Source organism: Bufo gargarizans, chromosome 5, assembly GCF_014858855.1.
Source record: "Bufo gargarizans isolate SCDJY-AF-19 chromosome 5, ASM1485885v1, whole genome shotgun sequence".
NCBI lineage: Eukaryota > Metazoa > Chordata > Amphibia > Anura > Bufonidae > Bufo > Bufo gargarizans.
Window position 1 is genome coordinate 176,681,084 of NC_058084.1, and position 288,358 is coordinate 176,969,441.

Below are 288,358 nucleotides of genomic sequence, written 5' to 3' on the forward strand. Positions count from 1 at the left end.
AAAAACGAGGTCCGTAGGTCCGTGATCCGTGACCGTTTTTTTGTCCGTGGGTCTTCCTTGATTTTTGGAGGATCCACGGACATGAAAACGGATCCATCCTGAATTACAATGCAAGTCAATGGGGACGGATCCGTTTGACGTTGACACAATATGGTGCAATTGCAAACGGATCCGTCCACATTGACTTTCAATGTAAAGTCAGGAGTCCCTTTACTTTCACACTTGCGTTCAGAGCGGATCGTCTGAGACGGATCCACTCATATAATGCAGACGGTGGCTCCGTTCAGAACGGATCCGTCTGCATTATATTGTTAAAACATTTATAAGTGTGAAAGTAGCCTCAGACGGATCCGTCCAGACTTTACATTGAAAGTCAATGGGGGATGGATCCGTTTGAAAATTGAGCCACAGTGTGTCATCTTCAAACACATCCGTCCCCATTGACTTACATTGTAAGTCTGGACGGATCCGCTTGCCTCCGCACGGCCAGGCGGACACCCGAACGCTGCAAGCAGCGTTCAGGTGTCCGCCTGCTGAGCGGAGCGGAGGACAAACGGTGCCAGACTGATGCATTCTGAGCGGATCCGCGTCCACTCAGAATGCATTAGGGCTGGACGGATGCGTTCGGGGCCGCTTGTAAGCCCCTTCAAACGGAGCTCACAAGCGGACACCCGAACATTTTAACTTGAAGCGTCCCCATCACCATGGAAACGCCTCTATGTTAGAATATACTGTCGGATATGAGCTACATCGTGAAACTCAGATCCGACAGTATATTCTAACGCAGAGGCGTTCCCATGGTGATGGGGACGCTTCAGGTTAGAATATACTAAAAAACTGTGTACATGACTGCCCCCTGCTGCCTGGCAGGTGCTGCCAGGCAGCAGGGGGCAGACCCCCCCCTGTTTTTAACTCATTGGTGGCCCCCCCTCCCTCCCCTGTAGTTAACTCGTTGGTGGCCAGTGTGCGCCCCCTCCCCCTCCCTCTATTGTAATAATAGCATTGGTGGCAGTGTGCACCTCCCACCCCCCCCCGCCCTCCCTCCCTCCCTCTATTGTAATAATAGCATTGGTGGCAGTGTGCGCCCCCCCTCTATTGCATTAACATTGGTGGCAGTGTGCGCCCCCCCCCTGCCCCTCCCCTTCCTCCCTCTATTGTTTTAATACATTGGTGGCAGTGTGAGGCCTCCCCTCTCCCCCCCCCCATCCCGATCATTGGTGGCAGCGGAGTAGAAGCATCATACTTACCTGGCTGCTGGCTGCTGCGATCTCTGTGTCCGGCCAGGAGCTCCTCCTACTGGTAAGTGGCAGGTCTGTGCGGTGCATTGCTGTCACTTACCAGTAGGAGGAGCTCCCGACCGGACGCAGACATCGCAGCAGCCAGCAGGTAAGTATGATGCTTCTACTATTGCTAAGGCTAAGTAACCATGGCAACCAGGACTGCAGTAGCGTCCTCGTTGCCATGGTTACCGCTCGGAGCCCCAGCGATTAAACTGGGACTCCGATCGGAACTCCGCTGCCACCAATGATCTGGACGGGGGGGGGGAGGGGAGGCCGCACACTGCCACCAATGTATTAAAAGAATAGAGGCAGGAAGGGGGGGGGCGGGGGGGCGCACACTGCCACCAATGTATTAAAACAATAGAGGGAGGAAGGGGGGGGGCGGGCGGGGGCGCACACTGCTACCAATGTTAGTGTAATAGAGGGAGGGGGGGCCGCACACTGTGCCACCAATGCTATTATTACAATAGAGGGAGGGAGGGGGGGGGCGGGCCCCGGATCAGCACCTGAGGGGTTAATTGTACGGATCACAGCCCCCTGTAAGAGATCGGGTGCTGCCAGGCAGCAGGGGGCTGTCATGTACACAGTTCGTTGTATATTCTAACTAGAAGCGTCCCCATCACCATGGGAACGCCTCTGTGTTAGAATATACTGTCGGATATGAGTTTTCACAAAGTGAAAACTCAGCTATGAAAAAGCTTTTATGCAGACGGATCTTCGGATCCGTCTGTATGAAAGTAACCTACGGCCACGGATCACGGACACGGATGCCAATCTTGTGTGCATCCGTGTTCTTTCACGGACCCATTGACTTGAATGGGTCCGTGAACCGTTGTCCGCCAAAAAAATAGGACAGGTCATAGTTTTTTGATGGACAGGATACACGGATCACTTATTGAAAGTAAATGGGTCCACGAAAAAAACGGAAAACGGCACAACGGCCACGGATGCACACAACGGTCGTGTGCATGAGGCCTAAGGCTCCTTTCACACTGGCGTTTTTGCTTTCCGTTTGTGAGATCAGTTCATGGCTCTAACAAAGGGGTCCAAAGGGATCAGTTTTGCCGTAATGCATCCTGAATGGAAAAGGATACGCTCAGAATGCATTAGTTTGCCTCAGTTTGCCTCCGTAATGTCTCCATTCCGCTTTGGAGGCGGACACCAAAATGCTGCTTGCAGCGTTTTTGCGTCTGTCTGACGAAACTGAGCCAAACGGATCCGTTCTGACACACAATGTAAGTCAATGGGGATGGATCCATTTTCTATTGCACAATCTGGCACAATAGAAAACAGCTCCGTCCTCCTTTGACTTTCAATAGAATTCAAGATGGATCAGTACTGGCTATTTTAAAGATAATACAAACGGATCAGTTCTGAACTGATGCAGACAGCTGTATTATCTGAACAGATCCGTCTGTGCAGATCCATGACGGATCCGCACCAAACACGAGTGTGAAAGTAGCCTAATAGATTAAAGTACACCTTGTGACACAGTGAAGGGTATGGTCTGGGAGGGCAGGTATTTTCCTCCCTGTGTGTGCTGCTGGGCTGATTTGCAGCCAGGTGGGGTCAAACACTGGACTGGATATTAAGTGCCGGTCCAGGTTTTGACAACACCTAGCTGTCCTTAAGAGACAGCTGGGCTCAGAAGCAAGGTGTCTCTGTTTTGGCATCTGAGGCATGGTGCTGTGCTAGAGGGCTGAGAGACGCATGCTGCGAAAACAGGTATCCCTAAAGCCTGTTGTGGATTGCTGGAGATTGCACCGTCAACAAGGTGATTTCTTGGTTCTGTGGACTTTCCTTTGTGTGAATTAACACCAAGACTGAAAAATGTTGCTTTGTTTTTGCCTTGTGTGTGAATAAACACTGCAGTTTTGCTTTACAAACATTTTTTTTTGCCTTTGTTCTCCATCCGCTTATGCTGCCTACCAGAGCAAATCCCCACAATTGGTGGAGGATGCGTGCAATAAGGGACTGCGGAACAGGGTAACTGGTGCCCATGAGACAGGGCTAACCCCAGCAGAGTGTCCTTGCTCCGGAGGGACGCCATAACCCTGGGAACCCGAGGCCGAAGGGCCAGCAGTAGGTGTGATCGCCACTTTGGTTGAAGAGAGGTAGACAACCACACTAAGTGCAATGGTGGGAGTCTGAGCTGGCAGACCTCAATGTCTCCGGGTATAATTTTGGTACTGCACAACACCAGGACTTAACCTTATCCCAAGCCTGCGAAAATGTACTAATAGATGGTGAACCACAACAAGCTGGGGCAGAGTCAGTGCTCCCCTGTTTTGTGGTTCATCAGGATATGTTGTATTGGGCAAACCAGCTGTGGGATGAACCCATTGAACAGTTGGTGGTGCACCAGGCTTATCGCAAACTCGTGTTAGAGTTAGCCCACAACCATGTTCTTGAGGATCATCTGGGAATGCAGAAAACACAGGACCGGATACTACAAGGGTTTTACTGGCCCAGTGTTTAGTGAGGTTGATGAATTCTGTAATTCTTGCCCGACCTGCCAGGCAGATAGCTCCCAGCAGCTTTTCTGCAGTCCCTTGGTACCTCTCCCGATCATAGTGGTACGGTTTGAGTGAATCGCTATGGACCTCGTAGGCCCAGTGCCGAAGTCCGCTAGAGGACACCAACACAACTTGGTTGTCCTAGACTACGCCACTCGGTACCCGGAGGCGGTGCCACTGGGACATACATCAGCTAAACTTATAGCTAAGGAGTAGGGTTGAGCGAACCCGAACTGTAAAGTTCGGTTCACATCGAACTTTAGGATTTTTTTACCCCGAACCCGAACAATTAAGTAAAAGTTCGGGTTTAAGTCGGGTGTTCAGTGATTTAATAGTGCTTTTTGAAATGCTGCAGGGCAGCCCATCAACAAGTCTTTAACTCGTGTGCCCTTAGAAGCCATCACAGCCATGCCTACTTATGGCATGGCTGTGATTGACCAGTGCAGCATGTGACCCAGCCTATATAAACTGGAGTCACGTGTGGGTGCAATGCAACATTATTTTCCCTGCCCTGAGCCCAGTGACACAGAAAAATAAGTTTTATCCGTCTGTTAGTTAGGTGGGCGTCGGCAGCCAGTTTGTGCAAGTTCAGTGCACCAGCACTGCATATGTGCCAGGGACAATAACTTAATCCTGTTCTTTTAGTTCAGTGGGCAACATATACTAATTTTTTAAGTGCACCTGCACTGCATATGTGTCAGGGGAAGGGAAAACAATATAGGTCATCAGCCTGTGAGTTCAGGGACTCAGGGGGTGACATATTCACATTTTTTTCTGTAAAGTACCCCTGTGCTGCATATGTGAGTGTAATCAATTCAGTAAATCCATTCTGGGGGGACAAATATTATTATTATTTTTTGCTAAAAAGTACATTTTCACCCTGCAATGCATTTGTGATAGTGAAAGAAATTTGTGATCAGTTAAATCCATCTGATTAATTGTGGGTGACAAAATCATATATTTTTTTCCATAAAGTACCTTTGTGGCCTGCACGTGCAAATCTGATAGTGAAATAGAATCAGTAAATCCATCTGTTTCACTGCGGGTGGAAAAAAAATATCCTTTTTTTTTTTTTTTTTTGCTAAAAAGTACCTTTGCGGCCTGAACTGCAAATCTAATAGTGAAATAAATCAGTAAATCCATACTGCTAATATATTGTGGTTTGAAAAAAATGGTACATTTGCAGCCTGTGCTGCATTTTTGACAGTCCAATAAAACAGTTAAATACTGCTGTTAAATTGTCGTTTGAAAAAAAAAAACACCCATTTTGAGCTAGATACTACATTTGCAGCCTTTGCTTCATTTCTGACAGTCCAATACAGCCATTAAATACTGCTATTATATAGTGGTTTGAAAAAAAACACCCATTTTGTGCTAGACACTACATTTATGGCCTTTACTGCATTTCTGACAGTCCAATACAAACGTTAAATACTGCTGTTATAATGAGGTTTAAAAAAACCCACTTTTTGTGCTAGATACTACATTTGCGGCCTTTGCTACATTTTTTACAGTCCAACACAGCAATTAAATACTGCTGTTATATTATGGTTTGAAAAAAACACCAATTTTATGCTAAATACTACTTTTGCGGCCTTTGCTGCATTTCTGACAGTTCAATACAGCCATTAAATACTGCTCCTATATTGTGGTTCTAAAAAAACAACCTTTCTGTGCTAGATACCAAATTTTAGGCCTTTTCTGCATTTCTGACAGTCCAATACAACTGCTAAATACTGCTGTTATATTGTGGTTTGAAAGAAAACACCCTTTTTGTGCGATATAGTACATTTGCGGCCTGCGCTGCATTTCTGACAGTCCAGTAAAACAGTTAAATACTGCTGTTACAATGTTTGAAAAAACTCATTTTTTGTGCTAGATAGTACATTTGCGGCCTTTGCTGTATTTTTGACAGTCCAATACAGCCGTTAAATACTGCTGTTATATTGTGGTTTGAAAAAAACACCCTTTTTGTGCTAGCTACTACATTTGCGGCCTTTGTCTTGATGAAGGGCTGGATTCTGTAGCCCAAAACATGTTACTGTACACCTTTTTCCTGTGATTTGGGTGGATTTTATACGATGAGCCAATAAAGAACTATTTTTACTCAACAAGAAGCTGGATTTATTGTTTCTATTGCCGTTATATTGTGGTTTTAAAAAAAAAAAAAACTTTTTGTGCTAGATACTACATTTATGGCCTTAGCTGTATTTCTGACAGTCCAATACAACCGTTAAATACTGCTGTTATATTTTTGTTTGAAAAAAAACACAAATTTTGTGCTAGATAGTACATTTGCAGCCTTTGCTGCATTTCTGACAGTCTAATACAACTGTTAAATACTTCTGTCATATTGTGGTTATAAAAAAAAACACCCATTTTGTGCTAGATACTACATTTTGCTGCATTTCTGAAAGTCTAATAAAACCAGTCAATACTGCTATTACATTGTTGGTTGACAAATTCAAATTTTTTGTGACCGTGAAGTAATTGTATAAAATTTGCCTGTCACACTGTTGTCTGACTATTGGCGGTTACGTTGTCGCCTGATAAAAACCCTCTGTTAGTTTGGTGGGTGAACGCAAAGAATGAGGAGAGCATCAAATAAGGGACGTGGCCCTGGTCGTGTTGGTGGAGCCTCTGTTGCAGGGATAGGACGTGGTGGATCTGTGCCAGCTACACACACAAGTAAAACACCTTTCTCAGGGATGAGTAGGCGACAGAACCTTCAGCGTTTTTTGGTAGGGGCGAATGTGGCTCTTCGAATAGTGAGGCCAGAACAAGTACAGGCGATAGTAGATTGGGTGGCTGACAGTGCCTCCAGTTCCTTCACATTGTCTCCCACCCAGTCTCCTGCTAAAAGATCAGAGTTGGCACCTGCAGCCGATGTCCATCAGTCTTTCACCTCACCCCCTTGCAAATCAGCCAAGCAGTCTGAGCCCCAAGTCATTCAGCAGTCTCTTATGCTTTTTGATGACTCTGCTAGCAGGGTTTCCCAGGGCCATCCACATAGCCCTGCCCCAGAAGTGGAAGAGATTGAGTGCACCAATGCCCAACTACGTATGTTTCAGGATGAGTACATGGGAGGACCACCGCAGCACTGTCTCGGATGATGACTAAGCACAGGTGCCAACTGCTGTGGCTTTCTGCAGTGTGCAGACCGACAAGAAGGGTAGGGGTGACGACTGGGTGGAAGATAATGCGGAGGACGATGAGGCCCTCGACTCCACATGGAATAAATGTCATGTGAGTGACCTGTGTAGTTCGGAGGAAGAGGCGGTGGTTGCACAGAGACACCAGCACATAAAAAGAGGGAGCAGGGTGCAAAAGCGGAGCGGCCATCCCCTAGACAATACACTTACTACTGCCCACCGCACAATGGGGCCGAGCACACCAAAGACAGCTCCAAGGAGTTTGCTGGCGTGGCAGTTCTTCAGACAATGCGCTGACGACAAGACACAAGTGCTTTGTATGCAATCAGAGCCTGAAGCGAGGCAAAAACTTTCTAAACCTGAGCACAACCTGCATGACCAGGCATCTAAGTGCAAAGCACGAGCTGCAGTGGAGTAGACGCCTCAAAAACAAAGAAAGGTCTCTGGCTCCTTCTGCTTCCTCTTCTGCTGCAGTCTCGGCCTCTTCATCTCCCTCTGGAGTGACAGTGGCACCTGCCACCCTGCAAACAGAGGATGTGCCAGCAGTGCCACCACCTAGTTCACCAAGCATCTCCACAATGTCCCATGGAAGCGTTCAGCTGTCTATCTCCCAAACACTGGAGCGAAAGAGGAAGTACCCCCTACCCACCAGCGATCCCTGGCCCAGAATGCCAGCATTTCCAAATTCCTGGCTTTTGAAATGCTGTCATTCCGTCTGGTGGAAACGGAGAGTTTTAAAAACCTTATGGTGGTGGCTGTCCCACAGTACGTCGGTCGTAGACTCCACTACTTTTCCAGACAAGCCATCCCTTCCCTGCACAACCAAGTGGGGGACAAAATTAGGTGTGCACTGCACAACGCCATTTGTGGAAAGGTCCACCTAACTACGGACACATGGACCAGTAAGTACTGGTCAGGGACGTTATATCTCCATAACAGCACACTGGGTAAACGCAGTGGAGGCTGGGCTGAGTCGGATAGCAGTTTTGCGCATGTTCTTCCACCACTGAGGATTGCAGGGCGTTTCTCTTTGCCTCCTGTTGCTTCCTCCTCCTACTCCGCTTCCTCATCCTCTCCCGCCTCCTCATCTGGTCAGTGTAACACTTTCACATTGTGCAGGAGCTGTAGACATGCATGGAACAACAGACTGATGAGTGGTTGGTGCCAGTGAGCCTCAAGCCCGGCCTGGTGGTGTGCGATAATGGGCGAAATCTCGTAGCAGCTCTGGGCCTAGCCGGTTTGACGCACATCCCTTGTCTGGAGCATGTGCTGAATTTGGTGGTGCAGAAATTACTGAAAAATTACCCCAATATGTCAGTTGCTGCAGAAAGTGTGGGCCGTCAATGCGCACTTTCAGCGTTCTCACTCTGCTGCTGCTCGCCTGTCAGCGCTGCAGTGTAACTTCGGCGTTCCCGCTCACCGTCTCATATTTGACGTTCCGGCAAAGTGAAACTCCAACTTGCACATACTGGCCAAACTGTGTGAGCAGCTGCAGAAGGTGATAGTGGAGTTTCAGCTGCAGCCTGCACATGTGAATCGCTCTGCGGAACAGCACCACTTCACCACCAATGAGTGGGCCTCCATGCGATACCTGTGTGCCTTGTTGCGCTGTTTCGAGTACTTCACCAAGATGGCCAGCAACAATGACACCATTCTCAGCATTACTATCCTACTTTTATGTTTCTTTGAAAAAAAAAACACTTCGGGCGATGATGGAAGAGGATGTGACATGGGAGGAGGAGGAAGAGGGATCATTTACAAGGGTTTCAGGCCAGTTCATTCACAAGTGGCTCTGAGGGTGGGTTCCTGCACCAACATATGCCAGGTACACAATTGTCCAGCCAGGGCACAGTTCTGGAGGATGAGGAGGTGGAGGATGAGGAGGAGGAGAAAAACGTATTCACAGTAGGGTGGAACCAAAACCAGCTTATGGGTATCACTGGTGCGTGGCTGGGGGGATACAGAGGACACAGGTGATACACCTCCCACAGAGGACAGCTTGCCATTGCCTCTGAGCAGCCTGGCACATATGAGTAGTGTCTCCGCAACGACCGCCGAGTTGGCCACATTCTAACTTGTGCTGATTATTGGGTAGCCACGCTACTGTATACCCGTTAAAAGGACAACGCACTGTCCTTAATTCCATCCCTGGAGCATGACCGTAAGATGCGCGAGTACAAACGCACGCTGGTAGACACACTGCTGATGGCACTCCCACCTGACAGCGGGGGACAAAGTGGAAGCACAAGGCGAAGGCAGAGGAGGAGTAAGAGGTCGCCAACGCAGCTGGTTCACCGCCAGCACCTCAGAAGGCAGGGTTAGGATGGCCGAAATGTGGAAAAGCTTTGTCAGCACGCCACAACAACCAGCAGCACAGCTGATATGGAACGTCTTAGCAGGAGGCAGCATTTCACCAACATGGTGAAGCAGTATGTGTGCAAATGCCTACACATACAGACTAATGGGCCTGCCCCATTCAACTTCTGGGTCTCAAAATTGGGCACATGGCCTGAGCTTGCCCTTTGCGCCTTGGAGGTGCTGGCCTGCCCTGCAGCCAGTGCATTGTCTGAACGTGTGTTTAGCACGGCAGAAGGCGTTATCACAGACAAGCGCAGCCACCTGTCCACAGCCAATGTGGACAATCTTAGGTTCATTAAAATGAACCAGGCAGTGATCCCACAGGACTTGTCCGTACCTTGTGCAGAATAGACATGTATACCGGCATCACCCAGCCATTGTTGTACTCCAGCGCACATTCTCTTTGTTTTATTTGTTTTATATTGTCCAATGTTTTGGGGTTTACCCAAATGTAAACAAACAAAATGTAAAAAAAATAAAACAAAAAAACTGTGTTGGCTGCCTCCTCCACCGTCGCTTTCACCTACTCAGCCACATCCACCGCCTCCTCAACCTCCTACTCCATATGTACCTCCTTCTCCTAGATCAAGATTATTATTTTTTTTATTTTAACGTATTTTGTTATTTGAAGTCATTTCCCTATCCACATTTGTTTGCAGAGCGCTTGCCATGCTCTTAACCACATTTTGCAGCCCTCTAGCCCTTTCCGTTACTTTTTTAGAGCCATTTTAGTGCTCCAAAGATCGGGTCCCCATTTACTTCAATGGGGTCCGGGGTCATGTTCAGGTCCCAAATTCAAACTTTTTTGTGAAGTTCGTCCGAACCCGAACATCCAGGTGTCCGCTCAACTCTACTAAGGAGCTAATGGAGACGTTCTCCCAAGTCAGGCTACCTAAAGAGGTTCTGACTGACCAGGGGACACCTTTTATGTCCAAGGTCATGAGGGAACTCTGTAAGTTGCTGCATATCAAACGGTTACGGACAGCCGTGTACAATCTGCAAACGGACGGTCTGGTAGAGAGGTTTAACAAAACATTAAAAACCATGTTAAAAAGGGTGGTGTCTAAAGATGGGAAGGATTGGGACCTTCTTCTGCCCTATCTCATGTTTGCTGTGTGCAAGAGGTACCCCAGGTCTCTACTGGGTTATCACCCTTCAAACTGCTATATGCCAAACATTCTGTTACCTCTTGTTAGGGAGCATATGGAGGCAGCTCAGCAAGCACAAAGTCAGATCTATAATCGGCAGGCACGGGTCCGGATCTTTAACCCGGGTGATTTGGTTTTGGTTCTGGTACCGACCATGGACAGTAAGTTTCTGGCTAGGTGGCAGGGGCCCTACGAGGTACTCAAGAAAGTTGAGAGGTAAATTACAAGGTACACCAGCCAGGGCGTCGAAAGCAGGAGCAAGTTTACCATGGTAATTTACTAAAACCTTGGAAAGATAGGGAGAATTGTACTGAAGACAGCCCGCTGCTGGGTTTTCTAGAAGAGGTTCCGGCCCCTCTGTCTGTTGTAAGGGAAGCTGTTGCCACAATAAAAATTGCTGACAGCCTCTCCTCTAAACAGGCTCAGGAGGCCAGGGAGTTTGTTAGTCAAAAGTCCTTTTAAAGCCATACCGGGTACCCGAGGTTCGGCGATAAGCCATCTCAGAGGAAGTGCAGCTAATGCTGCGGCTAGACGTCATTGAGGAGTCTAAAAGTGAGTGGGACAGTCCTATAGTCTTAATACCCAAACCGGACTGGACGTTACGGTTTTGTAACGATTTTCATAAGCTGAAAGAAATATCTAAATTTGATAAATATCCCATGCCCCGGGTGCATGAGCTAATCTAGAAGTTAGGACAAGCACAGTATTTTTCTGTTTTGGACCTTACAAAAGGGTACTGGCAGGTGCCATTAACAGAGGCTGCCAAAGAGAGAACTTCCTTCATCACGCCTGAGGGCCTGTATTGGTATAAAGTGTTACCCTTTGGTCTGCATGGCGCCCGCCACTTTTCAACGCCTAATGGACATTGTGATTCGTCCACATCGGTGGTACGCCTCAACTTACCTGGATGATATTGTCATACACAGTACCGCCTGGGAAAGTCACCTGCCCAAAGTACAGGCCATAGTGGACTCCCTTCGGAAGGCTGGACTAATAGCTAACCCAAGGACATGTGCAATAGGGTTAGAGGAGACTAAATACCTAGGGTATGTCATTGGGCCCGGAGTCATTAAACCCCAAGTAAACAAAATAGAGGTGATCAGGGTTGAACAAAGGGGGTGACACAGTGAAGGGTATGGTCTGGGAGGACAGGTATTTTCCTCCCTGTATGTGCTGCTGGACTGATTTACCGCCAGGTGGGGTCAAACACCGGACTGGATTTTAAGTGCCGGTCCGGGTTTTGACAACACCTAGCTGTCCTTAGGAGACAGCTGTGCTCAGCAGCAAGATATCTCTGTTTTGGCATCTGAGGCCGGGCTGCTCGGCACACAGGCTCAGGGAGGTAAATGTAAGTTAGTTGTTTTCCACCCCAGCGCCGCCCCCCCCCCCCCTTCTCTGCGACCTCAAGCAGCCGCTTGGCCTGCCTTATGATAGATTGCACCGTCAACAAGGTGATTTTAATTTTTTTTGTTCTGTGGACTTTGTGTGAACTAACACCAAGACTGAAAAATGTTGCTTTGTTTTTGCCTTGTGTGAATAAACACTGAAGTTTTGCTTTACAAACATTTTTTTTTTGCCTCTGTTCTGCGTCCGCTTACCCTTCCTACCAGAGAGTATCCCCACAACCTCCAATTACATGAAGAAAATAAATAATATAGTGCAGAAGTGTGCACAAATATATTTTTTCTAAACAACTTACATTCCAGATTCTATTGCTAAATAGAAGCAAAGACTGGCCACAATACATTAGGAGATGCCTTTTGGTCCTGCGCTATCTCCTAAGTTCCCAATATGAGAGCCAACACTGTAGAATCGTATAAAAATTTACAGTGCTGGATACTGGATTCTAAATATGCTTTCTTCTGTGGTGACTGTTATGAAAAAGTATTCACAACATTCTGCATGTACTATATACAATACAATTTAGACTTTCCTGCATACTGTACTTCTGCTTATTATAATTAGTGATGAGCGGAAGGGGTCATATTCGAATTCGCGATATTTCGCGAATATTTTTTAGAATATTCGTTGAATATTCGAAAATTCACGATTTTTTTTTACTCGAAAAAATCGGCAAGGTAATGATTGTGTAATATGCGAATTTTCGAATTTGATTTTTTTTTATTGCGAAATTTTTCACCTTACAACTATTAGACAAAGAAGATTATAGCACTATATTAGCTAAATTGCTCTATATTCGATTTTTTTCGAATATTCACTATATTGCTATAACAGTTTTTTCGAATATTAGTAATATTCTAAAACAAGAATATATAGCAATATAGCGAATATTTGAAAAAAAAAACGAATATAGAGCAATTTAGCTAATATAGTGCTATAATCTTCTTTCTCTAATAGTTGAATTTTTTTTCTCATCTGAAGTTCAGATTGGAAAAAAAATTACAACTATAAAAAAAATTGTAGCACTATATTAGCTAAATTGCTCTATATCCGTTTTTTTTCAAATATTCGCTATATTGCTATAACTTTGTTTTTTCGAATATTCGTAATATTCTAAAACAAGAATATATAGCAATATAGCGAATATTCGAAAAAACTAATATAGAGCAAAATTCGCAAACACAACTATATTGCCCACAAGCTAGAAGCAGGAAGGGATCATGTGTACTGATAAAAAAAAAAATATTCGAATTTATGAATATATATAACTATATTCGCGAATTTTCGAAGTACCTATTTTCGCGATAAAAATTTGAATATTCGTGATCAACACTAATTATAATCTTTAGTATACACCAGGGCTCAATCTAGCCTTTTTGTTTTCTGAGGTAAAAAATTGAAATGTCCCTTAATTCATGCCAAATTCTCAGTCCATCCACACCCTCCCAGTCCTATTGTTTAAGACATATGTGGATGAACATTATGTAATGCCCCCCATATATATAACGCTTTTCCTCCTGTAGCCCCCCTGTAGTAAAATGCTGCCCCTGTTTACCTGTATGTAATGCTCTTCTCCCTTCAGTCCCCTGTAATATAGTGCAATAGTGCCCCCTTATATATAATGCTCTCCCTGTAGTAATATATATATATACAGTACAGACCAAAAGTTTGGACACACCTTCTCATTCAAAGAGTTTTCTTTATTTTCAAGACTATGAAAATTGTAGATTCACACTGAAGGCATCAAAACTGTGAATTAACACATGTGGAATTATATGCATAACAAAAAAGTGTGAAACAACAGAAAATATGTCATATTCTAGGTTCTTCAAAGTAGCCACCTTTTGCTTTGATTAATGCTTTGCACACTCTTGGCATTCTCTTGAGCTTCACGAGGTAGTCACCTGAAATGGTTTTCACTTCACAGGTGTGCCCTGTCAGGTTTAATAAGTGGGATTTCTTGCCTTATAAATGGGGTTGGGACCATCAATTGCGTTGTGGAGGAGTCAGGTGGATACACAGCTGATAGTCCTACAAAATAGACTGTTAGAATTTATATTATGGAAAGAAAAAAGCAGCTAAGTAAAGAAAAATGAGTGGCCATCATTACTTTAAGAAATAAAGGTCAGTCAGTTCAAAAAATTTGAAAAACTTTGAAAGTGTCCCCAAGTGCAGTCACAAAAACCATCAAGCACTACAAAGAAACTGGCTCACATGCGGACCGCCCAGGAAAGGAAGACCAAGAGTCACCTCTGCTGCGGAGGATAAGTTCATCAGAGTCACCAGCCTCAGAAATCGCAGGTTAACAGCAGCTCAGATTAGAGACCAGGTCAATGCCACACAGAGTTCTAGCAGCAGACACATCTCTAGAACAACTGTTAAGAGGAGACTGTGTGAACCATTCCTTCATGGTAGAATATCTGCTAGGAAACCACTGCTAAGGACAGGCAACAAGCAGAAGAGACTTGTTTGGGCTAAAGAACACAAGGAATGGACATTAGACCAGTGGAAATCTGTGCTGTGGTCTGATGAGTCCAAATTTGAAATCTTTGGTTCCAACCACCGTGTCTTTGTGCGACGCAGAAAAGGTGAACGGATGGACTCTACATGCCTGGTTCCCACCGTGAAGCATGGAGGATGAGGTGTGATGGTGTGGGGGTGCTTTGCTGGTGACACTGTTGGGGATTTATTCAAAATTGAAGGCATACTGAACCAGCATGGCTACCACAGCATCTTGCAGCGGCATGCTATTCCATCCGGTTTGCGTTTAGTTGGACCATCATTTATTTTTCAACAGGACAATGACCCCAAACACACCTCCAGGCTGTGTAAGGGCTATTTGACCATGAAGGAGAGTGATGGGGTGCTGCGCCAGAAAACCTGGCCTCCACAGTCACCGGACCTGAACCCAATCAAGATGGTTTGGGGTGAGCTGGACCGCAGAGTGAAGGAAAAAGGGTCAACAAGTCTTAAGCATCTCTGGGAACTCCTTCAAGACTGTTGGAGGACCATTTCAGGTGACTACCTCTTGAAGCTCATTAAGAGAATGCAAAGAGTGTGCAAAGCAGTAATCAAAGCAAAAAGGTGGCTACTTAGAAGAACCTAGAATATGACATATTTTCAGTTGTTTCACACTTTTTTGTTATGTATATAATAGTTCCCACATGTGGGAAGTTTTGATGCCTTTAGTGTGAAACTACAATTTTCATAGTCATGGATATAAATAAAACTCTTTGAATAAGAAGGTGTGTCCAAACTTTTGGTCTGTACTGTGTATAAATATATATATATATATCCAGAGTATATATAATGTTCCCCTTAGTGCTACCCAGTAGGGCTTCCAGTAGTGCCAACATATGTATATATTAAAAAACAAACAAAATACTCACCTCTGTCCCATTCTCCGTTGCTGACTGCGATGCAGACCTCAGGTTTCTTCCTACCAGTGGCCTAAGTTGCTGCATCCAGGTCCGTCTTTAATATTGATTGGATTGGGCAAAAATATACTTGGGCCCCCTGGATCCCGCCTTCCCACACCTTAACAGGCAATCACGCCCTCCACCACAACACACACACAAAAAATCCACACATCTGGTAGAGTACAGTGAATGACTTTAAATACTTCCAGTTCTGAAGACTCCAGCGGCTCAGGATCAGTGTTCTGGGCAGCTGGGCTCAGGCTGGAAGTGGGCACCACTCTGCAGGAAGGAGACCAGGGCTCGGCTCACCCTCATGTTACAGTGCACCCCAGCACCCCACAGTATGCAGTATAGAACCCTATAGTATACAGCACCACACAGTATGTAGTATAGCACCCCACACTATACAGTACCCCACAGTATATAGTAGAGCAGTATAGCAGCCCTCAGTATACAGCACCCCACAGATTACAACACCTCACTGTATACAGCACCCCAAACTATACACGATACAGCCCCCCACACTATATAGTACAGCAGTATAGTACTCCACACTATACCGCACCCACAGTATACAGACCCTCACAGTATACAGTACAGCAGTATAGCACCCCACACTATACAGCCCCCCCACACTATACAGGCCCCCCACAATATACAGCCCCCCACAGTATACAGGCCCCCAGAGTATACAGCCACCCCACACAGTATACACCCCCCACACAGTATACAGCCCCCCACAATATACAGGTCCCCACACAGTATACAGCCCCACCACACAGTATACAGCCCCCCACCACACAGTATACAGCCCACCACACAGTATACAGTCCCACACAATATACAGCCCCCCACAGTATACAGGCCCCCACACAATATACAGCACACCACTATACATTAGTTTACAGTATATTGACATAACAGCCCCTGTCACCTTTTTCTGATGTAATCTTCACACAAAAAAGCTCCACAGTTAACTTCTGCAACACTCCTGATAGGACCTGTGATGACCTCATAGCCATGTGACCAGTAATTGCTAGGTTACTGGTCACATGGTGATGATGTCATTAAGGTCCTAGATCACAACGTTAAAGTACACAGACAGCTTGACACCGGGGCAGTAGCTAGCAGGGCTCGAGAGGCAGCTGCCTTGGGCCCCTTGGTAAAGACGGCCCTGGCTGCATCCCAGGACAAGCAGTCACCATCATATCACCACGACCTCCTTAGCTAGGTGTGGGCGGCTTGCTAATGTGGTACCGAATGCCTGTGTCAGGATACAGGCGTATGTGACCACATTATTGCACCACCCGAGACCCAGTGCAGAAGGTCACGCGATGATGCCATTGCGACTGCCCGCACCATTCTAATGCCTCAGGATTATAAGCTTAAAGTCTCTGATGCTGAATGGTGGGGACATATGCCCCATCATAAACTGCTGCCCTACTCAGAGGCAGGTTAGCTGTTGCCTGAGGCCAGATGCTCATCTCGCCTCATGGAAGAGGCAACCCTGGTATACACTTAAATTGGATATTCTGTGCTGAACAATAATGGATAGAAACAATGTACTGTATATATTGTAATCATGACACCCATGTCGAAAAATAAACTGCATTTTGTTCGTGAATGTTGATCGGCTGCAATAAATTGCAGCTTCTTTAATCATTTCTAATCATTTTCTTCTCTTGCCCTACTCTGAATCCGTCTGGTCACTGTAGTGTACTGTAGATGTTACATCTCTCCCAGTCTAAAGTTCCATTATCATGAATTAAAACAGGTTCCTACAGCATATCTAACCATATTTATATTGGTTAAACTGGGGTGTTTATTCTTTACAGGATATTTAGCCATATTCACAATGGTTAGATTTCAGTTTGGTATCTTTCCCATTTCACTAATCACGGTTTTCTTTGTGGGGTAATGGTGTGTTGTACAGAACTACAGTCATGTGAAAAAATTAGGACACCCTTTGAAAGCATGTGGTTTTTTGTAACATTTTTAATAAAAGGTTATTTCATCTCCGTTTCAACAATACAGAGAGATTAAAGTAATCCGACTAAACAAAGAAAACTGAAGAAAAGTCTTTTCAAGATCTTCTGTAAATGTCATTCTACAAAAATGCCTATTCTAACTGAGGAAAAAGATAGGACACCCTTGCCCCTAATAGCGAGTGTTACCTCCTTTGGCTGAAATAACTGCAGTGAGACGGTTCTTGTAGCCATCTACCAGTCTTCGACATCGGTCTGAGGAAATTTTACCCCACTCCTCAATGCAGAACTTTTTCAGCTGTGAGATGTTTGAGGGGTTTCTTGCACGTACAGCCCTTTTCAAGTCACCCCACAGCATCTCAATGGGATTCAAATCTGGACTTTGACTTGGCCATTCCAGGACTCTCCATTTCTTCTTTTTCAGCCAATCTTTGGTTGATTTACTAGTATGTTTTGGGTCATTGTCATGTTGCATGGTCCAGTTCCGCTTCAGCTTTAATTTTCTAACTGATGGTCTCACATGTTCTTCAAGCACCTTCTGATACACAGTAGAATTCATCGTGGATTCTATGATGGTGAGCTGACCAGGTCCTGCTGCAGCAAAGCAGCCCCAAACCATGACACTTCCACCTCCATGCTTCACAGTTGGTATGAGGTTCTTTTCTTGGAATGCTGTGTTTGGTTTACGCCAAACATGTCCTCTGCTGTTGTGTCCAAATAATTCAATTTTGGACTCATCTGTCCAAAGAACATTATTCCAGAAGTCCTGGTCTTTGTCAACTTTATCTCTGGCAAATGTCAGTCTGGCCTCGATGTTTCTCTTGGAAAGCAAAGATTTCCTCCTTGCACACCTCCCATGCAAGTTAAACTTGTACAGTCTCTTTCTGATTGTAGAGGCATGTACTTCTACATCAACAGTAGCCAGAGCCTGCTGTAGTTCTCGAGATGACACTTTAGGGTTTTTGGAGACCTCTTTTAGCATCTTGCGGTCTGCTCTTGGGGTGAACTTGCTGGGGCGACCAGTCCTGGGCATGTTGGCAGTTGTTTTGAAAGCCCTCCACTTGTAGACTATCTTCCGGACAGTGGAATGGCTGATTTCAAAATCTTTTGAGATCTTTTTAAATCCCTTCCCAGACTCATAGGCTGCTACAATCTTTTTTCTGAAGTCCTCTGACAGCTCTTTTGCTCTCACCATGGTGCTCACTCTCACTTCAACAGTCAGGAGCACACCAAACTAAATGTCTGAGGTTTAAATAGGGCAAGCCTCATTCAACATGCAGAGTAACGATCTACTAATTATGTGCACCTGGTGTGATATACCTGTGTGAGATCTGAGCCAATTTAAGAGGGAATACATGTGAGGGTGTCCTATCTTTTTCCTCAGTTAGAATAGGCATTTTTGTAGAATGACATTTACAGAAGATCTTGAAAAGACTTTTCTTCAGTTTTCTTTGTTTAGTTGGATTACTTTAATCTCTCTGTATTGTTGAAACGGAGATGAAATAACCTTTTATTAAAAATGTTACAAAAAACCACATGCTTTCTAAGGGTGTCCTAATTTTTTCACATGACTGTATATACATATCTGCAGTGTGGACCTATTGTCCATAGTGATGTCATCCTTGTCGCAAGTGATGTGAAGTCTGCAGCAGTTACTGTATGTGGCACTCATTTCAATGCAAAAAAAAAACAGGGAGTCACAATGGTACAGGAATGACATCAAATTCTAAAGGTAATTTATTGAAAAAAAAATTAAACAGTTTAACCTGATTTCAAAAGGTTGTATAACCCATTTAAGGGTGAATCCTCCCAAACAGAATAATTGAGTCATCGTTTATCAGTGATGTGATGTTCATTGCTTTGTGTTGATGCTCCCATTCATTTCTATAGGCTTAATCTAGAATTTTCATTTTGCATCTGTTTCAATCTGTTCTGTCGGATTCTGCTTTGCCCTAAAGAAAAACATATCATATGTTATTAATCCACAGCTAAGACTAAAGGATTTTTATCAAACCTATAGACCGTCCATTAATTCTCAGGTCTCTTTTAAGCTTTTATCAGTATTACAGAAACAAGAAAAACTCAGCTAAGTTCTTATGAAGCTCTGATTGATAAAATATGTGGAATCCTGGGAGTGAAATCTAATCCTTTTAATGTCTTTAATCATTGCATTTAACTGTCCAAGTAATCTTAGTTTTTGAATGTTGTGATCGATTTGGTGTATACTGTAGAACGTGTACTCTTATCATATCGTGTTGGAATTCCTCGGCTATCTAACTTTCATGTGTAATATAGGCTGCTGTTAACCAGAGGGATGAATAAAAATATCATAAAGTCACCAGTGGCCTATAAACCTGCATGTGTTGCCTTTTAAAAATCAATCTCCACCATTTATTTGTCATGAGGAAAAACGTGAAATCAAATGTATTGCACCTGGTTTCAATGTTACAATATCTTTATCTCCCGTTAAAGGTTCCTTCTCATTCTTGACAGACATAATTCACAAACATGGACTTTAAATGGGTTGGAGTATTCCTTAGCAACCAGCAAATAAACGATATACAGTAAGATGAACACGCTCACAGAATAGTAGAAGCCAAGGGAAATTGATAAGGTAACTAAATATTAACTCTTTGTTGGCTGGCTCTTCTCATCCTTTGTGTTCTCTGTTCTCCTGAAAATAGTGGTTATTTTAAAGGCTGCATTTTATTAATGCTTGACCTTTTTTTTTTCTGCTGCTGTGAGATTTACAGGATATCGGTTGTCTTAAGAAACATTATTGTATCCCACAAGGTAACCATAATATTTTGTGTTTGCAAAATCCCCCACAAACACAAGAAACACATAGGCAATTGTTTGGGCTGCATAATATGGGCACTGGATAAAAACTATTGAGCTACAGAGGATTAAGGGATAAATGTAAAATTGTAACAATTCATAAGTATGACCACAAAAAGAGAAATAAACGTATTCATTTAGGTTATTGGATACAGATGCCAATATAATAATAATTATTATTTCACTCCTACACATTTGAACTTTCTGTGTTTTTTTGCAGGAAAATAAGCAGAAAATGTACTAAGGTCAATCAAACCCCCTTGACCTGTTTATATATTGTTTAATTGAAGTTAGATGATATACAGATAGATAGATAAAAAAAATAAAAAAAAATAATCCACAGCACTCCCAGAAATGTGATTCAAAAGTAGTGTTCTTTAATGATCAAAGCGATGTTTCAGTCCTCTTAGGCCTCATGCACACGACCGTTTTTTTTTTAAGGTCCGCAAAAACGGGGTCCGTAGGTCCATGACCGTTTTTTCGTCCGTGGGTCTTCCTTGTTTTTAGAAGGATCCACGGACATGAAAAATGAAAAAAAAATCTAAGTCAAGTTTGCCATTGAAATGATAGGAAAAAACGGACACGGATCACGGACACGGATGACAATTGACTTGAATGGGTCCGTGAACCGTTGGCCGTGAAAAAAATAGGACAGGTCATATTTTTTTCACGGCCAGGAAACACGGATCACGGATGCGGCTGCCAAACGGTGCATTTTACGATTTTTCCACGGACCCATTGAAAGTCAATGGGTCCGCAAAAAAAAAAGGAAAACGGCACAACGGCCACGGATGCACACAACGGTCGTGTGCATGAGGCCTTACTGGGACTTTTCTCAAGCAGTGATACAATACAATGGTGCTCAGTGCATATATAAAGACCCAATAGGGTAATTGATTATAATATACAATTAACAGAGATGAAAAAAGAAAGCATGATTTTTTTCATCATATCAATTCATTAAATCGCCTTTCAACATAATTGTTATATAGTTAATGAATCATATTTATTGACATAATTGCTAATCATAAGTGAATAAGAATCAGCTGTGTATATCTAAGTGCTGATTAAAAACATCTAGATGCGATTGACAATGCAAACAATAACCAGCATGGTCCCCAGCATATTCTCAACGTTGTACGTATCCTATTGTGCATGTGCAAGAATGATATGTACTTTCTACATTGAATGTGAGCCACAAGATGCGTCATCACAGTGGAACGCACATATGACTCACCAATTGCGTTCACATGATCGTAACTCCCAATGGGAGTCACATGAACGCACCTCACCGGGAATGAACCGCATCTGTCACTGCTGACCCATGGTCACATGATACATCCAAAGCATATGCACTATTAGCCACTGCAATAAAAAAAATCAGTAATCAATATTATAATTAGAGATGAGAAACAATTTAAAAAATTTGATTTGGCAGAATTTTTGGAAAAAAAAGCGGTTTGATCCAAATTTATTTGGGGTGAATCGCGTTAAACTGCTATTTCCTGGCTGCTGAGATCCTTTATAGTGGTGTAGAACACTATGCCTTGCAGTAACATGCATAGGGAGTCTGCTGTGATAGTGAAATAATACTGTGAGTCAGTATGACCTGCAGATGACAGGCGTCGCTCTTAGAATCACTGCACACTTCACTTCGGCTACTTTCACACTGGCGTTTTGGTTTCAGTTTGTGAGATCCGTTTAAGGGCTCTCACAAGCGGTCCAAAACAGATCAGTTTTGCCCTAATGTAACATAGTAACATAGTACATAAGGCCGAAAAAAGACATTTGTCCATCCAGTTCGGCCTGTTATCCTGCAAGTTGATCCAGAGGAAAAAAAAAAAAACTGAGGTACAAGTCAATTTTCCCCTCTTAAGGAGGAAATAATTCCTTCCTGACTCCAATCAGGCAATCAGACTAACTCCCTGGATGAACGACCCCTCTCTAGTAGCTATAGCCTGTAATATTACACTCCAGAAATACGTCCAGGCCCCTCTTGAATTCCTTTATTGTACTCACTATCACCACCTCCTCAGGCAGAGAGTTCCATAGTCTCACTGCTCTTACCGTAAAGAATCCTTTTCTATGTTTGTGTACAAACCGTCTTTCCTCCAGACGCAGAGGATGTCCCCTCGTCACAGTCACAGTCCTGGGAATGAATAGATGATGGGAGAGACCTCTGTACTGACCCCTGATAAGGATCTGTTAAGAATGCATCAGTTTTCCTCTGTTCCACCTCCATTCTTCTCTGGAGGCGGACACCAAAAGGCTGCTTGCACACAATGTAAGTCAATGGGGACGGATCAGTTTTCACTGACACAATATGGCAGTTCAATTGTTTTCAAACTATGGTGTTCAAGATGGATCTGTTTTGGCAATGTTAAAGATAATACAAACGCATCTATTCTGAACGGATGCATGCGGTTGTATTATCAGTGCGGATCTGTCTGTGCAGATCCATGACGGATCCGCACCAAACGCGAGTGTGAAAGTAGCATTATTTGGGCAGTCACGGGACCAAAACTGACCAAATAACTCAAGTATGAACTTGAAGAAGTGCACTCCTTTTACATCGTCGTAAGCTGATTCCACATAGACGTCTACAAAACCTGTTCTATTAAACGTTTATACAAGTAGAGCCCCCCGACAGAGTAGATAGGGTGTCAGCAGTAAGTTTGTGTTGACGTCACTGATTATTTTGCCCTTCCCCCAAAAAATGGATCATGTCTTTTGAGCATCTGCCTCCACTCAGTCAGCATTTGGTCAGTAATCCATCAGTATTGCTAATGCCAAAAAAATACAAGAGTGGATCCAAAACGGAGATGACACATGAATGGAATATTTGCATGTCTTTTGTGTCTTGTACCCACTCCTGCTTTTGGCTACCAAATGACAAGCCAATTCTGATGGGACCATACAGGCCTTACAGCTGCTGCACAGACAGGATCCGTTGTGTGTCTAATTTTTCCTTCCTTCTGACAGATCAAAAAAAGGGTCAAATAAATAATGATGTCAGCCAGGAGGAAAGGCAAAATAGTGGCCCAGTCATGAAGTGGGGAGGGTAAGAACAGCATGAGAAGACCACAGAGTGACGATATGACATAGTGTTGAGGTGGAAGCAGCATGAGGAGACCAAAGAGTGGCCCAATGACAGAGCTTGGAGGTGGCATCATCAGGAGACCACAGAGTGGCAAGGTGGCATAGTGTGGAAGCGACAGCGGAATCAGGAGACCACAGAGTGGCAAGTTGTCATAGTGTGGAGGTGACAGCAGCATCAGAAGACGATAGAGTGGCAAGTCGACATAGTGAGGAGGTGGCAGCAGCACAGAGTGACCCAGTGACAGAGTGGGGAGGTGGGTGGCAATACCAGTACCAGCTGAAGATGGTGGGTGAAAGAAGGAGCACTTGGCATCAGATGTGTGGCATCAGGCAGATGGCAGCATCAGAATAGTAGCTGAGGCAGATAGCCATAAGAAACCGTTCTTTTTTGTCAAAGTGTTGGCTGCCCAGTAGTCCAATGGATCTTTAATGTGAGGTGGCAGGGTAATGTCCAAGTATGCCACCACCTGCTCGTTCAGGTCCTGCTCCAGGTATAGCTGCTGCTACTGGTGAGTAGTTTCTTCACTAGGGAGGTGAAGAAAGCTGTTCATCAGCGACTCTAGACTCAAGTTGCTGCTAATGGAGCTCAAACTATTCTTACCCCCCCCCCCACTCTGCCACAGCAGACATGGCAGAGTATTGTGAGCACAAAGGGCTCTCTGGTCAGATCTGTGAGAGGATGGATGATGGTGCAAATAGGCAGCTCCCAACTCACTGCATAGGATGTGTCTATAGTAGTTCAGTTTGTCCTCCCTCTCAGCAGGTGTAAAAAAGGCCCACATTTTGGACCGGTAGCGAGGGTCCAACAAGGTGGAGAGCCAGAAGTCATCCCTCTGCCGAATGTTGACAATTCGGCTGTCACTACGCAAGCAAGTGAGCATGCATCGGGCCATTTGTGCAAGTGACTCAGAGGGACTCCCTGCCTCCATCTTCCTCATTGCCCAGTAGCTCCTCTGGCTGCTCATGCTCTCCTGTCACCTGAGTGTAAAAACCACCCATTTTGCTATACATTGCTTGTGCTCCAATGTCCTCATCCTCCTAGTCCAGTTCAGTACCCTCAGGGCTCATGTGGCCGTGAGATCTAGGCACCAAGTTTCCAGTCCCCTGACCAGCCAGATTTACCAGCACCTGTTCCAGGACATAAAGCAGTGGAATGACGTTGTTCATCCCGTAGTCCTGGCGACTGAAAATAACGTGGCTTCCTCAAAGGGCATGAGCCAACTTCAGGTGTCACGCATGAGCTGCCACTGACTGACATCGAAGTTACACAGAGGAGTACTCCTGTCCACTAGGATCATCAAGAAATTGTTTACGGCCTCGCCTTTCTCTGTTCGTATAGTCGGTCCAACATATGAAGGGTGGAATGCCAAAGGGTGGAAGAGTCGCATATCAGCCTATGTTGAGGGATGCTGTTCTGCCGCTGCAGATCAATTAGGGTGTGTTTTGCGGTGTACGAGTGGCTGAAGTGCATGCAAAGTTTCCTGGTAGAGTTGAGCGAACATCTGGATGTTCGGGTTCGAGAAGTTCGGCAGAAACTTCCCGGAAATGTTCGGGTTCGGGATCCGAACCCGATCCGAACTTCGTCCCGAACCCGAACCCCATTGAAGTCAATGGGGACCCGAACTTTTCGGCACTAAAAAGGCTGTAAAACAGCCCAGGAAAGGGCTAGAGGGCTGCAAAAGGCAGCAAAATGTAGGTAAATCCCCTGCAAACAAATGTGGATAGGAAAATGAATTAAAATAAAAATAAAATAAATAAAAATTAACCAATATCAATTGGAGAGAGGTCCCATAGCAGAGAATCTGGCTTCACGTCAGCCACCACTGCAACAGTCCATTGGCATATATTAAGGCCCAACACCCAGGCAGAGGAGAGAGTTCCCGTAACAGAGAATCTGTCTTCATGTCAGCAGAGAATAAGTCTGCATGTCATAGCAGAGAATCAGGCTTCACGTCAGCCACCAGTGCAACAGTCCATTGTCATATATTTAGGCCCAGCACCCAGGCAGAGGAGAGAGGTCCCGTAACAGAGAATCTGGCTTCATGTCAGCAGAGAATCAGTCTGCATGTTATAGCAGAGAATCAGGCTTCACGTCACCCAACATTGGAACAGTCCATTGGCATATATTTAGGCCCCGGCACCCAGACAGAGGAGAGGTTCATTCAACTTTGGGTAGCCTAGCAATATAATGGTAAAATGAAAATAAAAATAGGATTGAATGAGGAAGTGCCCTGGAGTACAATAATATATGTTTAAGGGGAGGTAGTTAATGTCTAATCTGCACAAGGGATGGACAGGTCCTGTGGGATCCATGCCTGGTTCATTTTTATGAACGTCAGCTTGTCCACTTTGGCTGTAGACAGGCTGCTGCGTTTGTCTGTAATGACGCCCCCTGCCGTGCTGAATACACGTTCAGACAAAACGCTGGCCGCCGGGCAGGCCAGCACCTCCAAGGCATAAAAGGCTAGCTCTGGCCACGTGGACAATTTAGAGACCCAGAAGTTGAATGGGGCCGAACCATCAGTCAGTACGTGGAGGGGTGTGCACACGTACTGTTCCACCATGTTAGTGAAATGTTGCCTCCTGCTAACACGTTGCGTATCAGGTGGTGGTGCAGTTAGCTGTGGCGTGTTGACAAAACTTTTCCACATCTCTGCCATGCTAACCCTGCCCTCAGAGGAGCTGGCCGTGACACAGCTGCCTTGGCGACCTCTTGCTCCTCCTATGCCTTGGCCTTGGGCTTCCACTTGTTCCCCTGTGACGTTTGGGAATGCTCTCAGCAGCGCGTCTACCAACGTGCGCTTGTACTCGCGCATCTTCCTATCATGCTCCAGTGCAGGAAGTAAGGTGGGCACATTGTCTTTGTACCGTGGATCCAGCAGGGTGGCAACCCAGTAGTCCGCACACGTTAAAATGTGGGAAACTCTGCTGTCGTTGTGCAGGCACTGCAGCATGTAGTCGCTCATGTGTGCCAGGCTGCCCTGGGGTAAGGACAAGCTGTCCTCTGTGGGAGGCGTATCGTCATCGTCCTGCCTTTCCCCCCAGCCACGCACCAGTGATGGGCCCGAGCTGCGTTGGCTGCCACCCCGCTGTGACCATGCTTCATCCTCATCCACCTCCTCCTCATCCTCATCCTCCTCGTCCTCCAGTAGTGGGCCCTGGCTGGCCACATTTGTACCTGGCCTCTGCTGTTGCAAAAAACCTCCCTCTGAGTCAAAAAACCTCCCTCAGGAGGCAAAGAATGTTGCCCTGCGATCCTTGGCGGTGGAAGGACGTGCGCCAAACAGCTCTCCGCCTGGGGCCCAGCCGCCACTACATTTACCCAGTGTGCAGTTAGGGAGATATAGCGTCCCTGGCCGTGCTTACTGGTCCACGTATCTGTGGTTAGGTGGACCTTGCCACAGATGGCATTGCGCAGTGCACACTTGGAGAAGTAGTGCCGGCTGGGAACAACATACTGTGGGACAGCAAGCGACATGAGCTGTTTGAAGCTGTCTGTGTCCACCAGCCTAAATGACAGCATTTCATAGGCCAGTAGTTTAGAAATGCTGGCATTCAGGGCCACGGATCGAGGGTGGCTAGGTGGGAATTTACGCTTTCTCTCAAATGTTTGTGAGATGGAGAGCTGAACGCTGGCGTGTGACATGGTTGAGATGCTTGGTGACGGAGGTGGTGGTGTTGGTGGTACATCCTCTGTTTGCTGGGCGGCAGGTGCCAACGTTCCTCCAGAGGCGGAGGAAGAGGCCGAGGCGGCAGCAGCAGAAGAGGTAGCAGGGGGAGCCTGAGTGACTTCCTTGGTTTTAAGGTGTTTACTCCACTGCAGTTCATGCTTTGCATGCAGGTGCCTGGTCATGCAAGTTGTGCTAAGGTTCAGAACGTTAATGCCTCGCTTCAGGCTCTGATGGCACAGCGTGCAAACTACTCGGGTCTTGTCGTCATCACATTGTTTGAAGAAGTGCCATGCCAGGGAACTCCTTGAAGCTGCCTTTGGGGTGCTCGGTCCCAGATGGCGGCGGTCAGTAGCAGGCGGAGTCTCTTGGCGGCGGGTGTTCTGCTTTTGCCCACTGCTCCCTCTTTTGCTACGCTGTTGGCTCGGTCTCACCACTGCCTCTTCCTCCGAACTGTTAAAGTCAGTGGCACGACCTTCATTCCATGTGGGGTCTAGGACCTCATCGTCACCTGCATCGTCTTCCACCCAGTCTTGATCCCTGACCTCCTGTTCAGTCTGCACACTGCAGAAAGACGCAGCAGTTGGCATCTGTGTTTCGTCATCATCAGAGACGTGCTGAGGTGGTATTCCCATGTCCTCATCATCAGGAAACATAAGTGGTTGTGCGTCAGTGCATTCTATGTCTTCCACCGCTGGGGAAGGGCTAGGTGGATGCCCTTGGGAAACCCTGCCAGCGGAGTCTTCAAACAGCATAAGAGACTGCTGCATAACTTGAGGCTCAGAAAGTTTCCCTGGTATGCATGGGGGTGATGTGACAGACTGATGGGCTTGGTTTTCAGGCGCCATCTGTGCGCTTTCTGCAGAAGACTGGGTGGGAGATAATGTGAACGTGCTGGATCCACTGTCGGCCACCCAATTGACTAATGCCTGTACCTGCTCAGGCCTTACCATCCTTAGAACGGCATTGGGCCCCACCATATATCGCTGTAAATTCTGACGGCTGCTGGGACCTGAGGTAGTTGGTACACTAGGACGTGTGGATGTGGCAGAACGGCCACGTCCTCTCCCAGCACCAGAGGGTCCACTAACACCACCACGACCATGTCCACGTCCACGTCCCTTACTAGATGTTTTCCTCATTATCATTCACCACAACAACAAAAATATTATTTGGCCCAATGTATTGAATTCAAATTCAGGCCTTTTTTTACAGACACATAACACTATCTGGCTATCTATTTAGGTACCGTATCACACTAATACAGGCACAGCAGTAACCACAGATTTAGCTGAATATAAATTTGAGGCCTAGTATTTAGGCGCTGGGTGACAGGTATAGGTTTACTGACAGAATTAGACTTGGAAATGCACAGTAGCGTGTGTGTGAAGTTATTCAGAATGACCCTATGTGCACCTTGAATCTTATATACCCTTTTAGGGATAGATTTAAAATAACTCTGATATAGCAGAAACCACTAAATTAGGAAATTGCTAAATTGGGAATTGTATTTCAACCCAGAACAAAAACTGTGCTTTGACGGACACTAAATAACTTGACCAGCCACACCAGTAACGACAGATTTAGCTGGATATAAACTTGAGGCCTAGTATTTAGGCGCTGGGTGACAGGTATACGTTTTCTGACAGAATTAGACTGGGAAATGGCCAAAAAATAACCACACTATTGATGGTTAAATGCACTTGGTGTGACAGCTTGACCAACCACACTACTGAGGGTTAAATGCACTTGGTGACAGGCGCAGCTTGCCCCGATGTAGTATATGGCCAATAAATAACCAGACTATTGCTGGTTAAATGCACTTGGTGTGACAGCTTCACCCTGATGTAGGATTTAGCCAAAAAACAACCACACCATTGAGGGTTAAATGCACTTGGTGGCAGCTTGTGCTGGCACACCACAAGACACAAAACGGCGCCGATCACCCCAGAAAAAAGTGACTGAAAAATGCTCTGGGCAGCCTAAAAACAGTGAGCAATTCAATAGCAGCAGTTCAATCATCCACAGCTGCAGATCGATCTCTGAATGAAGTCCTTTGGAGGAGTTAATCACTGCCTAATCTCGCCCTAACGTCGCGGCTGCAACCTCTCCCTATGCTGATCAGAGCAGAGTGACGTGCGGCGCTACGTGACTCCAGCTTAAATAGAGGCTGGGTCACATGGTGCTCTGGCCAATCACAGCCATGCCAATAGTAGGCATGGCTATGACGGCCTCTTGGGGCAAGTAGTATGACGCTTGTTGATTGGCTGCTTTGCAGCCTTTCAAAAAGCGCCAAGAAAGCGACGAACACCGAACCCGAACCCGGACTTTTACAAAAATGTACGGGTCCGTGTCACGGAGACCCCAAAATTCGGTACGAACCCGAACTATACAGTTCGGGTTCGCTCATCCCTATTTCCTGGCCATTTTTAGGATGTCTTGCAGATGTTAGAAGACTTCAGGAACTGCTTGACAACCAGATTGAACACATGTGTCATGCAGAGCGCATGACTCAACCCTCCTTGATGCAGCGCTGACACCATGTTCTTCCCATTGTCGGTCACCATGGTTCCTATTTTGAGTTGTCGTGGAAAAAGCCAGGATTAGATTTCTTGATGAAGGACACAGAGCACTTCCTCTCCTGTGTGACTGCGTTTACCCAGGCAAATGAGGCGCAGAACAGTGTGACACCACCGTGCCCAGCACATGTGGCATGCTGGAGGGGCACTGTGAATTGTCCCTGCAGTGAAGGCTGAGGACACGGTGGAGAATGAGGAGGCAGAGGCGGACATTGTCGCTGGACCAACGGCGTTAGAACACGGAGGCGGAGAGTCATCACCTGGCCAAATTGCTGGTGTGGCTGTGCAGGAACCACATTCACGCAGTGGGCCGTAAAGGACATATATTGTCCCTGACCGTAGTTACAGCTCCTCACGTCGGCGCTGCCGTCCACTTTGGCATACACCGACAGGCTCAAGAACTGGCCCACCTTCTGTTCTACATGTGTGTGCAGTGCTGGTACTGCCTGTTTGGCAAAAAAATTATGACTTGGGACTTTCCACCTCAGCTGGGCACAAGCCATCAGTTTTCAGAAAGGTGCAGAGTCCACCACTTGGAAAGATAGGGACTGCAGCACCAGCAACTTGGACAGTAGCACATTCAGCTTCTGCGGCATTGGATGAGTACACGCATACTATTGTCTCTTGCCAATCGCTTTGGTGATCGATTGCTGACTGAAATGACTGATGAGGAGGAGCAGGAGCATCAGGATTAGCTGATGATTGGAAGGACAGACAGCTCCCTTCGGCTGAGGTGATGGAGCCTTGACTGCCTGAAACCGGGTGTGTGCCATTGGGTGATGTAGTGGTTGCTGTGGCAGGCTCGACCAGCACAACGAAAACACGGTTCTCCCAGGCCACTTTATGGTGACGATGCATATATTGACTCAGGGCCATGGTGCCAACATTGGCACCATGGCCACGCTTCACCTTCTGCCCACAGATTCTACATACAGTTGCAAGAAAAAGTATGTGAACCCTTAGAATGATATGGATTTCTGCACAAATTGGTCATAAAATGTGATCTGATCTTTATCTAAGTCACAACAATAGACAATCACAGTCTGCTTAAACTAATAACACACAAATAATTAAATGTTACCATATTTTTATTGAACACACCATGTAAACATTCACAGTGCAGGTGCAAAAAGTATGTGAACCCCTAGATTAATGACATTTCCGAGAGCTAATTGGAGTGAGGTGTCAGCCAACTGGAGTCTAATCAATGAGATGAGATTGGAGGTGTTGGATACAGCTGCAATGCCCTATAAAAAACACACACCAGTTCTGGGTTTGCTGTTCACAAGAAGCATTGCCTGATGTGAATGATGCCTCACACGAAAGAGCTCTCAGATCCCTACAATTAAGGATTGTTGACTTGCATAAAGCTGGAAAGGGTTATAACAGTATCTCCAAAAGCCTTGCTGTTCAACAGTCCACAGTAAGACAAATTGTCTATAAATGGAGAAAGTTCAGCACTGCTGCTACTCTCCCTAGAAGTGGCCGTCCTGTAAAGATGACTGCAAGAGCACAGCACAGACTGCTCAATGAGGTGAAGACCTATCCTAGAGTGTCAGCTAAAGACTTACAAAAGTCGCTGGCATATGCTAACATCCCTGTTAGCGAATCTATGATACGTAAAACACTAAACAAGAATGGATTTCATGGGAGTATACCACAGAGGAAGCCACTGCTGTCCAAAAAAAAACATTGCTGCACGTTTACAGCTTGCACAAGAGCACATGGATGTTCCACTGCGGTACTGGCAAAATATTCTGACCCCTGACCGTTGTGCACGTCTGATCTGTAACTACAGGAAACGTTTGGTTGAAGTTTTTTCTGCCAAAGGAGGTTTAACCAGTTATTAAATCCAAGGGTTCACATACTTTTTCCACCTGCACTGTGAATGTTTGCATGGTGTGTTCAATAAAAACATGGTAACATTTAATTATTTGTGTGTTATTAGTTTAAGCAGACTGTGATTGTCTATTGTTGTGACTTAGATGAAGATCAGATCACATTTTATGACCAATTTGTGCAGAAATCCATATTATTCCAAAGGGTTCACATACTTTTTCTTGCAACTGTATGGCCATGTTCACCTCCTCCAGTGGCTTAGGAGAAATCAGCCACACTGCCGAGTACTACTCACTACGCACAGACTGACTGCTAGTGCTGCTGTTTCTGTGAACCCGTGCACGACTACTTTCCTGGCAGATAGGCTCCTGCAAAGAGGGTGGTCCACCCCAGGCATGTGTGGCTAACGACCTCCCACTGCTGACTACCGGCCACTCTAGCAACTTGTTGGCTCTGCCGCTGCCTCACGGGCAAGCTGTTACCCTCTTCTCCCGATGATGATGAAGCCTCTAATTCACCCGGCTAAGTGCGATCAGCTGCATCATCATCGAGTACTGTCTGCACGTCACTGATGTCCTACTCAACAGACTCTGGGTCAGGAGCCTCACCGCTCGCAACACCAGCTCCCACGCCACTCTCCTCATCACTACTTGCCCGCCTAGTGGAGCAAGAAGCGGATGTCTCTTCCACATCTTGGCTGGCCAGTAGCTGCTGACTTTCCTCTAGTAGCTTGTCCTCACTGCATAGCGTGGCTGAGCCCACAGCATATAATACTTTTCTGGCTGAGTGAACAGAAAAGGACAGAGGCAGGTTTAGGACAGATGAGGGCACAAGGCCTGCTCCCGGGCCATGCCAACTAAGGGCTGTGTCTACCGAACCCACCGACTCTTGGCTGGGGGTGTCTGTTGTCACTTGGAATGAAGTGGATGACTGAGTCAACCATTGAAGAGCCGCTGGGTTGCTGGTCAAGACACGACCGCTAGATGACAACGGGAGCTCAGGCCTCTCGCTGTGACTCCTGCTACCACGCCCCCTTACTCTGCTGCGACCTGTGCCTGCACCAGAAGCATTTAGGCCTCTGCCACTCCCCTGTGCAGGGTCTGGCACTTCTCTGTCTGACATATTGTTAGATCAAATAAATAAACAAAAAATAAATAAAACACCCCAAAAAAGTCAGCTATTTTCTCTATTCACCACACGACTAATAAGCTCCTTTTTCCTTCCACTTATTCATGCCAAAAAGGGCTGTAATTTTCTCACTTCACCACACAACAGCGAATACTTTTTTTGTGCCGCTAATACATATAACTGCACCGCTAAACGGCAAATAGGCCCTTTTTTTTTTCACTTATGCACTCCACAAAAGGCTTTAGAACTTATAACTGCACAGCTGAACGGCAAATATATATATTTTTCCACTTATACACTTCATAAAAGAGCTTTAGAGCATATAACTGCACCGCTGAACGGCAAATATATATATATTTTTTCCACTTATACACTCCTCAAAAGGGCTTTAAAACATATAACTGCACCGCTGAATAGCAAATAGGCCCTTATTTTCTTCCACTTATATACACGACACAGAAGACTTTAGAACATATAACTGCACAGCTGAACGGCAAATATGTTTTTCTTTTTTCCACTTATACACTACACAAAAGGCTTTAGAACATATAACTGCACCACTGAACGCAAAATATATTTTTCTTTTTTCCATTTATACACTCCACAAAAGTGCTTTAGAACATATAACTACACTGCTGAAGGCAAATAGGCCCTTATTTTTTTCCACTTATACACGACACAAAAGGGTTTAGAACATATAACTACACAGCTGAATGGCAAATAATATATATTTTTTTGCCACTAATACACACCAAAAAGGGCTTTAGAACATATAACTGCACCGCTGAACGCAAAATCTTTTTTTTGCCACTAATACATGCCAAAATGGGTTGTAATTTTCTCACTTCACCACAAAACGGCTAATAAGTCCTTTTTTTCCCACTTATACAAGCAGAAAAATTCTTTAGAACATATAACTGCACCGCAAAAGGGCAAATAAGACGTAGAAATATTTCCTTGTAATAAACACAGGGTAATGGCTGTATCAAACAGCATTTGCACCCCAATAACAAGAATGGTTTGCTGGAATTATAGAGCTGTGGATCCCCAGTCAGAGCAGCAAGGAGTAATAGGATTGTTCCTATTTCCCAGGACTTAAACTCCCCTATTGAACCCTGTTCTGCTTCAATACTGTGTAATGATTCCTCCCTATCCTTTCCCTGAACTACTATACAGCAAAATAAATGTTTTAAAGTCTTTCCTAGCACTGTCCCTAGCACCTGCTGGCATCTCTCCCTGCACTAAGTACACTGGAAAATGGCTGAATCCAAGATGGCTGAGGCTATTTATAGAGCTGTGACATCATAGGGCTGGCTGGCTGCTGATTGGCTGCATGCATGGCATTGTGGATGATGCCTCGTTCCCAGAGTTCCTTGCTACATATCCTAACACGTGCAGGAGCCATTTTAGGAAAAAATGCTATTCGTTACCACGAAGCGTCAACTTTGATTCGCTCATCTCTACTACTAATAGGTTAGACATTAATTCATAGGTAGCACAAGAGAAAGAGTTTCATTCTTTCTGAAGGAGACTTCATTTTTATACCTTTTTTTCTTGGGAAACATTGCTTAGATTCCCTATGCCATCTTGGCAAAGAAGCTGTGTTTTCCTTCTTTGGAGAATGTCTACAGAGAGTTTAATTTTAGAAACATATCATATTATAATACATATAGTCACTAGCAATAATCTATGCTGACATGGTGACACATTGCAGTCGTTTGCTAATGAGCAACTGACTTAGGGCTCGTTCACACGAACTTTTTTTGCGTTCCGTATACGGAACCATTCATTTCAGTGGGTCCGCAAAAAAAAAAACGGAATGTACTCTGTGAGCATTCCGTTTCCATATGTCCGCAATTCCGTTCCGCTAGATTTTGAGTCTTGTCCTATTCTTGTCCGCAAATCACGGTCTGTGGCTCCATTCAAGTCAATGGGTCCGCAAAAAAAACAGAACACATACGGAAATGCTTCCGTATCCGTTGCGTTTTTTGCGGCACCATCTATTGAAAATGTTATGCCCAGCCCAATTTTTTCTATGTAATTACTGTATATGACATACGGAAAAACAGAACGGACAAACGGAACAGAAACGCAACAGAAACAAAAAAACTGAACAACGGATCTGTGAAAAACGGTCCGCAAAACACTGAAAAAGCCATATGGTCGTGTGAACAAGCCCTTATGCTTGGAATTCCATACAACAAATCATAGTAAAAGCGGAGCTAGACAATTGCTTAAATAGCAAGGTTTCCCCTTTTAAAATCACTTACAGTTTACACTAAAAGGGTTAAAGTCAACCAAACCTACTCAACAAGGGACATTTTAACATTTCTGCACTTGGCCTATTAATAAGGAGCTCACATCTGCCATGGAAATGCTTAGTTTCCTGCCGTAGCCATCATTTCTGAGAACATGGTGAATTCCACCTGACCTGATGGATGAGAAGGCATGCCAAGTCATGTGTTTCTGGTTTACATACAAGTGGAATTTCTGAAAATATATATACGTGTTCTGTACCTGATATTTAGTTTGATTGTTTTATAATTATATAAGTACGGTAAGATCAACTGGCCTGAGTGGTACTTGCAACCTTAAAGCGATTATCCAGATGTAGAAAAAGGGTATGTGTGGGAAATAACGCAATGTCTCTCCATCGCCTGTGCCTGCTATTGCAGTTCATTACCAATAATTGAGAGAGACCAATTTTTTTCTAATCCTGGACAACATAAAGTCTCGTGCTCATGCGATACGCAAATCTCAGATCCGCAAAATATGGATGCTGTCCATGTTGCATTCGCTTTTTTAGAGGACCCATTGACTTCAATGGGTTTGCAGTCCAGATTTTACAGACAAGTACAGGAGATGTTCTATCTTTTTGAAGAATTGACATACAGATGCAGAAAACACTCAGATCATCTGTGTGCTTTCTGCAACCATATGTCTGCTCAGCAAAAAGAATATGTCCACAAAATGCGGACTACTGACCCATTGAAAACAATGGGCCCACAAATAAAACGTGGGGGTTGTACACAGACCGTATCCATATTTTGCAGATCTGTGATTTGTAGACCACAAAACGGATAAGGTTGTGTGCATAGGGCCTAAAAGTGCTAAAATTATGCAACGTTTCAGCCTCTAAAGTGGACATATAAAATGGACACATTGGATGCATGGATTTTAGTACATGCAGTAAGTCCATAGGTGCAAAATAATGGAAAGCTTTTATTTGAAGCAAATTTCTTGTGAATATGGCATACATGATTATTATATGTGTGTAAATTTGTATTAGGGTGTCATATCAGTGTTCTCTCCTGTAAAGATTGCTTTTTGCTTGTAGGCAGGGGCGTAACTACCATAGCGGCAGACAATGCGACTGCTACGGGGTCCAGGGCAAGAGGGGGCCCAGTTGGGATCATCCCCGCTATTACTGGAGGTGAAAACTTGGTCAGGGCTCTACCCTCTAAAGCAGTGTTTCCCAACCAGTGTGCCTCCAGCTGTTACAAAACTACAACTCCCAGCATGGCCGCACAGCCAATTTTTGCAACAGCTGGAGGCACACTGGTTGGGAAACACTGCTTTAGAGGGTAGAGCCCTGACCAAGTTTTCACCTCCAGTAATAGCTCTAAAGGAACAACTTTTAGCAAACGAGACAGTGGAAAAATGTCCCAAGGGTCATTGAAAAGGGTTTAGGCAGAAACCCCTCTGTCCTGTGTGGGGGGCCTGGTTTGGCCTTTACTTTTCCATGTACGCCACTGCTTATAGGCATACATTTTGCTTGTGACTGAAAACTAACAATGCAAATCCAAGAATACTAATTTATTTATTTATTTTTGATTTGCAGAGCACCAACAATAATAACCATTACATGAAAAGAATTTGCTTAACTATGAATTCTATATTTCATTCCTATATTGTTCCAGTTTAATGACATTGTGACGCATCAGGGTGCGACCACGCAGTCAGGATTCCTGATGCACTTTTGAAAGCCAAAATTAGTAGTGGATCATGAATGGTGAGAAAGTATAAAGGACAGATACAACTTCTCCTCTTTTTTGAATTCACATCTTGTTTTTGCTTCCAAAATGAAACCTGACCGCATCGCCAAACACACCCTTAGGCATCTTGCACACGAGTCCACAAAAAACGGATCCGCAAACAATACGGAACAGAAACGGAATGAAAATACCATTGTGTGCAAGAGGCATTAGATGTACTATGAAATGAGGCAGTTTCTACATCTATATGCATATTACGGCTTTCTGACTCTCCCTGAGGATCGGGTATGTTGTATTTCAGCTGCCTTATTCTTATGTTCTCAGGGAGATAACCAGGGGCCAAAGGAGTCTGGCAGCTGCTTCCTCCCCCTCTTTCTTCTGAAAACACATGCTTTCTCGCCCTAGCTGAGCAAACATGTTTCAGTGTTTTTCACTGAAATTATATTTATTTATTTTTATTTTGGGGGGGGGGGAGGGATTCAAAAAAATAAACGAAAACTGTACAACACGTCTTTATCATTCTAGCATAATATATAGAATACTAGCGAGATCTGTCAGGTCATCTTACATATTTAATTTATTTATTTTTGTTTTAGTTTCAAAAACCATATCAGTGATTGAGAACAAAATATTAGAGCTAAATCCATTTATCTACACACACACACACAGTTCAGTTTTTTTTTATATGGAACTTAATCAAACCAGCATATAGATGATTAAAACACCAATACACACTAGGGTAACAATTTTACCTTTAATTATTAACGTGAATTTGAGCGTCAGGCCTCAATTGTTGGTTTCCATTTATTCTATATCTACACGGTTAGAATTACATTTTTTGGGGGGTTGTTCAATTTAAATCAACCAGCATATATACGTTATTACACAGGGTAAAACACAGAAACACAGGGTAGTGCAGCAATCTACAGTGTTTACATGAATTTGAGTGTGAGACTTGGCCGTCAATCATCTGTTAACATTAATTGTTTATTTCTCCACATGGTTTAAAACATTATTTTTTTTTGGGACTTGTTTAAATTTATTAAACCAGCATATAGGTGATCAGTAATACACCAAACTACTTTCCTGTAAGTGATAATGACAAATTGAATGCCAAGCCTCAATTATCCATTTCTGTGAATTCCATTTCCACACAGTTGGAATTTAATTAGTTTTTTGTGAAGTTCAGTTTCAATTTATTAAACCAGCATATAGATAATGAATACACCAGTACACAGCCTAGGGTAACCATTTACTTGTAAGTGTTAACGTGATATTCAGAGTCAGGCCTCAATATTCCATTTACTTAATTTCCATTTCCACATGGTTGAAATTAAATTTTTATTTTGAGATTCTTAAAATTAATTAAACAGGCATATACCGTATAAGTGATTACTGCAGCAATACACAGGGTAGGGCAGCAATCTACCTATGAGTGTTAATGTAAAATTGAGCATCAAGCCTTAATGGTCTATTTCCATGAATTCCATTTACACACAGTTGGAATTTAATTTTGTTTTTGGGGGGTTCAGTTTCAATTTAACCACTTTCCGTCCGCCCATAGGATATAAACGTCCTATGGGTGGACCTCTATTTCTGAAAGCACGTTTTAAAACGTCCTTTCAGAAATAGAAGCTGCACGCTAATCGTGCAGCTGCTGATCGGGTTGCCCGCTGTCAGTGACAGCAGGGCAACCCAGAGAGAAGGCAGGGACAGTTCCCAGGTGTCCCTGCCTTCCGGATCGCTGCAGACACAGCGCTCACCGAGCGCTGTGTCTGCAGAGCAGGAAGCGCTATGCGCTTCCTGTTCCGGCCCGGCGGTCATGTGACCGCCGGGACCGGAGCTGCAGGAGCTGTGTGAGGTCTTACAGAGACCTCGATCAGCCCTGCACTGAGGCTGTACAGCGCTGTATTGCGCTGTACAGCCTCTCTGGGGGGTGCATTTCTTCTGTAACTGGGGCTACTATGTCAGCCCCAGTTACAGGAGAAATCAACAGTAAAAAAGCAAAGAAAAAGTGAAGCAAATGTCCCCCAGAGGTCTTGTATGACCTTATGGGGGACGAAAAGTGTAAAAAAAAAATAAATAAAAAATAAAGGGTTGAAAAAATTAAATAAAAAAAGTTTCACATGTAAAAAAAAAAGGTCTCCAAGTAAGGAATAAATAAAAATAATTTAAAAATAGAAAAAATAAAATAAAATAGACATATTTGGTATTGCCGCGTCCGTAAAAACCAGCTCTATAAAAATATCACATGAGCTAACCCCTCAGATGAACACCGTAAAAAAATAAAAATAAAAACTGTGTCAAAACAAGCAATTTTTGTCACCTTGCATCACAAAAGGTGCAACACCAAGTAATCAAAAATGCGTATGTCCGACAAAATGGTACCAATAAAACCATCACCTCATCCCGCAAAAAATAAGCCCCTACATAAGAAAATCTCTCACAAAATAAAAAAATTATAGCTCTTAGAACATGGAGACACTAAAACATCATTTTTTTGGTTTCAAAAATGCTATTATTGTGTTAAAGTGAAACAAATAAAAAAAAAGTATACATATTAGGTATTGCCGCGTCCGTAAAAACCAGCTCTATAAAAATATCACATGAGCTAACCCCTCAGATGAACACCTTAAAAAAAAAAAAACTGTCAAAACAAGCAATTTTTGTCACCTTGCATCACAAAAGGTGCAACACCAAGTGATCAAAAACACGTATGTCCCACAAAATGGTACCAATAAAACCGTCACCTCATCCCGCAAAAAATGAGCCCCTACATAAGAAAATCTCTCAAAAAAAAACAAACTATAGCTCTCAGAACATGGACACATTAAAACATAATTTTTTTGTTTCAAAAATGCTATTATTGTGTAAAACTTTAATAAATGAGAAAAAGTATACATATTAGGTATCGCCACGTCCGTAACAATCTGCTCTATAAAAATGTCACTTGACTGAACCCCTCAGGTGAACGCTGTAAAATTAAATAAATAGAAACTGTGCTAAAACAACCAATTGTTTGGTCACCTTGCCCCATAAAGTGTTATAATGAATGATCAAAAAATCATATGTACCCAAAAATAGTACTAATAAAACTGCCACCTTATCCCCTAGTTTCCAAAATGGGGTCACTTCTTGGGAGTTTCTACTGTAAGGGTGCATCAGGGGGCTTCAAATGGAACATGGCATCTAAAAACCATGTGGAGTTCCTTTTCTTCTGCGCCCTGCCGTGTGCCCATACAGCAGTTTATGACCACATGTGGGGTGTTTCTGTAAACCGCAGAATCTGGGTAATAAATATTGAGTTGTGTTTGGCTGTTAACCATCGATGTGTTAAAGAAAAAAATTGGATTAAAATGGAAAATCTGCCAAAAAAGTGAAACTTAAAAATTTGATCTCCATTTTCCTTTAATTCTTGTGGAACGCATAAAGGGTTAACAAAGTTTGTAAAATCGGTTTTGAATACCTTCAGGGGTGTAGTTTCTACAATGGGGTCATTTATGGGGGTATCCACTATGTAGGCCCCACAAAGTGACTTCAGACCTGAACTGGTCCTTATAAAGTGGGTTTTGGCAATTTTCTTAAAAATTTGAAGAATTTCTTCTAAACTTCTAAGCCTTCTAACGTCCTAAAAAAATAAAATGACATTTCCAAAATGATGCCAACATAAAGTAGACATATGGGGAATGTTAAGTAATAAATATTTTATGAGGTATCACTTTCTGTTTTAAAAGCAGAGAAATTGAAATTTAGAAAATTGCGAATTTTTCAAATTTTTGGGTAAATTTGGGATTTTTTCATAAATAAAGGTGAAATATTTTGACTCAAATTTATGACTATCATGAAGTACAATGTGTCACGAGAAAACAATCTCTGAATGACTTGGATAAATAAAGGCGTTCCAAAGTTATTACCACATAAAGTGAGACATGTCAGTTTTGCAAAATTAGGCCTGGTCAGGAAGGGGGCAAATGGCCCAGATGGGAAGTGGTTAATAAACCAGCATATATATGATCATTACACCAGTACACAGACTAGGTTAACAATTTACCTGTGAGTGTTAGTTAACATGATGATTAAAGTGTTTCTGTTACCTGAAAAATGGGTATTAAGCTGTCTGACATTAACGATGTGCTAATGTCAGCTGAACATAACTATATTAGTGCCATCTCACTGCCTACCGCCATTATTGAGAAAAACAAACTTTTATAATATGCTTATTAGCAGCGTCCCCTCCTGCTCCTAGAGGCTAATTAGCATATGATAAAAGTTCATTTCAATACCGTGGCAGGCAGTGAGATGGCACTACTATAGTTATGTTCAGATGACATTAGCACATTGCTAATGTCAGCCAGATTAACCCTTTCATGACCAAGGGTCATTGATGCCCAAGTGTCCAGGTCAAAATTTACAAATCTGACATGCGTCACTTTGTGGTAATAGCTTTGGAACACTTTTACATATCCACGCCATTTTGAGATTGTTTTCTCGTGACACATTGTACTTCATGATAGTCATATATTTGAGTCAATATATTTCACTTTTATTTATGAAAAAATCCAAAATTTACCAAAAATTTTGAAAAATTCACAATTTTCCAAATTTCAATTTCTCTGCTTCTAAAACAGAAAGTCATACCTAATACAATGTTTATTACTTAACATTCCCCATATGTCTACTTTATGTTGGCATCATTTTGGAAATGTCATTTTATTTTTTTAGGATGTTAGAAGGCTTAGAAGTTTAGAAGCAATTCTTAAAATTTTTAAGAAAATTTCCAAAACCCACTTTTTAAGGACCAGTTCAGGTCTGAAGTCACTTTGTGGGGCTTACAAAGTGGATACCCCCATAAATGACCCTATTGTAGAAACTACACCCCTCAAGTTACTCAAAACTGATTTTACAAACTTTGTTAACCTTTTAGGCGTTCCACAAGAATTAAAGGAAAATGGAGATAACATTTAAAAATTTAACTTTTTTGGCAGATTTTCCATTTTATATTTTTTTTTCTTTAACACATTGAGGGTTAACAGCCAAACAAAACTCAATATTTATTACCCTGATTCCGCGGTTTACATAAACACCCCACATGTAGTCGTAAACTGCTGTACGGGCACACGGCAGGGTACAGAAGGAAAGGAATGCCATACGGTTTTTGGAAGGCAGATTGTGCTGGATTGGATTTCTGAACGCCATGTGTTTTTTATTTTTCTGCCGATCGTCTTGTGCAGTGGATCGTTTTTTGCAGAAAGTGTTGAGGTTTTTATTGGTACCATTTTCTAGGGTACATAGGATTTTTTGTATCATGTGATGTATTTATAGAGACGGACGTTACGGACGCGGTGACACCTAATATGTGTATTTTATTTAATTTTTTTTATAGGAAAAGGCAATTTATTTTTTTAATTTACATTTTGATTCATTTTTTATTTTTAATTTATTTTATTTTCGCTTTCTTTTTTTATCAAGTCCATCTTGGATCATGACGATCCAGTGGGGCTGATGGCTGTACTATACTTTGCAATGCTCTTGCATTGCAAAGAATAATACTATTAGATGCTCTGTAATGCCCTGTAGGTGGCAACAGCGGACGCTTTTGCAAAGCGTCGGGTTAACATGCAGCCCCGATGGTTGAGAGAGAGAGAGGGAGCTCCCTCCCTCTATTAACCCCATGGATGCCGCAACCGCGGCATCTATGGGGTTACAGAAGAGTGTCAGCATAGAGCTGACACTCTCTGCTAATGGCGGCGGCTCGGTAATGGAGCCGCTGCCATCACACACAGCAGGGGGATCGGGGGCAGCGCTGGAAAGGGGGGGAATCGGGGGGGGGGGGTACGGCCACCAATATTGAGGGAGGCTGGGGCTGGAGGGTGAGAATGAATGCATGGGGCGGGGAGGGGGCGGACCACATCAGGGCAGCTGCCTCTAGGAGATGAGCTGCAGATGGACACAAGGGGGGGCTTGGAGGGGCACAGATGGGGCACAGCCACAGATCGGGGGCACAGATCGGGGGGGGGGTATTACCTTGACACTACCTGATTTCAGGCTCTGATCTGCAGAGCGCAGATCAGAGCATGAAACCGGCATTTTTTTCACTGCCGCGATCCGATTGGTTAGTCTGCACAGACTAACCAATCGGATCGATTGTCGGCAAGGGGCCACTCTGATTGGTCCCTTGCCAGCATTACTGCACTGTATGCTATCCGTGACAGCAGCAGGGCTCGGGCAGAAGCTTTAATCCAAGCGCTTTGCAGCGCTTGGAATAAAGAGCTGGTTTGACGTTTATAGACGTGATAGCTGCACAGGGCATGTGCAGCCATCACGTGTATATATACAGATTGCGGTCGGGAAGGGGTTAATACCCATTTTTTAGGTGACAGAAACCCTTTAAAGGTGTTGTACCATTTCAGACATTGGGGACATATCACTGGGATATGCCCCCAATGTCTGATAGGTGCAAATCCCACCTCTGGGACCCACACCTATACATAAAATAGAGACAGAAAAGTCCAGAAGGATGCACCACGCATGTGCGGCCGCCCTCCATTCAATGCTGTAAGAGTGCAGAAAATAGCTGAGCTATTATCGGAAGTCCCACTGAAATGTATGTGAGGCACAACGTGACTACCACTCCGTTCGTTTCTATGAGCTTGACAGAAATAGCAGAGCCATCGTTCGGCTATTTTCAGCTCTCCCATAAGTATGAATGGAGGGTGACCGTGCATGTACGGTGCACCCTCCGGGACTTTGCCAACTCCATTATAAGTATAGGTGCGGGTCCCAGAGGTGGGACCTATCCTAGCAATATGCCTCCAAAAGCTGAGATGGTACAACCCCTAAAGGGTCAGGTTTAAATCCTCTGTTTCTGTATATTCAGTTTCCATATGGTTGGAATAATATATTTTGGGACTTGTTCAATTTATTTTAACCAGCATATAGACGATCAGTACAAAAATACACAGGCTAGGGCAGCAGGTTACCTGTAAATGTTAATGTGAAATTAAGCATGAGGCCTGGCTCTTAATCATCTGTTAACGTTCGTTTATTTCCACACATGGCTGAAATTTTTATTTTTGGGCCTTGTTCAATTTACCGATATTTAACTAAATACTACGTCACAGTAGTAAGTGAATTCCCGCAAATTGACATTGTAGCACGTAATCATAATCAGGAGGGCACCAGAGCTGTGCGCAACCGGTCAATGCAGAGGCCAAGCTGTGACAGACAGCTGGGACAGTGCTGTATCCACTGGCATTGCTGTAAACGCAGATTTATGCCGCAATCAGCGCTGATCGCTGCATATTAGAGGATCGCAGAGGGAGGGGGCTTCCAGGCTGGTTCTCAGACACACTGTCAGTGTGAAACTGACATTGAGACAGGAATCAGACCCTGAAATTTTGAAGTCCCTGTACTGGGACAAAAAAAAAAAGTTAAAAAAATGTGTTTTATAAAAATAAAAAAAGTTTACAGTAAAAAAAGTGCCCCTTTCCCTTCTTCAGTCGATCAAAAAATAAAAATATATTAAGTAAACATAGACATATCACCTCATTCGTTGCGACCGGCTCTATAAAAATATCACATGATCTACCCCCTCAGGTGAACACTGTAAAAAACAAAACAGGCCACCAAAAAAGGAATTTTTTTATCGCCTTGCCAAAAAAAGTGTAATATTGAACTATCAAAAACTCATATCTACCCAAAAATTTTATCAATAGGATTCAAAAATGATCAGCAGATATTTTTTTTTTAAATATGACTTTTAGAAAATGGTGTCACAAAAACATGATTTTATGATTTCAAACATGGTTTATTATACAAAACTGAATAAAAAAACATATTTGGTAATGTCCGTAATGACCTGCTCTATAAAAATAACATGATCCATCCTGTCAGATGAACACTGTAAAAAAAAAAAAAAAAAAAACAACGGCCAGAACAGCAATTTTTGGGGGATATATTTCCTCACAAAAAGTGTAAAATCAAGCGATCAAAAATCATATGTACCCCACAATAGTACCAAAAAAACTGTCACCTTATCCCATAGTTTCCAAAATTAGGTCATTTTTAGGTAGTTTCTTTTTTTTTTTTTTTTTAATTAACAATTTTTATTGTTTTTATATTTTCATAGCCAAGTATTGTAACAGAGAGCATTGACTAGTATACAATACAAAAAGTTGTACACATGTGGTATTGACATTTGAAAGGCAAAACATAAATTATGCATTTGCACAAATGGAGAAAGGCCTGGGAGGCCGCATAAAAGCAGGTAACAAACAAAGGTAAACAAAACATTAAGTTGATCAAACTTTGTGACAGGGTGGTGAGGTAATAGTATTGACAGCAACATTGACAGTGCTATTGACAGTAATATTGACAGTGGTATTGACAGTAGTATTGACACGGTGTAGGCACGAGAGCTATTAGTATGGAGATACGGCATTGAGACAGTGCACTAATACATTGAACTGAGCCATTGGGCCAGGGACTAGGGGGCAGAGGAGGGGGATTAAGGGAAGTTCCTGTAGGCTTTCCAGGGGGACCAGATCTGGAGGAAGGTGTGTCTGGTACGAGATTCCCAATGGGAGATCTCCTCCATTCTGTAAATCTGGTCGACTCTATTAGACCAATGTTCTACACTAGGAACATCAGAAGACAGCCAAAAAGTTGGTAAAATTAATCTGGCCGCAGCCATCAAAAGCGAAAAGAGGGTGTGCTTACGTGAGTTGACCCCCCCCCAATCCCAAAGACAATAGAGCCATGTCCGGTGAGCAAGGGAAGGAAGTCTGACAAATCCGATTACACAATCCGATCAAGGTAAGCCACCACGGGTTGATCAGCTCGCAAGACCACCAAATGTGTAGGAATGAACCCTTAGTTTTGCAGCATCGCCAGCACCTATCTGAGGCAGTAGGGCTATATAAGCAAGTCTTATCTGGAGTCTTATACCACCTCATAAGGACCTTATAACTGTTTTCCTGTATACGCACACACCTGGAGATCTTATGCGGGGCAATTAAAGCTTTGGTTATCTCAAGGGGTGTCAGGATTCTTTGGAGGTCTTTTTCCCACAGACCAATTATCGCAGGTTTGGGAACAGAGGGGGGGTGACAACAGGTTCTTATAAATTGTGGAAATGATTTTAGGAGGGTATTTCTTATTACTGACCAATTCTTCGAACCAACAGGTAGTGTCGGGAGAGGAGGTCTTTTTTGCGAGGAGGAGAGATTCGGTTTTAATGAAGCTCATAAGGACAGGGTTGTGGATCTGTGTGCCTAAGACATTACCAATTTCTAAGTCTGAGAGTAAACACCCATTTGGATCCAGGAGCCGAGATATAGGAATATCGAGGGAACGTAAAGCCTAAGGGCTGCTATCCCTCAAGTCCTTAGGAGCTAAATTCACAAGATCTCCTATCCGGAGGAGGGGAGAGGGCAAATTTAAAACCTTCGACGAAGACGAGAAACTTCTCCAAACCTTTAATGTGCTTCGGATAAGAGGATTTGAAATAGAACCAAGAGAGGGGGTTAGTTTGTCGGCTAGTATAAGAGCCCTAATAGGGGAGGGTAGGAAGGCATTTTCTATTGTGAGCCAGGATTTATGAGAGGGAAATCTAATCCAGTCGACAACCCTAGAAAGCTGTATAGCTTTCATGTATGTCTCTGGGTCGGGAAGACCAATGCCGCCCCTAGCTTTGGGCTTGGTTAATGTAAGGAATGAAATGCGTGGGTGTTTACCACTCCAAATAAATTTTCTTATAAGCTTATTTAGAGAAGCAAAGAAAGACTTGGGGATTTCTATGGGGAGTACTTGCATTAAGTAGGTGAGCCTGGGGATGATTAAGGACATTAAAATATTTTTCCTTCCAAACCAAGAAAGGTATGGAAAATCTAGTGAGTCTATTTGGGTTTGTATAGAAGCTAGAAGAGGTTTAAAGTTCAAGCTGAATAGGTCAGACAGGTGAGGGGAGATCCTGACTCCCAGGTACGTTAATAGCTGGGTTTGCCAATTAAATGGGGAGTTTATCCGGAGGGATGCAAGAGTTAGGGGAGATAAACCCGTGTGGAGAATTTGGGACTTCGAAGGGTTGACCTTAAAGTTGGATAGTGAGCCGAATAGGGAGAGTTTTGACAAAATTCTGGGCATGGAAATATGGGGGTTGGTAGTTAGAATCAGTAGGTCATCTGCAAAGGCTGCTAATTTAAACTCATGACGCCCGACCAACAGACCCTTGATTTCCTTGTCTTGCCGGAGAACTTGTAGGAGGGATTCCATTACTAGGACGAATATAAGAGGGGATAGAGGGCAGCCTTGCCTCGTGCCATTTCTTATTGGGAACTGAGAAGACATAAGCCCATTGACTGACACGGATGCCGAAGAATGCACATACATGGAAAACACCGCATTTATATATTGTATAGGCAGATGGAATTTTGAGAGGATCATCCTGATGTATGTCCAGTCTATTCTATCAAATGCCTTTTCGGCATCCGTGCCAATCATGACCAGAGGGATGGCTTTATGGGAGGCATAAAACAGGGCATTGAGGATTTTTGTGGTATTATCCTTCCCTTCACGGCCTTTGACAAATCCCACTTGATCAGGATGGATCAGTTGGGGAAGTAAATTTTGCAGTCTTGTGGCAAGCATTTTTGCAATGAGTTTGAGGTCTACATTGAGTAAGGATATGGGACGGTAGTTGGAACATGATGTGAGGTCTTTGCCCTCTTTAGGGATGATTGTGATTGTGGCTTTCGTCATGTCTGAAGAGAGAGGATGACCCATTAGTGTACGATTGCAAATGGGAGGCATAAAAGGGAGTAACAATTCCCCAAAGGCCGAGTAGTATGATATAGGGAGACCATCGGGACCGGGGCTTTTCCCTTTAGGGGTAGATTTGATGGCCAATGTTAATTCAAGAGGGGTAAATGGCTTGGAAAGGGATTCTTGCTGTGTAATGTTTAGTGACGGGAGAGTGAGGGTGTCCAGAAAGGACTTGATATTGGCTTCTCTATCTAAAGAGGGGTTCGGAAGAGCAGAAGGAGGGAGGTTTTATAATGACTCGTAGAACAGTTTAAACTGATCCGCAATTTCTTCAGCTTTGAAAAGCTGAGTACCTTGGGGAGATTTAATGCTTTGCACATAACGGGAGTCTCTTCTCTGTTTTATTCTACGCATCATGAATTTCGACGCTTTATTTCCATGAGCAAAAGTTTTTTGCTGGGCCGACAAGTAAAACTTGGCAGAGCGCTCGTTCAGCAAATTCTTTAGTTGCGTCCTAAGAGAAGAGAGTTCCGCTAATTGGTGGTCAAGCAAGGACCTCTTATGAGCTTTTTCCAATATATGGATTTTGGCCAGTAATGCATTAAGCTGCTTCTCGGACTCCCTCTTTAGAAAAGAACAAAGGCTGATCAACCTGCCTCTAATATAGGGCTTGTGGGCATCCCAGAGGATCTGGGGGGATATATCAGGGGTATTGTTCAATCTGAAATATTCCTCAAGGAAGGATGATATTTGTGTCTTATGTTTGGAGTTACCCAACAGTGACTCATTCAATCTCCAGTTTGTGTGCCTACTACTCTTAACTTCAGGGTGTATAAAACAATAGACAGGAGAGTGATCGGACAGTGTAATATCACCGATTCGGGCCGAGGAGCAGAGCTGGAGTTTCTCTTTCGGGGCTAAAATATAATCAATCCTACTGTACGAGGAGTTGGCTGAGGAGTAAAAAGAGAAATCCACTGAGTCAGGGTTAAGACATCGCCACACGTCAACCATACCCATGTTGAATAATTTAGTATGCAGTAGTCTGAGGGCTTTTGTAGAAGTTGATGACTTCTTTGAGGAAGTATCAATAAGGGGGTTAAAGGCCAGATTAAAATCTCCTGCAATGACCATGAATCCTTCCCTTTGTGAATCTGCAAGGGACAGGATACTAGAGAGCCAACTCACCTGGTCTGAATTGGGGGCATATATATTAACAAACGTGTATAGGGCCTGCCCTATTTTGCCCTTGAGGATAAGGTATCGACCATATGGGTCCTGCATATGGGACATATACTGGAAAGGGAGCCCTCTACGGAAACCAATACTGACTCCTCTTGAGGCGGCACCCCCAGCTCCACAATGGTACCAGCTAGGAAATTTGGAGAAAGAGAGGTCAGGGTATTTATCGTGCTTAAAGTGAGTTTCCTGAAGGAAGACCACGGAACATTTCTCTTTATGCAACATGGAGAAGATTTGGCTTCTCTTAGCGGGAGACCTTAAGCCTTTAACATTGTAGGATACCAATTTAAGTTCGGACATTTTTGAATATGGAGAAAAGAGTGGAGCACAACTCAAATGACATACCAGCCAGGGGGGTACCAGCCGCCCATAGGAGGAGAAGGGGGGTGCCACCACAAGAGAAGCGCACTCGGTACCACCATCTCAAGTCGTTCCAAGGACCTGTCTTCTCAACCAACACCATGTCAAGATCGCTCATGGAAAGAGCAATCAAAGAAAACCTTGAGCACCTGTCATAACAACATAGATCAAACATAAAGAACAAAACAAGAAAAAGCAATCTTAAATGGTTAGTTAGATAGTTGGAAAGGGGGAACACGACAACCATAGTTCCCTGTATGGGTGATGTGACGTAGGGGGGGAGGGAAATATGGAAGAATATCATAGGGAGGTAGTTCCCTCTAAGGAATTAGTAGAACCGGAGAGTTAACTTAGAGTGTCTTAAGAATTGTGTCAAGCCAGAAGACAGTCAGTAATATAAAGTTATCAACTTCGTGGACATATGCAGGGGGGGAGAATAGATAAGAAAGATGAAGTGGAAGGGAGGGAAGGGACATGGTATATATGTTATCTTATATGGCACAAACTATTAATCAGAGATAAGGCTATAATAGCCTTCAGACAGATGGGACGTAAGTCCCCACTGTATCTTCCTTGTACCCTGAGTGGGGAAAAGGTATCAACAAGGGCAGTAAAATAACAAACTCCTAGTACACCACTCAGGGGTTAGAGCAAAATACGTTGGGGAGCAAAATTAAAGTTACACAAATACCATAATATCAAGGACTGAGGCCTAAAAGATCTCATTTAAAGGGAAAGAAGAGGTAAAGGGAAGTAGAGGAAGAAGAAGAGGGATCAGAAGGGCATCAATTATCTGTTAACGACAGGCGTTTAGGAGTAGTAGCGACATTTCCCTGTCTAGATCTCTGGGATTTAGGGGTGCGGAGAGGCTCCCACTGAGTCACCGCAGGAAGGTTTGGCAAGGTTGACAGGTTTTGGGCCATGTCCCAATTTTCTATAGGCAACGGCGGTATCTGGAGAAGGTCGTAGGCTCTACTCAGGTCGCTATAGGAGGCGATGTGGACACGACGCCCATCATGAAGAAAGGAGAGTCCAAATGGAAATGTCCATCTGTATAAGATCCTACGATGATGCAGCAGGTCAGTAAGTGGTTTCAACAGCTTTCGTTTCTTCAGGGTGGTCTGAGCCAGGTCTTGATAAATAGAAATGGGATTGCCCTCCCAGTCCACAGAGTCAGAGTTCCTAGATCCAGCCAGGATTGCTTCTTTCACCGGAAAATGCAAAAACTTGCAGATCACATCTCTTGGGGGTTCCCCGGCTTGTGGTTTGGGGCGCAGCGCTCTATGAGCTCTTTCAATTAGGACCTTGTGCGCAGAGTCAGGGCCCAGGAGTTTAAAACAGATCTGGACAACCGTTTCAGGAACTTCCAATGCAGAAACAGATTCCGGGATGCCTCTAAAGCAGAGATTGTTTCTCCTGCCCCTGTTCTCTTGATCTTCAATTGCAGTGTACAGGGCATTGATGTGGTTCTGGGCAAGAGACAAACTAGAGACCATTTCACTCTGGTGTTGCAAAACTGTGGCCTGGGTGTCTTCCAATACTTCCACTCTGCGGCCTATATGATGCATATCTTCTTTAATGGAAGAGAGGTCCTGACTGAGGGGTCCCAAAGCGTCGGCTAGGGCTTCTTTAAGAAAAGCTCTGGAGATGGGTAGGCGGTCTGTGTCACCAAAGTCATCTTCCGTATTATCGGAGCTTGTAGTTGCTGCTTGCTTGTAGCCGGAGCGAGGCGTTCCAGGAGTTGTTTTGGATTCTTTGCTCACTGCTACAGCCGCCGCCTTCTTAATAAATTTCTCCATTTCGCCAGATTGGCTCAGCGATCTGTTGGAACTAGCTTGGTCAGTGGGTTTTTGACCTCCGATCTTGACCATCTTCAGGTCCGGTTTGCTAATAATAAGGAGCTGCGAGGGAACTACTAGCGCTTCACATATTCATTTAGCACCAGTGCAGGTTCCACAGGAGAGATGAATCTAAGCGAGAGGGGCTCCTGGAAGTAGCTTTTTTTTTTTTGTTTTTTTGTTTTTTTGTTTTTTTTCCTATTATTTCTTCACTTCCCCCTTCAGGCAGTCTCACATCAATTAACTGCAGTACCACTTTAATATCTATGCCAATAATAAAGAGAGTTCCTTGCAGTGCTGCAAAAGACAGCGGCCGTAAGTGAGGTTTCGATTGAAAGCCCTGGCAGAGCCTGAATAGGAGTAGTGCAGGCAGTTGAAGTACATGATCGTCGGAGCGATATGTCTTGTGATGCGGCTGCCAGGTCCTGTCTGCACGGCGTCAATAGTGAATATGGAGCAGGTAAGAGAACCCCAGCAATCTTCTATTTAGTAGTCGCTAGTACAGGGGGTGCATAGGGCACTTACCGCTCCTGTGGCCGAACGGTCCGGGTAGAGCTAGAGGAGTCTGCTAGCTATGGGACTATCACAGACCAGACACGATGTGCGGCCGGAACTACTTTCGCCGGTCTCAGGCTGAGTCAGGTCCGCTTCTTCCAGCGATGCTCACTGACTACTGCGTAGCTAGTAAGTATTCCCTGTGGTAAGCTGAGTGCCTGTGAGCCGGGGGGCTATGTTGAATCCGGCGATGGGTGGCACGAAAGCTGCGGGGCACAGCGATTTAGGCCCGGAGGGGAGTGCAAATAAAGTCCGGTGCTCACCAGGGCTGACTAGGCCGCAACTCCTCGCCGCTTCGCATCCACGAGATATTTATACCGCTTTGTTCCAGGCGATGTCCGGAGCTGGAAAAAGGTGCTTTAGGCAAAGTTGAGCCCAGATTAGCCACGAAAAACGGTTTAAAACCAACACTTTCTGCAGAGCTCTCACTAGCTGCTACTGATTAGCTCTGCAGCTAGCTCCGCCCCCCATTTTTAGGTAGTTTCTACTGAAGGCGTGCATCAAGGGATCTTTAAATGCGACATAGGCATCTTAAAATTATCCTAGTGAAATCTCCCCTACAAAATCCATATGTTGCTCCTTCCCTTCTGCACCCTGCCATGTGCCCATATAGCAGTTTATGGTCACATATGGGGGTGCTGCTGTAAACTGCAGAATCACTCTAATATATTGAATTGTGTTTGGTTGTTAACTGTTGCTGCCTTTACAGGAAAAAATAAATTTAAATGGAAAATCTGCATAAAGTTTTACATTTCTACCTCATTTTCCTTAAATACTTGTGGAACACATAAAGGGTTAACAAAGTTTGTAAAATCATATTTCAATAAATTGACGGGTGTGGTTTATAAAATGGTATTATTTATCAGTGGTTTCTATTATGTAAGCCCCACAAAGTGAGTTAATAACTGAATTGGTCCTATAAAAGGTGGTTTGAACATTTTCTTAAAAATTTTAAAAATTGCTTCTAAAATTGTATTCCATCTAACATCTAAGAAAATTTAAATACAATTACATTTACAAAATTATGCCAAGGGGTTAAATCAGCATATAGGTAATCAACACCAATACACAGGTCTGTACACAAAGATATCTGTGAGGGATAACTAATTTAGGCCTAAATGAGATTACCAGATTATTTCAGTTTTCACTAATGCATTTCCAATAAATTTTCTTGATTATATTCAAACAACCAATTTGTATACGTGATTACTACACCAATGAACAGGATAGTAGGGCAGCAGCTATCGATTATTTTAGTAATCAAGTATTTTTCCGATTAATTCAACGATTAATAGAGTACTCTAATAAGAAAAAAATAATTAAAAGAACGTTTTTTTTATAAAAACTTAGCCCCCCTGCCATTAGTCTCCTCCCCAGTTCCTACTCCAATGACATCAGTTCCTCCTCCAATGCAATTAGTTCCTCCAGCAGTGCCACCAGCTCCCCCTTCAATGCCACCAGCTGCTCCCCCCATGCAATCAGCTCCCCCCAGTGCCACCAGCTGTCCCCACTGCCATCAGTTCCCCCACTCCCCCTCCTAGCCATCAGTGCCCAGCCACAGTGCCAGTGACCAAAAATACTTATCTTTCATGTAGGGGTGCTGCTGACACTCCAGAGATATTCCATCCTTTTTCACGCGCTGCACTGGGACCTGACGTCACATAGCATCAGGTCATATTTAGTGATGAGCGGCAGGGGCAATATTCGAATTTGCAATATTTCGCGAGTATTTGGGTGAATATTCGCCATATATTTGCGAATTCATGTTCTCCAGGCATTATCTTCTTGATTGCGAAAATTCGCATAAAATTCGCATGAACTGGTATTTTCCCAAAAATCGAATATTCGCAATTACGAATATATTTTGCGATATTCAAAATATTCGCGAATTCTCAAAGTGCCGATATTCGCGATTAAAATTATCAATTCGAATATTCGTGAGCAACACTAGTCATATTGCGCGATTGCGTGCAATATGTCCCAATGATGTGTGTATGTCATGATACAGTGCAGTGCTGTGTGAGCAGGTGGGTGACCACGGAGCGTGAGTAATAGCGAGCTCTTCACTCACACTCTGTGGTCACATGGCACAAACCAACCATTGATGCAAAACATTTGCATAAAGTTTTTTTTGTGTTGATTTAATCGATTGATTTAAGTAATCATTTCAGCCCTACAGGGTAGTGCACATCATTATCTGAAAGGTTCAAAAATGTCTGGGCTAAGGAAGGGTTGCAAACTAAAGAGTAGGAGTAGTAGAAATAGGTCGCAGTTGTCCCTGATGGCTTCGGAAAGACGCAACATTATAATTGAAGAGAAAGAGGTTGAGATTGTGGATTGGACGGCTTACCCCTCCTTTCAGCCACAGTAGGATTACGTGGAGGTGACATGCCATTGGGCCAGGTGTCACAGCGTTCCTCCTGCTCTTCCTCCTTGCAGCTCCAAAGAAGGCTTTCAGTGGAGTTCTCCCAGTCTTCACTGCTCATTCCTAGAGGGGCATCTTCCTTTTTCTTAAGTAGTAACAATAAAACCCTACAGCAGATAGTCAAGAGAATCTCGCTGTTGATGACTTGTGTGAGAATTGTCAACGTTTAGGCCCAAATATGCCAAAGCTAAGCCGAGCTTGGTTGTATGTAACTCTGCTGAACGAGTATCTCTGGCATTTTTTCTCCACGCTGCTGGAAGACAAAAGCATTACCTTGTGCAAGCTGTGCAAAAGCAAAATAAGACCTCAGCAGGCAAACACAAACGTAGGCACCCAGCTCTATTGAAATACATGAAGTGGCATCAACCCAACCAATGGGCAAACAGAGGTGGCAGCCAGCCACCACAGCAAGAGTTCCCACAATCTCCCAGTCCCCCTTGCAGCAGCCAGACCACATCCACAGGCAGTACAGTGTCTTTCACATTGCCATCATCCCTTTCCGCTTCTCCTGCTCAGACTCCTACTCCTCCACTCTATTGTCAGCCATTTATAACAGAATTCATGGCCAGGAAACAACTCTACATGCTTAGCAATTTGATGGTGCACACACCGACGAGCAGTTGCTCAAGTACATCTAGCAGCAAACATCCCTCTGACTATTACTCTACCAACTCCAACTGGGCAATGTAGTCAGCAGCAATGGTCACCCTGAACCTGGGCAAAAATAATACATGCTCTCTGAATGGAACTTGTCATCAATCTAGTGGTGCAGTGCCTTCTACACTGGCTTGCTCAAGGTGCTGGAAAAGTCCAGGAGTCTGTCAAAGCACTTCAACCACCCATGTCGTGAGGAATGCTCAAGCGGCTGTGCGAGGAGCGGAAAGCTGTGAACGATTTTGTTATGCACCAGACAGACTCAGCAGCAGGGAGCAAGTGTTGTTTTGAGGTCAGGCAGTGGCAGCTCATCTGAGATGCCTGTTGGACGCTGAAGCCCTTCGAAGAGGCCATAAAGTTTGACAGCAGGGACAACTGCAGCATGAACAATGTCATCCCTCTCATATTTATCTTAGAACAGAAGTTGACGCTCATGAAGCCGGGGACCACAGCATAAAAAGGGCATCTTGCTGTCCACCCTATAGCTGTTGGGGGTCACACAAAGGGAATATGCCTTGGAGGAGGATAATGAAGATGAGGATGAGGAGCTGCCACTGCAAGAGGAGGAGGTGGAGGATCAAGAAGACAATGAAGAGGATGGCATTGGCCAAGACCCCCAATCGTCTCAGTAGGGGCCAGAGACAGAAAGAATTTACTCCTCGGGCATGCTGGCTAAAATGGTGATCTATATGCTTGTTTGCTTATGCAGTGACAGGTGTATCGTTGACATCAAACAGTCTGATGATTACTAGATAGCCATGCTTTTGGACCCTCTCTACCAAGGCAAAATGAAGGAATGTTTCCCTCTTTCAGAAAGGGTGGACAAATGACGTTATGTGGATCTGCCGAGGTTAAGAGGTGCCGGCCTATAGATTGTTTTCTACCTTTCCATGCCATCTCCACCACACCCCCTTTTTTAGACCTGGTGTGAGCAGGGTAAAGCCGCAGCAGCAGTAGCAGCCATTTCAGTCTCCTCAACACAATGGAGCAATTTTTCCATGTGCCTTGCCTGGCTGAGGCCAGTCAGCAAGCCGAAAGCTGCTGCCTCAATGCCGAGATTCAGGCCTACCTAAACTCTGACCAGTCTTTGACCCCATGGATTTCTGGGCAGGCAGACTGGAACAGTGGCCCGAATTAGCATAGCAAGCTCTGTATCTTCTTTCTTGCCCATCCTGCAGTGTCATCTTGGAGAGGTCTTTCAGCACCCAGGGGAGTGGTGACACCCAAACTGACCAAGTTAACTCATCTCTAATAAGCATTCATATTTTTGATGTCCAAGACCAGCTCTACCAGAACCTTGACCGATGGGAACAGCAGCATCTGCTGCAAAAGGATGCAAGGATAATGACAAATACTGTTAGTGCAACTTTTGCAGTAGCAGGCAGATCCAGTAGATTAAAAGAAGCTTTCCACTGTCAATTAGATTCCATGTAAGAGATTTAAGTAAAGAATTCCATATGACTTTCATATGACTTAGCTCACAATTACAGTTATATTGTTAGAAACACATAATGGAATTATCTATACTACCTATTGGAGAGCAAATGGTCCAGGTTTTGTGCTTGTACTGCTAAAAGTATTTTTTTGGGGGGGGACTGTGATGTATGTACTGTCCAGCATGTGACCACAATTGAAAGGGGTTCATCTACTCACTCAGTCTTTCACTAACCTTCCACTAGAAATTGAGCACAGCTCACACCTCAACACAGTCCACACACCACCTGCAGCGATGGCAGATGAGATGAAAATCCATTAATACAAGTACACACAAACACTGTGATGATGGAGGTCCATACCCATTGGCACCTTCACTCCCTCTGCAGGCATGATGGCCGGAATACTATCGGCAGTCTGTGTTCCAGTAGCATGTTTCTCCTCCCAGAAGGCAAGAAAAACTAAGTAGTTCTACCTGCTCCTCACTGTAGACCTATTCCGGCCTCTCTGCCTCCTGCCTACTATTCTCTGCTCCCATAGGGAGAGTGTGCTCTTCTCAGCAGTTGTAGAGCCAGCATACACAGCTTAATTGGTTACAAGGCAATGGCTGCCTTTCCTAGGTAATGTAAGATACTAGCCTGTTCTTTGAAAACCTATATAAAACAGGTGTCACATTTTGCACTTTACATTGGTCAAATGACACATCACATCAGCTGGCCTCATGAACCAGTACATACAAACACAGGTATATTGCCTTTTCTCTAGAAATGAACCACTATGTGACCAGTGGCATATAGTCATGACACCTTTTAATTACAGGAACTTTTATTAAACCTCTCAAACATACCAATTTAACCTAAAAAACCGCAATTAGACTTACCGGTAATTCCATTTCCTTGAATCCACCATGACGGCCCACATTGAGATTGACCCTTGACCTCTGTAGGGGCAGGAACACATAGAGAGTTTAAGAACCCCCCACCCCTCCACCTCCTCAGTGCTTTACAATTACCCGAAAAGGTGGAACAAAACTAAAAGGATTAATTCATACCCTTAAACTCCTATTTATCCTAAAGTACGTATATATGAAAAAATATATTTGTAAGTATATATCCCTTATTTTTTTAAAAAAAATTATTTATTTTTTTTGGGAAGGGGAATAGTATGGGCCGTCATGGTGGAATCAAGGAAATGGAATTACCGGTAAGTCTAATTGCGTTTTTTCCATTTCATCCACCATGACGACCCACATTGAGATATAACAGATAACTAAGAGGGTGGGGATAACGCCTGTAAAACCTTCCAGCCGAAAAGAGCTTTCACACTAGCGTTCGATCGGATCCGTTCTGAACGGATCCGATCATATTAATGCAGACGGAGGCTCCGTTCAGAACGGATCCGTCTGCATTAAAATGGCAAAAAAAAGCTAAGTGTGAAAATAGCCTCGGACGGATCCGTCCAGACTTTCAATGTAAAGTCAATGGGGGACGGATCCGCTTAAGATTGAGCCATATTGTGGCATCTTCAAACGGATCCGTTCCCATTGACTTACATTGTAAGTCTGGACGGATCCGCACGCCTCCGCACGGCCAGGCGGACACCCGAACGCTGCAAGCAGCGTTCAGCTGTCCGCCTGTCCGTGCGGAGGCGAGCGGAGCGGAGGCTGAACGCCGCCAGACTGATGCAGTCTGAGCGGATCCGCATCCATTCAGACTGCATCAGGGCTGGACGGAGGCGTTCGGGTCCGCTCGTGAGCCCCTTCAAACGGAGCTCACGAGCGGACCAACGAACGCTAGTGTGAAAGCAGCCTAAGACGGTAATGTTTTACAAAGGTATTGGCGCTTGACCAGGTTGCAGCCCTGCAAATCTGGTCCAGCGAGACTCCTCCTTTCTCAGCCCAAGAGGAGGCAATGGCCCTAGTAGAGTGGGCCTTAACATTATCAGGACTGGGTTTATTTTGGATCCTGTAACAACATTCAATGGTGGATCTGATCCATCTGGCTATGGAAGACCTAGCTAGTTTCTTTCCCTTACTTTTCCCTGAAAACTGAACAAGGAGATTGCTATCAACCCTAAAATCTTTGGTAGAATCCAGGTACTGGATCACTGTATCCCTGACATCTAAGAGATGTAAATTAACGCTAAACCCTGAAGATTCAGATCTGGGGATGGAAGGTAGGAAGATCTCCTGTTCTCGATGAAAGGGGGAGACTACTTTTGGGAGAAAACCTGGATCGAGAGTTAAACTGATGTGATCTTTGGTGATCTTGAGGTAGGGTTCCCTACAAGAAAGGGCCTGGATTGCTCCAATACGTCTGGCTGAGGTGATAGCAATCAAAAAGGCAGTTTTTAGGGAAAGGTGTTTTAAAGAGATTTCTGATAACGGTACAAAGGGAGGTTTTGTTAGGCCCTCTAGGACGATGTTAAGGTCCCAAGTAGGAGCTCTGGATTTCAGAGAGGGTCTCAATCTTGAAACCGCTCTAAAGAACCTCCTGATCCCTCTGTGACTAGCTAGGCTGCAGTCATAAAAAGAGCTGAGAGCAGAAACCTGGACTTTCAGGGTACTAGGTCTTAGGCCCAATTCCAAGCCGCACTGCAGAAAGTCCAAGATCCTATTGATGGGAGGGGAGGAGGTGTCTGGGCGCTCCACTCCTAACCAGGAACAGTATCTCTTCCAGATCTTTAGGTAGATGGCAGACGTCCCCTTTTTCCTACTGGCCCTTAGGGTAAGTATCACCTTTTCTGAAAGACCCCTGTTTCTTAATGTCTCGCTCTCAGGATCCAGACTGACAGTTTGAATATCCCAGTGTCTGGATGAAGTAGAGGGCCCTGGACTAGAATGTCCCTCTGGAAAGGGATCTCCCATGGATCCTCCAGCGATAGCTGTTTTAGAGTGGAGAACCAACTCCTCTTTGGCCATAAAGGGGCTATTAGGATCAGAGTAGTTGGTTCCCCTAGGAGCTTCTGGATGACCCGGGGTAGAAGAGGTATTGGGGGGGAAGGCATAGGCCAGATTCCAATTCCAGTGTATAGATAGGGCATCGATTGCCCAGGGTCTGTCCTCTAGGTTTAGGGAGCAGAAGCATTCCACCTGCGCATTTTTTCTGGAGGCGAACAAGTCTACCTCCGGACGGCCCCATCTTTCCGAGATCTTCCGGAAGATATCCCTGTTCAGAGACCATTCTCCTGGATCTATTGTCCTCCTGCTCAGGAAGTCTGCTATCGTATTTTCGCAGCCCCTTAGGTGGATGGCGGAGAGAGATAAGACGTTCTTTTCTGCCCAGGAGAAGATTCTTCTTGCTAACGCACCCAGAGGCCGTGACCTTGTCCCTCCTTGATGTCGCAGATAAGCCACCGTTGTGGTGTTGTCGGACATTACTCTTAGGTGTCGCCCTTTTAAAAGACTCTCTCCAGGCCCGCATACAGCTCTCTGTAGTTTGAGGATCTGACTCTTATCTCAGCTGGCCAGGAGCCTTGCAGAAGATGATCTCCTATCTTTGCACCCCAGCCTCCGAGGCTTGCGTCCGTGATTACCTGAACGGCCGGATGGTTCTGCCACTGTGTAGGCCTCCAAGCAGTCTTCCTCTTTCTTTCCACCAGTCTAGGTCTGTCTTTACGGCCTGCGGAATCCGGAAAATCTTGTCCAGACTTACCTGCTTCCCGTCCCAGATACCTAGGATCCAACTCTGGATCACCCTTGTGTGGCTCTGGCACCAAGCAACCGAGGGGATGCAGGCGGTTAGGCTTACCAGGAGACTCATGGCCTTCCGGATGGAGCAACTGCAAGTCCTCTGGAACGCTCGGATCTTTTCCGTCAGAGTAGTGGCCTTGTCCTGAGGGAGGAAAGTTCTCAACAGGGATGAGTCCAGTTCCACACCCAGGAACCTTATTCTCCTGGATGGGATTAGGGTGGATCTCTTTAGATTTATGATCCAGCCGAGATTTTTTTAAGAATTCCGAGAATCTTTGAGTTGCCCGGAGGTTTTTGGACTCTGTCTTGCCCAGAATCAGGACGTCGTCAAGAAGATATGGGATGATTGTAACTCCCTCTTGACGAAGATAGGCCACCATCTCTACTACGACCTTTGTGAAGACCCTGGGGGCCGAGGAGATACCGAAGGGAAGGGCCACGTATTTAAAGTGATGGATTGATCCGTCTGGACCCTTTAGAGCAAATCTTAAATACTTCTGAGAGAGATGATGAATGGGGACATGGTGGTAGGCGTCCTTTAGATCGATTGATGACATGAACGCCCCCTTCTGGATCAGGGGAATTGTGGATGGGATTGTCTCCATCCTGAACCTCCTGTATAGAATGGACTTGTTTAGGGGTTTTAGGTTTATAATAGTGCGAAAGGATTGGTCTGTTTTTTTTTTTTTTTTTACTAAGAAAAGGCTGGAATAAAACCCTCTCCTTTCCTCTGGGATAGGGACCTTCTGAATCACCCCTAGGTCCAAGAGGTCTTGGACGCCCTGCCAAATTTTTGGAAGTTCTGACCTGCGCTGGGGTGAGATGCAGAATCTTCTTGGGGGGACTGATGTGAATTCTATCTTGTAGCCCTGAGAGATTACATTTAGAACCCAGGGATTTGAAGTTACCTGTTTCCAGGAAGATAGAAAACCCATCAGTCGCCCCCCTACTCTGGCGTCACTGCTGTTTATTTAGTCTATTTTGGGGATTGAGGATGAAGCCTCTTCCTCTCCCTCCTTTGGGATAGCTCCATCGGCCGGTTTTCCCTTTCCCCCTGTAGGATCTCTGCTGAGGCTGGAATTGACGAAAGGACTTATTTTTAGAATCCTTCTCCTCTGGGAACCCCTTTTACTTGTCTGCTGCCCCCTCTAGGATTTTATCCAGAGTGGGACCGAAGACAAATTCCCCGGAAAAGGGGATGGAGCAAAGTTTGGCCTTGGAAGCCTTGTCCCCGGACCAGGCCTTCATCCATAACGCCCGCCGGGCTGCATTAGAAAGAGCCGCATCCTTGGCTGAGAAACAGATCGACTCTGCAGAAGCATCGGCCAAAAATGCTGTGGGGGAGCGGAGAAGAGGCAGCGAATCTCTGTTCTCTTCTCTAGGGGTTTTATTTTTCAGGTGTTCGTCCAACTCCCCTAGCCATATATACATTGCTCTGGCAACGGAGGTAGCAGCGATATTAGTTTTGACCCCAAACATGGCTGATTCCCAGGATCTTTTTAGGAGCCCATCCGCCTTTCTATCCATAGGATCGCTCAACTGTGAGGAGTCTTCAAAGGGTAGGGCGGTCTTCTTTACTACCTTAGCCACCTGTAGATCCACTTTAGGGGTCTGATTGTAAAGTTTGCATTCAGTCGGATCAAAGCAGAGCCTGTTTCTGAACTCTTTAGGAACGCCTAATCTTTTCTCCGGGTCTGACCATTCTTCCATTATCATCTCTTTTATATTTTCATTAATGGGAAAAACTATAGAGGATTTGGATCTAAGACCCCCAAACATTTCGTCCTGTACCGTACGGGGTTTAGGGGTATCCTCGATACCCATTGTGGATCTGACTGCTCTCAGCAGCTCCTCCATATCGTCAGCGGAGAAGAAATATTTTTTATCCTCGTCCGGAATTTCCCCGTCAGACAAGGGTTCCTCATTAGGAAATTGTCTGGATGAGGTGGAAGCCACTTCAACATCTTCACCCTCATAAGAGGAGATAGCGGACAATTTGCGTTTCTTGGAGGGGATGGGAGTACTAGCGGGGGCCGACAGGGTGGCTAAAGAGGACTTAATTTCGTCCGCAATAAAAGATTTCATTTCAGACAGTATATCTGGTTGTTCTTCCTTCCAAATTTCCGATGTGCAAGATTTGCACAACCTTTTTTTGTAGTTCTCAGGGAGACGCTTAGAGCAAGCGCAGCATTTTAAGAGTTTGTATTTTGGTTTTGACTCCTTGCTGCCCTGGAGTGAGGAAGCAACCAGATATGCCACAATTAGTATTTCAATGACAGGAGACTGAAATATATACCCCCCAGAAGGGGACTCACGGTACTGGCAGCATTGGGATCAGGGCCTTCCTGGCGGGGAACAGGTGTCTCAGACATCGCAGTGCAGCAGGCAAGGGCTGAAGGGAACCGCGGTCTTCTTCCTTTTTCAAATCTCCCGGCGTCTGACGTCATCTAGCTGCGCCCCTAGTGACGGCAAGAGCCGGCGCCGCACGAGCCTATGAGAGGATACGTGCGACGTCCGGCCTGCCTCCTGAGCGCTCCATGCGCCGCACCTGCTCCCCCAGCCGGTCACAAGCGCACAGTATGCCCGGAGGAAGAACGCCGCATACCGCGCGCCCGTGAAGCCGGCACCCCCGACTGCTTCCCTAAGGAGGGAAGGAAGTGCAAGAGGTATGGGGGAGGACCACAGGCCTTGGCATAGGCCAAGACGAGGGTCCTCGATGCTCCAAGCTGGCCAGCCTTAGCCCATGCCGCGGGAGGCCAGCTGGAGAACCTGCAAAGGAAAATAACGATGCAATCCTCCTTGAGGAGGATCCTCTCCACGTGTTGGCCCCTGTAGGGGCAGGAAAGCACTGAGGAGGTGGAGGTGGAGGTGGAGGGGTGGGGGGGTTCTTAAACTCTGTGTTCCTGCCCCTACAGAGGTCAAGGGTCAATCTCAATGTGGGCCGTCATGGTGAATGAAATGGAAAAGTTGTTTTCCATTCAGTTTTCCAGGAAAGCTGTAGGTATATACAGTATGTGAAATGTATCTATAAAGCTTCATTCACAGGGTCCAAAAGTATGTCTTTTTGACCTATGTCAGGCTGGTATATGTCATGATACCCTTTTTTTATAAGACTGAAAATTGCTAAACATCCCTAATATAAAACTAAACTGCATGGCATGCATTTTATAATAAGAGTTAATTGATGATTTATAGCACTGTTTGCCTATACATGTAGCCTTCCATTGGAAGTATGTTGGGCAACACTCCTGACGTATATATGTACAACATGTGGAAGGCTCCGACATTATGTGAATAAAGCCTAAGAAATTACTGAATATAACTTTTGCCAAGTTGGCAATGGCCCTTATGTGTAAACTAGAGAGAGTAAAATTCGGCAATAACTAATCTCTTTAAATCTCTGAGACCAATCTCTTTATTTTCCCAGATGTTTCAGATATTCCATGCCACTACTGTCATTACAACTATTTTACATGAACAACATAGTGATTTTTGTGTTGCTAAAACAGAAGCAATGGCAATTAGTGAGAATATAAAGCTATTCCATTTTCGGAAATTTCAATGGTAGACTATGTGAGGCCCACCTTAAAGCCAGATGCTTTATATTACCCCATATAGTTCTGTTTCATTAGATTTGGCTTTTAGGGTTTTACAGTAAGATGAGCAAACTTTATTATATATGAAATATGTATCTGTTAAAATAGTATTTTAATAGGAATAACTTTAATCCCAATGTTATTATTAACCCAAATATATCTGGTGGTGGATTTACCAAAGTTATGAAGAGGCGCAGGCCTCTACATAACTTTGGCGCATCTTCCGTCAGTCTAAATGTAAGCCAGCTTCCTTGCTGGCTTACATTTAGACCATTTTCTACACCTAAAACAGGGGAAGAAAATTATGAATGAGATGGGCCTGCAGGCCTGTCCCTGCCCACTGGCATGCGCAGGGAAAAGTCACAGACTGCTGAGCAACTAACCCTTGCTTCATGTTCTGTACCAGAAATACACCTAATATAGGCGTATTTCTGGATAATAAATGACCCTCATAGAGGTTTAGAATGAAGCCTCCCCTTTTGAGTTAAAGAGGTAATTGGGTAATCCCCTTGATGGCATATCGCTTGGATATGCCATCAACATTAGACAGGTGCAAATCTCACCTCTGGGACCCGCTTCTATTATTAGAAAAGTGTCCCCAAAGTGAAAGAGAGCACACTGTGCAAGTGTGGCTTGAGCAGGTGCTATGTACTATAGAATGTGATATGCAAGATTTGAACTTCTCCTGGACATTGTACAGTAGGTGAGCCTAACATACACTATATGGACAAAAGTATTAGAACACACCTACAAATTAAACCTACAGGAGCTTTTACTATATCCCATTCTAAATCTACTGTATAGGCAATACAATGGAGTTGGACTCCCCTTTTCCGTTTCCACCCCAGATGTTGGATTGTGTCTGTGGGAATTTTTACCCATTCATCCAGAACCAGCAACATTTGTGAGGTCAGGCACTGATGTTTGACGAGAGGGCCTGGTTTGCAATCTCTCTTCTAGTTCATCCCAAAGATGCCTTTATAGACCTTCTTTGTGCCCAGAGACACATTCATGCTGGAACAGAAAAGGGCCTTCGTCAAACTGTTCCCACAATTTGTCCAAATTGTCTTGGTATAGTTTGCTCAAGCAGTAATATTTGACTTTGATAGAAATAAAAGGCCTAGGACAACCCCTGAAACACAACCACATAGCATTATCACTCCTCCACCAAACTTTACAGTTGGCACAATGCAGTCAGGCAGGTACTGTTCTACTGACATTCACCAAACCAGGGCTCGCAATCAGAAATAGAGAATCATGAGTCCAGTGGCAGTGTGCTGTACACAACCCCACCCAACTCTTGATAAGGCTTGCATGCGGCTGCTCAGCCATGGAAACCTATACCACAAAACTCCAGTTTTTGTGCTGATGTTAATGCCAGAAGATATTAGGAACTCTGCAGCTACTGAGTCAGCAGAGCATTGGTGACTTTTAAGCACTATAGCCCTGAGCACTCTGTGACCTCACTCTGTAACTTTATGTGGTCGGCCACTTTGTGGCCGAGTTTCTGTGATTCCTAAACACTTCCAATTTGTAATAATACCACTCACAGTTGATCATGGAATCAGTGGTGTAACTAGAAATGACTGGGCCCTACAGAAATGTTTTGAATAGGTCCGCCCCAACCCACCAATCAACTTCTTCACAACCTCCCGTGCAACCCTCACTCCTTTGGCTAGTGAAAATCGCTCTCTTAGACCTGGCCTGGCAGCCGATCCATCCATTTCCTACAGTGTCTCTGTATAGGGGGCCCTGACAATAAAATCTTTTAGTCCTCCTCCTGGGTGGGCCCTTTCTGAGTTCAGGCTCTAAAGCAGCCACTTCCCCTGCTTCCCCTATAATTGATGCCCTTGCATGGAATATCAGGGAGGAAATACATGTATTAATTAAATAAGCCATGCCTCTAACTCTGCCCAATGCCTATCTATACATGTGAAATCTAGCCCTCTTAGTGCCCCCTAAGGTTATGTGCCCTGAGTGCCTCCACACAGTAGTTATGCACCCTTAGTGCCTCCACACAGTTGTTATGCCCCTTTAGTGCCCCTATATACAGCGGAATAACCCCTTAGTGTGGCCTCATTAAAATACTGTTCTGCTGCTTGCTAAGTGCTCACATTAAAATTGTGTAGCCCCTTAGTTGGTACATCCCTTACAGTAGAGAAACCCCTGTGCTATTAATAAAATAAAAAAGGTAATAATTCGCCTAGCCTTGTTCCCCCGGTGAATGGAGCACATCTTGCTCTCCCCAGCATAAGGTGTAATTAAGTGATATCATCACACTTGCTGAGAACAACAGTGCACATGCCAGGGCATAATGATCATTCCACAGCCTGTGCACTCTTACTCAGTTCAGCAGTCATGATGATATCACTTCATTGCACCTGCTCTCAAGACAGCAAAACAGTCGCCATAATCTGGAACTGTCCTACCAGATACAGGATGGTTGGAAGGTATGCATGGTATCACTTGAAAATACATTTTTAATTGCTACTTGAAAACATTTCTGACAGTTGATTATAGTTCTCCTAATAAATGCATTAATAAATTGAGTGTAAAGAATAATACACATATAAATATTTTTTTTAAATAATAATTATTCTGTATAAAGGGGACAAGGGAAAAATAGCTATTAATTCCTTATTTCTACTTATTTTCAGTTTGTGTGCTAATATTTTTATAAAGACCAAGGCTAAATATATATAAGCTGAGCACATACCCCTAAACTACATGCCCTAACCATTGGTTGGGATAGGGCTATGACGTCCCTACCTAGCAATACAGAGAACCCGCCCCTAAAAGGGAAAGGTTCCGGATGGGGTCGTCCCTAGTCAGGGCCTAGTCCCTAAACATATCCCTCAATCTCATGTTCCAACGTGACATGTTTCATCCCTCCCGGGACTCATCAGGATATGGGTATACAAATGGAGGGAAACAGTTTGAAGATCAGAGGTGTCTTGGTGAAAAGATCATTCCTCAACTGACAGGCATAAAAGACGACTGTGGTCAATGCCTGTGTGGGATTGGGGAAGTATCGCCCAGCCCGCGTCTCACCGCCGTCTATCTGAGGGGCTCCTAACTGTTAAGACATTTTCCATTTTTATGGCTTGAGTCTGTCTGTAGTTTTATACGTCCATTTGTGTCATATTTTTGATACTTTTTCCCACCGTTTATTTGAGCACTTTGTGGGTTTAATCTTTTAATTATTACTCGTAAAAGCTATGTTTTAAATGTACTCAGCTTATATATATTTAGCCTAGGTCTTTATTCTAAGGAGTTTTTGTGACGATTGAGGGCTATACTTTCCATTTATACGCAATTATCATGTATAAAGTAAGAGTATTTACTAATATTTTTGATAGAGATAAGCAAAGATTTTAGAATTTGATGTGGCCGATTAGCTGAAGTTCGCCAAGAAATTTGATTTGTTGCAAATTAATTTGTCACGAATCGTTATAAATTAATGTATACCCAGGCCACTCTGCCTAATCATATCCTTCCCACTTGGTTGCCCAATCTCAGTATGAAGGCTTAGAAGGTAACCCTTTCCTGACCATCAACAGCAAAGATACAGCGGCAGCCGGGCATTTACAAATGGCGCTGCTGGCGGGTGCAGTCGGCACCATGGCTGTGGGGTGTTTTCTGTTTTAAAGAGCAGACACCCGGCCGGCACTAATGTTCGCGATTGATGGTAATGCTAGTCCCGCCCCAGCGGGGATCGTGGGAGCCATAACATGTATGCAGCAGCCCCTGTCCTCCTAGGTGATGGTACCAGAGATGATACAGAGCATTGAGGCGGGAAAGGCTTCATTAAAGCATTAAAATTGAGGGATCCACAACAGGGATGACCATTGTACCATGTGGATCCCTCCATAAGGTCAGATATCCCTGCCTACTATGAACCTAGTGGTATTTTGCTTTTAAAATTGTTTGGGAGCTGGATTATTGCAGCAACACTGTCCCTAGCACATGGGCGCTTGCCACGTTTCTTGCTATGCTCAGCTCACAGGACAATGACGGAGACCGCACAGGGTGAGGCTTTTGTAGGGGTATGATATCACAGGGGATGGCTACCAGCGGATTATGGCTCATATCATGTTCAGAGGTTTCTTACTTTCACTTTGTAACATGTGAAGCTGCCATTTTAGGAAAACTGATTTGTTACCACGAAGCTTGAGGAAATTTGGATTCATGTTGAATCAAATTTTTACTGAACTTTGGACTGAATTCTGCTTCGGATGCTTCAATTCGCTCAAGACTAATTAAAGCTATTAACTAGTCAAGTGGTGAATTTAGTTAATTTGGGCTAATTAAATGAGAACATTAACTTGTCCTCCACAGATTCATTTGTTTTGATTTGTTTGCTCTTATTTATTGTATATGACAAACAGCTATTTTAGAGATTCAATATACAGGTTGGGTCATCTACCTACATATAAGTATCTTTGGAGAATGTGTGGGTAGATTGTAATTTGAATTTATCTCATTTCAAGTGGGAAGGTAACTGGAACAGTGACAAAATGTAGTAGAAATAAAAGTGTTTCACATACGGCACATTAAATATATCTTACAGCTTTACTTGTTATGATAAATAGAAGTGGGCTCAGCTCGTGCGTGGCTAAATGCCATCTCCAGAGCTGTGTGCATATCAGCAAAGGGCTGACAAACAGCCATAGGACTGTGCTGGCTGAACGTGTTATAACAAGGATGACTATAGGGGAGCCGTGTAACCAGAGTGCTTGTTTGCATACACTACTGCATTGTAATCTGGAATTGTTTGTGAAAAGCATGGCTTTAATGTATATTTCCAAAAATTTCTTGTGACATATAGACTCGCTTGTAAAAATTTGTGTCCTCAACGGAAATGGTAATTCAGTCATGTATATACTTGTGCTATTTGCATGCAGGAATTTGCAACATTTTTTTTATATTATACCAAGAGCTCATAAAAAATCTTTTTGAATATGTGAAAACATATCTGACATTATGTGGTCTTATGTGAATCATAACCTCATACGGCATTGTTACTAACTGTATATGTAAAATTGTTGAGACATCTTCTCAGAAAACAAATGAACATCTGACTTTTTAACCCATTATTATTTCATTCATATCTTATTACCTTTTATGTGTTATGGAATTAATGGGAACATGAAGATGGTGTTTGCTAGGTTAAATATATAACTCCATCTTAGTTAAAGGTTGCTGACAACTCATAGTCCTAATGTGTGCCCCATAAAAATAAAAAATAAATAAAAAAACTATCCATGGTCCAACCATGCCCTTGCCACTATCCTGTTCTTTGGTGCTTGGCAGCAACTTCCTGTTTCTGCATTCCTGCAGGGACTGGAATCAGCCAGGAATGGGGAACAGGTACCTTAGTCTGGTTGTTTTTTTTTTTTTTTTTTTATAGTGTGCACGTGGTGCGGACCATAGAGGTTGTTGGCTCCTAGGCTAGACGATCCATTTAAGGAGTACCTTCTCCTTGTGCAGGGCTATAACTATGAGAATACAATACAAAAAACTTGCCAATGAACAAAGAACAGAAGACGAGAGCAGTGAATTTTAGTACATACTGTACTTGTGCACAGATGGATACCCAGGTGACCAGAAGATTCAGATTTCTAACCCCAATATAAATGACTATGGATGAATCTTCCGGTCTGCAGTTACCAAGAGGAGTCTGGAGCAGAAACCTCTGCTCCAACCAATAAAATATTGTTCTAAGACACATATCTCCACTATCTCCACAGGGTAAGCTTGGGCCCACCCTCAGCGCATTTAACTGCTAATCTGCATGTATACTTTTTTTCTCCATAAAAAAGCAACATATAACTAAAAGAAAGGCATCATTACATCTAGCTGAGCTAGCCTTTGTGGCTGATTTAACAGTGAATTTCCTGGCGACTCCCTTTAAGCTTTCAAAATTCTGTTATAATTATTATTTTTTTATCTTGCTTTAGTGTAATTTTCAATCTATGTGATTATAGACTATCCACACCTACAGTATGGTCACATGTATCTGTGCTTGTTCCATCTAGTTAGGATGTAAATGGTGAGGATGGTGACATGCATATAGAAGCAGTGGAAGATAACTATAGTTACATATTTAATGGTTTAAGTTTAGAGGGATGAATTTGTGCTACCACCTTTTTCTTGGATGACAAAGTAGTCTCCTCAGACACTGTAGAAAAATCTATCAATGGAATATACACTACTCACAAAAAGTTATTTATGTTTAGCATTCGGTAGAAATGTAAAAAGTTCACACTACAGTAATAATATATCATGAAAGTAAAGCATGTAAGTAGAAGCATGCAATGGTGATTTCCTCATCTCAAACTATTTTATGAAAAAATAGCCATCAACAGTGATGGGTATAACCCCACAAAAAAATGTAAATGTCTAAAAAACTTGTCATGTGGCCTTGAGCATTAATTATAGCTTAACAACGACGTGTCGTGTTGTTCACAAGTCGACTTATTGTCTGCTGAGGCATGGCATCCCAATCTTCTTAAAGGGCAGCCCTAAGGTCATTCAGGCTCTGTGGTACAGAGTTACGAGCCGCTACACGGTGACTCAGCTGATTCAATAGGTTTTTATTGGGATTCAAGTCTAAAGAAAGTGCAGGCCACTCTATTTGAGGTACCTTAGGAACCATCCCTAATGATGCAACCGTGGCAAATTGTCACCCATGAAGATGAAATGGGGTCTGTGTTGTTCATGCAGAGACACATTGATTGGAGTAATGAGGTTATTCAAGTAGTATGGGCTTGTCACTGTATTATTCACAAAGTGTAGGGCATTTCTGTATTGACTAGACACACCTGCCCACTCTGTAACACCACCACCACCATAGGCAAACAGTGGCTGATTCATAGCGCTCTCCTGGAAGTCTACAACATCACTGGCAGCCATCATTTCGCCTCAGTGGGAATCAACTTTCATCAGTGAACTGGTCCCTCGTCCAGAGTAGATGCTCCCTGGCACATGCAAGTGTCACAATAGGTAGGTAAGCGGGGACATAACCAAACACGGGAAAACAAACAGAACAAACTAGTCCCAAAAGCTAGGGAGAAAAGGGTCACCTCCTAGCGATCCCTAAATGCTTTCCCTAAACTGCTGTGCCCATGTGCATATCCTTAGGGTGGATTTGCACATGACCTCGTGCCTAAACCTAAACACCCTGGGCAAACCCTAAGCAGCAGGGAAAAGGAAAGAGGCAACCTGCGTCTTCAATCCAGCAGGAAGCAAGCATCTCCCTAGATGCCTAGATAAAACACACAAAGTGAAATAAAGGAGAGGACTTATCTTGAGCAGAGCTGGAGCAGATGATCCACCACACATCAAGAGCTCCTAGGAAAGAACTATAACCTTCACAGGCCACTGGGGGAAGGAGGGATAAATAGCCTCACTAAGAATGAAACCCAGTACGCCTGAGGGAAGGTGGATCCAGCTCAAACCCAAATCAAAACAAACAGAGAAGTCAGACATATGCAGCCAGTCTGACAGGCCTTCGCACATTCACAGGGCAAGGTGTGATAGTACCTCCAGACACCCCGGACCAACTTTATCTGGGTGTGTCCTGTGAAAGGCCCTCACCAGGTGGCTAGCACTGACATCAGCAGCCGAAACCCACATTCTTTCCTCGGGACCGTATCCCTTCCAGTGCACCAGGAACTGGAGCGAACCCCAAGAAGTCGAGAAAAGTGGCATTGGAGATGGTTCCACATATTTCTTGAATAAAGACCTGTGAAACACATTATGGATCTTCCTGGTCTGCGGAAGATCCAGACGAGACGCCAATGGATTGACAATCTCAGAGATGTTGTAAGGCCAATAAATCTTGGACCCAATTTCCAAGATGGTACCTTCAGCCTAATGTTTCTAGTGGACAACCACACCGAATCACCCACACACAGGTCCGGACCAGTCATACGTCTCCTGTTAGCCATCCGTTTATATCTTTCACCCATCTTTTCCAAATTAACTTGGATCTTCCGCCAGATAGATGACAAGGTGGAAGAGAATCTCTCTTCTTCAGGCATCCCAGAAGATCCAGTCCCAGAAAAAGTACCAAACTGTGGGTGAAAACCATATGCGCCAAAAAATGGCGACTTATCAATGACTACTTATCAGTCATCCTGGTTCTCGGCAACAAAACACCTCAAATAGGTCTCCAGGTTTTGGTTAGTGCACTTTGTCTGACCATTCGACTGGGGATAAAAAAAAACAAAGTAAGACAGTTGAATTCCCAGACGAGAGTAGAACGCCCTCCAAAACCTGGAAACAAATTGTGTCCCCCTATCAGACACCACATCAAAGGGAATGCCATGTAGTTTCACAATGTTATCAATAAAAACCTGAGCAAGAGTTTTGGCATTGGGCAAGCTAGGCAACGGTACAAAGTGGCCCATCTTACTGAAGCGGCCCACCAAAATCACAGTTTTCCCAGAGGAATTCAGTAAATTGGTAATAAAGTCCATGGACAAATGCTTCCAAGGACGAGACGGGATGGAAGAAGGGATCCTGAAGGCCGAGTGTGAGCCACCTTCTTGCGTGCACAGGTCTCACAAGATGTCACATAACCCTCCACACCCTTGCGTAACCCTGGCCACCAGAATCTCCAGGAAATAAGATCTATGGTGGATTTGCTTCCAGGATGTCCGGCAAGAACCGTATCATGATGTTCCTTGAACACATTGTATTGCAGTTCAGCAGGAACAAACAACTTGTCTGGAGGACAAGAATCAGGAGCCTCCTCCTGAGCCCCCAACACCTCCATCTCCAACTCTGGGTACGGAGTGGAAACCACCACCCCATCAGCCAAAATTGGAGCGGGATCCTACGAATCACTCCCCCCCAGGAAAACTACGTGACAACGCATCTGCCTTGACGTTTTTAACCCCAGGGCGAAAGGTGACCACAAAATTGAACCAAGTAAAAAACTGTGACCATCTAGCCTGTCTAGGATTCAGGCGCTTAGCAGACTACTGCAGGTAAACTAGATTCTTGTGGTCAGTATATACCGTAATAGGATGAGTAGCCCCCTCCAACCAATGACACCATTCTTCAAAGGCCAATTTAATGGCCAGCAACTCTCTATTTCCTACATGATAATTTCTTTCAGCGTCCGAGAGTTTCTTGGAGAAAAAATCACATGGACACCATTTGCTAGGGGATGGACCCTGCGACAGAATTGCTCCGACCCCCACTTCTGATGCATCAACCTCCACGATGAACAGTTGAGACACATCAGATTGCATCAGAATTGGAGCAATCGCAAAACATTTCTTAATAGCAGAAAAGGCCTGTAATGCCTCATCTGACCAGACAGAAAAGTTGGCGCCTTTTTTAATCATATCTGTCAAAGGTTTTACAATGGTGGAATAATTCAAAATTAATTTTCTGTAGTAATTGGTAAAACCCAAAAACCGCATCAGAGATTTCTGATTCTCAGGCCGATCCCATTCCAGTACCGACCGAACCTTTTCGGAGTCCATACGAAAAACCAGAGTCAGAAAGCAGGTATCCTAAAAATGGTAGCTCCTGGACAGCAAATGCACCAATTTCCAATTTTGCATACAATTTATTCTCCCGAAGGATCGACAACACCTGTCTCATGTGATCCTGATGGGTCTCTAAATCGGGTTAGTAAATTAGTATATATAAGGTAAATAACAATGAACCTTCCCACTAAATGATGGAAAATATAATTGACAAATCGCTGAATGACCGCTGGCGCATTAATTAAACCAAAGGGCATGACAAGATTCTCAAAATGACCTTCGGGTGTAATGAAGGCCGTTTTCTACTCATCTCCTTCCTTAATTCTGATCAGATTATAAGCTCCTCTTAAATCCAACTTGGAGAACACCTTGGCTCCGACAATTTGATCAAATAGATCAGAAATCAAAGGAAGGGGATACGGATAATGGACCGTAATGAGATTCAATTCCTGGAAATCTATACACTGTCTAAGAAATCCATCTTTCTTCTTTACAAAAAAGAAGCCGGCGGCCACAGGGGACTTAGATGCCCTAATATGTACCTTTGCCAAACTCTCTGCAATATACTTCTGCATAGCTTCCCTTTTGGGTTGGGAAAGGTTGTATAGTCGAGATTTTGGCAGTTTAGCTCCAGGGATGAGGTTGACTGGACAATCATATTCTCGATGGGGAGACAGCTCCTGAGCTTCACCCTCCAAGAATACGTCCGCAAAATTAGGGAGAAACTGAGGTGGGACCGTAGTTGACACCCCTGAGATAGAAGCACAAAGACAGTTGTCTGAACAAAATTCACTCCAACTACTGATTTGTCTTGTTTGCCAGTCAATAGTAGGGTTATGCTTTATCAACCACGGTAAACCCAGAACCATCAGAGCAGGCAAGCCCTTCATAACAAATCAAGAAATGGACTCAACATGTGATTCAACCACCCTTAACTGAATGTCATGAACTATATGAATAAGACTCTTTTGTGAGAGAGGGGAGGAATCAATAACAAACATGGTATTTCATTATCTAAAAAACGCGTGTTCTAAAACCAGGATTTTGGAGGAACTGAAAATTAATAAGGTTTACCCTCTCACCACTGCCAAAGACATGACTGTCTCCAATGAATCGGGATACTCATGAAAAGCAAGGGCATCTTTCAACCTCTCAGATAGCCCCTGACAAAACTGACTCCGGAGTGCAGGATCATTCCACACCGAGTCAGTTGCCCATCTTCTAAATTCTGCACAATATGACTCTGCAGTACGATCTACCTGTAACAAACTGCACAGCTTAGATTCAGCCATAGAGTCCTGGTCTGAGTCATCATAAATCAAGCCCAAGGCTCTAAAAAATTAATACACCGACCGGAGGGATGGTGAACCGGTCGGCAGAGAAAGCCCAGGACTAGTGATGAGCGAACTCGAACTGTATAATTCGGGTTCGTACCGAATTTTGGGGTGTCCGTGACACGGACCCGAACCCGGACATTTTCGTAAAAGTTCGGGTTCGGTGTTCTTCGCTTTCTTGGCGCTTTTGTGACGCTTTCTTGGCGCTTTTTGAAAGGCTGCAAAGCAGCCAATCAACAAGCGTCATACTACTTGCCCCAAGAGGCCGTCACAGCCATGCCTACTATTGGCATGGCTGTGATTGGCCAGAGCACCATGTGACCCAGCCTCTATTTAAGCTGGAGTCACATAGCGCCGCCCGTCACTCTGCTCTGATTAGCGTAGGGAGAGGTTGCGGCTGCGACAGTAGGGCGAGATTAGGCAGATTAACTCCTCCAAAGGACTTGATTAATCGATCGATCTGCAGCTGTGCATCATTGAGCTGCTGAAATTCAAATGCTCACTGTTTTTAGGCTGCCCAGACCGTTTGTCAGTCACTTTTTTCTGGGGTGATCGGCGGCCATTTTGTGTCTTGTGGTGCGCCAGCACAAGCTGCGACCAAGTGCATTTAACCCTCAATGGTGTGGTTGTTTTTTGGCTAAAGCCTACATCAGGGTGAAGCTGTCACACCAAGAGCATTTAACCAGCAATAGTCTGTTTATTTTTTGGCCATATACTACATCAGGGGCAAGCTGCGCCTGTCACCAAGTGCATTTAACCGTCAATGGTGTGGTTGTTTTTTGGCTAAAGCCTACATCAGGGTGAAGCTGTCACACCAAGTGCATTTAACCAGCAATAGTCTGTTCATTTTTTGGCCATATACTACATCAGGGGCAAGCTGCGCCCGTCACCAAGTGCATTTAACCAGCAATAGTCTGTTTATTTTTTGGCCATATACTACATCAGGGGCAAGCTGCGCCCGTCACCAAGTGCATTTAACCCTCAGTAGTGTGGTTGGTCAAGCTGTCACACCAAGTGCATTTAACCAGCAATAGTCTGTTCATTTTTTGGCCATATACTACATCAGGGGCAAGCTGCGCCTGTCACCAAGTGCATTTAACCCTCAGTAGTGTGGTTGGTCAAGCTGTCACACCAAGTGCATTTAACCAGCAATAGTGTGGTTATTTTTTGGCCATATCCCAGTCTAATTCTGTCAGTAAATCCATACCGGTCACCCAGAGCCTAAATACTAGGCCTCAAATTTATATCCCGCTGAATCTGTCGTTACCGCTGTACTGTTCTGGCTGGGCAAGTTATTTAGTGTCCGTCAAAGCACATTTTTTTGTTCTGGGTTGAAATACAATTCCCAATTTAGCAATTTCATAATTTAGTGGTTTCTGCTATATCAGAGCTATTTGAAATCTATCCCTAAAAGGGTATATAATATTCAAGGTGCACATAGGGTCATTCAGAATAACTTCACACACAAGCTACTGTGCATTTCCAAGTTTAATTCTGTCAGTAAATCCATACCGGTCACCCAGCACCTAAATACTAGGCCTCAAATTTATATTCAGCTGAATTTGAATACAATACATTGGGCCAAATAATATTTTTGTTGTTGTGGTGAACGATAACAATGAGGAAAACATCTATTAAGGGACGCGGACGTGGACATGGTCGTGGTGGTGTTAGTGGACCCTCTGGTGCTGGGAGAGGACGTGGCCGTTCTGCCACATCCACACGTCCTAGTGTACCAACTACCTCAGGTCCCAGAAGCCGCCAGAATTTACAGCGATATATGGTGGGGCCCAATGCCTTTCTAAGGATGGTAAGGCCAGAGCAGGTACAGGCATTAGTCAATTGGGTGGCCGACAGTGGATCCAGCACGTTCACATTATCTTCCACCCAGTCTTCTGCAGAAAGCGCACAGATGGCGCCTGAAAACCAACCCCATCAGTCTGTCACATCACCCCCATGCATATCAGGGAAACTGTCTGAGCGTCAAGTTATGCAGCAGTCTCTTATGCTGTTTGAAGACTCTGCTGGCAGTGTTTCCCAAGGGCATCCACCTAGCCCTTCCCCAGCGGTGGAAGACATAGACTGCACTGACGCACAACCACTTATGTTTCCTGATGATGAGGACATGGGAATACCACCTCAGCATGTCTCTGATGATGACGAAACACAGGTGCCAACTGCTGCGTCTTTCTGCAGTGTGCAGACTGAACAGGAGGTCAGGGATCAAGACTGGGTGGAAGACGATGCAGGGGACGATGAGGTCCTAGACCCCACATGGAATGAAGGTCGTGCCACTGACTTTCACAGTTCGGAGGAAGAGGCAGTGGTGAGACCGAGCCAACAGCGTAGCAAAAGAGGGAGCAGTGGGCAAAAGCAGAACACCCGCCGCCAAGAGACTCCGCCTGCTACTGACCGCCGCCATCTGGGACCGAGCACCCCAAAGGCAGCTTCAAGGAGTTCCCTGGCATGGCACTTCTTCAAACAATGTGCTGACGACAAGACCCAAGTGGTTTGCACGCTGTGCCATCAGAGCCTGAAGCGAGGCATTAACGTTCTGAACCTGAGCACAACCTGCATGACCAGGCACCTGCATGCAAAGCATGAACTGCAGTGGAGTAAACACCCTAAAACCAAGGAAGTCACTCAGGCTCCCCCTGCTACCTCTTCTGCTGCTGCCGCCTCGGCCTGTTCTGCTATTGCCGCCTCGGCCTCTTCCTCCGCCTCTGGAGGAACGTTGGCACCTGCTGCCCAGCAAACAGGGGATGTACCACCAACACCACCACCACCTCCGTCACCAAGCGTCTCAACCATGTCACACGGCAGCGTTCAGCTCTCCATCTTACAAACATTTGAGAGAAAGCGTAAATTCCCACCTAGCCACCCTCGATCCCTGGCCCTGAATGCCAGCATTTCTAAACTACTGGCCTATGAAATGCTGTCATTTAGGCTGGTGGACACAGACAGCTTCAAACAGCTCATGTCGCTTGCTGTCCCACAGTATGTTGTTCCCAGCTGCCACTACTTCTCCAAGAGAGCCGTGCCTTCCCTGCACAACCAAGTATCCGATAAAATCAAGTGTGCACTGCGCAACGCCATCTGTAGCAAGGTCCACCTAACCACAGATACGTGGACCAGTAAGCACGGCCAGGGACGCTATATCTCCCTAACTGCACACTGGGTAAATGTAGTGGCAGCTGGGCCCCAGGCGGAGAGCTGTTTGGCGCACGTCCTTCCGCCGCCAAGGATTACAGGGCAACATTCTTTGCCTCCTGTTGCCACCTCGTCCTTCTCGGCTTCCTCCTCCTCTTCTTCCACCTGCTCATCCAGTCAGCCACACACCTTCACCACCAACTTCAGCACAGCCCGGGGTAAACGTCAGCAGGCCATTCTGAAACTCATATGTTTGGGGGACAGGCCCCACACCGCACAGGAGTTGTGGCGGGGTATAGAACAACAGACCGACGAGTGGTTGCTGCCGGTGAGCCTCAAGCCCGGCCTGGTGGTGTGCGATAATGGGCGAAATCTCGTTGCAGCTCTGGGACTAGCCAGTTTGACGCACATCCCTTGCCTGGCGCATGTGCTGAATTTGGTGGTGCAGAAGTTCATTCACAACTACCCCGACATGTCAGAGCTGCTGCATAAAGTGCGGGCCGTCTGTTCGCGCTTCCGGCGTTCACATCCTGCCGCTGCTCGCCTGTCTGCGCTACAGCGTAACTTCGGCCTTCCCGCTCACCGCCTCATATGCGACGTGCCCACCAGGTGGAACTCCACCTTGCACATGCTGGACAGACTGTGCGAGCAGCAGAAGGCCATGGTGGAGTTTCAGCTGCAGCACGCACGGGTCAGTCGCACTGCGGAACAGCACCACTTCACCACCAATGACTGGGCCTCCATGCGAGACCTGTGTGCCCTGTTGCGCTGTTTCGAGTACTCCACCAACATGGCCAGTGGCGATGACGCCGTTATCAGCGTTACAATACCACTTCTATGTCTCCTTGAGAAAACACTTAGGGCGATGATGGAAGAGGAGGAGGCCCAGGAGGAGGAGGAGGAGGAGGAGGAAGAGGGGTAATTTTTAGCACTTTCAGGCCAGTCTCTTCGAAGTGACTCAGAGGGAGGTTTTTTGCAACAGCAGAGGCCAGGTACAAATGTGGCCAGCCAGGGCCCACTAATGGAGGACGAGGAGGACGAGGATGAGGAGGAGGTGGAGGAGGATGAGGATGAAGCATGGTCACAGCGGGGTGGCACCAAACGCAGCTCGGGCCCATCACTGGTGCGTGGCTGGGGGGAAAGGCAGGACGATGACGATACGCCTCCCACAGAGGAAAGCTTGTCCTTACCCCTGGGCAGCCTGGCACACATGAGCGACTACATGCTGCAGTGCCTGCGCAACGACAGCAGAGTTGCCCACATTTTAACGTGTGCGGACTACTGGGTTGCCACCCTGCTGGATCCACGCTACAAAGACAATGTGCCCACCTTACTTCCTGCACTGGAGCGTGATAGGAAGATGCGCGAGTACAAGCGCACGTTGGTAGACGCGCTACTGAGAGCATTCCCAAATGTCACAGGGGAACAAGTGAAAGCCCAAGGCCAAGGCAGAGGAGGAGCAAGAGGTCGCCAAGGCAGCTGTGTCACGGCCAGCTCCTCTGAGGGCAGGGTTAGCATGGCAGAGATGTGGAAAACTTTTGTCAACACGCCACAGCTAACTGCACCACCACCTGATATGCAACGTGTTAGCAGGAGGCAACATTTCACTAACATGGTGGAACAGTACTTGTGCACACCCCTCCACGTACTGACTGATGGTTCGGCCCCATTCAACTTCTGGGTCTCTAAATTGTCCACGTGGCCAGAGTTAGCCTTTTATGCCTTGGAGGTGCTGGCCTGCCCGGCGGCCAGCGTTTTGTCTGAACGTGTATTCAGCACGGCAGGGGGTGTCATTACAGACAAACGCAACCGCCTGTCTACAGCCAATGTGGACAAGCTGACGTTCATAAAAATGAACCAGGCATGGATCCCACAGGACCTGTCCGTCCCTTGTCCAGATTAGACATTAGCTACCTCCCCTTAACCATATATTATTGGACTCCAGGGCACTTCCTCATTCAATCCTATTTTTATTTTCATTTTACCATTATATTGCGAGGCTACCCAAAGTTGAATGAACCTCTCCTCTGTCTGGGTGCCGGGGCCTAAATATATGCCAATGGACTGTTCCAATGTTGGGTGACGTGAAGCCTGATTCTCTGCTATGATATGAAGACTGATTCTCTGCTGACATGAAGCCAGATTGTCTGTTACGGGACCTCTCTCCTCTGCCTGGGTGCTGGGCCTAAATATATGCCAATGGACTGTTGCACTGGTGGCTGACGTGAAGCCTGATTCTCTGCTATGACATGAAGACTGATTCTCTGCTGACATGAAGCCAGATTGTCTGTTACGGGACCTCTCTCCTCTGCCTGGGTGCTTGGCCTAAATTTATGACAATGGACTGTTGCAGTGGTGGCTGACGTGAAGCCTGATTCTGTGCTATGACATACAGACTGATTCTCTGCTGACATGAAGACAGATTCTCTGTTACGGGACCTCTCTCCTCTGCCTGGGTGCCGGGGCCTAAATATCTGAGAATGGACTGTTCCAGTGGTGGGTGACGTGAAGCCAGATTCTCTGCTATGGGACCTCTCTCCAATTGATTTTGGTTAATTTTTATTTATTTAATTTTAATTTTTATTCATTTCCCTATCCACATTTGTTTGCAGGGGATTTACCTACATGTTGCTGCCTTTTGTAGCCCTCTAGCCCTTTCCTGGGCTGTTTTACAGCCTTTTTAGTACCGAAAAGTTCGGGTCCCCATTGACTTCAATGGGGTTCGGGTTCGGGACGAAGTTCATATCGGGTTCGGATCCCGAACCCGAACATTTCCGGGAAGTTCGGCCGAACTTCTCGAACCCGAACATTCAGGTGTTCGCTCAACTCTACCCAGGACTGCGCATTCCCTTTGAGCAGAGATATAATGATCCCCACTCTTTGATTCTAATCACCAGATGACATCGGCCACAGACGAAAATACATCCTGCAGGACTCCCTGAACCGAATAAAGTCATCACCACCCCCTGAGAACATATTAGTGAGAGCGACTTTAGGCTCTAAGCAGACCTGATTTCCTCCAACGCCGCCAGACGCCAGAGCATTCTGACACCATGCAACAGAACTGCGGAGATCAGCAACCTCCAGCGATAATCCCTGCATGCGATCAACCAAGGCATCCATAGCCTCCATTTCTCAAACAGCAGGGCTATGACAGTTTTTTGGGCGGGTTATAATGTCACGATAGGTAGGTAAGCAGGGAAATAACCAAACACGGGAAAACAAACAGAACAAATGACTTGGCCCAAAAGCTAGGGGAGAAAAGGGTCACCTCCTAGCAATCCCTAATAGCTTTCCCTAAACTGCTGGGTGGATATGCACATGCCCTCGTGCCTAAACCTAAACACCCTGGGCAAACCCTAAGCAGCAGGGAAAAGGAAAGAGGCAACCTGCGTCTTCAAACTAGGAGGAAGCAAGCGTCTCCCTAGATGCCTAGATAAAACACACAAAGTGAAATAAAAGAGAGGACTTATCTTGAGCAGAGCTGGAGCAGATGATCCACCACACATCAAGAGCTCCCAGGAAAGAACTATAACCCGCACAGGCAACTGGGGGAAGGAGGGATAATTAGCCTCACTAACAATGAAACCCAGTACACCTGAGGGAAGGTGGATCCAGCTCTAACCCAAATCAAAACAAACAGAAGTCAGACGTGCTGCCAGTCTGACAGACCTCTGCACATTCACAGGGCAAGGCGTAACAGCAAGATGACGCCTGTAGTCAGGTACCCTTGCAGGTCATCTATCATGCAGACCATGCTGATATAAACAGTTTCAACTGGTCTGACGTTACACTTGGATGCCTCTCACCTCCCTTAAACGTGCCTGGAGTTATGTCGCATTCATCTTCCGGTTCAGTGTGGGATGTGGCCAAAGGCATACATTTTTATGCCTTTCTGTGACTGTTTCAGTCTCTCTGTATTTCTGTTGCAACATGCTGATGACTCTCTGTGACACCCTATGCTCAGTGGCCACTTCCGTCTGAGAACATCCTGCTTGAAGCCTCTCAATGGTGAGGTACTGTTGATCAATTGTAAGCTGTCGTCTTGGTCTCATGATGTCAAAATGTGAACGGCATGATGTGGATGACTGAACAGCATGATTGAACCAGGAAATGTATTGGTCGATTTATGGCTCAACAATTTAAGGAGGGTCACATTAAGTTCACATATAAAGGTTAGAGTATATTTTAGGTTTATCCTGAAATTTCACCGACAAGCCAAATATCCCTAACTTTTTGTGAGAAGTGTATAATAAGCAACTCTACTGCTGCCTTTCATCTGAGATATCAATGGTTTTCATGACTGATCTAAATGTGTTGTCTACTATAGGAGACAAGTACAGTCTAAAATCTTGTTCTTCTCCCGCCCACACAATGGCATCTATAAAAACACTAAACTTCTTTCTAAATGACTCGTGTTCAGTTTAGACTTTGACGTTAGGTTTTCTTATGTGAAACAGTAGTCATTGTTTTTAGTATTAGTCTGTGTTTTTGTAAAACCAGATGTTAACAGACATTTCATTGTGGCAAAAACAAAAGCATTTGATAATTTGATGAGTTTTAAATTGCAAGGCACACCTATTACAGAAAACGAACAGTACAAAGACTGCTGCAACATGACCAAGAAAGCTTTATACCCAATTACTGTCTCTGAAATTGTAATGTAAACATAAATAAAGAGACATCTGGTAAATGTGTGGCTTTTTTTTTTCTAAAAAAATAAATAAAATACAAATAAAATAAAAAATCGGTATACCTTCTCTATAGGGGAAAAAGGCCAGGAGGAAAACACTAGTATTAAGACACACTTCGCAAAAAACGACACAGAAAAACATGACAAAAAATACATATGCCCCAAAAATGCACGTGGTTAGGCCTTTTGCACATGACAGTGTGACTTTTTCAGTATTTAGCGGTCTGCAAAAAATACGGATGACGTCCGTGTGCATTCCGTTTTTGCCGGAACGGAACAGCTGGCCCCTGATAGAACAGTACTATCCTTGTCCGTTATGATTACAATAATAGGACATACTGAAATACGGAAATGGAAGGCATACGGAGTACCTTAGTTTTTTTTACGGATCCATTGAAATGAATGGTTCCATACGGAAACTGATTTTTTATTTTTTTTCGTGAGCCCTTTTTCTGCAATTTTTTTTTTTACTGATAACAAAATCTTCAAACAGAATTTGTTTGTAAAGTGCTTGAGAGTTGTTGTATTTTTTTTTTTGGGCCAATTTTTTCTGGTGTTTTTTTTTACAAACAGTAGTTTGTGTTTGCTATCATTTTTAATGGAGTTTTTCCCCTAAAGAGATGTCAAAATGCCTGAAAAAAATCCAAGAGCTGCAGCATGCTATGTTTCTGAAAAGAAGCAAGAAAGACAAAAAATGTCACCTAATTAACAAAATGCTAGTAGCAAAAGAAAAAAAAAGCTTGTGTGTCATGCATTTCATATTTCACATAGACTTTCAGCTAACATCTGAAGCTAGTATTTTTACCCAAAAAAATGCAGGTCCAGAACACGCCACTAAAAAGTGCAGACAGGGTTGGACTGGGTTTCTTTGGATCCACCAGAGGAAATTATTCTCGGGGACCAACCCTCATATGATCAATAATGTCTCTTAAGTTTTGATTCAAAGAAATAGACCCTAGAACAGTGATGGCTAACCTTGGCACTCCAGCTGTGGTGAAACTACGACTCCTAGCATAGGAGTTCTGAGAGCAGCCAAGCAAGGGGGGCATCTTGGGAGTTGTAGTTTTACCACAGCTGGAGTGCCAAGGTTAGCCATCACTGCCCTAGAAGAATGTTATTGGTGCCAAAGGCAGCTCCAAATGATTTTTTTTCTCCTGGAATTTTATAGTCCACTATGTTATCAGAGGATCCTCTGATACTCTGGCGGGCCAGTCCGATGCTGGGTGCAGAAAAACACCAGTAAAAATCCATGTGTAAAAGTACCCTCAAATACCTATACTATTTGTTAATTGTGAGGATACTACAAGGTGCTGTACAGCAGAATGAAGTAAAGCCACCATATAAAGTACCCTATAAACCTGTAGAATAGGCGTCAACAGAGTACATTAAAACTTTACAAAAATCAGTGTCAGTTTGTAATTTCATTATATGTGACAGAGGATATATCACACTTGCCAACACCAGAGTTTAACTATATCGGTAGATTTAAGGGTTTAATGCTAAGTGATATTTTTATCACATTGTTGAAATATATGTTGGGTATAGTCTAGCCTCAGGCGGAACAATTTACAGCTGCATATGTCAGCACTTCATTGGCCTCTCAACTCTCTGAAGTTCTCCTCAAGCAGGGGCAAGTCTGCCTTTGTTGTTAGCATTATGAATACAATCGCCACCTGGCTGGTGTGAAGCATAATAAAATAACCACCTGACAGTGTTCTTGTGTTATGTTATGTGGTCTTAAGCCGCATCTTTAAATAAACCAATTAACAAATGCAACACAGGTCACCCAGAGAGTGCACCTAAAAAGTGAAGAATAAGAACAACAAAAATAACAACTCTGAGCGCAGAGTTCAAAGATATGTGCTTTTATTGGTTATCAATTGACCTTTTGAAGGATTCTGACTCAACATGACTTCAATTGTCACTTTTTAAGTTCATGAATTTCAAAGCACTTTATTAAGATCAAGGGAGCCATTGTAAAACCTCAGTACTGTTTATGGGGGTTTTTGTACCTTGACAAACACGTAAATATATAAGAACACAGGTGGCAATTGGGTCTCAGTTAAAAAAAGAAACATAGTCCAATGACTATGAATCTATCCATAGGGACTACTTTAAAGTCTAATTTACTGTATAATATCCTAGTAACGATCCAAAAGTTTTTCTGTTAAGAATAATTATTTCTGCAATATTATCTGTTTTATATATAATCGTAGTCATTGGTTAGATGGGGTTTTCCAGTTTGCATCAACCTTTTAAAATAGTAATTTATGAAGATAGCTTTGACTTTGTAATGTATTGATTTTACCTTTATTGCTTCTATATTCCGATTTGGCCTGTGATCACATGACCATGTTAATGCAGCTTTTTCTTATTTCCTGTGATGTTATGTCCATGGCAAGCAGCAACATGGTTAGTGATAGGGGAGTGTCAATGCAACTAGTTGGGTTAGAAAGATATAGTTGAGCATTGTTAGACGTGGTGCTAGGAGGGTGAAGTGCATCATGGGTTTGGTTGGATACAGCAATAGGATGTGCTACATAGTAAAGTGATCTGTTTACACAGTAAAAATGTGTCAAGTGGTTCCAAATTGGTGAAAAACGCCTGGGGAAGATGCACATGAAGCAAGAAATTATACATTGATTCTGTCCTAAAGCACTGCTAAAAATGCACATAGTATGCAATTTGCATACGATACAAGTGAATTTAGCACATCTAACTAACAGCTCTCAGCTACTAAAATGCTGTCCCATAAACAACTTTTATCGCTTGTACACAGGTGACCACTGTGGGTCCAAATGCTGGGACCCCAAGTGATCACGACAATAGTGATCCTTGAGCCCCTATGTGAATAGAGTGGTGGTCCATTCAATTCAATTGCACATGGTGACGTCTTCAAGCGTGATGCAGGACCTTTTGGCGGGTTTTCTTCAATCAAGACAGAGCAGTTGGCTTATCCGCGATCAAGTAGATAAGGTGAGTATAAGAGTTTTATTTTCAGCCACCATTTTAGGTAAAAATCTATTTATTACCACAAAGCAAAAGGAAATTCAGCTTCATGGCGAATCAAATTTTTCCTCAACTTCGAATCCAATTCAACTTTGTATGCTTCAATTTGCTCAACACTAATTACCAACCATAACCTCCCCTGCTGGAATAAATGTTATGAACATGAAAATACAATACATTACATATAGAAAATTAAACATTTGAGGATAGCTCCCGGTCTCGGATACTGCAAGTGTCATTGTGTTACTTAGGCAGGCACAGGCAGACTGGAAGTGCTGCAGCTAATGCTATACAATTCAATTTCTTATTGATGTGAATCACCCTAACATTTATTACATCATTCACGAATCTCCATTCCATACTGTCCTGCTACTATTGCCACAGCTACAACACTGCACATTTCCTGTATTGTGCATCATGTTCCATACTTTACTGCTGCTGCTACTACTACTACCCCTGCACATGCCTTGTCTATCATGCTGCTGCTTGGAACTCTTGCCCTACCTTTCACAATATCAGAAACCTTAATTTTTCAGACAGCTTTTGCAAAAAGCCATAGCTTATTCACTTTCCAGAATTATAAAAAAAAAATATATATATATACAAACACACACAGTACAGACCAAAAGTTTGGACACACCTTCTCATTCCAAGAGTTTTCTTTATTTTCATGACTATGAAAATTGTAGATTCACACTGAAGGCATCAAAACTATGAATTAACACATGTGGAATTATATACATAACAAAAACGTGTGAAACAACTGCAAATATTCTAGGTTCTTCAAAGTAGCCACCTTTTGCTTTGATTACTGCTTGGCACACTCTTGGCATTCTCTTGTTGAGCTTCAAGAGGTAGTCACCTGAAATGGTTTTCACTTCACAGGTGTGCCCTGTCAGGTTTAATAAGTAGGATTTCTTGCTTATAAATGGGGTTGGGACCATCAGTTGCCTTGTGGAGAAGTCAGGTGGATACACAGCTGATAGTCCTACTGAATAGACTGTTAGAATTTGTATTATGGCAAGAAAAAAGCAGCTAAGTAAAGAAAAACGAGTGGCCATCATTACTTTAAGAAATAAAGGTCAGTCAGTCCGAAAAATTGGGAAACTTTGAAAGTGTCCCCAAGTGCAGTCACAAAAACCATCAAGCGCTACAAAGAAACTGGCTCACATGTGGACCTCTTCAGGAAAGGAAGACCAAGAGTCACCTCTGCTGAGGAGGATAAGTTCAACCGAGTCACCAGCCTCAGAAATCGCAGGTTAACAGCAGCTCAGATTAGAGACCAGGTCAATGCCACACAAAGTTCTAGCAGCAGACACATCTCTAGAACAACTGTTAAGAGGAGACTGTGTGAATCAGGCCTTCATGGTAGAATATCTGCTAGGAAACCACTGCTAAGGACAGGCAACAAGCAGAAGAGACTTGTTTGGGCTATAGAACACAAGGAATGGACATTAGACCAGTGGAAATCTGTGCTTTGGTCTGATGAGTCCAAATTTGAGATCTTTGGTTCCAACCACCGTGTCTTTGTGCGGCACAGAAAAGGTGAACGGATGGACTCTACATGCCTGGTTCCCACCGTGAAGCATGGAAGAGGAGGTGTGATGGTGTGGGGGTGCTTTGCTGGTGACACTGTTGGGGATTTATTCAAAATTGAAGGCATACTGAACCAGCATGGCTACCACAGCATCTTGCAGCGGCATGCTATTCCATCCGGTTTGTGTTTAGTTGGACCATTTATTTTTCAACAGGACAATGACCCCAAACACACCTCCAGGCTGTGTAAGGGCTATTTGACCATGAAGGAGAGTGATGGGGTGCTGGGCCAGATGACCTGGCCTTCACAGTCACCGGACCTGAACCCAATCGAGTTTGGGGTTGAGCTGGACGGCAGAGTGAAGGCAAAAGGGCCAACAAGTGCTAAGCATCTGTGGGAACTCCTTCAAGACTGTTGGAAGACCATTTCAGGTGACTACCTCTTGAAGCTCATCAAGAGAATGCCAAGAGTGTACAAAGCAGTAATCAAAGCAAAAGGTGGCTACTTTGAAGAACCTAGAATATGACATATTTTCAGTTGTTTCACACTTTTTTGTTATGTATATAATTCCACATGTGTTAATTCATAGTTTTGATGCCTTCAGTGTGAATCTACAATTTTCATAGTCATGAAAATAAAGAAAACTCTTTGAACGAGAAGGTGTGTCCAAACTTTTGGTCTGTACTGTGTGTGTGTGTGTGTGTGTGTGTGTATATATATATATATATTATTTATATATACACACCAAACCTGTTGCTACTCTGTGAAAATAAGTAACTTTTGGACCACTCATTAAAAACAAGCCATTGCTTCTTTTGATAACACCCTATGTCTATAAACACCAGCAGACTTCTGCCCTGAAAGATTATCATTTTTGGACTGCTTGTGGAAAACAAGCCATTGCTTCTCATAATACTACCGAGTGTATATATATCCCAGCAGGCATCTGCCCCAAAAAAGGCATACTACTGCTGGATATAGTTCTTGGAGACCTCAGGAGTGTGATACATATGTTTTTAAGGAAAGTGGAGCACTTTAGATTCTGACTGAATTTTTTCGAAACAAATCAAATCTAACGGGCAAATCGATCAAATCAGATTGTGAAGAACTAGAATGAATTTCAGGAGATTAGCTCATCTCCACACACCACAGCTCCAATGTTATTTATAGGAAAATCCCTTTAAAATGACCTGCATGATCTTTAGGCTGGAGACCTTTTTTTCATTAAAAACCTGAATTGCATGCTTTCTGTTTTAATAGAGTGATCCAGTTCTATAAATCACAGCTTAAAGTATCAATTTATGTGTATAAACTGGCCACAGAGTAAATTATAATGTTTTTATTCTTTTAGAGACTGTTAATGTAAAGGTATGTAATGCCTGATTTAACATGTAAGATAAATCTGCGTTGTGGGAGATTAATTTATTGATGTAAGTGCATAATGTGAATTTAATGTACACCGCAGGTACTAATAAAAGTATCGTGAATGTCTCATTATAGCCTCCAGTAATACCTACAGATTATGTGAAATTGTGAGAAGCAAAATAATAACTTAAAGCTCTCACTTCAGAGAATAACCAATTACAGAGTTTCTACTAGCACTTATGTACGTGGTAAGATTTCTGAAATCTAGTTTATCTTAATCTGTAAACTGATTGTATACCAAAAAAGAAATACAGAATACAGAAATAGCTCTTGTCCTGCATCTTAAAGCTAATAGCATTCCAACTAGTTGCTACACAGCCCGTGATGATTTATGTAATCCAGAAGAAACTTTTTTGGGTAATGGAAGTTGTCAACATGAGTTGTGCAATGCCAATCTACTTATATTTAACACAAAATACAATGTGTGTTGCTGCTACAATGGTTTTATCTATCAGTCTAATGCTCCAAAGCATTCCCTGCTACTATTAGTGTAACATGAACCCTGTGGACAGTCAATACAATGTAACAATAGCGTAAAAAGAAAATTAAATCTCACAGAGTGTAATAAGATTATATAATTCATACTAGTTTGTGGTCTGGCAGCCTTTGATATAATCACTGCTTTATTATATTTTGACATTTTAAGGCCATAAGAGGTAGTTTAGAGGTAACTATTGATACATTGGCCAACATTTCTTTCTTATAGCAATCTTTGTACTTTGTAAGGACAGAAACGCAAAATTAACATCTATGCACTCCCAGCCAACAACCAAACATGGCAATAAGTAAATATATGTCTATGCAGTAATATGTTATTGTTCCTTGGCCAGTTTATGTCCTTGATCTTGATAGAAAAAAAAAAGTTTCTATATTCATAAAAGGAACTGTATTGTGTCAGAGAACCAGGCCCAAGGCTGAGGCAGAAGTATTAGGGCATTTTCATGTGAAGGAGTTGGTGGACTTCTGATTATGGAATCCTCATGATCTTGAGAATAAAGGAACTGCAGTGTTGGGTGCAAACCTCTTCAAAGTTTTTCCTGACCTGAGATGCTGCTGTCTACTGGCTGCTTACATAAAATATAGGGCTGCTCTGTTCATCCAAAAAGGTGAGGGGCTACATGGGACTGATAAGTCCCAATATAAGTAGAGATAACCACTGCATACTCAAATGTACAGTGCCCTGCAGCACAAGTATGCTGTTCCTCAAAGCTCCTACATCTGATATCGCTTTTCTCCTGCTCAGCTGGTCTGTGGGGTAACTTCAGCTTACTCATACCATATTTATATCATCCCTATATGTGTATAACTTACTTTGGCACTCATACTTGTATAGATTTGTGTTAATGCCCTTTCCCCTTATCTTCCATGTACTAGATTTTTAAGTGTTCTTGCATGGCAAGACCACTTACTGTTATCTCACATATATATTCTTATTATTATAGCCAAATTTACCATCCTAACTCCTCCCACAGTGGTGTGCTATTATTTTGTGGAACGTTTTGCTGAATGGTTCACAAAATATCTGCATTTTTGTGGCAAAATTGGTCCCAGAGGAATGACTGGAGGAATGTTCAAAACTAGAGTGGGAGCTGATAAAAGCTAGAGTGTGAGCTGAAAAATCATTTTCAAGCCAACCTACACAAATCTTATATCAAAAGATTCAGCTATCCCTGCTGCCATAATCCTGATAGTTTTCACAATATGACCATTTATTTGCAACTCACGCTGCCCATTGACATTCATTGAAACTTCACTCTAGCCACCTCAAACTTGAAAGGCAATTTATAAACTGCAACTGTGCCTTCATTTTTAATATTTCAGAGACATACTATGCAGGTATGGGTCTTGTGATTCTTACAATATAAAGTTCTTCGCTGTAGGATTTTTAAACTACAACCGTTTGAAGATGGTTAACTTTGTTAACCGTTTATGCGTTCCACAAGAATTAAAGGAAAATGGAGATCAAATTTTAAAATTTCACTTTTTGGGCAGATTTTCCATTTTAATCTAATTTTTTCTTTAACACATCGATTGTTAACAGCCAAACAAAACTCAATATTTATTACCCAGATTCTGCGGTTTACAGAAACACCCCACATGTGGTCATAAACTGCTGTATTAGCACACGGCAAGGCGCAGAAGAAGAGGAGTGCCACATGGATTTTAGATGCCATGTCCCATTTGAAGCCCCCCTGATGCACCCTTACAGTAGAAACTCCCAAGAAATGACCCCATTTTGGAAACTAGGGGATAAAGTGCCAGTTTTATTAGTACTGTTTTTGGGTACATATGATTTTTTGATCATTCATTATAACACTTTATGGGGCAAGGTGTTTTAGCACAGTTTTTATTTATTTTTACAGCGTTCACCTGAGGGGTTCGGTCAAGTGACATTTTTATAGAGCAGATCGTTACGGATGTGGCAATACCTAATATGTATACTTTTTGTTATTTATTTACGTTTTACACAATAATAGCATTTTTTAAACAAAAAAATATGTTTTAATGTGTCCATGTTCTGAGAGCTATAGTTTTTTTATTTTTTGAACGATTTTCTTATGTAGGGGCTCATTTTTTGCTGGATAAGGTGACGGTTTTATTGGTACCATTTTGTGGGACATACGCCTTTTTGATCACTTGGTGTTGCACTTTTTGTGATGTAAGGTGACAAAAATTGCTTTTTTTGACACTTTTTATTTTTTATGGTGTTTATCGGACTGGGTCGATCATGTGATATATTTATAGAGCCGATCGTCACGGATGTGGCAATACCAAATATGTCTTTCATTTTATTTTTTCTATTTTTAATTAGTTTTATTTTTTTTCTTACATGGGGAATTTTTTTACATGTGAAACCTCTTTTTTTTTTTTTTTTTTTTTTTTACACTTTGCGTCCCCCATAAGGTCATACAAGACCTCTGGGGGACATTTACCTCATTTTTGTAAAAAAAAAAAAAATTCACTCTTGATTTCTCCTGTAACTGGGGCTGACATAGTAGCCCCAGTTACAGAAGAAATGCACCCCCCCAGAGAGGCTGTACAGCCTCAGTTCAGGGCTGATCGAGGTCTCTGAAAGACCTCACACAGCTCCTGCACTCTCCAGTCCCGGCGATCACATGACCGCCGGGCCGGAACAGGAAGCGCATAGCTCGGTGAGCGCTGTGTTTACGGCGATCTAGAAGGCAGGGTCACCTGGGAACTGTCCCTTCATTCTCTAAGGGTTGCCCTGCTGTCACTGACAGCGGGCAACCTGATCAGCAGCTGTATGATAAGCGTGCAGCTGCGATCTCTGAAAGGACGTTTTAAAACATCTATTAGGAGATAGAGAACCCCCTCCCGGACGTTTATAGTCTATGGGCGGATGGGAGGTGGTTAATGTAACTGTGAAGCACTTTGGGCAACAACATTGCAATTAAATGTGCTATATAAATAAAAGTTGAAATGCATTTCTCACTCTATCTAGCTTTCCATGTGCACTTTTTAAATTTGATCAATCAATTGGTTAGTGTAATGTTTACTATCTTTACGAACTCCAAACACTCCGCACAGTTACTCTGCCCACTCCATAAAGTTACTCTACCCAGTCCAACCTTTCCACAGTTACTCAAGCCACTCCACCCAGTTACTCCACCCACTCCAGTTGTAGACTACTGGTGGAGACAAGAACACTTCACAAAATTTCCACAGAAATTGTAGCTTTTCTAGTTATTTATTGTTCTTTTTCCATAGTGAATCTGTGGCTAAGATCCGTACCCAAGAGCAAAACATCAGACTACAGTCAAATCAGTCTTATCTCCTTATCTTTTGTGGATCAATTCTTGTTTTCTGTTTTGGAATACATTTACACATTATATATGTGCAATGGTTATCTCTACTTACATAGGAACTGTCTGCATCATGGACACATTCAAGAAACATGAGCTGTGTTGCAGTGCTATCAGGAGAGAAGCTGTGCAGACAAAAGCAATGGAGAGGCAGTAGCACTAACCCACTCTTGCAGCCCCTTAATACTTAGGATTGGTTAGGATCTTGGCAGTTAGAGCCTCACCAATAAGAATATGATGGCCAATTTCTGTGACCCCTAAAATGTATTTTTCTTTCTTAAGCTTTCTTTACTGCTGAACTTTGGTGCTTCAACCCTTTATGTCCAAAGTCAAGGGAAGATGCAATCCGTTTCATGCTTTAAATATGCTGCCGTACTTTTGCATAGGGAGACCTCTCAATCTAGACAAGCCATGTGGAGGAAAGCCAGAGGGAAACCACACGGTGGACATTCCTTCCCATGTTTAGTGCATTTGAAAACAATGGTTGAGTTTTATTAAGACTGCAGGCCTATCCTCCAGTCTTAAAGGGTCTGTCAGAGAGTTACAAAAGTGAGAGTGATAAAATAACAAACAAAAAAGTCTGATTTACCATTCTTCTCACCTGCTGCTTTCAGCATCTTTCTCTGGTCCTGTCCATTGGTGTTTGATTTCCTGGCTGCAGTGGTGACATCTCCTAAACACCATGCTACTTCTGCAGTAAATATCTGGCCTCAGCAGTCACATGCCATACACTACTAATGCCAGGAAGGTGACATCAATGCAGCAGGATGGGAGCACGATGCTGGAAGTGGCAGGGAAAAAAAGTGTTAAGCATAACTTTTGTTATTTTATCACACAGTTGCTGCTGGGGATTTTATTAAACTTGGACAACCCCTTTAACCTTGTGATTGTCAGTAATTACAGCAATTTCTTTTAAAGGAACACTCTAGGGTAAACTGAGGAGCACAAAAGGGCACATAATATTGTTTATATTGTATCACTGTGTGATATTTCTACTGTATTATTTTTTTTCCATTCTATTTTCATCTCCTTCAGAACTCAATCAAGATAAACTTTTTATAAAATGTGTAATCTTCACAACAGCCCTGATGGCATCTTACTTACCATTTTACTTCCTCCAGCTTTGAGAAGGTATTACCAACATTGTTGATTTCAAAATATGAAGAAGTCTTGGGTTCAGTGATGAAACACATTGCAATAAAAACGTTACTTTAACTTCCGAGAGCTCCGAGCAAGATGTAAACAGAGCTGTGTGGTCAGGTCCTGTCTTCCTCTGTCTGTGATTCTCCATTCACTACTATGTGAATCTCTTTAAAAAGTACAAGATGTTCTCTGCATAGAAGAGAAAATAACAGAGAAGAAGGCATTTTCTACTGCATATCAAGAACATCAATCAGCCCTTCTAAAAAGAATATCCCACTGGTGGAAGATGAAACCTGGAACTGAGAATCAATCATATAGATTGAGCATAATAGGGACTCATTATAGTGAAGTAAAGAGAATTTCTCACAACTGGAGCATTCTTTAAGGCTATGTTCACACAACTGTATTTACATTCATGTCCGATCCGCATTTTTTGCAGATAGCATGCAGACCCATTTATTTCTATGGGACCACAGAAAATACGGACAGCACTCAAATGTTATCCGTGCCACAAATGAGGTTCTATTCTTTTCTATTTTGCAGACAAGAGTAGGTATTCTTTTACAACAAGGCCCTTGTAAATTGTGGGATGTACACAGACTACATCTGTAATTTGCTGACCATAATACAGATACGGTCATGTGAATGTAGCATAATTCATAAAACAATTAATAACAGTTAATGCTAAGGCAACCACTTTCTGTTTTTTACCTGAACTGTAACCACCAAGTTCTGTACCTGAACTGGAACCATTATGAAGGTGCCTCACAAGCTGCTCTTCTTGTCAGCCTGTGTGTTCTGTGTCATTCTTTTTATTGGCTTTGATTATTGCACCATTGCCTACCATCTTTGTCCATTACATTTTCACATGTATTTAGCTGGTCCTGAGACTTTGACACAATTGGTGTCAGTAGACATGTCTTGTTTCCACAGTGAGGAAAACTACTGTTGGTCGGAAACAGAATTTAGCACTAGAATATCAGACAAAGAGGATGGTAGCAGATAGAGCATAAGGTCGGCAATGAAGATCAGCATAGATATTCAGAGGGGGCACGCTAAATGCTGTATTGCACAGCCCTATTCTGAAGGCGACTGTCGGAAAGGAAGCATTCCTTCCCGACAATTGCCTGCTCACTAGTTGAGGACACCATTGCTATTACATGCATCAATCTCCTCCACAGCATGGGGAGAACTGATCATTTTGACATTGATCGTCCCCATGCTGTCTAGTTGTTGGCCGGCAGCAGATCTGGATTACACAGCATGATCTGCTGCCAGAAAACAAAGATTTTTAAGCATGCTGAAAGATTCCAACTGCCCTATGAACGAGTAATCCATTGGGTAATCAGCGGCAGCATTAGACTGACAGATAATCGCTACGAGTAGAGTGGCCATTTGCTTAACCCTCAAAAGCCAGACACTGTAGCCACACCCCTGAGACTTCCAAGTCACACCCCCAAGTACACAAGTCACACCCCCCAAGTTTGCAAGCCATGCCCCCAGTTGCCAGGGAAGGGAGAAAAAAATAGATCTCTAAGATGTTGATGTGAGCTGCACTGGGGCCAGGAGTGATTCTCTCTCCCTCAGTCAGCCAAAGAGAGCCTTGTCTGCCAGCTCCAGGGACTGATTGGTGGTGAGAGAAGCCTCAATCAGTTAATATGTTGTTGCAGCTCATGTTCAGACAGTGCAATCCTGCTAAGCGTGAGCTGCTGAAAGGGAGGACATCCCTTCGTTCATCCAGGCCCTGTGTCAGACGAAGGACAGGGAGCCAGGAACAGGACTGTCCAGCCTAAAACCAGACATCTGGCCACCCTACTAATGAACATTAATTCGAATGCTCGTTACCAATAAACTGGCTGACAATAGGGCAGACTAATACAGGCCTACTGACCATATATGTTCAATGACTGCTAGCCAAATGCTTGTATGGCTAGTAATCTTTCCCAACTATACCATACACATACATGTTAATTTCATTCAGCGCATGAGTCAGACATTTCTAGCAGGAGCTTATCTCCTGTGAGAACAAAAGGATTGGACAATAAAATTCAGTTTGCCCAATTTTTTTTATCTCCCCCCAGTAGACATGCAGGTTGTCGGGGGAGACTGGGTAGCACCCCATATACATTAGATTGTACATTATAGATTGTCAATAGACCAATTTGGCAATAATGATACCGTACTGGGGGAGAGAACACTAGCAAAAATGTATTTAATAAATGGGTGAGGTGAATATCAAGTTTTGAAGGTTAAAGAGGTTGACCACTTTCTGGTTACTGTTGACCAGTGTGTTTGTAAGATGATTATATGGCACTTACTAATATAGTCCTTGTTGATATTTTGTGCCATTTTCTATATTTCATGAGGTATGTCCCTTTGTCTACACACTGTACATAAAATGGCTGCTGATAGAGAGTCATCTTACCAGAAAGATCACTTAGTGATTTTATCACATGTCCCTCCATCAGCAGCCCTCTTATGGACAGAAACTCCACGTGGATAGCACTGAAGATTTTATTAAAAGGGACATGGGCTGGCTTACGGGGAAATTTACTATGCTGAATAAGGCATATTTCAGGCGCAGATAGCGATGCTATAGTTAGTTGCACCGATATCTGCGACTTCTCCCCACTTACGCCAGGTTTAAAATTGTGGGTATGGCGTGGACAGGGAAGGGGGCAGGCAAGCAGGCCCGTATCATTCACATATTCTATATCTGTTTAATGCAAAGAAAATGGTCTAAATGTAAGACAGCTTGGAAGCAGTCTTACATTTACAACTGCAACTGGATGCTCTGAAGTTACAGAGAGGCCTGCACCTCTTCATAGCTTCGATGAATCCACTGCCAGCACAGGGCCTTTATTAACCTCCTCGGGACCGCCGTACGCAGGATGGCGTCTTTGCGGCGGCCCTGTTATTCCGAGTGGACGCGCCGGGGCGTCATCTCGCGAGACGCGAGATTTCGGGCAAAGCCGGTCCAAGCATGCGCATCACGGGCCGGCAAAAGTTAAAGCACAATTTCGTCATCAGCCTGCCAGCCAATGATCATCACTGGCAGGCTGATGAGTTTAAAAAAAAAAGAATCAGAAGCCATCTAACACATTATATTTATAAATATAATGTGTTAAATGGCTTCTCTGCTCCTCTGCTGGTCCTTTTCGTCGGTTGGTTCCAGCAGAGAAGCACAGTTCACAGTGAGTACACCCAACACTACACTTAGCCCCCAGATCACCCTCCATAACCCCAATTAACCCCTTGATCACCCCTTGTCAATCACCTAGTGAAAGGGAAAAAAATGATCAGTGTAAACTGTAACTTCATTTTTTCACTGGTATTGACTGATAGTTTTAGGATAGTTTAGGCCCCTTGGTTAGGTAGTTAGCGATCGTTTAGCGACCAGCCCACCGCAGTCACTGATTCGCTGATTAGCGTATCGCTAATCAGCATTTGTACTTTTATAGTATCTGTAAGTGATCAGAACTGATCACAGCCAGATCTATAATAGTATTAGTGTTAAGCAAAATACTAGTATTTGGCTGTATTTGTGAGAGGAGAGGCTGATTACACGGCTACTTACTTGCACCTGTGAGGCCAGGATGGGTGGGTACTAGGCTATTTATAGGCTCCTGTAGGCCTAGGCTGACGACGGGTCAGCTGATTTCACTACCTGTGAGTCAGCGCTAGGATACAGCAGCATGGTGTGGAGGCTCCTTACGGCTGGGCGATGGCAGAATGTCTTAGCAGGGCGCTGGTATTCACGGTAGGATCGGAGTGGTTTGCACGGGACCAACGCTGCGGTCCGCGACATGTAGCGCTCTGAGATGTAGCAGAGTCGGGCGCTAAACGGTTGAATGAGGGTTGTTAGTTGGTTCAAGTCATGCACGCTGTGTTTTATATCAATGGTAAGGAAAAAAAAAATAAAAAAAAAATGCTGTGGTATTGCATTTGATGGCATGGTGCCTACAGGGCGGCATGCGATGTGCAGTACTCTGGTTCAAAGCAGAGCGGGGTGCTTATGGTTTAGTGAATGCTCGGCTGTCCAGGGGCTTGTTGGGGGGTCATTGCATATAGTTGTTGGCCTAGCAGGCGCCTGGTGTAGGTATGGTCGCAGGTTTCCTCTATTTAAAAAAAAAAAAATGTGTGTTTTTAACATGCAGGGGCACATCCGTAGCTAATGCCAAACAGGCAAGGAGTTGGGGTATGTATACCAGGGGTCTGCATGTGGGGATCCATGCAGATCAGTCGAGGCGCCTGCATTTGAGTTCTGATGCTCCTATAGGTAAGAGTGGTTTATCTATAAACTGTATGTTATGGGCACACATGTGTCAGCGGTTCTGTGCTGGGGTACAGGTGCATTATGTTGCCTTATTGTCGTTGCTTCAAGGTTCATGTTCATACACGTTTATGTTTTTATTTTTTGTTTTTCTTTTTTGGTGGTGCTGTGGTGACCATCCTGGGAAAAAAAAAAAAAGCCTGCAGCATTATGTGGGGGCGTTACCTTCATAGCTATGTCCATGTGTCTGCATTTACAATTTATACTCTGTTCACCACTAGAGCTGCGTTCATGCGTTGCTGTTGCATAACATTGATACCCTGTTAGCTCAGATTGCATTCACAGCTGCGTTATACAGTGCTCTTCAGGCTCACAGCTGGGCCCATACCATGTTTCAGGCACTACTCACATCCAGAGCTGCGTTCACCCACCTGTTCATACATCACTTCGGCTTCCACTTAAGGCCGCATTTTTCTTTTCATTGCTACATCATGGTTACTCAGTATTTTCTCGGGGGCAGTCAGTGCACCGCTCTGATACCGTTCTCCTAATGAACATAGCTGCTTCCTTCAGGTTACATTTCTTCCCTCGCAGATGCCTGGCCCCGCCATTAGGGTCTCTCGCGCCTGGCAGTTAATAAGTCCTGTCACGACTACAGGCGATTACGAAATCCTGTCACGTCTACAGGTTAATAAGTCCTGTCACGTCTTCAGGCAATTACGAAATCCTGTCACGTCTACAGGTTAATAAGTCCTGTCACGTCTTCAGGCAATTACGAAATCCTGTCACGTCTACAGGTTAATAAGTCCTGTCACGTCTTCAGGCAATTACGAAATCCTGTCACGTCTACAGGTTAATAAGTCCTGTCACGTCTTCAGGCAATTACGAAATCCTGTCACGTCTACAGGATAATAAGTCCTGTCACGTCTTCAGGCAATTACGAAATCCTGTCACGTCTACAGGTTAATAAGTCCTGTCACGTCTTCAGGCAATTACGAAATCCTGTCACGTCTACAGGTTAATAAGTCCTGTCACGTCTTCAGGCAATTACGAAATCCTGTCACGACTACAGGTTAATGGGTCCTGTCACGACTACAGGCGATTACGTCCCGATCCATTATCAGAGTTAAGCGGCATATGCCATCCTCTAAGTTTTTGGGTCCTATATTAATAATAAGAAATAATTTAAGCAGTGGCCTGGGGGATAAGTATAGGTGTAGTATTTGCTACCAGCAATAGTTGGTGTCCGAGCAGGGCCCTTAGCGAATGGTTGGACTTCATTAAGTCTTCTATCACATTCACCATTGTTATTTCAGTCCACAGCTCCCGGGTTCAGACCTTCTTGCAATATGTTCATATGATCGTCAACATAGGGGTAAATCGTTTCTGACTACCGACCGCTCTTTCAAAACATCAACTTTAGCTACCTCCTAAAACAACGGCACGTGACAAAGAGGTAAGGTATATAGAAGTCGCTGTTATGTACGGTGTATTCCGCACCTTCATCGGGCAGAGTTTTCGGCGTTCAAAGCGGGCATCGTAATGGTATGTATATATTTACTCTAAATACGGTCCATGCTTTTTGGCCCCTTTAGGCTACCCTACAGCAGCAGTTACGGCACAATTCTACTGCTTGTTGAAGATAGGGTTAGATACGCTAGGGACACCCTCCGATAGCCGATCCGAACACAAGTGTTAAGCAAAATACTAGTATTTGGCTGTATTTGTGAGAGGAGAGGCTGATTACACGGCTACTTACTTGCACCTGTGAGGCCAGGATGGGTGGGTACTAGGCTATTTATAGGCTCCTGTAGGCCTAGGCTGACGACGGGTCAGCTGATTTCACCCACCCACCCACGCCATCTTACAGTCACTTCATATAGGGGTGGCCCCCTTTAGGCTACCCTACAGCAGCAGTTACGGCACAATTCTACTGCTTGTTGAAGATAGGGTTAGATAGGCTAGGGACACCCTCCGATAGCCGATCCGAACACAAGTGTCACTTTAGTTCGCCCTCCACCCAAAACGCAGTGTTTGCCCGATCAGGTCTTTTTTTTTTTGGATCACTGCACAATCACTTTACAAGCACTGCGGCGATAAAAAATAAAATAAAATCAGACCCTATTGTGTCTGTCTGTTTTTGTTTGTAAGGGGACTATATATGTTTTAGTCGTAACAATAAAAATCATGTTTTAAATGTTACTGCCCCTTTGATTTTCCCATTACGCTTTCAAGCAGTACTTTGGGGAGAGGTGCGGTTTGCACCGTTCTCACCTTCAAAGGACAACTCTACTCCTTTTTTTGCATCTTTGTTCTTTGTGGATATGGCAGGTTTTCGAACCACAGGCCTAGATAGGGACTCCTGGCTTAACGAGGCCAAAACAGTCTTCTCTGAGCAAGCCTTCACACAGAAAAAGTACACCCCTACTCTAAACGGCGCATTCACCGAACTTACACGCATATGTAAGGAGCACATCAGCTCCTGGTAGGAAGTGCAGGGCCTAGACCAATACATCAAACAAGGCATTGTACCACGAGGCCTTCGCATATCCCTGACCCCAGCTAACCGTATCAGAAACCCCGATTTATTGAGAAAGTGGGAAAGGGAGGTGACAAATAGTTTCCTCATCCAGGAGTATCTGCATAAACCTGAGGGAAGGATCGTCCTTGAACGGGTTGAAAAAAACTTGGTTGATCAGATCGACATTACCAAGAGGTTCCACCAAGACCCTGAGTTTAATAACAAGGAAACGCAACTGCAGAACACCATCGAGTGTTATCAGTACCACCTTAAAGAACGCAAGCATAGGCAGTTCACCAGAGACTCGCAGGACTTCAAAGAAAATAAAGCATATCTATTCCTGACAAACCCGGATAACCCCCAAAAAACAGACCAATCCTCTACCGAGACTGATATCTCAGACACCGAGAGAGATAGATACCCCAAGACTAGGGGCAGGGGCCGGGGCGGGTATAGAGGAAGGCGTCAGGGATGTCACTTCAACACAAACCAATACACTAATCAATAGCAAAGTATTCCCCCTGTCTCACAACCATCCTCTTCCTCATCCTCCTTTTATTTTTTTAGATCAAGGGATGCATTACCAATTGCGGAATCGCAACAACCAACCTCCGGCAACGCAACAGTGCTAACCGATGACAGGTTGGTGATCAATCTGTCGTCTCGCCCTCTAACCCTTACAGAGGTCAAGGTCCTGAGACGTGGCCTATCGTTTGTGCCCACTACCAGATTCAACCTTTTTCGCTGGACCAAGGATCTCCACCTGTTTGCCCGCAAGCTAAAGTGGCATAAGCACTTTCAGCTAAAGGACAAAAAAAGAAAGTCGCGAGCTGGGGATACCGGTGGAGATCCTTGGTGACGTCCGTTTTCTATACAATCTGGATAGCATGCCCAGCAATCCTGAGGGTAGAGGTCATTTCACAGGCCTAAAAAATAAAAGCACCAAAATGCCGCCTATTGGGGAAATTTCGTGCATCGATGTTTTCCTCAAACACACTCTATCCGAACTCTCCACCATGGACTCTACCTCCATGAGGTTTAACTGTAGCAAGGAAGAGAGGTGCGCACTACAGGTCCTGGAGAAAGATAGACAAATAACAATCAAACCCTCAGACAAAGGGGGCAATGTAGTCGTTATGAACACCTCAGACTATAGAGACATGTGTCTAACAATTCTCCAAGACACTCAGGGATATGAAATTTTGTCTGCTAATCCTACCTGTAGATTTCAAAAAGAACTATTAGATATCCTAACAAAAGCAAAAGTCGGACAAACTCATCAGTGCCGATGAATTTGAGTTCCTCTATCCCTCCCACCCAGTAACGGCAACATTTTATTGTTTGCCAAAGATCCATAAAGAGACAACGCCCATTAAGGGGCGTCCTATTGTCTCAGGGGTGGGGAATCTCTCACAAAATATAGGTATCTATATAGACCATATCCTTTGCCCCTTTGTACAATCGCTGCCCTCATATGTAAAGGACACAAGAGATCTTCTCACCAAACTCAAGAATATAGAGATGGAGCCACACTGACTTCTAGCATCAATCGATGTAGAGGCTCTATACTCGTCTATACCGCACGATAGGAGGATAGACGCAGCTGCACATTTCTTAAGAGCAAGGGGACAACAATTTACTGCACATAATAATTTGGTTTTGAACCTATTGCATTATGTTCTCAATAGCAACTTCTTTCTTTTCGATGTCCGCATCTTCCACCAGCTCAGGGGCACCGCAATAGGGTAGTTCGTGTGCGCCATCTTGCGCGAATTTGCTCCTGGGCTGGTGGGAGGAGACAGTGGTCTTTGGTGATACACCTAGAAGGCATTTGGAGCACGTCGTCCTCTGGTCCCGCTACATAGACAACATAATCGTCCTGTGGAGCGGGCCAGAGGACGCGTTCATAGGGTTCGTTGAGGATCTCAACCACAAAAACCTGAACCTCAGGTTTACTTCCGTTATAGTGAAGGATCACCTCCCGTTCCTGGATATCTCCATATCCAGGGGCGTTTGCGGTAATCTACAGACTACTATCTACCGCAAATCAACATCCACGAACTCCCTCCTCAGGTGGGATAGTTGCCATCCGACCCCACTCAAACGGGGAATACCGGTTGGGCAATATTTAAGGCTCAGACGCAATTGCTCCGAAAATAGGGAGTTCAAGCAGCAGGCCGATGACCTGAGGAGGCGTTTTCGTGAACGGGGCTACCGGAGAGGTCACTCAAGAAGGCCTACAAAAGGGCATGCGCTGAGACGCGCATTTCCCTTCTACACCCCACCAAGAACCCAGTCAGCGACCCCCAGAGACTGATACGGGTTGTAGGGACTTTTGACTCTGCATCTACAAGAGTAAGAGAGATCATAAGTCGTAATTGGGGGACCCTTCTTATGGACCCCGACCTGACTGCAGTTCTAAGCCCCCAATCCTCGGTGACCTTCAGGAGAGGCACAAATTTGAGGGATAAGCTGGTAAACAGTCACTACAGTCCACCTGAGAAACCACGCACATGGCTTAATAACCCGGTTAAGGGTTGCTATAGGTGTGGACATTGCAGTTTCTGCGGCCAGCTTATCCAGGGCAAATCCTTTGCGTTGGACCCGGCGGGTCATACTTATCACATACGTGACTTTATCAATTACCGCACCACGGGTGTTATCTATCTTATCACCTGTGAGTGCGGCAAGAGGTATGTGGGCAAGACCCACAGGGAACTACACAAACGGATGGGTGAGCACTTTGGGGACATACGCAATGAGAGAGACACCCCGGTGGCAAGGCACGTCCAGACTAACCACGGGGGTCGTGCCTCAGCAGTGACTTTTATGGCCATTGAACATGTCCAGAAACCCTAACGCGGAGGAGATTGGGACAAGCGTATACTCCAACGCGAGTGCTGGTGGATTTTTTTTATTAAAAACCACTAACCCCCTAGGGCTCAACGAACAACTACAGTTTGGGTGCTTCCTCTGATAGGATCATCGGTGGACACTTTTCCTCGCCCCCCCCCCCCCCCCCCCCGATCAGGAGGAGTGTGGGTTTGGGGAGTTGGACTATGTTGCCACAACCTTTAACTCTGCTTGACCGAGCATGCAATATTACATCAGGTACTCTTACATACTGGCTTGCTCCTGTACTGTTTTATTCCCCCATTCGGGGGTTGGGAGTATCTAATCTATCCACTCCCACTTGGGGTCCCAATGCTAGTCACTGTGGTTACCCCTGCCGTTCAATATTCACTCTGTTCTCCAGAGTGGAGGGCCTAGGACCATGACCCCCCACCGATTAATTATATGCGAGTGGCCTGTAGAAGCTGAGCATTATGGACGTGTTCAGCTCCACCCACTTAGCCTTCCGAAAGTGCCGATGCGCCCGCCCACCCAGTGTCTGCCAGCCCTGTCCACCCATTGGTTCTTCTTTGTATACTAAGTAGATGTGACGGCAGACAGACGCTGATACTATGGGGACGGCTCTAGCACTCCGGACTGATGACGCGCGCCCACGTGACATATGCCGCATGCCGCGTCATCAGACTGTGACTATTATGTCATCCGACTGCGACCAGCCTCGTCATCAGACCGCGCCCTCCATTACGGACCGGCGCGCGCATGCGCAGCCTTACCTCCGCCCCCTTCCCATACTAAAAACAGAAGCAGCGCGCCATACAGCACTGCCAGACGCCACATCCCCGGCTTCACACAAACCCACTGATGCTGGTCCAGCCAGATGGATGCCACACGCACCTAGGGTTGATTGTAAGTAGAAACACTGGATGATATTTGAGTCCCCATGTATATGCCTGGACATTGTTTATCTACCCACTGGCATTAGGGGGCCATTGTGTCTGCCTCTCTTTTCTACTAAGTAAACCTACTATTTTACAGTAGCTTATAGGGCGTCTTTTATTTCTTTTTGTGTGTTACATATGTACCTGGATTCTGACATACGCATTCTAGATACAAAATAACCACGTCATATATCACTGAGTGGTTAGAGGTAGCCAGCACCTCCCTCCAACTGCCCAACATAAGTATATTTCCTTATGCGGTTTGAGGATGTTCTCAGTGTAAATAGACCAAGTACTTTGAGTGACTTACTTCAGTCTGCCCTTCCCACCCGTGCTCAGTAGTACATCACTGACACTAAGTGATTTAGGCAGCGGTCACTTGTACTAACCCCCGTCCCCTGACGATTCAAGGGGTTGATTATATTATCATTTCCGAGTATGTTCAATTGAAGAAACGTGTAGGGACACACGAACATACCCTTTTTATACCCACGGTTGTGTTAGATTTAATTCTAGTTTCACTATATCAGGTGCCCTTTTCACTACCCTGGCAGGGTCTCATAAGGACCTTAGACCAGGGCAAGGTTCCGGACGGGACCACCCCTTGCGGGGCACGGGTCCCGTGTTAGGGTATTAGGGTCATAGTAGGTCAAGCAGGGTGCAACAGGGACAGTTCAATTCCCTGTGGCCCTTGATAACGCATGACCTTACCCATGAAGACCCCCCCCCCCCCCCCCCCCGCATAGGGACACCTAATCCACGTGCTGGGATAAGAACTTAATTTCCGGTTATCTCCTGAGTCCGATGAATACATGTACTGTGTGACTCCATACCGGTAAGATCTATCCTTGTTCTTTTACCCTGACTAGGTATTGCCCTGTTCTCCAAGTGGGACTCAGGACAATTACGCTGGGGTGTTTCCCAGCACTACTTGTGGCTCCTCCTGACCCTTGGGGTCCACACAATTTAAATAAGGGCTCGCCCGAGGGATTCTGTGTACCGTGCCCCGCCTACAAGCGGCTCACATGTACCCAGGACCCTATTGTGTCTGTCTGTTTTTGTTTGTAAGGGGACTATATATGTTTTAGTCGTATCAATAAAAACATGTTTTAAATGTTACTGCCCCTTTGATTTTCCTATTACGCTTTCAAGCAGTACTTTGGTGAGAGGTGCGGTTTGCACCGTTCTCACCTTCAAAGGACAACTCTACTCCCTTTTTTTTTGCATTTTTGATATTTTTTTATCAATCGCAGCGGCCTCCGGTACTTCGCTAGCCTCCCATTTGTAAGACAGGCTTGCTTTATTTCTTGGGTAGTCTCAGGGAATACCCCCTAAATTTAGTTGACCAAATGGCAAACAAGGGGTATTCTTCTCAAGAGGCCTACAGGCTTCTGACCCAGTTGGATGAGGAATGGGAACCCTCATCTGACAAATCCAGCAGGTCAGAATATGAACTAGTAGAAAGCAGTGGAAGTCTGACACAAAGTTCGGACGAGGAGATTGAGGTCCCTGATACCACCAGGCGTACCTGGCCCCGTGTTGCTAGACAGGTTGCGCAGGATCCGCTTCAAGAGCAGCAGAGTGGGGCTGGTGCTGTCGGATTACATGGTGAGGCATACACCAGCAGCACAGCCCATCCTGGACCTAGTACCAGCACTGCCGTACAACATGGTGAAGTGGCGAGCACCAGAAGGGCAGTTGAAGCTGGTACAGTGGCACGTGCATTAGTTCCCCCGTCACAGCCACCGCACAGACAGGCCCATAGAGCCCCTAGAGTCCCTGAGGTGCTGGCAAACCCTGATTGGCAGCCCCCAACTTCAGCTGCACCAATAGTTCCCCATTTCACCGTCCAGCCTGGAGTTCGGGTTGAGACAGCTCAGATCGGTTCGGCACTGGGGTTTTTTGAGCTGTTCTTGACTGCAGAGCTCTTGTTCTTAGTTGTGGCAGAAACAAACCGATATGCCACTGAATTTATAGCCGCCAACCAGGAAGCTTTTATGCCCAGTCATTCCGGTGGAAACTCGCCCAAGTTTCCGAATTACATTTTTTTGTGGGCCTTCTCCTCAACATGGGCTTAACCAAAAAGCATGAATTGCGGTCATATTGGTCTACGAACCCAATTCATCACATGCCCATTAGTGATGTCCCGAATAGTTTGCTGGCAAATAGTTCCCGGCGAACATTGCTTGTTCGCGTTCGCCGCTGCGGGCGAACATATGCGATGTTCGGTCCGCCCCCTATACATCATCATTGAGTAAACTTTTACCCTGTACCTCACAGTCAGCAGACACATTCCAGCCAATCAGCAGCAGATGATCCCTCCCTGACCCTCCCACCTCCTGGACAGCATCCATTTTAGATTCATTTGGAAGCTGCATTCACAGTGAGAGGAGGGACAGTGCTGCTGCTGATTCAATAGGGAAAGCGTTAGCTAGGGCATCGTTCTGTGTCCACAGACTCATCTGCTGTAAGGACAGCGTCCAGACAGCACCCCAAAAAGCCCTTTTCAGGGCTGGTACATCAGTGTGCTTTTTTTTTCTCTATATATATATATTGCAGTTGCCCGTGTGTGAGAGGTTGCAGGCTTTGACAGCACGTGCACACCATTCATACAGGGTGTGACAGAAAATACCTTGCAGATAAAAAAAAATTATATTTAATATTTTTCTGTCACATAATCACATTTGCAAGCCCGTGTGTGTTAGGCCCACACAGACTGTATTGTGGCCACTGGCTAGTGGCTAGGCCTCCACTCATACCGTTACAGGGTGTCATTCACTCAAATACCTTGCAGATTAAAAAAAAATCTATAAAAAAAAAGTCACTTTTGCAAATTTTTAAAATTTTAATCACTTTTGCAAATTGCAAGCCCATGTGTGTCAGGCCCACACAGACTGTACTGTGCCCACTGCCCACAACTTATATAGGGTGGCACAGTACCTTGCACGCATAAACCACTTATCTAAAAAAAAAAATATGTCAGGCAGAGGCAGGCCACCCCAAAGGGGCCGTCGTGGTTGTGGTGCTGTGATTTCCACTGGCCCTGGAATAATGCCCAGTGTTCAGAGGCCACATACCCTGAACCCAAAAAATTCAGAGAAAATAGTTGACTGGCTTACACAGGACACCCAATATTCAGCAGCTTCCGCTAAGAACATTGACGCACCATCCTCCTCCAGCTCAGCTTTGGTCACCACTCTCCCGCCCGCCGCCACCACCACTACCACCACAGCCACCACAGCCGCTTCACTTGATTCCTCAGAGGAGTTATTTACACATCAGTTGGATGAAATTAGTGATGCGCAACCATTATTGCCAGGGGATGTAGATAACAGGGATATGTCTCAGTCAGGAAGCATTATACACATTGTGAGGATGAAGATGTTGTACCCGCTGCTGCTTCCTTTGCTGAGGTGTCAGATACAAGTGAAGTGGTTGATGATGACGATGTGTCCGTGGATGCCACGTGGGTGCCTGCTCGAAGAGAAGAAGAGGGGGAAAGTTCAGAAGGGGAGACAGAGAAAAGGAGGAGACGAGTTAGAAGCAGGGGGAGGTCATCGGCACCCGGGGAGGTCATCGGCACCCCTTGAAAAAGCTGTACGCGAAACGTGCGTTGGGGAGTGGACCGGTGGTGTTGCTGTACGGTATATTACAATTGAGTGGTCAGTATTTTTCTCCTTATGTGCTGGTTATAACTCTATTTACCTCATTGCCTCAGCTATGCCGAATGTGGCGTGTATTATCACGTTTACCTTGTGGCAACTGCTGACAAATAATGCATGTAGGTAATTTATGTTAGTTTTTGAGCCATAGCTTGTGGATATCACATATCCTTCAAATTGATGACCAATTGGAAAGGTTTATGCACATGCACTTTATATATATATATGTACCGGCAGTTCACCATCGGTCCCCTTGGTTTTTAAATATGTATTGTGACCTGTATTAATTGTCGTTGTGTGACTTGCGTTGATCATGTGTCCTCTTGTGATTTTTAAATAAAATTATGCTATTTTTGGACTATTCTAGTATTACTAGTTTTACTTCCAATAGACTTGTCTCACTCCTTCTGGTTGGTTTTCTATGCTCTAATTAGGGGTGAGCCCTAAACCTTGTTTGGGCTATATATAGGGAACTCTTAGCCCGCCAGCTTTTACCATACCAGCTGGTGGAGTCTGAGGCCTTCAAAAAATTTGTCACTATTGGGACAACACAGTGGAAGGTACCAGGACAATTTTTTTTTTCAAATAAGGCAATCCCAAACCTCTACTCAGTGATTGAAAAGGAAGTCATGGCATCTCTGGCATACAGTGTTGGGGCAAGGGTACATCTGTCGACTGATACCTGGTCTGCAAAGCACGGTCAGGGCAGGTATATCACCTACACTGCGCATTGGGTCAACCTGCTGACGGCTGCCAAGCATGGAATGCGTGGCTCTGCAGCGGAGTTGGTGACACCGCCACAACTTGCAGGCAGGCCTACTGCCACCTCCTCTACTCCTCCTACTCCATCCTCTTCCATAACCTCCTCGGCTGAGTCCTCTTCTGCTGCGGCGTCTGGCTGCACATCAACTAAATCCCCCCAGCTCCCCAGGGGCTATTCCACATCCCGGATACGACAGTGTCACGCTGTCTTGGGGTTGACTTGCCTGAAAGCAGAGAGCCACACCGGACCAGCACTCCTGTCCGCCCTGAACGCACAGGTGGATCAGTGGCTGACCCCGCACCAACTGGAGATCGGCAAAGTGGTGTGTGACAATGGAAGCAATTTGTTGGCGGCATTGAATTTGGGCAAGTTGTCACATGTGCCGTGCATGGCACATGTGTTGAATCTCCTCGTACAACTCTTTGTGTCTAAGTACCCAGGCTTACGGGACATCCTCAAGCAGGCCAGGAAGGTGTGTGGCCATTTCAGGCATTCCTACACGGCCATGGCGCACTTTTCAGACATTCAGCTCTGAAACAACATGCCAGTGAGGTGCTTGATTTGCGACAGCCCGACATGTTGGAATTCAACACTCCTAATGTTTGACCGCCTGCTCCAACAAGAAAAAGCCGTCAACGAGTATTTGTATGACCGGGGTGCTAGGACAGCCTCTGCGGAGCTGGGATTTTTTTTTGCCACGTTACTGGACGCTCATGCGCAATGCCTGTAGGCTCATGCGTCCTTTTGAGGAGGTGACAAACCTAGTCAGTCGCACCGAAGGCACCATCAGCGATCTCATCCCCTTTGTTTTCTTCCTGGAGCGTGCCCTGCGAAGAGTGCTGGATCAGGCTGTAGATGAGCGTGAAGAGGAAGAGTTGTGGTCACCATCACCACCAGAAACAGCCTTGTCATCATCGCTTGCCGGACCTGCAGCAACGCTGCAAGAGGAGTATGAGGAAGAGGAGTCAGAGGAGGAATGTGGCTTTGAGGAGGAGGAAGATCAACCACAGCAGGCATCCAGGGTGATCGTTGTTGTCACCTATCTGGGACCCGTGGTGTTGTACGTGGCTGGGGGGGGAAGAACAGACCGTCAATGACATCAGTGAGGATGAGGAACGGGAAATGAGTAGCTCGGCATCCAACCTTGTGCAAATGGGGTCTTTCATGCTGTCATGTCTGTTGAGGGACCCTCGTATAAAAAGTATGAAGGAGAAAGACCTGTACTGGGTGGCCACGCTACTAGACCCCCGGTATAAGCAGAAAGTGGTGGAAATGTTACCAAACTACCTGAAGTCAGAAAGGATGCAGCAGTTCAAAACCAAACTAAAAAATATGCTTTACACAGCTTATAAGGGGATGTCACAGCACAACGGGAATCTAACAGGGGAAGAGGGGAAAGTAATCCTCCTCCTACCACGGCGGCAAGGACAGGACGCTTTACAGATGTGTTGTTGATGGAGGACATGCAGAGCTTTTTCAGTCCTACACATTGCCACAGCCCTTCAGGATCCAGCCTTAGAGAACGACTCAACTGACAGGTAGCAGACTATCTCGCCTTAACTGCAGATATCGACACTCTGAGGAACGATAAACCCCTTGACTACTGGGTGTTTGCGATAAAACTTCTGGCCTGCCCCGCTTCAAGTGTCCTGTCAGAAAGGCCCTTCAGTGCAGCAGGAGGCATTGTCACTGACAAAAGAAGTCGCCTCGGTCAAAAAAGTGTTGATTAACTCACCTTCATTAAGATGAATGAGGCATGGATCCCGAAGGGACTGACAGTGGGGGATATGTTTGACTAACAAAAGGCCTGATGACATGCCTTGGCCTCAAAATGGTCCCCACGCTGCTGTATTTAATGTCTGCATACCGGATGACTTTCGTGAATTCTCAGCCACCAACTAGGGTACAAGCCGCAATGTTTTAGTCACCTTTCTGCCTGGAAAACATTAATTTTTCCGGCCGCTGCTACAGCAGCGGCTGCAACAATACCTAATTTTTCAGGCATGTGTACATGCCTAATTTTTCTGGCCTCTAGTGCTGCACTGTGGCTGCAAAAACAAAACAAAAAAAGGCACATATATGTGTCAATTCCCCTTCGTGATCGTTACCTTGTTGTGGTGAAGGGGCTAGCGTATCACAATGAAGCGATCATCACCTCTATGAGTGTGTTGGCAATGTTGCCACACCCCAGATAAGGCAGTTGCTTCGTTTATGATCAGACTAAAAGCGATCGGCTGGATAATTTTTCATAGGAAAAACTTCTTTTTTTTTTTAGTTTTATATATTTTTTTTAAGTTGTATGGGTTTTTAATACATAAACTAAACTATTAAGAGACTTTATTATGATTTTTTAATTAGAAATAATGCAGACAATTTAAAAAATCCCCATCAATTCCAATACAAAGCAAGTACAGAGCTCTGAACAAAAAATTTTCAGGATGTCGTTAATACGACAATGATTAATCAATTTGACACACGTCCCCGAATAGGGGACTTAACAGGGATTAAACTGATGATAATAGTACTACAGAAAATACCAATCATATCGGGTGTGACAGTAAATTGCACGGCGCAGACCCAGTGACAGTGGCGTGGATTCAAACAAAGGGGAGGGAGCCAGCGTTTTTTAACCACCATCTCCCCATTGGAAAAATTAATTCAATTCACCTTTCGGGACCCTTGGTGTTGTACGTGGCTGGGTGGAGGAAGAAACCTTCAATGACATCAACAGGATATGGCTAGCTTGGTATCCAACCTTGTGCAAATGGGAAGTTTGCTGTTGGGCAAATGGACTGCTTGCGGTTGTTTGCGGTGCATTAAAAGGGGAGTTTGGTCTGTCAATGTCTGTGAAGCGGGCGTAACCCTTACACTACCTGATCGATACAACATCATACCTGATCGTATATACACACTGGATGTTTTAAACCACGTTGTTCGAAAAAAAATTGGATTGTTAGGTGATTTATGCCCTTTATGGATTAAAATCCAACTCTGCGTCAACTATGTAATTTTCCATGGGAGATTTGCCATGGATCCCCTTCGGCATGCCACAGTCCAGGTGTTAGTCCCCTTGAAACAACTTTTCCATAACTACTGTGGCTAGAAAGAGTCCCTGTGGGTTTTAAAATTCGCATGTCTATTGAAGTCAATGGCGGTTTGCCCGGTTCACCCGTTCGCGAACATTTGCAGAAATTCGTGTTCGCCGTTTGCGAACGGAAAATTTTATGTTCGCGACATCTCTAATGCCCATGTTCTCTGCTGCCATGTCCAGGACACGATTTGAGACCATCCTGCGTTTTCTGCACTTTAGCGACAACAGCACCTCTCGTCCCAGAGGCCACCCAGCTTTTAACCGGCTCCACAAAATTCGGCCCCTCAGACCATTTCAACAGATTTGTATACCCCTGAGCAAAACATCTGCGTAGACGAGTCCCTTATACATTTTACCGGGCGCCTTGACTTCAAACAATACATCCCAAGCAAGCGCGCCCGGTATGGGGTCAAATTGTATAAGCTCTGTGAAAGGGCCACAGGCTATACCCACAAATTTTGGATCTATGAGGGTAAAGATCAGACCCTGGAGCCTATCGGTTGCCCTGACTACCTGGGGAGCAGTGGGAAGACAGTCTGGGACTTGGTGTCACCCTTATTTGGCAAGAGGTACCACCTTTATGTGGACAATTTCTACACAAGTGTGCCCCTCTTCAGGCATTTGTTCCTAGAACAAATTGGCTGTTGTGGCACCGCGCGACCTAGTCGCCGGGGCTTCCCCCAACGGCTCGTTACCACCCGTCTTGCAAGGGGGGAGAGGGCTGCCTTGTGTAACCAAGAACTGCTCGCGGTGAAATGGAGAGACAAGGGTGACGTTTGCATGCTCTCCTCAATTCACGCAGACATGACAATCCAATTGAATGAGCAACCAAATCATTGAAAAGCCCCTCTGTGTCCATGACTATAATTCACTCATGGGAGGGGTGGACTTCAATGACCAGATGTTGGCTACTTATCTACTTTCCCGCAGGACCAGACGCTGGTAAAAGAAGGTGTCTGTATATTTAATTTAATTGGCTGTATATAATAGTTTTGTTCTCTACAGTAAGGCTGGGAGAACAGGATCCTTCCTCAAATTTCAGGAAGAGATCATCGAGAACCTCCTGTATCCAGGAGGTTTCATGGCCCCATCCACCAGTGTAGTGAGCCGTCTACAAGAGCGACATTTCCCCAGTGTCGTTGCTGGTACCTCAAACCGACCGCCACCCTGAAAAAAATGTTGTGTCTGTAGTAGGAGTAGAATAAGGAGTGACACCCGCTATTTCTGTCCTGACTGCCCTGACCACCCTGCCCTATGCTTATGGGAGTGTTTCCGGAAGTGCCACACACAGGTACACTTAGCATAGGGATTGCATCTCACAGGACAGGCACACAGGGCTATTAGGGCCCTTTCACACAGAGCTGCTGCAAACCTCTCCTTTCACCTGGGACAAAGTGCATAATGTACTTCGCCACATCTTTGGGCGTTTCGCGCTTTGCACATTGTCCCATGGGGAAGGAGAGGTTTGTCCTATAAAGGGAAAAAATAAATAAAAAAATCACTGGTAAGCAAAAAGTTAACGTTCTATTCAAAAAGCTTAATAGAGTTTATTTTTTACGTTCAAATGTTATTATAACGTTAATACATTTTTTGTGTTGTGGCCTGGTTTTTTTCTTTTTTTTTTTTTTTTTTACCTTCTAGGTGGACCAACCGATCAACCAGCTGCAGCAATGATGTGCATTCTGACAGAAGCATTGCGCTGCTGTCAGATTACACAAAAGTCAGTGTATGCGGCGCTGCAAGATGAGATTTCTCCTCTGCAGTAAAATATACGTTTGCCGAGGCTTATGAGCTGAGGGGGAGGTGGTGTTCATGCTTTGGCAAACACTTTGTATATAAAAAAAAATAATAATCCCGGTAATGATTTATTCATCCACATCGATTGATGTGAATGGAGAAATCGGGTTTACCAGGGCATACGAGCTAAGTGGGTATGGATGTTGGGCAGGGGCTCCTATGTCCTGGCAGACGCCTTTCCCCTCCTTTTTTTTTTGGTAGAGATTTTTTCATCCACATTGATAAATGCGAATGAAGAAATCTGTGCCGTTAATTTTTTCTTTCAGCCCAGAGGCTGAACGAACAAAAAAAAAATCTGTATGCTCAATATAAGGAGAATAGCAGAAGCTCCTAATGCTGGCCATACATGTAATGATTGCGGAGACCCTCAAATGCCAGGGCAGTACAAACACCCCACAAATGACCCCATTTTGGAAAGAAGACACCCCAAGGTATTCGCTGAGGGGCATATTGAGTCCATGAAAGATTGAAATTTTTGTCCCAAGTTAGCAGGAAAGGGAGACTTTGTGAGAAAAAACAAAGAAAAATCAATTTCCGCTAACTTGTGCAAAAAAAATAAAAAATCTTCTATGAACTCGCCATGCCCCTCATGGAATACCTTGGGGTGTCTTTCTTCCAAAATGGGGTCACATGTAGGTATTTATACTGCCCTGGCATTTTAGGGGCCCTAAAGCGTGAGAAGAAGCCTGGGATCCAAATGTCTAAAAATGCCCTCCTAAAAGGAATTTGGGCCCCTTTGCGCATCTAGGCTGCAAAAAAGTGTCACACATGTGGTATCGCCGTACTCAGGAGAAGTTGGGCAATGTGTTTTGGGGTGTCATTTTACATATAACCATGCTGGGTGAGATAAATATCTTGGTCAAATGCCAACTTTGTATAAAAAATGGGAAATTTGCCGTGCGTGTCATCCGCTGCGTGAAAGAGTGCCAAGCCCTGCTCTGGACAGCAGAGACACGGAGCATTAACATGATTGATAATGCTCTGTGCCTCTCTGTGATCTTTTTACTACAAAAATCACAGTGAGATAAAGTTTTCAATGTGATTTTGTAGTAAAAAGATCACAGAAAGACACGGAGCATTATCAATCATGTTAATGCTCTGTCTCTGCTGTCCAGTGAAGGGCTTGGCTGTCATTTACGCAGTGGATGACACGCACGGCATCCGCTCGTGTGAAACAGCCCTTAGGGTAGTAATACTAGTATATTTTAATACAAAACGAGCAGATTGATGTGATGATGTTAAAATCTCTGTCACTAAAATCAAGGTGACAGAATCCCTTTAAGTGGTTGCTTAAAACCAGCATCACAATCATCGCAGACTGGGCCTGGAAAAGAGTCATAGCCACCTGAGAAGAGTCATGGTTATTCATGAATTCCTGCTCTCCCTGCCCACCTGCTGATGATTGACAATCTTCTTTGTAGTTTTCTCCCTTTCTCTCTAGGAGAGAACTTCCAATCATCAGCAGATGGGCGGGAAGAGCAGGAGCTTATGAATAACCATGACTCTTCTCAAGTGGCCATGACTCTTTTCAAGTCCTGGGCTGCAATGATTATGATGCTAGTTCTCAGCAACCTCTTACTTTTAGCTGATGTGTGACACACCGCTGAAATCAGCATTTCTGTCACTACTTTATACTGTACCTCAGTAAGGTCAGCATAAAGTTGACGACAGGTTCCCGTTAAATGATAGGGTCAGGCAGTGGCAAAGCAGTGTGTTAAGCTTGGGATAAACAAGAGCAATGGTGAAACCTTTATTGCACCAAGGCTTAATTTGCATATGAAGAAAAAGTATCATAACTTGAGTATGGAGCTATGTGTTGAGAAAAACAGCTGGATAGGGAGTTCATTGGTGGAAGAATCCCCTTGAGGACACCATTAATCCTGGCCATGTTGAGGACCTTAGATGCAGTGGTCAGCTAAGAAAACCTTGTGCAGCAGATGAAATGTAATTTTTTTTATTTTTCAAAGCTTACTCAGCAGCGTTATTTCCACACATGCCTAAACATTTTGCACAGTAATATATAAATATAATTTTTTTATTTTTTTCCTTTTCCAGAAAACAAAAGTGTTTCCTCTCTAACTCTATACTTTATCATGCAAATTAACTACATGGGGCTTTCTCACACCATAGCTTAAAACATTTTTTTATGCTCTTCTAAACATTTAGATAACTTACGGCAGCTAAGTGAAAGTTTTAACATAGCTTCAAAGCCATTGAGCTCATTCTTTTAGTTGTGCTGAAGAATCATCATAGTAAAAGACAATGCTGAAATGTCTCATTGGTTTACAATGCATCACTGTAAAGCTGTGTATGTGATTTATTGAATGAGGAGGAGAACACAGAGACCGACAATGCTCTAATTTGTTAGGCATGGGGTCCAAAGTGTACCTATAAATCCCTACAATGAGGCCTGTCACCACATTGTAACTCTAGAGCGAGACATTTTGAAATTAACCAGAGGCATACCAACTTACTGCTTTAAGGCTATATGAAAGTTTCTCACTTATGAAAATACACGTGAAGTCACATATCTCAGCACAACTCTAGCACAGTTTGTAGCTCTTAATTAGATCCAGAAAAAATGTCAGCTAATGATATATATTCTTCAAGTCTATGTTTTGCTTGTAATAAGTTGCTCAGTGTAATTATTGTAACACAGATTGAAGAATGGTCCTCACTAAACGCTTCCATTGACTGGTTTTGCTTGTTTCAAATGACTTTGTCCTTAAGGGCAATAACTTCTTTTTATCACTTGTTACCCTAATTACCACCTATTACAACAGAGTATAATAAATAATACATAATCTAGCATTAAATAACAATTTTACTGATGCTTATAATTGGAAGCTAAAACAATAATAATTCATCACTTCATAAATAGTAACTTGTCAGTGTGTTTCTGCAGGTGACTTCACCTCAATTATGGAAGATTGATGCCTTTTGTAGGGCACCAACTCTGCTTTGGAGAATCCTTTTAGTAAGAAGTGTCCCCTAAAAGTAATCCAGTCATAGTTTTTCCAAAAGTTGGGACCCCAAGTGATAATCTGTCATCTTCATGGGGACTTATCACTACAGGGAAAATTAAGCAATACTTATAGTCCTTTGAAATCATTGAGCTGTCTGTGTGCAATATTCCAGGATCTACAATAGTGTTCTTTATAACTGCTCCGTGCTCTGGCCAATTCATGGCTGTGAATAATGAGGGACTCACAAGGCACATGTAAAGTGTTTGAAGATGTTTATAACTAGAGTTGAGCGAACACCTGGATGTTCGGGTTCGAGAAGTTCGGCCGAACTTCCCGAAAATGTTCGGGTTCGGGATTCGAACCCGATCCGAACATCGTCCCGAACCCCATTGATGTCAAAGGGGACCCGAACTTTTCGGCACTAAAACGGCTGTAAAACAGCCCAGGAAAGGGCTAGAGGGCTGCAAAAGGCAGCAACATGTAGGTAAATCCCCTGCAAACAAATGTGGATAGGGAAATGAATTAAAATAAAAATTAAATAAATAAAAATTAACCAAAATCAATTGGAGAGAGGTCCCATAGCAGAGAATCTGGCTTCCCGTCACCCACCACTGGAACAGTCCATTCTCAGATATTTAGGCCCCGGCACCCAGGCAGAGGAGAGAGGTCCCGTAACAGAGAATCTGGCTTCATGTCAGCAGAGAATCAGTCTTCATGTCATAGCAGAGAATCAGGCTTCAGCGTCACCCACCACTGCAACAGTCCATTTTCATAAATTTAGGCCCAGCACCCAGGCAGAGGAGAGAGGTCCCGTAACAGACAATCTGGCTTCATGTCAGCAGAGAATTAGTCTGCATGTCATAGCAGAGAATGAGGCTTCACATCAGCCACCACTGCAACAGTCCATTGGCATATATTTAAGCCCAGCACACAGGCAGAGGAGAGAGGTCCCGTAACAGAGGATCTGGCTTCATGTCAGCAGAGAATCAGTCTTCATGTCATAGCAGAGAATCAGGCTTCACGTCACCCACCACTGTAAGAGTCCATTTTCATAAATTTAGGCCCAGCACCCAGGCAGAGGAGAGAGGTCCCGTAACAGACAATCTGGCTTCATGTCAGCAGAGAATTAGTCTGCATGTCATAGCAGAGAATCAGGCTTCACGTCACCCACCACTGCAACAGTCCATTTTCATAAATTTAGGCCCAGCACCCAGGCAGAGGAGAGAGGTCCCGTAACAGACAATCTGGCTTCATGTCAGCAGAGAATCAGTCTTCATGTCATAGCAGAGAATCAGGCTTCACGTCACCCACCACTGCAACAGTCCATTTTCATAAATTTAGGCCCAGCACCCAGGCAGAGGAGAGAGGTCCCGTAACAGAGGATCTGGCTTCATGTCAGCAGAGAATTAGTCTGCATGTCATAGCAGAGAATCAGGCTTCACGTCACCCAACATTGGAACAGTCCATTGGCATATATTTAGGCCCCGGCACCCAGACAGAGGAGAGGTTCATTCAACTTTGGGTAGCCTCGCAATATAATGGTAAAATGAAAATAAAAATAGGATTGAATGAGGAAGTGCCCTGGAGTACAATAATATATGGTTAAGGGGAGGTAGTTAATGTCTAATCTGGACAAGGGACAGGACAGGTCCTGTGGGATCCATGCCTGGTTCATTTTTATGAACGTCAGCTTGTCCACATTGGCTGTAGACAGGCGGCTGCGTTTGTCTGTAATGACGCCCCCTGCCGTGCTGAATACACGTTCAGACAAAACTCTGGCCGCCGGGCAGGCCAGCACCTCCAAGGCATAAAAGGCTAGCTCTGGCCACGTGGACAATTTAGAGACCCAGAAGTTGAATGGGGCCGAACCATCAGTCAGTACGTGGAGGGGTGTGCACACGTACTGTTCCACCATGTTAGTGAAATGTTGCCTCCTGCTAACACGTTGCGTATCAGGTGGTGGTGCAGTTAGCTGTGGCGTGTTGACAAAACTTTTCCACATCTCTGCCATGCTAACCCTGCCCTCAGAAGAGCTGGCCGTGACACAGCTGCCTTGGCGACCTCTTGCTCCTCCTCTGCCTTGGCCTTGGGCTTCCACTTGTTCCCCTGTGACATTTGGGAATGCTCTCAGTAGCGCGTCTACCAACGTGCGCTTGTACTCGCGCATCTTCCTATCACGCTCCAGTGCAGGAAGTAAGGTGGGCACATTGTCTTTGTAGCGTGGATCCAGCAGGGTGGCAACCCAGTAGTCCGCACACGTTAAAATGTGGGCAACTCTGCTGTCGCTGCGCAGGCACTGCAGCATGTAGTCGCTCATGTGTGCCAGGCTGCCCAGGGGTAAGGACAAGCTGTCCTCTGTGGGAGGCGTATCGTCATCGTCCTGCCTTTCCCCCCAGCCACGCACCAATGATGGGCCCGAGCTGCATTGGGTGCCACCCCGCTGTGACCATGCTTCATCCTCCTCCTCCTCCACCTCCTCTTCCATCATCGCCCTAAGTGTTTTCTCAAGGAGACATAGAAGTGGTATTGTAACGCTGATAACGGCGTCATCGCCACTGGCCATGTTGGTGGAGTACTCGAAACAGCACAACAGGGCACACAGGTCTCGCATGGAGGCCCAGTCATTGGTGGTGAAGTGGTGCTGTTCTGTAGTGCGACTGACCCGTGCGTGCTGCAGCTGAAACTCCACTATGGCCTGCTGCTGCTCGCACAGTCTGTCTAGCATGTGCAAGGTGGAGTTCCACCTGGTGGGCACGTTGCATATGAGGCGGTGAGCGGGAAGGCCGAAGTTACGCTGTAGCGCAGACAGGCGAGCAGCAGCAGGATGTGAACGCCGGAAGCGTTAACAGACGGCCCGCACTTTATGCAGCAGCTCTGACATGTCGGGGTAGTTGTGTATGAACTTCTGCACCACCAAATTCAGCACATGCGCCAAGCAAGGGATGTGCGTCAAATTGGCTAGTCCCAGAGCTGCAACGAGATTTCGCCCATTATCACACACCACCAGGCCGGGCTTGAGGCTCACCGGCAGCAACCACTCGTCGGTCTGTTGTTCTATACCCCGCCACAACTCCTGTGCGGTGTGGGGCCTGTCCCCCAAACATATGAGTTTCAGAATGGCCTGCTGACGTTTACCCCAGGCTGTGCTGAAGTTGGTGGTGAAGGTGTGTGGCTGACTGGATGAGCAGGTGGAAGAAGAGGAGGAGGAAGCCGAGAAGGTGGAGGTGGCAACAGGAGGCAAAGAATGTTGCCCTGCGATCCTTGGCGGCGGAAGGACGTGCGCTAAACAGCTCTCCGCCTGGGGCCCAGCTGCCACTACATTTACCCAGTGTGCAGTTAGGGAGATATAGCGTCCCTGGCCGTGCTTACTAGTCCACGTATCTGTGGTTAGGTGGACCTTGCTACAGATGGCGTTGCGCAGTGCACACTTGATTTTATCGGATACTTGGTTGTGCAGGGAAGGCACGGCTCTCTTGGAGAAGTAGTGGCGGCTGGGAACAACATTCTGTGGGACAGCAAGCGACATGAGCTGTTTGAAGCTGTCTGTGTCCACCAGCCTAAATGACAAGCATTTCATAGGCCAGTAGTTTAGAAATGCTGGCATTCAAGGCCAGGGATCGAGGGTGGCTAGGTGGGAATTTACGCTTTCTCTCAAATGTTTGTGAGATGGAGAGCTGAACGCTGCCGTGTGACATGGTTGAGACGCTTGGTGACGGAGGTGGTGGTGGTGTTGGTGGTACATCCCCTGTTTGCTGGGCGGCAGGTGCCAACGTTCCTCCAGAGGCAGAGGAAGAGGCCGAGGCGGCAGCAGCAGAAGAGGTAGCAGGGGGAGCCTGAGTGACTTCCTTGGTTTTAAGGTGTTTACTCCACTGCAGTTCATGCTTTGCATGCAGGTGCCTGGTCATGCAGGTTGTGCTCAGGTTCAGAACGTTAATGCCTCGCTTCAGGCTCTGATGGCACAGCGTGCAAACCACTCGGGTCTTGTCGTCAGCACATTGTTTGAAGAAGTGCCATGCCAAGGAACTCCTTGAAGCTGCCTTTGGGGTGCTCGGTCCCAGATGGCGGCGGTCAGTAGCAGGCGGAGTCTCTTGGCGGCGGGTGTTCTGCTTTTGCCCACTGCTCCCTCTTTTGCTACGCTGTTGGCTCGGTCTCACCACTGCCTCTTCCTCCGAACTGTGAAAGTCAGTGGCACGACCTTCATTCCATGTGGGGTCTAGGACCTCATCGTCCCCTGCATCGTCTTCCACCCAGTCTTGATCCCTGACCTCCTGTTCAGTCTGCACACTGCAGAAAGACGCAGCAGTTGGCACCTGTGTTTCGTCATCATCAGAGACATGCTGAGGTGGTATTCCCATGTCCTCATCATCAGGAAACATAAGTGGTTGTGCGTCAGTGCAGTCTATGTCTTCCACCGCTGGGGAAGGGCTAGGTGGATGCCCTTGGGAAACCCTGCCACCGGAGTCTTCAAACAGCATAAGAGACTGCTGCATAACTTGAGGCTGAGACAGTTTCCCTGGTATGCATGGGGGTGATGTGACAGACTGATGGGGTTAGTTTTCAGGCGCCATCTGTGCGCTTTCTGCAGAAGACTGGGTGGGAGATAATGTGAACGTGCTGGATCCACTGTCGGCCACCCAATTGACTAATGCCTGTACCTGCTTAGGCCTTACCATCCTTAGAACGGCATTGGGCCCCACCATATATCGCTGTAAATTCTGGCGGCTACTGGGACCTGAGGTAGTTGGTACACTAGGACGTGTGGATGTGGCAGAACGGCCACGTCCTCTCCCAGCACCAGAGGGTCCACTAACACCACCACGACCATGTCCGCGTCCCTTACTAGATGTTTTCCTCATTGTTATGGTTCACCACAACAACAAAAATATTATTTGGCCCAATGTATTGTATTCAAATTCAGCGGGATATAAATTTGAGGCCTAGTATTTAGGCGCTGGGTGACCGGTATGGATTTAGTGACAGAATTAGACTTGGAAATGCACAGTAGCGTGTGTGTGAAGTTATTCTGAATGACCCTATGTGCACCTTGAATATTATATACCCTTTTAGGGATAGATTTCAAATAGCTCTGATATAGCTGTAACCACTAAATTATGAAATTGCTAAATTGGGAATTGTATTTCAACCCTGAACAAAAAATGTGCTTTAACGGACACTAAATAACTTGCCCAGCCACAACAGTACAGCGGTAACGACAGATTTAGCGGGATATAAATTTGAGGCCTAGTATTTAGGCGCTGGGTGACCGGTATGGATTTACTAACAGAATTAGACTTGGAAATGCACAGTAGCGTGTGTGTGAAGTTATTCTGAATGACCCTATGTGCACCTTGAATATTATATACCCTTTTAGGGATAGATTTCAAATAGCTCTGATATAGCAGAAACCACTAAATTATGAAATTGCTAAATTGGGAATTGTATTTCAACCCAGAACAAAAAATGTGCTTTGGCGGACACTAAATAACTTGCCCATCCACAACAGGACAGCGGTAACGACAGATTTAGCGGGATATAAATTTGAGGCCTAGTATTTAGGCGCTGGGTGACCGGTATGGATTTAGTGTCAGAATTAGACTGGGATATGGCCAAAAAATAACCACACTATTGCTGGTTAAATGCACTTGGTGTGACAGCTTGACCAACCACACTACTGAGGGTTAAATGCACTTGGTGACGGGCACAGCTTGCCCCTGATGTAGTATATGGCCAAAAAATGAACAGACTATTGCTGGTTAAATGCACTTGGTGACGGGCGCAGCTTGCCCCTGATGTAGTATATGGCCAAAAAATGAACAGACTATTGCTGGTTAAATGCACTTGGTGTGACAGCTTGACCAACCACACTACTGAGGGTTAAATGCACTTGGTGACGGGCGCAGATTGCCCCTGATGTAGTATATGGCCAAAAAATGAACAGACTATTGCTGGTTAAATGCACTTGGTGACGGGCGCAGCTTGCCCCTGATTTAGTATATGGCCAAAAAATTAACAGACTATTGCTGGTTAAATGCACTTGGTGTGACAGCTTCACCCTGATGTAGGCTTTAGCCAAAAAACAACCACACCATTGAGGGATTAAATGCACTTGGTGACAGGCGCAGCTTGCCCCTGATGTGGTATATGGCCAAAAAATAAACAGACTATTGCTGGTTAAATGCACTTGGTGTGACAGCTTCACCCTGATGTAGGCTTTAGCCCAAAAACAACCACACCATTGAGGGTTAAATGCACTTGGTCGCAGCTTGTGCTGGCGCACCACAAGACACAAAATGGCCGCCGATCACCCCAGAAAAAAGTGAATGACAAACGGTCTGGGGAGCCTAAAAACAGTGAGCAATTGAATTTCAGCAGCTCAATGATGCACAGCTGCAGATCGATCGATTAATCAAGTCCTTTGGAGAAGTTAATCTGCCTAATCTCGCCCTACTGTCGCAGCCGCAACCTCTCCCTACGCTAATCAGAGCAGAGTGACGGGCGGCGCTATGTGACTCCAGCTTAAATAGAGGCTGGGTCACATGGTGCTCTGGCCAATCACAGCCATGCCAATAGTAGGCATGGCAGTGACAGCCTCTTGGGGCAAGTAGTATGACGCTTGTTGATTGGCTGCTTTGCAGCCTTTCAAAAAGCGCCAAGAAAGCGTCACAAACGCGCCAAGAAAGCGACGAACACCGAACCCGAACCCGGACTTTTACGAAAATGTCCGGGTTCGGGTCCGTGTCACGGACACCCCAAAATTCGGTACGAACCCGAACTATACAGTTCGGGTTTGCTCATCCCTATTTATAACCAGTCCAGTATTAAGCTTATTGGTATATTAGTTCCTAATGCTAGAATTCCTAAGCCTGAAGCTGCTCCACTTACACATCATGACAAAGCTTTCTGCTTGTACTCTGGATATACTACTTATGTGAAATATGATATACAGTTGCAAGAAAAAGTATGTGAACCTTTGGAATGATATGAATTTATGCACAAATTGGTCATAAAATGTGATCTGATCTTCATCTAAGTCACAACAATAGACAATTAGTCTGCTTAAACTAATAAAACACAAATAATTCAATGTTACCATGTTTTTATTGAACACACCATGTAAACATTCACAGTGCAGGTGGAAAAAGTATGTGAACCCCTAGACTAATTACATCTCCAAGAGTTCATTGGAGTGAGGTGTCAGCCACATGGAGTCCAATCAATGAGATGAGATTGGAGGTGTTGGTTACAGCTGACCTGCTCTATAAAAAACACACACCAGTTCTGGGTTTGCTTTTCACAAGAAGCATTGCCTGATGTGAATGATGCCTCGCACAAAAGAGCTCTCAGAATACCTACGATTAAGAATTATTGACTAGCGTAAAGCTGGAAAGGGTTATAATGGTATCTCCAAAAGCCTTGCTGTTCATCAGTCCACGGTAAGACAAATTTTTTATAAATGGAGAAAGTTCAGCACTGCTGCTACTCTCCCTTGGAGTGGCCGTCCTGTAAACATGACTGCAAGAGCACAGCGCAGACTGCTCAATAAGGTGAAGAAGAATCCTAGAGTGTCAGCTAAAGACTTACAAAAGTCTCTGGCATATGCTAACATCCCTGTGAGCAGATTTACTATACGTAAAACACTAAACAAGAATGGATTTCATGGAAGGATACAACAGAGGAAGCCACTGCTGTCCAAAAAAAACACATTGCTGCACGTTTACAGTTTGCACAGGAGCACCTGGATGTTCCACAGCAGTACTGGCAAAATATTCTGTGGACAGATGAAACCAAAGTTGAGTTGTTTGGAAGAAACACACAACACTATGAGTGGAGAAAAAGAGGAACAGCACACCAACATCAAAACCTCATCCCAACTATGAAGTATGGTGGTGGGGGCATCATGGTTTGGGGCTGCTTTGCTGCATCAGGGCCTGGACGGATTGCTATTATCAAAGGAAAAATGTATTCAAGTTTATCGAGACATTTTGCAGGAGAACTTAAGGCCATCTGTCCACTCGCTGAAGCTCAACAGAAGAACAGAAGATGGATGTTGCAACAGGACAACAACACAAAGCATAGAAGTAAATCAACAACAGAATGGCTTAAAGAGAAGAAAATATGCCTTCTGGAGTGGCCCAGTCAGAGTCTTGAACTCAACCCGATTGAGATGCTGTGGCATGACCTGAAGAAAGCGATTCACACCAGACATCCCAAAAATATTGCTGAACTGAAACAGTTCTGTAAAGAGGAATGGTCAAGAATTACTCCTGACTGTTGTGCACGTCTGATCTGCAACTACAGGAAACATTTGTTTGAAGTTATTGCTGCCAAAGAAGGTTCAACCAGTTATTAAATCCAAGGGTTCACATACTTTTTCACCTGCACTGTGAATGTTTACATGGTGTGTTCAATAAAAACTTGGTAACATTTAATTATTTGTGTGTTATTAGTTTAAGCAGACTGTGATTGTCTATTGTTGTGACTTAGATGAAGATCAGATCATATGACCAATTTGTCCAGAAATCCATATCATTCCAATCGGTTCACATACTTTTTATTGCAACTATATTGATGTAGATGGGGGATGTACTGTCCATTCTGGCATCACAAGCAGAGGCGATTCTCTGTAATCAAAGTCGTCCAGTTTCTAGAACAACTTGGCAGGTCTTCAAGCACAAGAGCACCGGCCATTAAAAGGTAGCACTGGCTTGTCCTGCACAATAATCACAGATCACAAGATTGCCATGTGACCTGAAGAGAGGCCTTTTTCAACAGCCAACTGCTGGCCACATGCTCTTCTGCCTGAGATTTTGGACTTTTATGTGACCTCCAGGTATTTGACTTCTGGCTTGGTAAATTTGTGACTTGTCTCATGTCTCAGATTTTTTTCTTCGGCAGTGATGTCCTGTGAACAAAATTTTATCCCTGACATTCCAAAGCATACAGGCCCACCCCAAGATGAAGGCTTTACAGAAATGCATGTCAGGGTGGGCGCCATAGCTAATGTGCATTTTGGGTTATCTTTCTAGTACATACTGAATGCTGGTTACATTCAGATGCCATTTATTCTACATAATATTTTTGGCACATTTACACAGGGTGATGATTAAGAACAAGTGCTTTTCTTTCATAGATAGATAGTCAGATAGAGACAGATGGATAGATTGATGGAGGCATAGATAGATAGATAGATAGTAGCAGATTTTCCTGTGTAAACTGCAATCTACTGCCCAAAAACAATGATTCTGTATGGGGACGAGTGATCAAAGTAGTGATGGCCATCCCCATACATAAGAAATAATTGTTGCATTTAAGGTCCATTCACACATCCGCAATTCCATTCCGCATTTTGCGGAACGGAATTGCAGACCCATACATTTGTATGGGGCCGCACGTCGTGCGGCCCCGATCGGAATTGCCGACCCGCACTGAAAAAAATTCTGAAAAACAAATCCGGAAAAAAATAGAACATGTCAGAAAAGAATAGGCATATTCTCTTAGTGCCAGCAAAGTACGGTCCGCAAAATGCGGAACGCACATGGCCGCTGTCCATGTTTTGCGGATCCGTGGATTTGTGGATCCCCAAAACACACACGGATGTGTGAATGGACCCTTAAATGTATCTTTTGCCTTCTAATCTGAGCTGTCAGTTATCAGGAATCAACGGTGGGTTCTTGATAATTGCCTGCATAGTCAACATGTGTAAAGGGGCAATAGATAGATTGAAGGATAAATAGACAGATAATTAGATTGTGAGGGGGTTCAGCAGTAGCGTTGAGCGCGAATATTCGAATAGCGAATTTTAATTGCTAATATCAGCACTTCGAGAATTCGCAAATATTTATAATATAGTGCTATATATTCGTAATGATGAATATTCTTAATTTTTTGCCATCTGAACACATGATTCCTCCCTGCTTCTTGCTTGTGGGCCAATGAGTCATTGGCCAACAAACAAGAAGCAGGGAGGAATTATGTGTTCAGATGGAAAAAATGATGAATATTCAAAAAACAAATATATACGGTAGCACTATATTCTATAGTGCTATATATTCGTTTTTGACCAACGCCTGTATTGAGCGCGCAATATTCGTATATTACAAGATCATTACCTTGCCGATTTTCGCGTAAAAAAAAGAATGTAGAATATAGCAAATATACGAATTTGCAAATAAATGAAGAATATTCTACAAAATATTCGCGAAATATCACAAATTCGAATAGGACCATATGACTCGTCACTATTCAGCAGTCGGGATAGAAAGGAATAGGAGGTAAAGTGTGTATTCAAGCAAAGTGCTGGTCAGGAAACCCTCATCATTATCACCTCCTGAAGCTTGAGTTTAACCCACACCTGGCAGGACTCACATCTACCCATCTCTCTCATATCAATCTATATACAGTATCATATCTATCAATCTATCTTTGTATCTAACTGGGAATAAAAAACACTTGTTCTTAATCATCATCATCCTGTGTAAATGTGCCCAAGATATTATGTAGAATAAATAGCATGTGAATATAACTAGCAATGAACACATACTAGAAGGATAACCAGAAATGCACAAACAGCTAAGAAAAATAGCTTAACATCAGTGACAAAGTGATGCCATGTGCTTTGCCAGTGTAGACCTCTGCTGACAACAGTGGTTCCTGGCAAGCATTCCTGTTTCTGCATCCTGAGGACTAGTAATGAGCCGCAGGGGCAATATTAGAATTTGTGATATTTCGCGAATATTTTGTAGAATATCCATCATATATTAGCAAATTCAAGATTATATTCTTGATTGCGAAAATCGGCAATGTATTATTCACGTAATGCGCGCAAAATACCGGCATGGGTCACTTATGCAACATTTTTCAAGCTGGTATAAGTTTCCAGAGACTGGAGAAAATTGTTGGCACGACAGAAAATTTGAATAGCTTTATATGCAGATAGAGTGCTCCAATATATTAGTGCTTGGAAATTTTTGCTAATTGATGATGCGCATATTTTTTCGCAATAAGTGCAACCTGTGACATCACTGCACTATGTCTGTAGCATGTATGTATGGACAGACGAACCTATCAGCTACACTATAGATCAATCTAACCTATACTGATTATCTCCCCATACCGTAAATATCTGAATTATATATATAAGTTAACTGTCTAATGTAATGCAACAAAGCACAGAGCACGGCAATGACACTGCTGTCTCTTTCTTAACTGCAATAAACTTTAGAAAATAGCTGCTGGGGAGGTTCTTATATACTAAGGGGTAGGCTACTTTTCTATTGGTTGCTAGGGATGTTGCTAAGCTATGATAAAGCCTTCTCATTGGCCCACAAGCTAGAAGAAGGGAGGGATGATCACCTGATGTGTAGGGTTGAGCGAAACCTGAACTGTAAAGTTCGGGTCCGTACTAAACTTTAGGATTTTTTCAGTAAAAGTTTGGGTTCGAGTTTGGCGTTCGGTGAGTTAATGGTGCTTTTTGAAAGGCTGCAGAGAAGCCAATCAACAAGCGTTTGACTCATGTGCCCTTAGAAGCCATCACAGCCATGCCTACTAATGGCATGGCTGTGATTAGCCAGTGCAGCATGTGGCCCAGCCTCTATATAAGCTGGAGTCACGTAGCGCTGCACGTCACTCTGCTGTGCTTAGTGTAGGGATAGGATGCTGCTGCTGTGAGGGAGAGAATAGGAAATAATCTGTTATCAGAAGTGATTGTTAACTCAGCGATCTACAGCGATTTTGTTTTGTGGGTGCAGTGCACCAGTTTTTTACCCTGCCCTGAGCCCAGTGACACAGAGAAATAACTTTTATCCGTCTGTTAGTTAGGTGGGCGTCGGCGGCCATTTTATGCAAGTTCAGTGCACCAGCACAGCATATGTGCATTTGTGACAGACAAATACAAGGTTTAAATACTGCAGTTATATTCAGTGTTTAAGAAAACACCCATTTTTGGGGGAAAATTGGCTTCTACCTCACAGTTTTTTTTTTTTGCCTTCCTCTGGATCAACTTGTAGGATGACAGGCCGAACTGGATGCACAAATGTATTTTTTCGGCCTTATGTACTATGCTACTATATTATCCTTCATCTGGGGCCTTTGCTACATTTGTCACAGTGTAAAAAACACACATTTTTTGCAAGACCCTTCATCTGGGGCCTTTGCTGCATTTGTCATAGTGAAATGCAAGCTTTAAATACTGCAATTATATTCTGGGTTTAAAAAAAACACCCATTTTTGGCAAGATTATACATTTCTGGTCTTTGCTGCATTTCTGGCAGTCAAATACAAGTTTTAGAAACTGCTGTTATATTCTGGTATTAAAAAAACATCAATTTTGGGCAAGATAAGACATTTGCGGCCTTTGTTGCATTTTTGACAGTTAAATGCAAGCTTTAAATACTGCAATTATATTCTGGTTTAAAAAAAAAGCCAATTTTGGGCGAGATAATAAATGTGCGGACTTTGCTGCATTTCTGACAGTCCAATACAAGCGTTAGATACTGCTGTTATACTCTGGTTTAAAAAAAAACACAAATTTTAAGCAATATAATACATTTGTGGCCTTTGTTGCATTTGGAACAGTGAAATACAAGGTTTAAATACTGCAATTATATTCAGGGTTTAAAAAAACATCCATTTTTTTCAAGACCCTACATCTGGGGCATTTGTTGCATTTGTGACAGTGAAACACAAGGTTTAAATACTTCAATTATATTCTGGGTTTAAAAAAACACCCATTGTTTGCAAGACCATACATCTGGGGCCTTTGCAGCATTTGTCATAGTGAAATACAAGCTTTAAATACTGCAATTATATACTGGGTTTAAAAAAAAACAACACCCATTTTTTGCAAGATAATACATTTGGGTCCTTTGCTAAATTTGTGACAGTCAAATACAAACTTTAAATACTGCAGTTATATTCTGGGTTTAAAAAAAATACAAATTTTTTGCAATACCCTACATCTGGGGCCTTTGGTGCATTTGTCACAATGAAATACAAGCTTTAAATACTGCAAATATATTCTGGGTTAAAAAAAAACACCCAATTTGGACAATATAATACATTTGTGGCCTTTGCTGCATGTCTGGCAGTCCAATACAAGTGTTAAATACTGCTGTTATATTCTGATATTTAAAAAAAAAAAACATTTTGGGCAAGATAATACATTTGCGGCCTTTCTTGCATTTGTCACAGTGAAATAAAAGCGTTAAATACTGCAATTATATACTGGGTTTAAAAAAACACAATTTTTTTGCAAGATAATACATTTGGGGTAATTGTTGAATTTGTGACAGTCATATACAAACTTTAAATACTGCAGTTATATTCTGGGTTTAAAAAAACACAATTTTTTTTAGCAATACCCTACATCTGGGGCCTTTACTGCATTTGTCACAGTGAAATACAAGCTTTAAATATTGTAATTATATTCTGGGTTTAAAAACACACCCATTTTGGGCAAGATTATAAATTTGTGGTCTTTGCTGCATTTCTGGAAGTCCAATATAACTGTTAGATACTGCTATTATATTATATTTTTATTTTTTTTAAACACCCATTTTTTGCAATAATCTACATCTGGGGCATTTGCTGCATTTGTCACAGTGAAATGCAAGCTTTAAATACTGTAATTATATTCTGGGTTTAAAAACACACCCATTTTGGACAAGATAATACATTTATGGCCTATGCTGCATTTTTGGCAGTCCAATACAAGGTTGGATACTGCTGTTATATTCTAGTTTTAAAAAAAAACACACCAATTTCGGGCACGATAATACATTTGTGGCCTTTGTTGCATTTCTAACAGTGAAATACAAGCTTAAATACTGTAATTATATTATGGGTTTAAAAAACACCCATTTTGGGCAAGATAATAAATATGTGGCCTGTGCTGCATTTCTGCCAGTCCAATGCAAGTTTTAGATACTGCCGTTATATTGTGGTATTAAAAACACCAATTTTTGGCAAGATAATACATTTGCGGCCTTTGTTGCATTTGTGACAGTGAAATACAAGCTTTAAATACTGCAATTTAATTCTGGGTTTAAAAAAACACCCATTTTTGGCAAGATACATTTGCGGCCTTTGCTGCATTTTTGGCAGACCAATACAAGTGTTAGATACTGCTGTTATATTCTTGTATAAAAAAAACACCCATTTTGGGCAAGATAATAAATTTGCGGCCTTTGTTGCACTTGTGACAGCGAATTACAAGCTTTAAAGGGGTTCTGCACTTTCATTTAACTGATGATCTATCCTCTGGATAGATCATCATCTTTTGATCTGCGGTGATCTGACACCTGGGACCCCCGCCGATCAGCTGTTTAGAAAGGCAGCAGCGCTCCAGTAGCGCCGCGGCCTTCTCAGTTTGCCGCCGGGCCGCCGGCCCACTGACGTCACGACTAGTATCAACTAGCGTGGGCGCGGCTAAGCTCCATTCAAGTGAACAGAGCTTAGCCGAGCCCACGCTAGTTGATACTAGTCGTGACGTCAGTGGGCCGGCGGCCCGGCGGTAAACAGTGAGAAGGCCGCTGCCTTCCTAAACAGCTGATCAGCGGGAGTCCCGGGTGTCGTACCCGTGGCGATCAGAAGCTGATGATCTATCCAGAGGATAGATCAACAGTTAAATGAAAGTGCAGAACCCCTTTAAATACTGCAATTATATTCTGGGTTTAAAAAAAAACAAATGTTTTGCAATACCCTACATCTGGGGCCTTTGCTGCATTTGTCACTGTGAAATACAAGCTTTAAATACTGTAATTATATTCTGGGTTTAAAAAAACACCCATTTTTGGCAAGATTATGAATTAGTGGCCTTTGCTGCATTTCTGGCAGTTCAATACAAGTATTAGATACTGTTATTATATTCTGGTAATACATTTGCGGCCTTTGCTGCATTTCTTACAGTCCAATACAAGGTTGAATACTGCTGTTAAATTCTGGTTTTAAAAAAACACCCATTTCGGGCAAGATAATACATTTATGGCCTTTGTTGCATTTTTAACAGTGAAATACAAGCTTTAAATGCTGTAATTATATTCTGGGTTTAAAAAAACACCCATTTTGGGCAAGATAATAAATATGTGGCCTTTGCTGTATTCCTGGCAGACCAATACAAGTGTTAAGCTACTGCTGTTATATTCTTGCATTAAAAAAACTTCCATTTTGGGCTAATACATTTGCGGTCTTTGCTGCATTTCTGACAGTCCAATGCAAGCATTAGATACTGCTGTTAAATTCTGCTTTTAAAAAAACACCCATTTTGGGCAAGATAATACATTTGCGACCTTTGTTGCACTTGTGACAGACCATTACAAGCTTTAAATACTGCAATTTTATTCTGGGTTCATAAAAACACCAATTTTTTGCAAGACCCTATATCTGGGGCCTTTGCTGCATTTTTCACAGTGAAATACAAGCTTTAAATACTGCAATTTTATGCTGGGTTTAAATAAACACCCATTTTGGGCAAGATAATAAATGTGTGGCATTTGCTGCATTTCTGGCAGTCCAATACAAATGTTAGATACTGCTGTCATATTCTGGTATTAAAAAATCACCTATTTTGGGCAAGACAATACATTTGCGGCCTTTGCTGCATTTCTTACAGTGAAATACAAGCTTAAAATACTGCAATTATATTCTGAGTTTAAAAAAAAACACCAATTTTGGGCAAGATTATACATTTGTGGCCTTTGCTGCATTTGTGACAATTAAATACAAGCTTTAAATACTGCAATTATATACTGGGTTAAAAAAAACACCAATTTTTTGCAAGACCCTACATCTGGGGGCCTTTGCTGCCTTTGTCACAGTCAAATACAATCGTTAGATACCGCTGTTATATTCTATTTAAAAAAAAAAACACCCATTTTATGCAAGACACTACATTTGGGGCCTTTGCTGGATTTGTCACAGTCAAATACAACCAGTCAATAATGCAGTTACATTGTTGGTTGCTAAATTAAAAAAATTTGTGACCGTGAAGTAATTGTATAAAATATGCCTGTCACACTGTTGTGTCACCTCCAAAATTTTTTCATCTTTATGACACAGGCACTGCCTTACCCTCAGTGAACTTAATAGTTGACTATAGGCGGATACATTGTCGCCTAACATAAACCATCTGTTAGTTTGGTTGGTGAACGCAAAGAATGAGGAGAGTGTCAAATAAGGGACGTGGCCCCGGTCCTGGTGCTGCAGGGAGAGGATGTGCTCGATCTGTGCCAGCTACATGCACAAGTGAAACACCTTCCCCAGGTGCGAGTAGGCGACAGAACCTTAATGCGTTATTTGGAAGGGCCGAAAGCGGCTCTACGAATGGTGAGGCCAAACAAGTATAGGCGATAGTAGATTGGGTGGTTGACAGTGCCTCCAGTTACTTTACATTGTCTCCCACCCAGTCTCCTGCTGAAAGATCAGAGTTGGCACCTGCAGCCTATGGCCATCAGTCTTTCACCTCACCCCCTTGCAAATCAGCCAAGCAGTCTGAGCCCCAAGTCATGCAGCAGTCTCTCCTGCTTTTGATGACTCTGCTAGCAGGGTTTCCCCGGGCCATCCACATAGTCCTGCCTTAGAAGTAGAAGAGATTGAGTGCACCGATGCTCAACCACTTATGTTTCAAGATGAGTACATGGGAGGACAACCGCAGCACGTCTCGGATGATGACGAAACACAGGTGCCAACTGCTGTGGCTTTCTGCAGTGTGAAGACCGACAAGGAGGGCAGGGGTAAATACTGGGTGGAAGATGATGTGGAGGACGATGAGGTCCTCGACCCCACATGGAATCAAGGTCATGTGAGTGACCTGTCTAGTTCGGAGAAAGAGGCGGTTGTCGCACAGAGGCACCAGTACAGCAGAAGAGGGAGTAGGGTGCAAAAGCGGAGCGGCCGTCCCCTAGACAGTACGCCTGCTACTGCCCACCACACCAATGGACCAAGCACACCAAAGCCAGCTCGAAGGAGTTCCCTGGCATGACAGTTCTTCAGACAATGTGCTGAGGACAAGACACGAGTGGTTTGCACGCTGTACAATTAGAGCCTGAAGCGAGGCATAAACGTTCTCAACCTGAGCACAACCTGCATGAATCAGGCATCTAAGTTCAAAGCACGAGCTGCAGTGGATTAGACACCTCAAAAAACAAGAAAGGTCTATGCCTCCTCCTGCTTCCTCTGATGCTGCAGTCTCTGCCCTTTCATCCCCCTCTGGAGTGACAGTGGTACCTGCCACCCCGAAAACAGAGGATGTGCCATCAACGGCACCACCTGGGTCACCAATCATCTCCACAATGTCCCATGGAAGCGTTCAGCTGTCTATCTCCCAAACACTGGAGCGAAAGAAGAAGTCCCCCCTACCCACTCACGATCCCTGCCCCTGAATGCCAGTATTTCAAAATTCCTGGCCTTTCAAATGCTGTCATTCCGTCTGGTGGCGATGGAGAGTTTTAAAAGCCTTTTAGCGGGGGCTGTCCCACAATACGTCGTGCCCAGCCGCCACTACTTTTCCAGGCGAGTCATCCCTTCCCTTCACAACCAAGTTGGGGACAAAATCAGGTGTACACTGTGCAACGCCATCTGTGGCAAGGTCCACCTAACTATGGATACGTGTACCAGTAAGCACGGTCAGGGACATTATATCTCCCTAACAGCACACTGGGTATGTGTAGTGGCGGCTGGGCCTGAGGCGTAAAGCAGTTTGGCGCATGTACTTCCACCAACAAGGATTGCAGGGCGCTTCTCTTTGCCTCCTGTTGCTTCCTCCTCCTACTCTGCTTCCTCATTCTCTACCACCTCCTCATCCGGTCAGCGTAACACCTTCAGTACCAACTTCAGTACAGCCAGGGGTAAACGACAGCAGGCAGTTTTAAAACGTATCTGTTTGGGGGACAAACCCCATATCGCGCAGGAGCTGTGGACAGGCATTGAACAACACACCGATGAGTGGTTGGTGCCAGTGAGCCTCAACCCCAGCCTGGTGGTGTGCGATAATGGGTGAAATCTCGTAGCAGCTCTGGACCTAGCCAGTTTGACGCACATCCCTTGCCTGGAGCATGTGCTGAATTTGGTGGTGCAGAGGTTCCTTATAAATTGCCCTGATATGTCAGAGCTGCTGCAGAAAGTGCGGGCAGTCTATGCGCGCTTTCGGCGTTCTCACCCTGCTGCTGCGCTGTAGAGTAACTTTGGCCTTCTCGCTCACCGCCTCATATGCAACGTGCCCAGAAGGTGGAACTATACCTTGCACATGCCAGACTGTGCGGGCAGAAGCAGGCAATAGTGGAGTTTCAGCTGCAGCACGCAAGGGTGAGTCACTCTGCGGAACAGCACCACCAATGAGTGGGCATCCAGGCGAGACCTGTGTGCCTTGTTGCACTGTTTCGAGTACTTCACCAACATGGCCAGTGCCGATGACGCCGTTCTCAGTGTTACTATCCCACTTCTATGCCTCCTTGGGAAAACACTTCGGGCGATGATGGAAGAGGATGTGGCACAGGAGAAGGAGGAGGCGGAAGAGGGATCATTTCCAAGGGTTTGAGGCCAGTCATTCACAAGTGGCTCCGAGGGTAGGTTCCTGAACCTACAAATGCCAGGTACACAATTGTCCAGCCAGGGCACAATTCTGGAGGATGATGAGGTGGAAGATGAGGAGGAGGAGGAGATGGAGGAGGAGGAACCATGCTCAAAGCAGGGTGGCACCCAAACCAGCTCATGGCCATCAATGGTACGTGGCTGGGGGGATACAGAGGACACAGACAATACACCTCCCACAGAGGACAGCTTGTTGTTGTCTCTGGGCAGCCTGGCACACATGAACGATTACACGCTTCAGTGTCTCCGCAACGACCACCAAGTTGGCCACGTTCTAACTTGTGCTGATTACTGGGTGGCAACGTACCGTCCTTAATTCCGTCACTGGAGCGTGATCATAAGATGCGTGAGTTCAAGCGCTTGCTGGTAGACATGCTGCTGGTGGCATTCCCACCTGACAGCGGGGGCACAGTGGAAGCACAAGGCAAAGGCAAAGGATGAGGAAGAGGTCGCCAATGCAGCTGGGGCACCGCCAGCACCTCAGAATGCAGGGTTAGTATGGCCGAAATGTGGAAAAGTAATTGTCAGCACACCCCAAAACCAGCACTACCAGCTGATATGGAACATCTTAGCAGGAGGCAGCATTTCAGCAACATGGTGGAGCAGTATGTGTGCACACGCCTACACGTACTGAATGACGGGTCTGCCCTCTTCAGCTTCTGGGTCTCCAAATTGGTCACATGGCCTAAGTGTGCCCTTTACGCCTTGGAGGTGATGGCCTGCCCTGCAGCCAGTGTATTGTCTGAATGTGTGTTTAGGACAGCAGGGGGTGTTATTACAGACAACGCAGCAGCCTGTCCACAGCCAATGTGGGCAAGCTCACATTCATTAAAATGAACCAGGCATGGATCCCACAGGACTTGTCCGTGCCTTGTGCAGAATAGACATGTATACCGGCCTTAACCAGCCATTGTTATACTACAGCGCAATTGCTTATTCTTGTATTTTGGATATTTCACACTCTTTTGAGGTGTACCCTAATTTAAACAAAAAATAAATACAAAGAAATTAAAACCAAAAACCAGTGTTGGCCATCTCCTCCTCTACTGCCGCTTCCACCTATACCACTACGTCCACCGCCTCCTTAACCTCTCAATCCATATGGACCTCCACCTCATAGATCAAGATTATAATTTTAAATTTTTACATATTTTATTTTAAGTCATTTCACTAATTTGTCTGATACATTGTTGGGTTACATATCCCAAATTTTGGGCTGTGATATACCCCTGCTCTACATTGTGAGCAGGGAAATACATTTCACTAATTTGTCTGTTACATTGTCGGGTGAAATTCACCAATTTATTGCTGTGATATACCCTGCTCTACATAGTAGACGGGGAAATATATTTCACTGATTTGTCTGTTACATTGTCGGGTGAAATTCCCAAATTTTTGGTTGTGATATACCCCTGCTCTACATATTGGAAAGGAAAATACATTTCACTAATTTGTCTGTTACATGGTTGGGTGACACTCACAAATTTTGGGCTGTGGTATACCCCTGTTCTACCTAGTGGCCAAGGAAATACATTTCACTAATTTGTCTGTTACATTGTCGGATGAAATTCACCAATTTTTTGCTGTGCTATACCCCTGCTCTACCTAGTGGACAAGGAAATACATTTCACTAATTTGTCTGTTACATTGTCGGGTGAAGTTCTCAAATTTTTGGCTGTGATATACCCCTGCTCTACCTAGTGGACAAGGAAATACACTTCACTAATTTGTCTGTTACATTGTCTGGTGAAATTCTAAAATTTTTGGCTGTGATATACCCCTGCTTTATATAATTGAAAGGAAAATACATTTCACTAATTTGTCTGTTACATGGTTGGGTGACATTCACTAATTTTGGGCTGTGTTATACCCCTGTTCTACCTAGTGGAAAAGGAAATACATTTCACTAATTTGTCTGTTACATTGTCAGGGGAAATTCACCAATTTTTGGCTGTGATATACCCCTGCTCTACCTAGTAGACAGGGAAATACATTTAACTAATTTGTCTGTTACATTGTCGGGTGAAATTCACCAAATTTTGGCTGTGATATACCCATACTCTACCTAGTAGACACGGAAAGACATTTCACTAATTTGTCTGTTACATTGTTGGGTGAAATTCACAAATTTTTGGCTGTGATATACCCCTGCTCTACCTAGTAGACAGGGAAATACATTTCACTAATTTGTCTGTTACATTGTTGGGTGAAATTCACCAATTTATGGCTGTGATATACTCCTGCTCTACATATTGGAAAGGGAAATACATTTCACTAATTTGTCTGCTACATTGTCGGGTGACATTCACCAATTTTTGGCTGCCATATACCCTTGCTCTACCTAGTGGACAAGGAAATCCATTTCACTGATTTGCCTGTTACATTGTTGGGTGACAAATGTTCATCTTTTGAGCTAGAAAGTACATTTCTGGCCTACACTGCATTTAGGACAGTACGAATGGTGAGTCCAGAACAAGTAGAGACTATAGTAGATTGGGGGGCTGACGGTGCCTACAGTTCCTTTGCATTGTGTCCCACTCGGTCCCCTGATGAAAGATCAGAGTTGGCCCCTACAGCCCATGGCCATCTGTCTTTCAACTCACCTACTTGCAAATCAGGCAAGCAGTCTGAGTTCCAAGTCATGCAGCAGTCTGTTATGCTTTTTGATGAATCTGCTGGCAGGGTTTCCGTGGGCCATCCACATAGCCCTGCACCAGAAGTGGAAGAGATTGAGAGCACTGATGCCCAACCACTTATGTTTCAGGATGAGGACATTGGAAGACCACCGCAGCACGTCTCTAATGATGACAAAACACAGGTGCCAACTGCTGCGGCTTTCTGCAGTCTGCAGACCGAGAAGAAGGGCAGGGGTAAAGAGTAGGTGGAAGATGATGTGAAGGATGATGAGAAACTAGACCCCATATGGAATCAAGGTCATGTGAGTGACCTGTCTAGTTCGGAGGAAGAGGCGGTGGTTGCACAGAGGCACCAGCAAAGCAAAAGAGGGAGCAGGGTGCAAAAGTGTCTGTTACATTCTTGGGTGACATTTTACAATTTTTTGCCATAAATAAACCCCTGCTATGCATAGGTGACAGGTACCTAATTTTTGTAAAATCATCTGTTCAATTGGTGGGTGACATGAACACAGTTTTGCTGTGAATAAACCCCTGCTCTTCATAGTTGACAGGGACCGAAATTGTAAAAATTGTCTATTCCATTGGTGGATGACATTAACCCATTTCTGCCGATGAAAAACCCCTGTTCTGCATAGGTGACAGGGACTTACATTTTTTAAAATTTGTCTTTAATTGATGCTTGTCCCCTCTTTTCATTCGATCCTTCCGCTTTAATAACTTGTCCCACATTTCCGCTCGATCACATTTCAGCCATTGACCTCCCTTGGATGTGGTATCCCTTTCTTGCGCTCCCTCTCTGGCGTGGAACCCTGATTCGCCGATAATCGTGATCAACATGGTGGGCGCAGAAAAGAACATTGAAAGGTGAAAGAGAAAATATCCAATTGGATTGTGGATGTCACGGGGACGTGCGATCAGGCAGAAGTTATCTCCGGTCTAACATTTCCAAATCCAGAATACCCCAGTAACATTCCCTGTAATTTTTGATTAATCATTCCAATAACAGGGCATCTTAATAGTCTTGTATTGTTATTTATCATCACTACCTCCCAGAGTCGGGAGTGGGTAATTGCCGTGCGCCCCCTCCTTTACTTGAAAGCTTCGGCTTCAATTATTTGTCCCACATTTCCGATCGATCACATTTCATTTCATCCATTGACTTCCCTTGGATGTGGTATCCCTTTCTTGCGCTCCCTCTCTGGCGTGGAACCCTGATTTCCTGCTACCCGTCATAACCATGGTAGGCACAGAAAAGAACATTGATAGTTCTTAGAGAAGATATCCAATTGGATTGTGGACGTCACGGGGGACCTGCGGCATGGTTGAGCAGTATGTGTGCACATGCCTACACGTACTGACTGATGGGTCTGCCCCCTTCAACTTCTGGGTCTCCAAATTGGCCACATGGCCTGAGCTTTCGCTTTACACCTTGGAGGAGCTGGCCTGCCCTGCAGCCAGTGTATCGTCTGAACGTTTGCTTAGCATGGCTGGAGGGGGTTATCACAGGTTATATTTCCCAATGTTTTGGGGTCTACCCAAATTTAAACACAAAAAGAAAAATAATAAAATAAAAAACAAAAACCAGTGTTGGCTACCTCCTCCTCCTCTACCGCCACTTCCACCTACACCGCCATATCCACCGCCTCCTCAACCTCCTACTCCATATGGACCTCCTCATCTGATTTGAAGTCATTTCCCTATTCACATTTGTTTGCAGAGCATTTTCCATGCTCTTAACTACATTTGAATCCCATCTGCAGCCCTCTAGCCCTTTCCATGACTTTTCTAGAGCCATTTTAGTGCTCAAAAGTTCGGGTCCCTATTGACTTCAATGGGGTTTGGGGTCAAGTTCGGGTCCAAAGCTCGAATGTTTTTTGTGAATTTCCGCCGAACCAATCGTACCCAAATATCCAGGTATCCGCTCAACTCTACTGATGTGTACTGTGTTAGAAAACAAACAAAATAAACCTAATATTCGTCATTATGAATATTTAGCACTATATTCTAATTAGTGCCAATATTCGCAATAAAAATTTGCTTTTCGAATATTCACGCTCAACACGGCTGAGAACATTGATACAACTGAAAGTTATGTCGGTGTCTAACCTAAAAGTAACAACTGCGTGCTTTGTGTGGCAGTTAAGACCACCACTGGGTGCTCTTTGTACTAGTCCAGACAAAACTCAGCTGTCAGGGCAAAAAGATTACAGTGGCCTTCTGAGGACACTGACCCATCTGACATTTTCCAGAATTGCCCTACGGCCAGTCCAGGTCTGTCTTGGACTGTTTATTAATTGCATGTACTCTGACTGCCCTGACTCGGCCTTTCCTTGACTATGGTTTTGCCTAATCCCCTAATGCTCTGCATCAGTGTTTCTTGACCCCTGTGGTCCATACAGAGACTACCCTATGAGGTATCAGCCTGGTGGTTCACCTGCAGTGAAGTCTAGATCCTTTTATAGGGATTAAAGGGTTAAAACTAGGGGACTGTCAGGATAATGCCCTTAGGATTAGACCCAAGTCAAATCTGTTTGGTTGACAAAGTGGTTCCACACCCTCTGTGTGGCAATATTTATGTGGTACTGTCCAAGGTGTAATTGCAATCCTGCTCCTTAGGCATAACAGTTTTATTTTGTTTGTTTTTTATGTTATATTGCTTTTTGTGGCAGCAGATCTGTCAAAGGCATATGTTACATAGCAACATAGTGACATAGTATATAAGGCTGAAAAAAGACATTTGTCCATCCAGTTCAGCCCGTTTTCCTGCAAGTTGATCCAGAGGAAGGCAAAAAAAAAGCTGTGAGGTAAAAGCAAATTTTTCCCACTTAAGGGGGGAAAATTTCCTTCCCGACTCCAAGGCAATCAGAATAACTCCCTGGATCAACAACCCCTCTCTAGTAGCTATAGCCTGTAATATTATTACACTCCACCATCACCACCTCCTCAGGCAGAGAGTTCCATATTCTCACTGCTCTTACCATAAATAATCCTTTTCTATGTTTGTGTACAAACCTTCTTTCCTCCAAGAGCAGAGGGTGTCCCCTCGTCACAGTCACAGTCACTGTCCTTTTCCATGTCAGTGTTACTGAGTGTTTTACCATTTAGTATGCACGGGTGATTTGAATTATTCCTTCCCATGTGCATAACCTTACATTTGTCAGTGTTAAACCTCATCTGCCACTTCTCTGCCAAAGCCTACAATCTATCCAGATCCCTCTGTAGTAGTATACTGTCCTCTTCCGTGTCAATTACTTTACACAGTTTAGTGTCATCTGCAAAAATTGATATTTTACTGTGCAAGCCTTCTACAAGATCATTAATAAATATATTGAAGAGAATAGGGCCCAATACTGACCCCTGATGTACTCCGCTAGTGAGAGTGACCCAATCTGAGTGTGTACCATTAATAACCACCTCTGTTTTCTATCATTGAGCCAGTTACTTACCCACATACAGACGTTTTCTCCCAGTCCAAGCATTCTCATTTTATATGCTAAGCTTTTATGTGGTACAGTGTCAAATGCTTTGGAGAAGTCCAGACATACAACATCCAATGATTCGCCGCTGTCAAGTCTAGAACTTAGCTCCTCATAGAAACTGATTAAATTAGTTTGACATGACCGGTCCCTCATGAAGCCATGCTGATATGATGTTATTTGCTTGTTTTCATTGAAATCCTCCAAATCCTCTAGGAGATAGCATCTCTTAGAAAACCTTCAAACAGTTTTCCCACTTACTGCCTATAGTTTCCGCAGTCTGTTTTTGCACCCTTTTTAAATATTGGCACCACATTTGCTATGCACCAATCCTGTGGAACACTCCCTGTCACTATAGAGTCTGTAAATATCATAAATACGGGTCTGGCTATGACATTACCTAATTCTCTTTGGATATGGGGGTGTATGCCATCCGGCCCTGGGGATTTGTCTATTTTATTCTTTTTAAGTTGCTGTTGTATTTCTTTCTGTGTCAGACAGGGCACTTTTAATGGGGAATTTACTTTTACATTCTGCATTTCATCTGACAGTTTATTTTCCTTAGTGAATACAATGGAGAAAAAAATATTTAATAGCTTTGCTTTCTCCTCGTCGCTCTCTGCAACTCCCCCCTCATTGCTCTGTAGAGGGCTGACACCTTCAGAATTATACTTTTTACCATTTATATAATTGAACATTTTAGGGTTAGTATTGCTCTCTTTGTCAATTAATCTCTCGGTCTCTAGTTTGGCGTCTTTTATTTGTTTTTTACATAATCTATTTTTTTCTTATAGTTTCAGTGCTTCCTCGTTACCCTCCTGTTTTATTGACGTAAATTATTTATTTTTGTCATTTATTGCCTTCTTTACAGTTCTATTTATCCACATTTGTTTCTTCTTGTTCCTTAACCTTTTATTACCATAAAGGTATGTACCTCTCACAATTAGATTTTAGAATGCTTTAAAAAATATCCAATTTTGTGGCTGTATTTTTATTTTTGAGGAATTTGTCCCAGTTAGTTAGGCCTATGGCCTCTCTTAATTGGCTAAAGTTAGCCTTTTTTGAATTTAGGTATTTTTGTTCCTCCCTGTAGAAACGGTAGTTTGATGGATAATTGGAAGGTTATTACTTTATGGTCACTATTTCTTAGGTTTCCCCCAACACATCTGTTGTTCTGTCAGGTCTATTGGTTAATACCAAGTCCAATATGGCCGTCCCTCTAGTCGGGTCCTGATCCAGTTGGGAAAGGTAATTGTCTTTGGTTTCCCAACTGGTTCAGTTGGGAAACCAAAAACAGTCCCCCATAATAACCACCTCATTATGATTTGCCGCCTTGTCTATCTCGTTTAATAGTAGATTTTCTGTGGACTCTGGTATATTATATTATAATATACTATAATAAACTCCTATTAGTAATTTATTATTATTTTTGCCTCCATGTAGTTCTACTTACAGTAACTCCACATGTTCATGTTCCTCACTTATATCTTCTCTGACTGTGGGTTTTAGACAAGACTTTACATAAAGGCAGACCCTCCCCCTCTCCGATTGTGATGATCCTTCCTAAACAGACTGTAACCTTGGACAGTAACTGCACAGTCATAGCTATCATCCAGCCATGTCTCAGTTATTCCCACTATGTCATAGTCCTCCTCACACATCACTAATTCCAGTTCACCAGTTTTATTAGTCAGGCTTCTGGCATTAGTATACATACAATTAAGAGGTTTATGTAAATTTTTTACCCTACACCTTTCCTTCTGAACTGTTCTTGTCCCTCCTTCCATTCCTCCCCCAGTCCCTTGATCTAAGTAAAAGCAGCATATTACAGATTCAGGATATACACTACTATTAGTGCCCAATGTGGCACAAAAAGGCAATATGCAGTTTGTTTACAAGGAGCACAATAAGAATACACTGGAAACAAAGTTTATGGGTCTGTGTATTCATGAGCAGCAAGCATTACTAACCCTTCAAGGTGGGGATTGACAGGCTGCTTTATAGCGTGTACCTATATAGTCTTTAGCCTGACAATCTCGGCCCTCGGGAAGGGGGGAAGTGCTCTCCTTGTGAATATACTGGACTAAAATTGTTGTCCAGTGTATTCTTTAAGCCAGGCATGTCCAAAGTGCGGCCCTCCAGCTGTTGCAAAGCTACAACTCCAGCATGCCCTAATAGCTGTAAGCTATCCAGGCATGCTGGGAGTTGTAGTTTTGTAACAGCTGGAGGGCCGCACTTTGGACATGCCTGCTTTAAGCAGTCATAGTAGACATGACAAATAAAGATGGCCTTGCGGTTCACCCGGAGGTTGGTTCGCAGCGAACTTTGCTCGTTCGCGATTACCCAAACATGCGAACATATAAGGATGTTCGCATGCGCCGTATTCTTTTGCATTGCGACCCATGACGCATCCATCACGTGGGACAGGACAGCCAATTGAGATGTTTCAGCACACGGACACAACCCCACCCTATAGCAGAACCCAATCTGGCAGCCATTTTACATTTTGTGTTTTGACAGTATAGGGAAAGGTTGCTTTGTGCAGCAGTTGTGTGCAGTTTTGCTGCGAAACCGCAGGTATATAGAGGGACAAACGTTATTGGAAAAAATATTTGTAAGGGGTGTGATAGACCTGTTGCCCCTCCAAAAAATAATTGAGGGGTGCGATATACCTGCTTCCACAAAATATTGATTGATGCCTGCAATACACCGACTTCCGCAAAATACTTATTAAGGGGTGCGATATACCTGCTTCCACCAAATGTTGATTCAGGGGTTCTATATAACTGTTTCCACTAAATACTGATTTAGGGGTGCAATATACCTGCTTCTTCAAAATACTGATTAAGGGGTTTGATATAGCTGCTTCCACAAAATACAGATTGAGGGGTGTGATATACCTATAGTATACTTTCTAACATAGAAAGTATATTATAGTGCATTTGTATTGTGCAGTAGTTCTGTGCAGTTCTGCTGCGATACTGCAGATATATAGAAGGATAAGCGTTATTGGAACAACTATTTGCAATGGGTGTGATATACCTGTTGCCCCCAAAAAACTGATTGAGGAGTGTGATAAACCTGCTTCCACCAAATATTGATTGAGGCCTGCAATACATCGGCTTCCACAAAATACTGATTGAGTGGTACAATATACCTTTAATATATTTTCTAACATAGAAAGTACATTATAGTGCATTTGTATTGAGCAGCAGTTGTGTGCAGTTCTGCTGCGATACTGCAGGTATATAGAGGGATAAGTGTTATTGGAACAACTTTTTGCAATGGGTGTAATATACCTGTTGCCCCCAAAAAACTGATTGATGGGCTTAATATACCTGCTTCCACAAAATACTCATTGAGGGGTGCGATATACCTGCTTCATCCAAATAGTGATTCAGGGGTTCTATATACCTGTTTCCACAAAATACTGATTGAGGGGTGCGATATACCTGCTTCTACAAAATACTGATTAAGGGGTTCTATATACCTGCTTCCACAAAATACTGATTAAAGGGTACAATATACATGCTTCCACAAAATACTGATTAAGGGGTTTGGTATACCCGCTTTCGCAAAATACAGATTGAGAGGTGTGATATACCTATAATATACTTTCTAACATAGGAAGTATATTATAGTGCATTTGTATTGTGTAGCAGTTGCGTTCGGTTCTGCTGTCATACCTCAGGTATATAGAGGGACAAGCGTTATTGGAACAACAATTTGCAATGGACATTATATACCTGTTGCCCCCAAAAAAATGATTGAGGGGTGCGATATACCTGCCTCCACAAAATACTGATTAAGGGGTTTGATATACATGCTTCCACAAAATACTGATTAAGAGGTGCGATATACCTGTCACAACCAAATATTGATTAAGGAGTTCTATACACCTGTTCCACAAAATATTGATTGAGGGGTGCAATATTCCTGCTTCTACAAAATACTGTTTAAGGCTTTTGATATACCTGCTTCCTCAAAATACAGATTGAGGGGTGCGATATACCTGCTTACACCCAATATATATTCAGGTATTCTATATACCTGCTTCTAAAAAATACTGATTGACGGTTGGGATATATCTACTTCTCTAAAATACTGATTAAGGGTTTCTATATACCTGCTTCCACAAAATACTGATTGAGGAGTGCGATATACCTGTTTCCACCAAATATTGAATAAAGCCTGCGATACATTGTCTTCCACAAAATACTGATTGAAGGGTGCGATATACCTGCTTCCACCAAATATTGATTCAGGGTTTTATATAACTGTTTCCACATAATACTGATTGAAGGGTGCGATATACCTGCTTCTACAAAATACTGATTGAGTGGTGCAATTTACCTGCTTCCACCAAATATTGATTAAGGGTTTTATATACCCGTTTCTACAAATTAATTGAGTGGTGCAATATACCTGCTTCAACAAAATACTGGTTCAGGGGTTTGATATACCTGCTTCCACAAAATACAGATTGAGGGGTGCGATATACCTGCTTCCAACAAATATTGATTCAGGGGTTCTATATGCCTGTCTCCATAAAATACTGATTGTGGGGTGCGATATACCTGCTTCTACAAAATACTGATTCAGGGGTTTGATATACAGTACCTGCTTCCACAAAATACAGAATGAGGGGTGCAATAAACCTGCTTCCACCAAATATTGAATGAGGCCTACGACACATCGGGTTCCACAAAATACTGATTGAGGGGTGCGATATTCCTGATTCCAACAAATATTTATTCAGGGTACTATATGCCTGTTTTTACATAACACTGATTGAGGTGTGCGATATACCTGCTTCTACAAAATACTGATTAAGGGTTTTAATCTGCCTGCTTCCACAAAATACTAATTGAGGGGTGCGATATACAAACCGGATTCCAAAAAAGGTGGGACACTAAACAAATTGTGAATAAAAACTGAATGAAATGATGTGGAGATTGCAAATGTCAATATTTTATTTGTAATAGAACGTAGATGACAGATCAAATGTTTAATCCGAGTAAATGTATAATTTTAAAGGAAAAATACATTGATTCAAATTTTCACGGTGTCAACAAATCCCCAAAAAGTTGGGACAAGTAGCAATAAGAGACTGGAAAAAGTAAATTTGAGCATAACGAAGAGCTGGAAGACCAATTAACACTAATTAGGTCAATTGGCAACATGATTGGGTATAAAAAGAGCTTCTCAGAGTGGCAGTGTCTCTCAGAAGCCAAGATGGGTAGAGGATCACCAATTCCCACAATGTTGCGCAGAAAGATAGTGGAGCAATATCAGAAAGGTGTTACCCAGCGAAAAATTGCAAAGACTTTGCATCTATCATCATCAACTGTGCATAACATCATCCAAAGATTAAGAGAATCTGGAACAATCTCTGTGCGTAAGGGTCAAGGCCGTAAAACCATACTGGATGCGCGTGATCTCCGGGCCCTTAAATGACACTGCACCACAAACAGGAATGCTACTGTAAAGGAAATCACAGAATGGGCTCAGGAATACTTCCAGAAACCATTGTCAGTGAACACAATCCACCGTGCCATCCGCTGTTGCCAGCTGAAACTCTACAGTGCAAAGAAGAAGCCATTTCTAAGCAAGATCCACAAGCTCAGGCGTTTTCACTGGGCCAGGGATCATTTAAAATGGAGTGTGGCAAAATGGAAGACTGTTCTGTGGTCAGACGAGTCACGATTCAAAGTTCTTTTTGGAAATCTGGGACGCCATGTCATCCGGACCAAAGAGGACAAGGACAACCCAAGTTGTTATCAACGCTCAGTTCAGAAGCCTGCATCTCTGATGGTATGGGGTTGCATGAGTGTGTGTGGCATGGGCAGCTTGCATGTCTGGAAAGGCACCATCAATGCAGAAAAAGGTATTCAGGTTCTAGAACAACATATGCTCCCATCCAGACGTCATCTCTTTCAGTGAAGACCCTGCATTTTTCAACAAGATAATGCCAGACCAAATTCTGCATCAATTACAACATCATGGCTGCGTAGGAGAAGGATCTGGTACTGAAATGGTCAGTCTGCAGTCCAGATCTAGAGAACATTTGGCGCATCATAAAGAGGAAGGTGCAACAAAGAAGGCCCAAGATGATTGAACAGTTAGAGGCCTGTATTAGACAAGAATGGGAGAGCATTCCTATTTCTAAACTTGAGAAACTGGTCTCCTCGGTCCCCAGACGTCTGTTGAGTGTTGTAAGAAGAAGGGGAGATGCCGCACAGTGGTGAAAATGGCCTTGTCCCAACTTTTGGGGGATTTGTTGACACCATGAAATTCTGATTCAACATATTTTTCCCTTAAAATGGTACATTTTCTCAGTTTAAACTTTTGTTCCGTGATTTATGTTCTATTCTGAATAAAATATTAGAAGTTGGCACCTCCACATCATTGCATTCAGTTTTTATTCACGATTTGCATAGTGTCCCAACTTTTTTGGAATCCAGTTTGTACCTGCTTCTACCAAATATTGACTGAAGCCTGCGATACATCGGCTTTTACAAAATACTGATTGAGGGGTGTGATATAACTGCTTCCACAAAATACTGATTAGGGGTTTGATATGCCTGCTTCCACAAAATACTAATTGAGGGGTGCAATATACCTGTTTACAGATAATACTGATTAAGGGGTTTGATATACCTGCTTCCACAAAATACTGATTAAGGGGTGGGATATATCTGCTTCTACAAAATATTGATTTAAGGGTTCTATATACCTGATTCTACTAAATACTGATTGAGAGGTGCGATATACCTGCTTCCACCAAATATTGATTCAGGGTTCTATTTACCTGTTTTCACATAATATTGATTGAGGAGTGCGATATACCTGCTTCTATCAAATATTCAAATATGGACTGAGGCCTGCGATACACCGGCTTCCACAATATAGTGATTGAGAGGTGCAATATACCTGCTTCCACAAAACACTGATTAAGGGGTTTGATATACCTGCGTACACAAAATACTGATTGAGGGGTGCGATAAACCTGCTTACACCTAATATATATTCAGGCGTTGTATATACTTGCTTCTATAAAATACTGATTGAGGGGTGGGATATATCTGCTTCTAAAAAAAATACTGATTAAGGGGTTCTATTTGCTTGCTTCCACCAAATATTAAATCAGGGTTTATATACCTGTTTTCACAAAATAATGATTGTGGAGTGCGATATACCTACTTCCACAAAATAATGATTAAGGGGTTTGATATACCTGCTTCCACAAAAGACAGATTGAGGGGTGCGATATACCTGCTTCCACCAAATATTTATTTAGGGGTTCTATATACCTGTTTCCACATAATACTGATTAAGTATTCCTATATACATGCTTCCAAAAAAGATTGATTGAGGGGTACAATATACTTGCTTCTACCAAATATTGATTTATGGTTTTATATACCCGATGCCACAAAATAAAGATTGAGGGGTGCGATATGCCGGCTTCCACAAAATACAGATTAAGGGGTGCAATATATCTGCTTTCACTAAATATATAGTTATGGTTTTATATACCTGTTTCAGCAAAATAATGATTGAGGGGTGCGATATACCTGCTATCACACAATAGAAATTTAGGGGTGTGATATAACTGCTTTTACACAATACTGATTAATGGGTTCTATAAATCTTTTTCCTTAAAATCCTGATAGAGGGGTGGGGTATACCTGCTTCTACAAAATCCTGATTAAGGGGTTCTCTATACCTACTTACAAAAAATACTGATTGAGGAGTGTGATATAACTGCTTCCACACAATAAAGATTAAAGGGTTTGATATACCTGCTTCAACAAAATACTACTTAAGGGATGCAATATACTTGCATTCACAAAATACTGATTGAGGGGTGTGATATACCTGCTTCTACCAAATATTGAATGAGAGCTGCGATACACCAGCTTCAGCAAAATACTGATTGAGGGGTGCAATATACCTGCTTCTACCAAATATTGAATGAGAGCTGCGATACACCAGCTTCAGCAAAATACTGATTGAGGGGTGCGATATACCTGCTTCCAACAAATATTAATTCAGGGTTTTATTTGCCTGTTTCCACAAATTACTGATTGAGGGGTGCGATATACCTGCTTTCACAAAATACTGATTAAGGGGTTTGATATACCTTCTGCAACAAAATACTGATTGAGAAGTGCGATATACCTGCTTACACCAATTATTGATTCAGGGGTTCTATATATCTGCTTCTACAAAATACTGATTGAGGGGTGCGATATACCTGCTTCCTCCCAGTATTGAAGGAGGCCTGCGATACACCGGCTTCCACAAAAAAACAGACTAAGGGGTGTGATATACCTGCTTCCTCCAAATATTGATTCAGGGGTTCTATATACCTGTTTCCACGTAAAACTGATTTGAGGAATGCAATATACCTGCTTCTAAGAAATATTGATTTAGGGGTTCTATCTACCTGCTTTCACAAAATACTGTTTGTGGGGTGCGATATACCTGCTTCTACCAAATATTGATTGAGGCCTGCGATACACCAGCTTCCACAGAATACTGATTGAGGGGTTCAATATACCTGCTTCCAGCTAATTTTGATTTAGGGTTTTATATACCTGTTTCCACAAATTACTGATAGAGGGGCGCGATATACCTGCTTTCACAAAATACTGATTAAGGGGTTTGATATTCCTGCTTCCACAAAATACAGATTGAGTGGTGTGATATACTTGCTTCCACAAAATACTGATTAAGGGGTTTGATATACCTGCTTTCACAAAATACTGTTTGAGGGGTTTGATATATCTGCTTCTACAAAATACTGATTGAGGGGTGCAATATTCCTGCTTCTACAAAATCCTGATTAAGAGGTTCTATATTCCTGTTTCCCCCAAAAAAAACTTATTGAGGGGTGCAATATATCTTCTTTTACAAAATACTGATTAAGGGGTTCTATATACCTGCTTCCCAAAAAATGCTAATTGGGTGCGTTATACCTGATTCCCCAAAATACTGATTGAGGGGTGCGATATACCTGCTTCCACCAACTATTGATTCAGGTGTTCTATATACCTGTTTCCACAAAATACTGATTGAAGGGTAGTGATGGATGAATATCATCCGGGATGATTCGCAAACGCGTATTCACGATCAAATGTTCGCGAAACGCGTGTTTGCATCGCGTCCAATGACTTTAATAGCAGGCAAACTTGAAAAACCTTTAGGTCATATTTGCAGCCCACAACATGGACAGTGACATACAAAAGGGGGATCATTGGCAAAAATTCCCACAGAAGTACATATTAAACACTATTGAACCATTTTGCAGTAAAAACTAGGTCACTGCACATACTCAACACCAGTCAACTGTAATAGCAACATTTTTCAACTACAGGTCATACTCCTTGTAGCCAGTATGGTGCAAAATGGTGTTGTGTTGTTTGTCATTAGTGATGAACATCGGCCAAGACATTTCGCAAACGCGCATTCGCCATTAAATGTTCACAAACCGCGCGTTCGCAGTGGGCTCCATTCACTTTAATGGCAGGCTAACCTAAAAAATCTTCAGGTCATATTTGCAGCCAGCAAATACTAACTAGAAGTGCCCAAATAGTCTGAAAACATGGACAGTGACATACCAGAGTGGGATCAATGGCAAAAATTCCAACAACACATATGTATTTTAATCAGGGGCCATTTTATGCGTCTTAATAGGAAACTCTCATACATATGGCCTGCTGAAACCTAGAAAAATGTTATTTGCTATTGGTTTGATGTATACAAAGTGCAGCACTCCACGTTTTTGTATCCTGCAGAGGTTAATGTATTTATTTTTTTCTATAATGGAACTGTATGGTGCTTGGACGCCACTGTAAGGCATCAGTCTGGTATGCATTAAATGGATGGCAAAAATATGATGTGAACCCAGCGCTATTGTCAGAATAAGCACCAGTACACAGCGGAGCAGTGTGGCAGAGAGGGGAGGCCGCCATTTACTGACAGAGTGCTACCTGGTCATGGTGGTCAGGGATTAGCACTGTGTTTCCCAAGTATCATTTTCTACTGGGAATTAAAGGGCACAGTATAATACACTATAATCTATATAATATAAAGATATTAGCCCTACCCCCTACAATGCAGGGTATAAGGGGGCACAGTCACATGACCCTGTGACAGAAGGCTTTTATGGTGAATGCGGTTCATACACCACCATAATGAGAGGCAGAGGAGTGAGACAGGGGTGTGATTATGTGGCTAGAGATAAAAAATTTAACTGTCGGCTAGTACAGGCCCCCAGAAATTAGGCAATAAGCATTCACCTGACAGCAAAGAACTTTGTATTCTGTGGCTGGAGGTACATTAGGCTGTCACAGGTTAAAAATGTAACTGTCAGCCAGTACAGGCCCCAAAAATTAGGCATTCACCTGACATAAAAGGCCTTTTATGCCGCTGTATAAACATAAGGCAAGGACCATTCTTTGTTCCGAGTAGTGGCGGATATGTGTGGGCTGGCATGAGGAAATTCAATTACACGTGGACATCACAGGTGTTGAATTCCTCCAAGATCCATGCCTCATTCTTTAAAAAATTTGAGGTAGTCCTCACTATCTTTAGCTAGGCGAGTGCACTTATCGGTCACAATCCCCCCTTCTGCGCTGAACGTCCTTTCGGACAGGACACTCGACAAGGGGCAAGCCAAGAGTTCCATGGCAAATTGTGCCAGCTCTGGACACAGGTCAAGCCTGCACACCCAGTGGTCCAGGGGTTCCCCACTTCTCAGATCGTCCACATCGGCCGTTAACCCGATGTAGTTGGATACCTGTCGATCTAGGCATTCCCTGAGGCTGGTACCGGAGGGCAGCTGTCGATGGTTCGGCTGCAAGAATGATCTCATATTGGAAGTGACCAACACACCTTCAAAACCGCCCTCTTTTTACAGGCGCGGTAGGATTGGTACCCAGACCTGTTTTACTCTGGGTGGAAATTCCTCTGCCAGAGCCCACAAAAGCAGAATGCAGCATTTCTCACAGCAAGTCCTGTAAACGCTGCATTCTGACAGCCCTCTGTGATGCTGATAACATGTCCACCATTTTGTGTTTGTACCGAGGGTCTAAGTGCGTTTGCCACCCAGTACTGGTCCTTACACTTTATGCTTTTTGTACAGGGGTCCCTCTTCAAACACTGGAGCATGAAGGCCTCCAATTGCACTGAATTGGAAGCGGTGGAGCGCCCTGGCTCCTGCTCATCACCCAGGAGAATGTCATCCCCGTTCTCCTCCCACCAGCCATGGACAACACAAAGGATCCCCGAAGAGTTTAAAGCCTGCTCTTATTGCTCCTTCCTCCTCCCCCCAGCCACCATCCTCCTCTGGCTCCTTTTCAGACTTCTGCTGACTTGTCTCAGATGGAGTAGCCCCCTCTGGGAATTCATTAAGCTTTGCGAGTTCCTCATCTTCCAGCTCCTGCTCCTCGACGGCTTGATCAATGACACAACGAAATGCACACTCCAGAAACAAGGTGTAAGGAACGATGTCACTGATGGTGCCCTGGCTGTGACTGACCAGTTTGGGGATCTCATCAAATGGCCGTGGCCCAAATGTTTGAGCGTAAAAAGTTGATGACACCGGATAACCCTCTTGCCCAACGGTTGACCGCTGGCTTGTCGGAACTGCTAGTCCTCCAACTACTGCTATATAAACTGGTGGACTCGGAGGCCTTTAGAAATTTTTTGGCCATTGGCACACAGCAACGGATTGTCCCCGGAAGGAAATATTTCTCCCAGAAGGGCATACCAGAGCTATCTGGCCACGTTCAGCGGCAATTGAATATATCTCTGGCACACTGTGTCAGTGCCAAGATACATCTGACCACAGACACGTGGTCTAGCAAACATGGGGAGGGAAGGTACATTACTATTACTACCCACTGTGTGAATCTTCTGTCGACCGTCAAGCATGTAACCCGTGGCGACCTCCTGATTGCATGCAGGCCTGCCTCTTATTTTCCTCCTCCTACTTCATCCTCTGTCTCCTCCTCGGCTGACTCGTCATTTTCCACTGCTACCGCCTCTTCCACTGCACCCCCCAAGCTCCCCAGAACCTATTTCATGTGCCAGGTGAGACGTTGCCATGCTGTGCTGCGGCTGTTGTGCCTGGAAGCCAAGAGTTACAACGGTCCTGCACTGCTTTCAGCTCTGCAGTCACAGGCCAATCAGTGGATAATTCCTCTCATGTTGACAGTTGGTAAAGTGGTGTGCAACAATGGTACCAATCTTCTGAGCATGCTGAAACAGGGCAAAATGACATACATGTCGTACATGGCACACGTCCTGAACTTAGTCATGCAGCGATTCGGTGCCAAAAACTCTGGGGACCAGGACGTCTTGCTGCAGGCCATGAAAATCTCTGCCCATTTTAGAAGATCTTACATGGCCATGGCTCGCCTTGCTGAGGTTCAGCGGTGACACCTCCTGCCTGTCAGATGTCTCATTTGTGACAGCCCGACACGCTGGAACTCCACCTTCTAGATACTTGATAGGCTTCACAAGCAGCAAAGTGCCATTAATGACTACCTGTACAAACTCTGCAGCAGGACAGTTTCTGGGGAGCTTGGTTTCTTTTCACTGCGCAAATAGCTGCTATATAGCTGCAGACTTCTGCAGCTATTTAATGAGATCACCAAACTGTTCAATCGCAGCCAGGGCACCATCAGTGACATCGTACCTTACACTTTTTTCTGGAGCGTGCATTGCGTCATGTCATTGATCAAGCTGTCGAGGAGCAGGAGCTGGAAGATGAGGAAGTCGCAATGCTGAATGAATTCCCAGAGGGGGCTACTCCATCTGAGACATGTCAGCAAGAGTCGGAAGAGGAGTCAGAGGAGGATGGGTGGCTCGGGGGAGGAGAAGGAGCAAGAAGAGAAGGCTTTGAGGGGGACTTTAAACTTTTCGGGGAGCCCTGGAGTTGTCCGTGGCTTGGGGGAGGAGACAGAGGACGAAATTCTCCTTGGTGATGAGCAGGAGCCCTGGCGCTCCTCCACTTCCAATTTAGTGCAAATGGGGGCCTTCATGTTCCAATGTTTGAAGAGGGACCCCGGAATAAAAAACATAAAGGGAAAGGACCAGTACTGGGTGGCAACGTATTTAGACACAAAATGGTGGACATGTTACCAGCATCACAGAGGGCTGTCAGAATGCAGCATTTCCAGGCCTTGCTGCGAGAGATGCTGCATTCTGCTGTTGAGGGCGCTGGCAGAGGAATTTCCACCCATAGTGAAACAGGTGCGGGTACTAATCCTATTGCTCCTGCAAGAAGAGGGCCCTTTGAAGAGGTGTTGGTCACTTTGGATATGAGATCATTCTTGCAACCAGTCCATTGAGAGCGAGGAACCCCTGGACTACTGGGTGTTCAAGCTTGACCTGTGGCCAGAGCTGGCACAATTTGCCATGGAACTCTTGGCTTGCCCCTTGGCAAGTGTATTTTCTGAAAGGACGTTCAGCGCAGCAGGGGGGATCGTGACCGTTAAGCGCACCCGCCTAGCTCACGACAGTGTGGACTACCTCACAATTCTCAGAATAAATGAGGCAAGGATCTCGGAGGAATTCAACACCTGTGATGACCAAGTGTAATTGAATTTCCTCATGCCAGACCACACATATCCACCACCATCAGAACAAAGAAAGGCCTTTTCTGTCTGTTGAATTACTAGTTTTGGGGGCCTCTACTCCAGTGGCCTACAGTAAAAATTTTATCCAGTGACCGCCTAATGTACCTCCAGACACATAATCACTAGTTCTTTTCTGTCAGGTGAATGCTTAATTTCTTGGGGGCGTGTACTGGCCTACAGTAACATTTTTAGCTGGTGACCACCTATTGTACCTCCAGCCACATCATCACAAGTTATTTTCTGTCAGGTTAATGCCTAATTTTTGGGGCCTGTGCTGGCCTACAGTAAAATTGTTATCCACTGACCGTCTAATATACCTCCAGCCACATAATCACTTGTTCTTTTGTCAGTTGAATGTCTAATTTTTGGGGGATGTATTCCTCTGTCCAACAGTAAAATTGTTATTCAGTGATCGCCTAATGTACCTCCAGACACATAATCACTAGTTCTTTTCTGTCAGGTGAAGGCCTAATTTTAGGGGCCTGAATTGGCCTACAGTAAAATTTTTAGCCGATGACCGTCTATTGTACCTCCAGCCACAACATCACAAGTTATTTTCTGTCAGGTTAATGCCTAATTTTTGGGGCCTGTACTGGCCTACAGTAAAATTGTTATCCACTGAAAGTCTAATATACCTCCAGCCACATCATCACTTGATATTTTCTGTCCGGTGAATGCCTAATGTTTGGGGTCTGTACTCCACTGGCCTGCTGTAAAATTGTTATGCACTGACCGTCTATTATACCTAAAGCCACATAATCACTTGTTATTTTCTGTGAGGTGAATGCCTAATTTTTGGGGCCTGTACTTCACTGGCCTACAGTAAAATTGTTATCCACTGAAAGTCTAATATACCTCCAGCCACATAATTACTGGTTCTTTTTTGTCAGGTGAATGCATCATTTTGGGGCCTGTACTCGACTGGCCTACAGTAAAATTGTTATGCACTGACCGTCTATTATACCTAAAGCCACATAATCACTTGTTATTTTCTGTGAGGTGAATGCCTAATTTTTGGGGCCTGTACTCCCGTGGCCTAAAATAAAATGTTTCTAGGCTACAGCAGTGCATATTTTTGAGAGTTTCCCTTTAATACGCATAAAAATGGCCCCTGATTAAAATACATATTTTTGGTGGCAATTTTTGCCATTGATCCTCCTCTGGTATGTCACTGTCCATGTTGTGGGACTATTTGTGCACTTCTAGTAAGTATTTGGTGGCTGCAAATATGACCTGAAGGTTTTTCATGTTCGCCTGCCATTGAAGTGAATGGGGCCTACCGCGTACGCGCGGTTTGCGAACATTTGATGGCGAATGCGCGTTTGTGAAACGTCCCAGCCGACGTTTGTCTATCACTAATGGCAAACAACACCATTTTGTGCCATACTGGCTACAAGGAGTATGTTGCTATTACAGTTGACTGGTGGTATTTATATTCTTGTTGAGTATGTGCAGTGACCTAGTTGTTACTGCAAAAGGGTTCAATCGTGTTTAATATGTATTTCTACAGTTTTTCTTTGTTTTGCACCCTGATAGCTATGTATATTCGTTAATACCCAGCCAATAGTAAGGAAATACATCTATACACATGACAGCTGCCCAAACACACCTAGCACTGCTATATCTGTATATGACAGCTGTCCCTGCACACTCAGCACTGCTATATCTCTATATATGACAGCTGCCCCAGCAAACCCAGCTCTACTTCATCTATACACATGACAGCTGCCAAAACACAGCCAGCTCTGCTACATCTATACACATGACAGCTGCCCCCAACACACCAGGCACTGCTATATCTCTATATGACAGCTGTCCCAGCACACTCAGCTCTGCTATCTCTATATATGACAGCTGCCCCAGCAAACCCAGCTCTACTACATCTATACACATGACAGCTGCCGAAACACAGCCAGCTCTGCTACATCATTACACATGACAGCTGCCCCCAACACACCAGCACTGCTATATATCTATATGACAGCTGTCCCAGCACACTCAGCTCTGCTATATCTCTATATATGACAGCTGCCCCAGCAAACCCAGCTCTACTACATCTATACATGACAGATGCCCAAACACACCCAGCTCTGCTACATCTATACACATGACAGATGCCTAAACACACCCAGCTCTGCTACATCTATACACATGACAGCTGCACCAGCACACTCAGCTCTGCTATATCTCTATATATGACAGCTGCCCCAGCAAACCCAGCTCTACTACATCTATACATGACAGATGCCCAAACACACCCAGCTCTGCTACATCTATACACATGACAGCTGCACCAGCACACTCAGCTCTACTATATCTCTATATATGACAACTGCCCCAGCAAACCCAGCTCTACTACATCTATACACATGACAGCTGCCGAAACACAGCCAGCTCTGCTACATCTATACACATGACAGCTGCCCCAGCACACTCAGCTCTGCTATATCTCTATATATCTATCTACTGTATAGCAATGTATTTGACCCCCTGACGAAGGCACGCCGAAACGCGCGTTGGGGTAGCGCCACCCTGGGTCTTTTTGCACACGGTTCTCTCAGGTGAGCTCTGGTCCACCCTGCCCCCCGCTGGTTGTGTGGTTATTTGTGTTTACTCACACTTTGCTCCTTATGCCACTCACTTTTGCAATTTTATCCAGTGGGGATGCAGGAGCTGACCTTGCTCTACCTAATATTGTATTCTACTATCCATATATTCATTCCATGGGTTGGGCACTGTACCCAGGATTCTTTTTTCCCATGTTAGACATGATTGTATTTTGATTTCTTTATGTTTATTCCGTGTGTACTTTTCCTCCCAGGGTGGCGCTCTGCTTTTTCTCCGCCCTCATCACCTTGCTTCACGGCATCTTATGCATTTATTTATTTTTCTCTTTTTTGTTATTTTAACATATGATAATAAAATTTATATATTTTTTGGTAATATGAGCTCTCTTTTCATTTGTTTCTGCTGTTTCACTCGGGAGCTTTTACCGAGTTACACTTTAGGTGTATCCCCTGTGGCTACCAAGGGTGGGCATTGTTCCTTACCCGCCCTGGGGATATCCTGGGTCATTTTCGTTTATCCTACTGTATAGCAATACTTAGAGATATATAGATGTAGCAGGGCTGGTTGTGCTGGAGCAGCTATCATATATAGAGATATAGCAGGGCTGAGTGTGCTGGGACAGCTGTCATATAGAGATATAGCAGTGCTGGGTGTGTTTGGGCAGCTGTCATATGCATAGATGTAGCAGAGCTGGGTTTGCTGGGGCAGCTATCATATATAGAGATATAGCAGAGCTGAGTGTGCTGGAACAGCTGTCATATAGAGATATATCTGAGATACTGCTATATCTGTATATGACAGCTGTCTCAGCACATTCAGCTCTGCTACATCTCTATATATGAGCAGCTGCCATGTGTATAGATGTACACTTAGCCAGCTATAACAGTAGAAGTCTCATATTCAGCCTCAAGGCAGCTCATATGGTCTAGTGGTTAGCTGCTCTGCCTCTGAAGCAGAAGGTCGTGGGTTCGAATCCCAGCAGAAGCTTTTTCTGAAATACAAGCACTGACTCCATATAAGGACATACAGGGCGGGACAGAATACAAGGCGGGACACAGGAAGAGGCTGCATCGCATCGCTGACATGGAGGTAAGTAGAAGTGTTTATTATTATTTTTTTTAATACCCGACTGTTACTGCCATGGGGGAGCGGAAGGCACCTGATACTGGCACATGGGGGGGGGAGTGGGGTTGGCACCTGATACTGGCATGGGGGGGGGGAGGGAGAGAGGCACCTGATACTGGCATTGGGGGGGGGAGGGAGAGAGGCACCTGATACTGGCACCTGGGGGGGGGGGGGAGTGGGGTTGGCACCTGATACTGGCATGGGGGGGGGGAGGGAGAGAGGCACCTGATACTGGCATTGGGGGGGGGAGGGAGAGAGGCACCTGATACTGACATTGGGGGGGGTGGGGAGGGAGAGAGGCACTTGATACTGGCACTTTTTTTTGTGGTGGTGGGGGGTAAGATGGCACTATGATACTGGGACATAGGGGGGGGAGGCACCTGATACTGGCACCTGGAGGGGAGAGGGGGGGTTGGCACTTGATACTGGCACATGGGGGGGGAGGCACCTGATACTGGCACATGGGGAGGGGGAGGGAGAGAGGCACTTGATATTGGCACTTTTTAGTGGGGGGGGGGGGAGATGGCACTATGATACTGGGACATGGGGGGAGGAGAGAGGCACTTGATACTGGCATGTGGGGGGGGGGAGATGGCACTATGATACTGGGACATGGGGGGGAGGAGAGAGGCACTTGATACTGGCATGTGGGGGGGGGGTTGGCACTATGATACTGGCACATGGGGGGGAGAGGCACTTAATAATGGCACTTTTTTGCGGGGGAGATGGCACTATGATACTGGCACATGGGGGGAAGAGAGAGGCACTTGATACTGGCACATGGGGGGTGGGAAGGAGAGAGGCACTTGATACTGGCACATGGGGGGAGATGGCACTATGATACTGGGACATGTGGGGGGGGGAGAGGCACTTGATACTGGCACATGATGGGGGGCACTTACTGGCACATTATTGGGGGGCATTATGGGGGACACTAGGCCGGCAGCCTATCAGAGGCCGGACACTGAGGGGCATCTACTGGGGCACTATATATGGGGCATTTTATACTGGTACATTTTGGGGGGCACTAGCAGGAAGGGGGGAGAGGAGCACTATGGGGGAATTTACTGGGGGCACTATATAGGGGTATTTTATACTGGCACATTATGGGGGCACTATGGGGACATTAGCTCAACTGGGGGCATTACATGGGGGTATTTTTTGACATTATAAGGAGAATTATTACTACGGGGGGGGCATTATGGTGGGTTTTATTACTGCCCCATGGTATGACCCCCTAGTAGCAGCACCAGCCTCTCCCTGCTCTGCTATCCCTCTGCCCCTTCTCCAAATCCTTATTATAAAATCTTTCTCATTAGGATAAAACACAACATCAGCTCCACCGAGCCCCCGGCCAAAGTGTGGAAGTGGCGTCCGAGATCCCCACGGCCAAGCCAAGTAACTGTCAGTGTTCATGTGGAGTATGTTTATGTTATGCACATATAGCCTACACTGTGCCCCACAATGTACAGTATACCGCTACACTGTGCCCCACAATGTACAGTATACCTCTACACTGTGCCCCACAATATACAGTATACCGCTACACTGTGCCACACAATATACAGTATACCTCTATACTGTGCCTCACAATGTACAGTATACCTCTATACTGTGCCCCACAATGTACAGTATACCTCTATACTGTGCCCCACAATGTACAGTATACCTCTATACTGTGCCCCACAATATACATTATACCGCTACACTGTGCCTCACAATATACAGTATACTGCTACACTGTGCCCCACAATATACAGTATACCTCTACACTGTGCCTCACAATATACAGTATACTGCTACTGTGCCACACAATATACAGTATACCGCTACACTGTGCCTCACAATATACAGTACACCTCTACACTGTGCCCCACAATATACAGTATACCTCTACACTGTGCCTCACAATATACAGTATACTGCTACTGTGCCACACAATATACAGTATACCTCTACACTGTGCCCCACAATATACAGTATACCACTACACTGTGCCACACAATATACAGTATACCTCTACACTGTGCCTCACAATATACCGCTACACTGTGCCACACAATATACAGTATACCGCTACACTGTGCCTCACAATATACCTCTACACTGTGCCACACAATATACAGTATACCGCTACACTGTGCCACACAATATACAGTATACCTCTATACTGTGCCACACAATATACAGTATACCGCTACACTGTGCCAAAGGAGTGGGGTTTACACAGGAGGAGGGAGGTGCGAAGCGCGCTGAGGGGGGCCCTTACAAATATTTGCTGTGGGGCCCAGTCACTTCTAGTTACGCCCCTGGAGTTGCTCGATACAAGTTTGTGAAAACACTGCATGTTAAAGGCCTTGGGCTCACAGAATGTTTGTCTGGGCTAAAAGCTTTAGGCTCTCAGACATATCGAGGAGACATATTGCAGGTCTGCCACAGGAATACAGCCTGCAGCTGAGTATTCTAGTACCACTGAGGTAGGGAGACAGAGAATGTGCACCCTTTTGGCTGGATTAGAGAGAAAGCATGAATATATTTAAAGAGTGACTCATAAAGAACACCTGGCCTATCAATCTTATATAAGAACTCTACAGAATGCTGAGAACTGATTTGAGAAATTGTTAAGAATTGTGCCTACTTGTACTTACACTTTGCTATTTTCCTTTTCCAAAACTGGCCTCATCACTGGAATCACCACTAAACTGATGGGGAGAATCATAGCCACCGTGTTGCTGCTCAACCACCATCATATTCTCATCCGCTGCCACATAACGTCATCTCTCCTACCTCCTGGGTCTCTACATATTTAGGGAAAGAGGGTCACTACTTTGGATCTAGGAAATCCTTCCTACAGTTTTACACAGGCCACTTAATGATGGTGTGGTTTACTTATATGGAATGTGGGTCACTGTTCAATTAGACTTATAAATTGGTATCTAACCAAAAGTTCAATAAACTTCTTGGAATCAATTATGTCCATTTTGCACTGTTTCTAGGTTTTTAAACATGCACAATATTACCTATACACTAGGGCAGTGATGGCGAACCTATGGCACAGGTGCCAGAGGCGGCACTCAGAGCCCTCTCTGTGGGCACTCGCACTGTGAAAAAAGTCTATGGTGTACCAATATGCCTTAGACTTCTCCTGCCATTCATCATGACAGGGCACACTATGAACAGCACAGGCAGGACACTGAATGTAGGCAGGCTTTAATAGCTAAATGATAAAGTACATGGAATATATACTATATTGAACTATAGTATTCAGGTTAAATTCCCGTGTTGGCACTTTACGATAAATAAGTGGGTTTTGGGTTGCAGTTTGGGCACTCGGCCTCTAAAAGGTTCGACACCACTGCACTAGGGGCTTCAAGTGTATGTTTTACCACCTAAAATATTACAAGTAGAGTTGAGCGGACACCTGGATGTTCGAGTTCGATGGGTTCGGACGAACTTCAAAATAAAAGGGACCCGAACCTGACCCGAACTTGAACCCGAAACTAATTGAAGTCAATAGGGACTTGAACTTTTGAGCACTAAAATGACTCTAAAAATGTCATGGAAAAAGCTAGAGGGCTGCAAATGTCATTAAAATGTGGTTTAGAGCATGGCAAGTGCTCTGCAAATAAATGTGGATAGGAAAATGACAAATTACAGAAGCCCAAATGTGGGCCAAAAGAGTCAAGCGGAAATATGGAAAAAGCTATTGAGGCACAAATGTACAAATTACAGAAGCCCAAAATGTGGGCCAAAAGAGTCAAATGGAAATGTGGGAAAAGCTATTAAGGCGCAAATGTTGTACAAATTACAGAAGCCCAAATGTGGGAAAAGCTATTGAGGTGAAAATGTTGGCCAAAAGAGTATAGCGGAAATGTGGGACAAATTATTGAAGTGCAACTTGTTTAAGTTTAAGCATTGACTCAAAGGAGGTGTTGCGCATCAATTAAAGAAGCATTTCAGAAATTTTATTCCCTGTCACCTATGCAGAGCAGGGGTTTATTCACGTCTAAAATTGTACGATATTAACCCAAGAATGTAACAGAAAAATTACAGAAATTTATTAACCTGTCTACTTGGTAGAGAAGGGGTCTATGACATAAAAAAATTGTTTGTCACCCGAAAATGTAAAATAAAAATTATTGAAATTTATTAAGCTGTCAACTAGGTAGAGGAGGTATATATTACACCCAAAAATTAATGAATTTGACCCTAAAATGTAACTGACAAATGTTTTTTTTTTTTTTAACTGGCCTACTAGGTATAGCAGTGGTGCACCACGCCCAAAAATTGGTGAATTTCACCCGAAAATGTAACAGGCAAATTATAGATTTTATTTTTTCCTGTCTACTAGGTATAGCAGTGGTACTATGCAACAAAAAATTGGTGAATTTCACCCAAAAATGTAAATAATTATTTTTTTTAACAGTCTACTAGGTATAGCAGTGGTACTATACACCCAAAAATTTGTGACTTTCACCAGAAAATGTAACTGACAAAGTAGTGAAATGCTATAAAATAAAATGTGTACAAATAAAAATAAAAAAATTTGATTTATGAGGTGGAGTTCCATATAGAGTAGGAGTTTGAGGAGGCGGTAGGACGTAGCGGAGTAGGTGGAAGCAGCGGTGGAGCAGGACAAGGTAGCCAACACAGGTTTTTGGTTTTAATTTTATTTTTTAAAATTAGGGTAAACTGTAAAGAGTGTGAAATATCCAAAATACAATAATGAGCAATTGCGCTCCAGTATGACAATGGCTGATTAGTGCCGGTATACATGTCTATTCTGCACAAGGTATGGACAAGTCCTGAGGGATCCATGCCTGGTTCATTTTAATGAACGTGAGCTTGTCCACATTGGCTGTGGACAGGCGGCTGCGCTTGTCTGTGATGACGGCCCCTGCCGTGCTAAACACACGTTCAGATAATACACTTGCTGAAGGGCAGGCCAGCACCTCCAAGACAAAGGGCAAGCTCAGGCCATGTGCCCAATTTGGAGACCCAGAAGTTGAAGGGGGCAGACCCGTCATTCAGTACGTGTAAGACGTTCCATATCAGCTGGTGGTGCTGGTTGTTGTGGCGTGCTGACAAAGCTTTTCCACATTTCGGCCATGCTAATCCTGCCTTCTGAGGTGCTGGCGGTGCCACAGCTGCTTTGGCGACCTCTTCCTTGTCCTCTGCCTTCGCCTTGTGTTTCAACTGTGCCCCCGCTGTCAGGTGGGAATGCCACCAGCAGCGCGTCTACCAGCGTGCGCTTGTACACGCGCATCTTACGATCACGCTCCAGTGAGGGAATTAAGGACGGTACATTGCCCTTGTAACGAGGATCCAGCAGCGTGGCCACTCAGTAATCAGCACAAGTTAGAATGTGGGCAACTCGGCGGCCGTTGCGGAGACACTGCAGCATGTAAATCGATCATGTGTGCCAGGCTGCCCAGAGGCAACGAAAAGCTGTCCTCTGTGGGAGGTGTATCGTCTGTGTCCTCTGTATCCCCCCAGCCACGCACCAGTGATGGCCATGAGCTGGTCTGGGTGCCACCCTGCTGTGAACATGGTTCCTCCTCCTCCTCATCCTCTACCTCGTCATCCTCGAGAAATGTGCCCTGGCTGGACAATTGTGTACCTGGCATTTGTGGGTGCAGGAACCCACCCTCGGAGCCACTTGTGAATGACTGGAAACCCTACGAAATAATCTCTCTTCTTCCTCCTCCTCCTCCTCCGCCACATCCTCTTCCATCAGCGCCATGAGCGTTTTTTTCAAAGGAGGCATAGAAGTGAGATAGTAACGCTGAGAATGGCGTTATCGGCACTGGCCATGTTGGTGGAGTACTCGAAACAGCACAAGGAACACAGGTCTCGCATGTAGGCCCAGTCATTGGTGGTGAAGTGGTGCTGTTCCGCAGAGCAACTCACCCGTGCGTGCTGCAGCTGAAACTCCACTATCGCCTGCTGCTGCTCGCACAGTCTGGCCAGTATGTGCAAGGTGGACACGTCACATATGAGGCGGTGAGCGGGAAGGTCGAAGTTACGCTGCAGCGCTGACAGCAGAGCAGCAGCAGGGTGAGAACGGCGAAAGCGTGCACAGACGGCCCGCACTTTATGCAGCAGCTCTGACATATCGGGGTCATTTTTAAGGAATCTCTGCACCACTAAATTCAGCATATGCGCCAGGCAAGGGATGTGCGTCAAACCGGCAAGTCGCCTATTATCGCACACCACCAGGCCGGGCTTGAGGCTGATGCACTCATCGGTCTGTTGTTCAAGGTCCGTCCACAGCTCCTGCGCGGTGTGGGGTTTGTCCCCCAAACAGATACGTTTTAAAACTGCCTGCTGTTGTTTACCCCTGGCTGTGCTGAAGTTGGTGGTGAAGGTGTTTCGCTGACCGGATGAGGAGCTGGTAGAGAATGAGGAAGCAGAGTAGGCGGAGGAAGCAACAGGAGGCAAACTGAAGCTCCCTCCAATCCTCGGTGGTGGAATGACATGCACCAAACTGCTATCCGCCTCAGGCCCAGCCGCCACTGCATTTACCCAGTGTGCTGTTATGGAGATGTAACGTCCTTGACCGTGCTTATTGGTCCAAGTATCCGTAGTGAGGTGCAACTTGCCACAGATGGCGTTGTGCAGTGCACACCTGATTTTGTACCCTTCTTAGTTGTGCAGGGAGGGGATGGCTCTTCTGGAAAAGTAGTGGCGGCTGGGCGCCACGTACTGTGGGACAGCCACCGCCATAAGACCTTTAAAACTATCCGTCTCCACCAGTCGGAATGACAGCATTTCAGAGGCCAGTAATTTAGAAATGCTGTCATTTCGGCTAGGGTCGCGGGTGGGTAGGGGGGGTACTTCCTCTTCCTCTCCAGCGTTTGGGAGATGGAGAGCTGAATGCTTCCGTGGGACATTGTGGAGATGCTGGTGACCCAGGTGTTGGTGTTGCTGGCAGATCCTCTGTTTACGGGGTGGCAGGTGGCACTGTCACTCCAGAGGTGGGTGAAGAGGCAGAGACTGGAGCAGAAGAGGAAGCAGGAGAAGCCAGAGACCTTTCTTGGTTTTTGAGGTGTCTACTCCACTGCAGCTTGTGCTTTGCACTTAAATGCCTAGTCATGCAGGTTCGGCTCAGGTTGAGAACGTTTATGCCTTGCTTCAGGCTAGAGAACGGCCGCATGGCTTTTTCACCCTGCTCCCTCTTCTGCTGTGCTGGTGACTCTGTGCGACCACCGCCTCTTCCTCCAAACTACATAGGTCACTCGCATGACCTTGGGTCGAGGACCTCATCGTCCTCCACATCATCTTCACACAGTCTTCACTTCTGCCCTCCTTGTCGACCTGCACACTTTCGAAAGCGCCAGCTGTTGGCACCTGTGTTTCGTCATCATCCGAGACATGCTGCGATGGTCCTCCCATGTACTCATCTTGAAAAATAAGTGGTTGGGCATCGGTGCACTCAATCTCTTCCACTTCTGGGGCAGGGCTAGGTGGATGGCCCTGGGAAACCCTGCCAACAGAGTCATCAAAAAGCAGAAGAGACTGCTGCATGACTTGGGGCTCAGACTGCTTGGCTGATTTGCAAGGGGGTGAGGTGAAAGACTGATGGACATCGGCTGCAGGTGCCTACTGTGGTCTTTCATCAGGAGACTGAGTGGGAGACAATGTGAAGGAACTGGATTCACTGTCAGCAACCCAATCTACTATCGCCTGTACTTGTTCAGGCCCCACCATTCGCAGAGCAGCATTAGGCCCGACCAAATACCGTTTCAGCTTTTGTCGCCTACTCGCACATGAGGAAGAGGTTTTACTTGTGCGTGTAGCTGGCACAGATCGTCCACGTCCTCTCCCTGCAACAAGAGCTCCACCAGCAGCACCACGACCTGGGCCACGTCCCTTATTTGACGCTCTCCTCATATTTTTCGAATTTAGGATCTTGCCCTAAATGGGTGTTTAATTAATAGTAGAAAAGAACGACAGTATGTAAAGGGTGTATCTCACACGGCCTGAACAAGACTAGGCCTCAATTAAAGATTTCTTTGCACAAAATGGCTGTTTTTCAAATGCCTGATTCAAACCCCTGTATGTAGAGGTAGTATCTCAGAGGGCCTGAACCTCTGTAGGCCTGAAGTAAATATATCTTTGCACAAAATGGCTGATTTCAAATGGCTGTATTTCAAATGCCTAATTCAAACCCTGTATGTATAGGTGGTATCTCAGAGGGCCTGAACCTCTGTAGGCCTGAAGTAAATATTTCTTTCACAAAATGGCTGTATTTCAAATGCCTAATTCAAACCCCTGTATGTAGAGGTAGATTCTCAGAGGGCCTGAACCTCTGTAGGCCTGAAGTAAAATTATCTTTGCACAAAATGGCTGTATTTTAAAATGGCTGTATTTCAAATGCCTAATTCAAACCCCTGTATGTAGAGGTGGTATCTCAGAGGGCCTGAACCTCTGTAGGCCTGAATTAAATATATCTTTGCACAAAATGGCTGTATTTCAAATGCCTAAATCAAACCCCTGTATGTAGAGGGGGTATCTCACAGGGCCTGAAACAGTGTAGGCCTGAATTCAATATTGGTGCACCAAATGGCGGCATTTAAAATCTCTAAATGTAACCCTAATGTATTAAGGGTGTATCTCACAATGACATCTGCATCAAGGGCTGCCAAATAAATGTTTTGTGCCCAAATGAGTGTTTGTTTAAAAACTGAATTTGACAGCAGTATATAAGCCTGAAATTTCACACGTGCTGATGCTGCAAGGCCTGAAAATAGTGTGTTTTTTTTTTTTCAAAAGAGTGTGTTTTTCAAACCCCAGAAAATGATAGGTGTATTTCTACCCTAAATTGCACACTGACTAATACAGATGTTGTAGATTGCCAAAAAAGTCTTTTTTTGCTAACAGAATATGAAAGCTGCATATATTAAACTCGAATTTAACACTTGCAGATCTGGAAAATACAGTTTTTTGAAGAAAAAAAAGTGTGTTTTTCAAACCCCCAAAAATGATGGGTGTATTTCTACCTTAACCACCTCAGCTCCCCTAGCTTAAACCCCCTTCATGACGAGACCACTTTTTACAATTCTGCACTACACTACTTTCAAGGTTTATTGCTCGGTCATACAACTTACCACCCAAATGAATTTTACCTCCTTTTCTTCTCACTAACAGAGCTTTCATTTGGTGGCATTTCATTGCTGCTGGCATTTTTACTTTTTTTGATATTAATTCGAAATTTTTGATTCTTTTTTTGTTCACTTTCTGTTGTAAAATTTTTCAAATAAAACTACATTTCTATATACATTTTTCTCTAACAGTATTGTTCTACATGTCTTTGATAAAAAATAAAATGCAATGAGTGTATATTTATTGGTTTGGGTAAAAGTTATAGCATTTACAAACTATGGTGCAAAAAAATAATTTACGCACTTTGACTTTCTGAGCACCTGTCATGTTTCCTGAGGTTCTACAATGCCCAGACAGTAGAAACACCCCACAAATGACCCCATTTCGGAAAGTAGACACCCTAAGGTATTCGCTGATGGGCATAGTGAGTTCATGGAAGTTTTTATTTTTTGTCACAAGTTAGCGGAATTATATATTTTTCTTTCTTACAAAGTCTCATATTCCACTAACTTGTAACCACATTTTTTTTTTTTTACATGAACTCACATACCCCTCACGGAATACCTTGGGGTGTCTTCTTTCCAAAATAGGGTCACATGTGGGGTATTTATACTGCCCTTGCATTTTAGGGGCCCTAAAGCGTGAGAAGTAGTTTGGAATCCAAATGCGTAAAAATGCCCTGTGAAATCCTAAAAGTACTCATTGGAATTTGGGCCCCTTTATACACCTAGGCTGCAAAAAAGTGTGTCACATGTGGTATCACCGTGCTCAGAAGAATTAGGGCAATGTGTTTTGGGGTGTATTTTTTACATATACCCATGCTGGGTAAGATAAATCACTCTGTAAAAGACAACTTTTCCCATTTTTTTATACAAAGCTGTCATTTTACTCTCACTCAGCATGGGTATATGTAAAAATACACCCCAAAACACATTGCCCTACTTCTCCTGAGTACGGCGATACCACATGTGTGACACTTGTTTGCAGCCTAGGTGCACAAAGGGGCCCAAATTCCAATGAGTACTTGTAGGAGGGTACTTTTAGACATTTGGATTCCAGACTTCTTCTCACGCTTTAGGGCCCCTAAAATGCCAGGGCAGTATAAATGCCCCACAAGTTACCCCATTTTGGAAAGAAGACACCCCAAGGTATTCTGTGAGGGGCATGGCGAGTTCATGGAAGATTTTTTTTTTTTTGGCACAAGTTAGCAGAAATTTGTTTTTGTTTTTTCTCACAAAGTCTTCCCTTTCCGCTAACTTGGGACAAAAAGTTCAATCTTTCTTGGACTCAATATGCCCCTCAGCGAATACCTTGGGGTCTTCTTTCCAAAATGGGGTCATTTGTGGGGTGTTTGTACTGCCCTGGCATTTGAGGGTCTCCACAATCATTACATGTATGGCCAGCATTAGGAGTTTCTGCTATTCTCCTTATATTTAGCATACAGGTAATGAGATTATTTTTTTTTTTTCCGTTCAGCCTCTGGGCTGAAAGAAAAAATGAACGGCACAGATTTCTTTATTTGCATCGATCAATGTGGATGAAAAAATCTCTGCCCAAAAATGTGCAAAAAAATAAAGAGGAGGGGAAAGGTGTCTGCCAGGACATAGGAGCTCCGCCCAACATCCAAACCCACTCAGCCCGTATGCCCTGGCAAACCCGATTTCTCCATTCACATCAATCGATGTGGATGAATAAATTATTGCCGGAATATTTATTTTTTTATATACAAAGTGTTTTCCATAGCATATGAACACCGCGCCTCAGCTCATAAGCCTCGGCAAACTTATCTTTTTTACTGCAGACGAGAAATCTTGTCTTGCAGCGCCGCATACACCGACTTTTGTGTAATCTGACAGCAGCGCAATGCTTCTGTCAAAATGCACATCAGTGCTGCAGCTGGTTGATCGGTTGGTCCACCTAGAAGGTAAAAAACAAAACAAAAAAAAAAAACAGGCCGCAACGCAATAAATTTATTAACATTAACTTTATAACATTTGAAACAGAACATTCACTTTTATAAACTTTATTGAACTTTTTTGCTTACCTGTGATTTTTTAGATTTTTTTTTTTACCCTTATAGGACAAACCTGTCCTTCCCCATGGGACAATGTGCAAAGCGCTCAGAGATGCGGCGAAGTACATTATGCACTTTGTCCCAGGTGAAAGGAGAGGTTTGCAGCAGCTCTGCGTGAAAGAGGACTAAGGCCTCTGTGTGCCTGTCCTGTGTCACACAATCCCTATACTAAGTGTACCTGTGTATGGTACTTCCGGAAACAATCCCCTAAGCATAGGGCAGGGTGGTCAGGGCAGACAGGACAGAAATAGCGGGTGTCACGCCTTATTCCACTACTGCTACAGACACAACATCTTTTTCGGGGTGGCGCTTGGTTTGAGGTACCAGCAACGACACTGGGGAAATGTCGCTCGTGTAGACGGCTCACTACACTGGTGGTTGGGGCCACGGAACCGCCTAGATACTGGAGGTTCTTGATGATCTCTTCCTGAAATTTGAGAAAGGATCCTGTTCTCCCAGCCTTACTGTAGAGAACAAAACTATTGTACATAGCCAATTGAATTAGGTATACAGACACCTTCTTATACCAGCGTCTGGTCCTGCGGGAGAGTAAATAAGGAGCCAACATCTGGTCATTGAAGTCCACCCCTCCCCTGAGCAAATTATACTTGTGGAGACAGAGGGGCTTTTCAATGACACTGGTTGCCCGTTCAATTTGGATTGTCATGTTTGTGTGAATGGAGGAGAGCATGTACATGCCACGCTTGTCTCTCCATTTCACCGCGAGCAGTTATTCGTTACACAAGGCAGCCCTCTCCCCCCTTGCAAGACAGGTGGTAACGAGCCATTGGGGGAAGCCCCGGCGACTAGGTCGCACAGTGCCACAGCAGCCAATCTGTTCTAGAAACAAAAGCCTGAAGAGGGGCACACTTGTGTAGAAATTGTCCACATAAAGGTGGTACCCCTTGCAAAATAAGGGTGACACCAAGTCCCAGACTGTCTTCCCACTGCTCCTCAGGTAGTCAGGGCAACCGACCAGCTCCAGGGTCTGATCTTTACCTTCATAGACTCGAAATTTGTGCGTATAGCCTGTGGCCCTTTCACAGAGCTTATACAATTTGACCCCATACCGGGCGCGCTTGCTTGGGATGTATTGTTTGAAGCCAAGGCGCCCGGTAAAATGTATCAGGGACTCGTCTATGCAGATGTTTTGCTCAGGGGTATACAAATCTGCATATTTGGTGTTAAAGTGGTCTATGAGGGGCCGAATTTTGTGGAGCCGGTCAAAAGCTGGGTGGCCTCTGGGACGAGAGGTGCTATTATCACTAAAGTGCAGGATGGTCTCAAATCGTGTCCTGGACATGGCAGCAGAGAACATGGGCATGTGATGAATTGGGTTTCTGGACCACTATGACCGCAATTCATGCTTTTTTGTCAGGCCCATGTTGAGGAGAATTCCAGAAAATTTTTACGTTCGGAAACTTGGATGGGTTTCCACCGGAAACACTGGACATAAAATTTTTCCGGGTTGGCGGCTATAAATTGAGTGGCATACCGGTTTGTTTCTGCCATGACTAAGTCAAAGAGCTACACAGTCAAGAACAGCTCAAAAAACCCCAGTGCCGATCCGATCTGAGCTGTCTCAACCCAAACTCCAGACTAGGCGGTGAAAGAGGGAACTACTGCTGCGGCTGAAGATGGGGGCTACCAATAAGGGTTTGCCAGCACCTCAGGGACTCTAGGGGCTCTACGGGCCTGTCTGTGCGGTGGCTACGACGGGGGAACTACTGCATGTGCCACTGTACCAGCTTCAACTGCCCTTCTGGTGCTCGCCACTTCACCATGTTCTACGGCAGTGCTAGTACTAGGTCAAGGATGGGCTGTGCTGCTGGTGTATGCCTCACCACGTAATCCGACAGCACCAGCCCCACTCTGCTCCCCTTGAAGCGGATCCTGCTCAACCTGTGGTCTAGCAACACGGGGCCGGGTACGCCTGATGGTATCAGGGACCTCAAACTCATTGTCCGAACTTTGGGTCAGACTGCCACTGCTTTCCACAGGTTCGTATTCTCACCCGCTGGATTCGTTAGATGAGGGTTCCCATTCCTCATCCGACTGGGTCAGAAGCCTGTAGGCCTCTTCAGAAGAATACCCCTTACTTGCCATTTGGTCAACTAAATTTAGGGGGGTATTCCCTGAGACAACACAAGGAAAAAAGCAAGCCTGTCTTACAAATGGGAGGCTAGCGAAGTACAGGAATCCGCTGCGATTGATAAAAATGATCAAAACAGATTTTTTTTTTTTATCGCTGCAGCGCTTGTGTAGTGATTGTGCAGTGATAAAAATAAATAAAAAAAATTTCACTGCAGCAGGGCAGGTGTGGGTGAACGCACGTGTGGGCAACCGATCAGGCCTGATTGGGCAAACACTGCGTTTTGGGTGGATAACTGATAAATATGCAGATTTGTATACCCCTGAGCAAAACATCTGCATAGACGAGTCCCTGATACATTTTACCGGGCGTCTTGGCTTCAAACAATACATCCCAAGCAAGCACGCCCGGTATGGGGTCAAATTGTATAAGCTCTGTGAAAGGGCCACAGGCTATACCCACAAATTTCGAGTCTATGAGGGTAAAGATCAGACCCTGGAGCTGGTCGGTTGCCCTGACTACCTGGGGAGCAGTGGGAAGACAGTCTGGGACTTGGTGTCACCCTTATTTGGCAAGGGGTACCACCTTTATGTGGACAATTTTTACACAAGTGTGCCCCTCTTCAGGCTTTTGTTTTTAGAACAGATTGGCTGCTGTGGCACCGTGCGACCTAGTCGCCTGGGCTTCCCCCAATGGCTCGTTAGCACCCGTCTTGCAAGGGGGGAGAGGGCTGCCTTGTGTAATTAAGAACTGCTCGCGGTGAAATGGAGAGGCAAGCGTGATGTTTACATGCTCTCCTCCATTCACGCAAACACGACAATCCAAATTGCACGGGGAACCAGTGTCATTGAAAAGCCCCTCTGTGTCCACAACTATAATTTGCTCAGGGGAGGGGTGGACTTCAATGACCAGATGTTGGCTCCTTATTTACTCTCCCGCAGGACCAGACGCTGGTATAAGAAGGTGTCTGTACACCTAATTCAATTGGCTATGTACAATAGTTTGGTTCTCTACAGTAAGGCTGAGAGAACAGGATCCTTCCTCAAATTTCAGGAAGAGATCATCAAGAACCTCCAGTATCCAGGAGGTTCCGTGGCCCCAACCACCAGTGTAGTGAGCCGTCTACACGAGCGACATTTCCCCAATGTCGTTGCTGGTACCTCAAACCAAGCGCCACCCCGAAAAAGATGTTGTGTCTGTAGCAGGAGTGGAAAAAGGCGTGACACCCGCTATTTCTGTCCTGACTGCCCTGACCACCCTGCTCTATGCTTAGGGGAGTGTTTCCAGAAGTACCACACACAGGTACACTTAGTATAGGGATTGCGTGACACAGGACAGGCACACAGGGGCCTTAGTCCTCTTTCACACAGAGCTGCTGCAAACCTCTCCTTTCACCTGGGACAAAGTGCATAATGTACTTTGCCACATCTCTTGGCAATTTGCGCTTTGCACATTGTCCCATGGGAAAGGAGAGGTTTGTCCTATAAAGGTAAAAAAAAAAATCAGAACAAAAAAAAAAAATCACTGGTGAGCAAAAAAGTTAATGTTCTGTTCCAAAAGTTCATAAAAGTTAATGTTCTGTTCAAATGTTATTATAAAAGTTCATGTTAATAAATTTATTGCGTTGCGGCCTGTTTTTTTTTTTTTTTTTTTACCTTCTAGGTGGACCAACCAATCAACCAGCTGCATTCTGACAGAAGCATTGTGCTGCTGTCAGATTACACAAAAGTCGGTGTATGCGGCGCTGCAAGACGAGATTTCTCCTCTGCAGTAAAAAAGATTTGTTTGACAAGGCTTATGAGCTGAGGGGACGGTGTTCATATGCTTTGGCAAACACTTTGTATATAAAAAATAAAATAAATTTATGTGAATGGAGAAATCAGGTTTGCCAGGGCATGAGTGGGTTTGGATGTTGGGCGGAGCTCCTATGTCCTGGCAGACACCTTTCCCCTCCTCTTTATTTTTTTGCACATTTTTTGGCAGAGATTTTTTCATCCACATTGATCGATGCGAATGAAGAAATTTGTGTCGTTCATTTTTTCTTTCAGCCCAGAGGCTGAATGGAAAAAAAAAATCTCATTACCTGTATGCTCAATATAAGGAGAATAGCAGAAACTCCTAATGCTGGCCATACACGTAATGATTGCGGAGACCCTCAAATGCCAGGGCAGTACAAACACCCCACAAATGACCCCATTTTACAAAGTACACCCCTAAAGGTATTCAAAACTGATTTTACAAACTTTATTAACCCTTTGGGTCTTCCACAAGAGTTTATGGCAAATGGACATAAAATTTAAGAATTTTGATATTTTTAGAAAATTTTCAAATATAATCCATTTTTTCCAGGAACAAAGCAAGGGTTAACTGCCAAACAAAACTCAATATGGGTTGCCCTGATTCTCTAGTTTGCAGAAACACCCCATATGTGGTCCTAAACTACTGTTTGGCCAAACTGGAGGACATAGAAGGAGGGGAACGCCATATGGGTTTTGTAAGGCAGATTTTGCAGGACTGGTTTTGTTTATACCATGTCCCATTTCAAGCCCCCCGTTGCACCCTTAGAATAGAAATTCCTAAAAAGTGACTCCATCTAAGAAAGCAAACCCTCAAGGTATTCAAAACTGGGTTTACAAACTTTGTTAACCCTTTAGGTGTTCCAAAAGAGTTAATGGCAGATTGAGAAACAATTTTAGAATTTCGAATTTTTGGAAAATTTTCCATTTTAATCCATTTTTTCCAGTAATAAATTAAGGGTTAACTTCCAAACAAAACTCAATATTGGTTGCCCTGATTCTGTAGTTTGCAGAAATACTCCATATGTGGTCCTAAACTGCTGTTTGGCCAAACGGGAGGACATAGAAGGAGGGGAACGCCATATGAGTTTTGGAAGGCAGATTTTGCAGGATTGGTTTTGTTTATACCATGTCCTATTTCAAGCCCCCCGTTGCACCCCTAGAAGAAAAATTCGAAAAAAGTGACTCCATCTAAGAAAGTACACCCCTCAAGGTATTCAAAACTGGGTTTACAAACTTTGTTATCCCTTTAGTTGTTCCACAAGAGTTAATGGCAGATGGAGAAACAATTTAGGAATTTCTATTTTTTGAAATTTTTTCCATTTTAACCCTTACTTTATTACTGGAAAAAATGGGTTAACAGCAACAAAACTCAATATGGTTTGCCCTGATTCTGTAGTTTGCAGAAACACCCCATATGTGGTCATAAACTACTATTTGGCTAAACGGCAGGACATAGAAGAAGGGGAACACCATATGGTTTTTGGAAGGCAGATTTTGCTGTACTCGTTTATTTACACCATGTACCCTTTCAAGCCCCCTGCTGCACCCCTAGAGTAGAAACTCCATAAAAGTGACCCCATCTAGGAAACTACAGGATAAGGCCTCATGCACACAACAGTATTTTTTCACGGTCCGCAATAACTGGGTCCGTAGGTCCGTGATCCGTGACAGTTTTTTTATCCGTGGGTCTTCCTTGATTTTTGGAGGATCCACGGACATGAAAAAAAAGTCGTTTTGGTGTCCGCCTGGCCGTGCGGAGCCAAACGTATCCGTCCTGAATTACAATGCAAGTCAATAGGGACGGATCCGTTTGACGTTGACACAATATGGTGCAATTGCAAACGGATCCGTCCCCATTGACTTTCAATGTAAAGTCTGGAGTCCCTTTTATACCATCGGATCGGAGTTTTCTCCAATCCGATGGTATATTTTAACTTGAAGCATCCCCATCACCATGGGAACGCCTCTATGTTAGAATATACTGTCGGATATGAGTTTTCACGATGTAACTCATATCCGACAGTATATTCTAACATAGAGGCATTCCCATGGTGATGGGGACGCTTCTAGTTAGAATATACTACAAACTGTGTACATGACTGCCCCCTGCTGTCTGGCAGCACCCGATCTCTTACAGGAAGCCGTGATCAGCACAATTAACCTATCAGGTGCCGCTCCTGAAGGGGTTAATAGTGCGTATCATAGCCCCCTGCAAGAGATCAGGGCTGCCAGGCAGCAGGGGGCAGACCCCCCTCCCCAGTTTGAATATCATTGGTGGCCAGTGCGGCCCCCCCCACCCCCCCTCCCTCCCTCTATTGTAATAATAGCATTGGTGGCAGTGTGCGCCCCCCTTCCCCCCCCCCCTCCCTCTATTGCATTAACATTGGTGGCAGTGTGTGCCCCCCGGCTCCCCCTTCCTCCCTCTATTGTTTTAATACGTTGGTGGCACAGTGTGCGGCCTCCCCGGCCCCCCTCCCTCTATTGCATTAACATTGGTGGCAGTGTGCGCCCCCCCACCCCCCCCCCCTTCCTCCCTCTATTGTTTTAATACATTGGTGGCAGTGTGCGGCCTCCCCTCTTCCCCCCCCCCCAGGGTAGAAGCATCATACTTACCTGCTGGCTGCTGCGATGTCTGTGTCCGGCCGGGAGCTCCTCCTACTGGTAAGTGACAGCAATGCGCCGCACAGACCTGTCACTTACCAGTAGGAGGAGCTCCCGGTCGGACACAGACATCGCAGCAGGCAGCAGGTAAGTATGATGCTTCTACTATTGCTAAGTAACCATGGCAACCAGGACTGCAGTAGCCACCAATAAAATTTAAACTGGGGAGGGGGGAGGGGTCTGCCCCCTGCTGCCTGGCAGCCCGGATCTCTTACAGGGGGCTATTATACACACAATTAACCCCTTCAGGTGCAGCAATTGTACGGATCACAGCCCCCTGTAAGAGATCGGGTGCTGCCAGGCAGCAGGGGGCAGTCATGTACACAGTTTGTAGTATATTCTAACTAGAAGCGTCCCCATCACTATGGGAACGCCTCTGTGTTAGAATATACTGTCGGATCTGAGTTTTCACAAAGTGAAAACTCAGCTCTGAAAAAGCTTTTATGCAGACAGATTTTCGGATCCGTCTGTATGAAAGTAACCTACGGCCACGGATCACTGACACGGATGCCAATCTTGTGTGCATCCGTGTTCTTTCACACGTGAACGTGAACCGTTGTCCGTCAAAAAAATATGACCTGTCCTATTTTTTTGACGGACAGGATACACGGATCACGGTCTCGGCTGCAAAACGGTGCATTTTCCGATTTTTCCACGGACCCATTGAAATTCATGTAAATTCTAAAATTGTTTCTACATTCGCCATTAAGTTTTGTGGAACACCTAAAGGGTTAACAAAGTTTGTAAAGTAACTTTTGAATACCTTGAGGGGTGTAGTTTCTTAGATGGGGTAACTTTTTTGGAGTTTCTAGTCTAGGCTACATCAGGGGGGCTTCTAATGGGACATGGTGTATATAAACCAGTCCATCAAAATCTGCCTTCCAGAAACCATATGGCGTTCCCTTTGTTCTATGCCCTGCTGTGTGGCTATATAGCCATTTACGACCACATATGTGGTGTTTCTGCAAACTACAGGGCAATAAATATTTAGTTTTGTTTGGCTGTTAACCCTTGCTTTATTACCGAAAAAAAGGATTCAAATGGAAATTTTGCCCAAAAACTTGTGTTTTGACACCATTTTTATTTTATATTTTTAACGCTATTCATCCGAGGGGTTTGATCAAATGTTATTTTTATAGGGCAGATTCTTACAGACGCGGCAATACCTAATTTGTCTACATTTTAAAATTTATTTAGATTTTACACTATATTATCATTTTAGGAACAAAAAAAATATATATTTTAGTATCTCCATAGCCTGGGAGCTACAGTTTATTTTTTTTTGGGCGACTATCTAATGCTGGGGCTCGTTTTTTGCGGGATGAGATGGCAGTTTGATTGGCACTATTTGGGGGTGCATATGACTTTTTAATGGCTTCTTATTACATTTTTTGTGATCCAAGGTGACAATAAAAATGGCTTTTTTTTACATAGTTTTTATTAGATTTTTTCTTACGCCGTTTATCGAGGGGCTAGTTTATGGGGTATGTTTATAGAGAAGATTTTTACAGACGCGGCGATGCCCAATATGTATGCCTCTCAGACTTTGGAGACACTAAGCAGGCATCCTTAAACTGCAGCCCTCCAGATATTGTAAAACTAGAATTCCCACCATGCCCTGCTGATAGCTGTAGGTTGTCTTAGCATGCTGGGAGTTGTAGTTTTGCAACATCTGGAGGGCCGCAGTTTGAGGATGCCTGCACTAAAAATAATATTTTTTGGGGAAAAAAATTGTTTCCATGTCTCCAAAGTCTGAGAGCCATAGTTTTTTTATGTTCTCTAGGGCAGTGTTCTCTAGGGCCAAAGGCTGTCCAGGCATGCTGGGAGTTGTAGTTTTGCAGCAGCTGGAGGCACACTGGTTGGGAAACACTGCTCTAGGGGACTGTTGGGGATCATAAAAATGTAGTACTCCATGGAAGTGTGATACTCCCTGAAGCAATCGATAACGCGGGGCAAGTGTCACATTGAGTGGTGGTGTACTTCCGTATCCCCCTCTTGTGACACACTCAGCATCTTTTTTGGGTTCGTCCCTTCTTCCCAGTATGGGGGAATTACACCTGGAAAATGTTGGCCAGGGACGATCTGGGCGCCTCCAATTCCCGAGGTACTCCGGCCTGCTCCTTTCCAGTCTGAAAAAAAATCAGGTCCTTGAGGACTGCCTCATAGAATTGGAGGAATGTCCCTGTGCTGCCAGCGCTTCGGGATAGTACAAAAGCGTTGTACAAGGCAACCTGTATCAAGTAAACTGCAACTTTTTTGTACCATGCCCGGGTTTTGCGCATGGCATTATATGGCTTGAGGACTTGATCAGAGAGATCAACTCCTCCCATATACCGAGTGTAGTCGACGATACAATTGGGCCTGTAGGACTGTTGCCACGGTACCTCGCACAGAGACGGGGGTGGTGCTGTTACCGTGGATTGTGGACAGTATAAGGACATCCCTCTTGTCCTTATACCTGACCAGCAACAGATTTCCACTGGTAAGGGCACCCCTGGGGATAGGTACCTGTAGGGGGTGGGCAGTGAGGCCGCGCTTATTTTTCCGCATGGTCCCACAAGCGAATGTGGATCTGTCGGCAAGGGACCTGAAGAAGGGAATGCTAGTATAAAAGTTATCCACGTACAAGTGGTAACCCTTATCTAGCAGTGGATGCATAAGGTTCCACACGAGTTTCCCGCTAACACCCAGAGTGGGAGGACAGAGTGGGGGGTTCAATCCGGGAATCTCAACCCTCGTACACACGAAATTTGTAAGTGTACCCTGAGGTACTCTCACAAATTTTGTACATTTTCACGCCATACCTCGCCCGCTTAGTGGGAATGTATTGGCCAAAACTGAGTCTCCCTTTGAAAGCAACGAGAGACTCAATCGCGACCTCCCTTCCAGGTACGTAGGCCTGCGCAAATTTGGCTCCGAAGTGATCGATGACCGGCCGTATCTTATACAGACTGTCATAGGCAGGATCAACTTGGGGGGGACATGCTGCATTATTTGCATAATCAGTCAATTTCAGTGAAGCCCACTGTGGGAATCTGGATTCCTGGATTGCCAACAAAATCTGGAATCTCGGGCTCAAAATCCACTGGGGGACACCAGCTTAGTTCACAGGTAGGGGGCTCCGGTGGGCTTATTTGGTGGGCCAGGAAACCAGTACGAGCCCTAGGGCTGCTCGTACTGGTGTGGGCCACAGGGGGCTCATCTTCATCAGATGAGGAGGAGGATGCCGATGACAAGAGGAATGTGGGGTCATCCTCATCCTCACTGGGGCTCTCTGAGTCGGAGAGCATATGGGCATATGCCTCCTCCACCGAGAACATCCTGCGGGCGCCATGAGTATGTGCGTGTGTATGTGCATGTGTGTAAAACTTTATTGTATGTGTGTGTGTGGGGGCACGGGTGTTCACGTACTAAAAAGCTAAAGTAAAAAATAAAAAAAAAGGACAAGTGCTAGAAAAAAAAAAAAGTGGGGCGGGCGATGCGCTAACAGTAGCCGGACGCTAAGAGTGCCAGCCAGAGTCAGCGCACGCAAAAAAAAGTGCGCTGGCGCTCCTGGGTGGGTCTAGGGTCTCACAGCTAAGTGCTGTGGACCCCAACCACCAGAAAAACTGAATCAGTTAAAGTTTTTTTTTTTTTTTCCCCCTAACTCTCCCTTCTATCCCTGCCTAATCGTGCCTCTCCCTCAGTGACCCTAACCTACCTGGAGGGTGATGGGTGCCAACGAGGGGGTCACAGGAGCTGGTGCAGAACGGTCCTCACAGTGCAGGAGCAGCAGCACGAAGAGGAGGAGAGAGAGGAGCGCCGGGAGTTTGAATCTCCCGCCTCTCTCCCCGCACCAATCAGCATCGAGGACAGCACCGCCGCCCCCAAATGCTCGGACTGTGATTGGTGGTGTGTTATCATACCACCGATCACCATGCTTTTCCGGTTCACCGGGTCACTGGAGACCCGAATGGACCGGAAACGCAGCAAACCGCAGGTCTGAATTGACCTGCGGTTTGCTGCGATCGCCGATACGGGGGGTCATATGACCCCCCCGGCGTTGTGACAGGATGCCTACTGAATGATTTCAGCAGACATCCTGTTCCTATTAACCCTCGCTGCACCGCAATCTAGTTTTAAAGTTGTGATGTACCGGTACGTCATGGGTCCTTAAGGACTCGGGAAACTCCTTAAGGGGTTAAAGTAATTTCCCTATCCACTTTTGTTTGCAGAGCACTTGCCATGCTCTTAAACACATTTTGATGCCATTTGCAGCCCTCTAGCCCTTTCCATGACATTTTTACAGCCATTTTAGTGCTCAAAAGTTAGGGTCCCCATTGACATCAATGGGGTTTGGGTTCAGGGTCAAGTTTGGGTCAAGTTTGGGTCCCGAACTCAAACTTTTTTGTGAAGTTCGTCTGAACCCATCAAACCCGAACATCCAGGTGTCAACTCAACTCTAGTACTGTGGAGTATGCTGGTAGACTGAAGGAAGAAGTGGATGACTGAGAGTAGAGCTGCACAGTGATGTCCAACATAAAGTGTCATAGGACTGCTGGTGTAAGCTATAGAGGGAGACTTGAGGATCCACATTACATAACATAGTTTATAAGGCCGAAAAAAGACATTTGTCCATCCAGTTTGGCCTGTTATCCTGCAAGCTAATCCAGAGCAACTAAAAAAAAAAAAAAAACCCTGTCAGGTAGAAGCCAATTTTCCCCACTTAAGGGGAAAATAATTCCTTCCCAACTCCAATCAGGCAATCAGAATAATTCCCTGGATCAAGATCATAGAATCCTCTTCTATGTTTGTGTACAAACCTTCTTTCCTCCAGACGCAGAGGGTGTCCCCTCGTCACAGTCACAGTCCTGAGTATAAATAGATGATGGGAGAAATATCTGTACTGACCCCTGATATATTTATACATAGTTATTAGTGTTGGGTGTGAATATTAATCGCGAATATCGGTACTTTCAGAATTCGCTAATATTTAGAATATAGTGATATATATTCATAATTTCTAATATTATAGATTTTTTTTTTCATTAGTAACCTCCCTTCTTGCTTGCTGGCCAATGAGAAGGCTGCAATGTCTTTGTCTGACCTTAGCAACATCCCTAGCAACCAATAGGAAAGTTGCCTACCCCTTACTATATAAGAACCTCCCCAGCAGCCATTTTCTACAGTTTTTTTTAAAGTTCTGAGAGAGACAGCAGTGTCATTGCTGTGCTCTGTGCTTTCCACACTACATTAGATATATAATTAGAGAGAGCCTATATATATATATATATATATATATATATATATATATATATATATATACACAGATAGTTAGTGGAAGATAGTCAGTGTAGGTTAGATCTGATATAGTGTAGCTGTTGCAGTGCAGTGTGTTAGGTAGTGTAATAGGTTCTGCTGTCCATACATACATGCAGTGCTAAAATGTATTGCGCTGAAATATTTGCATCATTAGTGCCGATTAGAGCAATCACGAATATATATTGGAGCACTGTAACTGCATATAAAAGCCATTTTTAATGTTCTGCTTTGCCAACCAATTTCCAAGTGTCTCAGGAAACTTCTAGCAGCTTGGAAAATGCAGCAAAAGTGACCCACACCTCTATTTCATGAGCATTATTCGAATATTACATTGCCAATTTTTCGCAGTCAAGAAAATAATCCCGAATTCTTGAATTCACGAATTAGCAAATGTATGACGAACATCCGCCCAAATATTCGTGAAAGATTGCAAATTCGAATATAGCCCCTGCCGCTTATCACTAAATAGTTATTAGATCTCCCCTCAATCGTCTTTTTTCTTAAGTGAATAACCCCAATTTTGATAATCTTTCAGAGTACTGTAGTTCATCCATTCCCGTTATTACTTGAGTTGCCCTCCTCTGAACCCTCTACAGCTCTGCTATGTCTGCCTTGTTCACAGGAGCCCAGAACTGTACACAGTACTCCATATCTGGTCTGACTAGTAATTTGTAAAGTGGCAGGACTATGTTCTCATCACGGGCATCTATGCCCCTTTTGATGCAACCCATTATCTTATTGGCCTTGGCAGCAGCTGCCTGACACTGGTTTTTGCAGCTTAGTTTGCTGTTCACCAAAATTCCTAGATCCTTTTCCATGTCAGTGTTACCAAGTGTTTTACCATTTAGTATGTATGGGTGACTTGCATTATTCCTTCCCATGTGCATAACCTTACATTTGTCAGTGTTAAACCTCATCTTCCACTTCTCTGCCCAAGCCTCCAATCTATCCAGATCTAGCTATAGCAGTATACTGTCCTCTTCCATGTTAATTACTTTACACAGTTTAGTGTCCTCTGCAAAAATTGATATTTTACTGTGCAAGACTTCTACAAGATCATTAATAAATATATTGAAAAGATTAGGGCCCAATACTGACCCCTGAGGTACTCCACTAGTGACAGTGACCCAATCTGAGTATTTACCATTAATAACCACCCTCTGTTTTCTATCACTGAGCCAGTTACTTACCCACATACAGACGTTTTCTCCCAGTCCGAGCATTCTCATTTTATATACTAACCTTTTATGCAGTACAGTGTCAAATGCTTCGAAGAAGTCCAGATATATGACATTCATTGATTCGCCACTGTCAAGTCTATAACTTACCTCCTCATAGAAACTGATTAAATTAGTTTCACATGACCGATCCCTCATGAAGCCATGCTGATATGGCGTTATTTGCTTACTTTCATTGAGATACTCTAAGATAGCATCTCTTAGAAATCCTTCAAACAGTTTGCCCATGACAGATGTTAAACTTACCGCCCTATAGTTTTCAGGCTCTGTTTTTGGACGCCTATTGGCACCAGATTTGCTATGCACCAATCCTGTGGAACACTCCCTGTCAGTAAATAGTCCTTAAATATCAGAAATAAAGGTCTGGCTATGACATTACTTAATTCTCTTATAATACGGGGGTGTATACCATCCGATCCTGGCGATTTTGTCTATTTTAATCTATTTAAGACACCGCTGTACTTCTTCCGGAGTCAGAGGGGGCACTTTTAATGGGGAATTTACTTTTAGATTCTGCATATCATCTGACAGTTTATTTTCTTTAGTAAATACAGTGGAGAAAAAAAATATTTTATAGCTTTGCTTTCTCCTCATCGCTCTCTGCAACTCCCCCCTCATTACTCTGTAAAGGGTCGACACTTTCAGATTTATACTTTTTACCATTTATATAATAGAAAAACATTTTAGGGTTAGTTTTGCTCTATTTCTAATTTGGCTGCTTCTGTTTGTTTTTTACATATTTTATTTTTTCCCTTATAGTTTTTTAGTGCTTCCTTGCACTAAACTACTGTTTTAGTGATTAAAATGCTTTCTTTTTGTCATTTATTGCTTTCTTTACATTTCTATTTAACCACATTGTTTTTTTTCTTGTTCCTTAACCCTTTATTCCTATAAGGTATGTACCTCTCACAATTCCACTTTAGGATGCTTTTAAAAATATCCCATTTTGTGGCTATATTTTTATTTTTGAGGACTTCATCTCAGTTAGATATGCCTATGGGCTCTCTTAGTTGGCTAAATTTAGCTTTTTTGAAGTTTGGTAATTTTGTTCCTCCCTGAAGAAACACTCTTTTGATGACAATTGAGGTTATTACTTTATGGTCACTATTTCCCAGGTGTCCCCTGACCTGCACATCTGTTGTTCTGTCAGGTCTATTGGTTAATACTAAGTCCAGCATGCACGTCCTTCTAGTCGGGTCATGAACCAGTTGGGAAAGGTAATTGTCTTTGGTGATTGCCAAGAACCTGTTTCCTTTATGAGATGTACAGGTTTTAGTTTCCCAGTCTATATCTGGGTAGTTGAAGTCTCCCATAATAACGACCTCGTTATGATCTGCCGCCTCGATTATATAGTTTAGCAGTAGATTTTCTGTGGACTTCTGTGGTATGTTAGGTGGTTTATAATAAACTCCTATTAGTATTTTATTATTGTTTTTGGCTCCATGTATTTCTACCAACAGTGACTCCACATGTTCAGGTCCCTCACCTATATATTCTCGGACTATGGGCTTTAGACAGGACTTTACATAAAGGCTCTCTGGTTTTGGCGATCCTTTCATTTAAACAGACTGTAACCTTGTGCATTTACTGCCCAGTCATAGCTATCATCCAGCCATATCTCAGTTTTTCCCACTATGTCATAGTCCTCCTCACACATCACTAATCCCAGCTCCCTAGTCTTATTAGTCAGGCTTCTGGCATTAGTATACATACAATTAAGCAGTTTATGTACATTTTTTACCCTACACCTTTCCTTCTGAACTGTTCTAGTCCCTCCTTCCATTCCTCCCCCAGTTCCATTATCTCGCCCCCGGTCTCTATTTGCACTATCTTCTACCTCTATCTGCACATAACTACCCTCCCGCCCAGTCCCTAGTTTAAACACTCCTCCAACCTTCTAGGCATATTGTCCCCCAGCACAGCTGCCCAATCCCCATTGAGGTTCAGCTTATCTCTACGATAGAGCCTGTAGCTGACAGAGAAGTCGGCTCAGTTCTCCAGGAACCCAGACCCCTTCTTCCTACACCAGTTCTTGAGCCACTTGTTTACCTCCCTAATCTTCCGCTGCCTTTCTTGTGTGGCTTGTGGTACAGGTAGTATTTCATAAAACACTACCTTTGAGGTCCTTGACCTAAGCTTTTGACTCCATCTACCTCTTATTTTGTGATTGGTTCCGATATGGACCTTGACTGCTGGATCTTCTCCATCCCCTCCCATTAATCTGTCAACCCGATCCGCAATGTGTCAAACGCGAGAGCCAGAAAGACAACACACCGTTCAATGATCCCGGTCTTTGCGACAAATCGCCCTATCTGTACCCCTAATAATTGAGTCTCCCTCTACCAGCCCCTTTCTGACCTGCCCTGCTCTCCTGGTCCCCTGCTTACTGGAGCTGACATTCCCCTGACTGGTAGAGGAAGTGTCTGGCTGCAGAATTGCTCTCCCTGAACTGACATTCCCCTCATCTGCCAACCTTGCAAACTTGTTGGGGTGTGTCAGATCAGGGCTAGCATCCCTGGCACTCTTTCCTCCACCCCACTTTCTAACTATTACCCAGCTATCTACCTCACTTTCCTGAGCCTCCTCGCTACCACCCTCCCCCACATCTGCCCCATAGAGTGCTTGCTCAGCGAGCAGCAAACTCTTTTCCAAATTGTCAACGATTCTCAGTGTTGAAACTCACCCGGTTAGATACTCGATGTGCGATTCCAAACGGGCAATTTGATTCCATTTTGAACAAGAATATGCACCCTCAAACAGCTGTTCCAGGAATGCATACATTAGACAAGATGTGCACTGAACTGCGCTTTCAATAATGGAACACATTCTAAATGGGGATTACGCAGGAAAAGAGAAAAATTACAATACAGCTCAGTGATAAGAATGTAACTTACTGTAGTACTCTCCTATAGTCCCTGAATCTGAAGTCACGTAATCTAAAGTCACACACTTAATACAAACACACACTTGAACTTAAACATGCAAACACTCACAAACTTGGTTGTTTGGTTGCTTGTATAAGTTTAGCTCTTAAACCAGTCTGCTTTTTTTCTCTGGATTCAAAAGGACTGAGCTGCCCTCAAGACTGGTTTTTTAACTTCTCCTAATTAGATAGTCACACCCTAATTACTCACATGTGCAATACCAAACTGCTCTCAAACCAGTCTGTTGTTTTTATTTTTTGTTCCTCTGGATTCACATTACTAGACTTATGTTGCACAGCAAGGCCTGAGTGTTGTGAGTCACATTACTAGACGTATTTTGCACAGCAGGGTCTGATTGTTGTAACTGGGTAGAAGATGGTGTGCTTTAGAGACCTCGTGGATGACTGCTAAAACTTTGCAGCCATCTATCTATCAAAGAGAGTTGGTGAGGTGCGAATGGTTGCAGATCAGCTTTGTTGGGGGCTAGGTAGACGTCTGTTTGTTCCACTCCTGTGAAGTGAGTAGATTGGTATAGTTTGAAGTCATAGAACCAGTCTACTGTATTACCCAAGTGAAAGAGATGAATCCCTTCTTCTGTGTAAAGTGGGGTTCAAGTGTTACACTGCATTTAGCAAATTAACCTGTATGGAAATAACGTTAAACCATGCTAAACTGCTAAAAATGGATTACTATATGGCTACTTTTGCAAGTTAAACTTGATCCCAGTCCTAAAAGTGAGAAACACCTAGTTAGGAAATAAATCAGCACCGATGACAAACAGAGGGAGCCCCCCTGCTTCTAAACTACTTACATACTGAAGTCGCTAATGACCATATTGGTCCATTAGAGCAGGAGATGGGCACTCATGTCATGAAACCCATGTAGCACTGAGACTACACTGTTGTAAAACGTGGTCCATAAGTGACTGCAGTAAAAAGACATATTGGCTAACAGATTAAAAATAGCCATAATAATTTCATGGCTGATAGAAGTTTACTAGATTTATCCCACCTGCATAATAAACAATGTGCCGCACATTCCAAGTGATTATGCAGGCTCTGGAATGTCTCAGTTGATGTCATATGTCACTTTATAAGTTTCCCCGGAATTATTAACAGAGGCTGGTAAAGTGCATAGCTATTAAAATACATTGGAAGATAAACAGCCATTATCTGAAAGGAAGTTGCAGTGGGTTTCTATACTTATTACAAGTATTAAACTCCACCGTACTGCTTCTTTGTAGTCTTATTAGTAGGCATTTGAAGAATGTTCCATCTCTTAGAGGCCTTACTATGGACAAAGTTACTGACCTTTACATTGCCATTAGCTCTAGATTTTACTTTAGACAATGTTTTAAATCTCCGCTTGCTAAAAGTAAATAAAAATTAGGTTTGTCTTGCCCAGAGGAATGAACCATAAATTATTAAAGTTGGCCGCAGACCTTAACTGTTTTGCACATGATATACAGTAAAATAAAAAAAAATTCCAACTTTGTCCCTACACTAAAGGCTTCAAATCTCGAAGACCTGTTATATTTTCATCATATTTTGTATATAATTTGTGATGAGCGGCAGGGGCAATATTCAAATTTGCAATATTTCATGAAAATTTTGTAGAATATTCATCATATATTCGTGAGATTATATTCTTGATTGCAAAAATCGGCAATGTATTATTCGCGCAATGCGTGCGAAATACCGGCGTGGGTCACTTATGCTATTTTTCAAGCTGGTATAAGTTTCCTGAGAATGGAGAAAATGGTTGACATGGCAGAACATTAGAATAGCTTTATATGCAGAAAGAGTGCTCCAATATATTTGCGCTTGCAAATTTTCAGCAATTAATGATATGCATATTTTTTTGCAATACGTGCAACTTGTATAGTATGGGGCAGGCAACTTTTCTATTGGTTGCTTTGGATGTTGCTAAGCTGTGACAAAGCCTTCTCATGGGCCCACAAGCTAGAAGAAGAGAGACAGGATCACCTGATGTGTACTGTGTTTAAAAAAAACAAATTCTCGAAGTGCCGATATCCGCAATAAAAAATTTGCTTTTCGAATATTTGTGCTAAACTATATATAATGTAAACTGTACTAATTTATATAATTAGCTTTTCTTACAGTTGCACCCCACTCCTTAAAAAAAAGCAAATCATTGAATGTCTGTGCAATATTTTTCCTATGAATATTGTGTTTTTCTGTTCCTAGTATTTTTTTTCTTCATATTCATTGTTTCATAGTGCAGTTTAAAATTAACATTAAAAGGCCCAAGGTAGAGCATGCTGAAGATACATTTAACATAATATATTGTATTCACATGCAGCATATTTGTTGTAGAAATGGGGCTGGTTGAAGCTTGCACAAGGTGTAAGGGTGGTGGTGAAACATACCCACCTTAAAAGTGGCGCCCTCATTTAGGGTTTGAATCTCATGGACTGCAGTGGTGAGAAATGGAGACACTGCACTGGTCTATGGAGAAAGCAAAGCAGGGGATTATGCTGGCCCATTTTTATTTTAATGCTGATGTCAGGTGGTGGAGGAGGAGGGAGTTTGTATATAAGGATTGAAACAGCCACATAACAGAGTTGGGAGGTGGGGGTGAGTACTATAAAGGCCTACTATTGCTGGCTGTTGTAGCAGGTGAAGATGCATACTTCAGTGACAATTTAGCAGGTACATGTGCATCTCTTAGCTGGAAGTAGAGTGGCCGAGTTTGGGGTGGTCCCAACGCTACTCTGGGTCCCCCGGGTACCATCAAGGTGTCACCACGTGTTGCTGCTCTCTGGAAGGGATGCTAAGGTGTGGTACACCCAATTGGGAAATAAGTCTAGAGAGTCAGGGTCTGCAATAAACCAGGGTTTGCTTCTTTGCTGGAGGGATTCGGGTGCAAAACAATACAGAAGAGGCATAGGGCTGGCTTCTCCAGTCTCCTACCTGGCAGAAGGAGAGTTTGATGCTGAGGAAAGGCCTGAACTAGCTGTCCATCTTTCTCTCTTGAGAAGGTTGATACCCTGGTCCAAGGCTGGTGATCCAGGGTCTGTGGCAGAGTATCTCTATCTCAGCATCTTATTCTGGTCACTCAGTAGTCTGGCAGAGTCTTCTCTTCCAAGCACTGTTCCTGGTCTACAGCACACTAGGGGCTCTGACTGCTTTCCTTATATACCATTTCTAGCTAGACTGGAACCTTATAGTGGGAGGCATGGAGTGGATAAACTGAGCACAAACAGTTACAATTTTACAGTTTCCATCTCTCATAGACTTACATTAGAGCTTCAATGATACTCAATGGCAATGACACAACAGTTTTTCCTGACAAAAACAGGTTTCCAGACATAACAACATAGCTAAAATCAGACATTTAATTGGCCAGTGAGGTGAGAAAGGATGGGCCTAGAAAGCAGGAGACAGTTAGGTTTAGTGCAACTGGACCAAACATGAGCTAGTGCCCAGGTCCATGCATCATTTCCTGGAGATACTCGATCCAAAATAGGCAAATGGGGTAAGGCAACTCTACAACCAGAGAGATACAGTGTGACAGCTGCGTAGAGTGGAGACCCTGAGTTTGACACCTTGTGGCTGGAAGGCTTAACATCATTCTAGTAACAGAGAGGTCCCCCTTGGGACTGTGTATAGTTAAAAGTACTGTACCTCTTCATGAGAACCTTCAAGAGTAATGTAGGTTTAGGAGACTGTGCCATGATTTGTGTATACTCAGTCTTTGAGAGATTGTAAAATGTGTTTTGACACAACAATACAAGTGATGTGCCCTTCTTTGGAGTGTCAGCATGCCATGTAAATAAATGTACACAAAATATTTTTTGCTGCTGCAAAAAAAAAACAAAAAACTGTATCTGCCCATTCTGCCTTATTACCCCTCCATTTCAAAAGTACTAGTAAAGCTAGTGTCACACTAGCAACAGAGATCAGGTAGGCTGTTTCGGCATGATATCTGTGCATTATGGCATTTATGGAAGTTTGTAAAGTTCCGTCCGGCCCTATTAATGGGGACCAGCAGAGATCCGGCCACATTCCAGCAAATACTGTATGCCGAGAATCGGCCAGAAGAGAACCACTGCTGGAACAGACCTGCTGGATGTTTGCAGTTAAAGTGAAACTAGCCTATAGGCATGCATGACCACCACCCATAGCATGCATTCCCCTTACAAGCTTGCCACCAAAGCAATCTAATTCAGGAGAATGGAACTGATTTTAGCGTCCGGATCTCTGCCACACCCCTATATAATTAATGGGAAGGCAAATCCGGTAATATCTGGCAATGCCAGATACAGAGGGCTCTGGCAGGCTACTTCTCTGCCGGAACAGAATGCCGGAACTCTGGTCGACAGTGTGAAACAAGCTTAATTAAAAGTATTTGTGTCACGAGGGTGTCAAGAACCACACCTGACTCCGTTATACCCGGGGTCAGGAAGTCGCAGCGGTTGGCTGCACGCTCTATGTAGTAAGATAGGGCTGTTTCCTTATGGTAGCTTTTTGGGTTTGCTTTGCAACCCTTTTTGGCTCACTCAGGGATCCGTAGCTCCTTCTCCTCAGCTGTTCCTTGTCCAGCACTCCCAACCTCCTTATATTCCCCTCTCACACTTCTCTGGTTGCCAGATATAGAGCTTCCTGCCTGAACTTCTATACTGACCCACTGGAGCTGTGTTGCTGCGTTCTCTGGTTGTTGGTCCAGAACGTTACCCTCCGGATCCCTGTTAGACCTTTGTGGTCTGCTGTGGTCGCCCACCTGGGTTTATGTGTTTGTCTGTATTGTCTGTCCTCTCCCTGGTGTTTTCCTCTTAGTGTCAGTGGTGCGGACTAGCGATCCCACCGGCCCGTTCACTATCTAGGGCTCATTTTAGGGAAAGCCAGGGTTTAGGCACGTGATCGCCGCACGGGTGAGGAACCCGTCTAGGGACGTCAGGGCAGTCAGGTGCCAGCCGCAAGGTGAGTCAGGGGTCACCACCTTTCCCTCTCCCTTGGGCAGGGCTTTCCCTTTTCCCTCCCTGTGCGTGACGCCGGTCATTACAATTTGCTGCACAATGGCATAATGTAAAAAATAAATAAATTAAATCTGTATAGAAATTTACTACAGAAGATGATCCTCTTTGGTATTTCCAGAAAAAAAGGTGGAAAGCAGATGTCAAATATAAGGGGAACCAATGAAGAATAGACTACCTAAGTGTATAAGAGGCAGGAAGGAACTGGCAATTTCTTTGTTGACTATTAAAGTGGCGGTTTAGAGAGATGCTAAATAGTTTTCCTCACACATGTTAGTGTGGGCGTTATGCTCATAGGGTAACCTGATGGATCGAGTGGGTGTTAGTAGTGGATAAAAATGTCTTTAAGTAATTTGGAGTTAAATAACCATTAGTGCGTCCTTCACATAGCTCATTTCAGGTGTTTTTGAAGTTTTGTCAGCACACCTATGAAGAAAAACACCAAAAAATAACCATTGCTTCAGTATATTAATTTTTTAAAACAAATGTCACTGACTGAAAAGCATCACTAAAGCACCACAAGCCAAAATACACTATGTAGACATGCTCATATTTTACTAAAGACTTTTAACTTGCATGGCTAGTTTTTAACCACCAAACCCTCAAGGAAAAAGTCAACAGTATTTAGATTTCATGATCTAATAGACAAGGATAGTAATAAGCTAAAAGCCAAATCTGTAATGAAACAGAAAATATTTTTGGTAGAGATCCAATCTCTTTAAAACTAAACCATCTTTGGCCTTGAGGACTACAAAAAAAAATGTTAAAAGGGTTTTCAAAATTTTTGAACTGATGAACTATCCTCCAGATAGGTCAGTAGTATTCAATTAGTGGGTTGTGACAGCTGTTTGAGAAAGCACCAGGGCTGGCAGTAGCGCCACAACCTTTTCACAACTTTCCCTAGGCCAAGTGACGACACATTCATTGGTATCCAGCGGATAGGTTATCAGTAGTGTTCAGCGAAATGAAGTGAAATGAATTGAATTCAATCCGAATTTTAGGAAATTTGATTTGCCACAAATCCAAATTTCCTCACGCTTCGTTGTAACAAATGTTTTTTTTTTTCTAAAATGGAGGTTCCATGTGTTACAAATTTAAAGTAAGAAGCCTGGGAATGTGATATGACCCATAAAGGTGTGCAGTATATTTCACAACCTGTGATGTCACAGCCCTATAAAAGCCTCATCCTTCCTTGTCTCTGCCATTTTACTGTGAGCTGAGCATAAGGACAGATGTGCCAGGCGCTAGATAAAAGTGGTCAACAAAGCTTTTAGTTGTAGAATATTGGTAGGGACAGTTTTTACACACTGTAGGAAGAGCATAGGGAGACTGAAGGGACACTGGCGGGACAGTGTAATCACCCTGTGCATCTTATACCTGTGTACAGCGGCTCACCCCACCTCTTCCAAGGACCCGGTGCTCACTCCGCGGATTCACCCAAATCCGTTAAGAAAAATGTAAATAAATGAAGTAATTGGAGGGCACACAAATATCTAACTACATTCAAGGCAGGATATCAATAATCCTAATTTATTTACATCAAACTAATGTATTGGCATACAACTCATAAAATCTACATACATATAATATAAAACATAAATGGTGTACATAAGTCCAGGTGGTAATATTCAGTCAGCCCTGTGACCATGTATCATCGCCAGGTCGGCCCAATCGTAAATGTCCACGCTAAATATAATCGCCTGGTGGCGCTTGAGTCACTTATGATTGTCCGCACTAGATCACCTGTTTAGGCGTCTGCATGCAATAGGAATCACTGGCATAATATTTTCAAATAAGCCCTTTACTTTACCCCTCTTCTGTTCCTGTGGGCTCAACCAGCAGCAGCTGCTTAAACTCACCTGGTGTCCCGAGCAATTAGCAGGTCTCAAACGTGGCTTCCCACGTGACCTAGCTGTATCTCACGTATTACACACTGCTCTGTGAAAGGCTGGTAATGCGCTGGGTCCTAGAGTCCGGACCGTATGTTGATCTTTATATCGAATGTCGTTTCACAGGGGGTCCGAGGGGTAGGATGCCCGATGCTGTTGGCACCTCAATATTCCATAGTGGAGTCCTGTGCTGTCATGAACCGTACGCGTTTCGGGGATCAAGCCCCTTCCTCAGCGGCAATGACAGCTACTAGAATCACTTATCCTTAAATATCCTCCTTGTAGCAAAGCATTCTGGAACTTTGGTTACATTAGGCACCTGATCTGAATCAACTCATTTCATAGGCGTGCGCAGCCTATTGCATTAGGGTGTGCACCCTAAAGCACAAACACAGACGCAGCGCACGCACCTGTGTATGTATGTATGTATATATATATATATATATATATATATATATATATATATATATATATATATTATATACACATACACACTCATATATATACACAAATACACTCTGTATACATACAGACCTGCACTATCAATATAATGAAGGGAGAAGAAATCATTTTTAAACTTACCGTATTTTTCACCCTATAAGACGCTCTATTCGCCCTATAAGGTTTTAGAGAGGGACAATAAGAAAAAAAAAAATCATTACACCTCAGGTCAGACCACCAATCAGACCCCCAATGTCAATAAGACCCCAATAAGACCTCAGATCAGACCCCAATGTGAATGACCCCCAATCAGACCTCAGATAAGAGCCCCAGTGCCTCATATCAGCCCCCAGAAAAACACTTTCCTGCTCCGGACGCTGCCGCTCCTCACCGCTCGCGCTCGGTAATCCTCTTGTACAGTATGCTGTGTGGGCACGCACAGTGTGAGGTCACAGCGCGGCCTCACACTGTGCGCAGCCTTCACAGTGGAGCGCATGAGGACCAGGAAGAGGTGAGTATAGCGCTTCCTGGCCCTCTGGTACTAATAACTTGATTAGTATTCGCCCCATAAGACGCAGGGGCATTTTCCCCCCACTTTTGGGGGAAAAAATGCATCTTATGGGGGCGAAAAAGTGCAGCACGGGGGTGACAGAACCAGTGTTTCCTCTAAGCCTTGGCAGCTGCTGAGCGGGATCGGCTCAGAGCTGGGCACAGCGCCATCAAAGGTGGGCGATAGGAAAACCTAAGATAATTGTCACATCAAAGAGCATAAAAACCACTGCGCCATCCCGTACAATACAGTATAACCCCTGCACCATCCCATACAATATACAATATAACCCCTGCACCATCCCGTACAATATACAGTATAGTCCTCTCTGTTATCACTGGACATTGCTCTCCATATATAAACCATACGGGGGAAAAAATCTCATTGATCCAGAGAACTTACATAGAAAAACTAATAACCAAGAGGCTAAACAAAACCCTGTTTCTGACCCTTATGTTAAAACATAACTTTCATTTGATTGCTCTAATACCTAAAGGAAATTTTTTTTTTTTTAAAAAGCTGCTGTTTCTCTAGATGACCTTATGTTGATAGTAGTGGTAATAGAGTCTCAAGGGTCTATAAGGCTGGGTTCACACTTGAGCGTTTTACAGCGCATTCAAACGCGCTGTAAAACGCTCAACACATGAAAACCAATGCTTCCCTATGGCCCTGGTTCACACTTGAGCGTTTTACAGCGCGTTCAAACGCGATGAAAAACGCCCTACGCTCAAAAAAGTTCTTGAGCTTCTTTGGGGCGTTTTGACGCGCGTTTGTGGCCATAGGACACTGCAGTCAATCACACAAACGCAGCGTCAAACGCGCGTTTACTATTGCAAAAAACGCGCGTAAAAACGCGCGACAAAAACGCGCGTTAAACGCGCATATAAAATGCGCTCAAGTGTGAACCCAGCCTAAAAGCAGCTACACTATTTTTGCAAACCTTTGAGACTCTATTAACACTACTATCAACATAAGGTCATCTAAAGAAACAGTAGGTTTAAAAAAAAAAATAAATCCTTTAGGTGTTAAAACATAACTTTCATTAGATTGCTCTAACATCTAAACGGGAAAAAAAAAAAAAAAAGAATTAAAAAAAAATGCTTTTTCTCTAGATGACCTTATGTTGATAGTAGTGTTAATAGACTCTCAAAGGTCTGTAAAAATAGTGTAGCTGCTTTTATAGACCCCTGAGACTCTATTACCACTACTATAAGGTCATCTAGAGAAACAGCAGCTTTTTAAAATGATTTTTTCCCATTAGGTGTTAAAGCAATCAAATGAAAGTTATGTTTTAACATAAGGGTCAGAAGCAGGTTTCTTTTAGCCTCTGTCTTGGCTATTAGTTTTTCAATTCATAAAGCTCCACATGGAGCTCCCACCCAGCAGTAGATAGAAGCCTGCAGGACACTTCACCTTGTCACTTCACCTGGGCACATGGTGATGGCTCCATTCCTAATGCTGTCCCTGGCACTTCATCAGCAGCAGGGGTGGCGCGCTTCCTGTCTTCATAATAACTGAAAAGGAAGCTACTGCTGCTGTGTTCAGCTCCCGAGAGGAGGGGGTGTGAGAGGATCAGCCAATAGCAGGGCAGCCAGCTGATACTGGCCAATCAGCAGCCTCCTCCCTTATAACAGAGCTCTGTAATGTACAGAGCTCTGTTATTGGAGATTTCAGGCATCAGCTGTATTGCTCTGCTGCCTGCAGTGCCGCACATTGTAAACCTCAAGTCGGCTTGATTAGGGTGTGCCCAGGCACACCTGGCACACCCCGTGCGCACGCCTATGACTCATTTACAATCAAACAAATTATTCAACATACTTTACAAAAAGGGGTCACATATCCTCACTTGGACTTCCTAATTGCTTTGTATGTCAAAAAATGCACAGTGTTTGCAAAACACGCACCTATGTTTTCTGTGCGTCCCTTGTCACGACTGCATCCCTAGTAGATTCTGTTTGATCACTCATTATTAACTGGACAATGTATCAGACAACACATGAAAAATAACACATGAAATACTTCAGTCACTCATTTAAAAACGTATTAAATTCTATTCAGGCCAATTAAAACACAAATTTATACAGTAATTTCGAAAAAACACATGATATTTACAAAAAACGCATGGTGTAAAAAAAAAACTAAAAAAAAACTGCACTTGTGTTTTTAATGCGTTTTTTGTCAAAAAACGCCCCTTGAGTATTTGCATAGAGGTGGGGAGAGCCGCTGTACACAGGTATATTTGTAACTTTTTGCTTCACCCTCAGTTGATCTCCCCTCCCCCTTCACAATGGATATCTGGGAACATTTAGACACAAAGTTTAAAAAGATACAATCTTTCTCCTTTGATATATTGGAGGAAAATCCGATTCAGGTGGGCAGAACTAGAGATGACACCTTCAGAGAGTTGGAAAAGGTATTGCAGAAACAACTGCGCAATGAATGGGAGATTATGGCATTAAATCAGTACCTGCGCAAGGGCATTATTCCCAAAGGACTTAGTCTCATAAAGAATCCAGCCCCTGATTTAGCAGATGAGAATTTCCAAAAGGAATGGGATCTTTTCTTGAGAAATCAATCAGAGGTTCTGATACAAATGGTCATTGCTGGGAGATCTCAAATGACAGAACAGTTCTCAGATCAGATTTCCACCCTGAGGAAAGATATATAACTTTTTCCAGATACAGAGGATGTACAGAAGTGGAAAAAGAGAATTTGCCATAATTTGGATAATCTAGAAGGAGAGATTATGAATAGAAAATCTAAAAAATGAAAATATACAGGGAAAAAGAATCAAGAAACTAATAAGACAAGAGATGTGAATCCCAGCGCTGGTAGTAGAGAAATTGGGGAGAATAGTAGAACACGGGACCATGTCAATATCCCAGGTTTGAGGCTTTAGCTTCCCCTCTTTTTTTAGATGGGACCCCCCCCCCCCCCGCACCACAGAATCAGGAAATTTCGCACCGTCCCCTCCACGTTTACAAACACGGAACCAAACACAAAGGTATCACAATACACGACAGCACGAGTACACTCTGAGACACCGTCAAATTACACACGAAAGATATTCACCACAGAGAATGGAGGACAATTATCAGGGTCCAATCACGTATCACAACAGGTCACCATTAAATCAAACGTCTCAGTATTACAATGGACACAAAAAAGACACGGAGACACTCACGGAAAAAGACACAACAATCGGACACACAGGACACATCGAATATAATTAATATTAGCAAAATTACACTCACTGAAGCACAAATTTCACTTTTGGGTAAGGGACTAAAGTTTGCACCTACCAAACCAATTGACAAATTCTCAACCTATATTGGGATAGGGAAATTTATCAGAAAATTATGCCTGTTAGCCCACAGAATACGGTGGATATTAGTCCGGAAAAATACCCCCATACTATTTTGAGAGAGAGATCTAAGAGATATCCCAGGCAGGAAGTGGGTGACAAGATGATGGCCTTCAGGGCTAATGTAGAAAGAGAATTGAGACAAATAAAGCCGAGGAATAGAAACAATCTTGGCAAGAAAGAGATTGAAGCGATCCAACAGCTGCAGAAGGCACATGATGTTACTGTGCGCCCTGCGGACAAAGGTGGAGCAGTGGTGATATTGGACACAGAGGCGTACAGGGCCGAGTGCCTTAGGCAGCTGAATGATGTCCTATACAAAAGACTGAGAAAGGATCCAACAGATGACTTTTTCCAGGTACTAACTAAATTAAGCCGTAAGGGAGTTGAGGGAGGCCTCCTATTACAACGGGAGGCTCGGTTTATCTTGGGTACAGAGAAGAGGATTCCGGCCTTTTACTGTATTCCCAAGATTCACAAGTATTTAATTTCCCCTCCCGGCAGGCCGATTGTATCAGGGATTGAATCCCTTTCGGCCAATTTATCAAAAGATATAGATGAGTGGCTTCAACCAGTGGTCAAAAAGGTCCCATCATATATTAAAGATACAACAGACATAATTAAAACTATAGAACTGTTAGAATGGGAGGAACACTGGATTATGGGCACCTTAGATGTCAGTTCATTGTATACCATCATTGAACACACTAAGGGCCTTGAAGCCTTGAATAGTCAACTCGAAAAGGACAGTGGGTTGGAAGAAGTACAGATTGGCTTTATATTGGAGGCAGTACAATTCATTCTGTCGCAAAATTATTTCATGTTTGAGGATGAATTCTTTTTACAGTTCACAGGTACCGCCATGGGCACCAGATTCGCCCCCATCTATTTTTGGTGCAATGGGAAGATGACGTCATCAGTCCCAGGCTGGGGATGAGTCTGGTGCTCTGGCGTCGTTACATTGACGACGTGTTTTTTATTTGGCAGGGAGAAAATGATTCTTTAAATACGTTTTTAATAGCCATCAATCAGAATGATAGGAACTTAAAGTTTACTCCAGATATAAGATACAGAGAGGCAACGTTTTTGGATATTAATCTTAAAGTAGAGGGGCCCCGGATTATTTGTAGCACCCACTTCAAAGCGGTCGCCAGGAACAGCTATATCAGGTTCTCAAGCTGCCACCTGCCAAGATGGCTGACCAACATACCTGTTAGTCAATTTAGGAGGTTGAGACATAACTGTACTCATGGAGACCAATTTGAAGTGGAGGCCCTAGCACTAAGGGACCAATTTCAAGAAAGGGAATATCCATCTATGGTGGTTATGGAGGCTATAAATAAAGTAAGGGGTATGGAAAGGGAATCTTTTTTTTTTAAAACCAAAGGAGGATAGGACACAAGAAGAAGTATCAAGACTTATTCTACCGTTCCACGTACAACAAAAACAAGTGGAGAGAATAGTCAGAAAATATTGGCACTTTCTACTTGAGGATAAACTCCTTGGGCCTTTCCTCACAGAATCCCCATGTATAACATACACTAAAGCCAACAATTTAGCATCAAAAATAGCCCCTACTACTAAACAATATAAGACTCCAACTGGCTCCTTGTGGATGACACCAAAAGGGTTTTTTAGGTGTGGGAGGTGTCTAAACTGTAAAAATACTTCATTTCCTAAAAAAAACAAGTCTGGCTGTTTATCAGCACTTGGATCCCCTCTCTCCACCTGACCGCACCTCGGATACTTCTGAACTCCAGCTTGAAAAGTATGTATCATGTTCCCAATTAGAGATTGATGCGTTTTATGAAGTTTATGAAATGCATGTATGTTTTTTTTTTTTTTTTATTAAAAAAAATTTAAAATAAAATTTTTGAAAAAATATTTCTACATTTTTATATATTTTTCATGTGGTACATCGACCTGAAGCAGTGACCAAGTATGCAAATACTCAAGGGGCATTTTTTGACATAAAACATGACAGGGGACCCACAGAAAACATAGGTGCGTGTTTTGCAAACACTGTGCATTTTTTGACATACAAAGCGATTAGGAAGTCCAAGCGAGGATATGTGACCCTTTTTGTAAAGTATGTTGAATAATTTGTTTGATTGTAAATGAGTTGATTCAGATCAGGTGCCTAATGTAACCAAAGTTCCAGAATGCTTTGCTACAAGGAGGATATTTAAGGATAAGTGATTCTAGTAGCTGTCATTGCCGCTGAGGAAGGGGCTTGATCCCCGAAACGCGTACGGTTCATGACAGCACAGGACTCCACTATGGAATATGGAGGTGCCAACAGCATCGGACATCCTACCCCTCAGACCCCCTGTGAAACGACATTCGATATAAAGATCAACATACGGTCCGGACTCTAGGACCCAGCGCATCACCAGCCTTTCACAGAGCAGTGTGTAATACGTGAGATACAGCTAGGTCACGTGGGAAGCCACGTTTGAGACCTGCTAACTGCTCGGGACGCCGGGTGAGTTTAAGCAGCTGCTGCTGGTTGAGCCCATAGGAACAGAAGAGGAGTAAAGTACTCTGCCCTATGGGGCTTATTTGAAAATATTATACCAGTGATTCCTATTGCATGCAGATGCCTAAACGGGTGATCTAGTGCGGACAATCATAAGTGACTCAAGCGCCACCAGGCGATTATATTTAGCGTGAACATTTACGATTGACGCCTACCTGGCGATGATACATGGTCACAGGGCTGACTGAATATTACCACCTGGACATATGTACACATTTATGTTTTATATTATATGTATGTAGATTTTATGAGTTTTATGCCAATACATTAGTTTTATGTGAATAAATTAGGATTATTGATATCCTGCCGTGAATGTAGTCAGATATTTGTGTGCCCTCCAATTACTTCATTTATTTGCACCCTGTGCATCTTGTTCATCTGCTGCTCCATCCATTCTTAATCTGTTATGCATCGACTTACTGTACATCAGACTTAGTCTTAACATGCAGTCTAATATATAGGCGTGTTTACCTAGTTCATCTGCTAAGCCATTAATACTTAATATGTTCTGTTATACATAGGTTTATTGTGTATCAGGCAAATTGTTAACAGGCGGTCTAATATATAGGCATGTGTATCTAGTTTATCTGCTAAACCATTTATACTTAATTTGTTCTGTTATACATAGACGTACTGTGCATCACAGGCAGTCTAATATATAGTTACATTTACCTAGTTCACCTGCTGGCCTTTTATAATGAATCTGTTCAGTTATACATAGACATAGTGTGCATCAGACACAGAATAAGTGAAGTGTGAACTAAGCCTAATAGTGAGGCACATTCATTCTATAGCTAACAGAAGGGATTCAGGGATTCATGCGTTTGCACAGCCACAATATGCATTAAAAGAACAATTTTTTTCTCCACTACTTTATTGAAACTGCCTCCATGTTCTTATTTTGTACCAATAAACAGTTAAGTTGTGTCTATATATGTATTTAAGAGAATACCTTTATGGTGATGTGTGGGGTATTTTTTTAATTTATGTTATATTTTATATTATAATTAGCTATAAACATATTTTACATTTTTTCATTACTAAAAAATTAACAATGTTTAAATGGGATAAGGTCTGTAATTTATTTTTAATTTTTAAATAAGGTCAGAATGGAATAAAAAAAAAAATGAAGTAATACCTCAATTTCCCTCTTCTCCAATTCTGGCAATTTTTCTCTGGTCTATACTACTGTACCTGGTCCCTCTTTACATACAGTAAATGACCACTAAGCCAATCACTTGCTGAGGTGGGTCACCACAGGGCCAGCTGGCATTCTGGTACAGTGACATACAAAAGTTTGGGTACCCCTGGTCAAAATTACTGTTAACGTGAACAGTTAAGCAAGATGAAGATGAAGTGATCTTCAAAAGGCATACATTTAAAGATAACACATTCTTTGTGCATTTCAAACTAAAACAATTTTTTCATATTTTTCATTTTCACAATAACAATTCAAAAAAAGAAAAGGTCCAGAAGCTAAATTTTCGGCATCCTGCATGGTTAGTACCTAGTAGCACCCCTTTTGGAAAGTATCCCAGCTTGAAAAATGCTTTTTGTACCCAGCCAAGAGTCTTTCAATTCTTATTTGAGAGATTTTCATCCATTCTTCCTTGCAAAAGTCTTCCAGTTCTGTGAGATTCCTGGGCCATCTTGCATGCACTGCTCTTTTGAGGTGTATCTACAGATTTTCAATGATGTTCAGATGAGGGAAATATGAGGGCCATGCTAAAACCATCAGCTTGTGCCTTTTGAGCTAGTCTGGCCAGCTAGTCTATTGTAAATTTTGAGATGTGTTTAGAATCATTATCCATTTGTTGAAGCAATCCTCTTTTCAACTTCAACTTTTCTACAGTTTCTGTTATGTTTGCTTCCAGAATTTAATCGAATCCATTCTTCCTTCAACCCATGAAATATTCCCTGTGTCATTGGCTGCAACACAACCTCAAAGAATGATTAATCCCCCCCCCCCCAAAGCTTGGTTGGTGGGGTGTTCTTTTCATGAAATACTGTGCCCTTTTATCTCCAAACATACATTTGCTCAAAGTGGCCAAAGAGTTCTATTTTACCCTCATCGTTCAACAGGACTTGTTTCCAAAACGCATCAGGTTTGTTTAGATGTTCTTTTGCATAATTTTGATGTTAAATTTTTTCGTGAGGAGGCAGTAGAGGTTTTCTTTTGATGAATCTTTCAGTAAGGCCTCATGCACATGACCGTTGTGCGCATCCGTGGCCGTTGTGCCGTTTTCCATTTTTTTTCGCGGACCCATTGACTTTCAATGGGTCCGTGGAAAAATCGGAAAATACACCGTTTTGCAGCCGAGACCGTGATCCGTGTATCCTGTCCGTAAAAAAAAATAAGACCTGTCCTATTTTTTGGACGGACAACGGTTCACGGACCCATTCAAGTCAATGGGTCCGTGAAAGAACACGGATGCACACAAGATTGGCATCCGTGTCCGTGATCCGTGGCCGTAGGTTACTTTCATACAGACGGATCCAAAGATCCGTCTGCATAAAATCTTTTTCAGAGCTGAGTTTTCACTTTGTGAAAACTCATATCCGACAGTATTTGCTAACACAGAGGCGTTCCCATGGTGATGGGGACGCTTCTAGTTAGAATACACTACAAACTGTGTACAAGACTGCCCCCTGCTGCCTGGCAGCACCCGATCTCTTACAGGGGGCCGTGATCAGCACAATTAACCCCTTCAGGTGCGGCACCTGAAGGGGTTAATTGTACTATCATATCCCCCTGTAAGAGATTAGGGCTGCCAGGCAGCAGGGGGCAGACCCCTCCCCAGTTTGAATAAGGTGCGGCCCCCCACCTCCCTCCCTCTATTGTAAAAATTTGTTGGTGGCACAGTGTGCGCCCCCCCCCTCCCTTCCTGTATTGTAATTATTTGTTGGTGGCACAGTGTGCGCCCCCATCGCCCCCGCCTTCCTCCCTGTATTGTAATAATTCGTTGGTGGCACAGTGTGCGCCCCCCATCGCCCCCCCTTCCTCCCTGTATTGTAATAATTATTCGTTGGTGGCACAGTGTGCGCCCCCATCGGCCCCCCCTTCCTCCCTGTATTGTAATAATTATTCGTTGGTGGCACAGTGTGCGCCCCCCATCGCCCCCCCTTCCTCCCTTTATTGTAATAATTATTCGTTGGTGGCACAGTGTGCACCCCCCATCGGCCCCCCCCCTCCCTCTATAGCATTAAGAACATTGGTGGCCAGTGTGCGGCCTCCCATCTCCCCCCCCCAGATCATTGGTGGCAGCGGAGTTCCGATCGGAGTCCCAGTTTAATCGCTGGGGCTCCGATCGGTAACGATGGAAACCAGGACGCTACTGCAGCCCTGGTTGCCATGGTTACTTAGCAATAGTACAATAGTAAAAGATTCATACTTACCTGGGAGCTGCGATGTCTGTGTCCGGCCGGGAGCTCCTCCTACTGGTAAGTGACAGGTCTGTGTGGCACATTGCTGTCACTTACCAGTAGGAGGAGCTCCCGGCCGGACACAGACATCGCAGCTCCCAGGTAAGTATGAATCTTTTAATATTGTACTATTGCTAAGTAACCATGGCAACCAGAGCTGCAGTAGCGTCCTGGTTGCCATGGTTACCGATCGGAGCCCCAGCGATTAAACTGGGACTCCGATCGGAACTTCGCTGCCACCAATGATGGGGGGGGGAGATTGGAGGCCGCACACTGGCCACCAATGTTGTTAATGCTATAGAGGGAGGGGGGCCGACGGGGGCGCACACTGTGCCACCAACGAATAATTATTACAATACAGGGAGGAAGGGGGGGGCGATGGGGGCGCACACTGTGCCACCAACGAATTATTACAATAGAGGGAGGAAGGGGGGGCCGGGGGGGGGCGCACACTGTGCCACCAACGAATTATTACAATAGAGGGAGGGGGGGGGGCCGCACTGGCCACCAATGATATTCAAACTGGGGAGGGGGGGTCTGCCCCCTGCTGCCTGGCAGCCCTGATCTCTTACAGGGGGATATGATAGTACAATTAACCCCTTCAGGTGCGGCACCTGAGGGGTTAATTGTGCTGATCACAGCCCCCTCCTGTAAGAGATCGGGTGCTGCCAGGCAGCAGGGGGCAGTCATGTACACAGTTTGTAGTATATTCTAACTAGAAGCGTCCCCATCACCATTGGAACGCCTCTGTGTTAGAATATACTGTCGGAAATGAGTTTTCACGATCTAACTCATATCCGACAGTATATTCTAATATAGAGGCGTTCCCATTGTGATGGGGACGCTTCAAGTTAAAAAATACCATCGGATTGGAGAAAACTCCGATCAGATGGTATAAAAGGGACTCCAGACTTTACATTGAAAGTCAATGGGGACGGATCCGTTTGAAATGGCACCATATTGTGTCAACGTCAAACGGATCTGTCCCCATTGACTTGCATTGTAATTCAGGACGGATCCGTTTGGCTCCGCACAGCCAGGCGGACACCAAAACGACTTTTTTTTCATGTCCGTGGATCCTCCAAAAATCAAGGAAGACACACGGACGAAAAAACGGTCACGGATCACGGACCTACGGACCCCGTTTGTGCGGACCGTGAAAATATACTGTCGTGTGCATGAGGCCTAAGGCCATATTTGTGTGTGTGTCGCTGAACAGTGGAACAATGTGGCACAACTCCAGAGTCTGCTAAATCTTCTTGAAGGTGTTTTACAGCCAAGCGAGGGCTCTGATTTGCCTTTATAGACATGGCCTTGCGGTTCGCACGGCTGTCGTTTCGCGGCGAACTTTGCTCGTTCGCAATTCGCTGAATAGGCGAACATATGGCGATGTCCGTTCCATATTATTTTGCATTGTGCAGAACTTTGACCCATGATACATCCATCAGGTGGGACAGGACAGCCAATTAAGATGTTTCAGCACATGGACACACCCCCGACCCTATAAATAATCCTGACCTGGCCAACATTTTACATTCAGTCTTTTGCCAGTGTAGGAAGAGGTTGCTGTGTGGAGACTGTTAGGGACACCAAACGCTAGCTAATAGGGCCACAAAAGTCCTTTTAAGGACTGGTATAAGTGTGCTATCGATAGGTGTGATATACAGAGGGGTGTGATATACTTTTCTAACATAGAAAGTATATTATAGTGCCTTTGCATTCTGCAGCAGTTGTGTGTGGTTCTGCTGCAACACTGCAGCTATACAGAGGGACAAACGCTATTGGAATAACTAATTGCAACTGATGTGATATATCAGTTGCCCCCCAAAAAACTGATTGAAGCAGGGGTGTGATATACCTATAATATACTTTCTATATAGTGCATTTGTATTGTGCAGCAATTTTGTGCGGTTCTGCTCAGATACCGCAGCTATACAGAGGGACAAATGCTATCGGAACAACTAATTGCACCTGGTGTGATATACCAACTAAAAAGAATGGCGTGGTATTAAACAGGCAGGAAGTGCTCAAACCCACATGCAGTTGTGCATATATATATATATATATATATATATATATATATATATATACACACAGGGGAGCAAATCCTGCACTTGTGGCCCATTGCTAATGACGAACCCCAGCAAAAATGCATACAGTGGAGGATGCCCGCAGCAAACCACAAGTACCACAATAGACATCCTACACAAGATGGCAATTATGTGGATGTGATATTCAATATAACAATATAACAAATAATAGCAAAGACAGGTGCACTCTGCAGTCTTACTAAACTCTCAGACTGATTTTAAAATTGAGAGATTAGCCAACATGTCCTATGATGTAGGACATGTCTGAGCCCGAGCACCGCGCCAAGGTTTCTCAAGTAGCTCGGGACCTAACACTCACCTGCCTGTGCCATGTGGGCAATATCAGGGGCCAGTGGGCAAGTTGCAGGAGCATGAGGCCGACTCACAAACAACTCACTAGTTACCTCCAGAATGTAGCCATGCTAGCAATGGGAGGAGTCTGCGAGTCCCACTCAAGACTGGCTGGTATGGCCCAGGCCTCACAGGTGCACCTAAATGTAGCCTGTAGATGGAAAGCAGGCACATTTCAATTGGAGTTTATACACCTCCAGACATCTCTCTCTCTCTCTATATATATATATATATATATATATATATATATATATATATATATGTCACGGCTGAGGATGGGGGAAACCCTCAGCCGTGCGATGCCCGGTGATGTTGTGGGTGATCGGCCAGGAGAACAGGATAGGGAGCAGGTCACCTCCTCAAGCATCCCTAACCTGACCCTAACTTCTAACCTGCATGGGCCGACCTTAAAAGGTAGGAGGACCCATGCGCAGGAACCTCGGAGCCCTGACTTACCCTCCGCAGATCCCTGAGCTAGGAGCTGGGTAAGACGACCTACTCCTCCTAGGCACGGAGGAGCAGGAGTCTCAATGGCCAAGCTGTTGGGAAAAAGGGAACTCATACAGCCTTACGGGTATGGCAGGCGAACACGTAGTTCCACCAACCTGCCACAGCCTTGCTGACTGGATCCCTGTGCAAACAGGCATCCAGAACCGTAAGTTGCACCAAACACATAGGAAGGTCCCAACAGAACATAACATACAACATCAACACACAGCAAGACATAAACATAACGACAATATCTTTATGACCACAGGGGTGGCTCTCACTGGCAGGTAATATGCACAGGAGGCTGCTCCAGCCAAGCATGACTGAAGCAACCTACTGAGCCATGCCAAACACCAAGGCTATATAGGCCAAGAAGCCACACCCCACAGTCAGACACACCCAGTGACATCACACACACACTGGGAAGGAAGTTAACCCTTCCAGCACCACAGAAGGGAAACACACATAAAGGGGAAGTGACCAAACTAAGATCACAATGCAGGCAACGACATGGGTGGCAGCCGTCCTTGGAGACAGCCCGAAGGCCGGGACACTGCCACCACATGTACAACATACCAAACGTTGCCACGGGCAGCCACAGTGAAGGGACAGTGTCAAAGTGCACACCAGACAACACAAAGTGCACACTAGACATACAAACGTGCATACACACACGCACACAACTCCAAGGGAACCGCACACATCACTGTTGTCCACGGCAACCGCACTTGAGGCAAACAACATCATGCCTCAAGCTGCGGTTGAAACAACTACCCAAACCGCGGGCAACTGTATGCGGCTCCCAAGGAGTCACGGCCATAACCGTGGCAATATACAAACTAAAAAGAATAGCGTGGTATTAAACAGGCAGGAAGTGCTCAAACCCACATGCAGTTGTGCATATATATACACGGGAGCAAATCCTGCACTTGTGGCCCGTTGCTAATGACGATCCCCAGCAAAAATGCATACAGTGGAGGATGCCCGCAGTGAACCACAAGTTGGTGTGATATACCAGTTGCCCCCCGAAAAAACTGATTGAGGCAGGGGTGTGATATACCTATAATATACTTTCTATATAGTGCATTTGTATTTTGCAGCAGTTGTGTGTGGTTCTGCTGAGATACCGCAGCTATAAAGAGGGACAAACACTATTGGAACAACTAATTACAACTGGTGTGATATACCAGTTGCCCCCCAAAAAAACTGATTCAGGGAGGGGTGAGCTATACCTATAATATAATTTCTATATAGTGCATTTGTATTGTGCAGCAGTTGTGTGCGGTTCTGCTGCAATACCACAGCTATACAGAGGGACAAACGCTATTGGAACAACTAATTGCATCTAGTGTGATATACCAGTTGCCCCCAAAAAAATCTGATGGAGGCAGGGGTGTGATATACCTATAATATAATTTCTATATAGTGCATTTGTATTGTGCAGAAGTTGTGTGTGGTTCTGCTTAGATTCCGAAGATATACAGAGGGACAAACGCTATTGGAACAACTAATTGCAACTGGTGTGATATAAAATTTATAGCCAATGACCTTCTAATATACCTCCAGCCACATAATCACTTGATGTTTTCTGTCCGGTGAATGCCTAATGTTTGGGGCCTGTACTCCACTGGCCTGCAGTAAAATTGTTATCCATTGACCGTCTAATATACCTCCATCCACATAATCACTTGATATTTTATGTACAGTGAATGCATAATTTTTGGGGCCTGTAATCTAACTGGCCTACAGTAAAATTGTTATACTGTGACCGCCGAAGGTACCTCCACCACACCCGCCTCTTATCCGGGCCAAAAATATGACGCCCGTGTGTAAGAGGCCTTAGGCAGCTGCTTAGAAGAACCCATGGCTGCTGTTTTTTAAGAAAAGGTTAGAGGCACCTGGGTATTTTTTAAGCTTTGAACTTTGCATCACCAGGCCTTTCCTAATGATGATTGTGAACAAACCTTAACCCTAACAGGCTAATTAAGGTCTGAGAGCTTAGTTAAAGTAATCTAAAAGCTCAAACTCCATGGGTTCCCATACTTTTGCAAGGTACTTCTTCCCTTTTTTTTCACTCTAAAACTTTACAAAAGCAAAATAATGCACTAATGTTGCTTACAATGTTGAAAAGTGTATATCTTTAACATTATGCCTTTCGGGGATCATTTAATTTGCAACTTGCTTTACTATTCCAGTAAAAGTAATATTGGACAGTGGTACCCAAACTTTTGCCGGCCACAGTATATGGAGAGGGACCAGGGAGAAGAAACCACTAGGGACCCAAAAAGTATTGGAATAGAAGCAGCTGGATATAGCTGAGCTTAATCTCACTTCTTTTAATTCTTTTTATGCTCTATTGACTCCCTGGAAAAAATATTATCGACTAGACAACCTCTTTAAGAAAAGACACAATCACTACCTTACTTAACATTACAAAAACTACTTGTAACTTTGCTTCAATTATGAGTACATGTAGATAAACCAAAGCTGTTATGGATTCTACTGTCCAATGACTATTCTGAAACAGCATAACTGCTATTTTAGACTGTATTCATATTTTATGTTGTTTGGATTAATTCAGAATATAACTTGAAACTCTGAGTCTCATTGTAATTTGTAGCAGGGCCTCCCAACTATCAGAAATCAATAATATGGGTCAGTAGGCTTTTTGGGCCACTCAGGGCCCTTCATTATCTATAGTTAGACAGCAGATAACAGGCATCTTTTCAATAAACTCTAAAAAAAACCTGTGAATCTAAAAGCCTTTGTTGGGTAAATTGTTGTCCTAGAAAAACAACACAGTTCATTGTCCTTTTTCAGGAAGTAAGGATGGCACTAATGACCTTAGAAACCTCCAAGACATATGTGTGGCCAGATGTCTTTTTTTCCTTAGTCTTTCTCATATAAGATGCTTTGTATGATAGAAAATAAAAGTTGCTATGAGGTAACTTACAAGCTTGAACAATCCATTATGATACAGCAAAACTACATTATGGGTCAGTTTTTGTAGCCAGTGCATCAGGGCCGGCGTCAGCACCCAGAACACCAGGGCAAGTGCCGGGGCCCACTGCTCACTCTGTGCCTGCTCACTACTGCAGCTGTGTCCTGGTATTCATTAAACTGCCTGTTCTGAATTCTAGGGCAGCTTACCCCAGCAATGCAGACAATTTTCACCATGTGCACTGCTGGGGTGGGCGTCCCCAGGACTCAGAACAGGGTACATAGAGTTTCCTACCGGGCTAAATGACCTTCCTGATGTCATCCGCCCATGTGACCAGAGGGGGAGGAGCCAGAGGAGCAGAGAGCTGTGTTCCTGTATGGACAGGAGCCTGGCTGGAATGTGGTTAGGCCTAGCTGTGTGTCTGTTCCTGTGTGTGTGTGTGTGTGTGTGTGTGTGTGTGTGTGTGTGTGTGTTTGTGTGTGTGTGTCTGTCCCTGTGTACTTTCACTAGCATTGTTAGAATCCGGCGGGCAGTTCCGTTGCCAGAACTGCCTGCTGGATCTGAAAATCCGTATGCAAATAGATATCTTTTTTTTCCGGATAGACTTATTCATTGTAATATCGGATCTGTCTTTCCGGTATCATCTGGATACAGCATACAGCAATTTCCAGAACACTTGGTACCGGATCCAGCATTAAAACATTTTAATGGAAATGAATGCTAGATCCGGCAAGTGCAATAGTGTTCCGGACTTTTGTTCGGAAATAAATGCCTTAGCAAGCTGCAGCATTTTGTCCGGTCAAATACCGTACAAGGGACAGAACGGAAGACATCCTGATGTATACTGAGCGGCTTGCTTTCCATTTAGAATGCATTGGGACAAAACGGAAGTGTTTTTTTGGTATTGAGACCCTTTACTGGATTTCAATACTGGAAAAGAATAAACTCTAGTGTGAAAGTACCCTAAGGCATTGCTTAGACTCCATACCACAGTCTAGCCAGTGCCTAATGGGTTACAGTTTAGACCACCTTCTGGTACATGTTGATAATTCCCTTTTAAACCCCAGTCCTTGTCCCCTCAGTACTGGAAATAGTGGGAGTCATATTAGACGGTAACAAAAGGTTGGAGCATAACTAAAGGTATAATTCCCTTTTAATGTCTCCTAAAGATGGCCACACATTAGATAGAAGTTGGTTAACAATCTCACCATTGCACAGGTGTCTGTCCATATGTATCTGCCTGTCCCTGTGTGTGTGGGTTTGTCTGTGTGTGTGTGTGTCTGTCCATGTGTGTGTGTGTGTCTGTCCCTGTGTGTGTGTGTCTGTCCCTGTGTGTTTGTGTCTGTCCCTGTGTGTTTGTGTCTGTCCCTGTGTGTGTGTGTCTGCCCCTGTGTGTGTGTGTCTGCCCCTGTGTGTGTGTGTGTCTGCCCCTGTGTGTGTGTGTGTCTGTCCCTGTGTGTGTGTGTGTGTCTGTCCCTGTGTGTGTGTGTCTGTCCCTGTGTGTGTGTGTCTGTCCCTGTGTGTGTGTGTGTGTCTGTCCCTGTGTGTGTGTGTCTGTCCCTGTGTGTGTGTGTCTGTCCCTGTGTGTGTGTGTCTGTCCCTGTGTGTGTGTGTCTGTCCCTGTGTGTGTGTGTGTGTGTCTGTCCCTGTGTGTGTGTGTCTGTCCCTGTGTGTGTGTCTGTCCCTGTGTGTGTGTCTGTCCCTGTGTGTGTGTGTCTGTCCCTGTGTATGTCCATCCCTGTGTGTTTGTGTCTGTCCCTGTGTGTGTGTCTGTCCCTATGTGTCCGTCCCTGTGAGTTTGTGTCTGTCCCTGTGTGTCTGTCCATGTGTGTATATCTGTCCCTGTGTGTATTTGACCGGCCCAGTGTGTGTGTCCTTGTGTGTATGTATCTGTCCCTGTGTGTGTCTCTCCATGTGTGCGTCTCTCCCTGTGTATGTGTGTCACCATCACCATGCTCACAGTGTTCCTATGTCTTGACGCAGCTGCATAAATTAAGGAAGTTCTGTGCAGGGCAAGAAGAAGAAGATGGAAGAGGAGGCATCACCGCCAGCATGAAGCTCATGGGAGAGACACAGGGAAGCACACTAAGGACGTAGGTAACACAACCACATGATCTACACTAGTGTTATCAGTTTTACATAGGACTGCAGGTAACACTACCATATTATCAGCAATAGTGTTATCTGTGGTTTTACATAGGACTGCAGGTAATGCAAACACATTATTAACACTAGTGTCATCTGTGTTTTTCCGTAGGATTGCAGATAATACTACCACATTAACGGCACTAGTGTTATCTGTGGTTTTACGTAGGACTGCAGGTAGCACTACCACATTATCAGCACTAGTGTTATCAGTGTTTTTACATAGGACTGCAGGTAACACTAACACATTATTATCACTAGTGTCATCTGTGGTTTTACATAGGACTGCAGTTACCCACATGAACCTGGAGACGGCCCTGTATGTATTACACAATGATATGCATGGTACAGTAAATAAACAGTTGAGACCTTGAAACCATGCCTATAGAAATAAGTTCAGCAACATAGGTTGTGGAGTTTTTTTTATTTATCATTTTAGTGAATATGTACCTTATTACTAAGCTGTGGGGACTATGAACTTAAAAGGGTTGTGTGAGATATGAGCAGGAAATGTTCTAACATAATAAAATAAGCTATACTCACTATCCCATCCACCACTACAGGTCTGTCCCCTGCCATTCATGGTCCATGCTGTCCAAAAGTGTTCCAAATCTTCAGGAGACTGGTGCAGCCAATCACAGACTTTTGTAGTCATATGACCACTGAGGCTATTCAGTCACATGTGCATGAATGGGACATGTTTGCCAGTGACTGACTATAGTGGTCACATAAAGAGGTAAAAGTTATTGTTACTACTGAACAACAGAGGCAGGAAACAACACAGACTGGACAGGCAGAGCATTTAAAATAGGAGTATAGCTTATTTTATTATTTTAGAGCACTTAGACTAGTTTTAAAATAGCATGGATAACCTGTTTAATTCAGTTTGAATCACTTATTTCTGATTATTTTTCACCAGGTCTTATACAATAGACACTACTACAGTAAAACTGGGCTCTAACAAAGTTTCAATACAAAAATAGGTCTTTTTTTTAAACACTTTATTAGTCATCCAACAATAAAAATTATGTAAACATCTCATTATCAACATTTATCATCATATTTTCCTTTAACCCCCCAAAGCCCCCGCCCCCCCCCCCCCCCCTGCGATGCATCTTCCTTCACCACCACTCCTCCGATCAAGACCGAGGTGTAGTGGTGACGAGTGAGAAGCTGAGAAGTTCTATAAATTCCAGTCTCCCCAAATTCCAATCCATTTTTTCTCTGTATTCCACTGCCTATACAGGCTATATTCATGCCTCTTAGTAGTATTCACCAGGTTTAACCATCTATTCATACTGGGACTGTTTCGTGAGAACCAAGATCGTGCTATCAAAAGTCGTGCCAAAGACATGATCTTAAATAAATTATTTTTTTTATGTTGTTGACAACTCACCCAGTACCCAACATTCAACGGAAAAAGGCAGCTGCACCTTCAGTTTTCCCTCAATGTGCTTATGGATAGTCTATGTAAGGGATCGTCTCTTTTCAGGGGGCCACACTCACAGATATCTCACCAGACAACGGATTTTTATGTCCAGTTATGCATCACTGGGTGTGGTGAGGTTTCCTGCACTGCCAACACTTAAAACACAAATGCGGCTTTCCTCAGCCAACATCAATACTGCAGCCTCAAAGCTGTGGCAACTCCAGTACCTTTTGGGGGAGTGTGGCCCAGTAGTCCTCCAGACGCTGGGCGTGCAACCCTCGTTCTCTAGGTGTAGCTAGGTCCTCCAAACCTCAGGCTAGTCTAAGCCTTGTGGCCCCTCAGTCCTCCTGAGACCACACACAGAGCCTCTGCTTCACAAAACAGCCTTGCTCTCCCTCCTCAGACTGACCTACTCTGAGGTGCTTTATGCCAGCCTGATTACAGCAGGCCTCACCTGCGATCACCTCAGGTAGAAAGGAAAACCCGTCCTGGAAGGGTGTGGACTGGGAACTCCCTCTACCAAGCCTAGCCACCAGTCCAAGTAAAATCCAGCCCAGAAAATGTATACAGAAATGTCTCAGCAAACTATGCTTTGCTGAGACTACTGCCACTCTCTGGATTTTATCTGTCTCACATATCTGAGATACCTGAAGTGGGACAACACACCTTCCAGCACTGTTAACATTACCACACCCCCCAGTAATGTTTCAAGTCTGGACAAGACCAGAACATATGCAAATAATTTTCTTCAGGGAGATCGCACCTAGGACAGTTAGAGTCTTTCCTAATCCCACATCTATTAAGCCACAGAGGTGTAACATAAAGTCTATGTGGAATATTAAACTTGCACCACCACGTGATTAAAATTATGTGAAACCAATTTCAAATTCAAAGTTACTAGTTGCTGGTCATCCAAATGAATCATTGGACACTCATTTTGCCACGTCCTCTGACCAGCAGAGGAAACACCTCCAAATCGCATTATTAAGAAAATTTTATAAAGATGAGAAATCTTCATCTTCTGTTCCAAATTCCCATTCCACTCATTTAAATTGTGTTGAAGTGTGTATTTTCAGCCTATTTTTTTCTTGTATACTCAAAAGTGCCGATCTTAACTGTAAATGCCAAAACCATAATAATTTCTGTGCTTCTTCTCTCTGTGATAGTTCTACAAATGAAATAATATCTCCATTACTTACTACCTGTGTCAAAAATAAGGCATGTTTCATAAAATGGTTGCCACTATGATGTATGTCACCAGGCAACAATTTTTAGAATGTAGCTCTGGAAAGAAAATGGAAAGTCTGGATTTGAGATCCATAAAATAATATCCACACAAGGAAATGCATGCTAGTTACATAGTATTTCATGTCAAGAAAAGTGTGCAAATCAAAATAGCCATCCATGTACAGTATTTGTAAGTAAAATGAAGCCTGATAAGGGTATGCAGGTATATATATATATATATATATATATATATATATACACACACTGTATAATACTGTATATAAACTGAAAATTACCAATAAGATTTAACAGTCATTATAACAAGTGTGAACATTCAATGACATGACCACCCACCATTGAACTATAAAATGGTATTTTAGAGTGGTGGTCCTCTCAAGGGAATTGTATTCTTCGTGGTAAATATACAGTCTAGATCCAGACTGGTCTTCTCAAAGAGGTCGTCTTTAGGAGAGGTTTCATGGTATATAAACGTCTTTCAATATCCCTTCATATCACATGAATGTAATGTGTAATTCAATGTTTTGTTATTGTTATTACTATTTTTCAGACTTATCTACATGAATCTATTTGGAAGCTTTCTTATTTTTGCATCCATTCTTCATAAACTAGAAGTTTGTCTATTTCTGGACAATATTCAAAGAAATCCCTCTTACTTTTAAGAAATATTCTAAAAAAACAACTATTAATATTTGATTGATAGTAAATTAGTAATGCAATTAGTAATGTGAAGATGGGCCTTATTGTCTATATGAGAAACCAGATGAGATTTAAGCAAATTAGGGCAACCTGAGAACCAAAATCTGGGTATTGAAGTGCTCTGGTCACGAAGAGGTTAATTACGAAAGCACACAACAAACGCGAGCATATGATGATCATGTTTCTTTTTCAGCTTCTGTCCAAAATTATTAAACCAAATTAAAACATGGAACATTTACCAAAGTTTACATTGATTGGACGCATCATCAGGGATCGCCAAGGTCAGTTGTTTTAACAAGCAAGGTCTGATTTAAGTAACTGACCAAGACTCAATAAAGTGATTGTTAGAGCAAATTTAATTATGCTTTACCATGGTGGAATGCTAGAGTTAACCTGACTCACGGGTCACATCCCACCATAATGATCCTGCCACGAATAATCTGTACTGCTTCAAGCACTCAATTGATTTCTACATTGATAGTAGATTCCCTAGCTAATTGACATATATAATTGCAGAACTTGGGTGCTTTTACTATTGCCATATTTTCTGTCTTATTAATAGATATCTAGAATATTAACATACACTCCCCAAGAAACTTCCAACAATTCCCCTGTCTACATTGTTTAGGGATTATAAAACATCTGTTTAATCTCAAGACAAAGTGCCAGTCTCCAGAGGATTTCCTCAGTCTGTTTCCTTATGTTGCTCCAAGCATGTCTTCTTCCATAAAGTCCCTGAAAAACAAGGCTCATGATTATATTCATTTGCGCTGGGTCCCAGCATACCTACTGTACATCAAGACTGATACAATTTTAGTGCTACCACAGATAACCTTTTGGCCTTAGCATAGAAGTCACAAAGAAATATTGTGCTCAGAATAGCATAGCATTAAGTCTGTTTTGTGTTACCGCTAGGATTCTCTTCCTCTGGTCACAGGCTAATGGATCATTCTAATGCATGAGTTTATTATGATAAGAAAGCCATAAAATCCCTATCTGTCCCTACTGCAGAATTTACTGTGACATTGGAAGAAGAATATCCTTTTCTTAAATAACCAATCTTGCACTAAAAGGAGCATTTTCAACAAGCAATTAACCTCTTATAGGCAAGGACAATTTTAGCATTTGCATTTATTGTTTTTTCCTCCCCATTTTCCAAGAGTCGTAACTTTTTAACATTTTAAATTTACATTGCCATACGAGTTTTTATTTATTTATAAATAGTACTTTTAATGGCACCTTTTAAAGGTGTTGTCTGGGGTCAGAGCTGAACCTGGTCATATCATCTTCACCACTCCGGCCCCCCTGATATGAGCATTGGATCATTTCATGCCTCCGATGCTCGCCGCCTAGCAGTGTTACTGGATGACATCACTGGCTCTGATGGGACGGCTTTAGCTCTGCTCTAGCCGTTTTACAGGCGAGGGCTGCGCTAACGCCCGCCCATTAGTGCCGGTAACATCACCGAGCTGGGCGGAAGCCTCCGTCTAGCAGTCACTATGGTGAGCCTGATGCGTCACTTGATCTCCAAAAAATGCCTTTGCCCTGAGCGATTCTCAGGGCAATGGAGAGCAATGGAGCATGTGATGCTCATATCAGGGAGGCTGGAGGCATGAAGATGAGGATATGTACAGGTTCAACAGCTTCTGTTAAAAATTTTACATTTACGCATTTTTTGTAGGGTGAATTTGAAAATGCAATTCCAATGGTTTTCAGGGTCTTGGGTTGGGTGTGCTAAAAATAACATGGCAACTTTATTCTGTTAGGTTAGTCAGTAGGATTACAGAGATACCAAATTTATATAGCTTTTATTATGGTCTGATAGCCATATCATGTTACTGTTCTGTTTACAGAGCTGTATAAGGACCCATTTTTGCAGGCAACCTATCATTTTTATTAATATCATTTTTACCAAGTTTTTTGGAGGGCAACATACCCCCCAAAAAAAACATCAAATTGCCATTTTTTTTTTCTCCGCTATGGGATTCATCACACCACACAAAATAACTAGTTATATTTTAATAGTTTGGAATTTTTTGAACTGTGCAATACCTATTAGGCTCCTTTCACACCTGCGTTCAGGTGTCCGCTCGTGAGCTCCGTTTGAAGGGGCTCACAAGCGGCCCTGAACGCAGCCGTCTGGCCCTAATGCATTCTCAGTGGAGGCGGATCCACTGAGAATGCATTCGCCTGCCAGCGCTCAGCCTCCGCTCTGCTCAGTGAGCGGACACCTGAACGCTGCAAGCAGCGTTCGGGTGTCCGCCTGGCCGTGCGGAGGCGAGCGGATCCGTTCCGGCTTACAATATAAGTCAATGGGGACGGATCCGCTTGAAGATGACACCATATGGCTCAATCTTCAAGCGGATCCGTCCCCCATTGACTTTCAATGTAAAGTCTGAACGGATCCGCTCAGGCTACTATCACACTTAGAAAATTTTTCTAAGTTATAATGCAGACGGATCCGTTCTGAACGGAGCCACCGTCTGCATTAATATGAGCGGATCCGTTCAGAACGGATCCGATCGAACGCAGGTGTGAAAGTAGCCTTATATATTTTTTTTTTTTTTTTTTTTACGGAAAGGGTGGTGATAAAAATTCTTAATAGTTTTGTTTTTTATTTTTTACACTTTATACAGACCAAGGACAAAACAAATATGCAGCACTCCTTTCATGGTGTGGGCTTCTACCTGGGAGGCCTTGATCTGAACCCAAAATGCGTTGGGAACACTCATCTAATGTATTTAAATCATATTAGCATTTGATATAATGCTATGTCAGGAATACCCATCCCACCTAAACTTACCTGTAATACACATCTTTTTCAATGTCATCTACCCGTTAGCATTAGAGGAAGATGGCACCAATGAGTCAGATATTGTACAATTTTCGGAAATAATAGGAATACAGTGTAGTTTGTAGATGAGGTTGGGAGTGTGACCAATATTAATGCCTAGATACTTTATTTTAATATCTGCTAATGGATTTCCTAATATAGTGGTAGCTTCCCTCCGCCCCAGCATATAGTTTCCAAGAATTATATTGCACATTTGCACATATTTAACCCAAAGACTTCATATTTAACCTGAAGACAACCCTAACATGTTCCCTTTTCTAGGGGAAAAGGCTGCAATAAAAATCCCAGTGTACAGACTCTAGCCTGGGGTCTATCATGTAGTCCTCTCAGAAACATACAAAATGCTTAAAAAAAGCCCATTGAGTCCAACACCTGCTGTAGCCTCTGCCACTATACACAATAGAAAGCTTTTTCCGCGTCTATAGTGACAAGAATCCAGAGGAATAAAAGCAGACTGGTTTGAGAGCTGCACTTATACAAGCAGCCAAACAACGCAAGTTTGTGAGAGTTTGCGTGTTTGAGTTCAAGTGTGTGACTTTAGATTACGTGATTTCAGATTCAGGGAGGGGACTACAGTAAGTTACATTCTTATCACTGCACCATATTGTATTTTTTCTCTTTTCTTGCGTAATCCCCATTTAGTGTGTGTTCTATTATTGACAGCACAGTCCAGTGCACATCTTGTCTAATGTATGCAGTCCTGGAACAGCCGTTTGAGGGTGCATATATTTGTTCAAAATGTGAGTAAATTGCCAGTTTGGAATTGCACATTGAGTATCTAACAGGGCGAGTATCAACACTGAGAAGCATTGAAGATTTGAAAAAGAGTTTGCTGCTCACTGAGCAAGCACTCTATGGGGCAGATGTGGGGGAGGGTGGTAGCAAAGAGGCTCAGGAAAGTGAGGTAGCTAGCTGGGTAACAGTTTCAAAGCGGGGTAGAGGGAAGAGTGCCAGGGAGGCTAGCCCTGATCTGACACACCCCAACAAGTTTGCAAGGTTGGCAGATGAGGGGATGTCAGGGAGAGCACTTCTGCAGCCGGAAACTTCCTGTGCCAGTCAGGGGAATGTCAGCTCCAGTAAGCAGGGGAACAGGAGAGTAGGGCAGGCCAGACTGGTGCTGGTAGTGGAAGACTCAATTATTAGAGGTTGCCCCCGACAAGGTACAGATAGGGCAATCTGTCACAAAGACCGGGATCGTTGAATGTAGTGTTGTCTTCCTGTCGCTCGAGTTTGACACATCGCGGATTGGGTTGACAGATTACTGGGAGGGGCTGGAGAAGCTGGTAGGTGGAGTGTCCTTAAAAATTATTTTAGGGATTTAGGTCAAAAGTTTAGGGCAAGGACCTCAACTCAACATAGTGTTTTCCGAAATACTACCTGTACCACTAGCCACACAAGAAAGGCAGTGGGAGATTAGGGAGGTTAACAAGTGGCTCAAGAACTGGTGTAGGAAGGAGGGGTTTGGGTTCCTGGAGAACTGGGCCGACTTCTCTGTCGGCTACAGGCTCTATCGTAGAGATGTGCTGCACAAAGGGGTGTGGGGAAGGGGCAGCTATGTTGGCGGAGAAGATGGCTAGAAGGTTGGAGGAGTGTTTAAACTAGGACTGGGGGGAAGGGTAATTACGTTATAGGATGGGAAGATGTGCAGATAGAGACCGGGGGCGAGGTAATGGAACTGGGAAAGGAATGGAAGGAGGGACTAGAACAGTTCAGAAGAAAATGTGAAGGGTAAAAAATATACATAGACCTCTTAATTGTATGTATACTAATGCCAGAAGCCTGACTAATAAAACTGGGACATGGCTGGATGATAGCTATGACTGGGCAGTTAATGTACAGGGTTACAGTCTGCTTAGAAATGATTGCAAAAACCGGAGAGGGGGAGGGGTCTGTCTTTATGTAAAGTTCTGTCTAAAGCCCACAGTCCGAGAAGATATAAGTGAGGGAGATGAACATGTGGAGTCACTGTTGGTAGAAATACATGGAGGCAAAACAATAATAAAATACTAATAGGAGTTTATTATAAACCACCTAATATACCACAGAAGTCCAGAGAAAATCTACTACTAAGCGAGATAGACGAAGTGGCAGATCATAATGAGGCCGTTATTATGGGGGACTTCAACTACCCAGATATAGACTGGGAAACTGAAACCTGCACATCTCATAAAGGATTCTTGGCAATAACCAAAGACAATTACCTTTCCCATCTGGTTCAGAAGAACCCGACTAGAGGGATGGCCATACTGGACTTAGTATTTACCAATAGACCTAACAGAACAACAGATGTGCAGTTCGGGGGACACCTGGGAAATAGTGACCATAAAGTAATAACCTTTCAATTGTCATTCAAAAGAGCGTTTCTTCAGGGAAGAACAAAAATACCAAACTTCAAAAAGCTAAATTTAGCCAACTCAGAGAAGCCATAAGCCTAAGGCCCCTTTCACGCGGGCGAGTTTTCCGCGAGGGTGCAAGGCTTGAGTTGAATGCATTGCACCCGCACTGAATCCGGACGCATTTATTTCTAAGGGGCTGTGCACATGAGTGTTGATTTTCACGCATCACTTGTGCGGATGCGGTGCGATTTTCTCGCACGGTTGCTACGAGACGATCGGGATGGGGACCCGATCTTTATTATTTTCCCTTATAACATGGTTATAAGGGAAAATTATTTTCCCTTATAACCATGTTAAAGGAAAAATAATACAATCTACACAACGTTGAACCCAAACCTGGACTTCTGTGAAGAAGTTCGGGTCTGGGTGCCACATTCAGTTTTTTATCACGCGCGTGCAAAACGCATTGCACCCGCGCGATAAAAACTGAACAACGGAACGCAATCACAGTCAAAACTGACTGCAATTGCGTACCTACTCGCGCGGGTTTGCCGCAATGCACTGGGACTCATCCGGACCTAATCCAGACACACTTGTGTGAAAGAGGCCTAACTAACTCGGACAAAGTCCTCAAAAATAAAAATACAGCCACAAAATGAATGTCATAGCTAGTGATGAGCGGGAGGTGCCATATTCGATTTCGCGATATTTCGCGAATATTCGAATGAATATTCGTGTTATATTCGTCGAAATCGAATATTCGTAATTATTCCAATTATCGCGAATAATATCCGAAATTTTTTTTTCCGCGTATTGCGATTATTTATCTTGATAGTATAAGGCAACGTTCCTATGCTAATTGACTATGGCTAGGCTAATATGTGTATTTTACGAAATTTCGTGATTTGCTCTAACTTCGTCTCTTAGAATATTACGAATATTCTAAAAGACGAAGTTAGAGCAATATTACGAAATTTCGTAAAATACACATATATTCCATATACGCTATATTCCATATTCTAGCCCAATATGGAATATAGCTGTGCTAAGTTAGCACTGCTATATTCCATACTAGGCTAGAATATGGAATATAGCAGTGCTAAGTTGAAATCTTCATGCGATTATTTCGTATTATATTACTCGCATCGCAATTTCGGCTTTTGCAAATGTTCTTAATATTGCTCTAACTTCGTCTTTTAGAATATTACGAATATTCTAAAAGACGAAGTTAGAGCAATATTACGAAATTTCGTAAAATACACATAGATTGTATTTAAGCTAATATACTGCTATAGTAATATTTTTTAACAGTGTACATATTTTACAAAACTTAAGTTCAGAAGAGGCAAAAAAAATTAGAGGAAAAAAAAAGGGATTATAGCACTATATAAGCTAAATTACAATCTATATGTGTATTTTACGAAATTTCGTAATATTGCTCTAACTTCGTCTTTTAGAATATTCGTAATATTCTAAAAGACGAAGTTAGAGCAATATTAAGAACATTTGCAAAAGTCGAAATTGCGATGCGAGTAATATAACACGAAATAATCGCATGAAGATTTCAACTTAGCACTGCTATATTCCATATTCTAGCCTAGTATGGAATACAGCAGTGCTAACTTAGCACAGCTATATTCCATATTAGGCTAGAATATGGAATATAGCAGTGCTAAATTGAAATCTTCATGCGATTATTTTGTGTTATATTACTCGCATCGCAACTTGCGAAATTTCGTAAAATACACATATAGATTAGATTGTAATTTAGCTAATATGGAATATAGCAGTAAGTTGAAAACGCCACTGACTGGAGCAGCCAGGAAGCCAGGAATCCAAAGGACAGGTAAGAACAACTTTAGAGAAGTGGGAAAGAAAAAATATATAATAATAAAAATAAAAAAAATACGAATATTCGAATTCGCGAATATATAGAACGATATTCTAAATATTTGCGAAATCTCGAAATTGCGATATTCGAGAAAAAAATTCGTAATTCGAATATTCGCGCTCAACACTAGTCATAGCCTGAACCTAATATTTGATATTTAACCACTTCACATCCGGGCCATTTCCCACTTCCTGGCAGAGCCTAACTTTGCAAATCTGATATGTGCCACGTTATGTGGTAATAACTTTGGAATGCTTTTACTTATCCAAGCCATTCTGAGATTTTTTTTCAGGACATATTGTGCTTCATTAAAGTGGTAAATTTGAGTCTATATTTTTCACCTTTATTCATAAATTAATCCAAAATTTACCAAAAATTTAAAAAAATTGCAATTTTCAAAATTTCTATTTCTCTGCTTTTAAAACAGAAAGTTTTCTTAACATTCCCCATATGTCTACTTTATGTTGGCATCATTTTGGAAGTGTCATTTTATTTTTTTAGGACGTTAGAAGGCTTAGAATTGTAGAAGCAATTCTTAAAATTTTTAAGAAGATTTCCAAAACCCACTTTTTAAGGACCAGTTCAGGTCTGAATCACTTTTTGGGGCTTATATAGTGGAAATCCCCCATAAATGACCCCATTGTATAAACTACACCCCTCAAGTTACTCAAAACAGGTTTTAAAAACTTTGTTAACCCTTTAGGTGTTCCACAAAAATTAAAGTAAAATGGAGATGACCTTTCTAAATTTCACTTTTTTGGTAGTTTTTCCATTATTATCCATTTTTTTTCTTTAACACATTGAGGGTTACCAGCCAAACAAAACTAAATATCTATTACCCTGATGCTGTGGTTTAAAGAAACACCTCAAATGTGGTTGTAAACTGATGTAAGGGGACACGACAGGGCGTAGAAGAAAAGGAGCACCATATGGTTTTTGGAATTTACCTGAACTGGTTTTTAATTGCCATGTCCCATTTGAAGCCCCCCTGATGCACCCTTACAGTAGAAACTCCCAAAAAGTGACCCCATTTTGGAAACTAGGGGGATAAAGTGCCAGTTTTATTGGTACTATTTTGGGGTACATATAATTTTTCATTGCTCTATATTATATTTTTTGTGAGGCAAGGTAACCAAAAAATGGCTGATTTGGCACTGTTTTTTATTTTTTACAACATTCATCTGACAGGTTAGATCATGTGGTAGTTTTAGAGACCAAATAGTTACGAATGCAATTATTTCAACTATGTCTACTTTCTTTGTTTGTTTCACTTTTACATAATAAATCATTTTTGAAAAAAAATATGTTTTTGTGTCTCCATTTTCTGAACGCCATATTTTTTTTTATTTTTCTGCCGTTTGTCTAGTGCAGGGGCTTTTTTGCAGGAAGAGTTGATGTTTCTATTGGTACCATTTTTGGGTACATATGATTTTTTGATCATTCATTATTTCACTTTATGGGGCAAGGTGACCAAAAAAATTGGTTGTTTTAGCACAGTTTTTATTTATTTATTTTTAAAGAGTTCACCTGGGGGGTTAGGTCATGTGACATTTTTATCGAGCAGATAGTTACAGATGTGGCAATACCTAATATGCATACTTTTTCCTATTTATTTAAGTTTTACACAATAGTAGCATTTTTTAAACAAAAACAATTATGTTTTATTGTTTCCATAGTCATACCATACCTTTTTTATTTTTTGACCAATTATCTTAGTTAGGGTCTAATTTTTTGCAGGATGAGGTGACATCTTTATTGCTACTATTTTGGGGGGCATATGCCTCTTTGATCGCTTGGTGTTGTACTTTATGTGATGTTAGGTGACAAAAAGTTTTTTTAGTTTTTTTTTTAGCACTGTTTTTATTTTATTTTTTATGGTGTTCACCTAAGGGGTTGGGTCATGTGATATTTTATATAGCTAATTTTTACGGATGTGACGATACCTAATATGTCTAATTAATTCATTTATTACACGTTAACACAATAATAGCAGTTAATACAGTCTCCATTGTCTGAGAGTCATATTATTATTTTTTGGACCAATTGTCTTAAGTAAGGTCTCATTTCTTGCAGGGTGAGGTGAATGTTTTATTGGTACTATATTGGGGGGCGTACGCCTTTTTGATCGCTTGGTGTTGCAGTTTTTGTGATGTAAGGTGAAAAAAATGGCCTATTTTGGCATAGTTTTTATTTTATTTTTTACAGTGTTCACCTGAAGAGTTAGGTCATGTGATATTTTTATAGAGCTGGTTGTTACGGACGCGGCAATACCTAATATGTATACTTTTTTTATTTCTTTCACTTTAACACAATAATAGCATTTTTTAAACAAAAAAATTATGTTTTTATGTCTTTATGTTCTGAGAGCTATATTTTTTTTATTTTTTGAGTGATTTTCTTATGTAGGGGCTAATTTTTGTTTTTGTTTAAGGTGACGGCTTTATTGGTACCATTTTGTGAGACATTCACTTTTTTCATCACTTGGAGTTGGCTTTTTTTCACAGGTTTTTTTTTATGGTGTTTTTCAGACAGGGGGGTGATATATTTATAGAGCCGTTCGTTACGGACACCTCAATACCAAATATGTGTATTTTATTAATTTATTTCTATTTTTAACAATTTTTTTATCTCTTAATTGGGTTTTTTTTTTTTTTTTTACATGTGAAACCTTTATTTTTATTTTTTTTAAAACACTTTATTGTTTTATTTTTTTTTATTTTACACTTTGCGTCCCCCATAAGGTCATAGAAGACCTCTGGGGGACATTTTTTTTCACCATTGATTTCCCCTGTAACTGAGGCTGACATAGTAGCCCCAGTTGCAGGGGAAATACAGCCCCCAGAGAGGCTGTACAGCAGAATACAATGCTGTACAGCCTCAGTGCAGGGCTGATCGAGGTCTGTAGAAGACCCGACAGCTCCTGCACTCTCCCGTCCCCGGCGGTCACATGACCACCAGACCATTGAGCACTTTGTATACAGCTATCTAGAGCTATCTCTGGGTTGCCCTGCTGTCACTGACAGCAGACCCCCCGCCGGCAGCTGCATGATTAGCGTGCAGCTGCCATCTCTGAATGGACGTTCCAGAATATTAACCCATATGATTTTTATATCATATGGGCAGATGACAAGTGGTTAAAGACTCTATGCTGACAGGGAGTGTTCCACAGGATTGGCGCATAGCAAATTTGTGCCAATATTCAAAAAGGGTCCAAAAATAGAGCCACTATAGAGAAACTATAGGCCAATAAGTTTAACATCTGTCGTGGGTAAACTGTTTGAAGGTTTTCTAAAAGATGCTATCTTGGAGTACCTGAATAAAAATAAGCAAATAACGCCATATCCGCATGGCTTCATGAGGGATCGGTTATGTCAAAGTAATTTAATCAGTTTCTATGAGGAGGTAAGTTCTAGACTTGACAGTGGAGAATCAATGGATGTCGTATATCTGGACTTCTCCAAAGCATTTGACACTGTACCACATAAAAGGTTAGTATATAAAATGAGAATGCTTGGACTGGGAGAAAATGGCTGTATGTGAGTAAGTAACTGGCTCAATGATACAAAACAGAGGGTGTTTATTAACGGAACAGATTGGGTCACTGTCACTAGTGGGGTACCTCAGGGGTCAGTATTGGGCCCTATTCTCTTCAATATATTTATTAATGATCTTGTAGAAGGCTTGCACAGTAAAATATACATTTTTGCAGATGACACTAAACTGTGTAAAGTAATTGACACGGAAGAGGACAATACACTGCTACAGAGGGATCTGGATAGATTGGAGGCTTGGGCAGAGAAGTGTAAGATGAGGTTTAACACTGACAAATGTAAGGTTATGCACATGAGAAAGAATAATGCAAATCACCCAAACATACTAAATGGTAAAAAACTGTTTAACACTGACATGGAAAAGGAATTTTGGTGAACAGCAAAATAAGCACTAAAAAACAGTGTCAGGCAGCTGCTGCCAAGGCCAATAAGATAATGGGTTGCATCAGAAGGGGCATAGATGCCCGTGATGAGAACGTAGTCCTACCACTTTACAAATCGCTAGTCAGACCACACATGGAGTACTGTGTACAGTTCTGGGCTCCTGTAAACAAGGCAGACATAGCAGACCTGGAGAGGGTTCAGAGGAGGGCATCTAAAGTAATAACTGGAATGGATGGACTACAGAACCCTGAAAGATTATCAAAATTAGGGTTATTCACTTTAGAAAAAAGATGACTGAGGGGAGATCTAATAACTATGTATAAATATATCAGGGGTCAGTACAGAGATCTATCCCATCATCTGTTTATCCCCAGGACTGTGACTGTGATGAGGGGACATCCTCTGCGTCTGGAGGAAAGAAGGTTTGTACACAAACATAGAAGAGGATTCTTTACTGTAAGAGCAGTGAGACTATGGAACTCTCTGCCTGAGGAGGTGGTGATGGTGAGTAAAATAAAGGAATTCAAGAGGGGCCTGGACGTATTTCTGGAGCGTAATAATATTACAGGCTATAGCTTCTATAGATGGGTAGTTGATAAAGGGAGTTATTCTGATTTCCTGATTGGAAGGAATATTTTTCCCCTTAAGTTGGTGAAAATTGGCTTCCACCTCATAGTTTTTTTTTTTTGCCTTCCTCTGGATCAACTTGCAGGATAACAGGCTGAACTGGATGGACAGATGTCTTTTTTCGGCCTTATAAACTATGTTACTATGTTACTCTCATAAACTTCATGATGTCATCCCCCGAGACAGTAAGTGGCACTGATCTCCTGCCCCATCATGATCTCCTACCTCATTCTACTTCTTCCTCGGCTTCAGGCCCAGTGACCTGAAGCCTATGAGGCTGAACATCTGGCATAGGAGTCACATGCTCCCGTGCCCCACCATAAACACATTGAGGCTTTTGCCCCCTGATATTTTAAGAACTTAGCAATACTCTGGTATATCGCCATTTAAACTAACTAAATGTTACTAAATATCCCAGGGTCACATAAAACCAGCTCTGCCTACTCTTTTTAGTAAAAACAGCAAGAGGGGTAGAAAGCCCACTAAATATTGCACATTCTTGTGCAAACAGGACATGCAGTAAAGTTTACAACTTTTTGGCGCCACTGGCGGAGGAGAATAAGTGTTTCCCATCATGTTCTGTAAAACTGATTTGAGTAAAATGATGAAAAGAAACACATAACTACTTTTTTAAGCAACTATGGGCAAATGGGCACTTTTACTATTTCTCTTTCTATACCAGATAATTTTGATAGGTTTCTAGCAATTCCCTGATTAAAACTGATACAGTACAGTCTATTGCAGGGCCTGAGGGCTGATACATGACACCAGGATTCTGACTGTGATGTTGTGTAAATCTCTGTGTGATGCACTGGCCACTCAGACTCTGCACTAGGCATGGCATGCTATAAAAGTTTGTCAAGGATGGAGTGCTCCTATAAGGGTGACTTGTCTTTAAAATATCCATCAGTAAAGATATGCAATTTGCATTTCTTGGCAAAACCAATTGTTTAAGTGGCAGCTAAGAGACCAAGATAAAAATGTAAGAGAGTGGCTATAAAGCTCAACTTCAGCTGGATGCATGGTGCCTGAAGTCATTTAGCTGTCATTATTTAAAGGCTTGTTTGACATCTGACTGTTTTAGGTATTTAGAGGGTAATGTGGGACAGTTGAAAGATTTCCTGTTAGCAGTCTTTCCGCACTGACTTAAAGACGACTAAGGATTCATCTGCAGAAGGTTATATCAATAGAATAGAGAAAGACATTAATCCCTCCACTCTTGTTACTTACTTCTCAACAATCAAATCATACTGCAATTAGTGGTAGACTAAAGACATTGGAATGTAGAATAAAGCCAACATATTTGTATGTATATAAGATATGGATCGATAGATAGATTCAATAAAACTAGCATTTGTTTAAAATGACCGTCAATCACTGAGAAACACCGTCCACTAGTCTCCCATAACATTATTTAAAAGTAGGGATGAGCGAACCCGAACTGTATAGTTCGGGTTCGTACCGAATTTTGGGGTGTCCGTGACACGGACCCGAACCCGGACATTTTCGTAAAAGTTCGGGTTCGGTGTTCGTCGCTTTCTTGCCGCTTTTTGAAAGGCTGCAAAGCAGCCAATCAACAAGCGTCATACTACTTGCCCCAAGAGGCCGTCACAGCCATGCCTACTATTGGCATGGCTGTGATTGGCCAGAGCAGCATGTGACCCAGCCTCTATTTAAGCTGGAGTCACATAGCGCCGCCCGTCACTCTGCTCTGATCAGCATAGGGAGAGGTTGCAGCTGCGACGTTAGGGCGAGATTAGGCAGTGATTAACTCCTCCAAAAGACTTCATTCAGAGATCGATCTGCAGCTGTGGATGATTGAACTGCTGCTATTGAATTGCTCACTGTTTTTAGGCTGCCCAGAGCGTTTTTCAGTCACTTTTTTCTGGGGTGATCGGTGGCCATTTTGTGTCTTGTGGTGCGCCAGCACAAGCTGCCAACAAGTGCATTTAACCCTCAGTAGTGTGGTTGTTTTTTGGCCATATACTACATCAGGGGCAAGCTGAGCCTGTCACCAAGTGCATTTAACCCTCAATAGTGCGGTTGTTTTTTGGCTAAATCCTACATCAGGGTCAAGCTGTCACACCAAGTGCATTTAACCATCAATAGTCTGGTTATTTTTTGGCCATATACTACATCAGGGGCAAGCTGAGCCTGTCACCAAGTGCATTTAACCCTCAATAGTGTGGTAGTTTTTTGGCTAAATCCTACATCAGGGTCAAGCTGTCACACCAAGTGCATTTAACCATCAATAGTCTGGTTAATTTTCTGGCCATATACGACATCAGGGGCAAGCTGAGCCTGTCACCAAGTGCATTTAACCCTCAATAGTGTGGTTGGTCAAGCTGTCACACCAAGTGCATTTAACCATCAATAGTGTGGTTATTTTTTGGCCATATCCCAGTCTAATTCTGTCCGTAAACGTATACCTGTCACCCAGCGCCTAAATAATAGGCCTCAAATTTATAGTCAGCTAAATCTGTGGTTATTGCTGTGGCTGGGCGAGTTATTTAGTGTCCGTCAAAGCACAGTTTTTGTTCTGGGTTGAAATACAATTCCCAATTTAGCAATTCTCTAAATTAGTGGTTTCTGCTGTATCAGGCCTTCTTTAAATTTATCCCTAAAAGGGAATATTAGATTCAAGGTGCTGATAGGGTCATTCTCAATAACTTCACACACACGCTACTGTGCAATATCCCAGTCTAATTCTGTCTGTAAACGTATACCTGTCACTCAGCACCTAAATAATAGGCCTCAAATTTATAGTCATCCAAATCTGTCGTTATTGCTGTAGCTGGTCAAGTTATTTAGTGTCCGTCAAAGCACAGTTTTTGTTCTGGGTTGAAATACAATTCCCAATTTAGCAATTCTCTAAATTAGTGGTTTCTGCTGTATCAGGCCTACTTTAAATTTATCCCTAAAAGGGTATATTAGATTCAAGGTGCAGATAGGGTCATTCTCAATAACTTCACACACACGCTACTGTGCATATCCCAGTCTAATTCTGTCTGTAAACGTATACCTGTCACCCAGCGCCTAAATAATAGGCCTCAAATTTATAGTCAGCTAAATCTGTGGTTACTGCTGTGCCTGTATTAGTGTAATACAGTACCTAAATAGATAGCCAGATAGTGTTAGGTGTCTTTAAAAAAAGGCCTGAATTTGAATTCAATACATTGGGCCAAATAATATTTTTGTTGTTGTGGTGAACGATAACCATGAGGAAAACATCTAGTAAAGGACGCGGACATGGTCATGGTGGAGTTAGTGGACCCTCTGGTGCTGGGAGAGGACGTGGCCGTTCTGCCACAGCCACACGTCCTAGTGTACCAACTACCTCAGGTCCCAGTAGCCGCCATAATTTACAGCGATATTTGGTGGGGCCCAATGCCGTTCTAAGGATGGTAAGGCCTGAGCAGGTACAGGCATTAGTCAATTGGGTGGCCGACAGTGGATCCAGCATGTTCACATTATCTCCCACCCAGTCTTCTGCAGAAAGCGCACAGATGGCGCCTGAAAACCAAGCCCATCAGTCTGTCACATGACCCCCATGCATACCAGGGAAACTGTCTGAGCCTCAAGTTATGCAGCAGTCTCTTATGCTGTTTGAAGACTCTGCTGGCAGGGTTTCCCAAGGGCATCCACCTAGCCCTTCCCCAGTGGTGGAAGACATAGAATGCACTGACGCACAACCACTTATGTTTCCTGATGATGAGGACATGGGAATACCACCTCAGCACGTCTCTGATGATGACGAAACACAGGTGCCAACTGCTGCGTCTTTCTGCAGTGTGCAGACTGAACAAGAGGTCAGGGATCAAGACTGGGTGGAAGACGATGCAGGGGACGATGAGGTCCTAGACCCCACATGGAATGAAGGTCGTGCCACTGACTTTCACAGTTCGGAGGAAGAGGCAGTGGTGAGACCGAGCCAACAGCGTAGCAAAAGAGGGAGCAGTGGGCAAAAGCAGAACACCCGCCGCCAAGAGACTCCGCCTGCTACTGACCGCCGCCATCTGGGACCGAGCACCCCAAAGGCAGCTTCAAGGAGTTCCCTGGCATGGCACTTCTTCAAACAATGTGCTGACGACAAGACCCGAGTGGTTTGCACGCTGTGCCATCAGAGCCTGAAGCGAGGCATTAACGCTCTGAACCTTAGCACAACCTGCATAACCAGGCACCTGCATGCAAAGCATGAACTGCAGTGGAGTAAACACCTTAAAAACAAGGAAGTCACTCAGGCTCCCCCTGCTACTTCTTCTGCTGCTGCCGCCTCACCCTCTTCTGCTGCTGCCGCCTCGGCCTCTTCTGCTGCTGCCGCCTCGGCCTCTTCCTCCGCCTCTGGAGGAACGTTGGCACCTGCCGCCCAGCAAACAGGGGATGTACCACCAACACCACCACCTCCGTCACCAAGCATCTCAACCATGTCACACGGCAGCGTTCAGCTCTCCATCTCACAAACATTTGAGAGAAAACGTAAATTCCCACCTAGCCACCCTCGATCCCTGGCCCTGAATGCCAGCATTTCTAAACTACTGGCCTATGAAATGCTGTCATTTAGGCTGGTGGACACAGACAGCTTCAAACAGCTCATGTCGCTTGCTGTCCCACAGTATGTTGTTCCCAGCCGCCACTACTTCTCCAAGAGAGCCGTGCCTTCCCTGCACAACCAAGTATCCGATAAAATCAAGTGTGCACTGCGCAACGCCATCTGTGGCAAGGTCCACCTAACCACAGATACGTGGACCAGTAAGCACGGCCAGGGACGCTATATCTCCCTAACTGCACACTGGGTAAATGTAGTGGCAGCTGGGCCCCAGGCGGAGAGCTGTTTGGCGCACGTCCTTCTGCCGCCAAGGATCGCAGGGCAACATTCTTTGCCTCCTGTTGCCACCTCCTCCTACTCAGCTTCCTCCTCCTCTTCTTCCACCTGCTCATCCAGTCAGCCACACACCTTCACCACCAACTTCAGCACAGCCCGGGGTAAACGTCAGCAGGCCATTCTGAAACTCATATGTTTGGGGGACAGGCCCCACACCGCACAGGAGTTGTGGCGGGGTATAGAACAACAGACCAACGAGTGGTTGCTGCCGGTGAGCCTCAAGCCCGGCCTGGTGGTGTGCGATAATGGGCGAAATCTCGTTGCAGCTCTGGGACTAGCCAGTTTGACGCACATCCCTTGCTTGGCGCATGTGCTGAATTTGGTGGTGCAGAAGTTCATTCACAACTACCCCGACATGTCAGAGCTGCTGCATAAAGTGCGGGCCGTCTGTTTGCGCTTCCGGCGTTCACATCCTGCCGCTGCTCGCCTGTCTGCGCTACAGCGTAACTTCGGCCTTCCCGCTCACCGCCTCATATGCAACGTGCCCACCAGGTGGAACTCCACCTTGCACATGCTGGACAGACTGTGCGAGCAGCAGCAGGCCATAGTGGAGTTTCAGCTGCAGCACGCACGGGTCAGTCGCACTGCGGAACAGCACCACTTCACCACCAATGACTGGGCCTCCATGCGAGACCTGTGTGCCCTGTTGCGCTGTTTCGAGTACTCCACCAACATGGCCAGTGGCGATGACGCCGTTATCAGCGTTACAATACCACTTCTATGTCTCCTTGAGAAAACACTTAGGGCGATGATGGAAGAGGAGGTGGCCCAGGAGGAGGAGGAGGAGGAAGAGGGGTCATTTTTTAGCACTTTCAGGCCAGTCTCTTCGAAGTGACTCAGAGGGAGGTTTTTTGCAACAGCAGAGGCCAGGTACAAATGTGGCCAGCCAGGGCCCACTACTGGAGGACGAGGAGGACGAGGATGAGGAGGAGGTGGAGGAGGATGAGGATGAAGCATGGTCACAGCGGGGTGGCACCCAACGCAGCTCGGGCCCATCACTGGTGCGTGGCTGGGGGGAAACGCAGGACGATGACGATACGCCTCCCACAGAGGACAGCTTGTCCTTACCCCTGGGCAGCCTGGCACACATGAGCGACTACATGCTGCAGTGCCTGCGCAACGACAGCAGAGTTGCTCATATTTTAACGCGTGTGGACTACTGGGTTGCCACCCTGCTGGATCCACGCTACAAAGACAATGTGCCCACCTTACTTCCTGCACTGGAGCGTGATAAGAAGATGCGCGAGTACAAGCGCACGTTGGTAGACGCGCTACTGAGAGCATTCCCAAATGTCACAGGGGAACAAGTGAAAGCCCAAGGCCAAGGCAGAGGAGGAGCAAGAGGTCGCCAAGGCAGCTGTGTCACGGCCAGCTCCTCTGAGGGCAGGGTTAGCATGGCAGAGATGTGGAAAAGTTTTGTCAACACGCCACAGCTAACTGCACCACCACCTGATACGCAACGTGTTAGCAGGAGGCAACATTTCACTAACATGGTGGAACAGTACGTGTGCACACCCCTCCACGTACTGACTGATGGTTCGGCCCCATTTAACTTCTGGGTCTCTAAATTGTCCACGTGGCCAGAGCTAGCCTTTTATGCCTTGGAGGTACTGGCCTGCCCGGCGGCCAGCGTTTTGTCTGAACGTGTATTCAGCACGGCAGGGGGCGTCATTATAGACAAACGCAGCCGCCTGTCTACAGCCAATGTGGACAAGCTGACGTTCATAAAAATGAACCAGGCATGGATCCCACAGGACCTGTCCATCCCTTGTGCAGATTAGACATTAACTACCTCCCCTTAACAATATATTATTGTACTCCAGGGCACTTCCTCATTCAATCCTATTTTTATTTTCATTTTACCATTATATTGCGAGGCAACCCAAAGTTGAATGAACCTCTCCTCTGTCTGGGTGCCGGGGCCTAAATATATGCCAATGGACTGTTACAGTGGTGGCTGACGTGAAGCCTGATTCTCTGCTATGACATGCAGACTGATTCTCTGGTGACATGAAGCCAGATTCTCTGTTACGGGACCTCTCTCCTCTGACTGGGTGCCTGGACCTAAATATATGCCAATGGACTGTTACAGTGGTGGCTGACGTGAAGCCTGATTCTCTGCTATGACATGCAGACTGATTCTCTGGTGACGTGAAGCCAGATTCTGTGTTATGGGACCTCTCTCCTCTGCCTGGGTGCCGGGGCCTAAATTTATGACAATGGACTGTTACAGTGGTGGGTGTCGTGAAGCATGATTCTCTGCTATGATATGAAGACTGATTCTCTGCTGACATGAAGCCAGGTTCTGTGTTATGGGACCTCTCTCCTCTGACTGGGTGCCAGGGCCTAAATTTATGACAATGGACTGTTACAGTGGTGGGTGACGTGAAGCCTGATTCTCTGCTTTGATATGAAGACTGATTCTCTGCTGACATGAAGCCAGATTCTCTGTTACGGGACCTCTCTCCTCTGCCTGGGTGCCAGGGCCTAAATTTATGACAATGGACTGTTACAGTGGTGGGTAACGTGAAGAATGATTCTCTGCTATGACATGAAGACTGATTCTCTGGTGACATGAAGCCAGATTCTGTGTTATGGGACCTCTCTCCTCTGCCTGGGTGCCGGGGCCTAAATTTATGACAATGGACTGTTACAGTGGTAGGTGACGTGAAGCATGATTCTCTGCTATGATATGAAGACTGATTCTCTGCTGACACGAAGCCAGATTCTGTGTTATGGGACCTCTCTCCTCTGCCTGGGTGCCAGGGCCTAAATTTATGACAATGGACTGTTACAGTGGTGGGTGACGTGAAGCCTGATTCTCTGCTATGACATGAAGACTGATTCTCTGGTGACATGAAGCCAGATTCTCTGTTACGGGACCTCTCTCCTCTGCCTGGGTGCCGGGGCCTAAATATCTGAGAATGGACTGTTCCAGTGGTGGGCGACGTGAAGCCAGATTCTCTGCTATGGGACCTCTCTCTTAATTTTTATTTATTTTATTTTTATTTTTATTCATTTTCCTATCCACATTTGTTTGCAGGGGATTTACCTACATGTTGCTGCCTTTGCAGCCCTCTAGCCCTTTCCTGGGCTGTTTTACAGCCTTTTTAGTGCCGAAAAGTTCGGGTCCCCATTGACTTCAACGGGGTTCGGGTTCGGGACGAAGTTTGGATCGGGTTCGGATCCCGAACTTCTCGAACTCGAACATCCAGGTGTTCGCTCAACTCTATTTAAAAGCAGTTGGATTATCTCATGAAAATGGTGCATATTAAGGGGCATGGTACTGTATATCAAAGAGCAAGTAAGTAGTCAGCTATTGAAGTTGATGTGTTACATGCACTTATAGAAGCCAAAATCAGGAGTGGATCAGAGAAGGAGACAAAGTATAAAGGACAAATACGACTTCTCTATTTTGAATTCACTCCTTGTTTTGGCTTCCAAAGGCCTCATGCACACGACCGTTGTGTGCATCCGCGTCCGTTCCGTCATTTTTCACAGTTTAGCAGAGGTCCCATTCATTTCTATGGAGCTGAGAAATAAAAATGATAGTCCTCAGTTTTTTCTCCGCGTCCGTGATCTGTGATTTCAGTCCGTCCAAAAAATATAACTTGTCCTATTCTTGTCAGTGGAAAATGGAGGACAGACCCATTCAAGTCCATGGGTCCGTCAAAAAAAACAAAACGATGCACAACTGGTATGTCATCTGTGTCCGCGTCAGTGTCAGTTTTTTTCTACAAGACCTTGGTGCAATAAAATTACACTTTTCATTAGGCCTCATGCACACAACCATTGTTGTGTTCCGTGTCCGTTGTTACGTTTTCCGTGATTTTCTGTGGACCCATTGATTTTCAATGGGTCCGGTGAAAACGCGGATAATGCACCGTTTGTCATCTTCGTCAGTGATCCGTGTTTCCAGTCCGTAAAAAAATAGGACCTGTCCTATTTTTTTCACGGACAATGGTTCACGGACCCATTCAAGTCAATGGGTCCGTGAAAAAACACGGAGGCACACAAGATTGTCATTGCGCGTCTGCGTCCGTTTTTTTCCTATCATTTGCAAGGCAAACTTGACTTAGATTTTTTTTCACTTTCCTTCATCTCTGGTGATCCTCCAAAAATCAAGGATGGCACACGGAAATAAAAACGGACACTGATCACGGATCAACGGAACCCCTTTTTGCGGACCGCGAAAAAATACTGTGTGCATGAGGCCTTAACCTTCCTTTTTTTCCCCCTGTCAGACAAAAAAAAGGAAGACACAAGGAAACATAACTGAAGCAAAATCGGACACGGACCACTGAAGCCAAATCACTGACAGTGAAAAAACACTGTCCTGTGCATAAAGCCAAAACTGCATGCATAAACCTGACCATGTGGCCATACTCTTAGAAGCACAGAAAAATGGACAAGCTTAAGGATTTGAATGATTTTAACAAATGCCAACTTGTTATAGATAAATGACTGGATCTGAGCAGTTCCAACACAGCATTCTCAGTATGTAGTGATTAGTACCTTAAAAATAAGTGGTCCAAGAAAGACAGCCACAAACAGGCAACAGGGTTGTTGGCATCCAAGCCCCTTTGATGCACATGGGGAGTGAAGGCTATCTGTCTGGTCTTATCAAACAGCAGACCTACTAAAGCGCTAATTGCTAATTATGGTATGATATAGAGATCTCAGAACACACTATATGTCAACTTGCAGCATACAGGCCTATGTAGCCTCATACCCCTGTCCACTGCTGAAAGCACCCATTACGTACATAGGTCCATCAGAACTGGATGATGGCACAATTCAAGATGGTGACTTGTTCTAATGAGTTATATTTCCTTTTACATCATGTGGACAGCCCGGAGCTTGTGCATCACTTATCTAGGAAAGAGATGGCACCAGTTTTTAATATAAGAAGAAGTCATGTCATAGTAACCTGAATTCAGTGAGAGAACAGCCTGACACTAAATGGTTATTCCCATACCTGCATTTCATGGCTGAGCTCAGAATAGGGCTTAGCAGTAGCCAGGAGTGGTCAGAGTTACAGAAGTGACCTGTGCCAGGATGTTAACTCACAAAGAAGTGAATGTGAGCCACACAAACAACGTTTCCTAGCCCTCTCAACTGTTTCTGTTACTCCTGACACCCCTGGCTACTGCTTATGAGGATTTTTCTGATCTCAGCCATGAAATTCTGAGATGGGAATAACCCTTCAAGAGCCACCGGTCACTGCTCTGAGGTCTAAGGTTGGGTATTTTCTACTGTTTAGGCAGCACTAATATACTGTATGAGAGCCTAAAATTACAAGAGTTACAATATGCACCTCCATGTTGTATCCACAATTTTTTATTTTTTTTGCACAAAATGATCAGCATAGCTCATAGTATATATCAACACTGGTGAGTCATACCTAAAGATTGGTATGGTTTGTGTTTGTATTGTAGTTTTATACCATCCTGTCCCTAAAGTATCGCATTGGTTCTACAATCAAATTGTAGTGGTACATATGTGGTCATCCAAATGTTATAGAAATTTGCTATGAGTCATATTGTTAGAATTTTTTTTTTTTTTTCATGTTTAGTGATCTGCTATGCATGTTAAATAGGCCTAATAGTTGCATATTGCCATACCCTTACAGCTAACAATGACCAAGTATAAACCTATAATTCCATTGTATTGTTACTATTCATTCAGAAAGAATAAGGTCAGACAAATTATTTTCAGAGGAAAATATGTGAATAGCTTTGAGCAGTCATAATAATAATAATAATCTTTATTTATATAGCCCCATCATTTTACGCAGCACCTTACAATTCAGGGGTTCATGTACAAACAGTCATAAATAACATAGCAACAGACAAGTCTATTATTACAACAAGAGGATGATTACAATCTATATGGGGATAGGGGTGACACAAAAGGTAGAAGTGCTTGTTATATACGATATTCCAGCCATCTTGGGAGAATAGGGGAGCAGATATAAAGCCACATGAGCCAGTCAGCAGCCAATATACAAAGTGCTTCTGGGTGCAGTGGAGGCTCAGCTTCAGAGAATGATAAATGGGCTATGGGAGGTTAGATCAAGGGAGGTGATAGGCCACCCTGAAAAGATGTGTTTTTAGCAAACGCTTAAAACTGTGCATGTTGTGGTTAAACCTGATTTCTTGGGGTAGGGCACTCTAGAGAACCGGTGCAACTCGGGAGAACTCTTGGAGCTGGGAAAGAGAGGTTCGGATTTTTGTGGAAGTCAGTCGTAAGTCATTGGCTGAATGGAGAGCACGGGTAGGGTGGTAGATAGAGATGAGGGAAGAGATGTAGGGTGGTGCAGCATTGTGGAAGGCTTTGTGGGTGAGGACAAACAGTTTGAATTGGATTGTATAGTGTATGGGTAGCCAGTGCAATTATTGACACAGGGGGAAGGTGGTTGGACAGATAGGTGACCCTGGCTGCTGCATTAAGAATAGATTGGAGATGGAAGAGTCTGGTGAGGGAGAGGCCAATTAATAGTGAGTTGCAGTAATCAAGGCAGGAGTGGATCAGGGCAACAATGAGAGTTTTTGTTGTTTCCATAGTGAAAAAGGGGTGGATACTAGAGATGTTTTTGAGGTGCAGGCGACATGAGCGGGAGAGAGATTGAATATAGGGGGCGAAAGAAAGATCAGTGTCAAAAGTCACCCTGAGACAGCGGGCATGCTGCCGAGGAGTGATGACTATGTTGCACACCAAGAGGCAGACATTAGGGTTAGGTAGGTTAGTAGATGGAGAGAACACAAGAAGTTCAGTTTTTGACAGATTTAGTTTCAGATAGAGAGAGGACATAATGTTAGAGGCGACAGAGACAGTCACTGGTGTTCTGTAATACAGCAGATGTGATGTCAGGGGATGAAGTGCATAGTTGTGTGTCATCAGCATAGAGATGGTACTGGAAACCAAATCTGCTGATGGTCTGTCCAATTGGTGCTGTGTACAGGGAGGAGAGGAGGCTAGGACTGAACCCTGAGGAACTCCAACAGCGAGGGGGAGAGGTAAGAAAGTGGAGCCAGCAAATTATTCAATTAAAAAGCGACCAGAGATATAGGAAGAACACCAGGAGAGGGCGGTGTATTTTAGGCCGATGGGTTCAAGCATGGCGAGTAGGAGATGGTGGTCTACAGTGTCAAAAGCTGCAGAGAGGTCAAGGAGAATGAGCAGAGAGTAGTTACCGTCGCATTTTACCGTTGTAATTACCATTGCCGTTGCAATTACCATTGCAGTCATGTGATAAGACCAACACTAGAAGGTAGCTGACCAATGGCATGCAACCAACATGGGTAATGGAGATTCAGGGGTTACAATGTATTTATTAATGATGTCTAAGAGCTAAAGGGTATCCCATATTATGCCAAATATCTCCACTGTATTTTAAATGAGGGACGTGAGATATTCCAAATTTCTAACATCTTTGATTCAATATACAAATCTAGAATGTAAAGAAGAGAGATTTGTTTCCAATGACAAGCAGTCAGGATATGCAACATACTAGTAGTGGACCTTTTTTTCATGTGGAAAATATATAAATTCATTATACCCAATGGTTCAATGCAATATCAAGGCCAAAGGTGTGATGGATACAAAGTCAGGGTTCCACCTAGAAGGAACATAGGGGGACCATTCTCAAAACTGGTGTAAAGGAAAACTGACTTGACCATCTGGCTCTGACTATCAGAGTCCACCTTACATTTTTCAGAGCCAGTTTTCTTTTACACCTGTTTTGATAAATCTCCCCCATAATCCAAGTATATATGAAATAGGATTACCTTGTAAGATTTACACCTCCAGCAGGTAACATGTATATTTGTATCAAGATTGTGAATAATTTATGGATTATGGTTTTAGCTTAGGAGTAATTTGTATTGGCTTTTCTTAATTGGTAGCCCTCCACCTCCAGCCCTTATCCAGTGTTTTACATATATCATCAGTCAGAACTTTATTTTGGATTTGTTCATGTTTAGTCATATATGAGCAGTTTGATTCATCTAATTAAGTAATCTGGGACTGTGTTGACCAAAAATGAAGCCCTTCCTGTAAGTGCTTGCTCTGCATAATTTTTCAAATATTATAGGCATGGTATGGAGGCTTGCAAGACCTGTAAGAGAGTGTACACAAAATTATATTTGGAGGTAATGGAACTTACTTTGAGGTGGCAAATAATATTTAGTCTGCCGATCCTGAAAAAATGAGTTCTGACTTTTAATCAGCTGGTACTGAAGCTCATAATGTATTCTAGTACCAGGCACAGCCACATGTTTCTTTGTGTCTTTGTGTCATGTTCAACAGTTGTGAGACCATGGTGCTATAACAAAGTTTCAAAGCCTCTTCATAAGGCATATCAAGGAAGGTGAGTGAAGGGGGAAAATTTACTTGCTTTCCCTATTTTCTATAAAACGGGCTTTGTTTTTAGTGACTCTTTTGGGGAAAAATCTTAGTTAGTATTTCTCTGATGCAAAGATATTGGATCTTTTCAAATACAGTACTCCCTCCCAAACAGGCCCACCCAGTTACACTGACTATATGAAAAATGATAGCCAATCACATAATTTTCACTGGAACAGGCCAGCCATCTAAGGTGTATGGGGGACCTCCTAACTCCCCCCTAGAGGAAGATGTTGGGGGAGATAAGGATTGGGTAGTTGGATTTAAGCTGCCCCGTCCATTTGTTCTCAGGAAAAATGCTGCTCTAAGAGGTGTCTAGCTACTTATTATTCTCTTCTCCCTGTTCAGAACACATGCATGCTTAGTCAAGCCTTATGTATGGAGGGATCGGGGGAGAAACCTGTTGGCCAAATTAGTGTTTGGCTGGCAGCTGTCAAATGTGTATGCTAAGCCTGATTTCCATAAAAATACTCTACCTTGCTAGAGGATACATGGCAGGACAGATACTATTTACTATTGTCACAAAATATAGTCATTACACAAGAGGACAGGTCATAATTGAAACAAATTGACTGCACAGAAAATAATCTAAAAACTTTAATAAGAACATATCAAAAACATGTAACTATTAGATGGTGTTCCCTGTTCAGTTACAATGTAATGCTTGGATTACATGCCTATTCAACATCGTTGATGGAGGACTAAAGAGCTGCAGCACTATCCTCTATTTTGCATACTCTTATTGAAGAACCATCTCAACACATAATGAAAAAAAAAAGTCAAAATCTTTTTTCTCTCTGTTCATTTAGTGATCTGAAACCTGATAGTTGTGGTGAAATTTCAACATGCTCTTATTTATGTGGGAATATGTTTAGCATGGGCAGATAAGGTAACACTATCAGATTTTGCTTTGTCCTCGAAGATAGAAGTGCTATGCATACCTTTTTTGTTTGTGTTTCCATTACTTTTGACCAGTGACATGAAAAAAAAAACTGTTTGCTGTGTAATTTCATCCTACCTGTGATCTCTGAACACATTTCTAGCTTTTTTTTTTGTTCTGCTGGAAGACCTATGAATAAAATAAAACTAAAATGATTTTGTTTAACTATGCAGTACATAAAAGACAAAAGTCGGTAAGTGAAAAACAATGGCTCACTGTTTTCAGGTATCTTCCAATCTAGGTACAAATGAGCTTAATACCCAAAGCAGGAGCATATAATGCATTGCACTAATTGATTTGGAAAGGAAGTTACATGCTGAGACCATAGAGAATTTATTGTATTGCGTATTATTTGGGAGATCTCTCCATTGCTTAACCTACAGTATCTAGATACATTTTGTGGAATATGTTAGTGCCATATAAATAATTAAATCAAAACAGCAGAGGTTTTCTGGGAATTTAGGAAAGCATTTGATGTTTATTTGTCATGTACTCAGGTACGCAATTTCTCAAAGCAGAGGGATCTTCTGAAACATTCATGAGGTTCACATTCCTCATCTGGGGATTCTCGGTATGTTAAATCCAGCAGCTCTGTAATTGTGATTCCTTAGAGTCTATACTCGGGGGCAAAGTAGTTACAGAATATTATAAAGCGTGAATACAGTTCTCTCTTCCTTAAAGGTTATGTAAAGTATACATTAGTTTTTCCCAGGCAGCATTACCTACAATACCACATACCAGCTGGATCTCCCCAATGGGAACCAGTACCTTTAAAGAGCTACTTCAAAGGCATTTTACCCAGCCAAAACCCTGCTGTCTTAGACCCTTTTGACAATGCAGTGTGGAAAGGGACAAGGAGTGACATTGCACACCAAAATTGTGGTAAAATTCTAGCGCAAACTTCTGATGCAAAGTAAGCTAAAAGCACACTAAATTCATCATTCAGCATCTGTCACTGTGATAATTCTGGTAGCGAGAAAACAGGCAGGAGGACCACTTTGTGGGCACTGCCATCAACGGATTTGAGGTCAGGTAAGTATAATATAATATCTCTTTATTAGTGGTCAATGCATTTTGAGGGCGAGCAGCCCTTTTTGTCAGGACAATTACTCCCTTGAAATGCGTTGACCACTAATAAAGAAATAGTATATTATACTTTCCTGGCTGGTCAGGAACCCAGGGTGCAGTCCAGGCCTCCAGGTTTGCTGTTCAGGATATAATGCAAACAGCAAGGCGACAATAGCTGTTGTGACTCCTCACAACAGTAATAGGTAAGTGCGTTACCTTTCTCTGCATATTATATCTAGCGGCAATACAACACATGACAGTCTACTCAAAGTTTATACCATCTATGTATTAGACAGTGTAAGTCTTTACCTTTCCTTTTTGCATCAATTTACTCCAAGATGAGGACACAAGATGACCAGCTCTGCAATAAAAGGGAAAAAAAAGATTTGCTAATGCTATATATGACCATATGTGGCCACCCAGTAGTCGTGCTATAAATTGCATTTTAATGAGGATTTTGCTAGAATGCCGTGATAATGTATTGAATTTGTATTGTGAGTAATTGGAGTCATTAACTTAATTTGTGGAAAGGTAAAGATTAGAGATTAGCAAAGTTTAGAAAAACTCTATTTGGCCCATTTGCCCAGCTTTGACTTGTTGAAATTTGATTTGTTATGAATTAATTTGTCACGGATCGCTATAAATCAGGTATACCCAGGCCTCTCAATGTGAAGGCTTGGAAGTTAACCCTTTCCCGACTGCCAACAGAATATTTATGTCAGCGGTCGGGCATTTAAAAATGGCACCGGCTTGCACTTGTTGTGGGTGTCATGGCCGCCAGATGTCTGCTGTTTTAACCCCTTCCCTACCAGCGCCATACTAGTACAGCACTGGCCGGGTCTTTAAAGATGACGCCCTCCCCTGAGTGGATCAGGCACCGTAGCCACAGGGTGCCTGCTGTTTCTTATAGGAGACACCCGTGGCTAATGTTCACAACTGGCAGAAATGCCGGCCATGGACATTTTACACTTCAGATGCCGTGGTAAATCCTGACCAAGGCATCTGAGCGTGTGAAACATTGGATGTGTCAGCAGTTCAACAAGATGGAGATGGCAATATATTAGACCACCCTTTAATATGAGGCTCAGTAATTCTGTATGTAAATTTACAGAATAACAGGGATTGTGTCAGCAATTCAACAAGATACAGGCAGCTATAGATATTAGACCACTCTTTAATACTGTTGCACAGGAGTTCTATAAGTAAACTAACAGATTAACTGGGATTGTGGCAGCAGGTGAATGAGATGTACATGGCAATTACACTCAACCTGCATTGTCGCTGAAGTCTCCCTATGCTCTCCTTATGCTCTCCCTACAGTGTCTAGAAACTATCCCTACAATCTCCCAACACTGTCCCTGCACTCTCACTATCCAATATTTTACAATTAAAAGATTTCTGCAGCACTATTCCTAGTGCATAAGCGCTTGTCACATCTCTCCCTATGCTCAGCTGAAAGGGAAATGGCGGAGACCACGCGAGATGAGTCTTTTTATTTGGCTGTGACATCACAAGTGATGGCAATCTGCTGATTGGCTACCTGTACATCATTATGGGTCATATCACGTTCCCTGGCTTCTTACTTTGTAACATTTTCAGCAGCCATTTAGAAAAAGTCTGATTCGTTACCATGAACCAAGAGGATATTCGACTTTGTAGCAAAAAACGTTTTCCTAAACTTCGGATCAAATTCTGCTTTGGATGCTTCGATTCGCTCAACCATTTGTTTAATGCTGGTGAACTGATCAAATACTGTCAAACTCCTCCCCTTCTACTGTGTAAAATAGGTTCTTGAATGGCAGTAGAATAGGCTGTGGCTACTGCTTGTAGTATCAGGAACAGTATCATGGTATACTGATATTGTCTAATTTGTATAATTAGACAGCACTCCGTTTGATTGATGTGATGATAAGTGATATTTATTCAGCTGGACATAATGATGCACAATGTACAGTTATGGCAACGTTTCGGGCTAAATTAAAGCCCTTCAGCAGGCTGATGTACAAAACAAAAAACAAAAACGAAGGACAAATAAATACATGATATTTGAACATGATTTAAACAATTTCAAAAAGGAAATGAAAGCACATAATTCATGAAGCTGGTAATATCATGTTTAAATAGCTGCTGAATAGACAGATGTTAGAAGTAGATGTCATGATAACACAACAACATATGATGGTAAGATTGATGTACACCAGTGTACATAACAGTATAGGCACAAAAAAGCTGAGTACATAAAGATAAAAGCCCAGGATAACTGAGTCAATAAAGTATTGGACAATAGTGAAGGTGAGGGATACTACTTAGTATCCACAAGGAGGAAAGAAATGCATGGATCAGTATGTAAGTGAGAGAAAACAGGGTCAAAAAGATGCAGAGAAGAAACACCCACTAGATTAGAATAATAAACTTACCCCAAATCAGGCCACACATGAAATGCTGGTGCTGGAGTTGGGGAAGGCAGGCGCCATCTTAAGTAGGGCTAAAAGGGAGCTAATTGGTCCACATGACCAATGCTGCTGTCGCAGGCGTGTTCAGAAGACCAAGCCGGGTGTACAATAAGGCTCTGTAGAATGCAAGAGCGCCGAAGATTCAGGGGCGGTGCCCAGGAGTAGTAACAAAGCGAAAGCGCTGCAGAGCGCACACACACCCGAATCAAGGGTAAATAGGGGCGGCGCACAGGACGTCCGCAGAATCAAGTGAGCGGATAAAGGGAAAGAAGCGCACAGGCACATTGGGATGAAGTAAAGCACCAAGGGCCATCGGAGTTATGGGCACTATAGCCAATATAACCAAATGGCTAAAATAGGTAGATAAAGTTAACATCATGCAATAACCATAGGACGGGTATACATATATTGACAAGGAGGCGTGGCTTGGACATAAATGACATGCAATGGCATACTTAAAAATAAGGGTGCCAGGACAGAGTAGAATTGGCGCAAGAAAAATGGCCAGTAATTAGCAAAAGCCAAATTAGGCTACATAGGGGGTGCAAACCACATATAAGGGTACTTTCACACTAGCGTTATTTTTTTCCGGCATTGAGATCCGTCCTAGGGGCTCAATATCGGAAAAGAACTGATCAGTTTTATCCTAATGCATTCTGAATGCAGAGCATTCTGTTCAGGATGCATGAGGGTGTATTCAGTCAACTTTTTGCCTTTTCAGAATGGAGATAATACTGCCGCATGCTGCGGTTTTATTTCCGTCCAAAATTCCGGAACACTTGGCGGAATGCCGGATCCGGTATTTTTTCCTATTGACATGCATTAATGCCGGATTCGGCCCCGAGTGTTCAGGCAAAACGGATCTGTCATTGCGGTCTGCGCATGCTCAGACTGCAAAAAAACATTTAAAAAATAAATGCCGGATCCATTTTTCTGGATGACACCGGAGAGACGGATCCGGCATTTCAATGTATTTGTCATACAGATCAGGATCCTGATCCATCTGACAAATGCCATCAGTTTGCATACGTATTGACGGATGCGGCATAATCAATAAACCTAAATCAATAAACCTAATATAATCAATAAACCTAAATTGGAAGCAACACATGAAGATAACACAGGACCGGATTGGCATTGCTAGACTGAAACAGCGATAATACCAAGTGTAAATGTAATGATAGGACCATGGGGCGTGCTTCACGAGTGTCGCCACTCGCTATTGGACGACTGCAGCCCTATAGAAGGAAAAGAGAAAAAGTAAATGAGATCAAAGTATGAACATAAAACCAAAGCATGAAAACATGATTCAAACCCAAAAGTAATCTCTGTTAAGTCTGGTTGGGTGTAGAGTATTCAAGCGACGTATCCAGACCACCTCTCTCGCCTGCAACAGCAATTTGCGGTCGCCCTCCCCGTCTCAAGGGGGGGATCCAATCAATCACGCTAACTGCGTGTTTGTGAATGATATAATGTTCTACAAGAGGGGCATCCATTTTTCTGGCATACATGTTTGTTCTTTTAACTCTTGGATAGTTTCACTAACATAACCCAAGCCACATGGGCATTTAATGAGATATATTGCATGACTAGTAAAGCAAGAAGAATGCCCCAGGATGTTGAATGTTTTGCCCGTGGAGGGATGGGAGAAAGTAGGACCCTTAGTGACATTACCGCACTGGGCTCATGCGAGACATGGTTAAGTGCCCTTGATTGGGGTACCTGTGATGGTGGTTTTTACACTATTGGTCTTGTTGGAACCCAGATCCGATTTAACCAATATGTCCCTGATGTTTCTTGATCTTTTATAGGACATAAGTGGCTTTTGGGGATAAATATAAAGAAAGTTCCTCGTCGGGATGTGCCAATGTTTGTAGATAATACCCTTAATATCATTACTTGAATCAGAGAAAGTGGTTGCACAGGGTATACGTTTATTCTGAGATTCAATGGAAGGCAACCTAGGAGACAAGAAGTCGGTTCGCGAGAGTTCCCGTACTTTGTTTACATGACTCTACAATAAATGTTTCGGAAAGCCTCTTTGGAGAAACTTATTTCACATTTCAGAGATTCTATGGTCCGAGGTGGTGGTGTCGGACACAAAACGTTTAACCCTCATGAATTGTGACCGAGGGAGGGAGCGGATGAGGCCAGGGGGACGAAAACTATTAAATCTGAGTAGACTTTTTGTCTGTGGGTTTCTTGTATAAATCAGTCACAAGGTTATTTTCCCTCACTATAAGATGGACGTCACTGATATTGTCCACAATAAAAATGTAAACAAAAAAGCATAAGTAAGGAGCCAGACAAAAAAAATCAGAAGTATTTCTGGGTGAAAATGCCTTTACCATTGAGCTTGGTTTTACTTAAAGCATATTGGCCTTTAGGATCACAAGTCTTGCTTCTTTTCACCCATGCACTGCCCATTATTCCCTTTTTATATTTATTTCCTTCAATATGCATCAAGATGTATAGATTATTGACATACAGTATTTTGGACAATATGAATAAGAGAAAAACACTTTTGCATGTTTTCTGGACTTGCATGGTGCTGTTAAATTAATTCACATACAGTATTTCAATGGAATGGGATTGCTGTCTTTTACAGCCTAGTAAATAGCTAAACCCTCCAGATGTTGCCTATCTCTATTCTGAAATATAGTAATGTTTGTTTTGGAGGTGTGGAGTAAACAGTTGTGATATAACACTGATCATATAAACACCCTTATTTGTGTGGCATTTGCTCACTTTTCATCCATGTTATCATGCTTTTATATGGTGATTGAGATCAATACACTCAGTAAACATATGGGTCTGCTTACAAAGCAATTTGATCCTCCTCTATGTGATATTTCATTGCTTTCTATTCTGTTAAACTATCCTGAAAAGATGGCTTGATGACAAACATTTTTATACCTGGCTTAAAATGTTAAATTTTATGAACACTTTTCCATTGCCTCCTATTCCCCTGCTGTCAAAACTCAAAGATGCTCTGAAATACAGTTTGCACTGCTGTGCTAATATAATAGAGAGGACTAATGTGCGCATGCACAGCAGTCCTGACAATGTATTTCAGCATAGCTTTAAATTCTGCATAGCTTTAAATTCTGACAGCATGGGGGGGGGGGGGGGGCGTAGGAAAATACTCATGTATTACTGCAGGTAATAGTCCAGTGGTAAAGTTATAAAATAGAGAGAATTGTGATGGCACACTCACATTTGGTTAAGATTAAAAGGTATTTATTATTGTTGGTTAAAATGTTTTGTTTAAAATAAAGATGAAAAAAAAAAGAGAGAGATGACGATAGAAGTATATAAAAATTACAGGTAATGAGGTGAGATGGCAACTCGTGATGTTGTTTAGAATCGGGTCTAGTTGGACTGGAATATATATTCAAATGGGCGATGATAGGCAAGATCAGGGAGTTCCTGACAAGGCTGATGCTCAAATATTCAAGAAGTTCATTCAATATGTTCTCGAGTCCGTGAATATATGGTCACATAAATAGTGTATACTGCGTGGATTCAGTTTTGTAGAGTGGTGGTAATCTTTAAAAGGTGTACAATGTCTTCACATAAAAACCCAATAGAATGTAGATAAAATGTCCGTGCAAAACAGTTGTGAAAAAAATGCTCAGTTGATTAAAAGTGTTGTGCACAACAAAAATAATTATTTAGCAAAAAGGTGCCCTTTAAGAAAAATTATGAATTATAAAACATAAAATATATGCCTCATAGGCAGTGTTCATATATTGGAACACTATGAGTTGACTGCTGTTGTGAACATAGCAGTTATATGTCCTGTATTTGTCAGGTTCTCCAGGTCATGAAACACCCGCCTTTTAAAGAGAGAGCGACTCTCCTGGTAAATTACTAATTCGCTCAAATTTGCATGTAGGCTTTCCAAATAATCTTAATGGATATTGCCTATATCGTTATAAAAGTACATTCAGTAAAATGCAGATGAGCAATTAAGGGTGCTTTTTACTTTACCCCTCTTCAGTTTGTTGCGGTGTATTCTATCCCGCAAGGACCTGCGTGGCGTCCCACGTGATCGCTTGCCTTACCATGTGGTGTTGCACGTGATGGTGATGCGGACTGACGTCACACGGGACCTGGTTGCTGATTGGCCAACTATCACGGTAGCAAATATTTTCATTGAATATTCTTCACTTTAGAGTCGTTGTATCCTTTATAGTCCTCACTGCTTGCTCAGGCCAGACGCATTTCGGGACACTTTCTGGTCCCTTCCACAGTGGTCAATTACTCTAATAGTCCAGTGGTGGTGACAAATTCCCTTTAACCTCTTAAAGAGATATTCACATCTCAGACAATGGTGGCATATTGCCAGGATATGCCCCCATTGTCTAATATGTGTGGGTCCCACCACTGAGATCCGAACCTACAACGAGAACGAAGCGGGGAGCGCTGTGGCTGGAGGACCCCAGATTTCCTGGGGGCCGGCCACCACCAAGTGCTGCTCCCATAGAGGTGAATGGAAGCGCACTGTGCATGCGCGGCCCATGCTCCCATTCATTTCTATGGGGTAGATGGCAATAGCCGAGCCAGCGGTCGGCTATTTTTGGCGGCCCCATAGAAATGAATGGAGGGCAGCTGCGCATGCGCAGTGCGCCCTCCTTTCATTTCCCGGCTACGTTCTCATTGTAGATGTGGGTCCCAGTGGTGGGAACCGCACCTATAAGATAATGGGGGCATATCCTAGCCATATGTCCCCATTGTCTGAGATGGGAAAACCCCTTTAAGGACATGTACGGCGCAGATGTCCATGACTTAAGGTCCGCTGGGCTTTGGGGAAGGATCGGGGGCAATCGTGGCACCATGCCTGCTCTTATCAGCAGGCAGCCATGACAGGTAAGGACAGCATGGTGCTGAACCGCCCCCCTGCAGCTCTGATCCCTGCTATTGGCTGTATTCTTCAGGTATGCGCATTGCAGCTCTGGCTGCGATACAGAGCTTAAGGGGGGGCATGGGGTGTCATCTGGAGGTGACCGGTGCTGAACAAGTTAACACCTGTCTCCTCCTAGGACAGGCAGGGAACACCAGTGTTTTGGGTCCCCTGCCAGCTCTGCTATTGGCTAGACCAACGCTTCAGCCAATGGCAGCATTATAGCTGCACAGGAGGAGGCAGAACTTCCCTGCATGCAGCCATTGTAGCTGGTGACTGCATGCAGAGAGGTTGTGTGCCTTTCTGTGCTGCTTGTGGCTTGCTGAAAATTGTGGTGCACCACCACTGCGATTTAACTCCTTTCCTGCTGAAAAGAAGAAGAAAGAAGAACATCTGGAATAGCTGCACAGATTTTTTTTTATTTGCACCTGTTCCAGATGCCTAAACCACCCTCCGTCCCTGTCCCTTCCCACCCCCCAGGAGTGTGAGTTTAGGTTTTTGCACAAACACACCATCTGTGTGCGTGCATTTTGCAGAGCACTGTAGTGAATTTTTATACTGCAGTTTTTGCACACACGCACAATCTGTGTGTGTGTGTGCTGCAGAGCACGATCAGTAGTGTGCTCATTAGCATCTGCACATTTTAATTTAATAACACTACATACACATCCCACACTAAATAAAGGTTTACACGTTTCCCACGTCACACCCCAATAAAATCAAAATGGCCTGTCCATCCCAATGACTATACTCAGCTGAAGAGGCATACGCCATGCTTGCCTCTGATACTGAGTCTGTAAGTGAGGTAGAAGAGGATGCCACTTTCCTCGACTCCTCTACCCCCTCATCATCATCATCGTCCGCTGATGAGGGACCCCTAGAAGGCGCCCCAGGGTAGCAGAGGAGGTAGCCCCCCAGAGTGACCACATATGAACCCCACCCTCTGACAAATATCAGCCCCAAATTCCTGAGTTTGTGGGCAACTCAGGAATTCAGATAGACTGTGCGGGCTTCACTGAGCTATATTTTTTCAAAATGGGCGTAGTAAAATAACCAAACGTTAGGAAATATTGGAGTTCGGACATTTTCTACCAGACTCCAATTTACAGTCAGACCATGACCCGGAAGTGATTTGAGTCCATTAAGAAATTCCTATACTACAATGACAATGCACAGTGCCCACCCCAAAATGACCCAACATTTGACCGTCTGTTCAAAGTTAGGCCTGTCATTGACCACTTCCGCACCAGGATTGCTGAGTTGTACAACCCAGAGAAGAATGTATGTGTAGATGAGTCCCTATTACTGTTCAAAGGGAGGATTAGATTCTGCCAGTACCTGCCTAACAAATGGGCAAGGTATGGCATAAAAATATACAAACTCTGTGAGAGTTGCTCTGGGTACACCCACAAATTCCACATTTATGAAGGGAAAGATTTCAGGATAGAGCCCCCAGAATGCCAGCCCCCCCCCCATCCTAGGAGTTAGTGGGAAGATTGTGTGGGACTTACTGCACCCACTGCTGGATAAGGGTTACCACCTCTATGTTGATAACTATTATACCAGTATACCCCTATTCAGGTCCCTAACTGCCAGAGGTACTGTGGCTTGCAGCACAGTGCGCAAAAATCTGAGAGGCCTCCCTAGATCCCTGGTAGCGTAATCACTGAGAATGGCTGAAAGTAGGGCTCTCCACAGTGAGAACATGCTGGTGGTTAAGTACAAGGACAAGAGGGACGTCCTTGTACTGACCACCATTCAAACTAATGCCAGCTCCCCTGCTCCTGTACGAGGCGACACAACCACTACCCCCAAACCAGTTTGTATCCTGGACTACAACAGGCACATGGGAGCGGTGGATCTTGTAGATCAACGTATAAAGCCCTACAGTGCCACACTAAAAACAAAATTATGGTACAAAAAGATGGCTGTACACATTGTACAGATGGGAATGTGCAGTGCGTATGTGCTATTTCATTCTGCAGGCCACAGAGAAACTTTCCTTCAGTCCCAAGAGATGGTTATCAAGGCCCTAATTTTTCAAAGCCAGGCCGGGGAGGGTCCCAGTACGTCTGGAAGTTATGGTGCCCGTGTTGTACCAGGGCAACATTTTCCAGGTCAAGTCCCCCAGACCGCAAGGAAGGGAAGGACCCAAAAAAGATGCAGGGTGTATTCCAAAAGGGGGATAAGGAAAGACACAATTTATCATTGCGAAACCTGCCCTGAAAAAACTGGCCTGTGCATGCAGGAGTGCTCTAGAATCTAACACTCATCCATGGAGTATTAATATTATTTCATCCATGAGGTACCCTGTAGTTTTACCACCTTATATCTCTGATTTAGTCCGAATAGCTTACATATCCACTTTTCACCAACCACTAGTGTGGAGCACGAATATTCAAATCGTGAATTCTAATTGCGAATATCGCCGTTTGGAGAATTTGCTAATATTTAGAATATAGTGCTATATATTCGTATTTGCGAATAGTGTTAAATATTCTAATTGCGAATTTATTGTGAATATATTACATTGCTGATTTTCGCAATCAAGTAAACAATGACTGGAGATCACGAATTCTCAAATTTGCGAATTTATGGCAAATATTCGGCCAAAAATTCGCAAAATATTGCGAATTCGAATATTGCCTATGCAGCTCATCACTACCAACCACTTCATATTCATTTCTCTGAAACACCTGTTAGGTCAAAAGTGCCCTTTCCACCCCTTAAAATGTTCATACGGTGGTTCTCTTTCCAAAATGGGGTCATTTTTTATTTCTGGGGACCTCAGGAAATTTATTTAATGTGGCATGGCACCTAAAATACATGTCTGTTTATTCAGGCCTGCAAAAAACTGTTTTTGAACTTTGCCTCTAAAGACCTGCTATGCACCCATACAGCAGGCTACAAGCACATATGGGGTGTTTCCTGAATAGGGAAAAAATGGGAAACACAACCTAGGGTGCAATTTCTCCTTTAAGCCCTTGTGAAAAAAAAAATTGAGGTCTGCTAGTGATTTTTTTTTTTTTTTCACATATACAGGTCCTTCTAAACAATATAGCATATTGTGATAAAGTTCATTATTTTCTGTAATGTACTGATAAACATTAGACTTTCATATATTTTAGATTCATTACACACAACTGAAGTAGTTCAAGCCTTTTATTGTTTTAATATTGATGATTTTGGCATACAGTTCATGAAAACCCCAAATTCCTATTTAAAAAAATTAGCATATCGTGAAAAGGTTCTCTAAACGAGCTATTAACCTAATCATCTGAATCAACTAATTAACTCTAAACACCTGCAAAAGATTCCTGAGGCTTTTAAAAACTCCCAGCCTGGTTCATTACTCAAAAGTGCAATCATGGGTAAGACTGCCGACCTGACTGCTGTCCAGAAGATCATCATTGACACCATCAAGCAAGAGGGTAAGACACAGAAATAAATTTCTGAACGAATAGGCTGTTCCCAGAGTGCTGTAACAAGGCACCTCAGTGGGAAGTCTGTGGGAAGGAAAAAGTGTGTCAGAAAACGCTGCACAACGAGAAGAGGTGACCGGACCCTGAGGAAGATTGTGGAGAAGGACCGATTCCAGACCTTGGGGGACCTGCGGAAGCAGTGGACTGAGTCTGGAGTAGAAACTTCCAGAGCCACCGTGTATAGGCGTGTGCAGGAAATGGGCTACAGGTGCCGCATTCCCCAGGTCAAGCCACTTTTGAACCAGAAACAGCGGCAGAAGCGCCTGACCTGGGCTACAGAGAAGCAGCACTGGACTGTTGCTCAGTGATCCAAAGTACTTTTTTTGGATGAAAGCAAATTTTGCATGTCATTCGGAAATCAAGGTGCCAGAGTCTGGAGGAAGACTGGGGAGAGGGAAATGCCAAAATACCTGAAGTCCAGTGTCAAGTACCCACAGTCATTGATGGTCTGGGGTGCCATGTCAGCTGCTGGTGTTGGTCCACTGTGTTTTATCAATGGCAGGGTCAATGCAGCTAGCTATCATTAGATTTTGGAGCACTTCATGCTTCCATCTGCTGAAAAGCTTTATGGAGATGAAGATTTCATTTTTCAGCACGACCTGGCACCTGCTCACAGTGCCAAAACCACTGGTAAATGGTTTACTGACCATGGTATTACTGTGCTCAATTGGCCTGCCAACTCTCCTGACCTGAACCCCATAGAGAATCTGTGGGATATTGGGAAGAGAAAGTTGAGAGACGCAAGACCCAACACTCTGGATGAGCTTAAGGCCGCTATCGAAGCATCCTGGGCCTCCATAACACCTCAGCAGTGCCACAGGCTGATTGCCTCCATGCCACGCCGCATTGAAGCAGTCATTTCTGCAAAAGGATTCCCGACCAAGTATTGAGTGCATAACTGAACATAATTATTTGAAGGTTGACTTTTTTTGTATTAAAAGCACTTTTCTTTTATTGGTCGGATGAAATATGCTAATTTTTTTAGATAGGAATTTTGGGTTTTCATGAGCTGTATGCCAAAATCATCAATATTAAAACAATAAAAGGCTTGAACTACTTCAGTTGTGTGTAATGAATCTAAAATATATGAAAGTCTAATGTTTATCAGTACATTACAGAAAATAATGAACTTTATCACAATATGGAAGGACCTGTATGTGCTTTGAAAAGCTTTCCAAGTATTTCTGTCTTCTGTGAGACACCTGTTTTCTGAAAAGTACCCTTTCTACCACTTAAAATGTTTGTACAGGGGTGATCTTTCCAAACTGGGGTCACTTCTTGTTTTTTTTTATTTTTGGGGACCTCAGGAATTTATTTAATTCGACATGGCACCTAAAATCCATGTCTGTCAATTCAGGCATGTCAGCAAAATTATATTTTTCCATTTGCCTGCTATGCACCCATATACCAGGCTACCAGCTCATATGGGGTGTTTCCTGAATGGGGAGAAAATGGGGAACACAACCTGGGGTGCATTTTTTCCTTTAATACCTTGTGGGGAAAAAATTGGGGTCTGCTACTAATTATTATTTTTTTCACAAATATGTGCTTTGAAATGTTTTCCAAGTATTTCTGTCTTCTATGAGACACCTGTTTGCTGAAATTTACCCTTTCTGCCACTTACAATGTTCGTACGGGGGTGCTCTCTCCAAAATTGGGTCACTTCTTGGGGTTTTTCATTTATGGGCACCTCAGGACTCTATTTAATGCGACATGGCAACTAAAATCCATGTAAAAAAAAATCATATTTTACCATTTGCCTGCTATGCTCCCATATAGCAGGCTACAAGCACATATGGGGTGTTACCTGAATGGGGATAAAATGGGGAACACAACCTGGGGTGCATTTTCTCCTTTAACCCCATCGTGAAAAAGAAATTGGGATCTGCTAGTAATTATATTTTTTTCCACAAATATGTGCTTTGAAATGCTTTCTAAGTATTTCTGTCCTATGTGAGACACCTGTTTGCTGAAAAGTACCCTTACTACCACTTAAAATGTTTTACGGGGGTGCTCTTTCTGAAATGGGGTCACTTGTTGGGGTTTTTCATTTCTGGGGACCTCAGGAATTTATTTAATGCGACGTGGCACCAAAAATACATGTCTGCCAATTCAGGTCAGCAGAATCCATATTTAGCAGTTTGACTCTAGAGCCCTGCCATGCGCCCATACATACGTTTTTGAGCACATATGGGGTGTTGGCATATTCGGGGGGAAATGGGGAACAAAATGTGGTGTGCATTTTGTCCTGTTTCCCCTTGTGAAAGTGTATAATATGGGTGTAAAGCAGCAACTTTTTCTGGAAACAATTTAAACTTTTCATTTTCATAGCCAAGTGTTTCCTAATTCTGTGAAATGCCCGATGGGTCAAAATGCTCACTACACACCTTGAAATATTCCTTGAGGGTGTAGTTCCCGGAATGTGGTCACTTTTTTGGGGTTTCCACTGTAGGGCCACCTCAGGAAGTCTTTATATGCGACATAGCTCCCAATTACCATTCCAGATAAATCCGCTCCCCAAAAGCCATATGGTGCTCCTTCTACTCTGAAGCCTGCTGTGCGCTCATACATCAGTTTTTGAGCACACATGGGGTGTGTCTGTAAACTTCTGATTCAAGGCAATATATTTTGAGTTTTGTTTGGCTGTTAACCCTTGACGTGTTCCAGAAACAATCGATTACAATTTAAAATCTGCAAAAAAAAATTGACATTTTGAAATTAAATTCCCATTTTTATTTAATTCTCATGGGGCACCTAAAGGGTTAAAAAAATAGTAAATCAGTTTTGAATACCTTAAGGGGTGTAGTTTCTAATATGGGGTGATTTATGGCTGGTTTCTAATATGTAAGCCCCAGAAAGTGACTTCATAACTGAACTGTTCCTGAAAAAATTGGGGTTCGGAAATGTTCTTGAAAATGTTTAAATTTGCTTGTAAACTTCTACGCCTTCTAACGTCCCAAAAAAATAAAATGTAATTTTCAAAATGATCCATACATGAAGTAGCACAAAATAGAGAGATTGGGGCAGCACTGCTGTATATTGAGTGTAGACGGAGTGCCAGCGGCTGCAAAGGCGATCCCCCTTCAGATAATAAGCAGGAAAAAATTCCACGGCACCTCCAAAGCGTAAAAATAAATTCAGGAGAATGTAATAGAAAGTAATAACTATTTATATAGTTATTGCTATCAATTTTAAAAGTAGAGAAATTCAAATTTGGAAATTTCCAAATTTTTGGTAAATGTGGTATTTTTTATACATAAAAATGGTAAGGTCCTTAAGGGGTTAAAGTGTACATGTTGTTCAAATGACTTTTCAGAATAGGCATCAAGTGAGTCCTTTATTAACACATATACGCCACGTTTTGGTATATTAAAGTTGCAGATTTTGTCGTATGGTAGTTTTTCTACAAGATCTACAACTTTTCCCCACTCACTCCACTTTCCAGGGTGCCAAGAAAAGGCAGTGTGATCTGGGTGTGGGAAGTGGTTGGCCAGGCCTGGTTCATTTATTATTTTGCTCAACAGTTTTTGGCGTGGAAAATGCCTAAAATCTATGCCAGCAAGGGAGTTTTAAGTAGATTTAAAGGGATTCTGTAACCTCTTTTTACCCGATAGAGATGCGGACATGCACGGCTAGATCGTCGCTAGCATGTCCGCAATATACCTGCCCCATATCTCTGAATGGTTTTATTGAGTGCAAAAAATTATTTTATATCAGCCTGGTAAGGAGTCCAAGGGGCTGCACTAACTGTTCTGGAGCCCAGCCACGCCCCCCCTGTGACGGTGCCCAACACCGCCTGTATACACAAATCTCCTCATTGCTCATGAAGTCAGATCGGTGTAATCTCGCGGTGAGCGAGCTCACGCATGTGCAGTTCCTTTCCTGAGGCTGATATCAGCACAGGGAAAGAACACTATGCCGGCACTGCACTGTAAATAAATTATGGCTAAAAACATCAGTAGTAGTTTCCTCCCACATTTTATGTATTCATATATATCAGAAGTACATTATTATAGTACAAAGAGAGAGCAGCAGCACTACTTATAGATGAAGGCGGGTGCAGGATCCTCTGACCTTAGGCTGTTCGGTCAATAATTGTAGATATCTCAAAGAAGAGGCAGCACTCCAGGATAAAATGAAACAGTGGGCCGCTTTATTTCCCCTGTGCAACGTTTCAACTGCTCATTGCAGTCTTTCTCAAGCATGAGAAGAAGTTTGATTTTATATATATATATATATATATATATATATTAATTACACATTTATTTTGTGCCATAAATTTTTTACAATTACTAAAAAAATATATTAATTTAATCTCTATTTCTGAAAGGATTCAAACTCCAAACTTGTACATTAGAGGCAAGGACCTTATCCACTCAGCTATAGAGTTGAATGCTAAACTGTGTCAGAAAATCCTCATAGAAGTATATTTAGCTCTATAGTGTAGTGGTTAACATCCTTTTCTCTAATGTACAAGGTTGGGAGTTCGAAACATTGCAGAAATAGAGATTACAGTTATATATTTAATATTTTTTTTAGTAATTGTAAAAAATGTATGGCACAAAATAAATGTGTAATTACAAAAAAATATACTTATATATAAAATCATACTTCTGATATATATGAATGCATAATATGTGGGAAACTACTACTGATGTTTTTAGCCATAATATATTTACATATATTATGACATATTATATATTCAAAATATATAATAATATGTGTAAATATATTATGGCTAAAAACGTTCATATATATAACTATTTCTGCCGGGATTCAAACTCCAAACATTGTACATTAGAAGCAAGGACGTTAACCAATACACTATAGAGCTACATGTTAACCTGCACTGAAATATAAAATAAGTCTTCTGCTGAATAGGAATACTCACTACATCAGAAACTTCTATGAGGTTCTTCTGACACAGTTTAGTATTCAGCTTTATCGTTGAGTGGATAAGGTCCTTGCCTCTAATGTACAAGAGGATGGGAGTGTCACAGCTGAGGATGCATGGGGAAAACCCTCAGCCGTGCTATGCCAGAAGATGGATGGTCAATGCAAGGCCAGGACAGGAATCAGGGAGCAGGTCACTTCCTATAAATCCCTAATTCTGACCTTGTCTCCTAGCCGTATGAGCCGACCCTGATGGTAGGAGGCTCATACTCCGGAACCTAATATTCCTACTAGCCCTCAGGGAGGCCCTGGACTAGGAGCAGGGTAAGACTACCTGTTCCTCCTAGATACGGACGAACAGGAGTCTCACTGGCCAAGCTATAAAGAAGGGGAAACATAAGCAGACATAGGGCAATGGCAGGTAAGTGAAACTAGTACCACACCTACCTGCCACAGACACACAGCCTGGAACCCATGTACAAGTGCTGCTGTCCACAACAACACAAAGGACACACCACACATCACACGGGAACCCAGGAAACAATAAGCTGCAATAAATAAAGAGACCAAAGAAACATCTTCATAACACCATACATGAACCTATGACCACAAGGGTGGCCCCCACTGGCAGATAGTATATCACAGGAGGATGACTCCAGCTAGCCATGGCTGAAGTACCCCTCAGACTACTGATCACAGCGGAGGCTAAATAGCCCATGTAGCCACACACAGACACACCCAGTGCACACACACTAGGAAGGAAGTTAACCCTTCCAACACAAGGCAAGGGAAGACGGCCACTTAAAGGGGAATTATACAAAAAAGCACACACTTCACCTGTTGCCGCGGGCAACGGCATGCGTGGCAACCATGTCCTGGGGATCAGCCAGAAGGCCGAGACACTGCCACCACATGCATACAACACCAAACGTAGTCACGGCAACCAAGTTAAGGAAAGTGTCACTAAACACACCATAGGCCGTGACACTGAGTTACAATCCCGTCAGAATTTTTTCAGAAATAGATGCTAAATTTCATTTAAATGCACTGACTTGAGCATCGCACTCGAGCACACTCCGCAATGTGCCGAGCATAGCGATGCTCGAGCCGAACTAGTGTTCAGTCGAGCATGCTCGATCAACACTAGAGCTTACCTACTTTTTTATAATTTTCTCATAGATATAAGTGAATTGAGAGTGAATGATCAATATAGGTGGCAGGAGGAGAATGCGAGGTATCTGATAATTGGAGAAAAAAGCATTTTCCAGTATTATATTATAAATGGGCACTATTGATTCATGATAAAATAATGAAATTATACTAATTCTCCCATAAAACTGCCTTTTACTATTCTGGCAGAACCACTCAGTGTATGGATACCCCATTTACTTTTCCAGGCTCCTATTTGAATAACTGTCTGTTAGGAGATGTGGTTATTGTGGCAGGAGGTGATGTCATTGAATTGTCAGATGCAAACAGAAATATATCACATAGAATGACTGTACTCATGTTACATGGGATATTGTATGTATTACATGTTATTTTCTCATTAAACTTTAATATGTTTGTTATATGGCAAATTTAATTTCAAAATACCATAATGTAAATTATATAATAACACCCAATCTTAGTAAAAATTACTTGTTTATAACTGTGCTTTATTTTCACTGAAGGAACTTCCACATTGAGTCTACAGTATACATGCCAGGTTTCCATTTGGTATTTCCATCTATAACCCATAGCCAACGATGTTTAAAAAGATGCATACCGAGTGATATAGCCTTTTTACTAGATGACTCTATATGGATGCAGCAGTCTGCTGCACTATTCCATATAGTAAGAAAAATGGAATCCCCTACAGTCAGGGGTGCACCACCAATGAGGCCAGGTGAGGCCAAGAAAATCCATGTGTAATCTAGTAATATACAGCATGTTTCTTAAATGTGATCATATTTTCCTATGGCGCAATTCCATTAGTAATGGTGATCGAACATTATATTTTAGGATTATTTCGGTAATCCACAGTTTTTCTGCCATGGATTTATGGATATCCTCAAACTTCCTTACATTTACCAGGGATGGATGCTATTGTGATATTTACATTTCTGTGCTGAGTAGATTAACCTCTATATCTAGCATTTGTCATGAATAATATATATGTAGTGGATACTCATGAGTGCCATATTGTAGCTCACCATTGAGAATTAAGGTCATTTATTCAACTTTGGACATCTCTTCTGAAAACCCATGGAGCGTATCAGATTGTGGAAATGTTTAAAAAGCAAAACTGCCATTCAAATAGAATGCACAAGTTCTTCCTGTGCAATAAATCTCTTCTTTTGTACCCTTCTATTCTTCCCATGAAGTTCATCATTGTGCGCACATTGGCCCTATGTTCTCTACTATTAGATGCATGATATGTGTATTAGCATATTTTGAAGCAATCTACCCTGCTCCCATGCTGAATCTTTAGTTCTAACAACCAAAAATGGATGAAATGTCACATTCTCAAATTGAATTTCCATGACTTTCAACGCTCCTAATGAAACATATTGCAGCTGTGATTGTGTTTATTGCCTGGTATATTATTAATTCATTTGAAGGCGTCACTGATTTATTATACAAAGGGGAAATGCTCCTTTTGGAAGCCTTTTATGTGAATTGAATTGCAGTATCTATACGGGTACGGCCACACTTTCAAATGTCTTGATCTAGTTTTGGAAGCCAAAACCAGGAATGAATTAAAAGAGAAGTTGTATTTGTATTTTATACTTTCTCTACTTTTATGATCCACCCCTGATTTTGCCTTCCAAAATTGACTGAAGGTATGGTGGTAGTCTGACATTTCGCCTTTAAATAAATTTATTTATCACTCACACAATAACATGATATGTATGGATCTGTTTTACGGTTTATATGCACGCGATCTGCATACTTTTAAGCATGTATCAATAATAACCAAATACTCCAATACCCCAAATATTCTATTGGTGTAATAAGCATATTGTCTAAACTACTAGAATCACTCGATAATCATCTCCAATCCATCCATCCCTGCTGTTTAAATGCAGCCTTGTCATGCATAGGTTAGCTTTCTATACACAGCAACATTGTTTTGTACCTAAGGCCATGTCTTTCATACTCTATGCTAAAGTGTTTACTAGAAAACAAGGAGGAAACAGGCATGATAAATAGACGTATGTCTAGAAAGTGAAGGTTCAACCTTTTAAAGTTATGTAATGTTAATATGCATGCATAAAACTACAACAAACTGGGAAGAGATTCCATATAACAGCATTATGCATAATAAAAATTACTTTAATCCAGTATCAATAAAAATCAGAAAGTTGTCAGATAATGATATTCTAAATTACGGCAGGGTCATAGGAAAGCACATTTAACGCACATGGTTTCACAAAATAAGCTGCTATAACTTTGTTGTATAACCAAGATTATCATTGATTTTCTTTGCTCAGTCTTCTCTTTCTAGACTTTACATTATATTTCAGATAAATAAGACTCTGAATCAGAATTTTCGGATGCCTACATGGTACCTCCACAAACAGCAGACACAACTTCAGGAATTTCGTGGCAAATACATCTCTTTACTGACTTGACTCACAATCCAGATACAAAGAAAATCAATCTTCAGTAAGTGAATGGTCTAAAACAGAGTTGGAGTTAGTCCCAATAAGAACTGAATACTCCTAGTTCTCACAGTATCCGGCCAACAACAGGTCAACAGGGCCACCTCAGTGCATCATGGTAGGAAATACCCGTATACATTTGGGTGGAAGGATCCAAAGAGGTGGAAGCGTGGATCTAGACAAACCACAAAAGGTAAGACATCACTGCCAACTTGGGGCTACCTGACATTGGAGGAAGAGAGGATTTGGTCTCCTTTTGTGTACTTTTCTCTTTGGTATCCTTCCTGTTTTTTTTTCCCTAAAAAAGAATCTGCATAATATCAAACTGATGTACTGTGGGCTCGCCAAAGGAATTTATTCTGAGGATCTCTTCTCTAGCTACGGTATAATGAACATGTTCGCCAACTGTAATAATTCATGGATTTCTTAATTCTCAATGTCTAAACCTAATAAGACTCTTATTCTGTGTGGCAAGGTTCATTCAGGTCATGTACAATAGTTTTTTGGGGGAAAATGTTAATCTTAGGTAGTAACACACAATAAGGTCACATGATTGTACAGTACATCTTATTCTTATTGTTAACTTTAGTTCAATACCATTCAGTTCTGGGCCCACTCAGGCTATTTTTGGAAAAGCCTAATTGTCAGCCTGACTTAATACTGAGAAAATAAAAGAAGCATTCAACAATAAAATGTATTGACTATCTTGAAATCTAAGTAATCTTAAGAATACACCTATAGTCATGTCCCCTAGGTCTCACCTCTGACCTTGAGTATACCAAGGATAAGGGTGTTGAAAAGCCAGCACCAACCAAACCTTTGTAGTTCATGTAGTTAAGAGGATCTGTAATATCTCCTGACTTGTCTATTTAATAAAAATACTTGTATTCCCAATGAAATAGCAATTGTGTGACATATTTTCTTAGAACTCTTCATTGTGTCAATCCTCTGTTAAGCTACTTGGAAATGTATAAATACACTGACGACTAGGTGTTATCATCCCATTTGTCAGTGGCACATTGTCTGCACAGTCTCATTCTATCCAGTCAGTGCAAACTGTGTAGGGACATACCCTAATGGCAAGGAGAATGGTAATACCCACTTCTCAGTTTATAAATGTATTTCCAGGAGTACAGATGATAGAATGACCAAATGGAGAGTTTCATTGGGAAACTATGTAGAACATAGACCCTGGGCTGTTGCCTAAACTTGGACCCGCTTTCCCATACTATCTTCCTGTCACACTATGGTCCAGAGTTACTAATGTATCTGTGTAAAATGTGTCCAAAAAGTGGTGCAAATTGATGAATTTGGCATATCTAGGGTTTCTACACTTTTTTTTCTGATAGACAAGGGGGTGGGGCTAAAGTATATCTCAAAGTGGATCTTTTGACTAGACCCTCTAAGTAAAACAGATGCAGGATTAGACCCTGCAAATAAATGAAGATGCCTGAATAAACACAGGGTCCACCACAGACACCCTAAATACAGAATCCCTAAAATATTACACACCCTAAACACATACTGCTACATAGACTCAAATTATAAATTTTCCTTCTTTTGTATGATTGTGGCTTTTCCCTCTGATCTCAGGACTTGCATGTTCATGGTTCGGTCACATTGTGCAGGTCCTTAAACAGTTTCATGACCTGTGAACATATAGTCATATGACCATATGTGGCCGATCCTGCACATATTCATCTTCTTAAGGATCCCTGCAGATTGCAGTTTTGTTGTGATCTTTGCTGAAATGTATAGAGAAACATGCAATTTGACTGCAAGTCCAAAAAATCTTTGGCCACTTTGAGTGGCTATGGACCCTCTGGGAGCTTTGGGCCCCTGGCGGCCTTCCAAACCATGTATTTTATAAAGCATAATTGCAGAGTTCTAAGAAAAGATGGTCTACAATTGTCATTTCCTAAGGTATACAGGTATTTATTAAACCATACATGTTCAATAGAGCTAAAGTGTTAGATATGGATAATTTTTCCATGACTAATCTTTTTACTGGCTAATAAAACATATATGAGACTTTCATATATGTGAATTCATTATGTGAAATGAGTGAAAATGAGTAAAAATGAGTGAAACCGGAAGAGGAAAATAGTAAAAGATCTGAATATAACTTTTATTTAAACTACAGAAAGGACCCAGGACGAACAGAGGAAATGCATATGTGTTTTTGTTTCTTTTGTTACATTTACGTAAATTACGGTTTCCTCTGTGCAATAACCTATGGCTATTATCCAGCATGTATCTAATTACACAAAATGTTGCTGAAAGATTTCCTCAAAGTGCACTTTACATCATTGCAATATCATTACAAATAAGCTTTAAAACACAACTTCCAAAAGTCAGAAGAAAAACAAATGCATACAACATTGCTAATATGTTGATTCATGAAGACAGTGAACATAACGTCATGTTATTATAGCTCTGGCTTGAAGAATAAGCAATATAGTATGCATAACAAAAGAAAGATATTTCATATTCTACAGGGAATCTTGCTATACAGAATATTTGATGCTAAATACACTGTACGTCATAGAAAACGTGCTTAAAGCTGATTTTCAATAACCGATTTTTGTGAAAATGTTTTGATTGGACTTGTTTGTCCTTTAGTGAATTATAAAAGAATTTAAAGGGAGTCTGTCATCACAGTTTCACCTTTTTAACCCTTACAATAGCTTTCTAGCAGCATTACAGTTGCTAAAAACTTTACCTTTATAAGCAATCGTGGACTTATGAAACTGGCAAAAATCATCTTAATAGGATATGCAAATGAGGACTCGCAAGTGCCTAGGAGCGGCGTCAACCTCGTAGGTGCCCAGGCAGCTCTGCCTTATCGTCGTTTTCCCCCACCCAGTCTTTCCCTCTGCCCGCCCATCCTTTCCCTCTGTCCGCCCATCTTCTTACTTCTTCTCTCGCCGAGATCCCGCGCCTACGCGCTGAGTCCGTTGACAAAGTTAGCCGACGCATGCGCATTAATTACTGTGATGCCGTACCAGGAATGGACATTGCAGTGCGCATGCGCCAGCCGACGGACTCAGCGCGCCAGACTCCATTTAAATTTACATTTCACAGAACTTTGTTGTAATTACTTTGGGGATTATTCCCAATCTCACACAATAAAGTGGAAATGGGTTAGCAACATTTAGCATAAGCAAACTCTACATCTTTTCATACAGCATTTACCAAGCACAGAGGCCATCTGAACCAGACAGTTGTATGAAGGATGTATATTTCAAGTCCATCAGTCCATGGGCTAAAGCTGAAGGTGAAAAGTATGCCAACTAAACAGCAGGCAGAGGGCTGCATGTTTTTACACCTGCTTACTAAGTTGCTCAGTTGAAAAGTGCAGCGGGCACAAATCTCTCCAGAGGGTCATTAAAGGAACATTCCATAAAGTTTTATTTTGTAATTATTCATTACAAAGTATTTCAGAATACAAAATATAAACTTGGATATACTTGAGCAAGTGTTTAAAGAAGTTTCCCAGGATTTTTTCGTTTTTTTTACTTTTTAAATGTCCCCTTCCCCCAGCCAGAGGATACTTTGAAGAGATTCCATGGCTGACATCATTGGACTTTAAAGTCCATAAAAAAGGCAATGGCAGTATCTCGAATCCAAAAGGCTTTACTCACACGTGGTGCATAGAACAATACGCAAAGTCCACAAACAGCAAAGTTTCAGCTACATAGTAGCCTTTATCATAGTAGTCTATGTAGCCGAAACGTTGCTGTTTGTGGACTTTGTTTACTGTTCTATGCACCACGTGTGAATAAAGCCTTTTGGATTCGAGATGCTGCCATCATCTTTTTTATGGACTTTATCATATTGACCCCTTTGGATCAGGAGTCCTTGATTGGCTGTTGCAACTCTAAAAATCCAGATTGAGGTACTAATATGCTGCTCCTAACTATTTATTGCTGAACATTGGACTTTAAGTCACTGCATTTAAGCTGATGGGGCTGCATGCACTGCTTGGGAACATGTCACTCCATGTAGGAAAATTACCTGCAGGGACAAAAAGCCTTATATAAATAGCTCAAGAGCCACAGAGCCTGAATGGAGTAGCCGGAAGCAGCTAAGCATAGTTGCCTTCTCAGGTCTTGCTCAGCGAAGGGGAGCATTAAAAAAAATAATCCTGTGCAACTGCTTGAAGGTGAACCAAGAGGGAATGTATGATGACTAGGAAAGTAGAACTGACATGGGTGGAAAGAGCTCTAAAATGGTAAAAAGGATCTTACTCTAAAACTTCAAATGCTCAATATGTATTCTGGTGACACATATAAAAAAAAGTACTAAATGAATACTAAATTATAGTCTCTAATGAAACTATAAGAGTGCACCATAAGAGAGTACTAAAACTTCAAAGGTTTGCTGAAATGCACGTCGGGGCTGACGCCATCCCGGATGATACTATTTTGCACTCTGCACTTGCACTTTATTGTCCATTTATATGTGGATATTGTATTGAATCACTACCATTCTCTATGTATGAATTGTTACAATAATGTATCTATATTCTATGTAGTCTGGTAGTTTTTTGATAGGCCCTCTGTTGGACATAGTGTACAGTAACTGTAGAAGTAATGTAACAGATTAACTATGAAAGTTGCAGCACTTAAACAAGATGCATGTGGTCCTATTAGACCCCCCTTTAATACTGAGGCACAGTAATTCTATATATTAACTATAAGATTAACAGGGATTGTGTCAGCAGTTGAAAAAGATGCAAGCAGCAATATATTAGACCACCCTTTAATACTGAGGCCTGCTAATTCTATATATCAACTATAATATTAACAGGGATTGTATCAACAGTTGAAAAAGATGCACGCGGCGATATATTAGATCACTCTTTAATATTGACACACAGTAATTCTATACAAAAATTAAGAGATTAGCTGCAAATACCGTATGTTTCGCCCTATAAGACGCACTGGCCTATAAGACGCACCTAGGTTTTTTAGGAGGAAAATAAGAAAAAAATATTAAGATGTGCTTTTGGTGGGTTTTGAATTAATGGTGGTCTGTGCATGACACTATTATGGGGGATCTGTGGATGACGCACTGTCATGTGGGGGATCTGTGGATGGCACTGTTATGGGGGACCTGTGGATGGCACTGTTATGGGGGACCTGTGGATGGCACTGTTATGGGGGACCTGTGGATGGCACTGTTATGGGGGACCTGTGGATGGCACTGTTATGGGGGACCTGTGGATGGCACTGTTATGGGGGATCTGTGGATGGCACTGTTATGGGAGCTCTGTGGATGACGCTGTTATGGGGGATCTGTGGATGGCACTGTTATGGGAGCTCTGTGGATGGCACTGTTATGGGGGATTTGTGGATGACGCTGTTATGGGGGATCTGTGGATGGCACTGTTATGGGGGATCTGTGGATGGCACTGTTATGGGAGCTCTGTGGATGACACTGTTATGGGGGATTTGTGGATGACGCTGTTATAGGGGATCTGTGGATGGCATTGTTATGGGGGATTTGTGGATGACGCTGTTATGGGGGATCTGTGTATGGCACTGTTATGGGGGATCTGTGGATGGCACTGTTATGGGAGCTCTGTGGATGACACTGTTATGGGGGATTTGTGGATGACGCTGTTATGGGGGATCTGTGGATGGCACTGTTATGGGGGGATCTGTGGATGGTACTGATATGGGGTGGGGGATCTGTGGATGGAACTGCTATATGTCATCCACAGATCCCCCTCATAACAGTGTGCCCCAAAATTCACCGGCCCTCTGCTCACCAAATTATTTATAAACATGAATCCTTATCCTGTTATTAAGTTTAACTAATGCTGCGCTCTCCCATGTTGCCATGTTCCCCTGTATCCTCACAGCACTTACGAACAAGCTTCCATAGCAGGCAGAGCAGACGGCTGCAGTAACGTCACTCACTGACGTCGGCGCCTGCTCCGCCTGCTTCATTCATAAAGTGGGCGGAGCAGGCGCGCAACGTCAGTGAGTGACATTACTGTTGCTGTCCGCTCTGCCTGCTATGGAAGCTTGTTTGTAAGTGCTGTGGGGATACAGGGGGAACATGGCAACATGGGAGAGTGCAGCATTAGTTAAACTTAATAACAGGATAAGGATTCATGTTTTTAAATACTGCTGTGAGCGGCAGAGCCCGGTGTAAGAGTATAGTGACTGCTCCAGGCCCTGCCCCTAGTTCCGGACTCCAGCCCCCCCTCTCTCCCCGCTCATACATAGCAGGCTACGATGCTGCAGCATCGCAGACTGCGATGTAAAATGGAAGCATTCGCCCCATAAGACGCAAGGCCATTTTCCCCCCACTTGGGGGGGGGGGGGCGTCTTATGAGGCGAAAAATACGGTATATCAGCAGCTCAACAGGATGCAGACGGCGATATATATTAGACTGCCCTTTAATATTGATTCACAGTTATTCTATATATAAACTGACATATTAAATGGCATTGTGACAGCAGATGAACAAGATGCACATAGCAATTACACTCAACCTACACTGTCCCTATAGTCTCCCTATGCTCTCCATAAAGTGTCTAAAAACTGTCTCTACGTTCTGCCTACACTGTTCCTGCACTCTCCCTATCCAATATTCTACAATTAAAAGCGCAAAAGCACTTGTCATGTCTCTCCCTAAGTTTAGCACACAGTGAAATAGCGGAAACCGCGTGGGATGAGGGTTTTGATAGGGTTGTAACATCACAGGTGATGGCTATTTACTAATTGGCTAGCTGCCAGGCATTATAGATATCATGTTCCCGGGCTTCTTACTTTCACTTTGTAGCATGTGCAGCAACCATTTTAGAAAAAAATCTGATTCATTACCGCAAAGTGCGAGGAAATTCAGATTCACTGTGAATCAAATTTTTCCTAAAGCTACGATTGAATTCTGCTGTGATGGTTCAATTCTCTCAACACTAATTACAAGAATTAGAACACAATTTGTCACTGTACATTATCTCTTAACATCACAAAGCAATTCACAGTACAAGCTTATGCAAGGCCTCTTCGGTTTGGCACGCGATCTCTGATCAAACTCTGAAAGAGGTCCATATTCACTTGCAAAGATGCAGTAGAACTTAAAGGGGCTGTCAGAGTTATTTTTTTGTTCTTTATATGTTTCTAACTAGGCAAATGAAAGGACTTTATAATTCACTTACTTTATCTCAAATTGCTGGTTTCTCAGATTTCACTAAGGGTCACATGACCTGTGATGTCAGCTTCTCTCCCTGATCTGATGATGATTCGTGTACACAAGACGTCACTGTGCTGGCCACGCCCTCCTTCACTGCCGTCTGCTCTCTCCCTAGATTCTTAACCCCTTCAGCTGTACAGACTCGGGACTGAAGGATTTACTTAGTAGCTGCAGGCAGTGAGGAGACAAATGCTGGGCACAGGAGCTGATCGAGGAGTTCTACAGAGCATTGCACAAGAGCAGGTAGGGGGAAGATCCTGTGTGTATCAGCAGTGTCATTATACAGCTGGGACTTGTAGTCCTACACATACAACATACTTCTGAGTCTCCCAGCAGGCAGACATGTCACTCAGGGCAGCACTTGTGTTCACTCCCTTAGCAGTGCCATTATACAGCTGGGACTTGAAGTTCTACACATATAACATACTTCTGAGTCTCCCAGCAGGCAGACATGTTACTCAGAGCAGCACTTGTATTCACTCCCTTTGAAGAGCAGGGGGAGGGGCAGAGATTGTTGATATTGCAGGTAAATAAAGGGCCAGAAGAGAACAAGGGAAATGAGGAAATATATTTCTTTTGTTACCTAAAATTTGCTTAGCTCAGTTATATATTGCTGCCCATCAGATTTACAGTGCTATATATATTTTTTTCGGATGACCCCTTTATTCTCCATCAAGACACACTTTCTGTATTACTCCACACACTCTTGTGACTCAGGACCAAGAACATTGCAGTTTTAGTGCTGATATTGATGCAAATTAAAGCAACAAAACTAATTTGTGCAATGATTACTGGCCCAAATACTTTGCACATTGCAGCTTTTTTGTGGTTTTTGTTGTCAATTGTAGCCAAAACTTTGACATAGCTGTTTCATGCAAATATTCTAAAGACCAGCACATGGTCGCAAAACCTCTGTAGATCATCGAGTCAGACGGGAACGGAGCAAAGAGGCATTTGGAGAGCAAACAAGGTGCAATGAGGGTTGTGCATACAGTGAATAGGGTTTGGTTTGGAGTCTGCATTTATTTAAATTTTATAACTTTCTTTATTATATTTCCAATAGTAACATATGTATATATATATATATATATATATATATATATATATATATATATATGGCTGGTGACTTGGATGAACTTATCCTCTGCAGCAGATGTGACTCTTGGTCTTCCTTTCCTGGGGCGGTCCGCATGTGAGCCAGTTTCTTTGTAGCGCTTGATGGTTTTTGTGACTGCACTTGGGGGCACTTTCAAAGTTTTTCTTTACTTAGCAGCTTTTTTCTTGCCATAATACACATTCTAACAGTCAATTCAGTAGGACTATCAGCTGTGTATCCACCTGACTTCTCGGGTAGACAACGCAACTGATGGTCCCAACCCCATTTATAAGGCAAGAAATCCCACTTATTAAACCTGACAGGGCACACCTGTGAAGTGAAAACCATTTCAGGTGACTACCTCTTGAAGCTCATCAAGAGAATGCCAAGAGTGTGCAAAGCAGTAATCAAAGCAAAAGGTGGCTACTTTGAAGAACCTAGAATATGACATATGAAGGAAAATCTATCTATTCCAGTCTCTCAAGATTTTACTCCATTTTATTTCAATATCTCTTTGCTTATACAGGATATGTTTGTATCTCTTATTGGATTCTACCAATTTTAACCATGAATTAATACTTGGAGACTTGCCAGGAACATTATCTTAAACAGAAGATTTTTTTTATATTGATAACAAGCGACCCTGGCAAGATACCCCAAAATCAACTATAAAAGCAATCCGCATGTTCAACTTTCTCTGGATATAATTATGAATAGACCACAAATATTGTTTCATCTTTGGGCATGACCAAAACATATGCAAATAATCCGCATCCGGAGCCTCGCACCTAGGACAATTGGCATGAATCCTAATATCACATCTCCTAAGCCATCGCGGAGTAACATACAATCTATGTAGAATATTAAACTGCACCAAAACGTGATAAAAATTATGTGAAACCACTTAAGATCCTGAAATACCTCCTCCTGGTCCTCCACGTGAGTCAATGAGCAATCGTTTTGCCAAGCCCTCTGACCAGGAGACAAAATATCACCAAATCGTACTAGAAGTAAACTTTTCTACAGTTGAGAAATCTTCATCCTTTGCCCCAAATTCTCTACCAATTCATTAAACTGTGTAAAAGCGTGAATTTCAAGCCTATTTTTTTCCTTAATATTTAATAGTGCCGACCTTAACTGTAGGTACCGGAACCATGATACTTTGTGTACCTTTTGTCTTATCAATAATACCGTGAATTAAACTATATCCCCATTTCCTACTACATGTGTCAAATACAAAATATGACCTTTTTGCCAATATAAATCTCTATTTAATTCAGCTAAATTTTGAAAATGCTTATTATGCCAGAGCGGAGTACATCCAATTGAGCCTTTCACTCCATACCAGAGTCTGATCGAATACCATGACTTCATAAAGAGGTTCCTGGCGGAATTAAATTCTCTAATCGAGTTGGTCAATTGACCAGACTCCAATGGTGTGAAAAAGTTGTCATAAGGAGATCTATTAACTAAATACTAAGGCTAGGTTCACACCTGAGCGTTTTACAGCGCGTTCCTAATGCTCTACAGGCAAAAAACAATGTTTTCCTATGGGCATGGTTCTCACCTGAGCGTTTTACAGCGCGTACGAATGCCTTAGAGGCGTCAATAGAAAAAACAGATTGTGCATCCCCTCCGGACGTCTGTATATTAGTAAAGGGACGATGTAGATTATCTGTATTAAGAAGAGAAATAGGTCTATATGACCCCAAATCCGTAGGGTTTTTACCCTTCTTTAATGCCAGTAATAATAGCCTCTGTCATTGTTTCTGGAAGGGATTCCGCCTCTATTGAATCAGTGAGTGTTCTTCACAGATAGGGAAGAACCGTCTCCCTATATTTGCGATAAAACCCATACGGGAGTCCATCTGATCCATGAGAGGAATTCCCTGAGCCGTCCTTAATTACATCATCTATCTCTTGAAGGATTAGTTCCAGCTCAAGATGTTCTTTTTGACTCTCTGTAAAACCTTGAAGAAAAATGGAATCCAAGTACGAGTCAATCACATCATCTGGAAGAACACTCTCTGATTCATATAGTTCAGCAAAGTACTTTATAAATGTTTCCATAATTCCCTCCTGATCTTCAATAATGGTCCCGTCCATGGCACAAATGCTGCAAATCTCTTTCTTTGGGTCCTGGCTAGCTATTACCCTGCCCAATATCTTTCCCGGACACCCTGCTTCAGAAAAATATTTTTGTCCTCTAAAGAACAACCTCTATTGGGCTTTTTCCAAAAGAAAGCCTGACCTGTCCTCTGCATACTCTCTCTCGCTTCCTCCATCTTTAACCTGGTATAGCCAGCCATTCCAGCCACTGCTGCTTCCTCTAATTCTTTCTCCTTCTTAGCATATCGTTTAGTGACATTGGCGATTGTACTAATAAAGATCTCTCTCATAACTGCTTTAACGCATCCTAAACAAATTGGGGTTTGGCTGAAACGGTATTTTTTTCACCAAAAGGAAGTGATCTCCTTTTCTATCTGGTTATGATCATCAATTATTAATAGCCAGTGGGATTCAATCTAAATGGTGGGCTAAATCTAAGGTTATTCCTAAGCAAACACAACTCAATTACAAAAAGAAACATGGTCTGAGACGGACCTGGTCTCATATTTCATCCGTTTGATACAGTTCAAATACCCTTTGTTTATCAAGGCCAGATCAATCCTAGACATAGCTCTTCCAGATTTACTTATGCATGAGTAGGCCCTTTTTTCTTTGAATAGATATTACCAAAAATCCACAAGGCAAACCTGGCAAAACCGTGCCAAGGGGGACCCCTGGGTCAGGGAATAAATATTCCCTCCCATGGTAATCCTATCACTCTCTAGATTAAACACACAGTTAAAATCCCCCTTAACTATAACCAGACATTCCGGGCATTGATCCACAAACGTCATCAGACAGGTCAGTATTTGTATGGAAAAAGGTAGAGGGATATAGATGAAGGCCAGAATACATAACTTCCCATCTAGCCTACCATGAAGACAAACATATCTCCCCTGTCTATTAATAGATAATGTCAAACATACAAAATTAATCAGATTATGAATTAAAACTGTGACTCCTCTAGAGTAAGTGGTATATGTAGGATTATACACCTGTGTATCCCACCTCCCCCCAAGTCGAACACTCGTAGCCTGTGAGAAATGGGTTTCTATCAGGCAGACAATAGCTGGTAAATGTCTATCAAATCTAAGACCGCCTGCCTTTTTATCTTCTCCCCAAGGCCCCGAACATTCCACGTAAGTATTCTAGTTGCCATTATTTAACCTTAGAGTATCCAATTGATAAACTCCCCAGACTTCGCTCTGCTCTCCTCCACTATAGAGACACAGCATAATCCCCCGCTAAGCCCCCCCAACCAAAAAACAAACATCTCCCCCTTGCTCCATCAATAAGGTGACAGACCTCTAAACTAGACCATCCCTCCCACACCCCCTCAACCAGACCTCCAAAAAGAAGAAAAACAGATTTTAAACATTGCTCTGTCAGTGGCCACTTCTGGAGAGTCAAAAAAGAGAACATTATCATTAAATACAATCCTTAACTTGGCCGGATATATAAAGGAGTACTTAATGTCTTTGCTCTGAAGGCATTTTTTAACATCCAAAAATGTACGTCTCTTATCTTGGACCTCTTTTGAAAAATCAGGGAAAAAGGAAAGTTTACATCTATTATACATAATCGGGGGGGGGGGGGGGAATCCCGTGCTCGCCTCACAATCATATCTCTATCGAAAGTGGCTAGCATCTTAACTATTACCGTCCTTGGCCACCGTCCAGAAATCGGTTTTCCACCAGGTATTCGATGGGCCCTTTCTATTAGAAACATAGATGAAAAATGTTCCTTCCCGTAATTGTCAAAAATAATGGATTGCATTATTCCAACTAGGTTTTTTCATCAGAGGATTCTATTAAACCTATAATTTGGATGTTACATCTTGAGCGATCTTCTAGATCCACATTTTTTTCCCCAGATAATTATAATCTGTCTTTACTATATTATTCTCTGCTTTTAATGCTTTTACTTCTTGCTCCAGGTTAGCCACTGTGTTTTCTAATTCTTTAGTTCTATCCCGTATTTTTGTCAAATCATCTCTTATAATAAGGAGATCCGTCTGTACTGACCCCATTTGAACGGCAATATTTTGTATCGCTTTCCCATTGTTTTTAACGATGGATAAAATTTCCTCTAATGGGGAAGAGTTGTCCATAGGGATCTCCCCATCTCAAATATGAGAGTCTCCTTCGAGTGCCTCCTCCGCCCTGACCTCTGAAGGATTTTTTCTTATATTAGTATCCAGCTTCCCCTTTAGTCCTAACCTGGTACTTAAATTTGGTGATCTCAAAAACTTACCAATTTTAGAGGACTCTGTTTGTTTCTGTCCCACCTTAACCCCATTTAAATCCGTTGAACGTCTGTTCTGTCTGGGGGCCATTTTTATATTTATTTTTTTCCTTTTTCTCTTCTTCTTATCCTCTCCTCTTCTGTCCCCCCCCCCTTTTTTTTCCCTTTCTCCTCAAACTCTCCTCACCGTCCCCCCCCCCTTTTTTTTTTTTTCCTAACCCAGTAAAGCTTTCGCTTCTCCTGGGGACAGCCGGGATGGATCTCACCAGTCAAGCGTCTTCTCAGGATCTTCCAGTCTGGTTTCACCCTCCGCAAAAAACTCCAGGAGAGTCCCACAGGCGGACAAGAAATAGGGAGGGAGATCAGAGAGGGAAGAGAACACTCCCCGATGACCAAAATCAAGAAACAGTGGAACTTCGGCGTCTCTGCAGGCGTGGAAGGAAGGAAACAGGTCGGAGCAAAGTCTCCACAGGGCAGCAAGAGGGCAAACAAGACAGGCACTGGGCTAAGAGGAATAGAGGAGAAGGGAACGATTTCACTTCCCAAGCGGGGGAACAGAGCAACAATTCTCCCGTCCCGCTGCAGTCAAATAGCTGAAAATACAAATGGGGAGTCAGCGCCAGCGTTACCAGGAGCCACAGCCATCTCAGAGACAGCAGACACAGAGGTAAGCCAGTGAGGGAGGAGGGAGAGCGCAACGCTACGCTCGTGTCATCACATCCTCATATTGGAGTCTGTATTAGTTAATGGGGTCTGACCTGGGTCTTTAATTTGGGGATATGAGTCAAAATTTATTTAGTGGGTCTGCATCAACTCTGTATTTAGAGGGTCTGATTGGGGATCTAGACTTATTTAGAGGCTATGGTCTGGATTTAGAGGGTAAAGTATGTGGATTTGCATTAATGTCGGGGGTCTGGTCTGATCCTGCATTTAGACCATCTAATTTGGGGGGTCTATATTGATTTAGGGGGTCTGTTCTGGTACAGCAAGTGTAATAGTTTAGTGTGTCTGGGGTCTGAGTTTATTAAGGGCCCTGGGCCTCTATTTAATGCATCTGACTATTTTAGGGGCCTGGTTCTGGAGTCTATATTCAATGGCTCTCAGGTCTGAATTTAATTAGAGGGTCTAGTTTGGGTGTTTACATTTATTTAGTGTGTATTTTCTGGGGTCTTTGCTAAGAGGATCTGTATTTTTTACTGGGTCTGTATTTATAAAGGGGAATGGTCTACTGTTTGAATTAATTGTTGCTGCTATAAAGTCTTTGGATGGTGGTAAATGCGAGGAGCCAAAAATGGCCTGTATGCATTCATCAGGTGAAGTCACCATCGCAGTCTGGGATGGATGAAAAAGAGAAGGAAAGTGCAAGTATACAATCAGAGGAGATATAATATGTGAGTCACTGGATCGATAGACTAGCTGGCACCCTTCATTACATTTTTATCTTGGTACCAGTATTTCACAAAAAATCTGCTTGTAGTCAAGCACAGACTGATTATTGATTACTGTTACCATTTCACTACCCAGAATCCCTACTGTCAGTAGCATGAGTTTAATACTGTCAGAGATGATTGGACACAGTCAGTGTGTAGGGACACAGCCCTTTGAAAAGTGGTAGAACATCTATATGTCATTATTGTATGGGGGTATCAATGGCTGACATTGTGGGGAGCATCTGTAACACATACTCTCTGAGGACATCTGTGACTGCATAGAGTCAGATCTCCTGTAGCAGGAACTGTGTTGGGGCATTTTTGGTAGGCACTGTATGGGGCCATGTGTAGGAGACACTGTGTGTACGTTTCTGTGGAGGCCATTCATTGCTTAAAAACCTTAGTGGCTACTTCAGGTAGTTTACATGCACCACTTCAATACTAAATTGAATATTACCTCTGCTCCACAAGTAGTAGAAGGGATGTTTTTTTTCAGTATTTTAGATTTTTGTTGTTGAGGTGCACTATGTCAGTACTAAAGACAGTTATGTGCATAATATCTTTCACATGTAAAGTACGATCATTCAGTAGTTTTAAATATAGACTCAAGGACCCAATACACTCCTCTTAAAAGCTGCACTAAACTAAATGTTATCTTTAAGAACAGCACTTAGCATTTCTGTACCCAGTATTGCCATGCCTTACAATGTTTCCTTGTAGACTGCATGACGTCTCGTATGTATCTGTGCAGACAAGATAAACTGTATGCTTGTACCTATGATGCCATCACAGGAAAAATTGCTATAAATGGAATTCTAAAGAACGTGGATTTTTTTAAATTATATATTGAGTGAAAAGTATAATAAAGTAGACTTTTTATGAAAATTTTTGTAGATTTTCTTCTGAGTATAATCAGTGCTAGTATTTGATTAATCATTACTTAAATCTATGAATATTATTTCATTAGTACAGGAGCTTTTGCATGTGGTGATGCCCATGATGTTGATATTTTTAATTGCTTAAGTATTTTAATGAAAGAGATTAGAATTTTTTTTTCCTTTTTTTAACACTTTTTTTTAAATATTTTTTTTAGGTCCCCAAGTGGATCAGAACATGCAATCATCAGATTGTAATTTCTATTGAGTAATGGAATTTTCTCCATCACCCTATTAATAGATCACTTTATTACAATTCAGTTCTGGCACCTGCTGGCCTGAATTGTAATATACAAGTAATGAGGCTTACAAGGAATGCCTTCCCCAATCTACGCCAGGGGAGGCGTTTCTGCTCATGAAGTGCATTTGACCACAACATCTCAGGGTTTAAATGTCAGCGATCAGTAGCCATGAGTGTCTGCTATATGAAACAGCAGGAACCAATATATATGGCGCTCAGGCGACTCTGGAGCGGATGCCATCCTTAAAGACCCGACATCTACCGTAAATGTACACTGGATGTCGTGAAGAGGTTAACAATTTTACCTATATAGCTGAAGAAAAATTAGCTGGTCTACCTACAATATGTTTGTGATAGTAAAGTTAAAGGGAATCATTCTGATCTGAAGACAAGTTATAAAGCAGGAGGAGCTGAGCAAATAATTATATTATTTTGTAGGAGCAGATTTAGTAGAACACCATTTTTTTCACACCCTCCTTATTCTAGGCTTAGGAGTCCAGTGGCCAGTGGGTGGTCCTAATTAGGGATGAGCGAACTCGAACTGTATAGTTCGGGTTCGTACCGAATTTTGGGGTGTCCGTGACACGGACCCGAACCCGGACATTTTCGTAAAAGTCCGGGTTCGGGTTCGGTGTTCGTCGCTTTCTTCGCGCTTTTGTGACGCTTTCTTGGCGCTTTTTGAAAGGCTGCAAAGCAGCCAATCAACAAGCGTCATACTACTTGCCCCAAGAGGCCATCACAGCCATGCCTACTATTGGCATGGCTGTGATTGGCCAGAGCACCATGTGACCCAGCCTCTATTTAAGCTGGAGTCACATAGCGCCGCCCGTCACTCTGCTCTGATTAGCGTAGGGAGAGGTTGCGGCTGCGACAGTAGGGCGAGATTAGGCAGATTAACTCCTCCAAAGGACTTGATTAACTGATCGATCTGCAGCTGTGGATCATTGAGCTGCTGATCCTCAATTGCTCACTGTTTTTAGGCTGCCCAGACCGTTTGTCAGTCACATTTTTCTGGGGTGATCGGCGGCCATTTTGTGTCTTGTGGTGCGCCAGCACAAGCTGCGACCAAGTGCATTTAACCCTCAATGGTGTGGTTGTTTTTTGGCTAAAGCCTACATCAGGGTGAAGCTGTCACACCAAGTGCATTTAACCAGCAATAGTCTGTTCATTTTTTGGCCATATACAAAATCAGGGGCAAGCTGCGCCTGTCACCAAGTGCATTTAACCCTCAATGGTGTGGTTGTTTTTTGGCTAAAGCCTACATCAGGGTGAAGCTGTCACACCAAGTGCATTTAACCAGCAATAGTCTGTTCATTTTTTGGCCATATACTAAATCAGGGGCAAGCTGCGCCTGTCACCAAGTGCATTTAACCCTCAATGGTGTGGTTGTTTTTTGGCTAAAGCCTACATCAGGGTGAAGCTGTCACACCAAGTGCATTTAACCAGCAATAGTCTGTTTATTTTTTGGCCATATCCCAGTCTAATTCTGTCACTAAATCCATACCGGTCACCCAGCGCCTAAATACTAGGCCTCAAATTTATATCCCGCTAAATCTGTCCTTAGTGCTGTAGCTGGGCGAGTTATTTAGTGTCCGTTCAAGCACATTTCTTGTTCTGGGTTGAAATACAATTCCCAATTTAGCAATTTCATAATTTAGTGGTTTCTGCTATATCAGAGCTATTTGAAATCTATCCCTAAAAGGGTATATAATATTCAAGGTGCACATTGGGTCATTCAGAATAACTTCACACACACCCGCTACTGTGTATTTCCAAGTCTAATTCTGGCACTAAACCCATACCTGTCACCCAGCGCCTAAATACTAGGCCTCAAATTTATATCCAGCTAAATCTGTCCCTAGTGCTGTAGCTGGGCGAGTTATTTAGTGTCCGTTCAAGCACATTTCTTATTCTGGGTTGAAATACAATTCCCAATTTAGCAATTTCATAATTTAGTGGTTTCTGCTATATCAGAGCTATTTGAAATCTATCCCTAAAAGGGTATATAATATTCAAGGTGCACATTGGGTCATTCAGAATAACTTCACACACACCCGCTACTGTGTATTTCCAAGTCTAATTCTGGCACTAAACCCATACCTGTCACCCAGCGCCTAAATACTAGGCCTCAAATTTATATCCCGCTAAATCTGTCCTTAGTGCTGTAGCTGGGCGAGTTATTTAGTGTCCGTTCAAGCACATTTCTTGTTCTGGGTTGAAATACAATTCCCAATTTAGCAATTTCATAATTTAGTGGTTTCTGCTATATCAGAGCTATTTGAAATCTATCCCTAAAAGGGTATATAATATTCAAGGTGCACATTGGGTCATTCAGAATAACTTCACACACACCCGCTACTGTGTATTTCCAAGTCTAATTCTGGCACTAAACCCATACCTGTCACCCAGCGCCTAAATACTAGGCCTCAAATTTATATCCCGCTAAATCTGTCCCTAGTGCTGTAGCTGGGCGAGTTATTTAGTGTCCGTTCAAGCACATTTCTTGTTCTGGGTTGAAATACAATTCCCAATTTAGCAATTTCATAATTTAGTGGTTTCTGCTATATCAGAGCTATTTGAAATCTATCCCTAAAAGGGTATATAATATTCAAGGTGCACATTGGGTCATTCAGAATAACTTCACACACACCCGCTACTGTGTATTTCCAAGTCTAATTCTGGCACTAAACCCATACCTGTCACCCAGCGCCTAAATACTAGGCCTCAAATTTATATCCAGCTAAATCTGTCCCTAGTGCTGTAGCTGGGCGAGTTATTTAGTGTCCGTTCAAGCACATTTCTTGTTCTGGGTTGAAATACAATTCCCAATTTAGCAATTTCATAATTTAGTGGTTTCTGCTATATCAGAGCTATTTGAAATCTATCCCTAAAAGGGTATATAATATTCAAGGTGCACATTGGGTCATTCAGAATAACTTCACACACACCCGCTACTGTGTATTTCCAAGTCTAATTCTGGCACTAAACCCATACCTGTCACCCAGCGCCTAAATACTAGGCCTCAAATTTATATCCCGCTAAATCTGTCCTTAGTGCTGTAGCTGGGCGAGTTATTTAGTGTCCGTTCAAGCACATTTCTTGTTCTGGGTTGAAATACAATTCCCAATTTAGCAATTTCATAATTTAGTGGTTTCTGCTATATCAGAGCTATTTGAAATCTATCCCTAAAAGGGTATATAATATTCAAGGTGCACATTGGGTCATTCAGAATAACTTCACACACACCCGCTACTGTGTATTTCCAAGTCTAATTCTGGCACTAAACCCATACCTGTCACCCAGCGCCTAAATACTAGGCCTCAAATTTATATCCCGCTAAATCTGTCCCTAGTGCTGTAGCTGGGCGAGTTATTTAGTGTCCGTTCAAGCACATTTCTTGTTCTGGGTTGAAATACAATTCCCAATTTAGCAATTTCATAATTTAGTGGTTTCTGCTATATCAGAGCTATTTGAAATCTATCCCTAAAAGGGTATATAATATTCAAGGTGCACATAGGGTCATTCAGAATAACTTCACACACCCGCTACTGTGCATTTCCAAATCTAATTCTGTCACTAAACCCATACCTGTCACCCAGCGCCTAAATACTAGGCCTCAAATTTATATCCCGCTAAATCTGTCCTTAGTGCTGTAGCTGGGCGAGTTATTTAGTGTCCGTTCAAGCACATTTCTTGTTCTGGGTTGAAATACAATTCCCAATTTAGCAATTTCATAATTTAGTGGTTTCTGCTATATCAGAGCTATTTGAAATCTATCCCTAAAAGGGTATATAATATTCAAGGTGCACATTGGGTCATTCAGAATAACTTCACACACACCCGCTACTGTGTATTTCCAAGTCTAATTCTGGCACTAAACCCATACCTGTCACCCAGCGCCTAAATACTAGGCCTCAAATTTATATCCCGCTAAATCTGTCCCTAGTGCTGTAGCTGGGCGAGTTATTTAGTGTCCGTTCAAGCACATTTCTTGTTCTGGGTTGAAATACAATTCCCAATTTAGCAATTTCATAATTTAGTGGTTTCTGCTATATCAGAGCTATTTGAAATCTATCCCTAAAAGGTTATATAATATTCAAGGTGCACATAGGGTCATTCAGAATAACTTCACACACCCGCTACTGTGCATTTCCAAATCTAATTCTGTCACTAAACCCATACCTGTCACCCAGCGCCTAAATACTAGGCCTCAAATTTATATCCCGCTAAATCTCTCGTTACCGCTGTCCTGTTGTGGCTGGGAAAGTTATTTAGTGTCCGTCAAAGCACATTTTTTGTTCTGGGTTGAAATACAATTCCCAATTTAGCAATTTCATAATTTAGTCGTTTCTGCTATATCAGAGCTATTTGAAATCTATCCCTAAAAGGGTAGATCATATTGAAGGTGCACATAGGGTCATTCAGAATAACTTCACACACACGCTTCTGTGCATTTCCAAGTCTAATTCTGTCACTAAATCCATACCGGTCACCCAGCGCCTAAATACTAGGCCTCAAATTTATATCCCGCTGAATTTGAATACAATACATTGGGCCAAATAATATATTTGTTGTTGTGGTGAACCATAACAATGAGAAAAACATCTAGTAAGGGACGCGGACGTGGACATGGTCGTGGTGGTGTTAGTGGACCCTCTGGTGCTGGGAGAGGACGTGGCCGTTCTGCCACATCCACACGTCCTAGTGTACCAACTACCTCAGGTCCCAGTAGCCGCCAGAATTTACAGCGATATATGGTGGGGCCCAATGCCGTTCTAAGGATGGTAAGGCCTGAGCAGGTACAGGCATTAGTCAATTGGGTGGCCGACAGTGGATCCAGCACGTTCACATTATCTCCCACCCAGTCTTCTGCAGAAAGCGCACAGATGGCGCCTGAAAACCAACCCCATCAGTCTGTCACATCACCCCCATGCATACCAGGGAAACTGTCTCAGCCTCAAGTTATGCAGCAGTCTCTTATGCTGTTTGAAGACTCCGCTGGCAGGGTTTCCCAAGGGCATCCACCTAGCCCTTCCCCAGCGGTGAAAGACATAGAATGCACTGACGCACAACCACTTATGTTTCCTGATGATGAGGACATGGGAATACCACCTCAGCATGTCTCTGATGATGACGAAACACAGGTGCCAACTGCTGCGTCTTTCTGCAGTGTGCAGACTGAACAGGAGGTCAGGGATCAAGACTGGGTGGAAGACGATGCAGGGGACGATGAGGTCCTAGACCCCACATGGAATGAAGGTCGTGCCACTGACTTTCACAGTTCGGAGGAAGAGGCAGTGGTGAGACCGAGCCAACAGCGTAGCAAAAGAGGGAGCAGTGGGCAAAAGCAGAACACCCGCCGCCAAGAGACTCCGCCTGCTACTGACCGCCGCCATCTGGGACCGAGCACCCCAAAGGCAGCTTCAAGGAGTTCCCTGGCATGGCACTTCTTCAAACAATGTGCTGACGACAAGACCCGAGTGGTTTGCACGCTGTGCCATCAGAGCCTGAAGCGAGGCATTAACGTTCTGAACCTGAGCACAACCTGCATGACCAGGCACCTGCATGCAAAGCATGAACTGCAGTGGAGTAAACACCTTAAAACCAAGGAAGTCACTCAGGCTCCCCCTGCTACCTCTTCTGCTGCTGCCGCCTCGGCCTATTCTGCTGCTGCCGCCTCGGCCTCTTCCTCCGCCTCTGGAGGAACGTTGGCACCTGCCGCCCAGCAAACAGGGGATGTACCACCAACACCACCACCACCACCTCCGTCACCAAGCGTCTCAACCATGTCACACGCCAGCGTTCAGCTCTCCATCTCACAAACATTTGATAGAAAGCGTAAATTCCCACCTAGCCACCCTCGATCCCTGGCCCTGAATGCCAGCATTTCTAAACTACTGGCCTATGAAATGCTGTCATTTAGGCTGGTGGACACAGACAGCTTCAAACAGCTCATGTCGCTTGCTGTCCCACAGTATGTTGTTCCCAGCCGGCACTACTTCTCCAAGAGAGCCGTGCCTTCCCTGCACAACCAAGTATCCGATAAAATCAAGTGTGCACTGCGCAACGCCATCTGTGGCAAGGTCCACCTAACCACAGATACGTGGACCAGTAAGCACGGCCAGGGACGCTATATCTCCCTAACTGCACACTGGGTAAATGTAGTGGCAGCTGGGCCCCAGGCGGAGAGCTGTTTGGCGCACGTCCTTCCGCCGCCAAGGATCGCAGGGCAACATTCTTTGCCTCCTGTTGCCACCTCCTCCTTCTCGGCTTCCTCCTCCTCTTCTTCCACCTGCTCATCCAGTCAGCCACACACCTTCACCACCAACTTCAGCACAGCCCGGGGTAAACGTCAGCAGGCCATTCTGAAACTCATATGTTTGGGGGACAGGCCCCACACCGCACAGGAGTTGTGGCGGGGTATAGAACAACAGACCGACGAGTGGTTGCTGCCGGTGAGCCTCAAGCCCGGCCTGGTGGTGTGTGATAATGGGCGAAATCTCGTTGCAGCTCTGGGACTAGCCAATTTGACGCACATCCCTTGCTTGGCGCATGTGCTGAATTTGGTGGTGCAGAAGTTCATTCACAACTACCCCGACATGTCAGAGCTGCTGCATAAAGTGCGGGCCGTCTGTTCGCGCTTCCGGCGTTCACATCCTGTTGCTGCTCGCCTGTCTGCGCTACAGCGTAACTTCGGCCTTCCCGCTCACCGCCTCATATGCGACGTGCCCACCAGGTGGAACTCCACCTTGCACATGCTGGACAGACTGTGCGAGCAGCAGCAGGCCATAGTGGAGTTTCAGCTGCAGCACGCACGGGTCAGTCGCACTACAGAACAGCACCACTTCACCACCAATGACTGGGCCTCCATGCGAGACCTGTGTGCCCTGTTGCGCTGTTTCGAGTACTCCACCAACATGGCCAGTGGCGATGACACCGTTATCAGCGTTACAATACCACTTCTATGTCTCCTTGAGAAAACACTTAGGGCGATGATGGAAGAGGAGGTGGCCCAGGAGGAGGAGGAGGAGGAGGAGGAGGAAGAGGGGTCATTTTTAGCACTTTCAGGCCAGTCTCTTCGAAGTGACTCAGAGGGAGGTTTTTGGCAACAGCAGAGGCCAGGTACAAATGTGGCCAGCCAGGGCCCACTACTGGAGGACGAGGAGGACGAGGATGAGGAGGAGGTGGAGGAGGATGAGGATGAAGCATGGTCACAGCGGGGTGGCACCCAACGCAGCTCGGGTCCATCACTGGTGCGTGGCTGGGGGGAAAGGCAGGACGATGACGATACGCCTCCCACAGAGGACAGCTTGTCCTTACCCCTGGGCAGCCTGGCACACATGAGCGACTACATGCTGCAGTGCCTGCGCAACGACAGCAGAGTTGCCCACATTTTAACCTGTGCGGACTACTGGGTTGCCACCCTGCTGGATCCACGCTACAAAGACAATGTGCCCACCTTACTTCCTGCACTGGAGCGTGATAGGAAGATGCGCGAGTACAAGCGCACGTTGGTAGACGCGCTACTGAGAGCATTCCCAAATGTCACAGGGGAACAAGTGGAAGCCCAAGGCCAAGGCAGAGGAGGAGCAAGAGGTCGCCAAGGCAGCTGTGTCACGGCCAGCTCCTCTGAGGGCAGGGTTAGCATGGCAGAGATGTGGAAAACTTTTGTCAACACGCCACAGCTAACTGCACCACCACCTGATACGCAACGTGTTAGCAGGAGGCAACATTTCACTAACATGGTGGAACAGTACGTGTGCACACCCCTCCACGTACTGACTGATGGTTCGGCCCCATTCAACTTCTGGGTCTCTAAATTGTCCACGTGGCCAGAGCTAGCCTTTTATGCCTTGGAGGTGCTGGCCTGCCCGGCAGCCAGCGTTTTGTCTGAACGTGTATTCAGCACGGCAGGGGGCGTCATTACAGACAAACGCAGCCGCCTGTCTACAGCCAATGTGGACAAGCTGACGTTCATAAAAATGAACCAGGCATGGATCCCACAGGACCTGTCCGTCCCTTGTCCAGATTAGACATTAACTACCTCCCCATAACCATATATTATTGGACTCCAGGGCACTTCCTCATTCAATCCTATTTTTATTTTCATTTTACCATTATATTGCGAGGCTACCCAAAGTTGAATGAACCTCTCCTCTGCCTGTGTGCTAGGCCTAAATATATGCCAATGGACTGTTGCAGTGGTGGCTGACGTGAAGCCTCATTCTCTGCTATGACATGCAGACTGATTCTCTGCTGACATGAAGACAGATTCTCTGTTACGGGACCTCCCTCCTCTGCCTGGGTGCTGGGCCTAAATATATGCCAATGGACTGTTGCAGTGGTGGCTGACATGAAGCCTGATTCTCTGCTATGACATGCAGACTAATTCTCTGCTGACATGAAGCCAGATTGTCTGTTACGGGACCTCTCTCCTCTGCCTGGGTGCTGGGCCTAAATTTATGACAATGGACTGTTGCAGTGGTGGCTGACGTGAAGCCTGATTCTCTGCTATGACATGCAGACTGATTCTCTGCTGACATGAAGCCAGATTGTCTGTTACGGGACCTCTCTGCTCTGCCTGTGTGCTAGGCCTAAATATATGCCAATGGACTGTTGCAGTGGTGGGTGACGTGAAGCCTCATTCTCTGCTATGACATGCAGACTGATTCTCTGCTGACATGAAGACAGATTCTCTGTTACGGGACCTCCCTCCTCTGCCTGGGTGCTGGGCCTAAATATATGCCAATGGACTGTTGCAGTGGTGGCTGACGTGAAGCCTCATTCTCTGCTATGACATGCAGACTGATTCTCTGCTGACATGAAGCCAGATTGTCTGTTACGGGACCTCTCTGCTCTGCCTGTGTGCTAGGCCTAAATATATGCCAATGGACTGTTGCAGTGGTGGCTGACGTGAAGCCTGATTCTCTGCTATGACATGCAGACTGATTCTCTGCTGACATGAAGCCAGATTGTCTGTTACGGGACCTCTCTGCTCTGCCTGTGTGCTAGGCCTAAATATATGCCAATGGACTGTTGCAGTGGTGGGTGACGTGAAGCCTCATTCTCTGCTATGACATGCAGACTGATTCTCTGCTGACATGAAGACAGATTCTCTGTTACGGGACCTCCCTCCTCTGCCTGGGTGCTGGGCCTAAATATATGCCAATGGACTGTTGCAGTGGTGGCTGACATGAAGCCTGATTCTCTGCTATGACATGCAGACTAATTCTCTGCTGACATGAAGCCAGATTGTCTGTTACGGGACCTCTCTCCTCTGCCTGGGTGCTGGGCCTAAATTTATGACAATGGACTGTTGCAGTGGTGGCTGACGTGAAGCCTGATTCTCTGCTATGACATGCAGACTGATTCTCTGCTGACATGAAGCCAGATTGTCTGTTACGGGACCTCTCTGCTCTGCCTGTGTGCTAGGCCTAAATATATGCCAATGGACTGTTGCAGTGGTGGCTGACGTGAAGCCTCATTCTCTGCTATGACATGCAGACTGATTCTCTGCTGACATGAAGCCAGATTGTCTGTTACGGGACCTCTCTGCTCTGCCTGTGTGCTAGGCCTAAATATATGCCAATGGACTGTTGCAGTGGTGGCTGACGTGAAGCCTCATTCTCTGCTATGACATGCAGACTGATTCTCTGCTGACATGAAGCCAGATTCTCTGTTACGGGACCTCTCTCCTCTGCCTGTGTGTGTGCTGGGCCTAAATATATGCCAATGGACTGTTGCAGTGGTGGCTGACGTGAAGCCTGATTCTCTGCTATGACATGCAGACTGATTCTCTGCTGACATGAAGCCAGATTGTCTGTTACGGGACCTCTCTCCTCTGCCTGTGTGTGTGCTGGGCCTAAATATATGCCAATGGACTGTTGCAGTGGTGGCTGACGTGAAGCCTCATTCTCTGCTATGACATGCAGACTAATTCTCTGCTGACATGAAGACAGATTCTCTGTTACGGGACCTCTCTCCTCTGCCTGGGTGCCGGGGCCTAAATATCTGAGAATGGACTGTTCCAGTGGTGGGTGACGGGAAGCCAGATTCTCTGCTATGGAACCTCTCTCCAATTGATTTTGGTTAATTTTTATTTATTTAATTTTTATTTTAATTCATTTCCCTATCCACATTTGTTTGCAGGGGATTTACCTACATGTTGCTGCCTTTTGCAGCCCTCTAGCTCTTTCCTGGGCTGTTTTACAGCCTTTTTAGTGCCGAAAAGTTCGGGTCCCCATTGACTTCAATGGGGTTCGGGTTCGGGATGAAGTTCGGATCGGGTTCGGATCCCGAACCCGAACATTTCCGGGATGTTCGGCCGAACTTCTCGAACCCGAACATCCAGGTGTTCGCTCAACTCTAGTCCTAATCAATGATTAACAGCTAGCTCTGTATAAACAGTCTTAGAGGAAGGAACACCTACTTGGCTTCTAAGCTAAGGCCTCATGCATGTGACAGTGAAAAAAAACATCTGTTAAAAACGGACACACTGTCAGCTTTTCGTGGCCATTTTGCATCAGTGTGTGCATCCATTTTCTGGCCGTGTGTGCATTTTTAATGTCCGTTTTGCATCTGTTTTGCATCCGTTTTTCATATCCGTTAAAAACGGACAATAAAATGGAGGAATTTGACCCACCCTTCTGAGAACACCCACAGGACGGTAGGCCCCCAGCTAAAATAATGTCCCCCATACTGTAGGATTTTTTATTTTTTTTGCTGCCACCAGCTTTAATAATGTCCCCCATGTAGGCCCCCAGCTAAAAACATGTCCCCCACAGTGTACATATATTTTTTTAACCGCCCCTAGCTTTAATAATGCCCACAATGTAGGGCCCCATCTTAAATAATGTCCCCATAGTGTGTTTCTTTTTTTTTTTTTTTTTTTTTTTTTTTTTTAGGGCCCCCAGCTTTATAATGTCCCTCATGGTTTGTAAAATGCCCCCATAGTGTCCCGCAGCCCCCAAAAAACAAAAACAAACCCTCACCATATTCACTCGCTCATGCTGCAGCAGTCTCTTCTCTCTTCACAGAACAGGACCTGCTGAAGGTGCGCAATGACGTCACTGCGCGCTCCCACGTGGTTACATCACCACGCAGAACGCAGGTCCTGTTCAATGAAGAGAGAAGAGACTGCCGCACAGCGAGCAAGTGGATGAGGTGTTTTTTCTTTTTAACCCCTAAATGGCCTGTGTACCCATTTTTAACGGCCGTTAGACGGGTGCACTCCTGTCAATCGGCTGTTAAAAACGGTCTCATTGATTTCAATGGGGTCCGTCAGGCCATGAAAATGGCCAAAAATAGGACATGTCCTATTTTTTGACGGATGCTATTCACTGGCCGTTAAAAGAACAGCCATGTGAATGGCCCCATAGACTTTCACTGGTGATAAAAATGGCTGTGTAACGACCGTTACTTAGACGGCTGACACACGGCCATTTTTGTGTGCATGTAGCCTAAAAGTGAGCAGGAATTTAAAAGGAGTCTATAAATACATGTGATAGTGAATTTGCTCCCGTAAATCTAGATATGAGTCTGCTCAGCACCTCCTGCATTATAACATGCTGCCTGCAGCTCAGACTACATGTTCATTATGACAGGCCCTATTTAAACATTTGTACTTCTTTTTATTTCTCCGTAAAGGAATAGTGGGTAATGTGTCCAAAAGAATCATGGGTAGACAAATTAGCTCAATTTTGGATCTGTGGTAGAAAAAGTGAAAATAGCAAGTGCCAGGTTTTGATATTAGAATCAGTAGCAGCTGCTATGGGGCCCACAGTAGTAGAAGTGACCCCGGTCGTCCGTCCCTGGCCTCACTTTCCAGTACACACACAGTAATGATTGCTGGGTGTGTAATGGCAAGCGAGGCCCAGGTCATAATAGATGACAGACAAAGCAGTTAGACTCAGGCCCAAAATTCAAGTCCAAGTCTGGCTGCTGTACCTGTCATCCATTATGGCCTGGGCCTTGTTCGCTGGCCTGTGCTCTCTCCAGCATGAAAGGTGTAATGAAGTGATATCATTCTGCCTGCTGCGATGAGTAGGAGAGTTCACAGACTGGGGATCGTCCTCCAGACTGTGCACTCAACTTGTCATAAAAGGTTAGGAACAGCCACTCCCACCACTGTCTCTACCTACTTGTCGTTCCTAAGTGACAGCTCACAACTGGAAGACAGTCCTTTTTCAGCTAAGTACAGGGGCCTAATCCAAAATGGGAAAAGAGGCAAAACCAGTACTGGAGCGGGATCCAAAATCACAGCAAAGCGAAACCAGGAGAATAATGTCAGAGAGACAGAGTCAGCAGACAAAGGCGAGGTCACAACGAGCAGCGTCAAATACCAGGAGGTCACTTCAGAGGCAAAATGAGTAATCAGAGTCAATTTCAGAGAAACAGATAAAGGTCAGTGATTAGGTATAGCAACACTCAACTAGCTAGTAAGGCTGAGAAAACCCAGCAAATGGCCAGCAAATGCCTGTTTAAAGAGTCCACCTCAGGAAGCATGTGACGCCAGCACAGAGTATGATTGGTCAGGCATCTTGGATCCCTGATAGGTGGAGCAGCCCTGCTGTCAGCCATATTGTTCTCTGACTTGCTGCGGAGTGCAGACAGGAAAGTCTCTGTGAGGCACTAAGGAGGCATACTCCTGTCCAATAGCTAGTAAGAATCTTATTTGGGTATTTTTTTCATAACTGAATTGAGGGGTTGTATGGTGATCATCAGTGGTCTTGGGGGGGGTTTGAGGAAGTTGTTGGCGGAGGGGGTTCAACACATTATATTTGGCAGATCCGCTCTCCTCGTTTGCTCATTCAGTGCTACTGCAACGGCGGTCAGGTTTGTAGAATGATATTTGGACTAACATACAATAACATAAAGCTAGACTGGATGTCGTAATCATAATAGCAATAAACTCATTAATAAAATCTACCATGCATAGTGCTTGCTTATAAGATTACTGACCAGTTTAATAAACTGCTAGTTAATAATGAAGTGTGTAATTAGAGATCAAATATCGCTGCTGACTGTTAAAGAATCACGGGGGCTTTAGTAAGACATAAGGTAACATATAATATATTGGAGTGGCTTGTTTTTTTCCTGCCTTAGTTGAAACATTGTTTAGTCTTTGGCAGACTCAAATAGTATGCCGTCCGCCAATGGTCTGAAATTCATGTCTGAGTTTGCAAATGTTCCTCTCACTTCTTTGAAGTTACTTCCATGACTGAATTGGTGCTTCCTATCCTTGGTTTCCACAATGAAAAATCTGCTGAACACGTGTCTAAAAAAAAAAAAAAAAAAAAAAAGACTGTCTAATAGCAAATTTTCTTTTTTCTTAATCTATTTCTCATATCACTAACCTTTGTTTTCTAGACAGAAATTCAAGCCAGATATAATAAATAAGATCGAGTCACTGATGCAAGATGAACATAGTATTCTAACCCAGGGAAAGTTTGTTCTCAGCTAAACCTTTTCTCATGCCTCAGGAATACAAAGCACATGGCATCC

The 288,358-nt window shown here is 43.6% G+C and overlaps 1 long non-coding RNA gene across 1 annotated transcript; it reads right to left on the reverse strand.

Annotated features, from left to right (window-relative positions):
* Positions 1 to 18,978: 18,978 nt before the first annotated feature.
* Positions 18,979 to 194,206, reverse strand: LOC122939696. The gene is made up of 4 exons (XR_006390140.1): positions 193,969 to 194,206; positions 192,147 to 192,180; positions 92,544 to 92,771; positions 18,979 to 19,211 (listed from the first exon to the last, which is right to left on the reverse strand). It is a non-coding gene; the product is annotated as an uncharacterized LOC122939696 (long non-coding RNA).
* Between the last annotated feature and the right edge of the window lie 94,152 nt (positions 194,207 to 288,358).